At 41.7% G+C, this 272,775-nt stretch overlaps 16 protein-coding genes, 2 long non-coding RNA genes and 1 other non-coding gene across 32 annotated transcripts; 7 read left to right on the forward strand and 12 right to left on the reverse strand.

The window, feature by feature from the left end:
• Positions 1 to 1,873: 1,873 nt before the first annotated feature.
• On the reverse strand, positions 1,874 to 33,493 carry LOC118113086 (forkhead box protein O3). The gene is made up of 2 exons (XM_035162446.2): positions 31,983 to 33,493; positions 1,874 to 6,077 (listed from the first exon to the last, which is right to left on the reverse strand). Exons 1-2 carry the CDS (start codon positions 32,469 to 32,471, stop codon positions 4,350 to 4,352), a joined length of 2,217 nt encoding a protein of 738 aa, XP_035018337.1. The 5' UTR covers positions 32,472 to 33,493; the 3' UTR covers positions 1,874 to 4,349.
• Positions 33,494 to 38,790: 5,297 nt separating this feature from the next.
• med18 (mediator of RNA polymerase II transcription, subunit 18 homolog (yeast)) lies at positions 38,791 to 41,633 on the reverse strand. Its single transcript, XM_035162552.2, has 3 exons — positions 41,213 to 41,633; positions 40,059 to 40,153; positions 38,791 to 39,452 (listed from the first exon to the last, which is right to left on the reverse strand). Exons 2-3 carry the CDS (start codon positions 40,129 to 40,131, stop codon positions 38,896 to 38,898), a joined length of 630 nt encoding a protein of 209 aa, XP_035018443.1. The 5' UTR covers positions 40,132 to 40,153; positions 41,213 to 41,633; the 3' UTR covers positions 38,791 to 38,895.
• A 4,554-nt stretch (positions 41,634 to 46,187) lies between these two features.
• LOC118113744 (cytochrome P450 4B1) lies at positions 46,188 to 53,608 on the forward strand. The gene is made up of 12 exons (XM_035163697.2): positions 46,188 to 46,524; positions 47,057 to 47,201; positions 47,338 to 47,382; positions 47,471 to 47,598; positions 48,032 to 48,156; positions 48,290 to 48,444; positions 49,190 to 49,296; positions 49,864 to 50,054; positions 50,150 to 50,283; positions 50,566 to 50,630; positions 51,148 to 51,230; positions 52,141 to 53,608. Exons 1-12 carry the CDS (start codon positions 46,345 to 46,347, stop codon positions 52,307 to 52,309), a joined length of 1,527 nt encoding a protein of 508 aa, XP_035019588.2. The 5' UTR covers positions 46,188 to 46,344; the 3' UTR covers positions 52,310 to 53,608.
• On the reverse strand, positions 52,802 to 58,218 carry ppp1r8b (protein phosphatase 1, regulatory subunit 8b). Its single transcript, XM_035163698.2, has 7 exons — positions 58,109 to 58,218; positions 57,599 to 57,659; positions 57,142 to 57,295; positions 56,125 to 56,342; positions 55,526 to 55,670; positions 55,126 to 55,190; positions 52,802 to 54,967 (listed from the first exon to the last, which is right to left on the reverse strand). Exons 1-7 carry the CDS (start codon positions 58,162 to 58,164, stop codon positions 54,614 to 54,616), a joined length of 1,053 nt encoding a protein of 350 aa, XP_035019589.1. The 5' UTR covers positions 58,165 to 58,218; the 3' UTR covers positions 52,802 to 54,613.
• On the reverse strand, positions 57,372 to 57,531 carry LOC118114410. The gene has a single exon (XR_004697448.1). It is a non-coding gene; the product is annotated as a small Cajal body-specific RNA 1 (non-coding RNA).
• Positions 58,219 to 59,468: 1,250 nt separating the features above from the next.
• Positions 59,469 to 65,002, forward strand: themis2 (thymocyte selection associated family member 2). Its single transcript, XM_035164179.2, has 6 exons — positions 59,469 to 59,641; positions 60,031 to 60,171; positions 60,255 to 60,656; positions 61,600 to 62,813; positions 63,064 to 63,181; positions 63,859 to 65,002. Exons 1-6 carry the CDS (start codon positions 59,539 to 59,541, stop codon positions 63,954 to 63,956), a joined length of 2,076 nt encoding a protein of 691 aa, XP_035020070.1. The 5' UTR covers positions 59,469 to 59,538; the 3' UTR covers positions 63,957 to 65,002.
• A 242-nt stretch (positions 65,003 to 65,244) lies between these two features.
• Positions 65,245 to 71,444, reverse strand: rpa2 (replication protein A2). 3 transcript variants are annotated; one of them, XM_035164183.2, is made up of 9 exons: positions 71,291 to 71,444; positions 69,569 to 69,663; positions 68,240 to 68,341; positions 67,919 to 68,032; positions 67,609 to 67,683; positions 66,969 to 67,085; positions 66,720 to 66,863; positions 65,867 to 65,961; positions 65,245 to 65,673 (listed from the first exon to the last, which is right to left on the reverse strand). In XM_035164183.2, the coding sequence occupies exons 1-9, from the start codon at positions 71,346 to 71,348 to the stop codon at positions 65,586 to 65,588; spliced, it is 888 nt and encodes a 295-aa protein (XP_035020074.1). In that variant the 5' UTR covers positions 71,349 to 71,444; the 3' UTR covers positions 65,245 to 65,585. The 3 variants fall into 3 exon arrangements, with proteins under 3 accessions (XP_035020074.1, XP_035020073.1, XP_035020075.1); XM_035164182.2 differs by having other exon boundaries at positions 66,720 to 66,866; positions 71,291 to 71,443; XM_035164184.2 differs by lacking the exon at positions 71,291 to 71,444 and adding an exon at positions 69,837 to 69,997 and having other exon boundaries at positions 66,720 to 66,866.
• On the forward strand, positions 71,293 to 74,713 carry smpdl3b (sphingomyelin phosphodiesterase acid like 3B). The gene is made up of 8 exons (XM_035164180.2): positions 71,293 to 71,407; positions 71,514 to 71,727; positions 72,010 to 72,107; positions 72,218 to 72,361; positions 72,485 to 72,654; positions 73,019 to 73,199; positions 73,694 to 73,833; positions 74,006 to 74,713. The coding sequence occupies exons 1-8, from the start codon at positions 71,347 to 71,349 to the stop codon at positions 74,369 to 74,371; spliced, it is 1,374 nt and encodes a 457-aa protein (XP_035020071.1). The 5' UTR covers positions 71,293 to 71,346; the 3' UTR covers positions 74,372 to 74,713.
• Positions 74,714 to 74,986: 273 nt separating this feature from the next.
• mecr (mitochondrial trans-2-enoyl-CoA reductase) lies at positions 74,987 to 79,258 on the reverse strand. Its single transcript, XM_035164342.1, has 10 exons — positions 78,923 to 79,258; positions 77,861 to 77,958; positions 77,573 to 77,704; positions 77,341 to 77,484; positions 76,748 to 76,850; positions 76,355 to 76,457; positions 76,170 to 76,243; positions 76,008 to 76,068; positions 75,845 to 75,917; positions 74,987 to 75,746 (listed from the first exon to the last, which is right to left on the reverse strand). The coding sequence occupies exons 1-10, from the start codon at positions 79,111 to 79,113 to the stop codon at positions 75,583 to 75,585; spliced, it is 1,143 nt and encodes a 380-aa protein (XP_035020233.1). The 5' UTR covers positions 79,114 to 79,258; the 3' UTR covers positions 74,987 to 75,582.
• Positions 79,259 to 80,206: 948 nt separating this feature from the next.
• lin28aa (lin-28 homolog Aa) lies at positions 80,207 to 94,315 on the reverse strand. 2 transcript variants are annotated; one of them, XM_035164344.2, is made up of 5 exons: positions 93,879 to 94,315; positions 93,514 to 93,592; positions 92,495 to 92,667; positions 87,899 to 88,083; positions 80,207 to 84,265 (listed from the first exon to the last, which is right to left on the reverse strand). In XM_035164344.2, exons 2-5 carry the CDS (start codon positions 93,521 to 93,523, stop codon positions 84,046 to 84,048), a joined length of 588 nt encoding a protein of 195 aa, XP_035020235.1. In that variant the 5' UTR covers positions 93,524 to 93,592; positions 93,879 to 94,315; the 3' UTR covers positions 80,207 to 84,045. The 2 variants fall into 2 exon arrangements, with proteins under 2 accessions (XP_035020235.1, XP_035020234.1); XM_035164343.2 differs by lacking the exons at positions 93,514 to 93,592; positions 93,879 to 94,315 and adding an exon at positions 93,120 to 93,295.
• On the forward strand, positions 91,982 to 94,015 carry LOC118114103. 2 transcript variants are annotated; one of them, XR_004697421.2, is made up of 3 exons: positions 91,982 to 92,207; positions 92,302 to 92,738; positions 93,099 to 94,015. It is a non-coding gene; the product is annotated as an uncharacterized LOC118114103 (long non-coding RNA). The 2 variants fall into 2 exon arrangements; XR_007032863.1 differs by having other exon boundaries at positions 92,302 to 92,616.
• Positions 94,316 to 96,795: 2,480 nt separating the features above from the next.
• On the forward strand, positions 96,796 to 109,042 carry LOC118114123 (glycoprotein endo-alpha-1,2-mannosidase-like protein). The gene is made up of 4 exons (XM_035164370.2): positions 96,796 to 97,633; positions 100,068 to 100,177; positions 107,071 to 107,147; positions 107,428 to 109,042. Exons 1-4 carry the CDS (start codon positions 97,120 to 97,122, stop codon positions 108,062 to 108,064), a joined length of 1,338 nt encoding a protein of 445 aa, XP_035020261.1. The 5' UTR covers positions 96,796 to 97,119; the 3' UTR covers positions 108,065 to 109,042.
• A 484-nt stretch (positions 109,043 to 109,526) lies between these two features.
• Positions 109,527 to 113,990, reverse strand: yrdc (yrdC N(6)-threonylcarbamoyltransferase domain containing). Its single transcript, XM_035164371.2, has 6 exons — positions 113,715 to 113,990; positions 112,578 to 112,773; positions 112,282 to 112,396; positions 112,083 to 112,202; positions 111,788 to 111,918; positions 109,527 to 110,799 (listed from the first exon to the last, which is right to left on the reverse strand). Exons 1-6 carry the CDS (start codon positions 113,881 to 113,883, stop codon positions 110,733 to 110,735), a joined length of 798 nt encoding a protein of 265 aa, XP_035020262.1. The 5' UTR covers positions 113,884 to 113,990; the 3' UTR covers positions 109,527 to 110,732.
• Positions 113,991 to 114,776: 786 nt separating this feature from the next.
• LOC124852260 lies at positions 114,777 to 115,314 on the forward strand. Its single transcript, XR_007032885.1, has 2 exons — positions 114,777 to 114,860; positions 115,209 to 115,314. It is a non-coding gene; the product is annotated as an uncharacterized LOC124852260 (long non-coding RNA).
• On the reverse strand, positions 115,301 to 130,270 carry mtf1 (metal-regulatory transcription factor 1). The gene is made up of 11 exons (XM_035163565.2): positions 129,782 to 130,270; positions 127,961 to 128,453; positions 124,258 to 124,496; positions 122,907 to 123,038; positions 122,120 to 122,193; positions 121,336 to 121,457; positions 120,862 to 120,939; positions 120,559 to 120,661; positions 119,832 to 120,478; positions 119,455 to 119,524; positions 115,301 to 118,883 (listed from the first exon to the last, which is right to left on the reverse strand). The coding sequence occupies exons 2-11, from the start codon at positions 128,393 to 128,395 to the stop codon at positions 118,426 to 118,428; spliced, it is 2,358 nt and encodes a 785-aa protein (XP_035019456.1). The 5' UTR covers positions 128,396 to 128,453; positions 129,782 to 130,270; the 3' UTR covers positions 115,301 to 118,425.
• A 131-nt stretch (positions 130,271 to 130,401) lies between these two features.
• inpp5b (inositol polyphosphate-5-phosphatase B) lies at positions 130,402 to 149,498 on the reverse strand. Of its 5 annotated transcripts, none has more exons than XM_035163564.2 (23): positions 149,236 to 149,498; positions 147,957 to 148,027; positions 147,621 to 147,718; positions 147,323 to 147,352; positions 147,099 to 147,209; positions 145,811 to 145,945; positions 140,382 to 140,469; positions 139,059 to 139,217; positions 137,157 to 137,258; positions 136,743 to 136,857; positions 135,909 to 136,025; positions 135,095 to 135,282; positions 134,840 to 134,951; positions 134,636 to 134,745; positions 134,057 to 134,192; positions 133,758 to 133,868; positions 133,340 to 133,505; positions 132,854 to 133,089; positions 132,593 to 132,700; positions 132,057 to 132,141; positions 131,526 to 131,653; positions 131,308 to 131,419; positions 130,402 to 130,883 (listed from the first exon to the last, which is right to left on the reverse strand). In XM_035163564.2, the coding sequence occupies exons 1-23, from the start codon at positions 149,290 to 149,292 to the stop codon at positions 130,774 to 130,776; spliced, it is 2,685 nt and encodes an 894-aa protein (XP_035019455.2). In that variant the 5' UTR covers positions 149,293 to 149,498; the 3' UTR covers positions 130,402 to 130,773. The 5 variants fall into 5 exon arrangements, with proteins under 5 accessions (XP_035019455.2, XP_047196763.1, XP_047196765.1 ...); XM_047340807.1 differs by having other exon boundaries at positions 147,957 to 148,036; positions 149,236 to 149,497; XM_047340809.1 differs by lacking the exons at positions 147,099 to 147,209; positions 147,323 to 147,352; positions 147,621 to 147,718; positions 147,957 to 148,027; positions 149,236 to 149,498 and adding an exon at positions 146,216 to 146,854.
• A 1,523-nt stretch (positions 149,499 to 151,021) lies between these two features.
• On the reverse strand, positions 151,022 to 158,651 carry LOC118113964 (putative GPI-anchored protein pfl2). Its single transcript, XM_035164114.2, has 10 exons — positions 158,513 to 158,651; positions 157,131 to 157,197; positions 155,717 to 155,989; positions 154,506 to 154,553; positions 154,256 to 154,281; positions 154,023 to 154,118; positions 153,297 to 153,453; positions 153,028 to 153,104; positions 152,751 to 152,852; positions 151,022 to 152,168 (listed from the first exon to the last, which is right to left on the reverse strand). Exons 2-10 carry the CDS (start codon positions 157,156 to 157,158, stop codon positions 151,917 to 151,919), a joined length of 1,059 nt encoding a protein of 352 aa, XP_035020005.1. The 5' UTR covers positions 157,159 to 157,197; positions 158,513 to 158,651; the 3' UTR covers positions 151,022 to 151,916.
• Positions 158,652 to 161,390: 2,739 nt separating this feature from the next.
• On the forward strand, positions 161,391 to 164,891 carry LOC118114275 (CAP-Gly domain-containing linker protein 2). 6 transcript variants are annotated; one of them, XM_035164628.1, is made up of 8 exons: positions 161,391 to 161,572; positions 161,747 to 161,864; positions 161,954 to 162,038; positions 162,422 to 162,606; positions 162,687 to 162,783; positions 162,876 to 163,020; positions 163,760 to 163,999; positions 164,627 to 164,891. In XM_035164628.1, exons 1-8 carry the CDS (start codon positions 161,529 to 161,531, stop codon positions 164,682 to 164,684), a joined length of 972 nt encoding a protein of 323 aa, XP_035020519.1. In that variant the 5' UTR covers positions 161,391 to 161,528; the 3' UTR covers positions 164,685 to 164,891. The 6 variants fall into 6 exon arrangements, with proteins under 6 accessions (XP_035020519.1, XP_035020520.1, XP_035020521.1 ...); XM_035164629.2 differs by having other exon boundaries at positions 162,687 to 162,765; XM_035164630.1 differs by having other exon boundaries at positions 161,413 to 161,555; positions 161,773 to 161,864.
• Positions 164,892 to 165,561: 670 nt separating this feature from the next.
• On the reverse strand, positions 165,562 to 172,225 carry LOC118114276 (ribonuclease ZC3H12A). Its single transcript, XM_035164635.2, has 6 exons — positions 172,123 to 172,225; positions 170,623 to 171,060; positions 169,916 to 170,055; positions 167,869 to 168,103; positions 167,618 to 167,724; positions 165,562 to 167,468 (listed from the first exon to the last, which is right to left on the reverse strand). Exons 2-6 carry the CDS (start codon positions 170,985 to 170,987, stop codon positions 166,477 to 166,479), a joined length of 1,839 nt encoding a protein of 612 aa, XP_035020526.1. The 5' UTR covers positions 170,988 to 171,060; positions 172,123 to 172,225; the 3' UTR covers positions 165,562 to 166,476.
• Between the last annotated feature and the right edge of the window lie 100,550 nt (positions 172,226 to 272,775).

Raw genomic sequence — 272,775 nt, forward strand, 5'->3', positions numbered from 1 at the left:
TTCTGCAGAACACTATCCACTTACATTGAGTCTGACATTTCATCAGTTTAAAAATATTATTCAAATCTCTGCACATTCAGACTAGTTATAGCAAAAAAAATAATTTAAAAACTTTAATTGTCAACGGCAGGTCATATATGTATGTCGTGTCTTATACATCTCAAAATTCAGTCATAATGATTATAATCAATTCTTTCTCTTTGCTTTTTTCTTATTCCCACATTATTCTTCCGCTGCTTTTCTTCGCTCAGACATCTTTAAAATCATGTTATGACGGTGATTATTGAAATTGATTTCTACAGTCGCTGGTGTGGGTAAGAATAAGTCTTGACACTTGTAACAAACTCCACCCTTCCGTGTTGGAGTATTAATCATTTCTGTGAACAATTGAGTTTTTGGAGGTATAGCAGCTTTTCACTTTGCAGCTCTGCTGGAAATCGAGAAATGCTGAATCCTCATAAGCCCTCAAGGACATCTGTACCCTGGAGCCTTGCCTGGGTGGGTCTGTCTGTTAGCAGTTAGCAGTGTCCCCAGCCAGCCTTTAGCTCCAAGGGCGGTCTCTCCAACGATATCGCTGGGCCAAGTAAGGAAAGACTTCCTCCCAGATGCTTGAGCGGATGAATAATGACACTGTAACACAGCTTCTCTCTCCCTCTCTCTGATAATGAGTAACAGAAGAGCAGACCCTCCCCGAGGCACAGCACCTGGACTGGACTGCCTTCCTGTCTACCTCAACCTCCATCTCTCTCAGGAGACGGGCGGTGAGGAGTAAGACTTTGGCCGTGCGCCAGCCTCTCCGTCTCAGCTCCACTCACTCAGTTTGGTCTAATTGTGAAATCATGAAACATCCCATAAAGTTACGGAGCCACGTTTTGGCTCGACAGACCCCCTTTAAAATGTTCACGAAAAACAGCTCTTAATCGTTTGCTTTGGTGTCAAGCATCTTTAGCTTTGAATATACACCGCCTGGCTTCCACCCTCCAACACCTATATCTCTGTCTTTCCCTCCACTTCTCACTTGTTTCCCTGCAGAGAGGCTTTGTCAAGTGGAGTCAATTAAAACTGTACATCTAAGTGAGAAATGTCTGTTTGAGCGCGCGCGTCGGTGCACATGGTTTCATAACCGCGCTGTGTGCTTCTTTTGTGCAAACGTGTGAATCTGTGGTATTTTCAAATGTATGTGTGTGAATGTGCATGTGTGGTGTGAGTCTGTGTATGTGTGTAAACGTCTGAGCGAGTGTAGAGGCGGGGGCTCCCCTGGGGCCTGGCAGTATGGCGCCTAGCGCTGCACACTCCTCCTGTGAAAACGCCTCCAATGGGACCGGGACAGCTGTGGCCAACCAATGCCGCTTCATGGGCCATAACAAGCCTTGTGACACACACACACACACACACACACACACACACATATACACCTATTACCCCAATGCTGCCAACTCTGTCTGGCTGCCTCCTTGTTTTGTCTGTCTATCAAGTACTATCCCTCTTTCTCTCTTTCTCTCTCACACACACTCACCCCATTTCTTTCTCTTTCTCATGCAGTTGCACAAGTGATGCTTCTCGACATATGTGAAGGTCCATTTCCCCCCCCCCCCATTTTTTTATATCAATACAGCCCACTCGTTTCTGCCTCCCACGCACCAACTTGGCGTAACACGGCTGCAGGGGTTGTCTGCACTGAGTGTGAAAGGAGTTTTGAAAATGACACTAACTACACAATGAAGAAATTAATTAACAAGCAACACACATTCATTCATCTCATCGGCTATTGTACACGAGCACATGAGAGAAAGCGCAGCTGACAAGCACAAGTAAGCTCAGGAAAATCCACTGCAGACTGTGAATTGTAAAGAAAAGCTCACTTTGACAGACCTTCTTTTGATTTCATTTATTTAACAGTCACCAGATGATGAGATACATTCTCTTAGAAAAGAAATAGACAACAAAACTGATACTCTTTTTGAGATTTTTAAAAACTATTATACAATATTCTTAATATATAGATTTTGTACAAAATAAAAGTCAGTAAAGGGGCAAAGGGAGAGTGACATCTTAAAAAACTGAGAAAAATAAAAGGAAGGGGACAGGAGTAGACTCAAACAACGACCACATCTGGGAGAGACAAAGACCAATCTCTTTCATAAATAAATATAGGAAAATTAGACATCATATATAGCTCTCTCTCCAATAGCAGGGCATTGCTAAATGTCTGTAGCATAGGATATAACAGAACTGCTTTGTGAGGCCCATTTGCTTAGAAAATCCCACTAATTTTCCACATAGATTAAGTGGAACCAGTGTGGCTAAAAGCCCTGAAATATAAGTATTTACCTCAATAATAGGTCTGATAGTCTGTGCCATGCTTGACCTTTGGCTGGAACAATAAGCCCCGCCCCACCTGTACACCCCCGCACCCCCCTCGTTTCCTTTGTGTGCTGTACTTGGTACAGACCAAGCGCAGAGAGTCTGCTTGAGGGAGGCAGAGAATAGGGATGTCCTCTTTTTTTCTCTCTCCCAAGGCCAGTGAGACACAAGCTTCAGTCTCCCCCACTCACACACACAGAGACAATTGAGCAGAGCACATGTGTGAGGGGGGCACAGTATTGGAGTATAGGAAGGTCGTATCGCACTACCAACATCATTTCACCATTGAATAACATCCTTACACTGCTGCTATTTCAGCGCTGTTCTTGTTGGTCCTTGGAATTTCAACAATACAACAACAACTACAAGACAACAGAATAAACACACAAAAAGTGGATGTGGATGGCTGTGGTGCATCACAACCCTGTTTGACGTAGACTCATGCCATTCTGACTGGCTGATTGTTTTCTCTGTAAATCTCCTCTCTTTGCACCTATTTGAGTTGTTGACGCTCAGGGTAAAAGCTCAGAAAACATGGGAACAAGGGAACACAGAATACAGATATGGAAATGATTTACGATACCAATACGCTACATGTTTTCATACACATGCCCAATGAGCACGGAAACTGAGGCTGATGACTGATCCCACTGCAACGACAGACTTGTTCTATCCTTGTCTCCATCTTTTCTATTTTTTGTACCCTCTGTGAGCAGGCAAGCGGACAGTGACATTGGCCCTTCTCAGAGCAGGACAGCAGGCAGAGTGACTTGGCGTTAATCACAGTTTTGTCTCGCTTTCTTGGCACATTAAGTTGGAGAGGCGAGTGGCGGCCCGGACGGCCGGGGTGAGAGATGGGAGGACAACGCGGTAGATTCTCAATAATGACGCATCGCTGCCACATCACTTTGGAGATTAAAAGCAAGATGCTGAATTTCAATCAAAGCACATTAATGGCTTGGTGTGAGAAATGGCCACTTTGTCTCCACTGGCAGGCAGAGAGAGGGAGACAGATAAAGGGAGAGAGAGGGGGAGCTGGCACAAGAAGAACAGGTGAGACAAGGTGATATGACATTTTAATTCACCAAATTGCATGCTAGCCAGTAATGATAGAATCCTTTTAACGATGTAGTGACAATATTCTCCCAGCAATAGCAAAAGGTCATTGACAAAATGTTGCATCCGAGAGAGAAGTCACAGTGCCAAGGACTGAATGCATGAAGCTGTAAATAACAGCACTGTTGATGTAAGATAATTAATTGGAAGCAATGATTAAGTGAATGTCACCATTTAAGTGGTTTCAGATCAGAATTCTATTGTACAAATACTCAAATCAGGCATATTCATTTTTTTTATTAAATATCAATTAAAATTTTTAATCAAAATCTTAAATTTGGAAAGGTTTGAAATAAGGGAAAGCTCTGAACAAACAAAAAACAAAAATCTAATAAAAATGAAGTTACGGCTTTATTGCAACAACAAAAAAAGGGGTTGTCCTCACCACTGTCAACGACAGAATATGAAACTAACGGGTCCGATTTTAATTCAGTGCCAAGATCTGACATTTTATCAACTGAGCTTTTGATTTACACAATTGCTCCGATCAAATCCCGCCGCCACCTTACAAAACATGCCGAGCTCTGCCTGAGCTGCTCTGTGAACGTGTTGCACTGTGAGATGTGACCCACTTGCAATAAAGTGCATTGAGAGTTCAGTTCTCATGGTAGATGAGAAGCGATGTTGGGCAATCACAGCTGAGAGATTGTCATCACAGTATAGCTAGTACAAGGAAAAACCTAATGTGACATCTTGGAGGGGAGGGGGATAAAAAGAGGAGGGGGTGACAGAAGAACTGTCAGGACAACAAAGGGAGATGGGGGAGTTGGTCGTATAGTCTCTGTGTCAAGTCCGGAGTGTCACAGCTGAGCACAGTGCTTCTTGGGTGGGGTAGTTCTTTCTGGGGGTGGGATGTGTTGTCCTTGACTTCAGCCTGGCACCCAGCTCTGGTTGCTGTGGGCTTGCTGTGGACTGGCAAGACTGCTCATCCCCATCCCCATGCCCATGGTCACACCCATGCCCATACCCATGCCAATGCCCACCCCCTGGGCTAGGGAGCAGTCAAAATTAAAGTCCATCTCCTCCCCAGAGTCCATAATGTCATGGAGGAGGATGGACTCCACATCGCAGTCCAAGCTACCGTGGAACATGTCAATGTCCAAATCGGCAGGTAGTCTCTCAAGGGTGTGAGGTTGGTGATAGCTGTGGTAGTTGCTACCGATGTTACCGTTCCCCATCCCCTGGACATGGTGGTAAAGTCCGTTTGTCATGCCTAGGTGTTGGGGGTCAAGGTAATGGTTCTGACGGGGGTGCGGGTGTGGGGCGGCGGCCACATGGCAGGAGTCCTGGGGCATGCCAAGCATACCCGCTGGGTTTGGGGGTAGGGTGGTGGAGGCCGGGAGGTGGGCATGTGATGGGGGGCTGTACAGGTAGGGAGCTTTGTGGTTGTAGGTCTGCAGCTGATTGCTGTTGCCACGTGGGGCCAGAGCCACAGCCCGGGGGGGGGTGTGGTTATGGCTCTGGTTGAGGTTGAGACTGTTGTGAACGAGGCTGTGGGGTGAGTTGTGGTTGGTTACACTGTTGTGATTATGAGTAGGAGTATGGCTATGAGTTCTGTTATGGCTATGAGCTGAGCTGTGACTATGAGGTCCATTGTGGCTGTGACTGTGACCATTGTGGTGACCAGGGAGGTGGCTGTGATGGTTGGAGCTTACTCCATTACTTGCTTGACCAATCATAGGATGACTTTCCCTCTCCTGTCCCAGCATCATGTCCTTGGAACAATATTGCTGCCCAACTGGACCCCCTGTTAGCAGACTCTGCAGGGCATTGGTACTGGAGTATGCCCGCATGGTTCCAGAGAAACTGGCTGGCTTGTTCTCCTGAATGGTCTGCATTGGTGAGTGGTGGCGCAGCATCCCCATGCCTGTTGCTCCGTAGACGCTGGCACTATAAGAGCTCTGCCCCTTCACTCCAGAGCTGTAGTGGTAAACAGGGGTTTGCTGCTTGTGTCTACCAACAGCCGGGTGCTGCTGGTGTTGCGGCTGCTGTGAGTGATGGTGATGATAAGTCTCCTCCATGAGCTGCTCATCCAGCCTGATGGCCCCTGCCAGGTTAGCCAGCTGAGGCAGCTGCTCAAGGGGAGGACAGCGATTCCCAGCTCCCATGGATGGGGAGCGGGCACTGGTCGGTGAGGGGTAGAGATGGGGGGATGTTGAACAGGATAAGCCACCCTCCTCTGGTTCCTCAGGTTCTTCCTCAGCAAGGATAGGTGACAGACGGCCACTGAGGGTCGAGGCTGACGAGCTAGCCCTGGAATGGAGGTCTGTCCAGGCGTCAAACTCTCCATCTGTCCCAGTTGCACCTCCGACTCCTGGGAGGCCTTTCTGAGGTGGGCTGCCATGATCGGGGGAGCCCTGGAGCCCCACCACAGCAGACCCTGCTCCTATCCCAGGACGACCAACCCTCTTGCCTCTGATGCGGCCTTTGCTCTTTAGGTACTTGGTGCTGTTGTCCATGGAGACTGCTCGCCGGCGCGGAGACTTGCCCATCTTCCCTCCATCAGGGTTCAGCATCCACCAGGAACTCTTCCCAGTCCCTTCATTTTGCACTCGGATAAAGCGTGTGTGGAGGGACAGGTTGTGTCGGATGGAGTTCTGCGGAGAGATGAGAAGAACACACCATTTTTACACAAACTGCTTTTTTGAAATACACACTTGCATAAGTTTGTATAAGATTCATAAAAAATGTTATAGGCAAATAAGATTTTTTGACATCAAACAATAAAAGGATGGCTCATAAACTTGGTAGAGGTTCAAATTAAATATTCAACCCACTATGCAATCAGTGTCAACCAAAGTCAGAAAAGTAAGGGCACTTTTGACAACACAATCATGTTCGAAGGACAGCTACAGCTGACACAGACGAAGACCCTGTAAAACCTCAGCCAACGTGCAACGATCTGAGATTCAGTCAGAGACACTCTCCTTATGTACGTCAATCCTCCCACTTTAATTTCCATCAATCCATCTGTCCTCCTCTACTTCTCCTTTCAGCCAGCCTGATGTAAGCTGCTGTGGTTGAGTGTACTGTATGTTTGAAGTCGGTGCCAGTCTGGCTCAGTGCCAGCCCTGTCTCTTTTGCTCTCGTAGCTTGAATGGGAGGGGGGTGTATCGCAAGATTGGGCCAGGAGCAAGGAAGGCTAATGGATGTCTCCCACCCTCCACCATCCACCTTCTCTCCCTATCTCCCTTTCCCTCCCATGTTTTGTCTTTATCACTTTCCCTCTCGTCACTGTGTGCTACATATTTTGATTTTTTCATTTTTTTTCTACACACTTAGCACACAAGAGTCATTTTCCACCTCTGCTTTCAGTCTCTATGCCTTCAATTATACAGTGTGTCACCAATTACTTTCCCATTATCCCCTACACCAGCGTGTATAGTCACTGACTAAGTAATTCAAAGGATATAGTTTTTTTTTATTATTATCATTTACATCTCAATGCTTGCTGAAACTGATGGTTCCTGATGTGCAACAATCTGTCATTGCAATTCTGATTTCTATAGTGTGGGGGGCATTTTGTCCCTCTTGCAGGAAAATATCAAATCTAAAGCTCTTCCTGTGTTTAAAGAATATGCTGGTACAATAGATTGTTTCAGATTGCCAAGTACTCCCACTTCCACCATCTCCATCATGTTGCAGATTATTTGTATTCACACTGAACTGCACGGCAGGGAAACAAATAAATCAAATTGCGGCAGTGAACACAAACGGGAGGCAAACTGCATTCAGGTGATCTGTGAATGCCTCCTTGGGTTATCTTACTGTGACACCTCCAGCGTTGGGTAACCATGGCAACCAGGTAAACGGGCACAAACGTGCAGAACTATATTATATTGTGGTGAGAGAGAGAGAGAGAGAGAGAGAGAGAGAGAGAGAGATGGAAGGAGAGTGGGGGATGGGAGAAAGGATGCAAGAGGAGGCGGTTGTTTGATGCCGCTGCTCCAACACTAAACAGCCTTTCATCTCGGCAGTGCAGGTCCGCAGGGGATGCCCGCTCCCTGCTTCTGACGGCTTCTCTACGTGCCGCGCCAACTCCCTGTCTCACTCTGGCTGGATCATCCACCTATCATACCACTCCAAATCATCCCCATCAAGTCCCGCGCATGCCTGAATTAAAACATATGTAAGCTTTCATGCCATTCCACCACTGTCGGTTTGTAAATGGGGCATTTTTCCGAGAGCTGACGCACTTCATGCTTGCAACTCTGTGTGACCTGTCTGATTCAAATCACGATTTATCCCCGTACGAGGGAAGAGCGGCCCCACTGAACTTGGAGGGATTTGTCATCGTCCAAACCCTCTTAAACTGATGAATCCACCTGCTAAGAGAGATTTGAGAGATTTCAGATGGTGGTCAGCCACAGTGACGGCAGCATCATCATCACCCTCATCCTCACTGGCTGCTGGCTTCCGGTCATGTAGTTTTCCACCACATGGTTTTTTGTTCATTGTCATCCTGTTTGTGTGTTTGTGTGTTTTAGTATCTAAGAATAGCCCGGGTTGCAGGTGGTTCCTCTGTGGGTGTGGTTCTGTCCGCCTCCTGTTCCCTGAGTCTGAGTCAGGGGCAATTTGGCCAGCCTATGGCCCTCACGCCCCTGAAACAGGCAGTCACTGCTAATCCCCCTCCATCCCAGAGTAATCCCAGACAATCCTGGGCTAATCCCAAGTTGATTCAGGGGCACTCCCAGCTGGGTGTCTCACGGAGAGCCATGCCAGGTCACCACGGACACAGTGGGCTGCCCGGATATGCTATGATCCAATAGTAATACAGCATAAGGGGAGTTTGAGCTGTGGGAAATAAGGACACTGTAAAACCCTTTTAGGATGCAGTGTTATTGCCAATGTTTGTGTGTTTGTGTGTATTTTGATAAACGATTTCTGAGGTAGTGAGCTGATTGATGTTAACCATATTTTTGATGCCTCTGTTGAACCGACTACCTTTACTCTGTGTGCTGTCCTTGAGGGTTGCCTTTGCCACGTTTCCACCCCTTAGGGTTGAATAGAATAAAATTGAAAACTTTATTATGTTTTAAATATTCATAAAATGGAAATTCTCTTTCAGCCCCCTGGCTTGCTGAGGCAGACGGATGAAGCCCACAGAAACATACAATGACGGAGGAACACACACATCACACGCCTGGGTCCAGGAAGCTACTTCCTATTCAAATCATACCCCTTTAATACAATGGACCTAGTGGAGAGGCCTCTAAATAATGAATGAAGCAGTGGCTGGGCTTACGCAGAGAGATGCACTGCCTGGTCCCATAGTGCTGAAAAGAACAGACAGAGTCATAAGTAGCAGTGCAACTTCTTTGTTTTGTCGTCAGAGACATCTGCAGTAGTCAGCCTACAAACAGCTAAATCAGGCTGAAAGTTGTTTAAGTGAAATTAGTTGAGGATAACAGCTTGCAGACCGATCTAAGTCAGTTAAGGTGAACATGGTTCTATAGGCTGCAGGAAAGCAATCAGCTTGGGTTCAACTCTCATTAAGAGCTAAAAATCCTAATAGCTGATTTAGATATTTAGACAATGGATAGGCTGCTTTGTCCTCAGATTAAGGTTTAGGCACTTTGCAAACAAATCCTACATGTTGACACTTTTTTCCAAAGCACACAAGTGGACGGACAGAGAAGGGCTTTGCATCGGCTCCAGGAAGGAACTGAAGTGTTGAAAGCAAACAGGCAGAAATGTCTGCTGTTGTTATTTGATCCCACAGATTATGGCTCATTATTTGTTGATGAGCAGAAACAGGTTCTTGGTATTCATCCATAATAACCTCTTTAAGAACCATTCATTTGGATCTTGGAAATCTTACAAAAACAATCAATTGCTCTACTCTCGCCGCCTCCCTTTTTCCATGTAAACTCACTTTGATTCAGGGACTGGAGAGGCCTATTTAGAAATGGGAATCAATGATGTTTAATGGCTATCAGTGCTGAGGCTTAGCACACATCAAGGTTCAGCTAACTACACAATCCAGCTGCATTATGAGGCCAATATCGGTGCTCAATACACCATATCCAACTGTTTGCACAGCAATGCCTAACAGCCATGGGCTCGGAATTGTGCCCGAACTGGCTCTGTGTCCAACACTGCCCTCTGTGTCCTCACCAAGGAGTTTCAGCCATCAGCATAGGGAGTGGATGTAGCTAGGGGTTGTTATATTGGGCCAAATGGCTCATCTGGGTTAACCTGCCTGGCATAGGGGGCAGCTGTGCTAGGGGATGCAGCAGGAGGTGGAGGGGCCTGGGGGGTGGGAAAGATAAAGGTACTGCAAGGGGCCCCTTCAAGCCACACAAAGGGGTGCCCTCAAAATGCCCCCCACTTGCCCCATCCCCCTCTATTAGCCCCCCACCACCACCATCAACAGAACCCTCTCTGAATGTTTCCCGCTCACACACATGCTCACACACAGAGGGGCGAGGAAACAGGTCAGACAGTTTATAGGTCCCATCTTGTGGCGAATGTGCACTCATTCAAACAGAACTGAGTGAGGAACGAGGCACTGTGAGTGGGGTCTGGGAACTGGCAAAAAGAAACCACTCACCCGATTCAAACAACCTCAAGGGTGAAGCAGAGTGGTGCACTTGCCCAACTAAGAACACAGCAGCTGTTCTCGTAGTGGCACCGGGTAAAGCCGTTTGCCACACTCGACTGGTATTACCAAACCATTTCATGCAGAATGGAGCCATTATGTATTGTCAAAGGGTATCCCTCTATGGTGCACATTCATTTGATAAGCCTAAATCAAGGGGGAGTAACAGAAGCGCTAACTGTGTTTATTGTGATGCTGCATTTGCCTGTGCAGAAGGCAGGAGGGATCAGGGGGAGGGGAGATTTCAACACAAGCAGTTTTGTTCAGCACAGGAATGAGTTTTGTCAGCTAAGCCTGTCTCCAGGCTATTGGTGGAAATTAGCGCCGACTAAATATTCGCTTTCCATGATTGATGTCACGGCTCGCGTTGTCCCTTTGAAAGGAAATAAAGAATTTAGAGCCATGTGGATTAATAGGGACAGGGTTGGGGGAATTTAATGTGTCTGAGGGGGACTTGAAGAGGGACTGAAGAGCCTAATGGCTGCACAGATATGGCACAAAGGAGCTGAGACGATAAGGTATCAGAAAGTGAGAGAAGACAAGTGAGAGTATGACAGTAACTACAAGACAGAAAACTGGAAATTGTGTATGAGAGAGAAAGAGGGAGGGAGGGAGACAGAGGGTATGCGAGACAGAAAGAGAGAGATGTAGCTATTTGCCTGAGAAGCCCAGAGTCAGATGATTAAAATCCCTTTAGGAGACTTCTTTAGGAGAGACAGATGGGCAGACAGGCCTGTTTTTGGAATACAATCAAATTGAAAAGATTAAAAAGGAGTCTCTTTTATTAGGAGGTGAGAAACAGTTACTTCTCTGCCACATGTCATCATCGCCTCCACAGCAGTGGTCACGACTGCATCGGCATGCACGGCACATTAAAGCCCTCGTTGGAGAAAAAAAAAAATAAACCTGGGATTAGGAATTGCATCTGTCTCAGTGTATCACTGTGGGGTCTCTGAGGATTGGCAGCATTAGTAATTTATTGCTGAATAAATACGCCCGTCAAAAACTTCACTTCTTATGGGATCATTAGAGAAAAAAAGCTGAGCTGAGCCCCAATAACTCGAGGGCTCGTCACTAATCGCTGCCCTATTACAGACACAACTTTCACTCAATCTCAACGCCAATCTGAACAGGTACAATTCAAATGTGGCTGCCATTGTCCTCGAATAGACTGAGTTTGCACAGTAGAGTGATTCAAGTACTGTGAAAGGTGCTCTGTATTCGACCCCATTATTCCAACACTGCAGTGGTGCCATTTATAAAAAGGCTTAAAATGGAAAGCAAGTGTGTGGTAGTGTGTCTGTTAGCCTCGGAACAGGAAGTGGCTGTGGAGAGGGGTGTAATGGAGTTGGTAGGGGATTCCTGCCTGACTGTGCACTAATTGCAGCCAATGGCTGGCGACTCATCAGCCGTGCCCACCCTGGCGCCAAGGGTAGAGTTGGCATCAGGGTGGCAGGGTGTGGGATGGAGAAGGGCTGCCGCAGCTTTGGTGGATATAAATAGATACTGACAGCTTAGTAGAGCATCTGAGACCCGGATAGGGGATCGGAAAATCCACTCGCATGATGCCAGGGTCAACTGAGCGTTTCCGGTGGGGACACAATCTGGGCATCACGTCTGACGCCCACGCACACAACAAGGAGTGGATGAGGGCAAATTAATAGGCATGTGCCACAGTGTAGCATGGATGTGATTTTTCCACTGGGACATGCAAGGTAGGCAGAGCTCACGCCCTCCCACTGAGGATTCACACAACAGGTGTTTGGGCTGGGCCACCTGTGGGGCCAGCCGCCTGCTCGCACTTCACACCTCGTCGAGGGAGCAAACTAACATTTTCCATTGGGCTTGCCATGCCTTTGTTACAGACCAACACATTTCTGGAGAGGCTTTTACAGCTTTTTTTTTACAAGATCAGCAAGATATGCGTGTGTGCGCGAGTCAATCTGCATTTATGTGAGGGCCTGTGTGTCTATATTTGTGTATCAGTCCATTTAATAGCCAACAGGCACAGTGTGGAGTTGATTATATTGAAACCTCCCTCTGCCATATACAAAGAAACTGATGGCCAACAATGGAATCAATGCAGGCCTGGGCTTTTTCCACACTCGGCCTCCACGTAATCTCATTCATAACAATGAGAATCTCATTTCCCACATTCTAAAGGTCAGTGCACACCTCTGATCACACTTTAATAAACATCATTCTCACCGTTTAATTTAATTTCAGCAGAGCAGGAAACTCATAGGCAGCCATGCACATGGCATGCAAAATTCATCTGATCGTCCCTTTAATTGTTTCAATTTCACAGTACAGAGAAGAATGACCGCAATCATAAAGATGAAAAAAATAATGTGCGAATTCACAAAAATACAAACTCACATCTGCAGGACACACATAAATACACACACACACACACACACACTCATATACAGACGGAGAAAAAGATAAGTAGAATCAGTCAAGTGCCAGTTACATTTTAATAAAATAAGCTTCTCAATTTTTTTGGGAGCAGCACCAAGTCGTGCCTCCACATCTCTTTTGTCGTCACACATTTTAACTCTCACCTAAATTGGCAAACTGCGCCAAACAACCGCACAAACACGCTAAACCACACATGCGCACACACATGCGCACACACACACACACACACACACACCTTTGCACACACTCACTCACTGTCTCCCACACGAACATCGCACACACACACACACACATGCCAACGTGACACAAAGCCTGGCACATCGGGCACACTCATTACTGCAATGCCAAGCTACCAGTTGCTAAGGAGACCTGTGGGAGAGGGAGGGTTCCTTGTTGTTGCCATAGCAGCCGGCTCGCTCCCTGCCAACTCTCTCCCTCGGGGAGAAACAAGGCAAGAGGTGGGGGGTGAAGTGGGTAGAGGTAGGGGGCAGCGGTTTAATAGGGCTATGGAGGTGCAATGGAACTTCATTAGCCATCAGTGTGCGCCACACCGGCCACCGCTCCCCATGAATGCCGACCCACATGCAACACTTCAGCCCGCAGACCTCCACTAACTCACGCACAGCCCATAGACTCCCACTTATTCACAGACCTACATGGATAAGATGGAGAATGGCATGCTCAGAATGAAAAACAGGGAGTCGAGGGTGTGTGTGTGGGGGGTGTATCTGCTGAGGGAGGGGCTGAGAGGGCAGAGGTGAATGAAGAACATAAAGACGACAGAGGAACAAAGGAGAGTCAAAGAGCGTCTTTAAATGTGGGGGCCCTGCTCCAGTAGTCTGTGCCTCCTCCTAATCAACCTTGACCTTCACCTACTTCCTCCGTCTAGACAAACGGACGTAGAGTTTATAACAAACTCTGTCATTACTCTTGGCATCAGCACGATAAGACTCCGCTCATCCACTTCTCTGTGTTCACTTTGTGTGTTTGAGTAAAATGCACACTGCGCACGTTGTCCTTGACATCTTTCACTTTCTGTTGCCAGACTGCACAACTCTAAAATACTGATTTGAGTGACTGATGGCTATAAATGCTACCTGTTAATGGAGCTGTCGAAAACTGTGATGCATGATTGACAACTTTTCAAGCTTTTGCAAACAACTGAGGGACCTCATCTTAGCCGACTCATCTCTCTGCGATTATAGCTTTTATTAATTAAATTAATAGATTTGACATTTAATTGTCATTTTAATGCAGCCGCTGAGAGAGTACAGTAATTGGCCGAGGTTAAAAAGTAACATTTAGAGGCTTTTTCACCTCTGAAAGTTCGAACCAAGGTTCATGTCTTTGTTAAATTGTTCACATTTGATCCAGTAAGTTTTGGTTTCACATTGTAATTTGAAACACTGACACTGACTAAAGACTTTTGTAAGATATATGAAGTTCCAGTTTTGTGCCTGACATTGATTCTGCTATTGTATCCTTGTTGAATAAAGTGCATAGAAACAGTTAACATAATTATAACTTACTGGACAAGCTCAAGCCACTTAGAAATTTAAAAGTGTTGTTTGCCGTTTACAGAGCCAAAGTTAAGAATAGTGTCATCAAAGATTAGAAATAAAGAATGAAATCACAACGACTTGCATGAGAATGAACTCAATTTGAAAACATTTCCCTTTCACTGCCTCACTGTCAATGGGAATCCGAAAGGAGAGAAAAAGAAGTCTCAAAATGAATCCACGTTTGTCTGCATGCAGTCCAGAAACTGGATCCTTGTAAAGTCAAGGTGAAGAGAGTCTGAACACCTGTAGGGTCAAGTGATTTCTGTATTCAGGAGCAGCGCTGCAGATATCGACAGCCTGATAAACCCACGATACTCCTGCCTGCCTTAGATTCTCATATTTTAAGTACCAGTGTACAGTATGTACGCAGGAATGTATTGATTAGTCTGAATGAAGCCTGTGTGTGTGTGTGTGTGTGTGTGTGTGTGTGTGTGTGTACAGTACAAAATACCACCCACCTCCACCCCCGACTCAAGCTTGACCAATTCAATACAAGCTCATATATAGAGAGAAAAAGGCGGAGAGAAAGAGAGCTAGAGAGTGATAGAGAGAGAGAGAGACCCCTGTACAGCTAAGAGGAAAGAGTGAGATGGGGGGCGGGCAAGAAAAGACAGGATTTGCCCCTCTTGTCTCACCCGCACCCACCCTCCCCCCGTTTCCTGAAACAAAAAGAGCCCAATTAAGTCAGTTTGAGTTAGGGTCTTGTGTGTGTGTGTGTGTGTGTGTGTGTGTGCGGGGGGCTAAAAATATGCATCCAAATCATGGGAGTGTATGCAATAGAAGGAAATAGGGGAGGGGGCAGTGCATTGTAAGTTGTGGTGCTGTCTGAGGGCAGAGGGGGTTTGTTGGGGTTGGGGGGTAGAATAGGGGGTGAAGCACTTTCTCTCTCTCCCTCTCTCTCCGTAGCCAAAGAGGGCCAACCTTGCTCTCAGCTCCACGACGGGAGACGCTGAAATATTAATCGCCACGCTCCAGCCGCAGACTAGTGAACACAAACGCTTCAAACTCCCACCCTAATGAGTGTGTTCATGAATGGCTAATGTGCACAGATGGGGGGCTGATGACTGGATAGATCGCAACGGGGAGGTGAGGGAGGGAGAGAGGAGGGGTGGAAGGGGGAAAGTGAAATTTCGGCGGGGGCGCGGCGGTGGTGATGGCGAGGGGGTGCGGAGGCATGCCATGACCTTTTAAGAGCCTCCTGAAAACTTAATTAAGACTAGCCCCGCGCTACTCTTTCCTCCCGCTACTCTCTCTCCCACACACACACACACACACACACACACACACACACACACACACACACACACACACACACACACACACACACACACACACACACACACACACACACACACACACACAAAATTCTGTATGATCCCTCGTCCTCTCTCCCTGCGATTGTTTACCCCCTTGCCCTTTGCACACGCACCCCACTGAGCTGACGTACAATAGATTTCTGGGGATGAAAACTTCCAAAATGACTCACGCTGGCTTTTTATGGTCACATCAGTTTCTTGGTCATGTTAAGGCACGTACACATCCCGAGATAAACAAAAAGCACGACTGGGCATTAAAACTGCAGCAGCTGGAATGTCTTCCTTTACCCCCTACGTGGATACATCTCAGAAAGAGGCTGGAACAAACCCACAGGGCTCTGGAGAGGAAGGTGAGGAGCTCTTTCACCTTAAATGCCATCGACTTCCACAGAGAAGTTGCGGTTATACGTCTCACTGATGGGGTGAATCTTAACCTGCTCGCAACTGGAGCTTGTTCTTTGGGAATGACAATTATTCCCATTCATCTTTTATGGGCCAATCCGACCCTTTCTTTCACCCCAAGGACACCTTTTTGCGTCAGTGTTCCTCCATCCTCACTCCTCGTTTCCTCATCGTGTGCTGACGTCACAATAATGTTTTAAAAACATGTGGCAAGTAACAGAAATGCAGGCTACGACGCGTCTTCCCATGGACTCACCATTACCATAGAGGCCACCTCGGGATTAGGAGCAGCCAGCGTACGGACGCATACAGACGTACACACAAATGCACTGACATGCATACACTCAGTGCATCTAATTAGAGGAGTGAGATGCTGTTGACCTACTTCCTAACCTCTCCTCGGCAGTCAGGATTGGGGCCTCTGGTTGCATCGGTTGGATTAAGGCGGGAAAATGGAAGGTGCCTCACATTGAGAAGTATGGAAATAGAGAAGGGATGGTAGGGGTCTCGATGGGAAGGCTGTTTTTACATTAAAGAGAGGTTTTCTGCTCAGACGCGTTCACAACAACAACAAATCCACCTGCCGTGTGAAGCAGACAGAGGCAGGAAGTGATGTATTAACTCCGCTGCAGAGATCACGTGATTTTGTTTACAAATTCACGTTCCAATTCACTGTTCACGAGTTGTGACCATCTCTGATGACGGAACCAATGCTTCACTCACATCAGACAAAAGCAACACCTACAAGAAAGCTTCCAAAATATACTGTGTCTGAATAAGAAGAGCCTACTACAAAAGTTTTTCACTTCTTACCTAAAAGTGCCACATCAGTGGGATGCCACCATACACTAAAGACGCAGCCATTTAGAGGCACAACTTAGTAACAATTTAGTAGCATCACAAGCCACTTTCCTTGATTCTTCACTCGACTGCCAACACATGAATGAAGGAAACCAGATAGTGAGAGAGAACTCACCTTTGTGCAGACAAAGAAGTAAAAGCACTGTCGAAACTCTCTGTACTGGAAGAGGTTCAGTTTGAGATATTTCACTTTGCTGTAAACAGAATACTTCAATGATCTAAATTGGAAAAAAAATTAAGCAGATTACCTTCGCAGTGCATTGAATGACTAATCTGCAACTCTGCTGCCATACCCGCAGAAACAGACTGAAAAAATTCAGTGCGGCCTGGTATCTTTCTGTGCAAAGCATTTTTTTGTATCCTCAGTGAACAAAACTTAACGTCAAAATCTATTGTGTATTTCCTATTTTTGTGCTGTCTTCTCGTTTTTAGCATGTCCACTATTACAATTGTATTTGTCATGGAGCTCAGGGGCCAAAAGAGACACTAGCAGCATCATTAACGAGTGAGCTGTAGCCTGTGATTACCTCGATGGCCCACATCTCTCCATCACATGGAAATTCCTGAAGGCAGATGCAGCTGGATGGAGGCATATTTACAGTAAGTGCGTGACTGTGAGCCCCACCGAAGGGTTCTGTGTGTGTGTGTGTGTGTGTGTGTGGGGGGGGCAAGGGTATGGTCACATACTCAGACACACATATATACACGTCTGTCAGCAGCTCAGCATGAGCTGATACATGTATGTGAGAAAGTGCTACACCTCTGTATGTTATAGTGTGTGTGTGTGTGTGTGTGTGTGTGTGTGTGTGTGTGTGTGTGTGTGTGTGTGTGTGTGTGTACGCGTGTGTGTGTGTGTGTGTGTGTGTGTGTGTGTGTGTGTGTGTGTGTGTGCGTTGTGTGTGTGTGTGTGTATGTGTGACAGCACTCCTGGAAGGGGGCTGCAGCGTTTCTGCCTGAGTGCGACTGTCAGTGGGCATCACTCAGCCCGGCAGTGTGGCAGGATGCGAGGATCATTAGTGGAGACGGAGGGAGCGAGAGAGGGAGCAGAATGGAGGAGAGTAAAGGAGAAAAGGGGAGAGAGGGGCAGTGACTGTGTGAGTCGGGCAGCGCGTCTTAATATCCGTCTTGAGAGCATTACACACACGGCAGTGCACTTTCCTCTCAGTCACGCTATCGCCCCACCGCAAAGACCCCGCCATGCACAGCCCCCCTCTCCTCTGTCATTCTCTCCCCCTCTGTCACTCTCCCTCCCCTCATCCATCTTACCCCTTTTCACCCTGCATCTCTGATTGACCCTCTCTGTCCCTCCACACATCTCTGAAGTCATGCCCTCACTTAAGCACGGTGCGTTGCAGCTTTTCACTTCCCCGGCTCCAGATTTATCCATCCTGCTTCCCCCTCTTCGCTCGCATCTTTCCATTTCAGCCCATTGCTCCCATTTTCACTCACTCCGCATCGCGCAGCCGATCTTCTCCTTGCACTAAGCATCATTGCTACTTGACCTACTCTTAACCGCAGCAAGGTGAAACAATGTTCTACACATGTGAGACATAAGCTCTTTTCACTTCTGCCTTCATTCCTCTCTGCATCCCCGGCACTTCATCCCCCTGCAGTTGTGCGTGTCAGGCTTTCGCCGTTTCAAGCCTCAGCTTATTCATTTGTACATTTACCCATCAATCCATCCATTCCTCGGACACTTTGCATCAGTATACTTCATGTCTACATTCGTGTGTATTTCTCCACCATCCACCCCTCCCGTCCTCATCCCCTACACTCACTCACTCTCTTTAGTCAGAGCGATCCCTCTGATCTCCCTCTATCCCTCCAGGTCTGTGACCTGTGCTGCGATGTCCTGTGCTGAATACCAGAATCAACATGCCTGACATTTAAACAAACAGAGCGGCTTCTACAAAGCTAGCCGTGTTAGCACGAGTGCTAAATCTCCCTTCGTTTGCTTAGTCAGGGGGTTCCCAGGTTCATGGATCCATTTGTTTGCTTTACCGTTTTAGTATTTATCACACAGAGATTGTCCCAGTGAAACATTTGTGAGCTTGGTGTTGGCACCTGCTGTCAGTGTGGTTTAGCATTATGGCCGTGCTGATGACATCAATGCAGTGGCATCATGAGGTGAAGGAATGCAGTGTGTGTGGCCAGATGCCAGCTCTGTCGAGACATTGGTGGATTTCAGGTGGTATGGAGTCAGATATGGATCTGGTATGCAAGCATTTGCACAAGACATGTGCGACTGACAAAGGTGCAACAGAGGACAGTGTAACAACAAGGAGCCACTGAAGTCTGCGTCTTTTGAATATGATTTGTGGAATATTTGTCCCATATTGGACATTAACCCACTGACAGAAACCAGAATTGTGGTGCAGAAGTCCAAAAATAATACGCTCATATTAAAATAAGTTTAAAGTCATAACGCTGGTCTCCTGGAAAGATTTTCAGTGAAAAGTATAAGACCCTGTTTACAACATGTGTCTCAGGTGATCTGAACACAAGTGGACAGCAGAGACCCATCACCTTTTACACCTGTGTCTGTCATGTGTCCCCATGTGTCCTCCATTTGTGTACAAATTTCTGACCACATGTTTTCAATGCAAAAGATATGTGGCCAGATGCGACCCAGACCCTAACTCTACTGGATTTTATTACACTGCACACACCTGTAACCGGGGAAAACATCTGGCCTGCATGGGGTACGGGTCGGAACAATGTATTATTTTTTCTAACTTTTTTCTAACAAGAAGCAGCACAACCAGCGAGAGAGTTTCTTAAAAAGTTAAATTAGACACTAAAGGCTGCTTCTAGAACAATTATTTAAGAAATTAGCTGATTGTTTGATCCACATTAGGTCCGTCAACAACAATTTATCATTTGTTACATCAATCCAATAAGTCCCATTTTACAAGTAACAATTCTTCACTTGACAGTGCTTTAATAAGCACCCATATATGAGTTGTGTCAATCTGTGACAGTGGAGCAGTGTGTGTGTGTGTGTGTGTGTGTGCGTGTGCGTGTGCGTGTGTGTGTGTGTGTGTGTGTTGCTCTACTTCCTCCCTGCAGGCATGTTGTGCATGCCAACCGTTTTTAGCTTCAATGTAAAAAAAATTTTTTTAAAAAAACGTGGTTTGACTACAAAGCAGACTGAAGAAGCGATATATGACATTATTTCACTTACAAGGCCGAAAGTCAGGGCAGGTTCATGGACACCGCAGAGCCCGGCTGTAAAGGATGTTTGAAAGCTACACAGGCAAACAGAGCCAACACATCCAACTTGGCAAAGAAGCTCGGCCACAGATGTGCCAACAGAGACAGAGAACATGATACCTGACATAATTACACCGTGCCCACAACTAGTAAGAAGTCAAACAAGGGTGAGTTATTTTGTGACAAGCACACATTGTTCACAATTCAAGTTTAACAAGGGCGACGATAACTGCTTTTACTTGTAACGTTTCGTCTTTCAAGCTAACTTAAATGCTAATTGGCATGCAAACGTTCACCCTGGTAACTTTAACCCAACCATAACTTGAAAGCTGCTAAAAATCAGGTATTCACAAGCGTGCAGCTCGACAACGCCACCTATAAATAAATAATTCATACTCAATCAGGGCAGGTAATGGCAATTATGCTATGTAAATTACCTCTATAACCAAAATGTGACTCATTAGAGAGCCAACGTCCACTGAGAAGGTTTAATGAGTCTAGTGAAGTGATATCTGGAAACCATATAAACTCAAGTACAAGGGACATTAGGTTACAATCAAGCCACATTGATTTTTTACAGACTCACAGATATCAGTTCCCTTATTGTGCCATGAATTGTTCCCTGGGAAAATGTTGAAAAATGAACTCTCTCCCAATGTTAAAGTTCCCTGGATCCGCACCAAATTTTAATGGGTTCATCCCAAACTTATACAATCTGTACAGTCGGTTTTGTGTAATCTTGTTTACAAACAATCCAAAAAACCAACAAATAAATGGACAGAGGTGAAAACTATAATCTTTAGCCAATCATTTACTAATTAATTGAAGAAAACACAGAACTTCACATTCACTACAATTGCATTATCATGGTATTAAAATAATGAAACACAATTGATATTAACTTTTAGTCTGGCACTTCATGGTGATGAAGCTTAAACCTGGTATTAATAGTCTGAGGTAGATTAAAGTAAACACAAATGATTAAATACACCGCTGTGGCTCTCCTGAATACATTTTCTACTTTCAGATACTTTGGTCTTGAGATGTTTGCGATGAGCTTTTGTCTCAATGTTCTCTTAATTTCATTGATTATGCAATTAATCTAATGTAATTATTGATCATCATCATCAAACAGGATCTTAAAATCCCAACCACATATATTTCCCCGTTATTAAACGTCCATTCATCCTGACTTTTCCTTTCTCTATTCATAGGAAGGAAACATCACAGCCTACATATCTTTTACCACATACACCTCCATCACTAGGATTAATGCTCACACACACACACACACACACACACACACACACACACACACACACACACACACCCACACACACACACACACCTCTCTCAAGAAGGAATGTCAGTGTTTAGCTCTGCATTGCTTTCTTTCTCACTCGTACAAATTCCATTGCATGAATTACTACCTTTTTACCTAATCACCATTCCAGACACACTCAGGCCTGGAAATGTACAAAGACAGCTCCACACACACACAGACTCACACACACGGACACACACAGCCTTGACTCCAGCAGCATCCCCTCAGCTGCCCCTCTCGCACCTCCTTGCCACACATCTAGATCTCTCCCCGGCCAGTCTTTGGGAATGAATCACTTGTAAAGATTTGAGAAGACTTTGCTAAGCTGATTGCTGAAGGGGAGGGGGACAAATTACCATTGCACAACTGCATAAAAACCTTCTTGGGTCATGATTTGCCTTATGTAATAGGTTGTGTGTAAGTGTATGTGTGTGTGTGTTCCCGAAATACATCACCCCCCCACAGCCCCTACCCCACGCCACTTACCCATTTTGCACTAATTGAGGGATCTTTTTTCGGAAGCCGTTATTGCGCACATTTAATTATTTATTTTGACGGGAAGCAATCTGGTGGCTAGTGAAGAGGCCGCGTGTGTGTGTGAGTTTGTGTGTGTGTGTGTGTGTGTAGCAGTGAGAGAGTAATATAGAGAGGGGGAGACGGAGCAAGACTGGGTCAGTGCAGCTTTTTGGGTAAATGTGTGTGAACGTGTGAGGCCAGAGCTACTGTAAGCCAACTGTGTCTGTGGGGCTTTGCATGTATGAAGAGTTTGAGAAATTTACCGTGTGTGTTTGTACGTGTGCATGTGTCTTGCATCTCGGAGTGCACGGCTCTCTGAGTGCAACGGGAGTGCACTAATGGACGCACACTTGAGCTGAAGTGTGCAGAGTGTAGCTGAAGTGCAGCCAAGTCTGGCTTCCAGTCCTGCTTGGAAGCCCTATAATCTACTCTCTACTATTCTAGCTCTCTTTTCTCGCCCCCTCCATTTCCCTTGCTCTCCCCTACTTGTCTTTCTATCTCTGTCTCTCTATCAATTTAACATTTTCATCCCCTCCTCGGTGGCTGAGACGGCCGCCCCCGTCTCCCCACTGTCTCCCTATTAAATCTCTTTATCCTGGTTCTGAGAATGAAGACGCGTGGATCGCCGGTGTCGCTGGCTCGCCGCGGACTTTCCTTTTCTTCTCGGTTCCCTCCGCTCCCCTCCTCACCCCTCCCTCCCACCTCCCTGCTGTGCAGTGAAGAGAATGAAATAAGGGAAGACGACATGTAACCACCAGTAGTCTTGACCTTTATCAAGCTCCAGCGCCTGAGGCAGGGTGAATGAGACATTAAGAAAATGACTGAGCATTATTAACCCCTACTTACTTACACACACACACACACACACATTTACACACACTGCCTGCTCTGAACAATTGGCCCTGGTGCCTTTTTTTTCCCTCGGCGTGCACTTCTGACAGTTAAGGATAAGCTAAAGCCAAATGATCATACTGGGAATAACACTTCTGCATTCTGCATCACATCACTTTAAAAAGATAAGAATGGCAAGACCGGCCCGGCCTGCCAGCTCACATTGTTTAACTGTGATTGATCCCCTGTCGAGCTCCAGCTTCCCAGCGAATGCAAAAACCCTGCTGAGGAGCCGATGCTTCATTATAAAGCAACTGCACAAGTTCTTCAAATGATGCATCAGCGTCTGAGAGAAAGCTGGACCTGAGAGGACCAGAGGTTAACCCTCACTACTGCAGTCCCAGCCTAGCTGTACTTCTAATAATAGATCATTTCCCTCTCTCTCTTCTTCTTCTTCTCAGCCTTTCTCTTTTTTTTTTTGCCTGTGTGCACGACTGGATGTGCATGTGTGGCCATCCTTCCACTCCAGTCAATCAATGAGCAGAGACAATTCCCCGAGTGACATTTACGGAGAAGAAAGAGAGCCATTTATCACTTTAGTTTTGGGATAATAAAAGAATGACTGAATGAGCCTGTGTGTGTGTGTGTGTACGAGGGAGAGAGCAAGCGCGAGAGAGAGCTAAAGATGAAAAGGGGATTTCAAAAGCACATGAAAGAAGCAGGAGAAATGAGTGAGGGAAGAGGGAAATGAGTGATAAAAAGGCTACTTTGTGGGGAGGACTGAGAGTGTGAAATAGAACAAGTGAGGAGAGAAGAGAAGGCTGTGAGTGACTGACAGTGAAAAAGAGAGCACGAAAAAAGCAGGGGAGGGAAGAAAAAAAAAACAGGCCTCGGGTATGGAAAGAAAAAAGGCAGAGACAGGGGAGAGGGGATTGAAAAAAGGCTCTGAGCAAAGAGAGAGAACAAGGGAGAACGAAGGGGAAGAGAGGAGGATGGAAGGAAAAAGGGTCCATGAGAAAAAGAGAAAGGGAGAGGAGACAGTCGGAGACAGAGCGAGGCAGACGTGCTGGGTTCATTCAGGGCTATGAGCAGACTCGGAGTTCAGACCTCACACGGTCAGCATACTAAACACCGGACCCAGTGTCCTGACCTAGATTCATGCAAGTGACATACAAATCCAATCGGGGGGGGAAAGAATTTCAACCCCCCCGCTGCCTCGCCACACACACATCCCTCAGCCCTCAACCCCAGCTGGTCTCGCAGTCACCTCATAACCCGACAACCTCGCCTCAATCCCGTTACCGCCCCGCGCATATGCTGGCTCCCACACAGATTTGCTCACACATGGCTTGTTTTACACATACAAATGCACAGGCCCGGGCATTACCACAAATGCGAAGTGATTTCTCTCCAAGGTCGGCTCCGTCTTTTCAGCTCAGGTGAGTCGACATTACACCTCAGCGGGGTGCGACTCCGGGTTCCTGATCAGCCATTACCCGACGTGACCTCTGCAGCTCCATCCATCAGCCACGGGCGCGTGGTTCAGCCACGGCATATCCACCAACCATTAGCATAACAAGCATCTTTCTTGAACATAACTCTTGCTGCTCCTCCTCGCCACTCCCTTCCTTTTTCTCCCCTGTCCACCTGCTCCGATTAGTCAACGTTAACTACATTTCCCTTTGTGAGGCGGCTCCCTCCATCACTCGCCGGGACCGCCAAGCTCAGGTAAACTGATCTACGGCCCTTGTATACGCTCTTATTTTCCCTCCCACAATCCTTTGCCTCATGACAGGGGCTTTTGATGGACAGGTGGAGAGGAGCGAGAAATCCGGGCACGTGGCTGCCAGGAAGGACGGTCCAGAGATGGAGCGTTGAGAAATACAGCGTTTAGCTTGGCATACATCATCGCTTTCTCAGGGACAGGACATGGCAATATGCGTGGCACACGGCCATCAATCGCTTGCATACATGCAGGAAGAGATTTCCGACGAGGAGAAAAATTGCATTAGGAAAAATGGGCGCCGTGATTTGTGGGGAGCCGGTTTTGTGGCCCGGAGAGAAATACCGCTCAGAGCGTACTTCATCTTATAGCGGGAAGAGGAAGAAGCATCCACGTTGTTTATCTAAAACCCCCCATCTAGTTACAATGGCTTGATTTGAAATATTCATATACATGTATGACAAGATCATGGCCATTATGCTGCTCTCTCAGCGGGGCCTCACTGAATGGACTGAATGGAAACCCATCAGTCAGTGTAAATTATGAGGACATGATACATTACATAAGCCTATAGATGGGCTTGAAGAGGAGTATTATTGTAGCTGGATATCAATCAGGGTAACGCACACTCAATAGTGTCATCAGTATGATAACATGCTATAGGCTATTTCAAGGATAAACCCGCCATTATAATATTTCACAAAGCATATAACAAAAGGAAAACACATTAGGCTTTGTGTTGTGTGCATCATAAAGCATCACGGGTTGTGTTTTAGATGGATCTGTGAGTATACAAATGGTACCTCAACCATGAAGCGTAAATCATGCAGCCTACAAGGGCTGCAGCTTGTGATTGTTTCCTTTATCAAGAGTTATTTCAACCAAAAATGTATCTTTAATCAAACACATGATGACAATTTGACATAACTTGATCAACAGACCCAGTTTTATTCCATCTCTGAACAATAAACAGGGAAAGGAAGCTACATTTTTATGCTGATAAATGGCAAAAATTATTAATTTTCTAATTTGTTGAGGATTTATTTTCTGCTGATCAAACACTATGATAAAAAAACTTAACGTTTAGCTCTACAGCCGAGCCGATCAACCTGCAGCTCACGTCTTTGTTGGCCAGCGAAACAAAAACATTCTACAGCAACGCCCCCAAAAAGTGCACGGTCTGTATCTAATCAGAAGTATATGAGGCACATCTTTAAATACAAATAAAAAATAGTATGTGCATTGTACAGCTATTAAGGTGCGCACCGATACGGAGTCGGGGAGCCTGAGGCCGTGTTGGTGGTGGGGAAGGCGGAGGGGGTGAGCACTGGAGACGGAGCAGAACAGAGTGGAGCAGAGCGGGGCCCTGTAGTGGTAGAGAAAGAGACAGAAAGAGTCGACCCAGCGTGACTACCGCCTGCCTGAGTGGAGCAGCCTGCCTGCAATTAAGGTGGAATCAGGGAGAAATCTGCGCTGCCTTGATAATGAGCCTCGTCTGAATTATTAACGAGAGCTGTTCCCCCGGGACCCGGGCTCCCACTGAGCCCATCAACCCCCCCAACACATCCACATCCCCCGCCCCCAACACACACACACACACACACACACACACACACACACACACACACACACACACACACACACACACACACACACACACACACACACACACACACACACACACACACACACACACAGGGAAAGAGGGGAGCAAAATCCACTCAGAAACATGCACAGCATAATCACACATTATGCACATTGACAAAGATGAGCAACAAGCATGCCACTGCACATGGAGCCCGAAATTTTCAGCACCATGAGGGCCAACGCATTTCATTCACATGCTGAAGTAGTGACTATCCAAAGCCATTACAAACATAGGCAGTGACACATTTCTCCAGGACAAAATAACTCCTATCACCGCCGTCGGATTGAAACTGACAGACTTTTCTCTTCGGCATAGCACTTGACTGAATTCGATAAAATATCTCACGTGTTAGAAGAAGCCTCCATTCAGCCTCCAAGTGAGTGCAGTGATACGGGGTGTTTTCCTCACCACATTACATTGGGAAACAGTAAACCGAGGTATTTTGTTTCTGAGCCAGTTATTATATGATGAGTCATTTATTGCGTATTAGTTATTTTGGAAAGTATTTATTGTCATGGATGAAAAATGCCTTAATCAAAAACTGTTTTCTGGGAATAATATTACGGTTAACTCAGCTGACAAAGATTTGTGAGCCCTGCCTCTATTTTTGTTCAGCAAACCCTCAAAACTAGAGCATAAGCAGTGAGTACACAGAGTTTTTATTCGTGGGATGACAAGTCACAGGGATACAATAAAAAGTGCTGAAGGGTAAGTGAGCAGGAAGATAGTGAATTTTACTCTCTCACTTCATTGAAATGTGGGAATGCACTACAAAGACATTAAGACCCCAAACAGAAGAAGACTCCTCTGTTGCCTCTTCCATAAAATGTCCGAGGCCGTCGCCACCTCCCGTCGAATCTCCATGACACCAAACTAACACAGCCTCAGAGAGAAACACACACCACATTCTGTCCCTGCAGCTGTGAATGGTTTTGCCAAAAAATCCGCGGGTGCTCACCAAACACCACCACGCCTTCCGTGTGAGCCAATCGCAGAGCGTCAGACAGGTTTCAAAACAAATCAGACAGCAAAACAAGCACCGCAGAAAGTCGCTTCCGCTTCTCGGTCGGCCCCCTCCACTCTAAAAAAAAAAAAAAATGTGTTCACCCCACCCAAGAACAGAGTGTTCCTCCATGGGTGGTTCATGGAGGCGCAAGTGTGTAATGTTTTTCGTGCAAATGTTTGTGAGCCTGAGTCAGAGCGAACAGTGGAAACCATCACCCTAAATAGTGCAATGGGAAAAGAATGACAATTTCTCTATGCTTCGCTATGCTTCTTCGGTTTAGAGAGAAAATGAACGAAGAAGAGCATTTCATATTCTACGAAATGCCACCAAATGAGTGTTAGAAAAGAAAAAAGAAAGATAATGCAGAACCACGGGTAATGGGCTTGGTAAGAAATGCTTCAACAGCTGAAGTTCAGCTGAGAAGAACATCCAAATTAGTTCAACCCCGTCGAATTGGGAACTTGACGGTCTCATCCCCTTCTATTCTGCTCCAAAAGGCCCAATAGCTGAGGGCAGTCGAGCTGGGGGGAAAATCCAGCATTGTTATCCTATTATCTCTGAGATAATGTGCGATGTGAGATTTCTCTTAGATAAGAGGAAGCACACTGCTAAAGAAAGTCGAGATCACCGGCTGGAGACTGCTAAAGCTCAAACACCTGACGCCATAGCTCCCACGAGAAAGACTCTTCACCTCAATTGGCCCTCGTGCAGCAGGAAAAAAACACTAAGAATGTATAGAATGTCTGATGGATAAAAAGATGGGCGGAGAGATAAGGGGAGATAACATGGTTGTCTGCTCCATACGGTGATAAGAGAGAGTGAAGTAATATCAAAGACAAAATTATATTGTTTTTCATTTTGCCGTCTCCTGATTGCTGTCTCCCATATTTGAATGCGTGCCCATGCTTCGGTAATTTGCATGTCCATTAATCATTTTCAGTGAGAAATGAAGTGTCATGGCTGCCTGAAGGCTGCAGGCGGAAAGGCGGTGAGAACAGGCTTCTTGGCATCAGATACCCAGCTCAACCTGAATATACTGCCTGAACCCAACCTGGCTCCGGCTGCAGAAGCCAAGGGGAGATGTAAGGTGCTCATAATCCTACACCATAAATCTGTCCAGCATGCATCATATGCTCTCATTTTGCGCGAGTGTGTATGCGTGTGTATCTGTCGCACTCTCATATTACTCTGCTCCCCTGAGCCAAGACGAAGGATAAAATATGAATCAGCTGAAGTCTAGGACAGTTTCCAGTCTCTCCAGACTCACCAACCATCATCGGGTGACACAAGCATGCGTCCCTGTGCACACATGCACAAAACAGACACATGCACACACGACAGACACACTCTGGAAGTTTCAAGTCTTTTCACTTCATGCTAAGCTCCTGACAAACCCACTCTTCGCTGCACATTTGACATTCATATCCCTCATATTTGCCAAGTGCCTCTCCACTGCAGCTGCCGGAGCCCGTAGTGACAGGATTATGAGACTCTTTCTCTTTACCCATCAATCAATTAGACAAAGTGATATGATACAGCCCTGTTACAAATACATGTGTTATGTGCCTCTACCTAAGATAAGACTATACATACTGTGTACAGACACCTTTCTTTGTATTCTCTGCATTTCCTCATACGCCGCTCATGTTTTCTTTTCACTGCCGTGCATTCACCGTCCCATTTCTTTGTCTTGTTTTAAGTTCCTTGTTCCTGGTTTGTCGGACTTCTGCCATTGACTGAAAGCCCCGTGACCTCTTGCCCTGCTGGCCCCGCAAAGGCCTCTACCTAAAGGCACTTTATAAATAACAGTCTAGTGGCTTTGGATTAAACTGTCTGAGTGATTGCCTGGCACCCTTGGCGACCCGCTGTGCGATGCCCTGGCATCCGACAGCCCCAAGTGCCGGAGAAAGCCCTGCAGCGTAAATACATACAGGGATAAACTATATGTTGTACGTTACGTCTTGTAGAGGCGGAAAAATTCCACAGAAATAGACTGTAGCTGTAATTGCACCTTGAATTTCTATTTAAACATATTTAATACACCAAGAGTGTTGATTGTTATAGTTATGATTTTTTATATCCCATAACTTCCCATTCTGACATCTACAATAACGCAACCCCCTCCCCCTCCAAAAGGCATAACAACGGCATTATCTAACCCCCTTGAAGTTTATGAACTTCGAGGCGCCTGCAGGGCAATCCAGACACCACGTTCCTTTTAAAGACCACCATTAGCGGCATTATGAAGTCAAGAGCAAGGCTGCACACCATTCTCCGCAGTGACATGCTGTCAGACCAATCAGCAGGGCCAAACACACATGCCTATAGAAGAAGACAGCCCCTCCCCCTGTAGTAGCCCCCACAAAGGCACATACAACGCTACCAAACCCTGACGTGTTTTGTTGCAATTGACATGTGCTTCTCCCACGCACAAGTGCGGAATGCGCACACACACACGCACCCGTGGATCAACCTAGCAACAGGGCACTGGAAAATAAAGGCCAATTTAGTCTCTGCTAATCTTCACTGCACTTTTGGCTAGCACCCCAGTGGAAAGTGGAACAGGGTTCTTCTCAAGTACACAAGTCGACGTAACCTTCCTCCAGTAAGGAGCTGATTAGGAAGCCGTGACCTCAGAATACCGTAGCCTTCCTAGAATCCAGAAGCCATTAGGTATTTATAGGAGCTTAATGGTACTGTCTCGATGCACTGGCTGTCTAGCACCCATCATCGAGCCAGTATCACATCCTTTCCACGGCAGCGTAATTTACAACGCACAGTCTGCTTTTGATGATTATTTCCCTACAACAACCATGTATGATCCAGGTTCAATAAGCTGTCTCCAGAGGTTCCTTTTTGCTTTTAGTTGGTCATCCCCCGCCTACCAACACCACCCCCCCCAAAACCCCAGAGCCTCCCACATGAACTGCCAAGCTATACCACTTAATTTCATTTTATTTCATCAGCAGCTTACCAACAATTCTTTTATCTCCCCCTTCCCCTGCCATGACAGAATAAAGCAGACTGTTTCACATCAAATGCTTTTGCGCGTGCGTGATTTCTCAGATTGGAAATGCAGTGGATGATTCAAGTAACTTTTTTCTTACTCGCAACTGCTGTCAAATATAATTGCCTGATATGACTGTAAAATTACACATGTGAGAGTGCACCTGCGTTGTGTGCAAGTGAAGGCGGGAGGTTGCTGGGTTTAGACGCAGGGTTCACGATGGGCACTCGGGACATGTGGCCTCACGCTGACCTTTAGAAGCTGACTTACCATGCGATCCTACGGTTCAGCTCTCATAAAAATCAGATAATTCAGTCCTGAAATGTCTATTGAGGCACAGACATTTCTGTTTATGCTGTGCAAAGATGCCATAGTGTGCAAAAATTAAGATTTATGGACCTTCTGTCTCTCTCCTACCAAAACAAATATTCTACACAGCTTGATTATGTATTCAAAGAGCAGCAAGGATTTTTGTATTTGAAGAGTCAAGTTCACTTAAAAAACTGAAAACTACCTGGGTAAGCAGTTATAGCAGAAATCAAGGTTTTGTGTACATGCATGTATATGTGCTGCTTAGGGTCAATATTTCAATCAGCTTGTTTTCCTGCAGCTAAGCTGCACATGTGACGTTTAAGTGTATGTTTACATTACCACTCTGTCTCTGACCAAAACCAGGTCAGCCCTGTTACTGACATTATGGCTGCCTGCTTTAAACGACTTACCTAATCCCCCATCATTACCTGGAATGGGCCCCACGTCTCGCCTGTGGCCTTAAATAGCCCAGGACCTCAGATTGCCACTGTCAAACCCCCTAATTTGCAGTTTCATAAATAGCAGACTGGGACTTTGGCACTAAAGATAAAGAGGCCCTGCGGTTGAAGCCTCTGTGGTGGAAGCGCAGGGCTAATGAAACAAAGTCTACCTGGAGACACACCTTAGCAACGCTCACTTTAATGGGACAGGCTTTAGGCGTCAGTCAGGTGCTTGTGATTAAATCTGGGACCAACAGAGGAGACTTTAGGTGGTGACAGAGTTTACGTTGTGCAATGGCAACACACAAGTTTTGACAAAGGACTAATTCTTCTAAAGCGACAAAAATATCAATGCACGTCTTTACTTTGGGCTGTGATCTTTTGTGATGATATGCATGACACACCTAGATTGTTCTGTACAGGCAGAAATAAATCAACACAGTCATCTCAATAATTCTTCTGAAACTAAAAACAGTCTGTAGATTTTCATAACCGACAAAGAGCTGTTGTATTATACAGCCTCTACCTTCTTTACCTTCCCATGCACATGACGCTATTTTCAGAAGCAAACTTAACATGTTGTCTCAAAGTGTCAGCAGAGGTGAACTATGAGGACAAGCAGTGCAGCCCGGCTGATCCCCCTGTCCTCAGATGGCCATAATGACTGGCTCTATAGGAGCAGAGGCTGATAACACGGGCAGACGTCCAGGAGGTTACTCTCGGCTCTCAGCCAGACGGGCAGTGGTGGTGGACTGTGGTCAGTTATGAAACAGCCGCTCTGAATATTTACATTGTGGACAGCTGACCTGTGATCTACCAACAAGTGTCCCTCTGTTGATTCATAGATGCTTTCACTGATAAGTAGAGGGAGATGCTGTGTATTAGGATTATGCATGAAATAGTTTGCTCTGTTTATCCGCAGCAGAGGGATCATAAAGCCCTGTGGTCCTGGTCCTGATGAAGGGGTTTCATGCACTGTACAGACCCTGCACACCATGAGCTGCTCTCTGAAGCTGGGATGAGCAAAGCCTTGTTACGCACACACACTGCAAAAGACTCCACTCCAGTCTATTACATTGTGCCATCTCTGATCTATTAGAAATGACTGACGGCAGTAATGAACTAAGACAAGATAACGCGTGTCCCCATTCGTGCGTAACCGACACGGAATCCCACGGTAGCATGTGGAGGAGGTGAAATAATCATAAGGGACACAGTGAATAAGAATAATGGTTTATCATGGGCTGATATCGGTGTGGACACTTTTGATTAACATGTCAAAGCTCCATCACGCTGGCCCGTGTGTTTTCACTCCTTACCTTCCAGCCAGCTGAGCTATTACTGTCGCCCTTATCCTTGAAATAGGGCACATAACGGACCATCCAGTCGTATATCTGTGACAGCGTGAGTCTCTTATCCTGGGTGCTCTCGATGGCGCGGGTAATGAGATCCGCGTAGGACTGGTTCCCCCACGCGTTCCGCCGCGAGGACTTGGCTTTGCGCAGCGATCCGGTCACATCGAGCGCCGCGCCGGCCAGGCATGGGTGCGTCGCGCCCGTGGGTGCCGGGGCGCCGGCTGGGTGCTTCAGCTCTCCCGGTGCGCCGCCCACGAGCCCCGCTCTGCACGCCGGCACGTCCTCCGGTTCCACCTTGATGCTGGCCAGCGGGAGACCCCCGCTGACCTCGTGTCCGCCGGGGAAATCCTCCGGGCACGGCAGCGGCCAGGTGCAGGAGCGAGGCCGGCTTTGCGGCTCGAAATCCGAATCAACCTGATGAGCGTCCAGTTCGTCGTCCTCCATCATCAACATTTACCCTTCAGTTTAAATGGGATAAATCAAATGAGAAAGCAAGGGAGGGGAAACACCTCCACGGTTCCGTATTTTCCCCCACGGTCCTTAATATCACTTCACGGTGAAATTCGCGTTGTGACACGGCTTTTCAGCTTCTACAGTCCGGATCAATAAGAGGCAATTCAACAGAGTAGAAGGATCATGATGGAGACACGAAAAAGAAAATCACAGCTCGGCGTGGAGAGATAAGAGAAGTAATAAAAGTAATAACAATTTTTCGTCCATTTTTCATCTGGAGTATAAATGGTCAAATGGTGAATAAAATGCTTCTTATTGAGCCGTCCACACCACCTCAGCGCAGGCAGTCATTGGTGGTGGTGGTGGTGGTGGGGGGGGGGGGCTCCTCAATCCAGTTGCAGCAACAGATGATATTTCAGATAAGGAGCAGATTTGCGTCGATAAATCCTCCAGAAGAAAAAAAAACAGGAAGAATGGAGAGAAGGGGTAAAAGAAAGAGGAACAAAATCAGCGGGGCTGTGTAGAGAGCAGCCACTGAGGCGATAATGCGTTATTACCGTGAATTATTAAATCTTCCAGTCTGCACGGATTAAGCTGGCAGCGGCACATTCAAGTCCATTCAGCCTGAACAGCACCCAACTGTCTGCAATTATAATGAAGAGGCGTGCGCATGTGACGAATCGATAAATTCCCAGTCTGAGAAAAATATAAAAAGGATGAGGAGGATTTGAAATAAAAAATTAAAAAATAGTCCGGCAATCAAATCTGGTATCCACTTGTCAGGGTGACAGGAATGAAAAATGGCTTTTTCCTCACACCTCCTCCCGCTCCCCTCTGTCCTTCTCTCACTCTCTCAGATCCCACACATGTTCTCATTTGCTTACAACTCGCTCCGTCGATGTGAACTGAGGATGACGCGCCGGCGCTGTAGTGGAGATGCTGCCAATTGGAGTGCGCTCACGAAATCAATACTCCGAACGTGATTACAGCGAAATCCCGAACTCTCTCCTCCTCCTCCTCCTTCCCTCTCCTCCTCCCTGTCCTCCTCTCCCTCTGCCACCTCAAGGAGCAGTAACCCCCCCCCCAAAAAAAAATCCTTAATCACAGCTAATAATGACCTTTTCGGGCGGTGCGTCATGCGGGTGCTTTGTGCGCCACGCAGCCTCAACATGCAGCGGGGATAATACAAGCGAGACAACGTGGAGTAGAAATTCCTACACAATCTCGGATTTGTTTTTAAATGCAGCGTCTGGTGTGATCTGCCTTTGTGCGTAACAAATTGTCCCGCGCACCGTATGTATGTGTGTGTGTGTGTGTGTGTGTGTGTGTGTGTGTGTGTGTGTGTGTGTGTGCGTGTGCGTGCATGCGTCCAAAAATGCCCTCCTGGGAGAACCCGCGCGCCGTGCACTGAGGTTTTCACCTCTGCTGATTATTTTGCGGGCTATACCTCAGTGAGTGTAATTTTCTATGCAGATTAGACAGATTTAGTGCAGATTAGGAGAGATTAGGTAACCCTAGATTTTAATCCGGCAGGAGTGAGGTGAAATGGGGCTTTTTTTCCCCCTACAGAGGCCAAGCAGAGTGTGGAGTGGTGAAAAATCTCCTCTCTGCCCCACAGTCCAGCCAAAGTGAAGAGGAATAAAACACTTGCATGTTATCGTCTCAACATTTGCCACAGAGACGCAGCTCTGGCGCACGGACGCATTCCCCTGGTCAGACCCTCGTGCGTAAATGCGCTGCCCTGACCGAGGGGAGATTCCGCCCCTCCACCCCAACACCACCCCCTCCTCCTAAAATCTGACAGCAGGGCGGGCACACAGTCACAGGTGCTCGACTCCCATTGGCTGTCTATTTCCCACGTAAACGCTATTAAGAGTAAATCTGGGCTGGTGACTTCACATCGAACTTCACCCTTTTCCCCTCCGTCCATCCAGAACAGATTTGCTGAGCTCTTTTCACAGGAAAACTCTGCGTCACGTTTTTTGATGCACACTTACACCTGTTCTGTTGCTGTGGGGAGGATATTATTTATTCATGGGCTTTTACAGACAGTCCTACATTCACACTCTCACACAATTTCAGATAATATCTGGGAGGTAGACAGCCTCTCCATGCAAGCATTTTAATAGCCCATGGGTAATCAGTATGACCTGTGGGGGCATGTTGCTATGAAGGCACTGCAGTCAGAAATATTCAACAGCTGAATGGTAGATTGTCCCTAAACATGGAGGTGTGCAATCTCTGCAGAGTGTGTCACGCTGAATCCAGAAAAACACTCTTGGACTTTTAATTTTCAAGCTGGAGCTGTGTAAGGTGGCTGAAATTCTCGGGGAGCCCCACCCTTATCATGCAAAGTGTGCGTGGACTGAAGCTGTACTTAAAAGTTGCACAACATGGCCACCCTGTGCACACAGACATGACTGATGTTGAGACATTTGTGTCAAAAATAGCACTCTTTTACATGTGGGAGGATGTGTCATGGTGTGTCATGGAGTGACTTAACGGCTGAGCATCAGCGGGATCACGTGGGTTAAAATGCCATGTTGCTAATAGTTTGCATATGTAAAAAATGTCTACAAGCCTTATTGCACCTATAAATTTGAGTGACGGGTAATTGCTATATTTTCTAATTATGTGGCGAGAGCAACAATCAAGCCAATGCTGGAGACAGACGAGCCATTCATATCCTCTGGTCTCCAACACAAGGCTTTAGTTGCGATGCTTGTTCACAAATAAAACTCCAGAGAGCCATCATTTTTGTGACACTTGAGATTACATAATGTGTCTTGATTACACACATAGAGAAAGAGAAGTAATTGTGAACATCAAGAAGACGGTGTAGATCCAGAGGCTCGAAGCAGGACTGAATCTCCAGAGTCTGGGCTCTTGAGGAAGAGGACGAGGAGAGAAAAGGTCCAGGCAACACGAGTTTAGGAAAACTATGTACGTGTTTGGTCCCTTCCAGGCTAACTGCTATACTGTCCGCATACCAGACATTCCAGAGACAGCGTGGCTGGCTTCAGGCTGTGGCTGATCCTGGAACAGAATATTCTGCACGGCAGTAATCATCTTAGCCAGCCACAAGCAAGGCAGCGCACCACATCAACAACAAGACAGAGCTTTGTGCCTGTCAATTTGCACCCTAAAAACATTCTCTGGAATTTCATTCACATCAGGGACACATTTTATTTCTTCTGCCAATTTCTGCCAGGCCCGTCCTCATTTTCTTGGCCCTGCCACTTTAAACATCCCTCGCAACCTCATGATGTTGTGCAATTCATCCCTGCACCCCACTCTGCCCTGTGGGATTAGGAAAAGAGGAAGCTGAAGGAGCCACAAGAACACCCTTGGGAGATCGATGCCTGTCTGGGAAAACACCTCCCCTGGTTCTCCACCCCTCTCGGCAAACAACCCACACTCTCTAACAAGCATATGGGCGCCCAATGACACAGGAAGGAGAGGGCACAAATCCAAGTATTGGGAATGTTTCTGAGTAGGCGAAGCTGGATTTTTTTTTACCCCTGTGGCACTGGCCCAAAACAGGGTAACTTAAAGACTTCCTGCCCCGAGCAAGAGCCAGCTTTTTGGTGGCATCTCGGCATCTGCGCTGCCAACTATGTACATTATGTTCAGAAGCAGCAAAGACAACTGGTGCCAAGAGTTTTAATTAAGACTGTGTTGTGGAGTGGAAAGCAAAGGCATGTGCAGGTAACGGCTTCTATCCCCATTTCAGAGGTCTAACAAAATATGATTAACCAACACCGTCTGCCTTGGTCAATTAATTATATTTAACAGTTAAAGACCCAGAGCAACCAAATGGCCCAGAGAGGAAAATCAGTGTGCGCTCGTCTCATACCCAAAAGTGCAGCGGGCTTAATTGTGTTATAAACTGATGATGTCAAAGATGTTTAAAAGGCTGTCGGAGCGCAGCTATGTTGTTGCACTGTGTACTAGAAAACAAGGTAAGGGACCTACACTAAACAGATTGCACTATGTATCTCCAGCATGTGTTGCAATTATCAATAAAAAAAGCTGAATGGTTCCTGGGTCCAGCTTCTCAAATGATGCTTCTCCCAATAAATTCAAACTTAATACCAGTAGGTTAAGGACTGTCATGAAGAAAAAACTATTTGATGTTGTTATGTTTGACACCAGGGATATTTAACAGCCATTTTTCACTATTATTAGCCATTTTATAGACAACACAATTAATAAGTGAATTGGAAAAGCAAGGGTTTGATTGATAATGAAACTTATTGTTTGCTGTAGACATAGGAAGTGCAGATGTGCTGCCTCTGTGGGACCCCACACTTTTCATTACTCACAATAACAAACCCACAATGAAAATTAATCAGGTTTGATGATCACTCGGTATCTTAACCCCCTGTTAAACCCAATTCACAGACTTATCTGGATTTTTGCATACATGTGTTGGGAGAGGGTGTCACTCCGGTCTGAATTTCATCAAATAAACCATGCAGCTTATCATATTGCCTCTGGCAACAAGCTAAATCCCTCACTTGTGCAAGTCAGTGGTTGGCTACGTCCACAGTAGTCGAACAGGCCTGATGCCAAGACACTGATTAGCCTAGCTATGCCTCTGTTCTCCAGGCAATGCGGAGTGAAGGTGCAGTGGGAGTCCAGCTCATCACCAAAGAGCACTGTGCTAAACACAAGTTTAAGTGGAAGAAAGCCAGCAGACTGTAGTGTATCCATGCTGGACATATAAAGCCTTGGGCAAGGAGGCATCTGCCTCTTTAATACATAATTCACTCAGAGCTGAAACATCATGCTTTAGTCCTAAGGGCCAGTAGTGCTTCTGCTTGTTGGAACATGAAACTGTCTCCATCAGATAATACAGTCTTATTGACAGGCAACTTCATGTAAAGGGGAGGGCTATATATGTAGATTCAATTTGTGCATCAAAATATTTGCCTTCAAAATACACAATCTTTCAGCAATATGATGTACAGTATATTAAAATGTTCAAAGGGTGGTTTCCCAGGTGCACGAAATGTAAGCAGAAGCAATGTCATCTCACCTTTCCACCTCAGTGAACGTGTCCTCATCAGCGTTGATATGCAGGTAGGTCAACGTGTAGAGACAGCCATCTGCCCTGAGCTCTCCCTTCAGACACGCACATGGTCACTTTACATTCGCAAGCCCTGCAAATGCATCCTCCTGTAGCAGCGTTATTAGAAGCACTCATGTCAGATTGCCCACGTTATTATCATAACTGACAGGATGTGCATTAGTTACTTCAGTCTCCACAGTGGATTGGCCATAATGTCGACACAGTAGTATATATATATATATATATATATATATAAAAAACCTGAGGGAGCTGCAGTGCTTTCACACAAAATAGTCTCAGCTCAAGTTCCCATGAAAGAGGCACTAATGGGTTAACAGTAGAAATGAGAGGGGAAGAGAAGGAAAATCAATGCTTTTGTTGGGGGGAAGAAAGAAAGGCTTTCACAGGTCTATGTATCATTAAGCAATTGAGAAAGCTAATTAGAGTGGGGGGAAAAGATGTGCAGATCTCACAACTAATTATTTCCATGGCAACCGCAGCTCATGTAGATGATCCGAGGTAGCTTTCAGCTCACTACTTTTAGGACAGTTACACAAAGAGCAAGAGAGACCCCTAGTGGTGTACAATGAACATGTTCATTCATTGAAAATCAAGTGATCAAATATGACTTTGTACCTTTATACAGAGAACAATAATCATGAAAGTGAATTGGTACTTCCTGGAAATTAAAGATTTTTCTTGGGGTGACAAATCATCAGTAACTGTTGAGCAGTGGCTGTTTCCTCACCTTAGTGTAACAAAGTAAACAAATAATCGTTTTAAAGAAAAAATATATCGCAGGAGCCTCCTTTATAACTATGCTCCATTACAATACAACAAATGACAAGTGGTAATCTGTTTCGGGTTGTTTGCTAAAATCTATTGTGAACAAAGGTCATTTTTTCAAGACGCTTCCACTTCCTCTACCTTTTTTCTATTTATTCCAAACACATCACAAGTGTTGCCTCTATGAACAATTCAACACTCCACTAGTCTGGGAACAACTAGATCAATACGTACTACAAATGAAATCACCTCATTAAACTGGGCTTAAGTTAAACTAAGGTATGATATAACTCTTTGACAGAGGAAAAAAGTTTCTATTGTCGAAATTGATGTAAGTGTATGTGTAGTGAAATCACATTTTGGCGGTAACGCACCTTGACGTCGGGTGCCACCCCCCAATAAAGAAAAAGAAGAAGACATTTTCCAGCTCATATAACAAATTGACCAGAAGTGTAAGTGTTCATTCAAAGATGCACTGTATTTCATTTTAGGTAACAAGAGAACATTGATGTAAAAAAAAAAAAAGAAACATGTGAATTTGTCCATAGTAGTGAGAGAGTCAAGTTAATGTCTCTGTTTGCTCGGGTCTATCTTCTCCAAGTGAACCAGGGGTTTGAGCTGCTCAGCGAAACTGCGCATGTCCTCTGACACAGTGTCCTGACCAGCGGGAGCCAGCACACTCAGCTCCACCAGGTACGAAAGTGACAGACGCTCCGTGTTGTCGGTGTTCCCTGGTACTAGGATGCGTGACAGTTTGGAAACCACAATTTTCATTACTCCTTTTCGAAATATGTGTCCATTCGCCACAAACTCATGGTCCATGCGGAACCCCATCTCATTCAGGAACTCCGGCAGGCTGTGAGAAGCAGCCACGTCCACACAGTTGCGGACTAGGGCATGACGGCTCTTGTCTCCCACCTCAGGTTGGCCCAGGTAGCGGAGGTGCCACGGAGCTGTGGGGTGGGAGAGGGAGCGCCGGGCACGCAGGATGAAGGGGTTGCCTTGTTGGCCTTTCAGAAGATAAACCAGTTCATGATCTGTGAAGGTCTCCGGCTCCATGTTGTCACACAGACCTCGGAGGCGATGTAAGAGGCTCTCAAGGGCCTGATCTAACACACTGCCTGAAGGGTTAAAGGGGAGAGAAGCATTATTCAAGCAGTTGAATGATGTAGAGAGATGACTTAGACTGCACAATATGTTCTGATCATAACTGTCATTTAAACACCAAATGGGGATTGATCTTTTGGAAGAATAGTTCTCATCCATCCATCAATAAACAGAGTTTATCTAAAAAAACCTGTTCTGGCAGCTCATGATCTCCCAGCATCTCATTAAAGCATTTACAACAGTCTTTCCTTTATTTTCTTACCCATCTACAATATATAGATTATAATTGTTCTTATTGGTAGTGTGTGCAGTGTGTATTTCGAATCAGCCTGTTTTATGCATTAAAGTGACACAGAATATTGTGTGGTTGTTAGATATATGACAGAATGATATAGACTCTAGATCTACAGCACTTTCCTACACTCACAAGCTTAAGTTATTGACATGTTGACTTATCACATCTCATAGCACTACAGTAGTGATGTAAACCTTGCCACTTATCACATATTTTCTTTGTCTCACTCAGCCCTAGGGGCCGTTTGTAACAAGGCAGTTTATAGTCTATTATTGAGATGTGTTATCCTCTGTCCTCAGCAGCGGCTCGATCTGACTAATCTTACCTTGCAGCAGATACTCCATCATATTGATTGTGCCGCCAGTGACTGGCATCGAGGTGACGGGAGGAGCCTCCATCTTTACTTTGGCACTTCTGAATCTAAAGGAGGAAAATATTAATTAACAGTCTGCTACATATTAATACCTTTGAACACATTTTACCAGTTACTAAAGAAATTCATGTAGATCAATGTTTCAATGTCATTACATTAAAATCATCATAAACACAACTGATATTTAACATAAAACTCTTAGAATGCTTTTATTTAACTCAATTTAATCTAAACGTTGGATTCATCAGCCGGACACTCCTGTGGTATTCTCTCAAAAGTGGAAATCAAACAACACTATTGCGTTTTTATGATGTTTTGACATAATATGTGGGCATATTTTTCATCGGCCAACTAACCTGTCCTACTTCTTTGCATCCAACTAAAACACTCCGCTGTCTCCAATACAACACTTGTGCAATAACTCCCAGCTTCATGAAGTGTAATGTTTACGTTGCATTGACATCATTTTAAAAGGGAAACAAGTTGATGAAACTGTATGTTCAGTTTGGAGGAAGCAGATAGACAATTCTGTCATTTGGCCACATTGATCCTCACAGATGTTAGTGGGATGGACAAAATAAAAGAACCATCTATCTAACACACAATACTTTTCAACAGAAAAGTTGCATAAAGCTGAATCAACAACTCTGTACAATTACTAATTGTGCAGTATAACTCATGGATCCTGGGTTTATTGCATGACTGTGGGATTAGACAGCATTAGTTTAGTATTAACTAGGTTTACCCAATAAACTGCCAACTGAAGGTGCACCTCTACATCCTTTAATGCAATATTATCAACTGAGGGTTTGTAAATACTAAAACATGAGACATATGTGGGAATTTAAAGCTTAAGCATTGAGAATTTCATTCATTTCCACTGCTGAATAATAAAAGAACCTAAACTTATACGTTTTCCAGTTACTTGTTACCATTTGATTAGCTGGACAGCTTGAAGACTTGGTGAATATGAGTCTTTTCGGGTCAGTTTACAACTTCTATCACATTTTGACACCTAGCAGCCAGTGTTAGCATGTAGCATACCAGTATTAAAGCTAACTCTTCTAGCTACCTCACTCGCTAACAACAGTAGTTTGCTCCATTACCTGATAAACCTCGGAGAACAAAATGCAGACGATGAACACTGGGTTTTGTGTCTTGCGTGTTCGTCTTCGGGGGAGTCTCCACGGTAAAGACCGAGGCTCCAGTTGGGCCTCACCGGTTCGTTCAATCAACACACGGCTGGCTAGCTAGCTAACTAACTAGCTGCTAGCCACGTTAGCTTCATCAGTTAGCCACAATGCAGCTCAAGTGACCGTGCTCAGCATTTCAGCGTGGAAGCAGTTAAATGTGATGAAAAACTACCAACCAGGGGAAAGAAGAGTGAGAGAAAAAGAAAGAAGACAAACAGCTCGTTCACTTATCAGAGGAAGAGAGAAGACAGATGAATGAGAAGCTTCTGTTCTCCTTCCGGGTTGTTCTCCTCAAGTTAGCAGCTTTAAGACACACTACCGCCACCTACAGGACAGGAGTTTGTTTTCCCTCCCTGTCATTGAAGAAGTGAATGTTAAACCCAGAAATAGAATTTTTTAAAGTAAAAGTACTCAAGTCAAGTTACAATTAGCCGAAAATTATAGAGATACTAGAACAAAAAAACTACTAATATTTGATCATTCAATTGTTATCATTGATGCATAGATACATAAACAATGGTGGAGGAAATACTGAGATAATTTACTCCTCTTCTCTTACTTTAAATGTTTCAAAACCACACTAACAAGAAATAGTAACGAGAAAGCTGGAGGTTCGATCCCAGCTGAAGTGTCTTTGAGCAAGATGCTAAATGTGTGAATGGTACTGTAAAGTGTTTTGAGTGGTCATCAAGAGTAGAAAACTATATCTTATATAAATACAGACCAGTTACCATTAGCATCACAAGCATCCAAACTCTTGTTAAAAGCACAGAGGAAACTGACCAGGTATAAGTGGTTTTCATACTGTTAGAAATATTATTTATTGTAACTGATTTTAATTACTGCCACAATTGATGCAGCAGCTGTTTTAAACTAACACGCTTAATTCACAGTCAGCTTTAATCTATCTAACAATCTGGTGATCTTTTGTAATGTGAATAGTACATCACTTACTTACACCGTTTTTTAAAGTGTAAGATTAAATAATATTAACCTCAGAACAAGATTGTTATTAACAATTTGTGACAAATCAAGTTTGTCTGGAGAAATATTTGAATACCTAAATTGTCAGTGGTTTTGGTGGAAGGAATTGTAGAAGAGCAATATATGTTCAGCAAGGTTGTTTCTGTGATAAGGTGAAGGGAGAAAAAGGAAAATGACCTTTTTGTTGTACAGAGAGATTTCTCAGATTTAATCATGGCTACTGTTTCGTTCACTTCACTCGGACCGGGAGGTTCCTAATCATAGAAAGACTCTAAGCTTCAATAACCTTAATGGAAATAATTTAATCATCATCACAGAGGTGTTCAGACCTTCCCAATCAGATTTGGTAAATGATTTAAGAAATGTAAAGAAGAGGAGGTTGGTACCTTACAAAATATGACAAATACAATAATTCTAACTTTTCTTTACTTTGACAACAGTTCACCATTGCATTTGTCTCCATAAGACTTTCATACCAGTACAGGCCTTGATCTTCCTTTTTAAAATAAGAGATCTGCAGGGAATGATTGTGCATAACTCTCTTTCCTCGCTTATCTTGAAAAGATATCTGGATTTCTTTTACTGTATTCGTACCTGCTGAAACATCAGTATTCTGTTATATATGAATTCTATCCTTCCTAAAAGTGCATTCTGAATATGTAGCAATATCAGTGATGTGCTCAGTCCAAAAAATCTGTTAAAAAAAAATTAAGGCTTCTGCAGAAATAAAGCCACTGAGCAGACTGAAACAGGAACACTCCATCTGTGGTTTCAGTGTTGCTTATCTTCAAAACACAGACCAGAGACTGCATCACATCAGAACAACTAAGACAACTACGTTCACAAGGAAGTGATCTGACAGCCATTGAAGTGTGACTTTATCAGGGCTTTCACCAATACCCTTTACTGAAGATGTTGCATGTATTCAATTTTGTGCTTTGGCATGGGTGTTAGAATATAGAATGTGTAAGAAGTGTAACTTCTCTTGTGAATTCTGTTTTTTTCTGTTGATTCATATTAGATAATTTATTAATTATTTGAATTAAAAAGTACTTGTGCTGTTAATATCCACCGCTCATTCTTACTTTACTTCATACAATGTTTTATAGATTCTCTGTAGTACCTGTGCTGGAGGTTTATTTGAATTTCCAGTTCCAAGCAATATTTACGTTCCCAGAAAAGAAGGCACAATGTTATTTGGAAAGTCCAACAATGGAAAGATTACTACTACATGAACAATACGAGTCAGATGTCAGGAACACAATCTTACTAATGCTTAAATGATTTCAATATTTTAGAGCTCTTTAATATTTTAGTGATGTGATTTTTGAATCATTTAATTTACACAAATCTCAAAATGGTATCACTTTGATCACTAATATGTAATTTTCTGTTCTTGTGGTCTGCAAAAGTCAGTCTGTCAGTGACACTGAATGTTAATCACTGCATCCGTGTCTGTTTGATGGTTCACTTGTTCGAAGTGTATTAAGTCATTAGTGAGTCCTGACTCCCAATATACTGCCACTTTTTATAGTTTATTGTGTGCAGAGATTGTTATTCAAAAAAGTCTATGGTGCAAAGGGAAGCTAGAAAACTCTGTGTTCATCTGTACTGGCAGATTTTGCATTTGTGTAATGTTTAATAGAAGAACAGATATGTATTTAGAAGAATGTACAGATGTGTTTCTGTGACTTAACTCTAAGTTTACGAGAGTTGCTCAGGGGACTATAAATGTTTATGGCTTCCCCCACTGGGCAAATGGTCACGGCAGGAGTCACTCAGTGTGTTTGATATAGTTGGGTGAGGGGATCCTGTATTGCAGAGGTCACTAACAGGCGGACCGCGGTCCGGGTCCGGACCCAGAAGCCGTCCCGTACGGATCCGGACCTACAGCCAAAACAGAAGGTTATGATTTAAAACCTGACGGGGCGCTTCTATTTGTAATCAGCGCAGCTTCTGTAGTCTTTACGGTAGTCGTTTAGCGGATGAGAAACGCACAGACCAATTGCATGCGAGTTAAGCCATCCCACGTGATACCACTCAGCCAATCAAGTCTGTGCATTCCAGGCGGTAAACATTGCGACTCTACAGTGCAGACAGATGAGAGAGTTAGAGGCAAGTTACACATGAAAAGACGGTAGAAAGAAAAAGAAAGATAGAGATACAGGTAGAGAAAACAAAGGGAGAGATACAGAGGAGTGAGACGGAGAAAGGGAGAGAAACAGAGGAGTGAGACGGAGAAAGGGAGAGAAACAGAGGAGTGAGACGGAGAAAGGGAGAGAAACAGAGGAGTGAGACGGAGAAAGGGAGAGATACAGAGGAGTGAGACGGAGAAAGGGAGAGATACAGAGGAGTGAGACGGAGAAAGGGAGAGAAACAGAGGAGTGAGCTGGAGAAAGGGAGAGAAACAGAGGAGTGAGCCGGAGAAAGGGAGAGATACAGAGGAGTGAGCTGGAGAAAGGGAGAGAAACAGAGGAGTGAGCTGGAGAAAGGGAGAGAAACAGAGGAGTGAGACGGAGAAAGTGGAGAGATACAGAGGAGTGAGACGGAGAAAGTGGAGAAACAGGAGTGAGACGGAGAAAGTGGAGAAACAGGAGGGAGCTGGAGAAAGTGGAGAAACAGGAGTGAGCTGGAGAAAGTTGAGAAACAGGAGTGAGACGGAGAAAGTGGAGAAACAGGAGTGAGACGGAGAAAGTTGAGAAACAGGAGTGAGACGGAGAAAGGGAGAGAAACAGACGAACAAAGTGGGGGAGTGGGATATAAGAGGGGAAGAAAGTGATTCTAAAACTGTTCAATTGTTAAGATGTGTTGAGATTTATTATCTGTAAAATTGGTTGAGACTTTTGAGTCAAGATGTGAAACAGAAAAAGGGAAATTCAAGCTTTTGCTCCCTTTATTTTATTTTTCTGAAGTTAAGCCCTTTATTTGAACATGCACAATTTTCACATTTTATTTATTTTCTCTTATTTTGAAATGCAGCCCTACTTTTATTTAGTTAATGAGAGAACATTATACATATCTGCAATCATACATATATGTTCAGTTCTATGTTACGTGACAATAAATATTGTCAAAAAGTTTTTGAATCGTACTGAATTCATTTGATTTGACAGTCAGGTATTTAGTACATGCAGATGTTGATAGAACTACTAGGCTACTTAAATATATATCACACTAAATAGTTAGACATTATGATCTTCCGGAACTTTGCTTCAAGAAATTTTCTCTAACTGGACCTCTTTACATTTTAGTTGAATACCCCTGCTGTATTGTATACAGGACTGGGGTCTTTTATCTTGTCACACCAGAAGTCACACCAGGGGTTTGGGACAGAGATGGAGACAGGATGTCTGACAATGTATAATTGTGTATGATTAAAGAGAAATTGCCACCACACATCCTACCTGGATAATCTGCAAAAAATATGTTATTGTCATTGTTTATCATAGAATGAAACTGAATTTGTTTTATTATTATAATTGTTTATATGCAGGAAGGCTATCAAAATCAGATTATGTAACTAACCTGTTAATAATCCTTATATTATGATTTACTCATAATCTGTCATCCTATACTTATTCGCCGGGATGATATCTTTATTATCTGTCGAATATTTCTGAAGACATATCTTTACAATATGTCCAGTATTTCTGAAGACACATCTTAAATGTCTGTCGAGTATTTCTGAAGACAGCTGTGCCATCGGGGAGATAACGATCTCCTTTGTTTATCCAACATTTAGGGAGAGATTGTTGTCCTCGTACCACGTGGCCCGCGGGTTCACTTCACTCCTGTAACAAGTGGGTCTCAAAGTCGTGTCATCAACAACATTGACGAAGTGGTTGGTCGAACTGTGTCCGGTGTGACCCGGAAAAGAATAAACAACAACAGATTCTCTGATTTGTCACGAGAGAGAGAGAGAGAGAGAGAGAGAGAGAGAGAGAGAGAGAGAGAGATGTTTGCCCTGCAGACTCCTCCTCTCACCATCCTAAATCCTCGCACTTAAATAACATCAGATTGAAGAGTTTCTCCTGCACCAGGAGTTTCTCCTCCTCCTCAGTATGGACTTCACCGGGGCTCTCGTGACTTGGCCCCGCATGCATCACTTGTTCGCTGTGCTCTGTCTGGTCACTGTTGTTTATAAACTCAGTCTCCTGTTGGCGAAGAGAAAAGCTGCGTTCAGAAACACCGAGTGTTTCCCCGGACCCCCGGGACACTGGCTGTTCGGACACGTCCTTCAGGTAAAGCATTCTGCAGCCTCTGTAACTCAGCTGTTAGACAGCACCCTGCACTGGGACCAGTTCATGGATGAGCCATCATCATTAACAGTGGTGGAATATCACCACACATTTATGTTGTGATGTTCATCCACACCTCAAGTGTCAGTATTCCAGTGTTTGCATTAATACTTTCACTCCACTATATTTCACTGGTACTGGTACTGCACTATATTTATCTGACATTTGTTAGCATTATTTCAACTTACATGTTATTTAAGTGAATGAAATAATATTGTGTTCACTAAAACATTATATTGATCAATAACATAATGATGTGGTGACATAATATTAAAGTAAATACCTTCACCTTTATTATGTGTACTTATTCATACTTGGCACATTTAGCTAATAATAGTCAAGTTCAGTCCTGCACACGAGAGACACACAGTTGGTAAACATCATGACTCAAGCATAAGAAACACTCGTTCATAGAGGACGGGCAAACTGTGCAGGTTAATGTTTTATGTTTCACATGTTTGGATTGTTCTTTCAGTTTAAACAAGATGGCACAGACTTTGACAAGTTGCTGGGGTGGGCCCAGCAGTACCCGTATGCTTTCCCACTGTGGTTTGGTCCCTTTACTTGTTTCGTCAATATTCACCACCCAGATTATGTAAAAACCATTCTGACATCAACAGGTGTGTTAGCTTTTGTTCTTTTTTTTATGATAAATCCTTATAACAGTGTGGTCAAATGTGCTTTCCATATGCAATACAATGAAGAAAAACAAAAGGGTCAAAGTAACAAAACCTCTGTGTGTTTGTTTCCTAACAGAACCAAAAGATGATGTGGCGTACAGGTTTATCAAGACTTGGATTGGTAAGACTATTTCTTGTCTGTGTGTTTCATCATTACAGGTTGTTGTTTTTAGATTGTAATTCACATGCACATATTCTGTCTGTTTCAGGGGATGGTTTATTGGTGTCAAAGGGTCAGAAGTGGTTTCGCCATAGACGGCTCTTGACGCCAGGTTTCCATTATGATGTCTTGAAACAATACGTAAAATTGATGTCAGATTCTGCTATAATTATGTTGGTATGTAAATCACAATGCATACAAGGTTAATAAAACTCAAAGTATTGAAGTAGCAATTAAAGTACAGCAAGAGGAGGCTTTCTTGAATCAAAGTAAAGGAATAGTTCACAGAAAAATGAAAATTCACTCATTATCTACTCACCACCTGGGGCGTGCACACATAGACATCAGAGGGGGCTTCAAATATAAATGTCGAGGCTTGGATGACATCACAGGAGCAGGATGTGGTTTTTTACATCTGAGGAGGAGGTCCTGTTTACTTCAATTGTATTTGGTTTACCTCTAAAACACTTCACACACACCTCCATTGGCACAGTGATGAGTAGATAATGAGTATCTAAATTTTTGCGGTGAACTATCCCTTTAATGAGTCTGTTGGAGTTTTTCTCCATCTCCTGCGGAGAAGTCACATCTGTTCTCTTACTGTTGCCAGGACAAATGGGAAAGTTATGGAGACACCAACAAGTCCTTTGAACTGTTTGAACATGTGAGCCTTATGACACTGGACAGCATCCTGAAATGTGCATTCAGCCACAGCAGCAACTGTCAGACCGAGGGGTGAGTCCATAAAAACTGTCCTTCCACCATTCACAGTCTCAATTCGATGTTCTCATTTCTTTACTTCCTCAGCTGTCTTATTCATGTGTGGAAGAAATAAAGCTGTTAATATTTGTCCACATTTTCATTTCAGTGGAACAAATGCGTACATCAAAGCCGTGTATGAACTCAGTGATCTGGTCAACCTGCGGTTCAGGACGTTTCCATACCACAACGACCTCATTTTCTACCTCAGCCCACACGGCTTTAGATTCAGGAAAGCGTGCAGGGTTGCTCACAGTCATACAGGTAAGCTCTGCTGCTGCACACATCATTTGATGAATGATCATCAGAAACAACTCACACATATCAATGGTACTCAGGGACGTGCACAGACATTTTGGGGGGCAGGGGCACAAGTGAGAGAAAGGGCACTTCTCATAATGATTTATAAAAAAAAAAAAAATTGAAACCAAAATATTTGTATAGTATAACATCTCTGACTAGCTTAACAATTTATTTTAATACCCTCACACAATTGTTAAATACTCAACAGTAGGACAATTAATAGTTATTAGATGATGAGCCTACAATCAAAATTATGCAGTTTAAGGCAGGACACTACAGGCAAAAACATTGCTTTTTCATGCACTGGTCAACTTCCGGGGCGTCGCTTCTTCTGCAACAATGAAGTTAAAACACTGCGCTGTGTCTTAACCCTCTTGGCCTGATGTGTCTCATAAACTCTCTAGAGAATCAAACAAACACAAAGTAAACGTCAGCACTGTACGTGTCCTAATAACTTGTGATCAGTGTTTATTGTTAAAGTGTAAAGTGAGCGCAGGTCAAAGAGGGAGTGAGGAGGAAGCAGACTCCGACAGAGACTCAGACAAAGCTAAAAACAACATGAATCGATTATGTTCTGTCTCTGCATCGATGCATCTAAGAATCAAGACATGTCCACACCTCTAGGTCTCTAGTGCTCTGATTATGATGCATTGTGCATAGCCAGATTGGGTCTGCAACTACTCATCCATTATCTTGTGCTTTTAAGAGGATGTCATAAGAAAGAGAAAAGAAGCACTGAAGGAAGAGAAGGAGCTGGACCGGATACAGGCCAAGAGAAACTTGGACTTCCTGGACATCCTTCTCTGTGCAAGAGTATGTTTTATGATATAAGGCTCCAACCTGTGATTTTACAAAATTACACGTTATCTCAATAATAACAATATTAATTAAAACAATATTATTGTTATTTATTCATTTTTGTATTATTGTTGTTGATTATTATTTTAAACTGTATTTATATAGCACTTTTCATAGCATAAAATGCAGCTTAAGTTTCCATCCAAATGTTGGGGAAATGTTTAATGAAATTTTATTTCCATCAATTATTTAAAGATCCTTCGTGATATGCAGCAGACTAGCCAGTGGCACAACTGTAACTCAGAAAGAGCATGACATACTCATCTTTTTTCACTCACAGTTAGAAAGCATACTTCCCTCAGCCATCATTAACCCCACCTTTGACCTGGTGAAGGTGTAAACAGACGTGTTATCTCCCTGACTTCCATTACCCAACACCAACCAACCTCACTGCCTTTTCTTGTGCTTTTATTATGAGGTCATGGTGCTTTACAAGTAAACCAGATACTGTCTATTTCTATTAGCTGTCATAGTAGTAGCAGTGGCAAATGTGTTATTTTTGTATTTTTATCGCACCTTTAGGACGAGAGTCAGCAGGGTCTGTCAGATGAAGATTTACGAGCAGAAGTGGACACCTTCATGTTCGAGGGCCATGACACCACAAGCAGCGGCCTCGCTTTCATCCTCTACTGTCTTTCCTGCAACCCAGAACACCAGCAGAAGTGCAGGGACGAGATCACGGAGGTCCTGCAAGGCAAGGACACCATAGAGTGGTAAGCTTGTTTACTGAAAACACTGGCATGTGCAGTGAAAGGCAATCTGTGCTGGATTGGGCGAGTGCTAACATTGTATTTTATTGTATTTTTAGGGATGATCTTAATAAAATTCCATACACTACAATGTGCATAAAAGAATCCCTTCGTCTTTACCCTCCTGTACCGGGAATGGCCAGACAACTCACCAAACCCATGACCTTTTGTGATGGGAGGACTTTGCCTGAAGGTCTGTGGTGCATTCATGTCGGTAGTTACAAGTAGAGAACATGATGGTGTCTCAGTTAACAGTTTTGTTTTAAAGTTAAACATTAATAGATAAGATGGCAAACTGTAACCTGGAACTGGAACCTTTACCCTACTGGTTAAAGCTAGAATATTAACTTTTATAGGTATCATTTTAGTTTTATGAATTCGTTCTTCAGCGCATACAAACTGTTATAACATAATATATTGTCCGATCCATGCATATTCCTCAATTAAAATACCCCTATTTTTTTCATGTTGGTAGGTTGTCTTGTTGGAACAAGTGTCTATGGGATTCACATGAATGCAACCGTCTGGGAAAACCCTTATGTAAGTCAAGATCATTAGAGAAGAATTACGATCCCTCTTTACTGTACACATAACATGTTAAATAATTGAAGAGCAAACTGGTGATTTTCTAAGAGACCAGAGGCCGTGTTCAGGCCCTGCATCAGAACGTGTCTCCTTATACGTCTGAAGTGGAAGTTTCACACTGGCTCATGCGAGTTGTCGTGGTTTAGTCACTCAGTGTATAACTTGATGTAATTGATTTTTTTTTTACCACAAGGTCACACTGATCTGCTTTTTTAAGTGGAGTGCCAGTGGCGTCATGTCATATCCTCGTGACTCTTGTAAAAACTAACAAAGTGCCTTACTTACATAAAAACATGACAAATAGTAAAAGACACAGAGGAGAAAAGGTAACACAGGAAATTAGCAAGACAACTATAACAGGGGGAAAATACATTAATGACAAATATTACTGCATGACCAAATAAGAAAATGGACATAAATGTGTGATTTATGCCACACTGATGTTTGTTTTATCCTTCTTTCATCATCATAGGTCTTTGACCCACTGCGCTTCCTACCAGAGAATGTCTCCAAAAGGTCACCTCACGCATTCGTGCCCTTCTCAGCTGGGTCAAGGTTTGTCCACACATGAGCTTGGCAGGGAGGTTTTCAGTCTACAGCTGTCATAATACTCAGTTCAGGATGTGTAGCCTCACACTTGCCTTCTTTTCACACACACAATAAAAAGCCAGGTAAATCAGGTAAGATTGAGGGTTAGTGTATTCCAGGATTGATCTAATTTGAAAAAGTCCAGAAACCCCCAGAAACCCCAAAAGAAAATATCAGTTTTATTCCTCAGAGTAGGATATCAAGCTTAAAAAAAGACTGATGAATATGAGACTTCAGTTCAGATTGTGTGTGTGTCTCTCCTCATGTTGCCATGGGAGCAATGGAATTGTTTGTACCGTGGTAACTTGACCCAAAGCGGCCGTGTTACATGTTACTTGGGGACATGGAGGCTTTATGAAAAAAACAAAAGAGCCAGGAATGCAAATGAGTTTGAGGCACTTCAGGAGCAGTGTTTTCTCTGCTGCAGGCTTTGGCCTCTGTATCGTAGCAGAATGTTCACATGCAAAAAAGACACTTAAAATAATTCTTTAGGCTCATTCATGCTCTACTGAAAAAGCAACAGGTTTTAGGTGCAAAAATGTTTCAGTTTGGTTAATCGAAAAAACCAACCAGCTGAATGCACCAAGATTACTTCAGAGATAGTATCTTCACACAGAGAACCAAGGTTACAACATAACCAAGAGATGACAACTATGACAACATACCACAAACACAGAACAAGATTCAAAACAGTGGTCAAGTGTAATTTCCCAACAAAACTGATGACTTCACCGCAGAGCTATTTGTTAAGGTGTTACTATAATTCACTCCCTTGCACTTACTGGTATTATGTCTGCACACGTGAAATGAGATTTCCCCAAATAAAATTGCTCAAGTTCCTCGCGTTGTTTCACCATTGTACGTTTTCCTCCAACAGAAACTGCATCGGTCAGAACTTCGCCATGAACGAGATGAAAGTGGCAACAGCCCTGACACTGAGGAGATATCAGCTGACAGAGGACCCCACTTGCAAACCCAAAATAATTCCCCGACTGGTGCTGCGCTCACTCAATGGCATCCACATTAAAATCAAACCTGTAGTATAGATACTTGTTTTGAAAATGGATTGAGAAATAACACGTTCCTTTCTGCTTTTTAATCGTGGGCGATAGCTGATTTAAAGCCAGGTCAAACTAATGAAAAGTGTACTTATATTTTGTTTGCCTTTTTGCGTGTTATGTTTTGAGTATTGTAGTGTGAACGTTTAATTTGGATTATTTCTATGAACAGTAAACTGTCACCTTTTGAAGCTAATACTAAGACTGAGAGACAGTTTCCCCTGAAGTACTTTGAACCATACCCAGAGTACTTATGAGACATTTGTATAACTCCAGAATTAAATGTCATCATCCAGGACGTGGTATCTTATGTTGATCTTATTGACTTGCTTCTGGTGTTTGCTTTGTACACACGTGCAACTCCTGAAGATACGGCTTGTCAAAGTACTTTCCCGTAAACAAATTTTCATCAGGTATATCAGAATACAGGCAATTCATATCGGAGCAAGTACAAGGCAACAGCTTAAAACACCGTAGAGGTTATGAGTCAAAAGTAAGTCATTTCTTTATTTACAGTCATATGATTACAAAATCCACAGGCCCACAATGACAAAAAAAGTCACCAGCAGTTTGAAAAAATGAAACACTGTCTTTTTATCTCCAATATTCAGTCTTTCATTTATTTGAAGATCCTGTGAAACAGCCACTTTATTATCAGGGAAAGCAGTGCATCTCTATGGGTGACCACCTGCCTGTTCTTTTAACTCTGACCAACCTTTTTTACATAACTACGAGCCAAGTTTACACTAAACATGATCCCTCGTGGTCAAACAACCAGCACTGTCCTTCCTATCTTTGAACCAGGGCGTGGTCATTGTTTGGTTTTTCCTCAAAATCCTGGCTCCTCACCTCTGCTCCTCATGTGTAAACTGTTGAGTGTCATATACCTGCCATTAACTGGTTGGGGACACTAGCAGGGATTACCTGAGAGCTCTTTTTACAAGATAATTGCCTTGATAGCCCATTTAAAACCCTCTCTTTCCTCCAAGAGGAAATACAAAGAGTATCAAGGAGGCATTGTTAAAATGAAAGCCATATACTAGGTGTGATTACCATTACTCCTCTCCACCTTTCAATAATAGCAAAAAACAACTAATAAAAGTGATTGCGCCATTTCATAGGATCGTATCTTGACTATAGACTACATGGTTTACTGTGTGTGTATTTAATGCCTATGACTTAGTTTGGCTCTGTAAAACAAAAATATTAACAGTATCTGCACCAGACTCTGTTGCATGTGAGAGATGCTAACATGCTACAATACCATTAAAACTTCCTACATCCAAACCTCTCTGTTCTTGCTATTTTGCCACAAACTTGGTATTTGTTACTGTGGAGTCCATTTTATTAGGTTGCTACTTAGTAACAGTTCAAATTAACACTCAAAGTAGAAAATAAAATAAAGAACCGTCATGTATTTACAGGACACTGAAGCTGGAAAAGTCGGCAACAAACAGTTAAAAAATATACAGGAAAAAATGTTTAAGGACACATGATCAACATCTGCAGAAGAACCCAAATTAATGCCTAAAGGCTTTAAATAGCACTTTCATGGAACGCCATTAAGCTTTTGGACGAGGTTAAGTGAAGTGCAACAAGCTACAAACAATTGTACTTGCAGGTTTTCAGTGACACCTCAGAATAGACCTGTGAACACAAGTCGGCTTCTTGTGGCTTCTAGGAAATATGCAAAACACTTTAGTCAGTCGTGATGGCCGAATAGATTGTGTGAGCGTCCTCACATTGTGTCAAAATAAAAAGCAGCCGTGTTTTCACAGAGACTGACTCCGTGTGTGGCGTCTTTGACTTTTCACAATAAAATATCTCATACAAAAGTACTTTTAAGCCATTTGTTTAATAGCATTATCAAAATATTGACGACGTGAAAAAACTGTTGAAATATGTTTAGTAGAAAAAAACTGTTCTTGACATCCATCACATCAAAAACATAACTTGTTGACCCACGATTTCCTTGTAGCCTGTCACTCACACGGGTATATTTCATTGCCAATCTGGTACTAAATGCTCACAGCCAAGTCTGTTGATTATGTCTTTTATATTTGTTCACAGTCACAAAGATTGAACTCTTCCTGCCAAAATATCAACTGCTGACTTAATAAAGTGGACGATGTCTTGAGACGCGGCAATATTAAATTGCGTGATTTCTTTCTGATGATAATGTGTAACACAACAAATTAATAAAAAAAGGGAAGCGAGTGACTCCACCTCTGCCAGGTCACAGTTCCTGGTGTAATACTGGTAACCTGAGAGTCAGCAGCTTTAACAAACTGGTTAGATGAGTAGTGAAGGGGTGGGTTTCTTGCCCGGCCAAGCTTCTTTGGCATATTTCTTTTTGCGTGGCTCGTTGTGGGTCTCTGGTAGATAGGGGGCTATAACAGGGGTGGGGTTGAGGGTGACAGGAGGCTGGGGAGCCTCTGGAGCCAGGTCCACCTCTGGTGCTGGATTAGGGAAGGGCAGGGGAAGCCCTCCCTGCATGGCAGCACCTCCCGGAGCTCCAGTTGGCTGGTTCTCATGACTAGTGGGAGGTAAGTCCCCGTATAGACCCCCGCCCAAGCTGTAGATGTGGATACGTTTTGAAGTCATGTCATCCAGACCCAAGGTGTTTTGGCCGTCCGATCGCCGTTTCTACAGCAATGATGACAGAGTATTAACTTTCAAAGTCACACAGTTAATGCAGTTCTTTGCTAAGTAACCCAACCCAACACTGATATGATGTATCCAGTCCACTCAGATTTCACAATTTTAAATCAGGCATTTAAAAAAAAAAAAAAAACACAGGTTACCTTGATGGGGACGACGGCCGTCTGCACCATATTTCTAAAGCGTCCCACCGAGGGGTCAATATCCTCTGCAAATAGAAAACAGTGTTAATATTTTGTTATTAACATTTACTCTCACAAAAAGTAGAAATGCACATATCTGATCAGTGTAATAGTTTGGTTATGAATTTACACCATGAAGAGAGGCAACTCACTGCAAAAACAAATTAATCAATATCGTTATGACTAAAAAGTCTGGAAAAATGTTTTCAATCGAAGAGTAAACTTGTTTTTAGAATAAAGTTAAATATTAACTGAAATGACAATCAATATCTAATTTCCTTTTGCATTACATGCTGTTAAACCTACCCACGAGTCGTGTAAATGTTTCTTGTGCTATTTTGTTACTGTCTTTTATTTGTACCTGGATTAATGATGGCGTCCTCCTCACTGAAAGTAACTCTGGAGCTCCTCCGTTTCCTCTTAGGCCTCTGGATTTCAAGGTTTCCCTCTTCGATGGTTAGGAGCGAGATGCGCTTGTTGTGAGCTGTGTTGAACTCTGTCAGGTTCTGTCATTTTATTCATCAAAAGAAAATAAATTGCAATGTGGTATGACCAGGACATCTGTACTCTATAACAAAACACCAGTAAAGTGGACAGGAAAATAATAAGACGCATCATAAACATGACTACTCTTTATGCCTGTTGCCTATTTATCATTCATCTTACTTTAATAGTATATTCCCTAAATTTTCGACAATGCCTTATGCATTTAAACCACTCTGACAATCTACGATCTTTGAGAATGAAAATAAAATGCTATGTATTACACTTTAAAAATATATATAAAGGTCTCAAATAGAATTTTAACATTTCAATTTTATTAGAAGTCTTCCTAAAGCAGCAACTTGTGGTTTAAAAGGTGATAATCAAGAAATACCATGCAGATCTTTTCTTCGTCTTTGGTTTAGTTTATAGTATACAATGAGAATATTGTTACTATCATCAAGAAAATAAACATACCTCTAGCTCCGTCTCTTCTTCTGGAAGCCCAAGCAGCCCTTTTAGTTCCTCATCCTCTCCCGCCTTACTGTCCCCTGAACCAGCAGTGCCTTGGGTTTGGGGTTTCTCTCTGATGGTGTAGGTCCGCGTCGAGGCCCCGAAAGATATCGTAGAGTCTATGGGGACCTGCTGAGGCTTGTGTGCCTCTAGACGGATGTGTCCGAGGAAAGTACCGTGTGCTAAAATATAAAACGTGATTCAGTCCTGGTGTCAAAACATGTGCTGATGTCACACCAAGCATATGAGACGGAGCAGCAGTTTAAGATCAACCAATCAACTTGTATTTATCAAGTTTTTGATATAAAGTCTATCAGTCTGTCTATGATTCATTTTCTAAATTTAATTTAAGATTAGATAGGAGTTCCACGTTATATTAATTCGCAGATTATTTCCCCACAGGACTTATGAGCTGTGTGTAACCTGAGTGTCATATATTTACCGGAGCTTAATATCACAAAGTTGGATATCGGACATTTGATACTAATCCACTGTTAGCACATTTGGCCAGTGGAGCCAAAAGTGACAATTTGTGCCTCACTTATCACACAGCGCAAAAGAAAATAAACATATGCAACACAAGCAAAGTTTGATACCTAAAATATATAAAAACCTAATAATGTTTCCATGTGATAACCCAGAGCTGAGTGCGACAAACAGCCCAAACCTCAAACATATTAAATGTATACTTATATAAAAGAATAAAGCAGGTAAATTCAAATTAAAAAGCTGGAACTTTTTTTACTTAAAAATTACTCATCAATTGTCTGGTTTTCTGACTGCTGAATTACAATGAATAGAATTAAGATTGACTAATTGGTTCTACTATAATTTATGTGACCTGTAGAGAAAAGAAGTATTGTTAGCAAGTCAGTTGTATTACTCTATCAGCCCTTTGCACGTATGTCAAACTCTTCCAGACAATGATCCTAAACATGAAATGAATATACACAGTGGGTGTGTCTGTGAATAGTGTCTTACTGCTGTTGAGGTCTATGAGAAAGACCCTTTTCAGGTGTTTGTGGTAGACCAGGGCGGCGTGGACACGTGAGCAGGACTGGTGGTCGATGGTGAAGTCACACCAGTCGGGGTTCCTCCCAAACAGGTAGTACTTCTTTTCATCAATGATGAGTTTCTGCGGGGACAGATGTGTAGCGTCACAGTCGGAGCAGCAGCCGGTGGAAAGTGTCTGTAAACAATCTGCAGTGTGTCTCTGTGCCTCTGATTCATAACTCAACAGTGATGCTCCCCACTGCCAAGCTTAAATCTCAGGGCTGAGGTTGCTCTTGCACCGTTTGAAACCCATGCAGCCACACATGACCCAATCCCAGAGTGGGACTGCGTCGACTGTCAGGCTTGTATCTGGTGCATTCACGGACTCACGCATTGACACAACCAATAAGTGATGGTTAATGAGCATTTCCAAGCTTCCACTCACTTCTATCAGTTTGTCTCCCTTCATCACGTCTAGATGGAGCCCTTGAGGAGCCTTCCCTGCCCTGGAGGGAAACAGATAGGGGACGGTTTAAACATTTAAAACACCCTGGACTACATGCATGGCTGAAACACATGTGATTAATTGATACATTAGCTCTGTAACAGCTCGCACCCCAACCTCTCCCTAACATGTTACATCTACTGCATTAGTGCCACAGACCAAGGGAAGGGGTATAAGGTTAGATTGAATATTAAGGTATCGTGTCCTGGTCACGTGAACCTTCCTGTACATGCACCTTCTTGCATAAAATAAACCCCATTAATACATTAATTCCAGCGTTACTGAGTTAGCTCGTTAGCTTGCGCAGATGCTAACGCTAGCTGCACTGGCCACAAGCTTCTCTGCAAACGAAGGAGACAAGAATAAATTCCCGAGCGTAGTTTAGCCTGTTCGCATCAAACCGTTCGCCACGAACACACCGCCGCCACTTCAACACGTGCGTTTCCTCACCATGTCGGACAATCAAAAGGAGGGGGACTACTCTCTGTGCTTATTTTAGTCGCCATCTTGCCTCATCTTCGCGGAGCCGCGCGGCATGATGGGAAAAGCGTCCCCGTGGCATGACGGGAGTTGGAGTTTTCGAGCTCGAAAAGCCCTTTGCGGCCAAGTTAGACCCAATTGGACCTAAACTGTTGTTGTGTTGTTATCAATGTGCGAAATGTAACGTGAGACGGAACCAAAATGTGAATGAGTGAAGGAAGTTACAAAGAACAAGAACAGATGTCAGTTCCCCCGAGAACCACTAGAGGACCTCAGATTGCTAATTAGCTGCGTGCAGAATAAGCAAGGTCATCAAATACATCTCATTTGTGCTGTTACAGTTGTGAACAAATATAAATATTGTGTATTCTATTTGACTTTTTATCATCTCTTTAGCATTAAAATGTGTCCTTAATTATTTTCCTTTTTCTGAATTTTTGCATACTTTTAGTTTTGTACGATGAAATGACATTGTAATTTCTGTCATAAGAAAGGTTAAAAAAAAAAGAAAAAAAGTCTGGGAACTCTTTATATTGTAAGGGCCATGCACCAGAGCCATTCCCTCTACGTGAGTTCTGTCAACCTGTGGTTTGATAAGTCAAGAGATCAAACTGGATCACAGAGAAAGAAGTAGACTCAAGAAGTTCAGGCCCATCTTTGAGCATGTTGCAGGGTTCATTTGGAAAGTGTTGTGGTTTTTTTACAGATGCTGTAGAGGCGCTGCCTCGTCGTGTCACTGAGGCGGGGGTAGGATTGTTCTGTAGCACAGATCCGCAGAGGGAAGTGAGGGGGTTCTAAGTTCATCTGAGTCAAGGCACTTTTAATGTGTGAAGGATGTCTCATAGGCTTTAAAAAGCAGTGAGGGAGTAAATGAATAAAATCACTTTTCCACAGAATTCAAGGAACCATTTTCTGACTTGGCTGGAAGATCTGCATCCACACAGTCTGAAATCAAACATTAATGTTGTGTTTTGGCATCTGTGTGACAGACTGAGGGAGCTTTTCTATCCACCCCCCTGTGATCTGTCCTAAGAGTTGCCACGTGATACAAAAACCTGCATCAAAAAGTTGTCAATCTGCTTTACAGAAACAACCTCAGGGTGATGCGAAGTTGTTTTACAATCTTAGAAGGGTAATGGATTTTGTCTGTTAAAGAGTGGAGTACGTCATTCCTTTGGGAAACAACCTTCGTACAGAAACAAACATGCATTAATTTAGCAGACTTTTTTTCCCCCTCGACTTCTCACCGCTGAAAATGCAAGCCCCGTGCAAACAGCTCCAGCAACTTCCTCATTCACATTTGTGGTTTTTGACTGCCAGAGCACCCCCCTGTTTATGTCGTGTTTGTCATTTTCTATCTGCCTTCGCTCTTCATCGCAGCACGCCGAGACACAGCAGTGATGGCAGGCGAAACTGCACTGCCACTTCAACAGTTGATCGCATCATGGGACGATAAGTGTCTGCCAAAGATCCTGCAGGTCGTCTCAGGAGTCTATTTCCAAGGTAAGCCTCTTATTCTTTTATTGATTGTGAACTGAGATTGGGAGCGTAGATGAAGAGAAAGTTGAACAGATGGGAAATGACTTGAGGAGATAAGATTATCTGGTTTCTGTATTGTGTCTGTGTCTATTCCATACATTCATATCTACAGTTTGTAGAATACACTTCTTTTCTTAACCCCCAAACCAAAAGTTATTGCAGCCAAATAAAATATTTTTTCTATTGAAACATTCATATCGTTCCTGATTGATAGTTACAAAATGTTTAAAATTAAATAGGTTTGTGAGGGAGTTGAGTTTTTTTTTTTCTTCTAATGAGTGATCCTGCCTATTTCTGAGTTTTGATCTTGTTCGTTGTTCTTTCTTTGCTCTATTTCTTGCTTTCTCTTTCAGGATCGATATATGAACTCTCTGGAAGCGAAGTGAGCTTTTCTACCGGGGATCTAATAAAGGTCATCCGTATCGAGCTCCAATCAGTTTGCTGCGAAGACATCAGCAACTATGACAAGTTTGAGCTCCCTATCGGCCACACAGGTCGGTCTGTGCTGTGAACAGGGTTGTAGTGGGATCACATAAATGTCTTTTGCAGCAGCCACTGACTCACGTTTGTTTCTTAGGCTTGTACAAGGTTGTTCCAGAGGAGATGCCGTACAGCACGGTAGAGGAGATGGTGAGTCTGAGGCCTGTGGGCCTGGATTCCTGCCTGCCCTTCACTTTCACCAGCAGCTCTAAGATGACCTTTGAAAACTTCACACTGGCGGCTGGCGGAGCTTTGAGGGTGCTCTCCGTTGAGAAGGATCAGGTCCGCTGCCATGTTCAAGGACAACAGGAGGTCTCAGCCGAAGTGTGCATCCCTCTTTCTTCCAAAGGAGAGTTCTATGAATGTGAGAGCGAGGAGTGCTTCAATCTGCAGGAGATCATGTCCTCCGCCAGCCTGCGTAGTCGAAGGTTTCGCAGCACCAAATGTGAACGGCCAGTTTTCCTGAGTCCAATATACCAGGTCCACGCCATCATGACCTGTGAGAATAACCTCCTTTTTTTATTTTGGATTTTTATATTTATTCTTTAATTTCTTCGAATGTCTACACTGAATTTAATAACACTTTTACTTGTCAATGAGGAGCTCACTAAAGAATGATAATATTCATGAATTGTATCTATAAAGAACAAATCAAAGAGGAACTGGTAAAATAGTGTAGTAATAAAACAAATAGGCTACAATAAAATAAATAAAACATGGACAGGAACTAGATAGACACCAGTGTTACATTAAAAAAAAACGTTCCTGTAAAAGTAGAAAAAAAAGGAAATGAGTTTACGGACTAAGTTCCTCAGGTGAAGGAAGCGACCACTGAAGGGCTCTAAACCCTGTGGTGAGACTGGTGATACTGAGAGTGGGAACAGTTTGGAGGGTTTTACCTGACGTAAAAGTAAATTTAAATGAAGTAAAATAGCTCAATATAAAAAAATGAATGCAATACTATTTACATTACATCATGCAGTATACTGTAGAAGTATATATAAGGTGTTGCACAGTTTAGAGAGGTTATTGTATGCAGTTAAGTGGGGATGAATAAATAAGTAGAATAGAATTTACAATGTTCCTAAGTTGGAGAAAACAAAGCTCAGAGTCAACGGTCACATTCCCCCAAACTGCAGGTAGAGTGTGATGATTGAGGACAGGCTCCCAAGATTCCTTCTCAAGTCATAGATTGGGTTGAGAAAATGTCTCTATGTCACCACCAGTCAGCACAAAATATGTATATATGTCTTTAATCTATAACTTCATGATGAATTGGTGTAGATTACCTGACAGTGTTCTGTTTTTCTGCAGAATGAATACTTAAACTTATGACACAATACAATACAACAGTACATTTTGCTGATCATATTTCTGAATGGAGGAATGAGTACGTTTACAGATCATAGTTTCTAAAACTGTTTCTCCCATTTTTTGTACAGTGAGGAAGAATGTGTTGAAGTTCTCGTCCAGCTCAGAGGTGGATGTGATCGATGTCACCGAGCAGTGCAAAGATGTAGCTTTTGTGACCCCGCTCAGTCTGACAGAGGTCCTGTCCCAGCCAGATGAATCGTTCCCAGCAGTGGTGGAGATACTGGAAGGCCCAGAGACCCACTCTCTGTTTAGGTGCAGCTGGCTGCAAGAACTGAGCAAGGGCAGGCACCTGGTTTTCCACAAGAAAGGAACGTCAGCCAGAATTTTATTCTCGAGCCTGAAGAGCCGCAAGGCGCAGCAGTACTTTCTGGTGTCTCAGCAATACGCTGGACGGTTTCGGAGGCGGCCAAGAGAGTTTAACTCCGTGTACGAGCTGTACGTCGCTTCAGTCCAGGCGCTGGGTCTGAGGGTGAGTGTCACAAGGAGCTGTGAGGAGGTTGAGGAGGAGGGCCTGCCTGCGCTCAGTGTGGGGGAACAGCTGGAGATTGTGCGCTGTGGCAGGATGGAGCTGCCTTGTGGAAGCAGAGAGGAACAGAGGCAGTCTGTGGAGGCTCTGCTGTGTCATCGCTTCCAAGAGCCTGATGATGGAGATGATGATGATGATGAAGAGGAGGTCAGGCAGGAGGATGAGAGAGAGGAGATTTCTCTGCCTCTGTACATGCAAGCTCACTTTGTGGAGGTGCTCAAGGACAACAAGAAGTACAGACTCAGGGACTTGGAAAAGGAGTTCAGTTTTCCTCTGGATGTTAAAGTGATGAACCGGGACAATGAAATGGAAACTGATCCACTGGTTGGGCTTACATGTCTCAGAATGGAAGGGGCCATGTCAGAGCCCATCATCCAGGCGAGTCTTCCCCACAGGCCAGAACACTGTTTTGAGATCCCAACACAGTGGCTCTCTATGTCTGTCTCTTTCACCAAGGACTCCCTGCCATGGCCCAGCGATCAGCCCCCTAAGTGCCATATGGACAAGGTCACCGAGGTGACGGATACGTTCTTTTACGAATACCGCAAACAGGAGAACTCGGATGCAGCTCCTCCTCCTCGGCCACCAAAGCGAAATTTGTCTTCTTCAGAAGCTCAGAGAAAATCAATTAAACCTCCAAAGAAATCCTCCAAGGATGAAAAATCGAAACATCGACCAGACGGGAGCGTCCCGACCAAAGAGTTCGCCAATTTGACTCTAAGCAGCAAAAAGAGACACCCAGCTCCCCCACCTCCAGTAAGAATGGCTTTCTTGCATCTATCTCACAGAGCTGTTTAGAATCTGTTGTAGTCCAGCTGTCATTTTTAACCCAACCACACATCTCATGTTACTTAGTAAGGTACGAGACAGTTGACAGACGAGCAACATTTTTCTTCACAATTTAGACTTCTGAGAAACTATGCAAAAACAAGATGCTTCCACTTTTTGCTGCGGTAAAAAGAAGCTGTGAATATGATTCATCTTTTGACTTCCTCCATTTGTGCAGGATATTTTAGATGATCAGCCGCCACCACTTGCACCACGAAAGCAGCCAGCAGCTGAAGTGACAATAGGCAAGGCCCTGCCAAACATGTACATAAAGAGGGAGGATTCTAAAGCGAAAGGTAAATCTTCATAGCTGTTCAGTGCACTCTTACACAACAATGCTGATGTTTTTCTATTGTATATATATATGTAGCACTCTGCCCCAAATCCATATGTCCCAATTGTAGGTGACAATATTTAAATGCAGATTACATGCATATGAAGTTTAAAAAAGGCAAAATAACCAAATATTTGTCATGACAATGAAGGAACATGTAACCCACTAAAAGATCTAAATGAGAGATCTATGATCAAAGAAATCGTATCATGCATTGTCCTAATGGATAAATCAATCATTACTGGTTTTGATGACGAGAATGTTACTCAGAGCGCGAATACCTCCGCCAAGGCCCAACAGTCTCCTTATGAATCTACATTTAAATTCACTGGATCCAGAATTTTATTTGGATCTGCACCGAATTTCACACACACACTCACTAATATCAGTCCCTTGAACATGCCTGGTTGTTTTCATTAAGATCCATGAATAATTCTCTGTGAAATCAATGAGAATGTTGAATCTCACAATGTTAAAGGAAGTGAAAACTTTGTTTCCGTTTCAAACCAAATCCCCCCCACTAAGTTCCGTGGTGAGCCGCCTAGTGGTTTGTGTGTATAACAAACCCAGAAGAAAAGATATTGGGATTTAAAACACTGAATAAAAACACTAACTGACTGTTTCCTTCTTTCCCTCCAGTTGCGGCAGATGTGGACAGTGACCACGACTATGAGACAGTGGATGAAGATTTGTTCACAATGATAAAGGAATCACAGGAAAATGTAAAGTTCTACTAAGAAATTACAGCAGGAAAAGTTCATACTGTAGTTTTGTGGCTCTACTCCCTTGAAATATTTCACGACTGCGTCCCAGAGACCAAGCAACCAAATGCTCCATTAAATCAGATATTGTGTTGAAACTCATATTCCCATGTTAAAAATAATTGGTTTAACATCTGTAAGGTTGGATGTTCCAGCTTGAAAACATGTTATTGAAGTAAAAACAGGGTAAACTATGAGAGCAAGATTTAAAACACCCTGTGGAGCTTTTGGTGAATCATGGTACATCAAGTGTTGTGGACACTTCAGTAATAGCAAATAACGGATGTTGAGACTCTATTCTGGGTTGTGCAACAAAAGTACAAGTACGTTTTATTCAAACTTAGCTAAAACTAACCCCAACCATGTGGTAACTTGGGGCTGAGACTATTTCTTTTTATATATAATAGCTTTACATTGTGCAATACAGCAGTAACTTAATACAATAATACAGTAAAATACAAGAATAAAAACTGCATTCTTGCGTTGAATCAACACCTCACTCTCTCAATAATTGCATATTTTTAAGTTGTGTTTAAGTTGTACTCAGTTGTATTTTACTGTATAAGCTTTTAATGTATGTCAAACTCATTCCTCACACACATAAGTGTTTGCCAAGGCAGCACAATGGTGGCTTCCGCTTCTCGTGGATTCTATAACTACAATAACAGAAAATCTGCCTCCACAACAAAAACCATCAAATTAATGTAGAAAACCAAAAGGTTTTTTTTTACGCTTTGTATCAAATCCTTTTTAATTTAAATTTCATTGAAATCAAATCCATGGTGGAAGAATTGCTTTTCAGTAACACACTGAACTGGAGACATGTCCCTAAAGAAATGAATGTAGGCTTTATTTGAGTGGGGCCTCTTGTATGTATTGAGTGTTATTGTTTTATTTACATTTTGTATAAACATGTTTATTGTGTTGACCAGTCACTTATTGTCAGGTGTGCTGGTCTCTAGTTCTACATTATGTTCAGTTATTTTGATGCAGGTGGACTCAATAAAAGACAAAAATCTTAAGTATATGCTTCATGAGTCAGTTTGTTGTTGCTAAATGTGCAAATACACATGTACACAAATTATATCGATTTAAATCTTATTTAAAATAGCTTGTTCACTGTGGGACTGTGTGGATGGAACACGAAACCAAGGTTTGAAGTGACCTCTACACATTATGTTACGTGTAACTGACATTCTGTGACAAAAATACGACATATAAATCTTTTATAAAACAAGAGTTCCTGGCAAATGACCAAACTGTATTTTTCTATAATCTTTTAATATTGTCAAAAATTACACAGACAAAAATAAATCAAGTACTTATGTTTACAGGCTTTAAAATTACAAAACTCTTTACAGTGGACACCGGGGGTTGGGGGAAAGAGGCTTTGAAAATCTTTTTGGGACTTGCAAATTAGCAGAAGCAACTTCGTGAATAAAGAATGTGTAAACTAAAGATGAAACCACGTGTTTTTCCACCAAACAGAGATGGTCGGGGGTGTTAATGGTTCCGGATTTGGTCGAAGTTAGAAAACCCATACTAAAGACTTATGTCAGCTTAAATTGGTAACAGGTAACCCCCACCGATGTGAGGGGAAGGTGTCTAATCGTCACTGTCTGTCGATTTGAAATGGTCTTCGTCGATGGTGGAAAAGATGTGACCTTCGTTGCTAAGAAATTCCACTGCTTGCCTGTTCAAAAGACAAAAAGATATATGAATTGTACTTTTGCGGCACAAAATTGAATCTGGAAGAAATGCAACTTTTGATTTTAGCCATGTTTATCAAGAAGGCTACTTTTGGTGAGTGATGACAAGTTAGGGTGATATCTTTAAGTTAAAGAAAAAAATGAAACATGCATGAGGATAAAATGAACCTTTCTTACTTGATAACAGTCAGGCTTATACCACTGAGTCGCTGCTTCAGGTCCTGGATGCTGATGCCCTGCGGCTCTGGGCAGCTTCTTATCAAACTCAGCACCTTAAGTCATGAAAAGTGACATTAAAACAGTGAACAGTTTCAAACTACAAATAGAGAAGCTACTTCACCACTTCCCTTTTTGGTATCATTATTAGAAGGACACATTATGATAATAGACAGCGTGTATGAGACATTAAACATTCTCCTAAAATGTCTGCCTGTATGTGACCAGGCATAACCAGAGGACCGTTCACATCCTCTATTTGTCTATTTTAAAATACCAAGAAAGTGCAGCTCCAAATTTGGTGCGGTTTGGACATGCATCGCTTTTTTCCAATTCACCACATCTGACTGACATTCAAGTGGTGATCTCCCTCATGCCAATAACATTCGTAGAATCACTTCCTCTTTTGCAAGTTGTCTTCAAAGTAAAAGCATGTTTGTTTCATTGCTGTTATGCTTCATACCGAGCAAAATTACACAGCTTTTATTTTGAAAACTTGTGAACTTGGGTTTGAAGATTGTGTTGATTTCTTATCAGATCTGTGAAATAGCCGACATGAAATCTATGGGGAAAAAAATCAAACTTGTATATAAACCAAACGCATGTACAGTTGTAAGTTTCAGTCTATAAAAAACACTAAACTACAAAATCTTCATCACAGATAAACCAGCTAGGATGAACGCAAAGTTTTCCAACTTCACTCTGCACCATTCACTGTTTATAAAAAGCTGTCTAATCTACATATAAATGGAGCCAACGATTATCAAAGAGGTGTATTATATAAATCTAATATTAATCTGTCATTTAGGTTTACCTGATTCTGGTTCCCGCTCAACCCGTTCTTAGTCATGTCGGTAGCACCAGCGTAGCTCCCGCCCATTCCTCCCATGGTCCCCTTGTTGCCCATGTCCGTCCTCATCATGGGTGGGACGTTACTGCTCATTCCTCCTCCGGCACTCTTCTGAAGGAGAAATGGAATTAAAATAAATTCCAGGTCCCAAACATCTAGTTTTCGTTTAACCAACAATAAAGACAGTTGAGATTTATGCTTCTTTCCCCTCACCGTGCTCTGAGGTTTGCTGAGCGCCATGTGTGCTTGGACAACCTCCAACATGTGCGATGTGATTTCATTCATGTCCTCTAGGGGTCTGACGCTGAACGCCACAACAGACCTGTTGTTCTGTGACAGGAAGACAACACCACCCACACCCTCAGTTAATTCTTAAATTCCTGAATTCACATCAGAAATACTGGGAAAACAAAGAAATGTTTGTCAGTGTAACAGAGCATTCTCAAAAAGAAGAGCAGCACATAGCACAGCAAAACAAAAACCCACACAAATTTTATATAAGCTGTGAATGTGAATAACAGAGTACAGCTGCTTATCAATGAACCATATATCTACAAATCTCTAAACTTAAATGTCACAGGGTCGTGTCTCCTTGCAAGAGAACATAAAGCTGCATGCTTCATCCACAATAATACTTTTTAGTTTTTAAACACATCCCCGTTGCTATGTTTACGGCTGCTGTCAACAATACAACAGAGCTTTTGAGTTTCTTCAACAGGAAAATTTGAAAACGCAACTGGTCCGGTTTTATTTTTGAAATCTCAAGGGCTGTGCTTAGGTCTGGAAGGACAGAAATGGAGGAAACACTTTCATCTAAAAAATACTGGTATGGATTTTAGGACTTCAAACTCACCTGAAAGGAGCGCAGATTTCCAGAAACTTTGACGTACGTGCCCGGGGGCAGCACCGTGCTGTCCACACCAGGATCCTAAACAAAGAAAAACCAGAGATTATGGTTAAGAGTCTTGTAATGTCCAAAATAAAAAACTGTTGTAGCTTTAGGTCTTCAGAGGTAAAACATGGAATCAGTTATTACATATGGTAAAACATGTGGGATTATTGCAAAACTTCACTCACGATATTTAGTCAAGTTCTTACATTACATTTATTGATCTACTAAAGTTTGTTTACTCATATCCAAAAATAAAAGGATCCCCACGAACCTCTGTGTCGACCCACTGCTTCACGTCCATGGGAGCGCCCGTCATGTCGTCGACCTTGTACTGGATGTTGGTCATGGATTTGTCCGTGCTCCTGATGACACCCACGAAGGTAACCTGGGACACATGAGCTGTGAGCAGAGCAACTGGGAAAGTTCAACGACTACATGCTAATTTAGGATGTGAAACAACATATTGTTTATTGATGTCACTTGTGTTAAGTATATGCGGCATAAAACAAGTGGTTTTTCCCACAATTATTTGAACGATGCAAGTTATTTCCACGTTCTGCCTCCACGCAGCCCCGACTTCACTTCAGCTTACCTGGGCAACTTCCACATCTCCCACTCTGAACGACTCCTCTGCCTGGGAAGCAGACATCAGCTGAGACACTGTGCAGGGGATTATCTGATTTGCACGAGTTCTCTGTAAAACAAACACACACACAGTTTCTGCAGGGTTCATCAACTTCTATCTTAGATGTTATAGGACCTTCGATTATTGTCACTCATATCACATTATCCCACTGCTTTCCAGCTGTTTATTACAAACATGAATGAACAGAGACAGAAAAGAAAGAGACGGCTGCGAAGAGATACAAAATGAGCAGAAATCCAAACAACAGTATGCCGGTCTGTCATGCTTGAACGCAGCACAGCTGCAGAGGAAACGCTTGGGTGGATGTACCCTTTCAAAAACAAACTTAATGTTAGTTTTTGTTCTTGGAATGAGTTCATGACCTTATTTTTTTTTATCATTTACTAATAATTTTGAATTTCAAGAACAGCAGATATTCTGTCTCTCAGTATTTACATGAGCTGAGCTTCACCAGTCAACCGTCACTGTTTGCATCCCACACAGGAACATTCATGACTCAAGTTTCCTTATTGGCATATGCACAGTAAAAACAGGCATAGCTGATATTCTTACTTTGCTAGTTTCCAGTGGCATAGAAATAAAGATTCAACACAAAATAGAGATTATTATAATATATATGCAATATACATACACATGTATATACATATGTTTTGTGCAGAGACCAGCAGCAGCGGTATCGTGAAGTGGCAGCAGAATTTTAAGATGACCATTATTACAACACAATGCGAATCATGGGGGTAAATGTTCTGATGATTCACGATGAACCAAATAAATTCAAAACATGAAAGTGCATCATAAGAGAGAAGAACCTCCCAGTTTTAGTCTTTAAGTTTCTTTTTGTTTTGTACTGCAGTAAAACTTCCTTAGGTTGTTTATCTATTTTATTGTCTATTGTCTGATGTGTGAAATGCTAAATGAATTTCCCTGGCATATGCAATCTTGATAGGCTAAGATAATAAAACATAAGACACAAGGGGAAAATGTAGTTATATATATATATATATATATATATATATATATATATATATATATATATATATATATATATATATATATTAAAAAAAGCATGTGTAATGTATAAAAATAAGAATACAAATAGAAATATTATACACAAGTTTGTGCAATTTGTCCAAATGCTTTTCAATATTCCATATGTGCGGTGTAATGCCATCTGCTGTTATTCCAGTTGATGCTCAGCTCGTGTGTGTGTGTGTGTGTTTGTGTGTTTGTGTGTGATGTCCCCAGTGAGTGACGCTGAGGTGTTTCAGCACTGACCCCTTTCTTGTCTCCCCCCTGGGACATAGAAGGTGATGCGAAGCCTCCCGGGGACTGAGTGTAACCTCCGCCCACACTGGACTCACTGTAACCTCCTGGAGACACAGAAGAACAAGAGACAAGAGACTTTATAGTGGTCCTGCTTCACATGGACGCCACACAACACTTTGCTAACCAGCGTGCAAACACATCAACAACAACCACACAGCGTCCAGCTAACGTTAGCAACAACACCACGTCCACGAGCCGGTGTGGACATCGAACTCACCCTGGTTAAACATGTTGTCTCCTTGTGTTAAAGTGGTGAAAACCTGACGTGAGACAATAAGACGAGCGGGGACGAGCGGGGACAACAGCAGCGAGCAGCTCCTACACGATACTTCCTGGTGGGATCCCGCGCCAAACTCAACCTACGGCGCACGCGCGTTGCAGAAGTCCCGCGAAATTTGCCGGAGTGTGTTACTTCCCCTGATGTTGACTCGTCAGGTGTTTTTTTTTTTTAATTCTCTAAAATGTGTGTGTTTATCGACTCCAACCTTCAGCAATGACCTCACACGCTGCGTCTTTCTATTCATCAGCAAACGGAGTTGGTATCGTTTGTTAAAGATGGTGCAGAGCGTTGGTTAGAGTACCTGAAAGACTAAACTCGGGGGTGCAATATTTGAAACTAAAAAAGCCAGGACAGACAGGGCTTTGCTGCCTTCAAGGTCTGTGGGAAATATGTGAACTAACCAACTGTTGGTAGTAGATAATAGAAACATTATATCCTCAAGCTTCAACAATGGGGGAGAGTGGAGTTATATTTTTTATTGTTGGATGAAAATAAAGGGGTAAGACCAGACAAGCATGTTGCTGCTTCCTAATCCTTTTTACGTACGGAAAATAAAATATGAATCTCTGTCAAAGGTTCAGTGTGTAAGATTTAGGTGAAAGGATAAATAATCCTACTGATGTCTTCACTAGTGTGTTTTATCTAAATTGTACGAATATGAAACTACACAGTGATATTGGAAAATGTTGACCTAAACGAGGTAACATAAGGTGAATACACTATACAATGTTATGGTCCAGTGCAACAAAACTAAAAAACTTTAACGGCCTTAACTGCTCCTCTGCTGTGTTCATTTTATAAAAAAGTATTTTAATAACAATCAGGAAAGGGAAGCACCAGCAGCATCACCTGAAAGCAGCACAGACACCTCAAGTCCTGTTTTGTCTTTATATAATGTTCAGTGTGAAATTTTAAAATGTAAACATTAACACACAGATGACAGAAAATGGACAAATGAATCCACTAAGCTTGAAGTGTATATGTAACTGAAGGCAAAAGTTAAAGTAGTTCCTACTGATTTTATCTTTAGTCCAGATAAAAATAGTTCCAATGGAGGGATTTGGCGAGAATCTGCTGTCTTAATATGTTCTCAAATCTGTCGCCTATAAATTGTGTTTTGTGTTACACTACAACTTAGTTGTGTTGTGGGCCTGCGGCAAAAGCTCTGTTGATAAAGCGACTCTGCTTCTCCTTTTAAATCAGAAAAAATGCACATTGACTTTTGAACTTCTTTACTATAGGTGAAGCCCATATTAGGCTATCTGAGGTTTTATAATTGAAATTACTAACATCAGCTGGGTAACCAAATATAAAGATATGGGCTGCATTGAGACCTAACACGCGTCATGAGGAGCTGTATCTTATCTCACTTTGCCCTTTTATAGACTTACCTCTCAAACCTGTCCTAAACCTCCGTCGGATCTTTGCTTTCTTCAAAGAGCTCAACATGTCCGTGGTGAAGCTGCTCCTTTCTTATCTGCTGTTCAAAGAGGCTCATGCACTGTCAGGTGAGAAGTCGCACCAGAATAACCATCCTGCATCAATATAGCTACTTGAAATGTATCTTGAAATACACCATCCAGGATCAACTCGACGGTTTTTATTTTTATCCAGGGAACTTCTGGCACATCACCGATCTGCATTGGGACGACACATTCACCCTGAGCGATGACCCTGAACTTGTGTGCAGCTCAAGCGGCAATCGACCCGCAACCAATGCTGGGAAGTATGGAGACTATGTTTGTGACTCACCACTGCATCTTATCATCTCCTCTGTGAATGCCATGAAGGATATTCTACCAGACCCGGACTTCATCGTGTGGACAGGGTATGTACTGACTGGAACATCTCGAATCATGCTGGTTTGTGTTAAATACCTAGTCCACCTTCATAATCATGGTGTTTAGACCTCGGCTATTAAATGTCCTGTGTTAGGGTCACAGCTCGGCCCAAGCAGCAACAGAATACGTCAATTATAAACATTATTCCTGCTCTATACTTTAGCGGATCATCTTCAACTGCAGGGAGCCAAGAAATGACCACCACCTTACAGGATTACATTTACACGTGGAAAAAGCCATTTTTGAACAATCCATGTTTTGCTCCTCAGAGATAACACACCACATGTACCCGATAAGGACCTGGGTGAAAAGAAAGTGCTGCGCATTATCAGCAACCTCACTCACATCATAAAACAGGTCTTTCCACGTAAGTTTCAAGTCAAGAGACGTTGTGTGTTTCAAGGGAGAAAACACCAGCATTGCATTGTTTTGGTATTGATGAACCAATATTAATGACGGAAGTTCTTTGTTCCTTAGACACTAAAGTGTACTCCGCCCTGGGAAACCATGACTACCACCAAAAGAACCAGCTTCCCACATTCTCTAACAACATCTACAACCAGACAGCAGAAATGTGGAACGACTGGTTGACTCCTGAGTCCCAAGAAACATTTAGAAAAGGTGAGTAGAGCTGGTGATTACAAATGGACAGTTGCTCTCCAATTATTCTAATCACACAAAAAACACAAATCCTTTTGAAAGCACGTGTCTGAATGCGTTTTCTGTAATATTCCCTCTGTGCAGGTGGATTTTACACAGAAAAGTTGCTGAGTCGAACAGGGTTCCGGATGCTGGTCCTCAACACTAACCTCTATTATGACCAGAACAAGGAGACCCTGGGTATGGACGATCCAGCGGGCCAGTTCAACTGGGCTGACCGTGTTCTTACAGAGGCCGCCAACAACAAAGAGAAGGTAAAGCATGGTGTCTGTCTATGCTTTTGTAACAGGGATTTAATTGTATTTGAAATTATGGGGCACACTACTTTACTATCTTTTATGTTGTTTTATCATTCAGTCAAATGAGCGATAAACCATTCAGTGCATTATGAGCGATTCTTTTCTCTTTCTTAATACTGGTTAACCAGGTAAACAAAACAAATACGTTCAGTCTGACTTTGCACTATATGAGTAATACAAAAAAAAAAGAGGTTGTGAACCTTCTCATGACCTCTTTTTTTTAACCCAAGCCTTGGGTTCCGTGGATCAATTTAAACAGTAGAGCTCATAAAGTTTCATCAGATCACTTTTAACAACTCTACATTGGTTTCTCTGCCAGGTGTATATCATTGGTCACGTCCCCCCAGGTTTCTTTGAGAAGAAGAGATCCAAGCCCTGGTTCACGTCTGAATTCAACCAGGAATACTTGGATTTAATCCAGAGGCATCATTCTGTCATTCTCGGGCAGTTCTTCGGCCATCACCACACCGATAGTTTCCGCATGTTCTACAGCTCAGAGGGTAAAGTCAAACTATTATGATACTTCTACACTTCTTGTTTTGCATCAGTGCTGAATGAGTCGGAGGGGATCGCACATTCAGAGCCAAGATGTTATATGAACGTTTGCCATCTGCAGGGTTCCCACAGCCCATTAAACATCGATTTCAAGAAATTTGAATAACGAGAACAAGCACTTTACAGAAGCTCACAGGCCACAAAAAGAGAGAAGCTTGCATGTGTGAACACCTTTAACATCTTTGCTGTGTGAAGTGACAGCAGACCATGTGATTTACAGTAAAGGAAGTCAATACGCAATACAGACAGAAATTTATTCATGAGTTGACGAGTTGCAAAACAGTCCCAGACATACGCAGACGGTGTCAAGTAGCAATGACACGTGATCAAAACTTCCAAGAGCTTGATTTTTTTCAGTGACCAGTGGGGAGCCTGCATTCATACTGTATATTTGTTATATAATAAAAATCTGCATGAATTCCTGTTTTTAATTTTACAGAGCCACGCTCTCCTATCAGTGCCATGTTCCTCAGCCCAGGGGTCACACCGTGGAAAACAACCCTTCCTGGAGTCGAGGATGGAGCAAACAACCCTGGGATTCGGGTCTTCGAATATGACACCCAAACACTCCTGGTCAAAGTAAGTTAATGTCATTTAGTGTAACCTCCATTTGAATAGCTTTAGAAACTTTCCTAAAGTGCAGTATACAACCTAATTCTATTTTAAAAAGATATGCAACCCCCCTACAAAAGCCTTTCAACGATCATTGTTGTGGTTTCTGTTTCTGAACCATTTGTCTGCACACGCTCAGGATGTGGTGACTTATTATCTGAATCTGACCCGCGCTAATGGAGCAAGTGGGCGCTGGGAGAAAGAGTACCGCCTCACAGAGAGCTTCAGAGTGCCGGACGCCTCCCCAGCTTCCATGCACCAGGTCCTGGAGCGCATCGCTAACAACCACTGCTACCTGCAGAAGTACTACGAGTTCAACTCTGTCAGCTATGACCTGACAGAGTGCGACAGCGACTGCCGCATTGACCACGTTTGCGCAGCCAGAGAGGTGGACTTTGAGAAGTACAAATGCTGCCTGGAAGAAGAAGGTTCCGCTGCTATTCACAGGTGTGGGTTCCTGCCGCTCATCTCTGTGGCTGTAAGTTTGGTGTTGGCCATTCGGTAATGATGATCTTCATCAACATCTATCGCAGAGGATGTTTAAAATATATTATTTATGCCTCAGGATGTTATTGGATCAGAAACGACTGAAATTCAAGATCAAAAGTTTGATATATTTCCATGGCCATGGACATATTTTCTTTTTAAATAAACAGTCAGCATCAGTTAAATCACATTCAATTATATGACATCTTTAATTGGAATGAATGATTCACTACATATAGTTAAAGGTTCAGTGTGTAGAATTTAGTGACATCTAGTGGGGAAGTTGTATGTTGCCGCTGAATACCCCTCACCTCACCCTCCCCTTCCAGACATGAAAGAGAACCTGTGCCTTTAGTTGTCATAAAAACTCAAAAAGTGTTTAGTTTGTCCAGTCTGGGCTACTGTAAAAAACATGGCGGCCGACGTAGAGAAGAGCTGCTCCCGATGTAAATATAAAGTATTTAAATATAAAGGGCTCATTCTAGGGTAAAGAAAACAACAATTGGTACAATTTAGATGATCACAAACTGGTGAAAACATGACTAGGATTATTTTACATTCAATTACTGTCAATAGATCCCTTTCACCTAAATCTTACACACTGAACCTTTAAGGAAGGAAACACAAAACAACCTTTGGCTTTAGCTTGAGGTGCGGCCTCTTTAACGTGGTTTATTGGTTCTGGTTGAATACTTAATTTCCAGTCAAACACTTATCGTCCTGTGGCTCAGTGGCTTAAGTACATACAACACATTGTCTATGATGTTCTGGAGCAGATCCAGATGTTTTATTACCCTGTGATTTCCTCTGAACCTCTACTCTTTCTATTTAATAAACCCAGGAATCAATCTCAGTTGTATGAATGTTGTTTTCGACAGAAAGAATAAACACACTTGCAATATCAGAAATTTCCCAATAAGTCTGTTGATAAATATTTATTGCACTTATTCAGGTCTGCGTCATTTAAATGTAATGTGATCTATTACTGATAAAGCTGCATTATCTGGGTTCTAAGATGATTCCTGTTATCTCATATCTCTTTATAAAGTTTTAATGAGTTTTTGATTACTGCTAGTAAAGTGTCACTGCAGAACAGATACTGGACTTTGAGCCTATTAAAGACACATTTATTGAGTACTCCATGTGCTGGAGCAGTATATTTGACACATAAACAACATACTTCAGTACATACACTGATCTTGACAGTTTTTCTTGATAAGACCGGTACGTTCAGATGATTAGGACCTGTTTAGCTGAAGTGAAAGGCTTCATAGACTCTTCAAGAGCTTTGCTGAAGTCTCGGAGTCCCACCTCGGTGCAGGCAGGAGCTGTCAGCTTTCCCTGCTGGATGAGGGAGCACAGTTCATCTACCATGGCTCGAAATGCTCGTTCATCTAAAAGAGAAAAGTTAGTAGAGTTTGTCATGAAATTAATTTAAAAATAATCATTTGGTATCATTATCCAGCAAAGAGGTACTTCCATCTTGACCCACCTTTTGAGTGATCTCTCTTCCACTGTGTGACCCAAAACCCCCGAACCTTCACATCCTTGAAAATAAGAGCACTCTGGATAGAAAAAAGTTAAGTAAGTGTGCCGATAAATCTTGTTACTTTGAAATGTGATGTTAAATCTGGGTAGACAAAGTTTCATCTCACCACAGGGACAGTAACCGGCTGTTTGGCCATCCCTCCATACGTCACCATGGAGCCTCCAATCCTGAAATAACATAAAATAAATCACATGGCATTTGATGATCAGTTTTCTCTGCAGTGTAAGGATATTTTATCATGTTAACAAAGTTTATTCAGCATCCTCACTGTAGATGACGGAGCAGTTCTGTTGCACTCTTGCCTCCGACTCCATTTAACGCCAGTTTTGGCTTTGGAAATGTCTTTAAAAGAAAAACAATATATTGAGACTGTGTTTATGCACCGAACAAGCAAAACCACAGCAAAATAATACCATCAATAATATATATGAAGTCGTCTTCAGAGCCACAGACCTTGAACAGCTCCTTAAACTCAGGCCGCCTCAGGGCCTCTTCTTTAATCACATGAGTTGCTCCGATGGCCTTCAACCTATCACTGAGCTGTGTGAACTCTGGCCTTTGAAAGAGACGACACAATGAGAAGGTTCATTACAGCCGTAAATCAAACGCACACTCAAAAAATAACTATCTCTGTTACCATAATAGAAAAAGACCCCATTATCTCACAGGGATTCAGGGACAGGCTGATAACCGAAGCCAATGACTAGGATGAAACATTCTTTCTTCCGTTTTCAGGAAGGACTTGATATGTGGTGAGGAACAGGGAAGAGAGCTGGAGTCTAAGTGTAGTCATTTATTAACACAATAGAGTTAACATGAGATATAGAGTAGTATGACTGAGTTAACCTGTCTCGGACGACATTGATTGTGTTCACTCCTCTTGCAGCAGCAATCTGTATGACAGCCTGCCCGACTCCACTGTTAGCTGCATTCTGGATCACTGTGTCACCTGCAAATACAACAGATGGACAGAAAGTGTTTTTTAAAAAATAGCTGTAATCAACATCTACCTTTGCTCCCGCCAAGGCCCAACAGTCCCCTTATGAAACCATATTTGAATTCATTAGATCCACATTTGTATTTAAATCTGCACCACATTTCACACACTCGTAAATATCAGTTGCCTAAACATGTCAGAATTTTGTCATCACGATCAATGAATTCAATTCAAAGAAATCAGGGTAAATGTTAAAGAAAGTGAAAAACAAAATTCCTGGATCTGCCCCCAGATCCACATTAAAATGTAATGGCTTGATTGGCTTCTTCCCTGACCCATACCACATCTTTCCACCAAGATTCGTGATAAGACATCAGTCAAACAGACAAACAAAAAGACAGGGGTGAAGACATAACCTCCTTGGCGGGGGGGTCATAAAAGGATTCATCATATGTCTACCTGCGTATGTGTAATTGGAAAATAATGTGTGTGGATCTGTTACCTGGCTTAAGATCTTCAAAGTCAGACAGCATCCTGAGGGCAGTGCAGGGGTTTACCCCCAGCGTGGCGGCAGACAGCAGGGGAATGTCATTCGGGAGAGAGATGACATCATCTTCAGAGAACACCGCCTCTGTCCTCCACATACCTGCTCATGAAAAAAAGCACACAATTCATGTTGGGGGACATAATTGGGACAGTGAGGTCTCAGAAATTTAACCTAAAGTGTAATTTACCTAGACCAGCATCTCTTGGGATGACCCAGTCTCCTGTTTTGAGAGACTTCACCAGGCTGCCCACCTCTAGGACTTGGGCCACCCCTTCGTTGCCTCCAACAGCTGGGAGGTCAGGCAGGATGGCGTAAGTACCTGGAGAAACACTGTTAGATAAAAAAAACTGGTCTTCACACCTTACAAGATATAAAACTATTTTCTGTTCTTTAAGTTTCTCTTGGTATAGCTGCTTTAAATGAGGCTATGATGGGTGCTGTTTTCTGGTGTGCATGTAACTAACTACTTGATTACCTTGAATCATGTTGATGTCAGACGGGTTGATGGGGGCTGCCAGGATTTTAACCAGGACATCCTTTGCACCTATGGGTGGCAAATCTATATCTTCCAACCTGGCAACCAGAAAAAAGTAAAGAATTTGCATTTGGAGCACCACAATAAGTACAAGATGAGGAAGTGAAACCTGAGTGAAACTAACCCTGTGAACATTTTTAGAAAACGGAAACTGTCACTCATTTATTGAAACAAATATAAGGAACAAAGAAGGAAATTAACATCAGGATTAGGGTTGCAAAGGGGCAGAACATTTCAGGTACGGGGGTTAGGGTAATACATTTATTCAACATTCATGTTTTTTGTTGTTCAATGAAAGAATCCATTTAAATTCTACTCACAAATGGATTAAGTCAAAAATGTCATGTTTAAAATAATGTTTGCATGCATGTCTGCTTATAACAAAATAAAATGTTTATATTTATGTCTGTATATGACAAGGTAAATGCGGTTAGTATAAATTACCCCACAATTCCCGTATATTCCCGTTAATTCCCATGGAAAGTTTCCAACTTTGAATATTCCCGGGATTTTTGCAACCCTAATCAGGATTAAACTACGAAAAGCAAAATATAACATTACAAAAAATTAGGTGGGAAAGACATCAAGGAATATACATCATGTTTTAATGAATAACTTAAGAGAAACAGGACTAAAGAAAATAATTTTAAATTAGTTTATTTTGTTTCGCTGCCAATCTACTGCTCCACACTCCGGTCCTGAAGGTGGCGGTATTGCGTCGATAAGATGTTTTGCCAACCTCCAATAAACACCAGAAGAGGAAGGAAAGAAGTGACGCTAGCTTTGACCAGCGACACAAAGGTCAGATTTAAGTTTTAACAAAAGGAGTTTGCGAACAACAACTTTTTTACACGTCTACAAGAGAAAACAACTCAAATGATGGCGACGAATTCGTTAATATGACAAATACACGTCTGGTTAAACCCCCTACCCGGCTCCTGTTAAACTGCAGCAGAAACTCAATACTGCACAAACTACACCTGTTAAATGTTTAAAACTTACTGGACGACTTGAGAGGGGTCCCCGTGTTGTCTGTACTGAAGGGCAGAGCGTGTCGTCGCACACAGTCCAGCTGAGTGGGTGAAGTGACTGACGTTAGCATTAGCCGTTAGCTTTGGCGGCTTTAACAGAGCAGCGCCTCTTGTGCAGATCGTCCGGCTTCCGGAACAGACCGAGCGAAGCCGCGGCCACATCCCGACACACGTCTCTTCACAACGTAAGACAAAATCAACTCCACTGCGCGCTGATATTCGTCATGAGAGCTGCGAGTGTTGCTAGCGCTTCTCTCACTGCGCGGCCATGTTGGAATGAGGTTGTGTGATATAAACAGAGAACAGCGATCTCTGTGGAGAAAGAGGGTACTGCACCACGATGAGCTTTGGTCTGTACAAGGGTGAAAAAAAAAGAGGAATTGATTTTTATCTTTCACTTCATGTTGTTGAATATTTGTTGGTCTGTGTTCCCATTTCCTTTTTAGTCGAATGAAAACAGAAACAGAAAATAAACAAACAATAAATATGTATTGAGACTAAAATATAGAAAAATTTGACAAAGACTTTTCTCTACTCGCTCCCGGTGTCCTGACACAAGAACACATTTCTCTTAAGATGGACAAAAAGGAAGAGCTGTTCAGCAAAAATAACAGTTGAATGAAAATGGACAAGATGAAACTTTAACTATTATACACATGCAAGTAGATACAAATACTAACAAAGAAAACAAAAAGACGAGAATTAAAATATGTAAAGCAGGAATGAACATCAACATAAATTTTCTTAATAAAGGCAAATTCTTTTTTCAATTCCAAGCAAAAGTATAAATAGTCTTAAGAGTGCTGGGAGAGTTGCTTTATATACGTAAAGTGGGTGTGAATTCACATTTACTCATCTATTTACAGTAATGTATTTATTTTTACATACAGCTTACTTAGATGTATATTTTTATGTCGTATCTTTGTGCATGTTAAATCCCACTGTGTATTTAAGCTGTAAAATGTATATTTCTTTCCTTTGTAGGTGCAACTAACACTAAATGACCATTTCCATGCATCAACAGAGTGATTGTGTGTACAGATACTGAAGTCCTGCACATGTAATGTAAAATACATTTTGCTTATAATACTTCTGTGCTTGTACTTCAGAAAACCTTTTGAATGCAAGTCTCTTACTTGGTGGAGTATTTATTTGTTTTTGTATTATTGTAAGTTAAAGGTCCCCAAGTATTTCTTCAATGGTGAGATGTAATAGTCAGTGGGTTGTAAACAAAAAGGAAAACATGACACACACACATGGATATTGACATTTATTAGGAAATGGAGCAGATCTTTACACATAGAAACATAATCACAGTTAATACTTTGAAAAGCCTACATGCTGCTCATCATTGAAAAACTAGCCATTAACTTGCCTGAGGTCAAGGTAATTGTAGGTTTATGGCAGTAAACATTGATACATTCATCAGTAATAAATGCAGGTTTTTTTGGAAGTAGCTCAAGCCATTTACCTGATAAAAGACAACACCACAAATTAAATGGCTGATGGTCACAAACAAGATGTACTACGAAAAGCATGATGTACTGCAAACGATACCCTGAGCAGTCTTACAGGTTGTTTTTTTTAAAAAGGTATATCTAACCCATCTAACACCCGACAATCAAATCACAATAACACACCAATGAGGGGTCAAACAGGCTTGTTGCAATCAGAACGTCTTTCGTGGACTTTCGTTTTCAAATGATACATTGAAAACATCTACGTACGGCAGAATATTGCAAACATTACAATACAACACTTTCATTCGATCTTTATCTAAATAGTGAGTTTCGGGATCACAGATTAAGAGTTTGATGAATGAGGTATTGAGTAGATTTTAAAAAGGAAAAATTAAAATCAAAAACGGATAAAGGAAGTCATCTGTGTTTACCCATAATGCAGAGAAAAGAAGGTTCAATGTTAAAATGCAGAAAAATTGGAGTATTCCAACCAATAAGACCACTTGATTTAACAATCTTTCTGTCCTTTTATATCCTGAGTAGAATTATCAAAACCATGTTTCCTTATGCAACCTTCTAAAAATTGGAAAACATATATAAACACCAACTAGAAGCGGAGTATGAAACAAGATCTGAGTGTTAATTCGTCCATGACACATTCTTTTTGTCGAAAGCACTGATAGTCTGAAACACCAAGTATCGGCCGTGTGTTGAGATGAGACAAACCCGGATTATATACTACTAGCCCCAATCCCTTTAACAATATTCTACTACATCCCCATCTACGACGATTATAGAGGAAAAAATACTAATAGTGGAACATTCTTCATATCATATATCATATCATGTCAAATAGGAGAAAATATAAAGATCATCACGTCGTGTGCATGGAAAGGTGAGTCTAAATAGTTTGTAGATCTCAATCTGAACTGTTTTCATTTTGTTTGTTAACTTTTTGTGGATAAAAAGAGAAGCTGTTGCACCATGACATTGAAACGCAGACTCCAAGCCCATTTTCTGTGGCTCCTTTGACCTGTGTTTCACATCATGAGCAATTAATCGTGATTCTGTCTTGAATAAACACACCGACTCTTTCTAAGCAATCTGAAGCATTCCCTGAGTTTTCAGATCGGCATTTCCTGAGATGAGACAAAGAGCGGAGGTTATATTTTTCCCAACCAGCAACGGACTGTGTGAGGTATATAAAAAAAATCTAAATAATAAAGTAAAAAGAAATATATATTCAAAAGACTTTAAACTGAATATATAAAAAAAGAAATGAATGCATCTTACACATGATTAGTGCAGAGTAACATTGCATTGGCTTTGGCATAGATAGGAGTAACAACGCGCCTCTCTTCTGAAAGACTCACAAAAATTGAAAAAAATAAATCATACAAGGCAAAGGAAATAAAAGAAACTTAGTTTAAGTCAGCCCTCATAATACTATGTACCTGTACAGTGTGTGCTGCATATTGTTACTCTCTTGTATTGCAATATTACCGTTTCACTGTGTTCACACTGCATTGGATTATTAAGGACAATGATTTATTAAGCACACATGTACAAAATAATACGAGTACCGTGATGTTAAAAAGATATTTGAAGCTTTGAATGACATTTGGCAGTTTTCTGATGTCTAACATTCATTGCTGAGAGGCTTCGACAGGAGGAGGAGAAGCTGCAGCACTCATGGATGAAAATAAATAAGTATGTTTTTTTTTTCTTAAAAAAAGCTTTAGAATAATTTTACATATATATTAATTGGGTGTAAAAGTCTCTTCAGCTTCTCCTGTAAAATTGGAGTAAAATGCTGATTAGCTAGCTATCTCTACATGCTCCTCCGCGCAGGCTCGGTGTTCCTGAACTATCACCCTACTAAGGGTCATAGGGAGGTAATGTCTTAAATAACTACCTAAAAATGGATCACACTGGATATAAACAAAAACACCAGCCATCCCACTGGCAACGTCATGTCTGATTCTGCCTCATTTTATTCAAGTATCAAGAGGAGAGCTAGTTGGACATCTCACTAACTCAGTCCAGGTCAAGTATCTTATTAGAAGTTATGTTGTACATGTATAGATTTTAGTATCATAGTTGGAAGTCTATCAAGTCCAAGTTGCGGTAATAAATCAGCAGCCCTTAACACAGCAGCCATTAAATGAGAATATACTATTTGTGGAAAGTTCATCATCGTAATGCTTCCAGCTCCCTGAAAGGTTGAAGAGCCATTTAACACCAGATTGAAAAGCAGCATTTGCCTTCTCTGGTTGGAACTTCAACTGCACCCACTCTAATAATCTTGCTTTCTCAACAAAATAGTGTTGACAACATGTTTTCCTACGATGTAGCATGGAGCTATAGCACCACACAACATCACGCTCCCTAGGACAACAGAGAACACCAAACCACACTTAAGTGGCCAGTACACTCCGTCCAAAGGGCCTGTTGGATTGTCGAAAAACACCCATATCTGCACAGCTTTACAACGTCAGAGCTGGATGTCCGTGTTTGACAACTGAGCAGCTGAGCTACGTGATATAGTTCTCTACAATTGGGTCTGGACTTTCTTTTTGTCTCAGACATGTGCAGAGAATATCCTGAGTTCAGAACATGTCTGAAAGCTGAGATGTTCAACCACTAGATGTCAGCAAGAGCAAGATTTTCAGGAAGTTCTAAATCACTCTAAAATGAGATATAATACAACCAATCACAAAATCCTGTGTAAATACTGTAGTGCAAAAGGATTTGATTTAATTCCAATTCACATCTCAAACATCCAAACGCCGTGTACTGAGAATATTTGGTTTGCCATCAGTGGTTAGGATGACACTTTTAGTAGCAGGACCAAACATGCACCAATGAGGTAGACAGTGCACCTTTTAGACAGCCAGCAGACCGCTGGGTTAAAAAAATGAAATGACAAAACAAAAGTGACCAGGAGCTGAAAACCACTTCTGGTCCGACATTCATTTGGCCCCAGCAAAACTGGATGGTCAACTGCAATACTGGCAGATGCCAAAACATTGCCTGTAGCTATACCCTAAAACCCATCCCATGTGTTTTCACAAACCCTCCCCGTTTCCCATGCGATATGCAAGCTAACATTCATTACAGAGGTACCATCTGTCACGTCTCTGCCTTGTCGGATAGTGAGGTGTAACAGTCAGGAATTAGACTAAAGGGTAAGGCAGCAAAAGTGTAGCTCCATTGTTAACACACGGAGTATTACGCAAAAAACAAGGAGGTATAATGCCCACAGGAGAGGCACAATATCACATAAAACAATGAAGGTTCTACAAAAACTCAGTAAGATAGTCTGTTATATGGCATTACTCACTACAATCTCAAAGCCCTAAAGAAAAACAAAAAACAGCAGTGATTCATACATTTAGAAAGCGTCCTGAGTGCAATAATACAGCAGTATTCCTGAGTGTTACACCAAATGAAATAAAAAACAAAACAAAAAACTTCAGCAACATTTTCCATGAGTATTTTTTTAAACCTGAGGTAGTTCCAAAAGCAGCCTCGACAGGTGGAAAGGGGGTCGTGTGATTCCCCGTCCCTCCATCAAAGCAGTTTGATTGGCCTCTGTGCTTCCCCGGCGTCAGTGTTGCCCGATTCCCGCCCTTTAATCGGAGGTCTCGGGAGGCAGTGCCGAGTGGCTGTGCTCCTCCTCGTCTCCTTTCAAGGAGGACGGTTTTCCCTGAGAACCCGGCGAGGACTGTTGTGCTTTGATTGGGCAGTTGGCAACCATGTGGTCGATGCTCTGGCAGAAATGGCACTTCTTGGGCTGTGGTGGCAGCTTGCACTCTTTAGCATGGTGGTCCAGGCCTCCGCAGTTGTAGCACCTACAAGAGCAAATAGAATTTAGTCAGATATCACGTTTGCCTAAACCTGCAATTATATATTCAGCACTTGGGGGAAATAAGCTTCAATCACCACTATGTCATTTCATCAACATTTGTGTTGATATGAAACCAACAGTTTCAACTTGCACGTCTAGTACTTTAAGAGAAACTTTAGCATTAATTTGGAGAACTCTCCATTAAAGGTTGTCTGTCTTTGGTCTCCTCTTAAACCTGAGGGAGATATCTGGCTCTTCAGCTAAACATGTTAATTGCTGATGATGTTTTTTGGGTCTTTTACACTTAAGACAGTTTCCTGCTACAACCAAAAACAACACTGAGTTAAGAGTGAACCCAAAAAAAAGTGTACTGGTCAGAAAACTGAATGAATGAGCTGAAAGACCCAATACATCTCATCAGAGCTGAGTGGTCACTGACTGCCTCGGTGATTAATGTGAAAAATGAGCCTTCTAGTGTCAAACTTAACTTGTCCTTCATCATCATGTTCAGCAAAGCTATGATATCTAAATGAAGTCAACTTTAGGTTGCACTTCTTTGCCACTAGATGGCGTCCTTACACAGGAATTACTTGAGTTTGCAATTGGTTGTAAATCTTGTGAGGGCATTCCAGGTCACACCACATCAGTCTTTGAGCAGCATACCAGGTTGAACTTCCACGAACTGTCATTATTTTATTAAATGGTCAAAAATCTAAAGCAAAAGTTATTTAAATTTCCTATTAGCAGCCTTGAGGGCAAGAAGGAGATTTTGAAAGGGTTGAATATTTAAGCAAACTACAGACTTAAAAGAATGAAGTGGCAGCATTCTGGTTGTTCCATGCACCTGGTATGGTTACCATGGCACATTATCCAAGATATCGTGAACAGCTTGTCCCATTTGTCAGTTTGTCACTGCCAAAAGCTTCCCATTGGACTCTATTGTGCAAGACATCCGTTTCATCAGCATTGAACTTTAGAAATCAACGCCATGAGGGGTCAGCGGGAGCCATCGGGGGTGCCTTGGCCACCTCTGTTCGAACATATTCTATAGAATGGCCACGCGTGCAGGGGCGGGAGACAGATGGGTGGTGGGCGTTGGATGGTCAGTGTGTGCCACTGACTGAATACCCCCCCGCAGTCCCTACCACCGTTGCCTCAGCAGATGAAGTTTGGACGGGGAGGGTGTCGAGCACCTCTGTAGCTGCAGCCTACGGGTTGGTGTCAAGGTCTGTGCTGTTCACAGAAGCTCCAAACATCAGCATCCATCAGGAGGCAAGTGGAGGTAAAGGGAAGTGGCCCCTTTGTCTAAAAAAGCTGCAGTAATGACCTCTGAACCCTGACCCCCCCCTTCCTCATACACACACACACACACTCCTCAGTCCTCTAACCCCCAATCCCATCCCAGCCCCCAGCCCTCTTGCATTTACTCATACACTGTTGCCATGACAACAGTGACCTTTCACCCCCTCGCCCAGGCTCTTGCATCTGTTATCAATTAAATGGACAGGAGGTTTCTTTCCCCTCCCTCAGTCATATAACTGACTCCACTGGGCTCAAAACCAAGGACTGGAATCAAACATGATAATCTTCCCTCCTATCGCCAATATATCCAACTATTGGCTATAAACGCGATCAGCCAATCAAACAACATAAAATACACGAAACACCATCCTGTGTTGCATAATGAAAAATTGCTAGAGGGGGAACGACATCTTATCCACGGATCAGTGTGGTCTTGAGAGAGTTATTGAACCACAGCAGGCCTCCCAGGACTCTTTGAGGCAGTAGTGATCTCTGTTCTCACACTGACTACTCTCTGGCTCTAATCACAACTGACAGGGGGGTGAAGTTGATACACCTCTAACCCCGTGCCATACTGATATTCAAAGAATGAACCCCCCAAAAAAAATCAAGGCCCCCTTAGCTCTTTTTCCCCCCTTTCACTCAGAGGAACATTTTTCCTTTGCACGAATCCTTTTTAGAAGACATGTTTGCAGAGTATACTATATATTTGCAGATTTTTCGCTTTTGCAACTTTCACAGCACCTGGACCCGGGAAGTTATGTCCTAATTTTTAAGAATCGTGGAAATGTGTGTTTCAAATTAAAAACCACGACCTAAAATATCGATGTTTTTATTAACAAACTAACAAAGTTGCATGGATTCATGTTTTTCTGGACTTAGATAAATCATTAGTTTTGGAGTTACAAATCACATTGCTAGAAGAGGTTTAGGAAGAGAGAGAGTGTCGTTGGGTGTGAATTCACTTGGGGCCCAGCAGATTTAAACAGTTATTGATCCAGGTCACACATCAAGCCTGCTGGTGTGACCCTTGCTGGGGCTGGAGATGGGGGTTGAGGAAGAGGAAGGAAAATGGGGAGAAACTAAAACACCATTGTATATCTGATCCAAAGTGGGAACAACAATGGCTGTTTGTTGACTGTTGAGCTTTAAGAAAAGGTCCATAATGTAAAGGTGCATGTTTTGTTTCTGTCCAATGAAAACAGTGCATCTTCGAATTTGGTGAATTTGGAAATAAAAGTTTTTTAACGAACAGTAGCTATTTAGAATATATATAATACTAGCCTCGCCTAGTTTACGATTAATGCATTTATACACTGGTCAGCCACAACATTAAAATAAAACATTTGAATTAAACAGAAGAGTGTAAATTCCAGCAGGAACCTGGAGGGAAGGTTTTAATTAACCAATTTTATGAAAAGCAGCCTTGAGTTTTTAACATTATTTCAGAGATCTCCTTTATTTTTCACAAATGCCTTTTGGTGTTTTGTCTGAATTAAAAACACACTTTAATGTTTATATTCATGGTGGTTTCTACTCTAACAATTTTAAACTTGCCTGCAAAACGGGGGAAATCAAAACCAAGTTCAATTTAACAAATGAGTCAAACCAGACACAGTTTTTTAGGGTTTAAGTTTAAAACAATAGAAACTGTGGTTTTTAACCTATAGCTTTTTGTCAGATGACTCAAATTGTCCGACTGGTGTGATTGTAAGATATTACGTGGACAATGTCAGGCTTTCTTCTTTTAGTTGTGGGATGCATTTCAAAAGGTGAAACAAAGTTGTGGCAATAGCTTTGCTGCATATTTAGCATATAATCATTGTTTGTTCACTTCTTCCTTGCAAAGCACAAACCACTGTCAGACGATGGATCCAGTCCTGTTTTTGGAACCAATTGATCCACCTCGGTCTTCTACTACCACTTCTGAATTAAACACAACTTGGAGCTTCAAGTATGTGAACCTCGTCTGAAAGATCCTCTCATTGTGTGTGACCCATGTCTGGATCCTTGGGTTGAAGAGAACCAACACATTCTAACAAACTCTCCCATAGGTGTTGAGGTCATGAACGAGGGATTGATGAAGCCTTGTTGAAGCTTTGACACTTTCAAGCAGACTACGATGAAGATGTTCACTTAGGCTAAATATAAACATGGTCTCCACAAGCTCCTCCATAACTTGGCAATGAACATAAAATCTAAATATTTCCATTCTGAAGATAACAGGAATGGCCCCGTCTCAACACAAAGCCACACATCACTAATTGTCGTTCTTCCTTAAGAAGCTAAAATGAAGTAACCTTTTCCTATTTTCTACCAGTTCATCCTCGCTTACCTGTCTCCCTTTGAACGTCGTTTCTGGAGCTTCTTGCCTTTGGGTCTCCGCTCGCTGCCCACACAGTGGATACCATCTGGTCCCGTGACTCGCTGAGACTCCAGGCCCTTGGATGACTTCTTGAAGGCAAACTCGACGGCCTCGCCCTCCTTCAGGCTACGGAAGCCTTCCATGTGCAACTTGCTCTGAAAGGGAAAACAGGACCAGGATTCAGCATCGAAGTTACCGTTTGGGAAAAGTGTGAAACCCAGTACTTCATGATAGGTGAGACAGAAAAAGGCCTAATCACAAATGGGTGAATGGATATTTTAATATTGTTCATACTGCAGATTTACCCCATATAGTGAGGAGTATATTATCAGTGAGGAAATCACCTCCACATTGAGCCAGTGGAGACTTTGACCCTTGAGAACAAACCCTCACCCATTCTTCACTGTCTGATAGCTCTTATCAGGTGCCTGGTATTTAAGGTGATGAATAGACAAACACTACAAAGCTTGCTGTTCCCAGCTTGAGCTCACTCAGCCCTGCGCCATCGCCTTAATGCTGCTTTGTCTTTTTTTTTGGCTGTTTGAGAGGTAAAGCTGATGAGGATAACCTTCAACCCATCCCCCCCTCCGGAGGAACAGCATTCCACACGGCCTCCCCCACCCCCATCCCTCTTCCCACCCACATCACATAGCTCGACTAACACACTGACCATCGCCACTAACCCTAAACTGCAGGATGCAGGGGTTAGCGGCGGGGGTTGGGGGTGGGGTGAGAAGGCAGCAGGGCTTCTCTGGGAGGTTGGAGGGGGTCAGGGAGACATTCCTTGGATAGTTGTTTGGCAAAGAGACATTAAAGGTAAAAGTGGAGGGAAAAGCCCAAATGATTGATGCTCCCCTGTGATAAGAGTGTGCTTGAATAAGCGTCATCTTCTTTTTGGAAATTAAAGAAACATGTTTTGATGAACAACAACGGAGACCTAATGCAACAACAATGGAAGAGCTGGTTGGAACATGTTGAGAGTTAACGATAACCTAGCCTCCTGCTTATTTATTCAACGTTCACCTGAAGTTACCTTTCAGAGGGTCCCACTAGATATACGCATCTTTACTGATTGCCAAAGAAAAGAAAGGGCGTAGATGGAAATGAGGGTGAGGTGTGGTTTTGAGGATAAACTAGCTGAACATGGGAAATCCCTCTCTAAAATCCCCTTGGTGGGGCGGAGATTAAATGATCACAGCCGTAGAAGGTTTGTTTTGATAGAAATGAATCCCTTTTCTTTACGGTCTGCTAAAACCACCAGGAATCAAACGGAGCTTCTCAAAGCAAATGGTTCGTTGTGAGAAAAGTCTGTGATCTGTTTGAAACCAAAGGCAAACAGGTGAAGCGTTTAGGACAGCTTGCGATTTAAAAATATAAAAGACGTAAATCTCCCAAGATTAAAATTCAGATTAATCAAATGATTAGGATTCTTCAGAACTCAACGTTTATCTTGGAATCATTACAAACACAGCTTCTTCTGGAGAGTTAAAACCTAACAACGACTTCTGCAATGAAAATAAAATGCATATACTCCATCACTCTCTGGTGCTGCAACATTCACTCAAGCTGCTTTCGTTCAATCATGCACTCCAGCCCTGAACTTTTCCACACACCAGCAGAGGAGCTGTACGTGAGAACGCAAATTTCCGAACCAGTTCGACCAGACTTTGCTTTGCCAGCTCCCTTGTAAGAGCCCATGTGTGAATAGAGCTGGTCATTGTCTTGGAAATTTACACTGGACGAGCGAGTGGATGATCATTTCTCCTGAACTTGTTCTATCCAGCCACCAACTCTTGCCTAAACCTAACTGAGTGCTTCCAGTTGGGGTGAAAGCGTCACACACAAGCTATCTGGAACTCCAGTGAATGATGTGATCACTGTCAGGCCTCATATCTGAAAACCGATTCATAGTTTCTGCTTCTCCTGATCAGTGAGGGAACACAACTGGTGAGCCGTGACGTTAGAGTGGCAGCATGGACATCCACAGAGCACCACTACAATCAGGCCCCTCTACCCTGATGACCGTTAACCCACTTCCTCTCCCATGTGTGACCTTCCCCACCCCCATAACGGACTCTCACTAGCCACATGCCCACATTAGGTTATTAACACACACACACACACACACACACACACACACACACACACACACACACACACACACACACACACACACACACACACACACACACACACACACACACACACACACACACACACACACACACACACACACGGATCAGAGTGGGGCCTTTCATCTTGGGCGTACAACATGATGTTGAGACGTTATTAGTGGGGTCTACTGTAACCTCTGTCCAGAAAGTGTTGGGGAAGCACAGTGACGCAAAGAAAGACATCAGAGCAGCGAGGGACAATAGCAGGGGTGCTGCCTCCACAAAGAGGGGCTCGGTCACGGCCGAGGGGTGCTTCATTTGGATGCGTGGCTCCATTGTCCACCTGCACAAAGGCTGGCAGACCTTGGGAGTTAATTTTCCCTGACACGCGGCCACTAATTTCAGGGTTGAGGCCTCTTACGTTGCCATAACCCCTTTACATCCATCATTGACACGCGCGTCTAACGTTTCCAGTGACAGAGAGGGAAGTTAAGTCATTGGTTACCTCGCGGATGAAACGAGAACTATCACAGTGAGGCTGTTGCTTAAGCAAAGAGGTGATGCAACTTTTCCTGGAGCAGTAATCAATTTGTTTACATGTCACAGACGGTTTCGCACACTTTTTTAAGAAGCACGTGATTAAACCTCGAGTGACACCAAACGATTCATCTCTACTTGCCACCAAACTAAGTTTCCAACCCCAGGTGAAGTAATATTTTAGTTTGCAAAATGACTAATCAAGGGTGTTTAGTAACAACTGCTCCTCAGAGCAATTAAGTCTCTTAAAGAAAACACACGGGATGTGCGGGAACATGCAAACCAATGAGACTAAACTCATAAGTCTAAAAGAGCTCCTTTATGTGGATATTTAGCAACCAAAGTTAAATCTTTAAAAAGGTAAAATGTCCCCACAGTCGTTGGTCTGGGAGGGCGGTGACATGCTGGTGAGTGGACATGGAAATTCACCTCAAGTCAAAGCCTGAGATTCCCCCCCGTGCTCTTTCAAGCTTTTATAACACGCAGCCACACACAGCAAAGAGCCCTTAATCACTTTATGACAGGAACCTTGAGGTGAATGAGCAGCTAGTGGAGTCTCCTCTCATTCACATGCAAAGCCTTTATCTTATCAGACAGCAATGGAGGCGCTCACTCACATGAGGAGGAGGGGGTGCGAACCCCCACCTCCCTCACAGCTCTACACACATCCCTGTGGGAGGTTTTTGGTTAAATCTGGAAGAAGTGAGGAGAAGAAAAACTCAAGAAGTTTGCAGACTCTAAATTTACATCTGCAGCTACATTTTTTTAAAGCCCTCAATAAAAACAGACAGTCTTATATAGATATACGTTAGTCAATTGTTTGGTTTTAGGCCCAAATGCCACCTAAAGCATTGATTATGAGATCAAGTTGTGTAAGATGAATATTTTAACTTTCAAAATAAGCTCAATTGCCTTATATATATTGTAAAATCTGCATTAAGGCAAATCTATAACCCCAAATAATGTGAAGATTTAAATATTGTTAATCAGAAGATTGCAGACTCTTAAACTACATATCCGGTTATTTATCCAAAAGCATGACCTTTTCTTTTTACAGCCCCTCAGTAAAAGCAGATCAATATATGTAAAGCAGTTGTTTTTTTATTAAGCCTAAATACCACATAAAGAATTGATTATGAAATGTGGCTGTGTTGAAAATGCATATTCTAACCTTTTAAACGCTAGATTTACACGGGTTATATTATGAACTTTTCACTAAAGTGAATCTATAAGCCCCAAATAATTCATTTATGAATTTAGGTTGATTTTTAGAAGCTTTTTGTGCAACACCCACATTGATAAAGGACTAAATCCACTCATCATACTCTGGAGTGAGTATTGACTGTTCCCGTCTTCAGTACAGGATCAATCACACGGCTCCTCTTGTTTAAAGGAGCAGATTTCATGCAGCTCACACAGGACGCGCTATGATCCATCTGATCCATGGACGCATCTTTTACGCATCGATGTCCGCTTGTGAAAGTGTGCGAGCTCTCACGGGCACAATCCGCAATTCACTGCATTGCACGAAACCCCACGAGGGAGGCACGCTGCTCCCCTGAGGGGAAAAACACCCACCGTGCACGCTGTTGCATCCGAAACCACCAATCTAAAACTGTTAAATACAGGTATCGATTATTGTCTTAACTTTAAAGGACGCATATCAAAACTCCTGGGTGCATTTATAAGTATTTGTATTGTTTTGTGTTTATTCTCATTCAGGTTAATGAGTCACTGCAGCTTGTTGGAAAAAATGGAATAAATTCAGCTGCATTGGAAACAGGTGATGATGATCACATGCTGGGAAGGAATTAATTTCACCTGCAGCAACATGTTTCTCAGTGTTGGTTTGTAGCTGGGTTTAATGCTGGGAAACAACTTCCAGCCCATGATACGCAGATCCTGCTCATCCTACCTGATGGACGAAGACATCGACCGGCTCCTCCAGCGGCTCTCCCTCCCGGGTGGTCATGGACAGGAACCCGAAGCCCATGCGGACGTTGAACCACTTGCACACGCCGACGCCGTGGAAGGACTGTGAGTCTTCCTCGGTGCTCGGTCCCTCATCTTCCTCGGTCTTACAAACTCCTGCAGAGGGAAAGTGAGCGTAAAGTTACACCGATTCAACTGTGAAGGAGAGGATGCGTGAAAAGCATGTGGTCTGTAAACTTTTTTTAAGTTTCAAAAGGCCGGAAAAGTTTCTTCTGTGTTTTTTTCGTTGCTGTATCACTAATCGATACAGATCGATTGAATTAAGACACAAATAAGAATCGAACAGGCTGCGTTTTGGGGTTTATTTCGATTAAAGTGATCCTGAAAAGCAGCAACAGAGCAAATATCTCCTTCTTAGGTTTGGGGAAAATAAGTCATCTTGATTTTTACATGATGCCAGATTCCTTAAAGAGCATTTTAAGCCTCGACCGTGAATTGCAGATCACGCGTGTGAACAATACAGGAAAGAAAAACACTGTAGCATCAAAGAAAACAGCTCAATTAACTTTTTCTTTTCTGTTTTAAAGCAGCTTATTTCGTTACTCCACCTGGGAATTCCTGGTTCGAAGCGGAGCCCATGTCTTCACCTCAGCCTTGAGTCAGAATTAGCACCCAAGCTACAGTATCCTTTTTTTAAAAAATTTTTAAATTGAACCCCGGAGCTGGGTAATCCTCACAGATGCCACTTTAATGCAAAATGCGGTGGAGAGCAGAAGCTGCGCCGCGAGAGGGAAAGCGGGAGAGGGGGTAAACAAAAGAGGGCTGGCAACCTATTCCCCCTAAACAATGAGGGGTGGGGGGTCAGATTTTTTTTTTTTTTGCTGAAGATCCCCCCCTCCAAAAAAAAAGATCTTAAAGACAATGCAAGGAAACCCAGCCCCTCACAGAAACCACTTCAACCATTCCCTCCCCCCCTCCCCAAAAAGAAGGCTCCCAGCATACCTTCTGCCATGTTGCAGGGCCAGTCTGCTCCCAGTGTGCACCGCTGCCGTGTCCCTCTTTGTGGACTGACTCTCTCCTCCTGCAGTGGTCAGAGCTGCTGGTCACTAAAATGACCATTTCCAATCCAACAAACCCCCCACACTCAATCCCCTCGGTCACGTCCACGTGATTCACAATTACACAGTCCCCAAGGGAATCGGATTGCATCATGGAAAGGGCCTCGAATGTGAGAAGTCACCAATCACATCCAAGGAAATCTCCTCAAAGATATTTAGAATCACGTTTAAATCATGAATTTTGTTTAAATAAAATGAAAACATTTGTCTGTATATGATGTAGTGTGTGTGGGGTGTGAGGTGTTTTACCTGCAGGACTGGACACTGAGGTTATTCCTGCACAAAACACGATAAACCTGCTTTTCCTCAGGTTTTTCTCAAACAACCAGTGACCTGATTAAAGATTTACTTTTACCTTGTGAATGATCCAGTAGTTCTAATGTAAATCCGAGTAAAAGTGGGGTCATGGTCGGTAAAGTATTAGATTAAGAGTGCCTGATTTAAAACATCTAATTCAACCATTTCTTTTAAAAACTAGAATTCAATTAATGATTTTATTTAAAAATGCTGCATGTTATTTCTTATTTCTTCTCGTTGTGTGGGCCTTCTTCTCCTTGTGGTCAGTGTGTTGGTTAGCTGCTGTCCTAACACGCCAGAGAAAGGTTTGTAATGGTAATCCACGTGAAGCGTGGAGGGGGAAGGGTTTTTTACTCTTCTTCTTCTTTCCAGAGAAGGGAAGAGCAGCTGAACTCCGACTCAAACCAACATGGTGATGAGCTGAAAAAAGTAAAGGAGGAAAAAAAACACAGAAAAGCCCACTGGAGCTCCACTATGACGAGAAACAGGTTTAGAGAAAAGAGAAGAGTGAAAAACAATATGGCAGCATGAAAACAAGCCTGGCTGGTCAAACGAATTCACGGATCAATAGTGATTGATCACGTCATGTTAAAATGTGGACTCGTGTCCTTGTGGGATGATGGATGGATCGAAGACACGGGAAAGTGATCTTATAACCGTCTAATTCAAGAGTATAAAAAATGTTATTTAATAGTCCAATTAATTTAATAATAATGCAGAATTTTTGAAACATAGCAGCATAAAACATTAAATCTGGAAAAAAAGCAAAGCCTGAATATCAAATAGGTTTTATATGTATTTTTTAAATATTTGTATATGCACGTTTAACAAATGAAAGAACAGTTATAGGCTGTATAGGCCATAGGCAGATTAACTTGGAAATGATCTGAACGATTTACTGGTTTGTGCGAGTGGAGGCTGCAGCTCCACCTCCTCCAACTGATGTCAGAGGTGACCTGTCGATTCCTGCCCCACTTCTACAACGACCCCTTGTGGACCCGGACCTGACAACTGGCCCAGTTAAAGACCCATAGAAATAATTACATCACACATCAGAGAATGACACAAAGAGAAAGTGCTTCACATTGGTGCGTTCAAGAAATAAAAAAAAAACCTGCACAAAAAGATCACTATAATTTTTTCTTGTGTAGTTTCTAAATAGTTTTGACTTGGTTATGATTTCTTTTTTTTTTATTTGATTGGACAATTATATATTATGGTGAGATGCAGATATGGACGATGAAATTACAGATGGGAGAAGGATTTGTTTGGCACTTGTGATATAATTTTAATCTAAAAGTAATATTCCTGTTTATTTGGAGATTTTCGAGGCTTTAAAATATGCTTATCCCTAATTTATTTAAAATAGAATTGATTTATGAAATGATCTAACATTCGTTGAAAGAAAGAAAGAAATAAAGAACTCACAATAGTTGACATGGATGGTTCCTTAAACACATCTTTTTATTCATGTCCCAAATGTCTTTGTTTTTGTCCCTTTTATTGGACAATAAAAGACGTTTTAGCTGCTGCCACTCATTTAGTTTCAATATGGTCATAAAAATGTGCCAGATTTTCTTTGGCTGAGACAAGACTAAATCAGGTTTGCTGTAATGAGAAAGCAGATTTTCTTGGACCAATAACAAAAAATGTAGATGTAGATGAATTTAAAACTGGACGATGACAGTTTGAACCCAAGCTGCACGGGGCAGGTGGCCACCAGTCCTCTGCTTAGAAAAAAACCTGTTAGTGGAAGAGGAAAAAATCGAATGAGGTGTCAGCAGTCACATCGTTTCCTGTGGAGAAGGTCAGAGCCTCAAGTGCTGCCTCATATTATCTTGGCCGGAAGCCAAGGTGTTTGGATCTCCAGCCAATGGACTACAAAGATGGCGGCCTCTTATTCTGACTTTACTGAAAACTGCACTGTTTTCAAACGTGTTTTGTGCTGAAACGGTTTTGGTGAAATGTTGCTCTCAAACAAAACCTGTAGCTCAAACATTTTATTCAAAGTTGGAAGTAATAAATAGCCTGAAATTACAATCAGATTTTTGGATAAAAAAATAATAATCCAAAAATTATTAACGAGATATTCATAGTTACCAGTAAAGGATACTACTACTACTACTACTACTACTACACCTGCTGGTACTCAACTGCTGCTCTTGGTTCCCAGGGGACAACAGAGGGTGACTGAGCTTTTGCTGTGAGGGCTCCATGTGGTATCAGCTTCCACTGGGAATCAGACCAGTTACCTCTGTGTCCTCTTTTAAAGACCAAGTTCTATAAAATGGCTTTTACCTAGATTTCTTATGTATTTGCATATGTCATTTTTCTGTTTTTCTGTTTATGAAGAACTTTGTAAACTTGGTTTTGAAAAATGCAATATACATACAGTTTATTTATTATTACAACAACTAATAATAATCATAATAATCATAATAATAATAAACTGCATTTACACATCTGTGTAGATCTGTAGGATTTCATCATTTCCGGCAGTACCTGAAAGCAGCAAGTAAAGTTGCCGTGTGTTCTATAAATCGATCACTAGATGTCAGTATATCACTGACTTCACCGCTCAAAGTGAATCAGACGATGGACTTTAGCTTTACAAAACATTCGTATTAAATGGGAATATTAGATAATGATGTGGCTTCTGGTATAAAGACAAAATTATATCCCACAGCCCAAATTCATGTTTGTTGTTTTCTTTTGTAATTAAAAGTTACTCTTGTTTTTTGGGTCATGATCTTGCAGCCACTCTGAAATACCAAATACGTTTTGAGAAGGAGCAAGAACCAACCAACTGACGGAGGCTGTCAAATCCTTCACTCTGCATGTGGACGCCGGTCATGTGCCCAGTAGGTGGATGGATCAGATCCTGGGCGGGACAAACAACCAGCTGAAGGCGCAGGACACTCCGGAGAGTCGGTGCAGATCAGTGCTGGATCAGGACATTTCCAGCAGGAGCAGAGGACGCACAGAGCTCATGTTCCACAATGAGACTGCAGAGCAAAGTTAAAAACCCCACTGCGAACTGCGTCAGGTAGTCTGCTGCTGCAGGACTGTAACCATGTAGGCACCTTGTGTTGAACTCAGAGGGACGTGCGTGTGAGGAGAAGCTCGCAGGGTTGCGAGGTGAACTCCCGGTGCAGGACAAACTCAGAGGTTTATTTGTGCTCTTGGAACGAACATGGCTCGACTCCGGAGGAAAGCGTGCATCGCCCTGTTCCTCTTTACGCTTTTCATCTTTGGCACCATGATGGGACTGAGGACCCTGAAGCCACCCAGCGACGGTTTCTCGGATCTGGCTCCGGGCTTGGAGCTCCTGCCGATGTTCGCTGGGAAATTGGACCGGCGCTCCGTGTCCCGTGGCACCACCGCGTCCCCGGGTCAAGCCCGCCCGGCCGGCAGCATCACCAAAGCGGTTCTGTCCAACTCCGGCCCCGAGGGAACTATATTCTACGATGTTCATATTTTCTACTACAGCTGGTACGGCAACCCGCAAATGGACGGCAAGTACATCCACTGGGACCACATCCTGGTTCCGCACTGGGACCCCAAAATCGCATCCAGTTACCCGAGAGGGAGACACATGCCGCACGAAGACATCGGCTCCAGCTTCTACCCCGATCTCAACCCGTACAGCTCCAGGGACCCGGACGTGCTGGAGTCCCACATGGAGCAGATCGGAGCGTCTGCAGCAGGTACAGCTCACAGATGCACGTAGGGACAAACTGACCCTGCAGAGAGGAGAGACGAGTGTTTGGGCTTTTTCCTGTTCAGCAGCTGCACAGAAATCTGGATCCTAAATAAGTTGCCTCTTTTCAGCCTGAGAGGAAACCCTTTTCAGCACCACACATCCAGTGGACAGCTCCTGTCCCTGACCCTGAAACACAGACTGAGAATCTGAACAGAAACACTGAGAACTGACTTTATCACTATGACAGTTTCAAAGATCAGACAGTGAGTCTCACATAAAGTGTTTGTAGAGTTAAGATAACTTTAATGTCACTGCACCAGTACAACGGAATTCTGTTTGAATTAAGAAGGGTTATTAAGAAAGGTTCAGCTCCCGTACGATAAGAGATAATACTTTATAATGCCAAAGGACATTGTTGTGCCTGCTTGCTCTAAGATTACAATACAAAAGTGATCATAGAGTTCAGAGAATAAAACAGTCGAGTGTCACGTCTACAAATAAAAGTATAAAGTGTATTCGCTTATAAGTGAAAGCAAACATGTAAAGTGTATATGGAGTTAATGCAGAATCAGAACCGTATAGAAATCACAATAGAAATGGAAAAACAGTGAAATAAGTAAGTTAGGTGAAACAGTGAACTACTAAAGTAACGTGGCAGTAAGTAGGAATGATAATAGGAGTAAGTAATATGGAAGACATTTATAGTGGTGTTAAAAATTGAAAAATAATAATGATTTGGTCTATTTTGGAAGTAGAGGTACTGATATAGTTCTGTAGCTGGAAGAGTCAGATCAGGATGATACATTTCAATTGAAAAAGACATTTACAGTCAGACAATCAATGATACCAAGTTCAGGAAAATGAAGGTTTTAAAATACACTATAGATGTTATCTGTTAGATTTAATGATCGTCCTAATGAAAACAAAGATTTAATATCTCTAAGGGGAATGCAATAAGCTTAATTTAAAGTACATATAATAAATTGGATGCTGTTTGCAAGGTCAGCCAGACTTAATGTTCCTTATCTAAATTCCAGGCTTAGATCAGTTATTAGCATGTATCATGAAATGTTAATAGGTACAGTGTGTTGTTAGGTTTTTTAAAAAAGTGAAAAAACACACTTGTGGCTTCCCTCAAAGACTCAGAGTCCTGTGGTCTGGTGTCGAGTAACAGCCGCGTGTGTCCAGCCATCAGCAGCCAACACTTGATAGGCCCTGATGTTTCTGTCCGGCAGCGCAGTAGGATATTGTATACACCATCCGGAATAATGACCAGATCAGCCAGCCCTCTGAAAACCTCACCGCCCCTGACAGATGGATCATGGAAGGACTCACAATGCTTAGTTAAAGTAATCCATTTAATTAGAAACCACAGCCGGCCCCAGGTCTAATGGCACCACTTCCACTTCGGAAGCACGTAAACAAAATGAACCGCAGCGGCCATTTTTTAATTATATAATTCAGCATCGCAATCTAATTGTCTCCACAGCTCCTAAGCAAGCAGATGTGTTTAATGAGTTAACTCTGAGTGTATAGCCAATGTGCCAGATCTCCTCTGGAGCCCGGAACCCCTGTGGCCGATATGAAGTCATTTCTGAACCTGCATCAGAGCATGAACAAGCATTTTCCCTGCTGGAATTTATGAGCTGTCACAAACTCGAGCTGTGCAGAGACATCGCAACTAACACATCAATTAATCAATGAAATGCAGGATATGAGTGATGGGCGGGTCAGCATTCACACAACCAACTCTCCTCTGCACAGCCATGGTTGAGTTAATTAAGAGAACAATCACTACAAAAAAATGCTAAACAGATGTTACACAGGAAATGACTACAAAGAAACACAAAACGATGATTAAAGATACAGAATAACCACAAAGTGATGCCAAATGACCCCGAAGAGAAGCGTAAAACGGACATAAAGAGGCACAAAATCAAGATGCAAAATGTCCAGAGATGCAGAATGTTGTTTAAAGTAGTTTTTACGTGTCTCTGGCCCATTATACAGTAATGGTCAGCGGCCTTTTCTCTTATCTGTGCCAAAGGACCCATTGTCTCTTGCCACAAACCTAATCAGTGTCAGTCTCAGTCCAATAAAATTACCCTAATTGATTAGAGCTTTAAATAAAAGCAAAACTGACTTTAAATGAAAGCAAAACTGACTGTGTTCGTTCACTGCTCTCAACTGAGTCTGTAAAACCGTGTGAAAGGCTGCGTGAAAATCTCACTGCAGATTAATGGAGGCGAAAGTTTTTCCACCATGTTCTTCTCCCTGCAGGATTGTCAGCATTTCTTGGAATCTGCACCAAATCCATACATCACAGCAACAATGCATGAGCTAACATTTTAGATATAGTTTCTCAGCAGATAACAGAACTCTCTGAGGTATTCACCAGTGGTTTTGGCCTCTGAGTCGTGTTTTTTGTGCATCTCCAGGGGTTCTGGTCCTGTCCTGGTATCCTCCCGGCCTAGCTGACGACAATGGGGAGCCCGCTGAGGATTTGGTACCAGCTCTACTGGATGCTGCATATAGACACAACCTCAAGGTAAAAAGGCATCAATGCACTTTGTGTGAGTGTGTGAGACCAGAAACAATGGGCGGAAAGAGTTCAGGGCTAAGAGCAATGAATCTCCTCTGAGGCGTGATCTTCAGCTCACTTTTCAACGCATCCACAAAGCTGTCACTGGAAACTGAGCGGTGATTCTTCAATGAGCTGTCCGTTTTAATGTCAGCAGCTGATGGAAGAGTGGGTTTTCAATAGTGCTGATATAAACTTTTATTTATTGATTTAACCTTTATACAAGCAAGTAAATTCCAGTAAACAAGCCTCCTTTACGAGACATTCCCGGCCAAGACACGCAGCTAAAAGGTTGCAGACAAAACAATAACAAAATCTGACAGCAGATGAAAAACCAGATAGAACATAACTGAAACACAATAAAACTAAAATAACTAAGTGAAAGACTAAAAGTCAGCTAAGAACACATACATTTTATATTTTAGCATCACATTCACTTTTGGAGACTGTTCTAAATAGAAATTATAACTAAGTTTGTAATGGGTAAGGACAGGACAATATCATTTGCATAGCATCACATTTGTTTCACTTTAACTGTTCACCCAAAGAGAAAATAAATGTGGGCCAAGCACAGAACCTTGAGGTACTCCAATAACAGTATTAAATATGCATGGTCCCATCTGTTGGATGCTTTGGCCTCAGTACTTTCAGATAAACACGTGTTTTGGTCTATACTGGACTCAATTTCCAGGCAACCAAACAAATATATATAAATTATTTGAAATATCTAAGGCTCTCAATTCTATCTGTACGAAGCATTTAGGATCCCTACATCCCTGCAACAGCTTTTCCTTTGTTGTTCCACTGTGTCTATGGTCTCCTGAACACTAATGAATCTACAGAGAGGCTACAACACGGCTCTGACATATAGACAAATATTTAAGTTGCCTATTTGTGTAAAACATCCAGTTTGTTGACCTCAAATGTCAAAGTCTGCAGAGATACCGATTATTTTGTTTCTGAATGGTTGCCAGAATGTGAATGAGGCTGAGGTTCAATGAGTAAATGTCTGTCCATTATCTCTCCATCCATTTATCTCACTAAAAAGGATTTCAATGCTTCACACAGATGAGGATGTTAGTTTCAAAACAGCCTTTGTGCTGTGGTGAATTACACGTGAAAGCTGGAGTTTCCTTTTGCCACCGGAGAGTAAGACCGAGAGCTGCTGAAGCTCAGCTGGTTCTGCTCTCATCCACGTCTCATATAAAGCTCTCTCTGTCACTCATGGATTTGACTCTTCATGTTTGTGGTGATGTCCCCTACACTAAATATGGGGCAAAGAGCTGCTGCTGCAGCTGGATCAGTGGTTCTGTGAGGGCTGATTAAGCTCAGGAGCACATCAGCGGGGGCGGAGAGGTGGGGGAGTAGCAGTACCACATGACCACATGACCTATTGCCAATTAGGTCGGAAAATGGTGCGATGGAGAAAAGAACTATGTTGGTCCTTCTGCCTCCTGTCACTGTATCGCAGGCTTATTAAACTTTTACGGGTAATGCTTGCTCGTAATGCGATACAATTCATGTCAGATGGTCTTCAGATACAGATGGAGTAAAGGAAGACAATGGGAGAGAGATACAGGAATATATCTCTGAGTGTTCCAGGTCCTTTTGAAAGACGTCCCCTGTAAAATGTCTCGAAAAGTTGATGGGAGATTGGTCATGTGAGCATGTGCTCGTGTGCTGATCAAAATCTACACAGCTGCCATTCTTCTGTATGAATGCATTTGAAATTACATGGTGTATAACAGAGGCTGGCTTGTAAGAGGTTTCTTGTGTCAAAGCATGTTATTAATAATGCACCAACAGTTTTTGCGCAGCACACTACACATTTGAAGTAAAGAAATATAAGGCAGACAAGATGCTAAGGACCAGGAACAGGATAAACCCTTTAGCAGTCCTTGCTGAAACGTAAAAAAACATCAGGTTTTGTATGAATTTTTAAAATCAATTAAGCGGAAAGGTCGATTAAAATGCCAAACATTCTTTAGTTTCAGCCTCTTAAATATGAGGATTTACTTATATTCTTTCTCATATATAATTGTAAAGTCAATATTTGGGGGTTTTGGACTGTGATAAAGAAAACAAGTTGTTTTAAGTAGAGCCCCACCATTATATTGGTCAATAATATGGTCTTTCGCAGATATATCGGTTTATTTTGCTGTTATGAAAATGTTTACCTTATAGAATAAACAATGCAGAAAATATGTGTATTTATGGTGACATTTTACATAAATTTGTTTCATATTGGTGCGTTCTCTTTATTTATAGTTATTTATAATGAAGTTAATGGTTAAACTGTAAAATATCAAGCCTCAATTACATTTCTATTACATTAGGTTTAGATAATTACTTCTGATGACTCAATGCCAATACATACATCAGCCGATATATATTAGGATATTGGTGTTGACATTGACCCCCTTCAATCCATATTGGTTGGGTTCTCGTTTTAAGATGCTATTTGGGAATATAATGGCACTAAACTATTTTAAAGAAATTGATGAGACAGATTATAATTGTCTTGTAAAAAATAATAGAAGTAAGTTCATTGGAAATAAAATAGTAAACTGAGGCCACAGTATTAAGATTGTTATGTTTTTTTTGAGTTACACTAAAATTAGCATAATAGCTCCACTGAGGTATATGTAAACAATCGGAATATACCTACAAAGCCTTCAAAGAAACATGTTGCATTTACATCTGGCTAAATTTATCACCAAGGGTCAATTTCAGATCAAGTAATTTAAAGGATCCTCATCGTAACAGTTTCATTATCATTCCTGTGTTTGTATCCAGATGAAGATGATTTGTTCTCCAGCAGCAACGTGACACATATTGACCTCTCACTCTCTGAACCAATGGGATGAGAGGCAGTAGGTTTGTTAGGCCAGCTTGTCAGATTTGATATCACAGTTTTTTTTCACTCTGTTGTTCGGCTCCAGGCAAAGAAATAATGTATCTGTGCAAGGGCACGACAAGAAGGACCGGATTAGACACACAACGCTGAGCTGACGAGGTTTTACACATGGTGCTGTCGGGGGAGACGCTAATAGATTGAGCTTAATGCAACGATTTACTGTCATCAGTGACCCAGCTCGCGTGACATAATTATATAATAAGCATATTTGTAGATTTTCTACAAATCCACTGTACATGTTTGCAATGAGAAGAAGCTGCATGTCTCTGTGTCTTTAGAGCAGCTTTTGAATTACAGTGCATGAACAGCAGCCGCGTGCTGAGCGTAGCGTTTGTAAGCATCCTGTTTGTGATGAGCTCCTCCCACTGCACAGAAGGACAATTATCTTAGAACTGCTTCTTCTTGCTTAATTGCAGTCAAAACGCTGACAAGGTAAGGAACTTTGGCTCCGATCATTTGCAACTACTGATGCTAATTTTCTAAAGCAACAACGTGAAATCATTTCTTTGCTGGTTTCTTGTACTGAAAGGCAGGTCTGACAGGAGGGAGGCCCAGAGGAGCAGAGACAGAGGATCTCACAGGAGCAGCGGGAACAGCCACGTGTTTGTAGTAGCAACGTGGCTAATCTGAGAAATGCATCAGAAAACATCCGGCCCTCGGAGAGTCTAGTTCCTAGTTTAACAAAAAATAACGCTTGTCTGGGTTCGAACCTTAGATTGTATATAAAGATACTTGTCATGCCAGCTCTTCAACCTGAAACCAGTGTTTTCATCGCCCCCTGGTGCCTGGCTGCTCAAAGTAAAAGGGTCTGTATTTATATAGTGTACTTTTATAAGTACATATTCCCAAAAAATTCTGATAGAGGGCTTCTGTCATTTTTGGTTGTTCTTACCACACTTTATGTACAGTCTATTGTTTGAACCTGGAGTTTGCGTGTTCTCTCTGTGTTCACTTGGGTTTTCTCTGGATACGCCAGCGTCTTCCCTCTATCGAAATACAAGAATTTGCTGCTTGGCATCGAGTGACCTCAGATATTATTAGAAGTATATATACATAGGCGGTATGTTGTAAAATCTAAATGTTTGTTTGATTTTCTTTACAAATATATACAAAGACATTAGAAGCAGGGGAAATCTGGTGTTTTTTACGTTGTCTTTGCTTGAAATACAACTTGAAGGATTAATGGAAACGAGAGCGGAGCTAAAAACAAACCCATCACACTGTCGATCCCTGAGCTCACTGCTGAAAACACACAGATCCCTCTCTGTGCACCACCACAAAATAAAGCGATGTACTTTTTTTTGAATCATTATATAAGTTGAGCAGGTTTTCAACAGCACCCACACACGGCTCGTGGATGGTGCGGCGTGTACGACTGTTGGGTTGGAGAGCAGATCACATGGAGCCTCCACAGCGGTGCCGCTGCTCGACCTCAACTTGAAGAGCAGCTGAAATAGTCTTTCTACCCAGGGGAGGGTGGGGGCGGTTTGATGGGGACAGGGGGGGTTTGGAAGCTAGGTGCAGGAGGGAAGGAGCAGAGGGGAAATGTGCATCACGAGTCCCATGACTCTGTTTTTGCCTCTGAACAATCTGCCCCCCGAGGGGCTGTAGAATTTCCATCTAGTAAGTAGGCCATGTAGTTGCATGTTCACTGGGAAATATGGCCTGTGGGTGCCCAGTGATGGCATCAGCGATACTTCCTTGTTTCCAGAAGCACCGAGTTCAGTCCTTTGTGACCTTACATTGGTTTTTGCATCCACTGGCCACAGAGTGAAACTGACAATCTGGAATAAAGAAACGCTCAGTTTTGTTGAAATCGATCTAATTGTCTGGACCTTTTTTCTCAGCGTTGGCTCACATCCCCTGCTTCAGTGCTTTCTGCATGACATGGCATTAAATTCCATTGTGCTCAGCATAAATCATGCTGGGCTGGTTCCAGGCTCCTGCTGTCAATGTTTATGAGGTATTAAAATGCGATTCCTGTCTCATTTACTTCTAAATTACCGCAGAGTAATGTGCCAGTGCGTTTGGAAAATGAGCCGAGTTTTCTGGTGGCCGACCCTCTGCTTCAATGAACAGGAGAGCAGAACGCCCCACCCCCCACCACCACCACCACCACACACATCCGTCTGATTATTATGTGGCTTCATATTCTCTAATATCTCACAACTTTTCAACGTAGGTTCAAAACGGATCTCACTTCACTGTGCATAGAAAAAATTGTTTTAACGTCTTTGGAGCTAGAGTCAGTGCATTAGTGATCAGGAGGAGGAGCCGTGATAACGAGATCCCACTGATACACAAGCTCGACCAATCGGAATCCAGTCTCAGCTGTCAATCATGGCGTTTCACCCCATTTTTATAGCATCATATAACTCATTAAAAACCCCAAAAATGATCACTTGACCAAACATCAGTGCGATAAGAAGTTGACAGAAACCATCTTTGAGAAAAAGTTATTTAAGGTGTATTTGGATTACACAAAGGAGGCGGGGTTTATGACATGTACTGCTGTCAGCAATTTGACCTGACACCACAGCTTACAAAGATTAAATACATTTCACAAAAAAGTAGCTTTTTCGTTTATCAATTGCTGGATAATGTTAAAAGCTAAATATCGGACTAGTTGCAGGTTTACCTGAGGTTTACATCTGGTTTGAAACAGGAGTTATACGTCGTAGGCTCAGTCAACCCTGTGTCAGTTCTGCTGATGACAACTCACCATCCATTTACTTGCTGTCGGCCTCCATTATATTAAAAAAGCCATTTTCCTTCACATTGTTCCCCCTGGGTGTCCGCTGCTGGAGAGGGAAAGTGTTTCGCTTCGATCATACATTATTCAAAGTCACTGAATTCTCAGGGTGCGCCCTTAAAATATTCAACTTTCCTTGTACATGTCACTTTGGGTCCCTTGTTCCTCTGCTGCTTTTGTTCATCAATCGCAATAATGGTTTCTTACAGATACAGATTCTGAACATACATTAGTTTCCACTCAGGGAGAAAAACACAGTTTGACGTTATTAGGTAAATGGTGAAAGTGTGGTTCTTTGCAGCCACATCCTATAGGAAAGGTTCTTTGTAGGAGACCGACAGCAACTAAATCTCCACTAAGACGCAGCTGAACTGAATTCACTGGACACATAAAGAACCTCGGCCATGTTCCATACTTGTGTTGCGACATTGGAGCTTTCTTGAATTACTGTTTTATCTTTTAATAATTTTTTTGTTTTATTTTCTACTAATTAGTTTTGTCTATAAATGGGTCAACTCACATAGTATGGTTGCATGTGTTTTAGAAATCCTGACCAATATAGATTTTGGGAGCTGATGCAGATACTACGGATTTTTAAGGGGGTAAAACATTTCTGATGTCGTAATCAAACCCTTACAACAAATAAATTAAATATAAATTAGGATTGATAGTTTACAGCTGTATATTTATATATACACTTCATATAAACTTCTTATAAACAACTATGAATAAAAAGAAAACAAACTCAACCAATTATCTACAACATAAATTAAGAAAAATACAGATGCGTCAGTGAAAGGCTCAAATCGACCGATGCTATTGATAAACCAAAACATGTCGGGCTGTGGCCTGGTGTCATGTTTCTCTTCAGGGTCAAATTGGTGATTTGGTAACTTGTTTATCAGAATTAAAATGGTAGAACGGTTTTCTTTTTACTTCTCTGTGTGCTATGAGGAGTAAGTGATCCAATCAGCTGTTACATGAAGTGACCATAATAAACATCATATTGAGCTGTTGTCTTTCTGCCTCCTTGGATTTTCAACCTGCTACGAGGCCTCATCCCCTGTTGACTTGTTGTCAATACTTACAAAGGTCATGTGTAAGTGCTGACTGCAGCATTATTGTTTTTTAATGACACTAATATGATGAATGGAAACCAACAAGGTGTCTCTGTCTGCATCTTTTTCCCAGGTTGCATTTCACATCCAGCCGTACCGAGGCCGGAACGACCAGAGCGTGCACGACAACATCAAGTATATCATTGACAGGTAGGCGCTCGTCTGGATGCACTTCTCCATCATCATGTCAGCTCAAATAGGAGAACATTAAGATTTCATGCAAGAGAAATACGTGAAGTCAGCTTTTCTGATGATATAAGACCAGAATCATGACTTATGAATGAGTTGTTTGAAGCAAAAGCTATTTTCTAACCTTTAGTTCCGGGGCTACTCTGAAAAGGAACAAAACAAATGAATACATGTGAAAAAAGCTCAAAACAATAAAAACTTTCCTTTAAAGAACAATGTGTTATAACACATGTCTTTACAGGTACGGTGACCACGGAGCCTTCTACAAGTTCACCTCCAACACCGGGAAGAGTCTTCCTCTGTTTTACATCTACGACTCCTACCTAACGCCTCCAGAGGCCTGGTCTGAGTTCCTGACTCCCACCGGCTCCCACAGCGTTCGCGGCTCGGCCTACGACTCCATCTTCATCGCCCTGATCGTGGAGGAGCGCCACAAGCACGACATCCTCGCGGGTGGCTTCGACGGCATGTACTCTTACTTCGCCTCCAATGGCTTCTCGTTCGGCTCGTCTCACCAGAACTGGAAAGCAATCAAAGCTTTCTGTGACGGCAACAACCTCGTCTTCATCCCCAGCGTGGGGCCCGGTTACATCGACACCAGCATCCGGCCGTGGAACAATCACAACACGCGCAACAGAGTGAACGGCCGCTACTACGAGACGGCCCTGCAGGCGGCGCTCAACGTGCGGCCGGAGATCGTCACTATCACGTCTTTTAACGAGTGGCACGAGGGGACGCAGATAGAGAGGGCGATGCCCAAAAAAACAGTGACCCGCGTGTACTTGGACTACCAGCCACATGGACCCGACCACTACCTGGAGCTGACACGCCGCTGGGCGGAGCAGTTCAACAAAGAGAAGGAGCAGTGGCTCATGTGAACTCATGTGAAACAGCATTAGAGGCTCACATTGGGGGGAACAAAACGAGATGAGACAGAATGTAAAGACTGATCCGTAAGTAAAGATGGACGATGTGACAGCTCCCCAAAACTGAAGCCAAATTACCTTAATCTCCCCCTAGTGGCTGACTGCAGTACAGGTCATAAACCTGCCTCAGATGGTGTTCAACATGTTCTCACACTAATAAGAAGTATTCATTTTTCAGGTAACTTTGGTTTTAATAAGTTATTTGATGCTTTAAAAGCAGAGTGAAAATTCATGATTGACAGCTGACACTGACTCTGGATTGGTTGGGCACGATTATGGGTGGGACCCTTGTTACCGTGGCTCCACTCCAGGATCGCTACTGCGGGAGGAGGAGGTGACATGTCAGCCATCTTTATTTACAGTCTACAGTGTGACTGAAGAGATATACATGAGTTTATAAGGTTATGCTTTTAATTTTGAACTAAACCGGGTATGAGAGTTCTTGTTAATGTATTTTGTGGACAGATGCTGATCTGCAAGAACAAGACGGGTTGAAGCTCCATTAAAGAGTCAGTCTGGGGTTTGTTCTACGAGAATATAAAACTGTCTCTGATGTTTTTACAGATTTCAAAACGAGCTCAAACACTCCAACTGTAAAAACTACTGCCTGAAATACTACGTGTCACCATGCAACGTCCTCATTTGCCCTCTCTAGAGTTAAATGGATCACAATAGCAATAGTGGGACACTTATGGTTTAAAATGGAATGAGACCCTAACGTTGATCTTTCCTTTACTCGGGTTCAGAGAACTTGTTTAAATGATGAGTACATGGTGTTTTAAAAGCAGTGGGTGGGGGTTAAGTATGTAAGAAAAGAGTTTTATTAGCATTAAAACTAGAAACATGAAAAAGCTGCTACCTTGATTCTGTCCAGCTGTAACTAAATCTACCCACCAACACCTCTAAAGACTAATAAATGAACTATTAATATCTTGTTTGTTCAATCCACACATAAACTGAGATATAAAAATGACAAGTCATAGTTGTAAAAAGTGTTGGAAGATTTCTCTCCCAGGTAAAGTGACTCTGGAGTTTCTGCCTAAACAGAAAAAAACACACATACTTAGGCCTTTATTATGAATATATTCACAGAGCCTGAATCAATATGAATTTTGGTGTAATTCCCTTTATGAAAAGATGTCATGTTCATTGGATGATCGTTATTTTCTTTTAGTTGAAAACAAATCAGAAGTTGAAAGTTCAGTCTCAGTGATTTGAATAAATAAAAACTTAAAGTATTTTCTGTGTATTTGGTTGATGTCCACGTGAAGGACACTTCTGAATTGTGTCTACTAACTTTTTTATTTAAAAGAAACAACAAAAAACACCAACTATTGATTTCAGACACCATTAAGAATCAATAAGTGAAATAGAGTATGTCTCAAATAGCTTTTTATGAATGACAAAGACTGAGTATGGAGAACTGAGAATTTATTGTGGCACTTTCATCAATCAACACACGGTGATGAATTAAAAAGATCTTTGTTTTTAAACATGCACGTGGGCGGATGGATTTCCTACCGTCCATCACCGGCTCCGTGTGCTCAACAACACGACCGACATTTTACAGCAGCATTTTCAGAGCTACAACATGAAAACAGTTACTGTGACCGTAGCTGGCAACCAATCGTAAACATGGGATTCATAAGTTATTTAAAAAACAGTTCTGGACTCATTAAACTTTGATGCATAGTCAGTGCATTTTAAATAATCTTCTGTTTATCTTGTCAACAAGATTCCTCCAGGCCACATGTTGGGCGCCTGCAACATCCATAGACTGTAAATGAAGATGGAAGACATGACAGCTCCCAAAAGTGACGCCAAAGCACCTTCATCGCCCCCTGGTGGCTGGCTGCAATATAGGTCCTAAACCACACCTCCTCCATTTTAGTGGAGTATACTTGAAACAAATTTTTCTCAAAGATGGATTCTGTCCTTTTAGGTTCTTTTCACACTGATGTAAATTAAAAAAAAAAAAGTTATATGATGCTGTAAAACGGGTCAAACATTTGATTGACAGCTGAGACTGACTCACGATCGGTGAGTGTGACGTGTGAGTGTGTGTGTGTGTGTGTGTGTAAAACTTAAGGACCTCCACAATGCAGCTTCACCCCCGATCACTACTGCTCAGACTATTTTGGCTTCATTTCTCGACAGTGGGAGGAAGTGGAGACGTGTCAAACATCTTACAATCGAAGATCACACCTCTGAACGTTATCAAAATAAATATATAATATTGACTCCAACCACTGTATTCTTAGCGACGCCACGTTCCTTTGACAGTACAAAAAGATGACATTTTATATTTATGCATAGAAATTCCCAAACGTAGCTGACCTGTATTTTTCTAAATAAATGGTTGATAACTTCGACACATAATGTGATAGTCGGCACATGTTGAAGCATCAAAAGAAAAAGTAACCCCAGACCTTAAAGCCGCCACCAGAACAACTTCGGCCATCGGTTGTTTACGACTCGACTTGTTCCTGAGTCTTATCCTCTCGTTCTTCTATGTGAACACAAAAATAGAAAAAAGGATTTCTTCTTTTCCGAGGAAGCCCCGAGGTCAAAGCTAATTGTGCGTCTCAGCCCGTGTTGTGGAGTGTTGAGAGTTCAAAGGTCATTTGTCCGAGTCCGCTGACAGTCCATGTTTGCGCTCCAGCACATCAAGCGTAGAAGAAAGGGCGCTGAAAAACACAATTAGACATGTCCTGTTTAATGTAGCGAGGCTCCCTCAGATTAAGTGAGGGAGGATGTTAAGGGGAAGCTGAGTCACGATGTAGAGAACAAACACAAAACATTACACTGACTCCGTGTGACACTTCATCACTCATTTGTGTCGTAAACTGCAGCCACGTTTTAATAATCATCCCCGGAGAACTTTCAGTGGTCAGAGAATTTAAATCTTCGGTCTCTGCTCAGACTCAATGTTTTTTTTGCAAGTTTCCAGGAGATTCATGGGAGGCTCGTCCTCATTGTGATGATTTATAAAGAGTTTCTTCTCAGTCTCCATTCAGGAGAATAAGCTTCCACCTCAAGAGCGACGATAATCATGCAAAGCAACCAGAGAGAATTTAACAGCAAGTGAACCGATGCTGAAAATGTTTGTTGGCCATTTTTGCTTTGACATAAATTAAATCACACTTTCAATACACACGTTTTCTTCCCAAGGGGTTTGGAACATTTTTGTGATGGAAAAAAATTCACCCTGTAAATAAAATTGCATCATCAGCCAATAGTAACGCAGCTGCTGTGAGAGTGGAAATGGAGAACTCCCTCTACTGATGAGCCATCACATGTGCATCATCGGTCTCGTGCACGTTTAAACTCAGCGATCGCTCTGCTGTTTTTCAAAACTGAAATCTGAACCTTCACATCACATCCTCAGGTGCAATTTAGCTGCAGTGAAATGTAACGTGACCGTTTCGTTTTCACGTTAAATCCATTTACTTTGCATTAAGCGTCAACTGTTTCACATTGCAGAGGTCAAACATGTATTATAGGAAGTGTGTATTGTTTGAGAAATTGAAAATAAGTGGTTTTCCTGTGCTAAACTTTTAGTTATTGTTTAAATAATCTTGTGGGTATTGATATTATTCTGAGATTGGACTATTAAAGTCTTGTGTCACTGCAGGTTGTGAAAACGATACATGTAGCGTAGCAGCATGAACTTACCAGCCAGGCCTGATGATGTGATATTTCCCGAGCACCGACAAGTCGACCACCGTTGATCCCAGGCGGCTCTGGTCTGTGATTGGTCCACCATCCACCACCACTGCTAGTTTGGGCCAAAGCTCCTGGAACTCCTTCAGAAGAAAAACAGCAGTGAAGATAAAGACAGAATAAAACTGAAGAGAAACATTCTTCCAACCCGAAGTTTGATGCTGGGAAACATTGAAACTTGTTATGAACGTAAAAGCATCTCCCTTCTTACTTACTAATGTTTCCTTCCTGCATCGTTTCCACTTACTTGTACTTCCAGAGTGCTGCTGTGCGCGCTGATGTTGGCACTGGTGAGCGCCAGTGGTTCCCCACACATCTGGCAGAGATGCCTCATGAAGGAGTGGTCTGGGATACGCACGCCAACAAGCTGAGGGATAATTGATATTTATTAATTCATAATTTGGTGACATATTTTCCCAAGGATCCACTTATGGGAGTGAACCTACTGAGGTGAAGGGGTTGAGATCCGTGTTGAGTAGGTCAGATCTTTCAAACACCAGAGTGACGGGGCCGGGCAGCAGGTCACCTAACAGCTCCTCCTTCACGTTCACCTTACAGAACCTGGTAACACACCAAAACAGGATCAAGCTGAGCTGTGGATTCAACTCTGCTGATGCTGTAAGTCATGAGCTGAAATAACATCCACTGATATTTGGAATAGCAAAGACAGATATCAGTGTTGACTCTTCACCATCCACCAAACAACACAATGGACCCAGAGCAGCGTCTTCGTCTCACTTACTTGTAGATATCCTGAATTTCTCCCACACAGATGGCCAGCGGCTTGTGTCCGTTCCTCCCCTTGATGTCGTACATCTTTCGGACAGCTTCCGAGTTTTGAGCCAGACACGCCAGGCCATAGATGGTGTCTGTGGGCACGGCGACAACGTGACCCTCCTTCAGGGCCTTCGCCGTGCACCTCAGGATGTCAGCACCATCTGCAGTGCAAAGGTAACGAGGGTCAACGAGGCGACACCCACAGTGGAGAGAAGTATGATGACACAGAGTGGAACTAGAAACACAGCACTGCCACTGTAAACCTCCCCCAGCCAGGGCAGTGTCTGTAAACAGGATTTCATTTCCAGATTCATATGAGATCACCGTGACCTTCAGCCACCAGAATCTAATCAGTGCATCCTTGAGTCCGAGTGAATGTTTGTACCAAACGTGAAAAGAAGAATGGGATGGATGATCGGTCCCATAAACAAAATGCCTCCGTCCACTGGCTAGAATAAAGGGGCACTTACTGATGTTTTCACAATCACAGAAACAGGCTGTTTGTTTATGTATTAAACATTTAAGTGTTTGTTGGTCTGTAATGACACATATATGAGCCCCTTATCTGGCCATGACAAACGGATTGGAAAAGTATAATCAACCCTTAGGTACAGTCCCTAAATCTGGTTTACAAATCCACTTTATTCTTAAAACAGAAATACACTAATTAAAGATCAACGACGAAATCAACTGGCCTGTGGATTTGATCTCGTTTTTGCACTTTTCTCACCTGTAAATTGTTTTCATTTCTGTGTCTGAGCTCTTTTGCTGTGTGATGCTTTTAAATAGTTTCTTATTGTTTGTCTTCCATTGTTCATTTTTAACTTGTAAAGCACCTTATAATGAATCGAATACAAATCACGTTGATTGTTGTTATTATTATGATGTGACCTTTACTGTCATAATAGACTCTGACGTTATATGAGTGGATGACACCTTTAAATGAAGTGGACAGGTCCACATCACAACAGGAAAAGCAGGAATCTGATGTAACACACTTTAATGGTGACTCCAGCTGATGGGATCTGTCACAGACCTGATGTACACAGACAGTCACGTGTTCTCCAGGTTCTCCCCGGTTCTCCAGCTGGGACACACTCACCTGCCTGATCCTGGTGAACCGTGGGCCCGCTGGGGGTCGGCGGCAGGAGCCGCAGCACTTTGGTCCTCAGCTCTTTACACATGTCCGCTCCGAGGCGACGAGCTGCGGCTGAACGAGGAGCAGCTCCGGGTCCGATCAGATCAACAGCGACGCTACACACACACTTCATGAAACACACACTTCATAACATACACACTTCATAACACACACACACCTACAGGGAGGATGAGTCGCTTCACACACCGGCAGCGTGTTGACCGAGCAAATGACGGATACTTCCGGGTTACGCCCCCCAAACAATGACGACACGTTTCTTAAAGGGCCAGCAGCACACCAGGGAAAAGAGTGAAAAATCAATTAATTAATTATGAAAAATGATAAATAATGATAATAATAGAAGAAGAAGAAGAAGAATTATACTACGACTACTTCAACTTCTACTAGTACTTCTTCTACTTCTGCTACTACTAATACTACCAGTTATTATAATAACAATAAGAATTATACTCAGACTACTGCTACTTCTGCTAATACTACCACTATTAACAATAACAATAATAATAATAAAAAATATTTTTAAATCAACTCCAGAAGAATCTATAGGCCTTGTCACCATGACTCCATGGGATATAATAATACTGTTTTCTTGGATTTCATTGAACCAGAGATCTCTGTATTTAATAAAGGTGTGGGACTTAAGTAGTGGGTGGTTGTCTTAAATATATTCTCCTTAACGACTCTGTGTTGTTCTTGAAAGATGAAGTATTATCTCTAAAAGCATGTTCTGGCATTTGTTCAAAACCTCCTGCAGACATTTTGTGCACATTGACATAAATGTAGTGACCCGCCCTCATTCATTAGACAGACTGACTTCACCTGTGAGCGCCTGCTTAAACACACAGTGTGGAAACGTGTTTACAGAACCAACATGTCTGTTGTCATGGCTTCTGACACAGGTAACAAATAATACATGTATCAGTTTACTTGTGACATTTGTCAACATTTCTGGAAGTGTCTGTGTGAAACATTTACAGACTCTGCGGGAGATAAACCCACTGTGAGGACTGTTTGGGGACCTTGTCTGAGGGGATACACATGTGTGAGAGGGTCTTGAACGACCTGAAGGATCTCAGTGATGTTCTAGTGGTGAGAGCTTCTGTTTTTCACCCTGAAGCCGTTTTCAGACTTTCCACACATCAACAAGGCAGATAGATGTGTTCACAACCAAACGGGAATCTCCGGAGCATTCAGGTGTCAGGGCGTAACGTATAAACTCTGCTGTAGTGAGCACGTTTTGGATCTCCTGCTGTTTACTCGCATCAGCTCTTTCCTACATTATCTGGAGTTTTTACCGGGGGGCTGACAGGAGAAACTCCAGAGAATGTCCTGAGGGTCACACTTGTCAGGAGATTATCTTGACTTCAGTTCATGTCTGAAAACAGCTTTACTGTCACATCATGCAGATTTTGAAAATTAACCAGTTATTTCCCACAGAGGAAGTCTCTCCAGGATGTGACCTTACCATCGCAGAAGTGACCAGAAGAGGAAAAGCATGCTTCTAATGTAATTATAATAAACTGAAAAAGTACAGTGACAAGGATAAGGTTTTATTAGTATTATATTGCTCTCAATTCAGAAAGTTATCATATTACTTTATACGAAACAAGCATAAGCAAACATTTTCACATTATACATTCTTTTAAAAAAATACAAATCCTTCCCGATTCTTCACTCTTTGGGTGTCAAGACATTCCTTTGGAAGCATATCGTTTCCTCTCCCTCCGTTTTGTAAATATTGCCCATTTGTAAAGTTGGATCAGTTTCCAAAAAAAGAAAAACAACAAACACACTGGCTTTACATTTGTGAACAAACTATCTGCTTCCAAACAAATGTCATCAGCGATTTGCTGACGTCAACCTCATCTACAGCTGCAAGTTTGACATTTCTCTGTGAGGATGAGCCAACAAATGATCCAAATGTCAACGTTGAAACGTGTGAAAGGCTGACATGATTACATAAAATGGAGTGAGCCTGAAAGAAACATGTACCCATAAAGTGTGAAAGTAAAACAAGGAAAAGCTGCTTACATTTGACCAAAAAAAAACCCAAACAATTCTTAAAACAGAATCATTCATTCACGAGGAGCTCCATCAAACAAATCCAGTTTGGTTTTTAAACCAGATGCATCAGAGGAAAAAAACGGCACAAGAAGGTTTTAACTGTGGTGCGACTTGAACTACACACTACAAAGTCCATATTCATACCACTCCAAATCTGAAATGCAGTATAATGGAGTAGCATGCGTCAATATGTTAACAATGGAAAGACAACTTTTGCCACTGACTTCTGCATATCAGGTTTTAGCCGAATACGCCGTGGTGGGAGGAATATATTAACTTTTTTGTCATAGGAGTCGGTGTTTAAACTTGCGAATGCCACTTAAAATTGCATAGTTGTGTTCACTGACAGTATGCATGGATAAGGATGTGTTGATGGTATGAGCTGAACTCTTGGCAGTAATGTCATTAAGTGCCTTGACGGGGAGAATGGTGAGTAAACTATAACATTTCAAGATCTAACAGAGCAAACTTCAGATTTAGACGCTCCTGATATCAAATACTGCATATTTGGAATGGTTCAGAGCACATAATCTTTTAAAACACATTTAACAGGTGAATCAGGGGAAAGCTCCGCTCCTGCAAATTACAGGGAAGCAACAAAAAAAAAAAGCCAGATATAAATAACATCTGTTTTGATCCTACAACCTGGAACTAAAACGTAGAATCACATCACCTGCACCTGTTGTGTAGCCGTGTGTGTGTATATAATCTTTTTTAAATGCTGCATATCCACAACATTACAACTGGAACACGATACGAATCACAAGTTTTCTGTCTCAGGGATTTTGCCTCTGTTGGATGCGAGTCCCCTGAGACCTGGTGAAGATGAGCGTGTCGTATCAATGTCAGACTGTCAAGGCAAAGAGAACAGTTAATGTTGTAAGGCCAAGTAGCTCTACACTCAGTATACAGGGCACAATGCCTTTGCTCTATCATCATTGCATTATGTCCCATGTGAAGCAATACTGTTAAATTATACTCTAAGCAGGGGGCTGTGTTACATATAGTCTCGTTACAGTGGGGACTGTACAGAAACCCAGCTGCTTGTAAAACTACAGCAAACACAATATTCTGCGTGAATGGAAATGAGGGGGGGGGGATTTGGGGTGCAACATTAGAGGGAATACATTAGTAATTCAAAAGTCTATACAAAAATACAAATTCTAGAATAATCTACAAGTTTCTCAAAGATCTTTACACTAAAATGTACCATATATACACTGTCGCCAGGACACCATCTTTTCAAATGCTACTTTACAGCAGTTGTGTACAAAAAAAGTCTGTAGTGGTGCTGCACCTCAGCTAACGAGAGCTGTCGGATTACTCACTTTACAAGTCAGTGTGCAATAAACAGGGAAGAGTGCAGCAAAAAACGTTGGGCCACTGCAAGTGTGTGGGGGGGCGGGGGGCATCGGGTGAAGAGAAACGCACGTCTGAGTGACAAATCAAGGGAACTAGGATCAGTTATGACTTGATGCATCCCTGAGAGGGCCACAGCCCTTTAAAACATGGGATGTCGACAGTAGTTTGTTACTGTTTTCATTGTGGACAACTTCTGCAAACAAGCAGATCCTAGAGGATTAATTTGCTTCACTCTCATCGACCGTCAGTGCCTCTTTCCTCCAAAACTTGCCTTTAGCGAAACCCATTACGTTCATAAAAAGGAAAAAACAATTCAGTAACAAACATTTTCAACTTAAAAACACAACAAATGATTGAAATAAATTAATAGATTTTTCTGCTATCTTGAAAACAATAGTATCACAAGTATAATGAAAGAATCAAGCATTTAAATAAATTAACATGTACAAATTTAAATTAATTTTAAGTTATAGGCAACTTATTGATGTGCTGATTTCACTTAAAGAGACTGATCACAGGTTCTTACCTCAGTTAGTGAACATCTGTCAGAACAAGTAGGAAAGAATCAACACATTTTTCTGGACTACACTGGTCGGCCTAGAAAACCAAAATACTGAGGAAATCACTTCATCTTGTTTGGCGGCCATATGCGGGGCCGCGTGGACGACCCCTTCAGATTCCTGCTGGGAGCAATGCTTGATAAAATTATAGCAATTTCTTCTAACATACAGTGCATTCTGGTCAGTTGCATACCAGCTTTAAGCATTTGTTAGGGACCTGTAGTACAGTACAAGGATATACAGACACGTTTGTTTTCCTGCTCAGGCGTGAGACCTTGGAGCCAGAAAACTGGAACTCTTCAGTTATCAGTGCTTGGACAACACTCAGGGTTATTATATACAGTTTGATTAGGTCTTTTAAACAAAGGATCTACTGCTTTTTCCCTGCATTAATTAGCATTAACGTTGCTAAATCTCAATAAGCAAACTAATCCTGTTTCTAAAAACGCAACTACTGCAATGTCTCACCAGAGAAGGTCATCAGAGTTTGTGTATATAATGTTGCACAATGCCACACAGAACAGAATGCACTGCAGGTACAGGGGCTCCAAGCACACGCTATACCAGGAGAAAGACAAGGCGTCACCGAGGTGTGGGTGGAATCGATGACGGTGGATGAGTGGGTGCAACAGACAAACACGTGGTGCCAGACTCAGAAGGCAGCTCTTTTAAGGATTGCCGTCGGTGGCCATGTTGAATTCATCCGTGACCAGCAGCAGAGCCTCAATGTTGGCAGTTGTCCCAGGGCTCTGCAGGGAGAGGAAGTCCGAGACGTCCATGGTGCTTAGACCGTCGGCCGAGGGAGGGTTGGACGTGGAGAAAGTCTGAGCTGAGGACGACGAAGGAGAAGAAGGGGCGGCCTCCAGGCTCACCTCACCTGCCGTGGAGGAAGACTTGGGGAGAGAGGACGACGGAGATGGAAGGCGGGGAGGCTCTGGGGGCTGTGGTAGAGGGGGAGGAGGGGGCTCTGGTGCTTGCTGCGGTGCTGGGGCTGAAACGATGGAGGAGGCACTCTTTGAACTCTTCTCTTTAGCAGCGTCCCTGCAGGCACATTGGCACTGGCAGGATTCCTCCTGTTTGATGATGATGACGGGCAGGCTGAGGCCGATCTGTTGGATTGAGTTACCTGAAACAGGTGAAGAGAAACATTCACAGAGGAACCAAGTGGGCATGTTGATGACAATTCATCTACCTTCCAAATCTACTGCAAAGAAAATATTTAGATTAATAAAAAGTTTAAGTCAAAATCAGGAGGTGATAACTGCTTAGTTGGAGAAATCAGTTGTTGGCCGACTTAAAGCCACATGTACTCTGACAGTTGGTCATTACTTGTTCCAAGCAGCATCTTCAACAGTTAACTTTTTCAGAACAACGTTAATCAGACACACTTCTCATGCATAACTCTGTATGAAGAAGATATTAAGGATAATATCAAAACCAAAACAATAAGTTTGATAATTGATCAGTAGAAAATAAATTGGCTGTTTGACAACATTGAAAGACAACTCTTGGCGTGTGGGAAATTCAGATTCCTCCTGATCATTTATGACTTTATAAAAACTAAATCATTAATAGAAAATATTCACTAATCAATAACTAAAACAAATCATTAACCTAAATGCTCAAACAAATGTACGTTTTAGCTTGTATGAAAGTTATGCATAAAAGTAAGTATCTTAATAGTTCACTACACTTACCAGCATTTCCTCCAACTGGTATGGCTGTAGTGAAGAAAACCTTTTCCACTTTTGGACCTCCTTTTTGTGACTGTGAACAAACATAAGTTCAAGCAGATAAAAAAAAAAACATTAAATGGGGAAACATTAAAGATTCATGAAGCTGTATCAAAGGAATGTGGCTGATATATTATGCTAAATTCATTATTCGCTTAATTACTGACTGTAGTTTGGTAATCATCATAAACAAATTTAGATCAGAAGACAGATTTCAAAATATTTCTAATATTCACTCCAATGCAAATAAGAGTGTGTTTCTTAACTGGACAACACATCATCAAATGAAGACTAGGACAGACCAAGTCATCACATGTGTACAGTGTGGGAGCATTACTCACAGATTCTGGGTTCTGCTGGCTACTGGCAGCACTGCTCAGGATCCACTGGAGGTTCTGGTCAGACATGACCAAGCTGGGCTGCAGCAGGTTCTGCGTGGGTGCTATGGTGATGGTGGCTGGGGTGGGAACGAGACTAGGGACAGAGTTGGGGACAGGGTTGTTGGCCAAAGGCACAGGTTGAGCCACAGCTGCCAGAGCGTCTGTTGTGGTGGCTGCAACAACAGACGCAGCAGCAGTGCCCGGTATAGTGGTGGTGGTCAGTGCAGGAGCCGCTGCAGGCGGAGCAGGGTTGGGCGGTGGTAGGGGAGTGGTCTGGGTTACGCTGTCCGTCTGCAGGAATGTGGGTGGCAGTGCCATGAAGTGCTGCGAGGGGGCCGGGCTTGGTGCTGGGCCAGAAGCCTGAGCGGGCACGTCTGAGACCTGCTGAGGCCCGGTTAGTTGCATGAAAGGTTTGGCGGAGCCGACAGCAGCGGTGACAGATGCAGAGGTGGAGGCGTGAGAGAAAGAGCTCTTGCTGAGCTGGGAAAAAGCCTCCATGTCACAAGCTGCGTGGGAACAGGACGATGAGGAGGTAGGAGTGATAGTGAAAGAGATGAGAGTCGAGCCATCGTTCGCTCCCGTTTGGGCAGAGGATTCGCCAAAGCTCTCTGAGGAAGGAAACAAAAACTCCATCAGAACAAGCACCTTTGAGGTCATTTTAACCGACAGGTTTTTAAAATGTTCTTACCATTGTGATGGGCATCGTCTTGGCTGACACTATTTTCAGGACTCTGGAACATGAGCTCAAAGATTTTCACAGGCGTCACATTGTTAAGGTCCAAATTTTGAGCCTGTAAAATTATTAAAAGATTTAATTAATACATTAAAATACTTTACAGAGTATTATAACAGCCAGAAACTTGTATTTCAAATTACACAAACAACAACTGAGTTAAGATGTCAAAAAACGTTCTTAAAATTGACATCTGTGAACATCTCTATCTTGACAGTTGCTGTACATCTTCAATCCCGAAGCAAAGGCCACACTTACATTATGGATGTTCTCTCGTAGATCGGAGTCTGTAGAGATGAGGCTCAAGTCACTGAGGCACAGCGAGTGATTTGCATCCTGTAATTAAAGAGATGAAAAGTTCCTAATTAAAGTTGCCACTGCTGCACTCAAGTGCTGAGTCATGCAAACAAGACAGGAGTGAAACTGCAACACTTACTGTAAGGCACTATAAAAGACTAGATTAAAAAATCACCAGTTTAGCAAACAAGGTAAACTAGTTGATTAATGACGACAAATGAAAAACCGATAATGATAATAAATGAATCCAGTGTAGTGCGAAGCCCTCTAACGTTTGACTGACATGCTCCATGTCATGTGACTGAGAGCTAAATATTATACAAGAATGATAGTGTCATGTTGCTCTCAAGAGCAACATGACGAGAACAAGAGCAATTCGGCGAAATCAAGAGACGAAAGTGTGCGACGATGACAAGTTGCGGTGCAGTGACTCACTTCAGAGAGAGTGACGCTGAAGGTCTGTCCTTTGTCGTGGCCCCGGATGTGACTCTTCAGGCTGTACTGGCTGCTAAAAGTCTTCTCACAGCCGTCACTGGGACAGTTGAATGGCTTCTCCCCTACAGAGACAGCGGGGAGGAATACACAATGAGAAGGAAACGTAAACGCTGATCTTAACTGTCAGGCAGAAAAAATGAGCCAGGGGTAAAACTTGAGACATCCACTTTCTCTGCATCAGTCAAACAATGCCCATTGACTAGTTTATGACTTGTTTCTTTGTAATTTTATTGATTTACAGCAGCTACATGACTGAGCACAGGATCTAATGTTTCACTTTTGTTTTGACATGAGGTTCTATTTTATGTGTAGAATTTAAAACAAAGGTCAATTCTCCCTCATTTGAACATAACCAAGGAAACACGTATTAGACACCACCCAAACAGATATGAGTAGCTGGTTATCTGCTCAGTAGAACACTGAGACGACCGCTCCTGTCCCTGAACAAGCGCTTGAGCAAAGAACTTGACCTCAGCTGTAACAAACTGGAATCTTTCTTTTGGGGAAGTCATTTGTCCAAGTACACATGAACACACCCTTTTATGTTTAAACAGACTGCGGAAATGAATATCTAGTGAATGGAATACCAAAAATCAATTTGCTTAGGCTACTCAACTCTAACTCTGTGTTGGTGACAATGCAAAACAAGCATAGCTTAAAAATGAACATGTCCCTGTTCAATCTACTGAAGACAATCCAAGATTACATAAACCCTAAACTGTACCTGTGTGAGTCCGTACATGAGTTCTTAGGTGATGACTTGCAGCAAAAGCTTTGCCACAGCCGTCATGGTCACACCTGAGGACAAACATGGTAAAAACACACATTTAGACCTAATGCAAATAGCCAGTGATGATTTTAAAGACAGAGGATACACGTTTTAATCGAAGATGGGAAAAATTGGCTCATCTCAAGATTATCTTGAAGTTTTAGTATGTAAAACAACTGTATTCATGTGGACAAACAACTTACATTAGGGCTGGGCAATATGGAAAAGTATCTTATCAGCATATTGTTGTGGTGTCTTTTTCAGTAACGCTGTCGCTTGAGTTTTCATGAACCTTTCCTGTCATAATTTTCTCTTTTATCTCGCTCCCACTCCTGACGTACTTGTGTGCACGGCTGCAGTTTCCCAAACATTAGCATGTGTGCTGCTGCCGGCTGCTACTCCTACGCTCTGTGTGCGTCTACCTAACCTAACGTGGCTGTAACTCTATTCCAGCCACATGATTGGTTTGGTGCGGGGCGATTCTCATCATCATTGGCTGTTTGTGTTGTCTTTCAAAACATGGCTGGAATGAGTTCTATCGATGTTGTATCGACCATGTCTTCCATTCCCATCGAGGAAATGTTATCATGCGATAATTATCTTTATGGTTTTATCGCCCAGCCCTACTTACAACTACAAACAACTGAGCTGCCTGTGAACATCTACTACATTATAAAAATCACTGCTTCTTCATCTTCTACTCGGAGTGAGTTAATCCTGTTGTGATAATGGAAATACTCACCGGAATGGCTTCTCCCCCGTGTGCGTGCGAATGTGCTTCCTCAGGTCGCTGAGTGTGGTAAAGTACTTTGTGCATCCCTCCGATTCACAGTTGAAAGTCTTGCCTGTGTGAAGTCTCTGGTGTGCTTTTAGTCTGCGGAGACAATCAAGGTTGTTTCATTTAACCACGATGCGAAAACACAGTGGATTTAAGCGGCATGTGTTGATTGCTGCTGTACTTAATTTAATATGTCTACAAAGCATTAAAAAAAGAGATAGTTGAGTGCACATTAAGATGACAACAGAAGCAATTCAGACAGGGGAGACGCCTGGGCAAAGAACACACTCTCTAGGTGGGGGTTGTATAAGAGGATCTGTGGGCATGGAGGAGGCAAGGGGAAAGTAATGTTATTGAAAAGACAATCCACCCATGTGTGCCACTGCTTTTCTGCCCTAAGTAACAGCCTTTGACAAGGACTTGATGCCAGTGGCACGGCTCTGCCAAGCCCCAGACATGTTGTCATGGCAACGGAGCCAATACGGACCACAGGGCACTGACGTGAACTTGGAGCAAAATCTAAAAAGGTGAAGATCCTCCGTACGGAGAACAGATCTGGCACCGAGCAAAAGAGAGACACAGCAAAATTATCGTTTTTGTTTTTACGATGGCGACAGCTTTGAGGGAGCTATCAGGGTCATTGTGGTCATTGGTTGCTGCTGCCATACTCCATCAAGAAATCCACTGTGTCACATCTTGCCTTTTCTCTGTTTCTTGAGCCTAGCGTAGTCAAGAACATGTTTTACACTCATTATCTGCTGTACCAATCTCACATCATTCAGCCAGTAGATTTAACTTATTTTTAAATAAGATATAGAATGTCTTAGATGACCAAACAAATCCCTTTGCCAAAAAAACCCCCCACTAATTGCAATGTAAAATAAAAACTAGTGACTGGTGCAATGTTCCCACACTGTGTGTAGTTCAGATGGATGATGAGAGAGCAGTTCCCTGAAATAATATTCTGTTTGTTCTTCGTATTGTTCCGTTTACTCAGTTTGTATTCTACTTTTGTGCACTGATTCTGTGTATCTTGCACCTCTGACCAAATATATTTCCTTCTTATGATAAAAAAAAAGATAACATGAGGGATTTGAAGCTGCTTGAAAACAGTGCCTGAGGTCAGAATAAACCTTCCACCACATAAAACTATCATATATAAAACAGTGAAATACAATGATAAATAGATATTTCTGTCTAGTTGCATCACTTGTTGTGGCACCCACTTTATGGTTGAGCCTGACGTGACTTTATATCGGCCATAAAAACAACACCAACAGGAGAAATAAAACAACTAAGCTGCATGTAGACTCACCTGTACAGTGTGTTGAAGGCTTTCTCACAGCCTTGCACGTCACACTCAAACGGCTTCTCCTTGGTGTGAACGCGGACGTGGATCTTGAGACTGTAAGAGGTGAGGAAGGCCTTTCCACAGCCCTGTTGATTACACACAAATGTGTACTCGCCCCTGTGAGTCTTCTGGTGCGTCCGCAGGTTTCCCGCCGTACTGTACGTCCTTGTGCAGCCCTCAAACATGCACTGGTAGCGCTTCACCTGAAGGAAGAGGTGAAGGTCATTATTTAAACAATGTGAACTGAATGCAGCGGCACTGTATGAAATCACAATGAAGATAAGGAAGTAAACTAGTCCCTCATTTTGAAAAGCCAGGGAGAAAGTCATTTGATAATTCAGCTCAGCAAAACCCAACATCGCCATACAATGAAGTGACAGTCTGAGTGGATGTGACCTTTCAGAGGGGACCTCAACTCAATGACTCAGCCACCCGTCAGCACATGAAGCGGGTGAGCACAAAGGACAGCGATGATGCCTAACCCCCAGTGCAATACATCCCATCCAATAGTGTTTCACAGCACCGATCTCCACTGCAGTATGGCAGTCTCCTGCTCTCCTCTCACACTAAACCCCCGGGGCAACGTGAATAAATGCAGTCCATTCTGTTCTTCGAAAACGCTACGGAGTGCTGAACACAAAGCAAGAGGGAGAGAGCTTGTGGTCCACCACCTTGACAGGACAAGCTACATTCTCAGCTGACACTATTCCTGTAACTCAATGTCCTAATCTTCTTAGATATAATAATAATAATTACAAGTTCCAACTGTAACATTTCCCATTCACATGACTTTCAAAAATAAAAGACTATAATTTAGACCTAGACAAACTTTGGCAGCATAGTTTACCTAAAAGAAAGGTAAAGAGACCACCAAAACAAAAGATCTTCTGATAACAGGCCTAATACATAATTCAAGCCGATTGCGTTTCTTCAGTTCCTGTTCATATTACTTTACTGTGTGTGGATGGGCAAGATGTATGGTTTTATTGCTTTTATTCAGTAAAAACACTTTGTTTTACAAAGTTTGTATGAAAAGTCACAGACAGACTGGACTCACACAGTCAAACATTCCTTGTGGTGTTTGAATGGAGCCTCTGTTAGCAGAGAAAATAGTGAAAACCCTTCAGTGGTCACGCGTCTCAATCCTTCGTTTCACATGCTCACATACATTAAGTAACATTTACTAAACAGTAACAAAACTCCCTAAGCTGGTGCATGCACAGTGAACGTGACATAAAGCTGATTCAACTTCCTTTCAGTCGCACTGACAGACACTTGTGTGATTGATGGGTATTCTAAAGCTAATCACTTTGATTTTAAGGATGTGGGAGATAACATTTGTTAAGCAAACACCCATTCAAAGCCACTGTGGGATGTCTGTTTCAGCTTGTATTCATCTCCCACACGTCGTCACTCTGCTCCACCACCACTGGGATCACTGTGAGACAGCACTGTACGATCTGGTCTCCCACACGAACAGTGGGAAATACCACTCCATTACAAATTAAATGGTTCTGATGTGAGAATGTCTTAAAAATGTCTTTTGACACCTGCTGAGCAGAAGGCGCTAATTTCCCATGTGTCATTCTCAGAGAATGGTCGCCCTTGGGTGCTCTGTGATTTTCTTGTGCTTCTCCGAGGAAGGACTACCTGTTTCTTTCCTTTGTAATACACATTTGATTGAATGAAAACAGCATCCTAATCTGCCACAATTTACTAAATACTACGAGTTTATGTGAATGTAGCACAAAAAAGCAAATAATATGTACGTACAACATCAAAATAATATTTGACAAAATCACAAGATGGAGTTTAACTTTGCTTATGGGTTTTTAGTTTCTAGGGTGTGCACTTCTGAGTAGAAATACTCAAGTATCATAAGTAACTGGTCTACTTTATTGACCCCTTGGAAATTCCTTCCGTGCCTTTACAATTGTCATTACAGTCACAATATTTGCACAATGACAAACAACAACTAAAGCATTACCAACCAGGCACAACAACAGTGATCCAGACAATCCAACAGAACGCACCAAGACGAAGCAAACACAGTGTTTGATGTTCAGCAGTAGCACTATAAAACGTCATTTTGCTTGTTTAGTGATAATATGGCTGGTGGGTTAAGTCCCAGGCACAATACTCTACTAAGACCGAACACTGTGCTCTCAATATCAAGTAAACAAATCATGTTCACTAAAAAGAAGGAATATGACACATCACCATGAATCTGGCCCTTTCCTTATGACTCAGAACGGACTGAGCAGTGTTGGGCAATTTTGTTGATGATGCAGTCTTGATGAAAATATGAACCATTTGTGAAGGTTGTTATTGGCGACAGACAAGAAAAGGGACTGCAAACTTTGGCACCCTGCCTCATATTTGGCTTTACCAGTCCACACTTACTGTAAGATGGTTTTGCTGTCCATTTCTGCTAATTAGGCTAGGATAGGTTTCATAATATGGAAAATTCACTACAGGAAGATCACTGTGGGTTGTGAGTAGGGCAAATGCAGTTCACCATCTACCAAGCAAAAATAATAATAACCATCTACAGATCCATTGAGCTGGAATGACTAAACGATCTTACACATATCAAACGAAACAAAGCCTTAGGATGTGTCAGAGTACAACAGGGTTATGGAGAGAACCACCTACAGCTCAACATCAGCAAAACAAAGGAAGTGTTGTGGGAATTCAGGAGATCCAGGACTCCCACTACTCCTCTTACCACGAGGGGAAATGAGGGAGGAGGTGCAGGAGTAGTAATATCTGGGTGTCTACTTTAACAGCAAACTGGACTGAACCAAGGACTCCAGAGCTCTCAGCAGGAAGGGTCACAGTTGCATTTTCTGCAGAGGCTCTGGTACATCAACATCTGTGACACCATGCGGGCAACAATGTTGTATTAGTCTATGGTGGCCAGCACTATTTTCTATGCTGTGGTCTGCTGGGGCATTATCCTGAGGGTGACAGACATTAACAGTCTCAACAAACTGATTCAGAGGGCTGGCTCAGTCCTGGGGGGGGTGGGAGCTGGACCCTTTGCATTTACGCGCTAAGAGGAGGATGATGTCAAATCTCCTCTCCATCATGGACAACATCTTCCACCCTTCACACAGTGTTCTGGTTAGCCAGAGGAACACGTTCAGCCAGAGGCTCAGACCTACTGAGTATTCCAGTGAAGGCCACAGGGGGAACTTCTGTGACTATACAATTCCTCCCTTCTCTGCCCAGCGCCATCAGTGCTCTAAGGTTAATTTACTGTGGAGCCATTTTACACATTTCATCAGGTTACCTTCATACATCATGGTTCATTTTATTGTTAGATTACTAATTATCTACTTAGTTTGCACACGTCCATACTCGAAATCTCACTGACACATTATTCCAAACATTTGTCACATTTCTCTACTCACTTCCTGTTCATTATCATAATGAACTCTATTTAATAGCAGTTTAAATTTTTTCACTTATTTACCTCCTTTTTCCAGACTGTGTTGAGCAATCCTAATGGAACAGTTTCCCTGTGGAGATCATTCAATTCATGCATACGTGTTCTTACTATGCGTTCAAAGAATAAGGTATCTTGTCAATGGCACATTCACATTTCATCAATATGCAATCTATATATTTTACATTTGGAATAGATGCAATTATTTAGTCTTACCTCTCTCTGCTTTGTCTCTGGGCACTCAGAGTGCAGGGTGAGTGTGGCCCCCTCTATATTGCGTGGCATGGGCGTCGAGCCGGGATTTATTGTGAACTGGATCTGGTCGGCAGAAATGGTGTGGTGCACATAACCCTGTGACATGGCATCAGGGTCCGTCATGAATACCATAGAGCCATCCTCGTCACCTTCGCCCTCTGTTAAGAAGATGACACCATCTTCATCCCCTCCACAGTGAAGCTCCTCTTCACCCTCTTCATCCAGCCGGATGGGGTCCCGCTCTATGAGCACTGTGGTGCGGTCGTACACACGTCCAGATGACGACGAAGGCTCAGCGATCTTGTCGTCTTCTTCGTCTTCGTCGTCCCGCTCCAGGTGATCCACCTCCACCTCAAAGTACATGGGCACCCCCGTTTGAGGGCCATTCTCACTCATGGTCCTTGGTGCCTCTCCTTCCTTGGCAAGGAGGACTGCACACTTAAACGGTTACAGCCTGAAGAAAAGAAAATCAATGAGTAAAAGGACTTTTTTTTGTTCTTAATTTGGATTAGCTGTAGTTTGTTTATTCTAATTAAGATAGGCTTATTTGTGGAGCACTTTTCAAGGACAAACCAATTAAAAGTGCTTCACATCAGACATAAAAAGGCAGAAAGATGGGATATAATATGCATATGAACATATTCAGAGTATTTATGTATTTAAGGCTGGGCAACAAAACAATAATAACTATCGCAATAGAATTGTCATCAATGGCGATATAACCAAGGCTCAATGTATATATTGCTTTTGCATTGTGCAAACACAGGGAGGAGGTAAAGCACGACATGTATGTTGATAATCATCGGTATCGACTGATGTGAACAATTTGATCTTGATATCATTTGAAGCCAGTGTGTTTCTATATGTTCAAACCTGTCAGGAGGAAATCTGAGAGTGTATCATAACATAACACCTGACATGTTTCTACGACGCACATCTGTCATCTCACTAATGACTGGAAGTAAATGCAGGTACATTCCTCCGCCTACTCGTTAACAAACCTAATAATTGTCAAGCACTTAAAACACAATGATTCTTCCTGATGAACCACGTTAGCCCGGTTTGGAGGGGAACTAACATCCGGAGCTAGAAGTTTCTGAACCCAGTGTCAGAAGTCACGAGACAGCGGCAGCGGCTACAGTCTGCAAACAAATCATCACGATCGATGATTTCCTGTTGATTACATCTCCTCATGTCACGAAACCAACATGAACAACTTGTGAAAGATGTCACGTTACATGGCAATGTCAGGCAACTTCTCTGTACCGGACCCTGCTCGTTAACAGCAGGGTAAACACACACACACACACACACACAGTACCGGGCAACTTTACCGAACCCGTCTGACTCGATGTGACTGTTAGCTCAGTGAGTAACAGTCAGGGTCTCTCGTTATTTCACAGAATACATCTTGGTTACCCACAGCTAGCTAGCTGCTAAGCACAGACACCAAACCGTTCGCTGTACGCGTCTTTTAAACAACACGTCCGCCGTTATTCGCATATTAAAATCGCTACGAGGCTCAACCGCGGAGCTAACGTAGCAGTCACGTTTCTGTCTTTAGCCCCAGCCCCAGGTATGCAAGCTCAATAAGCGTTAGCTTGCCGGCTAAGTCGACTAGCAGCGGTTTTAGCTCAACGTTAGCTCACGCTAGGGGAGCTAGCGCCGTTAGCCGGGCTCACAGTCGACAGCTGATGTGTGACCCGTCTCCTCTGCGGAGGGACCGAGTTATCCCGGGATAAAGAGTCGCGCCAGCAGGAGCAGACGTGGAAGAACCTTTACCTGAGCTGAGATGTAAAGCTCGTCCCTGTGCGGAGGATGTTTAGCTCACTCTCGTATCCCCTCCCTGTTCCACCTCTCAGCGTCAGGAACTCACAGCGATTCCAGATGAATTATGGGAAATTAAATATCATCAAGCATTTTCTACACATTGTTTGTACATTTCTATGCAACGCATGGAGTTCGGTGATGTTGGTATTTTTGACGCATAGATAAACTCAACACACTCATTTATTGTGGACGCACTAAACGCCGCATTTCAGGCAACTCGGGAAGTCGAGAGATATCGTTCTCCTAATAGAAAGAAGTGCATTTGAACGCATCTGGAAGTTGAATCGCAGGGCAGATGGGGACAGATGTTCACTTTCACCTCCTCCGACTTAAAGATGGCAGCACGCACACACACCCACACACATATGTGAACACTAAACATTAAAGAAATTCCTGCCATCAGCAAGTAAAACCTGTTCATGTCAATTTGTGTCAAGATATGACATCTTTGTTATTGGCTTCACTGCTAATTTAACTGCGTAATTTCTACCTATAAGAAAACCACCATGTTTTTGTTGTTTGCCATCACTGGCAAGCATTTGAGTGAGAAAATTCGACTTCACCAGTGACACTTTCGTTTCCAACCGTTTTTATACATAAAAAACAATGTGCTGTTGAGATCAGAAACATCAAAATACAAATTATCTTTTTTTTTTTTTTAAATAAAATATAGATACATTAAAAATTATTAATTCTCTACAGATGCTCCATGGAATACAATAAACTCTGTTCATCAGACCACAAACATCGCTTTGAAACAAACTAATATCGGGTAAGAACTGTGGCTTTAAAGTGATTCTACTATATCTACACAAAGAGCCATCCGGGGAGATAAGAATTCATTAGTTCATTTCATGTACGGTTCATTACAAATATTAAACTGTACATTGTTTTTTTTAGTGTTGCGCATCAGCATGAAGGACACGATGGAGAAAGTCCTCCATCTACGAGGAGCCCTGGGTCAGGAAGTGCTGAAAGAACTCCTGGGTCTTCCTCTTTTCGGCCAGATCCTGCTTCTGAGGCGACTTCAGGAGCAAGGATGCGAAAATGGTGGCTACACACAGGAATGAAATAAATTATTCATATTGGAAAGTATAACAAAGGGTTCCCTTTCTTAGGCTTAATATGCTATCGTTATCGGCGTTTTCAGTTATTTACATGTTTTAAGTAATGATAGACACGACTTTTAGATGTAGCAATAATTCCTTTCGTTGGTATAATTTAGTCTCTATTCAAACTTTATTCAAATAGGGCAAGTCGGGTGAGCATACTTTTTTTTTTACAGAACCAAACTGCTCCGAGTAATGGAAAAAATTACTGAAAACAATCCCTGAGTCGTAAACAGAGCTGAATAATAAAACATGATTTTCATTTTGACTTTTCCTGGCTTGATTCCTTACTTTCTCTTCTCTTATTCAACATATTAACTAAATCACGAAGCAAAATTCACAAATGAGCCACCTGCTTTGTTTCCTTACCCAGGATGTTGACATCTAATCGATTGTTGGCAGAATTCTTCAACAGCTCACGCAGAAAGGCAGATAAATAGTTGAACACATTTCGATGGCACAGAGGTAGCATGGAAATAACCTGCAGAGAAAATAAATTAACATCGTATGAAAAAACAAACAGAGATTGTCTTTTACAATTCAACACATCTTGGAGGGTATAAATCATGATTCTCTGTCTCACTCACTTTCTCACACTGACTGGCGTTGGAGCAGCCTTCTAGGCACTGCTGGTAAAAGGAGTAGGGGACCACAGGCTGGGGGAGGGCATCCAGAAAGAGAAGCAAGGCCTCTGCCACTGAGTGGTTACTGCCCGCTGCAGGTCAACAGAGTTAAGGTGGTAATCGGAGAAGACTCGCCACATATTGAAATGAAGTGGGAGCAAAATAAACAAATCACGAAAGGAATCATTCAAAAAATCCAGCTGCACCAAATTTCACACACTCAGATATCAGTCATCAAGATTCATGAATTATTCCCTTGGAAAACAGTGAAAATTCCCTGACCCCCAGTATCCTTCCACCAAGTGTCATGGAAATCCATTCAGTTGATTTTGTGTATTTTCTGACAAATAAACCAACCAACAAAAAACTGACAGTGGTGAAAACATAACCTCCTTGGCGGAGGTAAGTAAACTGTGATGCTTTCTGAATAATCTATAAAGTTAAGCAATATTTTTTTCCACTTAAGGTTCTGATGGGGAATGTTTTGAAGGATACGAAGAGAATCCGGCATGCCAGTGTCGAGGCAATCCCTTATTTCTGCAAATTCACTCCGGAGACCAGGTTGCTGAAATATGTCTTCCTGCAAATGGAAGATAAAACACATAAGTCTTGAGGTTTTTAGAAGCAGAAATTTACAAACAGGTTGCTGATCTGAAATGGACTTTCTTTAGATTAAGATTTAGAGTACAATCCCATGTTTAAAATACCTAAATCAAGTAAATAAATCACTGTTAATTCCATTCAGCGAATCAATGCAGAGACTCCACAAAGCTACTTGGTTTGCAGGAACAACTAATGAGACATACTTTGTGTCCAGAGTAAAATTGTTAAGCTTTTTATTTATCTTAATTCCTTTGTCCTTTAAAAGAAACCACACAAAAACCTGGGAGGAGGCCAAGAGTCACATAAATCACCATAACATTACAGATCTGTCAAGAAGAAATGTGCCAAACATAAACTAAGTAGAAGTACAGTGTTCTTTGATTTTATTACAGCACCAAAACAGAAGCATTGGCATCAGAATGTCTGACCTGTTTGATTGCATTACGGAACAAGTGATCCACCATCATCCAGAGTTCTTTAGGAATGTCTAGAGGCTTTTCAACGGTTACTGCATTCTCATCTCCAGACCTCTCTGCCTAATGTTCAGAACAAACACAGCAAAGAAAAGTTAAGATAAAACAGACAAATCTGTGCGAAATTGTAAATCTGCAAAGTTATAAAAAAGATATTCTGTGTCTTGTGAGGTATGTCAAGGACACTGTACTTGTTCTGCACATGGGAGCACTCACAAGATCACGAAGCGTCTTCCGCGGCATGTCCTGGATGGGCTCCCTCAGCTGACACAACGAATGGATGGAGGAGCCGTAGCAGCTGGGCAGGTAGTTTCCTGTCAAAGGAATGAAGTAGTCCTTGCCACGCTCCAGGTGAAGCACCAGGATGTCTTCGATCTGCTCCTTGCCAGAGTTTAGTTCAGGCGCCGTCGAGCGGTTTACAAAAACCTCAAGGTCAATGTCCACAGAACCACCTTGACGTTGAGAGATGCACAAATAAAGTAAAGGGTGACTCAACTGTTTTTGAATTATGTCGTACAGGGGTTTCTACAAATGCTGAGGTAGTGCTCTTTGAGGATTTATAAAGCAACATGACATCCATAATCTGCAACAAAATGTCGTCTTGCATTATAAAAAAGGAACGTGCACCTCAAGGGACGACATTGATGCTTTATTAATATGAAATGTGGCTCCTGGAGGAAACTGGGACTATGTGTAACTCACCCTGAGCGATGAAGCCTTTGGGGGGGTTTGCTTGGAGCCAGGGCTTGCAGTATGTAGACTCATTCGGCTTCTGGATAAACTCAAACTGACACGGGACCTGCCCATCATTCAAGAGGCTCAACGTCTCTGCCTGGTGTTGCATGAACTTCACGTCCTTAAAGTGGAACTGAAAGAAGAGAGAAGGATTCATGTGGTGAGATTAAAAGAATAAGTCGACTCTATGGTTTGCAACTGTATCCTTAAATACCTGCAATAGGCCCAAAGCCTGAGATCAATACACTGCTTCATTAGTTGTGGTTTACTTACTGTAGTCATTAAAGGGCATAATGAGAAGGCATTTTGTTGTACTAAGTGCATCAGAGAGATAAAACTGCTCCCATTACACTATAATAGGACTGAAAGTGATAGGAACTTTTACCTCCTGCTTGGACAGGGTTACAGATGGAATGCACTCATTCTCCATCTTGTCGATATTGCGCACAATCTCTTCAAATGTCTTCTTATAGGCTTCACTATTTACTCTCTTGATCTGTAGGAACATATAGGAGGAGGTCACAGGCAAAGAAACAATCAGTTATACTGCAGTGACATATGCAGATAAAGTCAAATATTAATGTACTTTTCACTGATTTACCATTTTGTAATTTATTTTCAAATTTATGTGTATGTTTCTTACCACATGGAGAAAAAAAAATGGATAAAATCCGAGTCATTTACCCCAATTTCAAGCATGGAACTGACTGGTTTGTGGTCACTGGCCTTCAGAGCCATGTGACTCTGGTAATGTTGTTGCTTGATGTTTTTCCCTCTCCACAGGATACGGTCACACCAGGCAGGCACGCGACATTTTTCACTAAATGCAGAAGTAATAATCTGTTAATTATCAAGCACGTTTGTTACATCTCTTATTAGATTAAGTATTGAAGGCAAAAGTTACATCTGTATGACAGTGTATTTGCACAGGGTAGAGCAGTTGTCCTCCAACCAGAAGGTCGGCAGCTCGAAAACTGAGCCTATGCCGAAGTGTCCTTGGGCAGAATGATGAACCCCAAAAATTGACACTCTTAGATGTTGAATGCACTAATTGTAAGTCGTTTTGGATAAAAGAGTCAACTGAATGACATGTAATGTAATGGATGGGACTGAAGTATCTAAACAGTGAAACATATCCGGGATGAGCTGGAATACGTCACACTTCTTTCTTTTTGCAAATATGTTAATTTGAATTAAGAGCGTAATCGTATCACTGAAGAATGATCTCCTTACGGACTGCTATTCGCAGCTATACGAGATTACCTTGTATCCCATTTGTCAGAGCCGGTGTCATATTTGTAGGTGGGCTGGAAATCAATCTCGCCCTCCACAAAACCAACAAACACAGCCTCCTCATCGATCTGCCTCTTGAGCTGAGGACCAAATGCAGCTTGTAAGAATCAGCTCTCACAAACGCACACACAGACAATACAAAGACAGAAAAGAGATTAAGACCATTCCAAATACCTGATCATAACTGTGCAGAGTTTCAAAGTCCTTCTTGCTGATTAGCTCCTTCACATTGTTAACATCAAGGTCACTGAGTCTGTAGTTGAGGTCTCCAATCCATAAAACGACACTAATGAATCAAAGAGAAAACATCAAATGAGAATTTGCAATACACAGCAAATACAAGCACAGATGAAGCTAAGTGTGTCCTGGTATTGCTATGATTTCTATATGAATCATGCTATAACTTTTAACTGTATTAATGGTTCGTACTCATGCTTCATGATCGTGAGTGGAGTCTGTGTAGGCTCAAGCTGCCGAAACTGGAGACGGCTGCAAATATCCTTATAGTCTTGATTGCGTCTCTCGTATTCTTCTATGTGGGCAGCTAAGTGAGAGTTGACCACACAGATGCTGGAGTTGTGGAAGTGAAATCGGATTGCCACAGCACCCTTGTTTCCCTGTGAGCCAGTGAGAGATTGAAATAGACGAGAGAAAGTCAGTCAAGATTAATGCCTATCGAGCATCCACAAAGATTCAAAAGATGAATGAGATTATATGCAGTTATACAAGCTCCCGCTGTTTGAAAGTGATCCAGTGTGGCGCAGAGAACAAGATACTTGGCAGGTTTCTGTTGTTTCTGGGTGCAGACTATAAGCCAGCGTCTCATTACTGCAGGAGAGGAGCCCCTACTGGTCACCAGGCTGCCATCTGCTCGACACTGCAGAGGCTGCTAAGTCAGCATATCTGCTTACGAGACGAGAATAATCTATTCTTCAACAGTGCGCGAGGAACAAAGTTGGAGATGCCGGATGAACAAGCTCTCAAGTGAAGAGAAATAAACAGAGAGGGTTGGAGCGACAACACTGGTTCAGCTTGTTAAAGTATTTGTCTATTCCACAGTTTCTATCACATTCATTCACTGGTGGCAGCACATCTGGATTTTCATCATCACAGATAAACCAATGAACAGTCATTTGCAGGAACCCAAAGATTTCTGCTTCGAACATGTAACAACTTTACATAAAACCAGCAAACCTACAGGATGCACATCTATAATAAAACAAGTCTGTAAAACCAGTCTTACCATTCTTCCCATGATGCCAGTGCCCACAGTCTCTGCCTCCACGTCAGATATGAACTCTGCATGCTCCTTCTTCACATAGAAGATCAGCATGATGCCCACCAGACGCACCAACTTCACCTGGAGCAGAGCACGAATGAAAAAAGAAACATCAGTTAATACAGTAAAGGAAGAATCATTTAAAATGCCACATTTTTGCTGCTCAGAGTCTTTTCACTTGCAGCTGCTTGGAACAAAAACAACATGTATTTTAGAACATTAAGTAGAACCCACTGTCTTATCTCAAGGAAAACAGAGACAGACATGACCATCCCAGAATATGAAGCAGGGGGAAGCAAAACAGTTTGATAAGCCTCCTCTGTCAATCCTACAAGAAACAACATTCAGATACTAATTTAATTTTTCAGGCTGCCAGGCTTTTACAGTGTCAGTTACAGAACAGTAAGTGTGCTTTAGTCAGAGCACTGACACTTGATGAGGATATGACAGGTCATTATACAAGGTCTGGGACTTCCTGTATGCGCTATGAGGTCTCAAGGAAAGCAGCCAAGCAGATTTAAAAAAGTAACATGATAAGCAAAATTCAGCACGCTGAGAAAACAGAAGTTGATGAGTGAATAAGAGGAAGAGAAAGATAGAAGATATCTTCAAACATTAAAGTCTGAAAAATCTAACCTAACTGTCAGGGTTATCATAACTATTCTTTATGATATGGTAAAAATCCATCCACGACACTTAACCATTACACAAAACATTGGAAACTCAGAGTAACAGTGAATCTGCATATACAGGTCCAGGAAGGCAACTTTAAAGAAGAAAAAAAATTGATTTTCTTACTAAGGCATACTTGGCATCTGGATGCAAGGCCTTGGACACAGCCTTCGTCCACTCCAGCTCTTTTGGGGTGTCATTAAAGAAGAAAGCCTCTTTGCTGAGATCCAGCTCCTGGAAACTATAAGGAAGACCAAATGGGAGTTTGAGTTTTGATTCCCACATCACCCACAGCTTGTGAGGTATTTACTAAACTTTTTCCTAGTCTTTCATATCAAAGTAGTAAAGTGAAATGTAGGCAGGATCAGTGGGCGCATGGTGCTGAATCTGTGGGAGGGCATGTTCTCCTACTGAAAACGTGATCAATGCTGCATGTATTTGTCAGAAGTTTGAGGACTGTATGTCTGTATGTCTGTATGTGTGATAGGATTAAGTGGAGGATTGCACTGCTGTTCTCCAGCAGGGGTGAATTTGACTTACCCCACACAGTACATGTCAGGAGGGTCCAGAGTGCAGCTCAGCCAAGGACCGAGGCTTTCCTTTGGCGTCTGTCCATTCACATTGTATGTGCCGAGGAAAAGGCTGCGACAGAATGGGGGAGAGATGAGGAGAATACAGAGTTTACTTTAAAAAAAGCGTTTCTTCTTGACTTTAACCTGCCGACAAGCTAATTCAGAGTCGCTTCTGTGATTTGCAGTTTAAATCAGGGGACATTAATTTATCTCGATAGATGTTAAGCTGATTTACTGCAGCACTCTCTCATCTTGAAATTCGCCTGGATCGACTGGGTGTAGGACACCCCGGACAAAATTTCATTCTCACATACTGCCCCTCTAGAAAAATTTTATGAAAATGTCCGGACCTCAGTGAACGTATGAAGTTGCTCATGAAGCAGAGCAGCCCTCCTGGAACTTCAGTGCCTTGCTGAAGGACACAAACTGTGAGAAACGGTGAGAGGCCGCAAACCCTTTACAACCCCACTGAGTTTTGTCCTGCAGGTCCAGATTGAAATACCAACTTCCTTCCATTCAACAGTCTTCCTCTCTTGAGATCAGGCAGCAGCCGCTCCACTCACGCTCACGCACAGAACTCTTTATTTTGTGCTGACCACCCTCACACCTTACTGCACAAAACTTTCTGTCATAATGGCCCCAGTCTCAGCTACCTGGAAAAATGCTGACGCTGTTTTTATACAAAAATCATGGACTGCTGCTTTCTTAAGCTTTTTTTTCTAAACTGTACATTCTCAGTGTGGAGAGTAACATGAAAATGAAGCAGACCATTCAGGTCTCCCAGCACAATGTAAAATGTTCTGTATGACTGCTGTTTCTCATGAAGACAATAATTAAGGCACGCATCTACCAACAGGAGGCAGTGTAGTTAAAGTGAAGTTAATAAAGGAAATGCTTCTTTTTCATTTATTTCTCAGAAAGCCAAAAACCTAAAAATGTCTCGGTATTTACAGGAATATCAACATCCACAATCAATTAGATCTGAGATAAACTTGATACTACAACAGTGCATTAACCCTCTAGACTGGTGCATTTCTAGAAAGCGTCTGAGACAGTAGTGCTTAAAATAGCAAAGAGCTAAGTACACAGAACTACAAAACCACAGATGTTGACTCAATGTTTTTACATATACTTCTTGGCTCCAAACTGTGCACACAGTTACACTGTGGGCTCAACACAAGTGTAACATTATGTGTATAAAATATCTTGACATGCGTCCAAAATTCAAAACTGTGGAATATTAATTATGGAAGTAGAAGTAGGACTTTAGGTATCGGCTACTGTCCACACTTCTATACGTTTTGCATCATTATTGTAATGATGTGGTATCAGTTGAATGCGGTTTTCATGGTTCAATGGTGCAACAAACTGAGCGAGACCATTTCAAACCCCTGTACATTAGATTAAATAGTGTATGAAACCCCTGTAGCACTTTCACTCTCCTGCCAGAACAAGATCAGGACCTCCTAGATTGGGACAGGCACATGTCTAACTGGACCCAGTATCTCCTTTATCACAATCAAATCTTTATATTAATTTAATAAATTTTTCTTAAATCTAGTTTGGAGTCACTTTAAACCTAATTAAAAAAAATAGAGAGAGAGTCATTAATCACTTCCTCCTAATTCAATTTTCCACCATTTGTAGCAAACCACACAAAGAGAGATACAGCTTCCGTAAACAGCTGTTTCTATGTACCTCCCTGATAATTCTGAGAGTCTATAACTATGATTATTGAATGTAATTTACATACAATGTTCTTTTTTGATGTTCAATGTGCTCCAGGCACTATAGTCAGACTGGCCACCAGAACAGATCCCCTCTCTGACCTCCTGATGTATAAATGAAGCACTGGTGGACAGCAACATACCTGAAGTTCTCCAGGTAAGTATAAAGGTCTTCATTCTTCAGCAGCTCACATCTGATGAGGTTGTCACGCAGGTTGAACTGAGGCATGGTCAGTATCTGAGCTTTGTTTGACGGGGTGTGGCTGGAGGCGTGAACCAGGTCATCCCTGGAGATGGCTTGACTGCACAACGAGAGGAGAAGTAAGAGTTAGACGCTGGGGTGAGTAGAGACAGACAGAAACAGAGATAGAAACAAGATCATTCTGTCACTCTGGTGTGAGGTCATCGGGAGAACAAGTGTCTGGATGATCGTAAACTGGGTGTTTGGTCTAAGTTGTTTGACTTTTCTGTTCACCAACCAAAGTACAGTTATCAGTTTGCACCAACAATACTATTTGACCTACTTGCATCAGTAATTACCTCTTCTAAAAGCTACAAATGAAATGATGGCACACCAGAGACATAACACTCTGCTCCAGACCAACAGTGGGATAAACAGTAGATCAACACATGCACAGTAGAAACCAAGACTATGGTGCAACATGTCATTTCCCTGATATCAATACACAATGAGACAAAGAAAAGAGGAAGAAATGTGATATGCCTGTGTCTCAGAAATCTTCCAGAAATAAACACCATCTTAGAAAATACAGTAGAGTCATTCATTCCAAGGCAGCTGCCACTTTCAGGTAAAACAAATGAACAGAGCAAATTAGCATTGTAAACTTTAACAACTTCAAACATATAAAAAGGTTTGAATTTAAATGATACATGCCTCACAGGCTGCTGTCGGGTATGTAAACAGTACTTGTGAGCAATCTCGTTTTTTCTGTTTCGGCTCTCAAATGTATTGCATTTAACATTGTGTTAAGTGAACCTATTAATGTGATGTAACTTTCAAGCGATACAGTAAAGTCATTGGTTCCTTGTTGGATAAATATCTTCCTTAAACACTCGGGTGACAACTACAATTAGCACATTACAGTTGTACTCATCCATCAAACAGTCAAGTTAGAAATATAGTCGAGGCAGCAATGCACCACAGACACGGAAGAAAGAAGACGACCGCAAGCAAACATGAAAAAAAAGAAAGAAAACCCAACTCTGTAAGAGGAAGGAAATGTATTCTACATGTTTAGTAAGCCTCAAGAAAACAAAACAGTCTTTACATTGAGTGACACACACTGAATATTAACATAAACTCACACAACGCCACATCACACTTTTTACGCAAGTAGTTGTAGTTTACTGTATGGAATTTTTCTACACCTGTATAAGAACACAAAGTTGTATAAAGAGTTTGTGGTTTTGAAAGCTTCCACGTGTGAATAATAAGAAGGCCTCACCTCTCTGGGTTCGGACACACTCTGGACTTCGGTGCGCCGCTGTTGGAACCGATTTCCCTTTCTAAACTTCCCTTTTTGTCCGATTTCTCTGTTTGGAGAAGGCAGATGAAAGGAAGGTTAACAAAAAAGTCTTGGTTCACTTGACAAAACATAAGATCATAAAGGTAAATACTAACATCATAGCACAAATCCAAAATAAATATCTTGTCAGTTAAGACTGAGGTGCAAGCTACTTAAGCTTAAGTGCACTGGACTCCGCAGCTCCTCCGTATTTTCTCCGGAGGAGGTGCACGTGTGAACGCGGCAGGGGATCCCCGCTGGATTCACCACAAGCGAGTGAGGGGGTTGAATACTCTTCTAACGTGCGATAGATGCAAAAATTTAAAAAACAAAAAGAAAACTAATATCTCCTGGTGGAAAAAGCGGTGTCATATACCCAGAAGACCCCGACGAAAATGTCAAGGTTTGTGGTGATAAGAGCTGACAGTAGTGTCTGTGTGTTGTCAAGGAAATCACTTTATCTCCGCAGCGGAGTTGTTGCTGTTGTGAACGCGCCTGTGCAGAAAACCTCCTGCTGTGTTGTGCATGTGTGAAAGGCAGACTGGGTAAACGCCCTAGCCAATTCGCCACATTTTACCCGCAGGTCATGTCTGAAAACGGCTTTAGTGTAATTCCCAACAACATTATCTTAAAATGCCCTAAGTATCATATGAGAAAGAACCCAGCCCTAGACAAACCCATTTCAACCCTTAAATAATGAATATGTTGAATAAATTAAAGCTAATCGTGCCGAAGAACAAAAAGAAACTCCCACAGTAACATGGAAGTCAATCATAAAAAAGTGCCACGTCAGGGCTCGGTTGTGGTCAATCGACAGAGCCGGCCTTTTGCAGTTGGTAACAGTTAGTGCATCCCAAGTAGCTGGCTTTCACTGAAGTGTGAGGTATGAGACAGCATGGCCCCTGTCTCCTGCAGCTTGGCAGGGACCACAGCTGGCTGCTCTGAAAGGGAAGGCCAGGTTCTTTGAGCAGGAAATTAAACTCTACAAAAGTTTCGGTATAGGATACTTTGAGAGTGCACCTGACCAACATCGCAGTGTCAGTACACAAACATTTTTTCTATTGCATTTGTTTTCTGATCTCTGCTGTTTTTTGGTTTCAGCATTCAACACAAGAACCTTGTGGCTAAAATGCACTTCTGGACATGGATATCAAGAGTGCTAGGACTATAACATTATAAGACTAAAACAATGTCACAGGGGTAAGAAAGTTGTCAAAATAAGGAAAAATGATCACAAAATCACAAAAATCCCAACAATGCAGTTACAAAATTTATGATTTTAGTTACATCTGTGGCTAATGCAGAACGTTTGAGACAGCTTTAAAACCACAGTTGTCGTACAACGTAACTTTTTCTACATCTTTGTTGTACAGAAATGTTCTCATCACTCTGACTTTCTAAGAAAACAGGTTGTGACATGTGCAACTCCAAGAATAGGTCATCATATCGGAAATGTTTGTGCCGGTGGTCTCATTTTGTACATTTAGTACAATAATCAACAAGGTAACAAACACAATCTGAACTGTCCCCATTAATAACATCGTTTTTGAAGTTTTGACTGAAAAAAAGAGTGGTGTTTGTGTGAAATGAAAAAATGAAGATGGCCCATTATGTGCCTGAGAAAACTTCCAGCAAACTGTGAAATTACATTAGAAGGGTGTAACTTAATAAACGCTTCGGGTAAGAAGCTGAAAATCCTGTGCACACAAAGAAAAAACCACATGTAACTGTGAAATTGACTAAAGAGCTTTCTGAGTTGCAGTAACTAAGATTTCAAGGACTTGCAGGTTAGACTTTAGCCCTTTAGAGATTGGTTCATCCCCATTTCATTAGTTGGATTGTTTACCTAATGGTAAGAGTTTCTTCTCGCTTTGAACACCAGTTTCTCTCAGTGAAATAAACCATGTCATGGAAAAAGCAGAACAACAATAATGAACGATAAAGAAGGTATAAAACCGACAGTCTCATGACAATTAAATGCCCAAAAAGGTAGTTAGTTCCAATCACAAAATGTTAACCTTCAAATCCTCAACTATTCTGAAAACTGAATAATACCTTTAGGACTAATTTTAAGCATACATAATATTAGTCATCCTCAGATTACAGCTGCTAAAATGTGTTAACAGCTGCTTTAACTCGACTTGTATGATAGTGACCTCGATGTGTTTAGGTTTTGGACGTTGGTTGTCAAATTTAAGCAAATGACTGGCATCGATGTGGACAATGGGGACTTGTTAATGAAGCGATTAATCTATGATAATCGTTAGCAGCCGATCAACATGCCACAAAGTGTTAAGTCTTAGTGGAAAGTGCTGCAGAGAGCTTCTTGTCTTCCAGGCATATTGCACTTCTGTCCGTCCTGGGAGTGGATCCCTCACATGCGTCTCTCTCTGAGGTTTCTACGTGGTTTTTAGTGGCTTTTCCTTACTCTTGTTGAGGGTGAATAACAGAGGATGTCGCGTGAATATGGGCAATGCACAAACAAAATGTTATTGATTGATTGATTGATTCATTCATTGTAATTAGTTATTAAACACTTGGTCGACTAAAACCAACAATGCTGCAGCTGCTTATTTTACAATCAGCCCCCCCAGTGAGGCCCTGACCCCACGGTGGTCCTGTGTGTGACCACCAGCTCAGCATGTTTCACATTCCTGCTCATTGCTCTAGTATCATTAACCAGCTAATGAGCTTAATACACATGTTGGCTGCACGGAGGCTGAACTACAGACGTCCACGCGCCGGCGCCTCTTTATCTGCAGCTGAACACAAGTCAGCACAAACGTTGTTCAGGTGTCGGTCTCTTCCGTATTAATGCACCCGCAGCTTTTTATCTGCAGCTGCACAAAGTTCACTGTTTCATAACTTCCTTTTCATTGTCAGCTCCAAGTAATCAGCTGCAGAGGAATGAATCTACAGCTGTAGATCGACGGCATCGCTTCCTCCTGCTTTAATAAACACACTTGGATCACACTTGCATTGATTTAGAGAAACTCTCTCCTCTCCAGTCGATGCAGAGCAGCTTCATCTCTGAGAAAGTTTGCAGAGTAGTGATTTGAAGCTAACAGGCTAAGCTAGCTGAGAGGATGAGCTAGCGAGAGTGTCTCTTTGGAAACAGACGACGGTGTGACTCAAGTGTGTGTAAGTGTGTGTAAGTGTGTGTGTCGCCAAAACACTGTGACTCCAACTCTTACCACAGCGGGTGTGTCATGTTCTGTCACACAGCGACGACCACTAACTTCATGTAGCACGGAGCCCCCTTAGCCTTTAGCACCGCTCGGCTACATGCGCTAACCTGACAGACAGCTTCATACTGATGTGAGCAATAACAACCACTGAGATTCAGCACAAACAATTGTTTCACCCAGCGAACCTAGCCCTGTAAGCTAACCTGGCTAAAGTTAGCCTCGAGGAAGCAACTACTACTACTACTAGCTAGCTGGAGTTAGCTGGGGAGCTAGCTAGCTAAACTGGACACACTTTTTTTTAAAAAAAGCACCTGAAGACAAGACAGTAAATGTTTGAATAGTTCTCATACCAGAGTCTCTGACCTGTTCAGACATCTCTCCTCACCGCTGCCACTCATTCTGTGCAGGAGGAGACCGAGGTCCAGTCAGACCTGCCCATGCTAAGTGAGGTGGGAGGAGTTAACCTGCTGCTGCTGCTGCTGCAGAGACACGAGCTGAACCACACACTGTTCACACGCTGCACAGCATATTACACCGGTGCAACATTAAGTTAAGCTCATGCATTTCAAGAGGATGAATAAATATCAGTAGTGTTTCCCAACAGTCCCCTAAAGAGACCACATTTAAATCCGCTAAATTCAGGTTTTCATTTGGATCTGCACCAAGTTGCAAACACTTATAGATATCAGTCCCTTAAAACATTTAAGATCCTCAAATTATTCTGTGAGAAATCAACGAAAAACACCTCATCTCAGTGGGGGGGGGAAAAAATCCTGAATCTGACCCCTGATCCGCACCACAAATCTTCCTTGGGTCAGGTCCAAACCCTCCACAGAATTTGTTAGAAATCCGTTTGGTAGTTTTTGTGTAATTATACTAACAAACATACAAAGACAGTTGAAAAAGTGCACAGTAGAGTGTTTCCCTCCACCAAGGCCAAACAGTCCCCCAATGAAACCACATTTAAATTCACCTGATCTGGATTTTGGTTGGATCCTAAACCAATTTCCTACACTTACAAATACTAGAAATCAACAGAAACGTTGTAAAAGCCTCTTCTCACAATGAAAAATAAAATTCTGCATCCTCACCCCAACTTGATCCGCAACAAAATTTAAGTCCGTCATAAACATAGACTGTATATAAGGATATATATGGGTATTTATATAGAGTCTACAGTCATAAGCAGCATGGCTCCCAGCATGCACAAACATAATGTGTGAAATCTTTAAGGGAACATATCTTGTCATGTGACTGCAACCACACAAACATTTGTTTCTTCATAAACAAAGTACATTTTTCATTGTGACCTTCCAAGATCACAAATGGATTCTTGTTCCAAATTGTTTTTTCTCTTTATATGAATGGGAGCCTTTTTCTGTGTATATAATTGAACTACTAAACATATAGTAGGTCTCTTGATTGTTAACCCCTCCATTGTTAAGTCCACTGAGGAGATAATGTTTTCACTCGTGTTTGTTGGTTTATTTGTTCAGGATAATGCAGAAACCTCTGGCGAAGAAGATGCTGACACAGGATTTTTTTTCCCTTCACTTCCTTACTCTATATTTAATGACAAATAAATCATTTACGTTATCAGACCACTCCCTTTACTTTTATATTTGTACTATAAACAGTCATGTGTAGGACTGTTCGGCCTCGGCATTAAAACGCTCTCTACTGAGTGCCATTCTAGTTTGGCTCTGTTTTATGTTTTTGAAAACCCATCAGAGTCAGATCAGCCAGGACATTTTAAAAAAGCTTTTTGAATTAACTCTCTATTTTTGACTAATCCCTGTCAAGCCGACTGGTGAGCATGTTTTAAGGTGCTGTAGAAATAAAGTCTGGGCAGTCATTTCCACATCACAGCAGGAAAGGTGGTGTTATTCATGATAATGATATAAATAACGACTGCCCTTCCTGAAGCTCTGGCAGGACTATGGCCCTGTTTTAATGCTGGCTCAGCTTCCTGGCTCACTGGGACACTGGTATGAGAAATATTCCAACATTTACTGTTTTCAATCAGACACATGCCGGGACATTTGCATCCGTCCCCTGTTCTTCCTGCGACCTGTCACCAACTGCGTGAATGAACCTATCATGGTTGTCAACTGGAGTGTTACTGGACGCAAGCTCAGGCTTTGAACAAATACAAAAAAAAATAGATATTAGACGACAAACCTGTTTTCCGGTGCTGGTTGAGTTTAGTGAAAGTTGTGCCGAGGGCCTGTTTGACAACTCCCGGCTCTTTATTGGCTTTGTGGTACTTGTTGATCCACTCGAATTTTGGCACGTGCGTGGGAGACTGACAAGCATCTGAAGAAAAACCGGAGAGAGAGAAGAAGAGAATCTGAATAAATTTGGACGATCGCAATTACGTGTGAGTGAGGAATACGGAAACAGCTTGAATTTGTTATCCGGCACCTGTGGAGGAGGTAAGATTCATGGTGTAAATATAGTGTTGAAGAAGAAGTGATCTAATTTCCGAAGCATTTTTAAACATCAGGTTTCGATTTCTGTGACACCACCTTCAAATCTGCACTCAAATCGCATTGAGGAATCTCATTTAATTTCACTTACCTTTACCATTTTTGAAATTCTTCCTTTTAACAACTACCGGAGCCTGGTCCTCTAATCTTTCCATCTCCGGGTTAAAAGTCCCAGCGGCTCATTGAGCGTACAACGAAAAATGTGACACACAGGTCCTCGTCCATGCTGACAAGTGGCTTCCACTGTGAAGAATAGTGAGCCAGTGGCGAGAGTGACACATCCCTGAAAAATGTCTGTCACCCCATCAACCGACCTCCTCTATTCAGATGACAAGTTAAAAATAAGTTCTGGAGAAACATCGAGGAGGAAGTGACACGTCCTTTTTGAACCGTTTTCGTCTCGTCCTTTTGTAAAAACTGGTGACAGAAATAAACTAAACACACAGTACAGACTCCACCCCTTCTCTCTGTCTGTCTGTCTGAGTCGCTCCTCTTTTTTGTCCTCAGTGGAAGCTGTGGGACATCAACAGTCTCACAAATGCATTTGTGTTTTCATTTCAGATTTTTGAAAATGTATTTAACAGTAATCTCATGTCAAAATATAATAATATAATGATTTTTAGGCTCAATACATAATTTAACCCCATGGCAATTGAAGACTGGCTGGGCAGGTTTTATCAAAACATGCGTTAGAGAAGGTTATTTGTACTTCACACAAAGTGACTCCAACTTTGTTAAAAAAAATATATATATATAAATATGAACTTCTGAAGCAAAAAATGATCAGTTGTCTACAACAGATGTTTGTAGTTTTCACACTTGTTGCCTTTCATCACTGCCAATGTCATGTGCGTCAAATGGGAACTATTCTTTTACTACTTTTCAGGGGTTTTCACAGGCTGCAGGAGCCCTGAACAAAAAGGGATGACTTGCTGGGTGTTACGTAAGCGCTTGGCCTCAGTGTGTGAGTGCTGACCTACCACTCCACGCTCTGTTGACCTCACTGAGAAAGAGCCGCGAGTGAGACCCGAAAGGAAGTCTGAGCTCCAGCGCTTCCTCCTGGTAGCTTACTCTCACTCTGGTATCAGCACCTAGAATCAGACGAAGAACATCGTGAGAAAAGAAAACATGTGATATTCAGTTTTACTTAGTATATGTAATGTATTTGAGAATATTTGTAATTAAGAAAAAAGGGCAAACGCACCCACAACTGCCAGCTCCTCCGGGGAGGAAACTAGAAAAAGTACAGAATGAAAGACAACAGTAGCGTCAGGTCATTTTTTACAAGAAACAAGTTATTCTCATCTATTTAATTTTATTTGTATCACCCATATTCACAAATCTCTATTTGCCTCAAAGCTTAACAAGGTGCAGCATCCTCTGCCCTTAACCCTGGACAAGGGGGAGGAAAAACTACCAGAAAAAGAGAAGAATAACAGAATGTAATTCAGTCTGGTGTCGGTCCGACTTGTTACGATGGTAAACATATGGAAGCTGCTCACTCTCCACAACAGCAAAGTCAAGGGAGACGGGTACGATGTCCTCCAGTGACACGTCATCAGCAGTGATGGCCATCCTTCGATGAGTATAAATAAAGATTCTACAAAAGAAAAAAGATTAAAATCAGATGGGTAACAGGGCGTGGTTGAACTAAAACTACTGTAGATCTGCTGCACAACACAGTGAAATCTATCATTTCAGTTTGTGGTGTTGCTATCGGTTACGCAACACAGTCAATTCCTCTTCTGAACAAATGACACGTGAACCTTTGAACACGAGCATAATGTTCAGCAACACACAGAAGTCCTGTTATTGCCATATTACTGTTAACAACTCACGCATGTTCTTTGGAAGACTCCACCAGTCCCAGCAGTATGCTCTCTGTGATGCTGGGAGAGACGACCTCACACTGGACGGCATGTTCACAGTTAAGGGTATAGTGAAAATGATTAAGTATTTCTTAATTATTATATGACTTGAAGAGCTGGGCAATAAAACAATATTAATAAAAATCACAACTTAATTGTCATCACTAGCTATATAACAAAAGAACAATATATATCAATACTTAGCATTGTGAAAGCACAGTGAGGAGCTACAACATATAATCCATGTATCTCAGATGTGAACAATATTTTTCTGTTTTTCAAGTGTTTGTCATTTTTTAGCCCATAAAAAAAGAGATTAAAATCAAAACCTTCACACAGGAGCAACATTTTAAAATGATAATGGTACATTTATTGTGATAATTACAGTTTTATCTATATCGCCCAGCCCTAATATGTTTAGCAATTGTTGGCATGTAACTAAATACATGAAGTTTAGTAAAGTTTTGACGTACTTACTGCATTTCCCTTAAATACTTATCCCAGTTTTTACTCTACTAACTTTACCTAACAGCCGGAGACAGCCTACTAGTTACTTTACAAACTTATGGAGACATTTCACATACAAAACACAGCATTAGCTTATACAATATAATATACTGTTGTCAATGAAACTACATAAAATCCCACCTCAGACAGATGTTAAATCAAAAAATCTGCTTATATGTGAATCCTTGAGTTAAATTAATCCAATATAACAACAAAATAAAACCTATTGGTGAAACTCTGCTGCATCAGAACTACTTTTGTTTTCAGACTTCCTGTCAAATCTACATCTTCACTTTCTAACAAATGCAGAACTTCCCCTTGTGATGGAGTATTTTTTACACTCATGTCATTTGTGACACATCTTCAGGCCACTTTTCTTTACGCTGCCTGGTGACACAAAGCTGCCACCGTGTGGAGGAGAGCTCCAACTACAGGACTTGGACTGGATCCGTGGGAAGTTCCACCCAAACCAAACCTGCTCGTGAAAACAACAACGTGTCAAATACATTGATCTGATTGAATCCACAGAACCAGAAGTTTGTTATTCTGAGACATGTAAACTACGTAACAGATCTTTAATCCAATCTATATAATCTATATAATCTATTTAATCTATTTAATCTATTTAATCTGCGGACTCTGATATTCTCCAACAGGACTCGTGCTGGTTTTAACTTATCTTGAGTCGTGTTATCTCCCATTTAAAGTCCATGAAGAAGCGCAGGCAGGTTGTGAAGGATACTATGAGGCAGTTTTCCTCCGTCTCCAAAGTTTCCTGAATAGCGACGGACTGATCCATAGCGACGCGTCTCTCTCTCCAGCTCGTCAAACCACCCGCAGGGATATTCCACGTGAATCTCGATCAGACTTTGATTTCTTTCTCCCTCACACATCTGCAGCAGAGACACGCGAGCAGCGACATTATTCCCTCTTCTGATCCAGATGTTTCCCCCCCCACCTCTCCTTCCTTCCTTCCTTCCTTCCTTCCTTGGCCCCGCCCGACCCACTCGGCCTGTCTCTGCCACGCACTGACTCAGAACCCACAGTGACGTCACAGCCGGGGGGTGTCATTAGCTCGCTTTGGTGTGGATCGGTTTGGATTAACAGGCCTCGGCAGCAGGGCGACTGAGCCAAAGAGGATTATGTCCCACAATAGACCTGGATCCCTTCTTTTACTGAGTTGTATCGAGGAGTTCTGATGATCCACCAGGTCAATGGACCTCCTGGGGTGTTTGGTTAGAGGGGGGACAAACCAGTTACAGCCCATAGCCCCCATTTACTCAGCTAACAGTCCCCTAATAGATAGATAGATAGATAGATAGATAGATAGATAGATAGATAGATAGATAGATAGAAGGATGGATGTATACACTATTGAACCCGAATTGGGAACAGCTTGTGTTACAGCAGCATGTCAAGGTCACTGCACATAGAGCGAGGAACAAGTGACTAAATACAAGAGCTGACAAAATAAGAGATAAGTATGCAGAATTGCAGTAGTTGTTTGCAAAGGTAAAGGTCGGAACATGACTAAAATAAATGTGAATATAAGATTTGCAAAGAAATTCAAAGTTATTGCAGGAGTAAGTTTTGCTGTGGACAGAAACTCTCGGGCTCAGGGTTTCGAGAGTTCACCTTTTGACAGAGGTGAGGAGTTGAACAGTGATATTGCTTTGGGCAGGAAAATGAAACCACCTTTACTTTTACCAGATCCACATTTTTATGATCTCCACCAAATTTCACACACTCATAAATACCAGTTCCCCAAATGTGTCTGATTTTCTGTCATTAATGTCCATGAATTATTCCCGAAAAATCAATGAAAATGTCAATAACTCTCTCAATGTTAAATCTGCACCAATTTTGAATGGGCTCCTGCCTGACCCCCACACTCCTTCCACCAAGTTTCATTGTTATCAGTCCTGCAGTCTTTGTGTGATTCTGCTACAACTCCTCCAAAAGGTGAACTCTCAGTTCCTGTCCAAACTCTCTGCTTCCTCCTGCAATAACTGTGAATTTGCACATCTTATATTCATATTATATTTTAGTCATATTCCTACATACCTCATTACATTGTCTTTCAATGCAAACAACTACTGCAACTTTGCACACTTGTCTTTTGTTTGTCGTCTCCTGTTTATAGGCTTATTCGTTGTTCTCTTATATTTAGTACTTTACTGTGTATTCTAGTACTTTATTGTGTATCATTTACTTCGGGAGAATGTACAGTTTTAAAATCTACGTTTATTACATTCTATTTTGATCTATCTATCTATCTATCTATCTATCTATCTATCTATCTATCTATCTATCTATCTATCTATCTATCTATCTATCTATCTATCTATCTGACAGACAGACATATAAATGAAAACCTCCTTGATGAAAGAAATAATCCTAATAGAATTGTTGTGGGCCCATTGCATCTGTGAGCCCCAAGAAATATCTTCACCTTTCACCCCATTGGAGGATGTCATCAAGTCAAGATTCACCAATCATATCGTTTATTAGATATATTTCTTCAGGCACTATCATCATATTTTACAGAAACACAAAACTAGAATAACCTGACACCGTTCTGATTTCTTTGAGCATTTACATGACACCATTATACCAAAAAATATACTTTGTACACCACGTATACATCAAAGTCACGATTCACCACAAAACATTTTTTTGACAAGAAGTAGCCAAAAAGTCCTGAATTGCACATTTCATTGTGATTACATTGACAGCAGTTGTTCAGCCAATCTCACAACACCCTGTGACAGCTCAGAGTTTGAGTTTCATAAAGTGCATTACTCTCAATGGCTTCAAAAGTTGATCATCTGAGGGGGAAATTGTTTTGTAAAAACATGATAAAAAATTGCTCACAACCACTAAAACCTAGTGTTTTGGCTCACTCACCCATCCAAAATAAAAAATGTGTCAGTTGAAAGTGGAAATCATTTTTTAAAAAGGACATGAATTTAATCATGGGCAAGGTCAAGGCTAAAACAAGGAGTCTAGATTCAAAATAATTTCTTTAATCTAAACTTCACGCCAATAAAATGTTTTTGACTTTTTTTAAATGTGTTATTTTGTTTATTTATAAAGATTATAAAGATTTTAAATTTATTCCTGAAGTTGATGAATCTTCTCATTTAGAAATACTGTTCAAAGCCATTTGTCACTGGTCTTGAAACAGAGATAAAAATGTGACCGGGAATCTTCAATAAAAAAAGAAAGAAAATCAACATTATAGCTTTAACATTTATATTACCCCACATTTATATATACAGCACAATCACATATGAATATCACTGAGATATATGAAGTAGTGTAAACCTGTAACCTGCTTTATTTCTGGAAGGACTGGGAGTTATACAAAGCTCTGGATACCTAACATGACCCTACACAACAACTGAGGCCGCTCACAGTCCCTCACAGCATCAGGGTGAAGGCGAGCAGGCCGAGTAAGCAGGTCATCAGTTCTGTGTGCAGAGAAGGGCCTCTGGTGGCGAACGAGGGGACATTCATGGTGCCGTTCAGCCATAGGCAGGAGGTGCTGGTGGCGTTGCAGCACTCCAGATGACACGGAGGTGGAGTGGAGGCCTCACACGTGGTTTTGGCAGAACAGTTGGAAATGCAACCTGCCGTCCACTTAAGTGAGGAGTCCACTGTCTCCTTCATCAGCTGCAAACACGACAGAGAGTGAATAGAACTGTGCAGGATACGAGAGGTCAAAGGTCTAAATGTGAGGCCGAGATATTTCAGTGTTGCTCAGAACCCTCTGGAGTTTGTGTGTTCATCTGTGAAAGTACTGTGAAGTTTTCATCTACACTGATATAACTTTATTCATAGGTCATGTAAAGATAAGCTGATGAAGGCAGTTGAAGATGTTAATGTGGAGCTTTCACACAGTGTCTCATTTCTGTCAGTGAGGTATCAATATTTTTTTACACCCAAAAAATACTTCAGTTGGTAACATACAAACAAATTAAGTTTTCTCAAATCAAAGTTCTCAATTGTGTTAATATAACTTAATTCATTCATGTGTTATCATTCATGTTATTCATTTGTGTGTTTAAGTAGTTTCCTAAGTTGGTAAACTACTTTTCTTTTTTCAGTGTACTTATGTTGCATTTTTGCAATTCTGTTGAATCTTACATGTAGAAATGAAGTATTTAACATTCCTGGAGCTTCATTAAATTAACATTATGGATGTGGGTGAAGTACACTGTTACATTTCGGGCCATATTCTCTGCATATTCTCACCTGACAGTGTGGCTGTGAGGACGAGCAGGTTTGGATGGGTGCAGTTTTAAAAGCTGTGTAGCAGCTCGGGCCAGTACACACACCTTTATTACACTTGTTTCCCTGAAAAGAAAGAAAAACACAAGCACATTTACATTGTTTAACTTTAGAATATCAAATTACTGGGCAGAAATGTAATATACTGGGGTAAAAAGTTAAATTAAGCTTTCTGCTCACACACACACACATACACACTGTACCCAGCACACACTCACACATGCAGCCGTCAGTCCCTTACATTGTTTACTGGGCCGGTGGTAGTAGTTTTAGTGACTGGTTTGGAGGTCGGTGTCATTGTTGTTGTGTTTCCACTTGCTACAACAATGTAAAGAACAGAGTCAAAACTGTTTGAATATGAAATAAAGACTTAAAGTGCACATCTATAAACACGCAAAACGTGCCTCACGAGATGTAACAAAATGTAATAATTTATCACGTGAAGAAGATAAATGATGTAACAATTCTGAGTCGTGGATTAGGAAGAGTAAAGGTGTGAGGTCTGTTTACCTGTGGTCATGTTCATCATGGAAGCAAAACTGCTGTTGAGGCAGCCAGTAAAGTTGCAGCAGTTCTCATTGCAGTCGATCTGAGAGGCGTTGACGCAGCTGTCAGCACATGAGGCAGTGCAGCTAACGGTGTAGCACATGTCCATCTGCCTCATCAGCTGATACAACACAGAACGACACACAAGTAGAGATCACTTACTTTGCCTTTTCTTTTTTATATGAATGTCACTGACCATTATAATTACATGAAGACCAGAGCCTGACCCAAATATGGGTTGGTCGATAAAAATCGGTAAAAGATATTAGCCTTTCACAGACATATCAGTATCTGTGTTTTCTGATATGTGCCGATAACAAAACTTTTATATTACACAATAAACTTGCAGAAAATGATGTTTGTTTTCTTGATTCAAGTCCAATACATCTGGTTGTATTTCAGTTTTTTTTCCTTTATGGTTACTGAAAATAAAGCTTACAGTTAAACTGTAAAAAATTCAAGCCTCAAATACATTTCTTTGTCTTAAGGGTTTGATAACTACATCTTAAGAATCATCGCCAAGTGTTTTTTTAATACATATATCGACCAATATTTGGTATCGGAAATATTTCAATCCCTAAATTAATATTGGCATTAGTTGAAATGCGTTTGATTAAATTATATTAAAGTTTAAGTCAATGCATTAGACCAGTTTGTGAGATGGTTCAAAAGAGTCGTTTGCCTCCCTACCTGACAAACGGACTCAGCAGGACACCAGGTGGCATTCTGACTGCTGTACATACTGTAGCACTCCGACTTGTTACAGCTGAATGAGGGACATTCGAACTGTGTTTGAGAGAGATGAGGGATACACGATGAAGGTGAGAGAGACAGAATCAATGATGAAGAAGAACGGGTGACAAGGGAGAGACACAAATACGAAAAAACACTTCTCTCTCAAGAGGTGGACTTGCCCTACTCACATAGACAATGGCTATGGTCGTTCCACCTGAGGCAAAAAGATGGATGTCAATAATAGTTAAAAACAGAAAAATAAGCAATTCTTTTATTTTCTTCAAATGGGAAAACAAATACTGCAAAGTTAATTGAAGCATCTCAATATTTGATGAAAAATAAACACCATACCAGTGGAGCTTGGTGACTGGTTGGTGGAAATTATTGAGGTTAAAGAAGCAATACCTGAAGTTACAGAGGAAATTAAACTGGTCTCACCTGAGACCATCGTGGTGAGGCTGGACTGGTTCATGGTTGTAGTAGAAACTGAAGAAAAAGAAAAGAATTAGAAGTGATAGATATTGAAGGTGCAGAATTGGCAGTGGTTGTTGAGTTGGTGGATGTGGGGGACTGGTTAGTAGCAGTCAGTCTCTGGAGGTGCTATTGGTGATGGGATATCAGGTGGTGGTGGTTGCAATACCTCCAGATGGGTTAGATGTTGTGGTGGACTGAGTGCTGGTGATTGCGGTAGAGGTTGTGGCTGTGGATGTCTGGGTGGTGGTGTTAAGTGCTGGGCCCCCAGAGGTTGCTGTGGCTGTGGATGTCTGGGTGGTGGTGTTGAGTGCTGGGCCCCCAGAGGTTGCTTTGGCTGTGGATGTCTGGTGGTGGTGGTGTTAAGTGCTGGGCCCCCAGAGGTTGCTGTGGCTGTGGATGTCTGGGTGGTGGTGTTAGTGCTGGGCCCCCAGAGGTTGCTGTGACTGTGGATGGCTGGTTGGTGGTGGTGAGTGCTGGGGCCCCAGAGGTTGCTGTGGCTGTGGATGTCTGGGTGGTGGTGGTGAGTGCTGGGGCCCCAGAGGTTGCTGTGGCTGTGGATGGCTGGGTGGTGGTGTTAAGTGCTGGGCCCCCAGAGGTTGCTGTGGCTGTGGATGGCTGGTTGGTGGTGTTAGTGCTGGGCCCCCAGAGGTTGCTGTGACTGTGGATGGCTGGTTGGTGGTGTTAAGTGCTGGGCCCCCAGAGGTTGCTGTGACTGTGGATGGCTGGTTGGTGGTGTTAAGTGCTGGGCCCCCAGAGGTTGCTGTGACTGTGGATGGCTGGTTGGTGGTGTTAAGTGCTGGGCCCCCAGAGGTTGCTGTGGCTGTGGATGGCTGGTTGGTGGTGTTAAGTGCTGGGCCCCCAGAGGTTGCTGTGCTGTGGATGGCTGGTTGGTGGTGTTAAGGCTGGGCCCCCAGAGGTTGCTGTGACTGTGGATGGCTGGTTGGTGGTGTTAAGTGCTGGGCCCCCAGAGGTTGCTGTGGCTGTGGATGTCTGGGTGGTGGTGTTAAGTGCTGGGCCCCCAGAGGTTGCTGTGGCTGTGGATGTCTGGGTGGTGGTGTTAAGTGCTGGGCCCCAAGTTTGTGGAGCTGTGGATGTCTGGGTGGTGGTGTTAAGTGCTGGGGCCCCAGAGGTTGCTGTGGCTGTGGATGGCTGGTTGGTGGTGCTGAGTGCTGTACCTCCTAAGGTGGTGGAGTTGGCAGACTGGCTGATGATGTTGGTCGTAGCGGACTGTGTGGTCATTGTTGGGGCCCCAGAGGTGGTGTTTGGGGACTGGGAGGTGGGGGCCTGGGTGGTGCTGCTGTTTGCTCCAGATGAAGTGTTTGTCGGCTGGGAGGTTGCGTTGTTCATTGTCATGTTTGCAGTGGTGGCAGTTGATGTACTTTGACCTGACACTAATACTGCTGGCAGGAGTAGTCCTAACAGGAGGAGGTGCAGGGCACCTGTGAAACCTGGCAATTTGGGAAACATTGTAGCAAAATACATATTTAATTTCAGAATAAATTTTTTCATAATATCAGGGAAAATGCATTTGTAAGACCATAATTTCTCAAAATGGCTTATTAGAGATCTTTGCTAACAGGGTGTCTCATGGGACATGTTCATTGGTCAAGGCTTAGATCAGCTGCCACGGCATTATGCACAGATATTTATTGTCCCACTTTGGAACCTTTCCTGGTGGACAGATCTAGTTTTTGGTTCAATGGATTGTCATCATACCTGATGCAGATTGTCATGGTGCCCAGAGGAAGAACCTCCAATACTTTGGAGCTAATCAGTTTTTCTTTTATCCAGCAAAATATGTCAACATCTGGAGTTTATTTCCAGGATTTATTTCGGTCTTTATCAAATTAAAAATGTTAAAATTACAATTTGTACTTGTCACATACACCAACCATACACAGTACGACGTGCAGTGAAATGCTTTTTCTACGACTCTCCTTGACATAAATATATGATAAAAAATAATTAACTATTTTACGGAGAAAATATAGTATGAGGAAGGAAGGAAGAGATGTTTACAAATATATTTAAAGTGCAAGCATGTGTAGTCAGACTGAGGTAGTTATGTTAGTTTAGCCATGTGAGCAATATGTACCTCAGAATTGGAGTTTCAGTCTGTCAACACTTTGTCACAGACTTAAATAGTTCAGAAACTACCATTAAGTGACCAAACTAACTTTGGTGAAAGTTTGCCTCTCTAGCAGCAGAGCAGGTGTTTTTTAGCTTCGCTTTAACTTCTTCAAAGGGACAAATGAGAAGAGAAAAAAATCTGAAGACGTCCAAATTGTAGCACTGCAGCGGCCGAATTCACACTTTACAGTGAAATGAATTGATTTGGATATTCCTGCACTTTGACCAAATTATTACTGACATCTTTTTCTTTTTTGGGGGGGAGTTTTACCATAAAATAATTTGGGGTCTGAGGTTATGAATTTAGTTATTTGTACATATTCAATATCTTTTTGAGACATATTCATGATACACAAACAAAACTGATGTAACTTGACAGAAAAGGTTTGTGCAGATTAGGGAACGTGTGTGTGACCACTGACAATGATTTTAAAAGCCTGAGAAAACACACACTCATACCTGAGTCTTTAACGGGAGTGGTGGCCATTGTCACGCAGAGAGAAAAGGAGGGAGCGCTTTGTTCAGCCTGTAATAAAATCATGTTAGAATCCTGGTAAATGGAAAGGTAAGACACACAATGAACATGAATGGACAGCTGCAGGATGCTCTTCTATAAGTACACAAGGTTTTTGATGCAGACGCAATGACAAATCTCTGCTCGCAGAACAAACTGAGCGACAACAAACTTAATTTGTGCGCAGACAATGGATCTTTATGATGAATGGTAATGTGGGCACAATTCAAACTGTTTACCCAAGCTAATAGGACTCACTGAATTACTGTCGCGCTCAGTGGGCAGCTCTTTAGATCTGTGGGAGTCATCTGTGGTCTCTTCTCTTTACAATCCTCTAATTGTTCTGCTGAAACTGATCCTGTAATTGTTTGTCACAGAGTCACAGAGCCCGAAACTGCTAAATGTGAGATTTAATGCTGCACTTTTCTATTCCCGAACATCAGTAGCTCCTGGAATACAACATTTTAGGTTTAAGCCCAATGAGCAGTTTTTAGTAATATTCACCCCCTCATGAGGTCATGCAGTCACCGGCAATTATATGATAAGTGTCTCTGTTCGCAAATCAGCGAACACAATTAAAATGTGTTTGTTCCTCAATCAGTTCCCTCGGGAGAACCGTCAGGCGGCTTGTTTTTTCCCCTCTCCCCTGGATCCCAGCATGGCCTCCTCAGGGCTCTACACCCTGGAAACTGAGCGACAACACAAGCCATCGTCCAGGTCGAAATGCTGAGTTTAATTGGGAACAGTGTTCTGTGCACGATGAAGTGTGCAGGTGCTGAATAGTTCATGTTTTAAACCACCTCCTAATGGTCGTCCTGACTTTAACTTACATTTTCATCATGTTCCATAGGTGAAACATGAAGTTGACTCCAAGGAGCAGTTAAAATGACAGTATCACCAGTTTCATGAAAGGGATTGTGTGAAGAGACGCTACAGACACAAAACCGATGTTTTTGTTGTTGTGAGTAATTTCATTATCAACCAGAATCAGTTAATTTTAAGGTATTTTTGAGATTGAAAATTAAAACAACTAAATTTCAAGCTGTCTGGAATGGGGGAGTTATTTGGAAACATAGACTCTCAATAAAGTATATAAATGAATCCATATATATTTAAATACTTGCTTGTCATTAGCAAACTTCACACATCAAATATGTGGTTTCTAACAGAAATATCACATCATAAGAGATCGAACAAAATCCCCCTGCTGCATCATCCTCTGTGGTAACACCACCTTGTGATTCCCCGTGCACAAATATCTAAGCTGCATTTAGTTACATTTAAAACATACAAGAACCATCATTTAAAATCGGTGGAGGCGACTCACCTGGGGCGCACTGTGCAGGTTTTGGTGTCAGCTGTGGTTGAAGTGAATGAGCTCTCTCTGTCTCTCTCTCTCTCTCTCTCTCTCTCTCTCTCTCTCACTGGTGTTCCTTCTCTCTCACCTCCCCCCTTCGCTTCCTGCTGACAGCACTGGAGTGGCAATGTAAGATGTGGAAACTCTCACCTGCACGGCTATACCAGTGTGAGAGGAGGAGACTAACAGCCTCCTGTTGCTGGGCGGGTCTGAAGATGCCTGAGAATTGACGGGGTGATGAATTTTGGAGGTGGGGAAAAAAATTGGGATATTTTGATATTGATCAATTTGAGAAATGTAGTTAAAAACAGAAACTGCTTATTTCATAACTTTCCCCCAAATGGATACTTTAATTACCCTGTTTACCCCCAGACATCCCCTAAATGTCTTTAAATCCCATTTTCCTGTGTGTCGATTCAACATAAAAGACGATATTACATTACAATGCCCTGTAGTGTACGGTTGCTTTGATAAAGTTTAATTAAAACTGTGCACCCTGCATTTAAAGATTTACTAAAATAACTCAGTGGCTTAAGCCTTTGCTGGCCTATAAGGGTACAGGTGAGATTGCAGTGCCCTGCGGGCTGTTGTATAGGCAACCCTTTGGTTTCTGTACAACACAATGTGAAATCAGACCCCGCTCCCTGCCCACCAGCCCCCTCACACTACAATCACCTCTTTGTGGCCCAAAGAACGTCGAATTCTTGGACACGACACAAAAGGCACTTGCACAATTCGGGTGACAGAAATCCTTCCTTTCTTCACCGCAGCTGCAGGAAACACACGAAATGTGTCTGTTGTGTTTGGATGACTATTAGAAGGATAAGGGGGATAATTTGAAATATTCCCAACTCGTGAATAACATTAATTTGAGTTTTGAATTTTATTATCAGATAATTTTCTGCTGATTAATTGACTTATCCAGAGGCAGGATGTGGCTGTTAATGCCACACACTGTATTACGCTCAATGAAATAATGACTCTGTATCCAAAAGGCTCAGTCAGCTTCATCTGGGTTCATTAAAGGGTAGTTTCACATTTTCAAAGTCCGTCTTAAACAATACAGACTCACACACATGTACATTGACAGAGTTAGGTGTAATTTCTCCTTTTGTCCTGGCTGCGAAAAGTTCCCTTAATTACAAACTCTACAAAAATATCAGACTCACAATGGACAGTAAAATTGATGCAGCAGAACAGGAAGTATCTTTTTTATTCTTCTTTCTGGTCAAACCCAGGTGTCTTCATTACCCTCACTGTATGTGACATGTCACAGATTCTGGTGTGTGATGCTCGTAGTTGCTAATGTGGCCTCCAGCTTTACAGACAAGCCTCCGAGGTCTGATGAGCTCACATCTTACTCCATCAACATTTCTTTTTCTCTTCAGCTCTGACCCACGCTGCCCCCACTGGTTGTCACATGACGTCATCATTAATGCGTTAACAGAAGTGGATATAAAGTTCAGCCACTCAGCTTTGCTATCTTTTTTCCCCCCTGGGGGCCACTCCCGGTACTGCAGCAAAATAAATCTCTGTGGCCTAAAAAGTATTTTGGCTGTATGTCACCTGTATAAAATATTTAGTTTATACGTACAGAGAAGTAGTATCTTTGTTTATCTTGGTAATAATTTCCCTAAGTCCAGATATACCTCCATCTAAATATAAAAAATAAAAAAGATTCCAAGAATTACATTGCAAAATATTGCCGGATGCCAAACCAATAATCAAATGACTGACAGAAAAAATATCACATAGCTGATGAAACGGTGTGAATCTAGCTTTCCTGTTTGGTTGTTTATTTACACGTGGGAACTATGCGTGTGCTTGTGTAAGGACATGACCCTGGATTAGTGTCTTACTTTCATAGAAGCAACATAGCAACAAAGACGGTGTTCGGACTAAATTCACACCACACAGATGGAAACTGTGGGCTCACGTTTCATTTGAACGCCCAGTTTTTACTCTGAAACCAAAAACTCTGTGTACTGTGAATAATCAACTGGGAACAAATACTGCCCCTTGATTTCCTAACAGGGAGATGATGCAGCGTTTGGTTTCTGACAAACAACAGCTTTTTAACACTGTTGGTGAACAGCACCCTCCAGTGAAGAGGAATGAACACTGATCTCTGGAGAGGAAATCAGACAAACCAAGTCGAGCAGGTTTGTTCGACGTGTGCAGAACTTTGTATAGACTTTGTTGGCCATTTAATATTTTAAATGTGTTTTTGTTTGGTATCATATAATTCTGGGACATAATCTCACATTTGAATTGTATTATAAATTGTAGAAATAGTGGGAATATAATTTTTTGATTTAGTTGCTTTGAGCTTTCTGATATTTTTGTGGAGGCTGATGATGATGTCAGAATCCATGTCATGAAAAATACAGATTTGCATCATCTGGAGGAAAACTTGATAAGATGGCACATAAATGGAGAAATCTCTCTCTGTCTTATCGACAACCGCTCATCCAAAAAACGTCCACATTTCTGGGTCTTTGCCAAGTAGGTAATAAAATGCTCAATGAGTGTATATGTGATATTGTCACATTTTGAATTTAACTGTCAGAAAATTTCACTTTAAATTCGTAATCATGGTTCCATTTCAAAATAAATGTTTTTGTGGGAGTCCGTTCTAAAATAAATAAAAACACATTTTGGCCGAACGTGTGTTTAATTCTTCCTCAGTTCATCCGATTCACTTTATCAGAAGGCAGACTGATTCCAACAGGATAACATGTGGCCTCTTATTGTTTACAGTTGAGGCTCAGCAGACCAAATTAAGCAGCCTGGATACAACTACACTCTGTAACTGCATGACTAAGAAGATTAGAGAAGATTTACCTTCCCAGCAGTCGTCAGCAGCAGCGTTCACACAGACCTGATACGTAGCAACAGGCCTCTGAGCTCTGTGCACATTAGCAGGACTACACACACTGAGGCCCATTGAGCAGAAATGGGAGCCACTACTTTCATATGACCTCACATGGGATGGTTTCCTCCCAGTCTACAGGTGAGCTTCTGGCCAAGGTCAGTGTGTCACTGTCTGTGTTTTGTGTTTGTATGAGTTTGCAGCATCCGCCCACAGGAGTTACTTTCTTTAGCAGCCTACACCTGATCCTCTGGACTCAGTAGACCCCAGTGTAGTAAAACCACAGTCATGAATACGCGTCAATGTAGAGATGGGATATTATTTCACCCCAGGAACGTTCATATCATTGGTTCTCCAGTCAGAAAATGCTCCAATATGACGGCTTATATCCTGTGGACTGTGGTTACATGGACATTTAAAGGGATACTGTGCACCTGCAGGTTCCTGTGGGTGAGTGCATGAGTCATTTGTATTGTTGCATAGGTTTAGACGGGGTTGTTATTTATAGTGTAAATACAATAGGTGTATTAATCTTGCAGATTTGCCCATATAATGCAATCAAATTCTTGCCAAGGGAACAACACGTTACAGAGGAGACGAGGCCACAGATGAAACAACTTGTGGGTAAGAGTCAGCGATAAAAAATAATGAATAAAATAAGTTTTGATTACAACAGATTTTATTTAACTGGTTTCATTCTATTCAGAGTAGCTGATAATAAGAATAAGAATAAGAATAAGAATAAGAATAAGAATAAGAATAAGAATAAGAATAAAAATAAGAATAATTAGAATAATAACATTATTAACATTAATAACTGAACTTCTTTTATGGATTTATAGACACATTTTTATTATATTATTATAAACTCATTAAAATAAACAATATTTTATCTGCTTCATAAAAATAAAAAAAAAATCTTGTCTGCATCCTGCTGTAAATAAACTTATCTCCGTACACGTGCAAGTGCACATGTGTCACGTTGACCACTCGACTCCTGTTGTCAGGTTTTGAAAGTAAAGGGATCGCAGCCATACCGGGGAGCCCCGACCGCACCACTGGCCTGAACCAGAGACTGACCAAGGCTGAGAGAGACATCCTGTCACTGAAGACCAGGGTCGCCTGTGAGAGGGTGTCCTGGGAGAGGAGGTTCTCAGAGCTGCAGAGGAAACAGGAAGAGCTACGTGGTCAGGTGTGTTTGTGAACATGTGAGTGTGTGAGTGTGTGTGTGTTTATGACTTTGTTAATGATAAGTCCCTTCTGTCTCCTCAGCTGACCTCTGAGGCTGGAGTGTTGGTGAGAGTGGCCACTTGTGATGATCAGGCAGAGTCAGGAGTGGACAATGGACAAGGTTTTGAGGAGAGCTCAAGTAAAATGACAGAAATATGAGTGAAGAGTTTTTCATACATGCAAGAGTTTCAAGTTGACCAAAGACTTAAAGTGCTGTTTTCTAATGGACAGGTCTCTCAAGACACATGTTTCTACACAGAGGAAGTGAGATGTCATCAAGAAATGACGGCTGGAGAAGCAGCTTGTCAGACAGTCGCTTATCTTCATCAACAGCGCTGAGCTCAAGACTCGCATCCTCCTCATCCTCAGTCACCAGGTACAGGACGTCCGTGCGGCAAATATGAAACTACAATCACGAACTTCACTAAAAGACAGGAGACAGGGAACAAACGTCAGCCTGGCTCTAACCAGATTATATCTCATTATATTCATAACAAATAAAATAGTTTTATGTTGCATACATGAATTTGCTCTAAAACATAAAATATAAAAGATATTGTGTTTATTAGTGAGAAAAACCTTAGAACAGAGCAGCTGCTACCACCTGTCAAAGAAAAGTAAGTCATATATATAACTGACATGACATTGATCTTTTCCCAGAAATCAAATATAATTCCAAAACAATTAAGAATAGTGTTTTTTAGCCCAAATTTTTACAAAGGAGGTTTTTTAATTTGTTAATTTTATAATAATAACATGAAAATAAACACAAATCCTCAGCAATCTGATTTTCTTTGTGCCCAACTATAATATATAATATGCAATAATTTCCCCCGAGTTGCCGATGACAGATAAGCGACAGCAATGGTTGCATTAGGTCAATTTATAACAGAAATCATGCATTTAGGTCATTTTTTGTGAAACTAAATCAAATTGATATCATTCATATGCTTCAGTCATGCACCACAGAGGAGAGCGGGGGTCACAAGTCTCTGGAATCATTATTTTAGGAGCTGGGGGCCTGATAGTTTTGGGAAACCCTGAATTAAAGTCCTGTAGAATTGACTTTCACCATCTGGGGATTTGTTACTGACTGAACCTTCCTGCTCCTTCAGTGTGAGATCATGGAGGACGTCCTATGGGCCCCACCGGGCTTTTGTCCCCCACTCCCCCATGGACCTGCAGCTGGGCCACCGGGTCAGGGTCATGCTGCCGTCTGGGCGGGTTAGCACAGGGACGGTCCGTTACCTGGGCCACCTGCAGGGGGAGTCAGATCTCCACCTCGGCGTGGAGCTGCAGACACCTGATCATGGGCTGCATGACGGCAGCCACAGGGGACACAGCTACTTTGAATGGTAACTGACCTCATTTCCTTATTGTTTGATCACAGAAACATGCAGCTTCTTGAACGTTTACACCTCGTCTGGGAATCCACTCTGACGCTTCACTGAGATAAACAAACCCTACTTACTTTTTAAAATATCTTCAGAACTTTGCTATTGTTCCAGTCTTGAATCCCTCCAGATTTATACACTACATCAACACTTCTGGCCATCTGTTATCAAACTGTGATTCCTGAGGCATGAGTCAAATACGCAGAAATCACACAGCGGGTTTTCTGTGACTGTGATGCAACACGACTGACAGCAGGCATTAAACTGTCAAACGTGGCCTCCGGACATACCTGAGCATATCATGTGCATTTAGTGACAGAGCTGAATATGCAAATCTCAGACTGATGTCAAGTTGAGAAGCTCATGAAACAGCTCGTAAGGCGTGAACAGACTAATTTGCCTTTTGAGGTTGGAAACGGGGCATAAGTCTCGTCCTCTGTTGATAGTGAAATTAATTATTTACCCGCAACTTAAATAGGTCGCACATGTGAAAGTTTGAATGCAAATGTCATGGTTTGTTTTCTCTGTTATTTTACCTGTAGTTGATTTATTCAGTTTCATTGTGACTTTACTTTTTGCCCCTTGCAGTAAACCTGGATTTGGTGCCTTTGTACCATTCCACAAACTACTGATGGCCTGGGAATGACGAGGATACATCACGCCAAGCTGCACCATAGAGAACCAACTGAGCAGAGAACAGTAGTTACAGTCATGGATCTGATACATTATTGTAATGAGGTATTTTTGTATCATAGTACACATATAAAAACACGAGTGTTGTGTTGTCATGTCTCTGAAGAATCACAAAAATAAATACAATTTCAACCCTGTGTGAAGCTTGGGCAGAGAGAAATGTCAGAGTTACAGTGTGTAACTGTTCTTTATGAGCGAGTTGTTGAGCTGGTCTTTAAATAAAACAAGCATCAAACACCACTTCAGGCTCCACTGAAAAAACGACAAAACCTGAAGGCATGATAACAGGAGGTGCTACAATCCTGTTGAGTGCAAACATTTTTGTGTGAATGACTCTCAAGTAGTGGCCTAAAGGGCCTCTCGCTTTGAGCAAATAGAGAAAGTATTTTTTTTATGATACACGGCGTGACTGCTGTGTTTTGTAGTTTATTTTGATGCACTTACAATAAGGGTATTTGGTATTTTATTTTCCCTGATCATGACATCAAGCAGTTTGTAACTGCCGGACGTGCCAATCTTGCAAAATGCAGTGAAAACTCCAATAGATCGCAAGACTTATACCGACCCCACTCAGGTTGAGGTCATCTGAATATGCTGTGTGTTTTAAACTGTTGTCTTAATCTGGTTAATACTGGAATAGTACATGTGAAGTCATGTTTATATCACAGCTAGAAAAACAGAAGTGACCTGAAGTGCTCTTGTGAAATTCAGGAAGAAATGTAGGCAATAAGTCATGATGTAAGTACGAGTGAGGGCCGACACTCGGTTCCTCTGTTACTGGAAAATAAGCTTTAGAACAACTGGTACAAGTAACTCCAACAGGAAAACAATATCTGACACATTGGTTTATTAACAGTGACATGTTTTTTTCCTATATACATACAGAATGATTGTTTATCTCACAGTGTACTTTCACAGTACGTGATTAAGAGAACATTATTTCCGTACTTGTGTTGTTTTTTTTTTAATCACATCCTCAATCACACTTTAGTCCAAACATGTGTGTCGTGGTTCAGCAACTGTCTTCTATGAGTGTTCCATGAAACTGATTTACAGGAAACGGCTGATGACACACGCCAAAACCAATTCCTTTCACCGGCGTCAAAGTCTTTTTCTCAGTTTCCTTATTGGATTACAGTTTACTGTCAACGCTATATGCAAAGCCTGCAACCCTTGATTAACTGAATCAACACAATGATCGGCCATAGTGTGTTGAAATACAGACCTCACAGAGATAACACTGAACAGCAGATTGTTCGGGAGAACAACAGCCGGATAAAAGAATAACTAATACTTTATTCAGTGATTTCCTGTCGCATGAGAACTTTAAATAAATCACATTTGACACAATATGCATCAACAATCAAAACTAAGGAAACTCAGTCATAACTATTTTGGGTCTACAGGCACTTTTTATCCAAATCATGGATTACAAGGTCACATTTGACATTTCTGTGGAGGATGTGTGTTCTCACATCGGCTCCTTCTGAGACTTTGCTGACTTTATACTTGGGGCAAGGCGGAGAAAGTCCGCAGGCAGGTCGGAGGCTCTCACTGAGATATTTGAGAAATGAGAATATCTAAACTGTTTATAAATATTAAGAAAAATGTCACTTTCATTTCACAGAACTAAACATATTTGCATTCAGCTTTAATCATTCATCTAAGAAACACTAGAAAGTATTTAGGATACAACTGAGGTCAAGTACCATGTTAGATCTGAGGGCGCGCAGGGAGGACGATCATCAGAATATTCCTCTCTGAGTCGAGTTGAGAATCTCTGCAGCCAGTTTCTCTGCATTCGTCAGATGTGGGAACATTTCCATGACCGTATCCACCTGATGTGGGTTGAAGATGGCGTGCAGTTTCTTGCGGAGCTCCATCCTCTGAGGGTCGAACGCGGCAGGAGATGGCTGCTGTTGGCCCCAGGAGTGATACTCGTGGCCTTCGTAGGAGCAGCAAGAGTTGTGTGAGTGTGACGATGGGACGGAAGAGGGGAGACTGCCTGATGTGCTGGCTTGGGGAAGCCCCTGAAAGGGATCTGACCAGTAACTGTGCTGATGTTGGGGGGCACCGCCATAATGGAGCGGGCTGGGGAGGCTGTGTTGATGTGGCACACCTGGTGGGAACATGTGAGGGTAGCTGGGCTGACAATGAGAGTCCAGGCTCCCGTGGTGTTGCTGGTGCGCTGCTGAGGGCACAGTGTGAGAACAGCACCTGCAGGAGGGGCTGCTGTTGTGTCTGGTTCCAGCGAGGCCACTTTGCTGCTGGGACCTGAGCCTGTGGGAGTTGCTGTGGCAATGCAGGTTATCAGAGTACTGGCTGTCGAAAGAGCCGAGGCCTGAATCCAGGTACTCGTGGGAGACATTGGTATAGTAATGATTGGGCGCCGAGTGCAGCCCAGGCCAATCTTTCTGACTCTGGCCCGAGTGGGGCAAATGGTTTAAACTCTTCATAGGATCCTCCCAGTACGACAGTTTGTTTTCACTGATGAGACTTGGATATGAGGAGCTTTGCCCGTCTCTCACAAGCTCCGTGTTCGGGTCTCGAGGATGAGAAGCTGCTTTATGAGCAGGTCCCGTTTCAGGTTGTCTGTGTGATAATGAGACATGTTTCTCTTCTTTTGCAGAAGAAATCTGGGCTTTCTCTCTCAGCTCATCAGCCAAAGAGAGGTAGGACCGGTTGGCTCGCTCTGGATGGTAAAACTTGCACTTGATGCCATAAGTGCACTTTTTGTCTGAGAAAAACAAAAATGGACACAAACAAATAAAGCTTAGGGTCATTTCATTTAGGAGCCACATTTTTGTTTTGGCCAAATAAAAAAACAACAATGCATCTATGTTGCAGCTAAAGTGATTCTCGTCCTGATTCATAATAGTATCTCACCATAAGGACAGAGCAGTCTCTTCGTCTCTGTTGGCAGAGGCTTCTTCCTCAGCAGGTTGTCAAGACTGGGGCCATGGCGACCCAGAGGGTCATCAGGGGGCATGAATCTGGAGGAAAAACAAAATCAAACTTACTAATGAGAAATCAGGTGGACGAGGCCTTACTTTTCAGTGCAGCTGCATTAAATCTTATTTGTGAATAGGAAGTCATTAGACCTCACAGCCTCAGTCAGAGAGACACTCGGTGCTTACTTGTCATTCACAAAGGAGAACATGAGCAGCCTCTCCTCGATGCATTTCTTCCACTCAGGCCTTTCTCCTTGGAGGTCACGGTAGGTGTCATTGGATACGATCACTCCCTCCGACTCGTACGCCAACTTCACGATAAAGCGGTCGTCATAGCAGACCACTCTCTTGCCCCCAACTCGCCTTGACGGCGTGAAGACCACTATTTTACGTCTCTCGAGATCCATCAGGATGTGTTGATCTGGGAATGCAAACAATCATGTCTGAGTCATTACCCTTTAACACTGTATTTAACTGTGGTGTATCATTATCACAGCTGTATATAAGCTGAATACCTTTGTTATGTAACATGACAAACATTGATCAATATACTCAACTGCACAGTCAAGCAACAAAAAACACACAATTAAACAAAAAATAAAGAATAACCATCCGACAAAGCTCCAGCGATCAAATCCCCGAACACAAAGAAGGTATTACATCACCTGAACCAACATCAGAACTACCTCTATGTACATTATATCATATTACTCTTCCTGCAAGAGTGAATGGAAACACAATATGTGCATTGTTAGCGCTTATTGCAAATTAAAAGTGAAATGAAAGGAACCATCCAAGAGGCCTGAAGGTGACATGAAACCCACAATTTACTCAGCCACCTCAGTAAATAAGTGTTTGTGTGTCTCAGGCTGACTGTCTTCACTCAACCACTTACTGTAGATGATTGTCAGCACTTAACTGCAGCCTGAGCAACCCACTCAACTAGGTGTGGGAGTAAAAACACAGCTGTACTTCCTGATGGGGCTTTCCCTGGAATGACTGCAGGCTGATTTTTACTTCCTTGTTCACAGAATGAAAACAGATCCCTTGGATTACTCCACCCAGGCGAGCACCGGTTACTAAATCCCGAGAGCCACGAGGTGATGATGCATCAGTTTGAAAAGGCCGGCAGTTTCTTCATTATCGGTGGGTAGATAAGCTTGACCGGTCGAAAAACTAGAGGTGGAATAAAAGGCATCAGACGTAAAATGACGTGACAAAGACGTGATAGTGATCTGTGATTTGTCAGATACACCCAGAAACATAAGTGACTCAGACATCAAACATGCAGAGCCCTTTATTGTGTCCTGCTGCCACACGACTTTCATGCCGTCATGCTGTGCCCTCATGGAAAGTGCCGCAGGAAATCATCTAAGGTTCCCACACTCGCTGCTATCATGGGTTCGTGTTAAAACATAACTCGGTAGCTGTCTTTCGTAATCTTGATGTGTTGCCACATGCATCTGGCACGAGCTCAGCAGTTCAGCCTCGGACAACGTTGAAACATTATCACAAGACTGCTGAGGGAACAGATAGAGGAACACGCATGTACCTACAGATACAGTGATATACAAGGTTTTACTTTTTACTGTCAAACAACTGATTCTAATTAACGGACGATTTCTGACATTTTGGAAAATATCCACTTTTGATTGCTTGTGGAGACTTAGATGAGACGATCAATACCACTCTCTGTATGTATGTGTTAATGCCAGTAGCTGGTTAGCTTAGCTTAGTAGCCCATGTTTTCTGGCTAGGAGTCAATGAAATGAGAATGACGCTTGTTAGACGCTTGTTCCGTTGATTGAAGCAGAACAATAACTGATTAATTTAACTTAATGTCAGCTATGAACATTGACCTCAAGCCCAACTCCACAACACTGGTGTCTCCTCTTCGGTAACGGGACATTAATTCTTTTCCTCTGTGTGCTAACGGTAAGAACTCCAGAGAGAAAGTTAACCAGAGGCAAACTCCTCTACTGGAAAGTGAAAAAGAGTCAATCCCCTTTTTTTAACGGGTTTACCCACATTTAAAAAAACTGTATAATTTTGTATAAAACTGAAGATTTTGGTGTAAAAGAGTTCAATGTTATTTCTGTTTGAACCAGACATTGTTTCTCATTTGAATTTTTTGTTTGCTAAACTTTAGGGATAAATAATGGTGTTTGATTCTGCTTGCTTCAGGGGGGTTTGTGCCATCTGTGTGCTGGGCTGTTCATTCTTCTATTGTTACCTGTGATGGGGGCATCAGGTCTGGGCTGCTCCCTTCGCCAAGTGGGAACAAACACAGTGACGGAGCTGTGGCCTCTATCCAGGAAAAAATTCACTGCCAGCTGGATGCCTCGGCAGGAGAACACTTCCTTGTTGCCGTGACTGTAAAAGACAGAGGTGAGGGAACAAGTACAAATAAATGAATACAGATAATTTAACTAAATGGATCTGTCAAAAAAAAAATAAAAAAGAAAGTTAAAACCTGAGCCTTCTCAATGACTTCCCTCAGGTCATAACTCATGTATCACACTTATTTATCGGTTGTGAGGCGGACACCTTAAGGTGTGTCTCTAGAATTTGCATATTGTAGCAGCTGCCTTTGCAAAAACATGCACAGGCAGGGTGGTGAACACCTTTTTAAAAAAATAACATCTTCCCCCACCGCCGAGGAGGAAGATGCATGTTGTTTTTATGTTTCAGGGTCAGAGTTGAGTGACAACGTGGCATTTAGCCATGGTAGTTTGAAACATGTTACTTTGCAGGTATTTTACTGTCCCCGGGTCCACGAGCTGTTGAGGTCGCTGGATGCAGTAAATCATGTGCACATATATGTAGCAGCTCTGCAGTTCAAAGCAGCAAACATAACAACCACGAAAAGGACAAATAATGATTTAAGTTACTGATCTACTGGTCCCATAAAAGAGAGGAAACACTTGCTCTCAGGATTACCTCATGGCAACATTGCTGCCGTCAATAACAATAGGCCTCAATTCTGTCTCTGTTTTCCTCTGGTGCCCCAGTTGTGTCGTGATTCTGGATCCAATGGCCCAGCTGGGAGGCAGCAGAGAGTCCTTTAGTCCGGTTCTCCTCTCATCTCCGTCAGAACTGCAGGGTGCGGTGCTGGTCCTGATCCTGACCAGCTCCCCGAGCACCGAGTTGGTGTCTGGGCTGAGCCCCAGCTTCCTCAGAGCGGACCGGACCTCCTCTGAGGAGTAACCCAGTTTCCTGAAGGAGTCCACCCGGAGCTGGAGCTCCTCGCTGTCTGGTTCCAGTAGACCTGCAGCTGAGCTCTGGCTGGGAAGTACCTGATCCATGATGGAGCATCTGGGCCTCTTTTCAGCTGCATAGAAGACGTGTTATGTCCTCTGGATGATGTTCATCGACTGACTGAAGAAAAATGACATTTAATTAGGAATACATGTTGAATTAACTCAAATATAAAATCTTCACATTCTGTTCTGCATCTTATTCAATACAAACGCATATATTCATGAAAACTCTTTGAAGTTGTAAGAATCTTTGTTTTCTGAACTGTTCCATCAAACAGAAACAATCTTATTAATATTAACAATAATTTAATTTTTTTCTTATTTGCCCAATATATTGGGTATCTTTGGATTTCTCAACAGGAATTCACAATGTGATGTGTCAGTCGTCTCTTGAATGTTAAAGGTAAAGTAGCCTAAATATCACAGAAATGGAAAAACAATTGGGCAACAAAGAGTTAATCAATAACAAAAAAGATAAATCATCGCTTTTTAAATAACGGACTAACTGTGTTAGCCATTATTGTGTTAGCCTTATTTGGATTGAATATTTAGTTTTTTGTTTCCTTGAGGTCTGCTCGGGCATTGTGAGGGATTTTTGATGGTTTATAAACTAAACACAAATCATAGGAACCAGGAATTGTAGTTGCTGCTTTAATTTCCTTTACTCTAAACATTTTCATACATTTCACTTTTACTAATAGGATGTCTTCCATTTTCCATGTTACTAACTCCATAACTCATATGTATTATTATTATTATTATTATTATTATTATTATTATTATTATTATTAATAGTTTCAACGTTGGTTATTGTACGTTAGTCGTCATATTTGATCACCAGGAGACAAAAGCAACCATCAGGTACAAGAGGCCTGTTCTTCTCGCTTACTGTAAAGTGGGATCAGCCTGTCGGGTAAAGACAGAGACAGGGACCAAGGCTGTAGAGTTTTACTCACAGTTTTACTCACAGTTTTACGCACAGTTTTACGCACCACACAGTATTCTAACAGTTTGAAAGGTATAACAGACGAACCGACTGTACGAATACAGCTGTTCTTGACAGAGGTGACAGGTAGGACATGTCTGCAGTAACCGGTAGGTGAGGAGGTATCAGGTTACAGCCTCCTTTCCCCTTTCATCGTCTACAAATCTCACTGCAGATGGCGAACCGACAACTTGCCTGCTTGTGTCTCCTGGTGTCTCCTGGTGTCCCCGTGTGAGCAGAAGTCCCTGAGAAGTCCTCTTCACGTGTGGACGTTCAGCAGCTTTGAAAATGTTCAGACTTCTTGGCACCTCCCTCCTGAAAAGCCTCGTCCACACGGAGACGCGCGGAGTCATAAAACATTTGCATACGTCAGATAAGGTTGTGTTCCTTTTCCTTGTGGCTCAGTCACATTGTGCAGCATGTGACACAAAGTGTGTTTACAATGTGCAGACGCTGTAAAACAATGGAAACCTGATGTACAGGCTTGTTTGTGCCTGTGTTTTACATACGCTTAATTGTAGCTGTTAGAAATGTACACAATGTGTTGGCAGTTAAATAAATACAATTCTACCTGTGAGGTTAAACCTTAAACTGTACAGGACTATCTAAAATAACCAAACAACAACGACAACAACAATTATAATAATACAATTAATTATACTCATCATCATCATCATCATCATCATAATGCTGATAATAATATTAATAATTATTATCATTATTATAAAATGTTACTGTTATGTAATTTGTGTATTAACACCGTTCTCCACAAAGTTATTGAGTGATTCAAAAAATAATAAAACAACAATAATACCACATTTAAATTCACATTATATACATTTAATTTATTTACTGTACAATAAATATTGACAAATAAAATTTAAACAAAGATGGGAAGGTGTGATGGGATGTATCATAATTATATGAGAGTAAAATGGGGGAAGTAAAATGTATTTAAATTAGTTTCGTTCTTTTTCAAACGTGTAATCCCTTCATTCATTTGATGATATGAAAAGTAAAAAGTTATGGTGATGTCTTTGAGTAAAGTGTGATTTTTTTCGAGTGACTTTTTTATGTCCTTAATGTGAGAGAATCTCCTGTTCAATTTTTTTTTTTTAAAGGAAATGAAAAAGGAAATCATATGTGGGGAAACACCGCCCCCTGGTGAGAAGGGAGCAAAACAACAGCCCCCTCAGCAACTGTGTGTTTTTCCATGTAGTCTGATTATTGTTGACGTGTCAAAGACTTGCTTAAAAGTAAAATTATGCTCGTTCTTACACGTTAATGAAACTTAGGAAATTTGATGTAACACAAATCTCTGAAACGTCCAGTTTCTTATATTGTATCTTATTTTAATAATGTTTATGTACATTTATGTTTGATTGACATGATTGATTTTAGGACTTTTTCTCGTAACAGAGTAATTTTATACTCTGGGATTTCTAATTTAAGGATATGAATACTTCTAAAATTTAATTGAGCCTAAACCTCTTTAAAGTTTCCCATTCAAATGAACTTGGTGTCTTAATATCTCAGTCTATTAAAAATACTTTACACCTAATTGATTTGAATGAGTGTTTATTTCTTTGATTAACTCTAATGTTGTTGTCCTCTTGTCATCCTGTTGTCATTCTGTAAATGACAACATGTTTCAAACGTCTTGCATCAATTTCTTCGATGGTTAAATACATAAACCAATACATATATATGTATATAAAACTTTTCATATGCTGTGTATCTGTCACTGGGGTTGTTAGTACTTTTATCCCAAATATACATTTTTTGGGTTTTATTATATGTATTTATTTTGTTATCTATTTAGAAGAAGAAAGAATAATTTAGAAATTAGGATAATTAATGTAATACATATGGAAGTGTGGTGTGTGAGACCAATGTTAGAACACACAGGAGTTAAGACTCCACCAAACTGGGTTGGTGTATGAAAGATAACAATACTTATAGTGAGATCACATTAAAACTCAGTTATCAGACAATATAATCAAGGGTCACATCTTCTGCCATATTTCCCTTTATATTATATATTACTCAGCAACTGGACACATTTCAAATCCTGCTCGTGTGTCCTGGCCCCCGTGTGTTGTGCTCCAAGTTGGCCACTAGATATCACTCTTGTTTCATGTTATCCTGCTGCACAGGCTCTGCTCACATGATGCTGGTGGTCGAGGCCTGGTGGTTAAGACGTAGAGTTCCGTGTCGTGTGTGTGTGTGTGTGTGTGTGTGTGTGTGTGTGTGTGTGTGTGTGTGTGTGTGTGTGTGTACGTTTGTAAACAACCCTTTGTGTACAGGGTTAATGGCACGGTCGAGTTGGGATCACACTGCGTGGAGCTGGTTAATGGCATATACAGAGTTGAGTTCCAGAGAGTGGAGAAAGTAATCAGGGCCAGTTGCCAGGCGGTTGCCTCCTCTGAGGGTCCACACCACTGGTCCCAGGTGTCTGCAAGGCCTGATATTACTGCAGGGCAATGAGCTGCAGCCGGCAACGATGACTTGGGGTGAACACACACACACACACACACACACACACACACACACACACACACACACACACACACACACACACACACACACACACACACACACACACACACACACACATATTCCAGCTCAGACTCAAAGACAGAAAGATACAGGGAGCACATGAATTTACACCTCTGTCCAAGTGTGTTATCCTCGGCCTCACTGTGTGTGTGGGAGAGTTTCCAAGTGCACCATGAATTAATATCCCTCGTGTCATTGGTATGAAGGACATTTATATAGTATTGAATTCATTCTGTAAAAGCTCTATTTAGTCGACAGTAGCGTGAGTTGAGTGTACTGGTTTGTAATTCATAGAGGGATCATGCTGGAAGGCGATGTTGGTTTCCAGTCAGCCATTGTTCAGACCTGCAATTCTTGAACGTCGCTGAGAATCCAAGTGCTGGAGATTGGATGAGATTAGTGCCGACTGGGTATTGTGAACATCAAACGCTTATTTCCTTAACATCTTGAGGGAGGCAGTGCCCTGCTCAAAGGCATATCTTTTTCCTCCAGCAGGTGTAGTTTGGCAAGCCTTGTTAAACCTGAGACAGTTGATCAAATATTCCGCCAGGCTCATTGTGCTGCAGAGAGCTTTTTGGATGCGCTCGGGATAGTGCGGCGCTGATAAGACCGGCTTTGTAGTGCCTCAGTCCTTGCCTCCTTTTGCTGTTCCTTTCATTGACTGCCCAGGTCGGCTGTCTGTCAGAAAAATTATTTTTTGTATGATTTCTTTAAAAAAGGGACCAAAGTAAAGAAAAGGCAGCCTTTAACTGGAGTAATCCATCTTGCGCCAACGGTGTCAGAGTGATTCACGATTTCCAATTTAGCCACGGTTTGAATCTAAAGCAAATCAGGCAGGACGGCTCCACCCTTTGTGCAGCCAGACGACAAACCCTCAGTGACAAGAGCTTTCAAATGAACATATCCCCCACATTCATCTTGTTCATTTATTACTTCAGACACCCCACTGCTTGTCCTACATAGATCAGCAAGCAAAGACCTCCTGGTGTTGTGTGTGTGTGTTTGAGTGAGAGTGTCTGTGTAGTGGAGGAAAGAAGTCGAAACCGGCTAGGTGGCTCCAGCATTGACAGACGATTGGACAAAAGAGCAGCAGAATGGAAAGCGCCCGGGTTTTGAGTCTGTGTTTAATTTGATTTACTGTGATTAGTGACAACTGAATTCCCAAAGCAGGATGTGAGCACAGAATCGTAATGTAGCGACGGCTCCAGTCTGCTGTTTGTGAATATACCTGCTGAGATAGAAACACTGAATGCATTTGTATTTATCCAGATATCATGCATGCTAATTTTTGGATTGTCCTAATTAGAGTAATTTTCCAGTCTTCCAACTGACCAGCTGTTAACAATGTTTTTCTCTTGCCTCCTTAAAAAGTTATTTACTCCTACTGCCAATTTAAGATATGATAATTCATAACCAACATTGAAGAAGTGTGACATATTCTTGTGTGAGGTAAAAGGTTCACTCACACAGAAATATATGGTTTCATTAAATTTTTTATTTTGGTTTTACAGCCGGCAGCTTTACTGCTTTTATTTAGTAGCTTTTCATTTTCAAGCATTTTTAGACACAGCAGTTCATCGAATATCCATCCTTTTCTATCCATATCCACGTTCAGTGCACATTCAGCCGCTGAATTTCCAGGCACCTCCCTCAGAAGGTGGTGGAGACCGAAACAGAGCAAAAAGGGAATAAATATGGGATTTACATCCAATAAATGAATGAATGATGAGACTGAAAATAACGACCTCCGCCTCTTGTGGATGTGTAAATGATGTCACAGTACTGTATGTCAGTGTGTTGTTGTTTTCACTGCCGCAAAAAAATTATAAAAGCAAATAATTTTGGTTTTATTTGCCTAGATAAGACTTTTCTTTATGAGAAAATATATTTTGCACGTGGCTGAGTGGAGCCATGTGTGTATTTGCTTCTTTACTTGAAATAAATGCGGTCCAGCGAGCCATAGATCATTTAAAGATCACTGTGTGTTGGTGCTCTGGATCCCGGTGCAGCTCCAGCACTTGCAGGTGTAACCTCAGCGTGACGCCCCGGTCTCGTCCGAGAGCACCAACAACGTTCTGATTAATTGCTCCTGTCAGACCAGGTCATTTGGGCCTTCCTGTTATTCTGCATATTACTCACATCTGCACAGTGAAAGGCAGCAATGCACGGGGACGTTCAGGTGCACAGAGGAGTGTACACTGCATTGGTCACACGCACAGACCCACAGACACCAGCTCATACAAAGACACTCAAACAATAACTGCCTCCAATGCCCGGCATCATGTGTGATAGCAGTTCATGCTCGGGCAGGCGGGCAACGCTCCAAGGTGTTCATTACTACTGATGTCAGATTCCACAACAAGAAGCGATGGCTGAACCTCCTGCACTCTGTACTGTTTAAAGCCGAGCTCCTCTCCCCCAGCTGTTGCTCTCTGTCTTCACTTAGGAGGGGCAACTGTGGTGATTAATGCAATCTCTGCCTGGATCTCAGGGAAAGAGCTTCTGCCCAAATGCTTCGCTCATGTTTGCCGTAGTTCAGTCGCACGTGTATCCACACGCTGTGGAGCAACGTTGAAAAACGATTGCATCAAAATGTAGAATTATGACGGTCTCTCGTTGGGGCCATGTGTGCTACTCTGCAGCTCCATAAGGATTAAGCTGATGCCTGTTTGCTCTGAGAATCGTCTGGAACGAGCTGCTGTTCTTCAGCTTCAGCTCCAAGTTTCTGGACCCGTCTCCGTCAATGTGGAAGGTTACAGCCTGTAAAACGCTAAGCATGAAAAATCACACGATTATTTTATAATTGAGTTTATCGCAGAGTAAATCTTGGTGTTTGTTGGAACATTATTGAAGAGAATTGTCCTTTTCCTCTGAGTAAAGACGATACCAGTTTCCTGGTGCGACAGCTTCTCCCTGTTCTTACATTTGGTGGTTGATTACTTTGATGTCTGATCCCCTCGGGGCTCCTGCTCTTTGCTGACGGTGCTCAGTGTTGTGGTTCAACCTGTCTGCTGATAAGACAAACTTGGTTCGGCTTGGTGGTGATGCTGAACGCTCGAGATACTGCTCATCTCGAGAAGCGCTGCTGTTCAGCGATTTCTTCAATCTACTCGATGCTCACCTCGTGACAGCCTGCAGGGTTTGGCCGGGGAGGCTTTTACAACATGGCTTCTATTCGTCTACAGCAAAATACATGGTTATTTGTGGAGTTTACTTTACATAGAAAAGTGCTTCCTTCTAATCTGAAGTGGTGCTCTACCTCCACAAGTTCCTACATTTCACACAATGCAGCCAATAGCATTATTTCTTTTGAGCCACCTGGTCTGGTAAATACCTACATCTTCCAAACTCCATGCATTTCTAACACAGACTTTCTATCACAAAGTTTGTGGTTTGACTTCACCAACTTTATTTTCTTGGACATTTGGGAAATCTCCCTGCAGAGTCTCAAAACCCCTTTAAAAACACACGGAGCTATAACAGCACAAAGTAGAGCACATATCTCAGGCTAGTTCTTATAGAGGGAAACTATAGAAAAGAGGAAGTGGTCTGATAAACTAAATCATAAATTTGTCTCATCCAACAAAAATCCTGGATCTGCCCCTTAATCCACATCCACACAGAAATGTAATGGGTTCTTGAATTCTTCTTTGATCCAGACCCACCAAGTTTGATGGAAATTAGTTCAGTATAGTTTTTGTGTAATCCTGCAATTCAAGCTTTTATAAAATGAATCGCCAGGTTGAGAAATGATTGAAGGATAATGATAAAATGTCCATAATTTACTTGAGACAAAAAAAAACTGTTGTTTGATTTCAACACAAAGATTCATACTGTCATGAACTAAAGACAACTTATACCAAACCTATGATGAGAGGACAGTTTAAAGATAAAACCTGATTTACAAAATAGGAAATATAATAAATGCAGATGTCTCCAAATGCAAAAGGACACAAGTGGTCAATGAATGGTTTGGTTAAAATCACAATAATTTGAGTCTTATGCTCTAAAGCCATTTCAGTAACCAGATCTTAACACAGTTCAGCCCCTATAGGAGATTTTGTTCAGTTTTACACAACATCTTCTGTTCACTCCTCTTGACTTTATCTGTTGTTTGTCTTGTTGGCTTCTATTTTAATTTTCCTCTTGCACATCGACAGGTGACAGCTTTAAATAAATGCTTGTGTAGATCTGACACTGTTTGCCTGACCTTGTCCCTCCTCCCCTTTGAAATGTGACTCAACATTTTGATTAGTATGACAAATACTGAAAAAGAACATTCACCTTTTGTGGTAAAGTGTGTTTAAGAGATAGCAGCCATCAGTTTCTACTTCCTCTTTCTATTCTCTTTCTTTCTTCTTTGCCAGTTTATACCCACAGGGTCATGATGGGGTGTTGACAGCTCATGTGCTCCACTCTGTGTGTGTGGGCATTAGTTTGCTGTCAGTAGCGCTTCCATGGGGCGACTGTTGCCATTAGCTGTTAGATTTCTGATTCGAACCCAATGGGAGTGGGCCCTCTGGAGCCGAGCTGCCAAATGGCTGTGCTAACGTCAAGTAGCCTTGTTCCCCTTCTCGCTCTGCGTCTATGCTTGTCTTCTCTCTTTTGTGTATTTGACTTATGACAATGTCACACGTCTTGTTTTATCTGATCAATAGTTCAAGAACCAAAGATTTACTTAAATTTACAGTAAAAAGCACTAAATACAAATAAAATATGACATAAATAGGAACAGGAAAAGCAAATTGTTGAAATGTACATCGGAATATTGACTTCCTATGATATTTATTTCCTGGTTTAATATAAAGCAGCCAGCCACCAGGTGGTGACCAAAATAATTCGGATTCACTTTTTGGTAGCTGTCCTATCATCCATCTTTATATACAGTCTCTGACACTGTGTAAATACTGATAATATTATAATTCCCTCACTTCATTCTCATGACGATCTCACTTACTCTCCTAGCATGTAATGTAATCTAATGCTGCCACAGGGTCTGAGAAACATAACATACAATATTTAGGCCCCATGAGAGTGACAGACTGACGTTGGCCAAACTAAGGTGCGGTATAAGTCAGATGTCGGATGGATGGACGGTCGGATGCATGGATGGACAGATGGATGGACGGACGGATGGATGGACGGACGGATGGATGGACGGATGAGGTGACAGCTTGATTAGAATCTGTACAAAAAGTTTGAAGTGGTGAATTTGATGGTCCAGACTGTGGATGTGAAGGTTTTACTGTTTAATGAGCAGGAGTTATCCCTCCTGTGATGATTAATGAAGTTCTTTGGAGATGACAGCTGACTCTGTAATGGCTCCATTAGGAACGCCCTCTGAAGACTGATACAGCGCCACACCTGCCCTGCGGACGACTAGCATGCCTTTTACTATGTGTGCTTTGGGGGCCATACTGTGTGATTTTGATGAGCCTTGAATCACTTACATCTCCCACTGTGGAAAAGGCTTAAACCACCAAGAGAGAATTTTGTTTAATTTATTTTTCCACTGGGTTATTTTCCAACAGTTTATAGCACTTTTAACCGCACGCCAGGCTTTGTCTTCCTCCCCTCAGTGATGTGCAAAAGTGTAATTCTTCCTTATCATGACCCAAACATGCAGCCGTTCATCCAGCGGCTGCCAGGTTTTATTTGCTCGGCTTCAGTTCGCTTGTCAGCTTCATGCCATGAATACCTGAAATGGAATTTTGAGTAGTTAAACACAGGTAGCAATTCCCTGCTTTTTCCCCCTCTAATGAAAATGATTACCATACCATACTGTGCACATTATGTTGGGTTTTAGCGGCGGGGCTTAATAGGGTGATCATTTGTTGTCATTTATTTTCCAAGAAATTTAATAGAATTTCTGGATGATTGCGAAAATGCTAATGGGAATCAGAGCTTTGGTGATGGAAAATTGTACAAGACAAATAGTACAATGGGGTATGAATCACCAATGGCAACAGTATTGTTGATATATACAGTTCAGCTGGTTTTGGTTGAGGTTTGGAGAAGTGGGTCCAGACTTTCTCTGCAGGCTTCCTTTCACACATGTACAACGCAGCAGGAGATTCTCTGCTCAGACGCATTCACAACAACACACAAATCTCTGCAGCGTCCATGTGAGGGGTGGTGCAGCAGGCGGTGGATGTAACGTATAACTGACGGTGCAGGGATCATGTGTTTTTGTTTATCGACACTACCGTCTGCCCTTATTGTCAAAAGCTCTCCTGACATCGTCGTCAGTGTCTTCTACATGGTTTATCTTTTTCATCCTGAGGTATTTCTATTATCCTGATTTTTTTCATTTGTTCTGTTGCGTGTTAGAAACGTCATCGACACACCCACTCGCTCGGGGTCAGTCCGGCGGGGGATGTCCTGCTGTCAGAGAAAGAGTCCGGACGCTCTCAGTCGGACACACAGCCCCTGGAGAGAATGTCCGGAGGATCTCCAGGGTTCAGTGCATGTCTGAAAGCAGCTTATATTGAGAAATCAAAGACTGTTTTCACATTAATATGCATCTACACCAGACGAATTGATGAGAAATTCCCATGAACATTAGTAAGAAAACATACAAATTGAATGAACGTGTTGATGTGATGCTCAGTAAAGCAGACTCGACAAAAAGCAACAACGCAGGCTGTGCAGATTTACCCAACATAAGCAGTCTCAATCTTCTGTATAGGGAGACAGTGAAGGGGGAAATAGGGAACGTTTCAATTACAGTATACATGGAAAGGGCATCTCTGCTGCACGATTGATATGTCATTCTAACAATGTCCAATTAAAAAGGGAGAATGCTTCCATTATTCTTTTATTAGAATACCCGCGCCTGAAACTGCATCCGAAGACATGCACCTCCCGGTTAAAGGTGAGAGTCCATCAGGCGTGAAATGAGTACAGCACACATGAAATACTTCATATTTCTCCATGGGCGCCATCATTTAGTTTCGCAATTATGTTGAATGTGTGTACATGAGTGTATGTGTTGATACCTGTGTTACATGGCGTTTTTTTATGATGAGTTTTATTTTCATGATGTGGATTTATCATTTATTAGTCGCTAAATTAAAAAGCTTTAAGCATTGAGTCGGACAAATGAGCTGATGAAAGTGTTATTTGTTATACCCCATGATTGAGTGACCCTATACGTACAGTATACCCAATATATATAAACACAAAGAGCAGGAACACATGCAGCTATAACAACAACAACAACAACAACAACAACAGAGATTTCTGTAATTCAGATGTTCAATTCCAAAGGTAATGGACTGATTTTGAAATTTTGCACACAGCACATATATTCAATGTAATACTACACTCTTATTTCTATTAAATGTAATTCTATTCTTTAGTTTGACCTGTAATTAGTTTGTGCCTGGGCTGCTGTAATGAACAAAATTCCCAATGGGGATAAATAAATGATCACTTTATATTTTATTAGAATCTTACAGCTTCCTTTCTTTTCCGTTTTGTGCAAATCCGGTCCCGTCCAAACAAACCAATTTCACGAGGCCTAAGCTGTTTTGAGCACTGCTCACCTGCAGGTCGCCAGCGGCATCATCAGGTTCCAATGTTCGTCATTTGCAGATTGCAGAGAAATGAGGGAGCCCTGCTTCCTCTCGCTCGATTATGCATCGAGAAAACCTTCCAAAATAAACCGAAGGGGGGATTATTTGAATGTTTCATATCACTGCATGCATGAAAGTCAATGGCCCAACAGTCTCTTCTCAATATTCAGCAGAAAATATCTCATAGAGCTGCAGCATTAATTCATTGATTAGTTGATCAAATGGATGAATAATCATCTTGAGTCATTTTTTAAACAGACAATATGTCAAAATTCTCGGCCTCCAGCTTCTCTGAAACTCAATTTCTGCTCAGTTTTATATCATAAAACGTTTGTCTCTATGGACCTGAGATGGTGTTTTGTGGAGTAAATGATTCACCTATTAAACATGGAGACAAACTATTAATTAATAATGAAAAATGATCAGTAGTTCCAGCACCAACATCTGACACATAAGATATTTTATAAAACAAATACATGCAGCACCTACTGTATGAAACAGAAAATAGCTGGCAGCGCTACGTTCAGAGCTGCACGTCCATAAACGTTGGTGCTGCAGGTTTGCAACTGAATGACGGAAACATAAACTGGTATCTTCACTGACTCTGTGTGTCCTTGTTGACCAATCGTTGAATGTGCTCTTTTCTGATTAGGGGTCAAGATTTTTACAGGAAAATAAACTTTACTTGAGTATCTGCTGTGTTACTGGCGTGGCATAAAAGGAGGATTTATGCAAAAAGAAATGACCTGTGGGGTCTTTACCACGACCCGGTTCAAACTTTGCAGGAGGCGGAGAAGCTCCTCATGGCTTCTCGAGAACAGTGGGAATGATGGAATACATTAATGCCAATGGAGCGATACGATCCGACACATAAATCAGTGGAAATGAATATTTCCCTGACAAATGTGGAAAAAAAAGTAGGTAAAGCCTTGTGTTAGTTCCCCTGTGACATGACTGGGGAATAACTCAAGTACTTAACAATACTGTAAAAAGTACAGGATGATTGAATGTGTGCACTCCCACTCCAGCAGCTTCCTCCCCCAGCTACAACGTTGGACCTAATTATCCTGTGTAAGCGGCAGCCTGGGGATAAGCTGCATCTGAATGCTCCAAACTGTCTGTTATACCTCACAATTTAAACCTGCGGAACGCTGCTTATCAGCACTTTCTCCTGCTTAAAGGCCCCTTCCCCTTCTCTTTCTTTAGAGCTTTAATTGTCTTGATATGCTCGTCACGTACGGCGTGAAATGTTGATTCCACCTTAATTATTTTCCCCAGGGGTCATCGCTGTGACTTCTGCAGAGTAAATAAAGCTGAATCCAAGCAGACGAGCCTCACGGTGTCGGTTACTCAGCCGCTGTTTTCGAGCCCCCAAATGAATCCCCTCGTCCGCCATAATTAAACAAGCCACCATGACAACATTTCAACAATTAACTTTTTAATCACTCGGATCTCCTTAAATCACAATCTCACGGCTGACGTTTACAACTCAGTCTTCTCTGTGGCGGGGGCGATGGGTCAGTCTCATCAAATGAAATCTGGAATAAATCATGTGAGGTAAGTGAGAGGTGTGAGAGGGGCTGTGTCTGTCGTCTGGTGACCACACACGTCGTCTGAGCAGAGCCTGATTGGCTGCTGGGGGAGTCAGATACGTCTCGCCACGTGAAAGCCCTTCAGTTCACGTCTGAGGGGATGTTTTACTTCCAAGGTTATCAGCACTTTAGTGAATTATCCTCATGTGACGCTTCCCCGTGTATCTTTGAGTAAATCCCTCCTCAGTACAAGGACGGCTCGACATGATTTCATCAAACAAACCAGGCGATTCTCTCATCACCTATTTCAAGATTATACATCCATTTCACTTGTCCAACTGAATCCCCCTGAAGAGAGACGGCGGTGTCACGATGCCTTTCGTGTACGATGAAAGCAAAAGAGCCAACCCGTAGTTCATATTGACGTTCCCATCTGCATGTCTTATTCATTCCCTTCCCTTCTGAGCAAAATTCAACTTGAAGTCAAACGCGGGACATTTTTCTACGCTGAAACCCAATTACGCTTAATTTACTGTCGACAGCCGCGGCACGCTGCGCTCCACATTTCAAAGGAATTCTCTGCCGGCTGTGTCATAACTTAAGCGTCTTAGAAAAATTTAAGATGATTCACTTTCTCTCTGTTTTGACTTCTAAGAGCAACGACAGATAAATACAATGATATTAACTTTCTTTTCAGGAGGAAGCTGCTGTAGCTCAGACTGGATGAGTCACTTGTGGTTTCAGTAGCGGACGTGAATCTGCTGAAAATTGAAATGAACGTCAGCAGACACAAACACATTTGTTCGTACCACACAGTGACCTACGCCATGAAGGGAAATTAATGTGGATGAACATGGGCTAAATTTAATCCACCTCAGACAACAGTTCAAAAGATATTAATGACCTAATTCTTTTATATTGTTGATGTTTTGTTTGTGAGCTATGAAAGAAATAACAATACGAAGGTCATTCTCAAATATTATATCATGATTTATTTGCTAAGTCTGTTTCCATGCAATGAGTCACAGTTTGCTTTCATCAATACAACAACTTTTCCACCTCGGCCAAGTGTAGAAAGTTGTTTGCAATATTTATTATTTATTATAAATGGTTTTTATTGAATTTCCAGGGTTTCTACACAGATTTCTTCAAAGTCCAAATTGAAAATGTACAAAGAAGGAAAGAAAACGGTGAAGGGAAAACAGGTAATGAATATGATTGTATGAAAAGTGCTCAAGAGATAAAGTGTGATTGATTAATTCATTGATTGAAACAACCCTTTCACATTACACGTTGTTAATACAACATTCATAATATATAATGATAGTGGCCATAGGTATAATTTTGACGTTCACATCAAACTGTACTTTATTACATTCCAGTGGGAAATTGGGTTCTTTTATTTACCTCACATGATATATTTGATTGCAGTTGTTATTATATACTTCATTGTTATATAGCCTATATAGAACTACCAAGTACTAAATAAAGTATTAAGAATAAAATGTCACTAATAATAATAATGATAATATAGTAATATACAGTATAATGTAATAATACAAACACTCTGAATGGGCCAATGTGAATTACAAGTAACATAAAAACCTTTCTTTTTTACCTTTTATGTATATTTGCTAATAATTGTGATTCAAACCTTTTACTTGTAGTTGAGTTTTTTTAACATTATTTTGCCACTAGTTTTATTGAAGTAAACAATGTGAGAACTTGATACTGAAGTACTTTAAAAAGCAAAACCACCTCACAATGGAACAGTGAATTCACAGTTTCCCTAGTTGTTCCACAGGAAGCACTGATTGTCAGCTACTAAAGGCTTTTAATGTCTTCGTCAGCCGTAGTGATAAAACACTGTGGAGACAAACACTGTGGAACAGGGGGACGAACCCCACCTGCTGACTGCTGCTACTTCCCAAGTGATGGGGGGGGTGCAGGGGGCAAACATGGCCCAGAGACAGAGCAGAGGGTCTTTCACCGTGGGGCCGATGCCAGGCTGATTTCACGGATGACGTCCCCCTCCCAGAGAAGAGGGAGAAGACGGCGCCTGTGAGCATATTCTCCACCAGCAGGGGTCACTCTGTGTTTAGCAAAAGCGAGCGCGGCAGCTGCTGGAGGGAAAGATGGCACCAGGCGGGAGAGACGAGTAATCAGGTTGCAGCATGAATGAAGGTGAGTTTGGTGAGAGTGGGTGGTCAAGGGGGAAATGACACGGGAGATGAATGTGGACACTTTTTTGTGGGGGGAACAGATTGATCCAGGCAAATTAACCAAACAACAGTCAGATGGACAGGTACACAGAAAGACAAAAGGACAGATGGGCAGACAGACAGCAGGGGCAAGGGAAAAGAGAGATTGAAACAGGGAGAGGTGATGGAGAGACTCCAGTTGGCTGGAAACCATTTGGCTCCAGCTCCTCCAACGTGTTCGCTTCTTGAAAACTGGTCAGTGAACAGACTGAAAAGTTCCCCCAAAAAAATCCCACGAGCTCAGCGACGGCGGTGGCGATGTGATCCCCTGGAAGTGAAGAGGATGGATTAGTCCATTTTTATTGGTTGGCGAATGCACCCAACAGCCCTGTCTGCTCATCAATCATTCACACTATCCTCCTATTCCACGGTAAGCTGCCCCCCCCCGTCCTCTGTTTTCTCCCCTTCCCTTTCCCCATTCTTCCTCCGTTCCGTCTGTTCTCCATTGTCGGTCCTCAGAGCCTCGGAGCACAAGTTGAGATACATTAAAGATGAATGGGCACGGATCTTCCCATAGGAGCCTGTCTTAGGTTTTTTTTTTTCTTCCGGAGTGAAGTCTGTTTCATTCGCTCCTCACTTTTCTGTATTGGTTAGGCTTAATGTGAAGTGAGGGTTGAAGAGTGTTCTCAAGGTAACCCTCCTCCTCCCCGACAATTAGCAGGCAAGATTTTACTCCGTTTAACAGCTGGAGGAAAACTTTTCTTTGGAGAATTTCACTTTCATGCAGCTGTTTCACGACACAGAACAGAGTCTGAGATCCAAACGGAAACGGGCCAGAAACCAGACACAGAACCAAGTGTCTTCGAATGCAGGGTTGAGCTCACAGAGCTGTGCGGCCATCACCATATCTCATGTCCACGTTTCGCCGATTTGAATTCCAAATATTTGATATTTTTTTATGAGCCACTTAAGCTCACTTGGCCGGCAATAAACCTTCATTTGATGTGGGTTAATATGTGCAGCATTTGCACAGCCTAGCTTAATATAGCCCGACCGAAGCTGTGTGTGTGTGTGTGTGTGTGTGTGTGTGTGTGTGTGCTCAGCTGCATGCCTACCTTTGAAACTGGATTTTGTTCAGCAGGAAAAACACTATTAAGATTTTCTACGTAGCACAATTAATCTCTCTGAAGCAAATGAGTAGTGAGAAGGAAGCCAACTAGGAATTATAGGTGGTGACTTTGTCAAAACACTGCGGACATTACTCCAATATTATTTTAAGCTTGGTCGATGAAACAAATTCATATTTTTTTCCTTCACCCAGAGATTGGAAAGTCATTTCACTGTTCCCTCTATGTATTTGAGAAGCGAATGAATTCTCCATTCGAGCCACCGCGCTCTCTCCTTTCCAACAGATGTTTGAGTGCCTGCGTTGCATCCTGGGTGATTAACCCTGGATTTCGTTTTGACTAAATTTGGATGCTCCAGATTCTTGTCGACACCGTCGTGGGATCCAAGTGCTCTCACGCACCACTGAGGTGCGCCCTTATCTATTTTTCAACCAAAAGGAACTGATACGATATGAAAATGATACGGAGCACACAGTCAGTCATCACCACGAGCGGTGTCAGGGTATCATTTAACACACTGAGACTCATTTTTCGCTCTTTAAAATCATCCCCATTGTTGCCTCCTCAATACTTCTAAATTACGACTCCTGTAAATGATTTTACGAGTGTCTGCTGGCTGCTTTGGGAACACCTCTCAGAATCAAACGCCTCACACTCATAAAAGTAGGATTTCTTCTGTGATGCAAGACTTTTCTGTGTGTTTGTGAGAGCGACCGGATTGGCTCGAGCTCCCCTGTGCACAGTTAAGCTTCAAGAGCTCCCCATGTCAATATTAGTGTTTACATTCACACTCAACTGTAACTCAGTTCGGTACTTCTGAGGATAGATGGTTAATCTGGCCTTATGTCGCACTTAGCATCCTTGGCAACTGGCCGGATTTATAGACTAATGACTGTTTCTGTGGACTGGGACCAGCAATTAAGTCGACAGTGTTTCTGAAGAGAATGAAATACATGTGGTAGTTTTTTTCTCCCATTGATAACAGCATTTACCTTGTGCTTACAGCTCCATTAACTTCAGTGTTCTGGCCTGTAGGGCTCAGTACCAGCTCTGCTCACTGTTCATACACAAACATAGAGTCAAAGAGGGAAGCAAACATGCACCTGTCTGTTCTGATTCAAATTTAAAGGTCAGGCTCATTTCACCTTCTGACTCTTATGATGATTAGACAAGTAAAAATAAGAAAAGCCTGTTTTTAACATGAAGGTTATAGATTTGAATCCTTGCTGAAAGAATAACTGGATAAAATATCATTCTCTTTTTGATTATTTTATTAACATGATTATGGTACAACTATATATTTTTGACAAAGACTATTCCTATAATAACAATGGTTCAAACTGCAATTTATAATATGAAATAGGTCACTTTTAGTAACAAACCTGCAGCAATTATTACTTTTGTCTCATTGTTTTGGTTTATGCAGCCCAAAGGTTTAAAGTTTTGGTTCAGTCCTGAAGTTGCAATATGCTAGGTGCCTAAGAACCAACTGGCGGGCAGATAGTTAGCAGCTGGAGAACATAGTGAAGTATTTAACAGCGAAAGTGAGAAGATGATTCTTTCAAGTGTTGACGGAGACCAAAACTTATCTGGACTTAGTTTTTTCAGACTGTCAGAAACCATCCATCCATCCATTATCTATCTCGCTCATCCTTTGTGGATCTTGGGGAGAGTTGGAGCTAATCCCAGCTGACATTACATGAGAAGCGTGGTGCATCCTGGACAGGTCGCCAGCATATCACAGGGCCAACCTACAGAGACAAACATGCTAACTTCCAAACCTACATTAGAGTCTTCAATTAACCTAAAGTGCATGTCTTTGAACTGTGGGAGGAAATCCAGAGAAAACACAGGGATAACTAAGGTTAGATTCAGTGAGGGCATCCCACTGCACCACTGTGCAGCTTGCTATTAGCTAGCAGGAGCACAAGCTTCTGATTTAACTGGAATTTGGGGTCTCTAAAAAAATAAAAATGTCAAAAATTGAACTTGAACTGGCAGTGGCATGCCTTTGGGCAAATTGCTGGCACTCCTAACCTTTCCAGTGAAGTGAGGAAAGATGCTGTGGACAGTCAAAAAATGTGTAAAGCTGTCGTTTTAAATAGGAGCGTTTTCTTTACCAGTTAATTAAGGGTTAAAAACATGCTCAGGATTCTTGTGTTTGCGCTCCCTATCCAGCACAGACAGGCGATGAGCGTGTGTGTGTGTGTCTTGCTAATCTGTGGTTTTATAGAGTTGCCTTTGGAGATAAATCGAGATAGAGCACATGCCACATCAAAGCATGAAAGCAGACTGAGATGCAGATGGACTTTGTGTCCCTTCATTACACATGCACTAAACCTCTTGGTTGTGATTTGACTTGCCACTGGTTGAGGGATCTGTGGCCACTTAACCAGCTGCAGCCTGAGCCCGTTATGACAAATGGCCACCGAATAATTTCTCTCAATAATCATCCCTGCTCATACCTCCATCATTCAACACTCTCTTTAGGACAACTCCCTTCCTGTGTGAAATATCTTTTTTTCCTTTTGTTCTCCTTCTCTTTGTCTGTCGTTCTGTCTCTTTTTCTCTTGCACCTCGTCTCTCACTTGCTCCTCTGTCTTACATGCACAAACAGACACACACACTAATGCACAGACCCACATAAGTTCATGTGTAAGGATGGGATCTGGGTGCCATGACAACACGGCACATCAAAATCCAATTAAATGGGACTTCCTCCCACTTCAGCAGACCGACAAATAACTTCCTCCTACCCTCTTCCCCCCTTTGCATGAAAATAACTTTGGGATGGTTAAAATATTCACATCTGCACTCTTGTAAAGTCGATAAGATTAATACGTCAAATCAAACTGGTGGAAAAAACGGAGGGGATTCACAAATTTTCTTCAAAATGAACAAATGGTAACCTGCAGCACAACTACAATTTCATGGCACTGCACTACATGACGTGAGCACAAAGTGATAATGGTCCAGAAACTGCATAATAAGAATACTCATGCATGCATAATACGCAGGCATTAAATGTCATGCGTAATGCATTTAAAAAACTCACATAGTGGAATAATGTTTAAACAGGCTTCATGTCATTTTGCCTTTAGTGATGAAGTATGAATCATTAGTTACCCTTCCCCTGACGTGCCATATTGGATGATACAAGGTTCAATAGGATGGTCTATATGCTGGAAGATGGCAACATGATCTAGTGCACTTGTAAAACAGCTCACTGACATACTGTGGCAAAGCTAACTTCCTCGAGACCTGGGTTTGTGTTGCTTTGCAGCGAAGCATACATCTGTAGATCCCCATCTGCCGCTGGCTTTCTACAGTGTGTTAAATGGAGTGGGCATCATCAATCACTGCCACCCCCACATGGGCACTGCCAAGCCCCCAGAGAGAGCTGCAAGAGCCTGGTAAGACAGAGAACCAGGCTTCCTGCCTCCAGAGAGAAGCAGCTTACATATCACGCCTCCGAGAGGCTGGCCTGGTAACGTCCCTCATGGGCTGCCATCATGCTGTGCTCAGTGGCGGCTGGAGGGACAGACTGCTGCTGCAAGACTAAACCGAACATCACATTAACGCCATGGCGAGCCTTGGGAGGCCTGCCACCGCAGATCGAGAGCCCGGGCCCACTACCACAATTAAAAAGAAAATGATTAACAATTAGCCTGCGAGAGAGAAATAAACAAGCGGTTTGCTGAGGCAACTTTTCCACTGCTGTAGACCCATTTGTGTGATTGGGGGGAGTGTGTGTATTCTTTTTCAAGACAGTGAAGTGCACTCCATGTGCTGATGAGTGTTCATAGCCCACGGGGCTCAGCAGGGTTTGTGCCTCCTACACCACGCCGCCCAAACCCACGCATTCCACTTGTCTGAGCAGAGAGAGGAGAGCCAGCGAGGTCATCTGTTTATTTGTAGCATACTGTTGTAGTACCTCTCATGCTCCTCTGCCCGCATTTAAAATTTTGACAATTTACAAAAAATATTATTGAATTTTCTAAATGCCATGTTTCCAATTCTCCGCTGTTCAATTCTGGATTGGATTATGGATTTGAACTCTGAGTAGGTTTTCTGTGTATTGGCTGCAGTGACACTTGTCAAACGCTGACTCTTACAAATTGTAAAATAAATCTAAAGACACAGGAGAAAACACACTTGATAAAAATCCTCCGACGATTGAATGATAAATTTGCTGGCCTGCACCTGAGTGTGCTCTGGATTGCCTGGAGGTTATTGCTGTGTACTTTATCCACTGTTGGTCATTCATCACCTGCATGGGCACAGCATCAGCCACAGTCTCTCACTCACATATGCAGAGAGAGGGAGAGGGCGAGAGAGAGAGAGAGAGAGAGAGAGAGAGAGAGAGAGAGAGAGAGAGAGAAGCCAACAAGGTATATTTTTTGTTATGTAGGAAAAAATCCAGACCAATTCATTGAAATTCAAGAATCATGTCCCGTTTTAAACATTTCACACTATTCTAATAGAAATAGATATTAACATAACAAAAGAAATGTGTTTCTGTGTCCACAAAAAATCCACAGAGCCACTTATTTATGGTCCACCATCTTATTTCTTCTGCAAAATCCCCAAATGCCCAAAAACAACAAATACCAACCTCATAATGCAAAGATTAAAGATTACAGCACATCTATATCTTACGTATAGGGCATGGTGAATGAGTAAATGTGTAAAACTGATATTTTCTTAACTGTTCACAGTGAGGTCTGTCTTTATAAGAAGAGAGTCTTTCCTTTTTTTAAATGGATTTTTCCAGTGCTGTAGGTCCCACAAACAAATCCCAATAGCCCCAGTTGTATGGCTACATACCACTGGCTTGACTGTAAAACTGACAAATACAAATGATATGATATGGACCAACACTCTGCTGGAATTAACTGGAGCCGACTACAGAGTTTGATGAAAACAACAAGGAAGTAAATGTGAAAACAGCCGTGGAACACAACCCAGTGTTGCTACATGCCTTGTTCCCTTGGTGTATTTGCATAGGACACGTGTTTGTACTCTGCTGCAAAACAAGGACATTAATCTTAACTGCTCCGCAACCTATATCTGCATTTGAATATTATAGTGATAGCTGTAAATGATGAAAGAGCGCCGCGGATCTGTAATCAGTTTAGTAGATGTCATATCCCAGAATTTCCGCCTCATTGTGCGACCACCTGCTGATACCGATGCCACAAAGGCAGAGAACATACAGCACACGCAGCATATCAGACAATGTGTTGCTTGTTTTCTCTGTGTTTGAATACATTAACGGCGTCTCTCTCTCTCTCTCTCTCTCTCTCTCTCTCTCTCTCTCTCTCTCTCTCTCTCCATCAGTTATCCTGCTGTAGCATACCCGTGTGATGCTTGACACGCTTTGCCGGGAAAATTCCCAAACAGCGTGGAAGTCTCCCAGATTTAAAACATGCATATTCATAAGCTGAGGCTCAGTAAAACTTCATTATAGATTCATACGCAGGGACCTCTCTTAAATACACAAGTTAAACTTTGTGTTAGCTCTACAGTTCAAACGTATTCAGGCTTAACTGGGATACAGGTGGAAATAAATGTGAGAAAACTTGACTTCCTGATATGGATCAGGTTTAATACACTCATGAAACCAGTGCATTGAAATATAACAGACTAATTACAATCAAAATAGTCAAATCTAGATTTAAATGTATTTGAGACAAGAGGAGGCGTGTATTTACCATATTAACCTTTTAAAAGCTTCTTCCGAATAGATAATTCAGCTGGAATTGAAGTTTGAAACACCGGCGCAGAATGGTGCACTGTAGACGCAGGGAAAAAGAAAAAGAAAAAAACTAACAAGAGACCAAAAGCTCCAATAAACACATGGCTAATAGATACTACAGAGAGAATAAAGTGACAGACCCCCCGACTGTCGTTTAGAAACAGTGGACATCTTCCCGAACGTCTTACTCGAGCTTACAGGGACTGCGTCTTCCTTTGAGCTGCTGCCGTTTATATTTCATCCGTCTGTCAGGAGAGACTCGCTGCGTGTCGGCAGTGAACTCACCGCCTTTGTCTTGTAAATTCAACTTCTGACATCCACGAGACTGCGGAGGGGTTGTCACTAGACAGGAATAGACTTTTGTTTTTGTTTTTTCTCCTTCTTTTTTTTCTCCCCACCCTGTTTCCGAACAACAAAGCACCTCTGTATCAAAAACCGCAATGGGTGCACCTTGAAGTCGGAGCCATATATAGAAATCATGTAAATTAGGCATGAATTAACACTGAGGTGGCAGTTGACTTGGAACATTTCAAACACCTTCAGAAAAATGATGATGCTAGTGACGACAGAGGAAAGGATTTATTATGAGCGTAGTAATAATAAATCACATTACATGGAATAAAGTCTTGGAAACAAATTAATTTTTCATTATGAGAGCACCAATTAAAGCCCACGGGAGCCTGGTCTTGCTATTGAGCAGAAAATGGCTCCTCTTCAGACTAAACTTGTGTTTCGGAGCAAAAAATGAAAAGTTTTTGTAAATCAATGCGTAATAGCCAGAGATTTAAAAATACTGTGCCGGTACACTGCACAGTCTGATGTGGGATCAATAGAGAAATGCATCTGGTTCACAACAGGAGAGATGGAGGGTGGATCAATAATAAGCAAATTTCCAGGAATTGCTGCAAGTATCGACTATTTAATTAGCCGTTTCTCTCAAAAGGTGCATCAAAGACTTGTGATAAAGAAACGCTAATGGGCCTTTATGGGAAACCTAGACTTCAACAACGTGCAGATGAGTGAGCGCCTGTTGTAGGAGGCAGGAGTGAGACCATGCAAGGACCATCAAAGTCAAACTATCCTTTAAAGCAGAACTTCTTTAAGTTCAAGTCTTATCTACTGTTGTCAATTATGTTCATGCTAAAACATTGAGACAGAACATGAAACATATAAACATAACTTACGACACAAAAGATGGAACAAAACAGTGGTACTATATTGTTACTATTGACTAATTATGAAATATAAATTCAATGGGCTCCCATGACTATAAAAACAGTATATATATATATATATATATATATATATACAAATATAAATATAAAAATGTATATTAATAATAAAATAGGGATATTACTACTATAAATAGTATTTCATATAAAAGTATAAATATACTAACCATAAGTATAATAGTACTCTTATACTAATATAAATGTATAATAATAGAAAGTATTATAGTAGTATAAAAGGAGAAAACTATAAAATACATTATAACCTTAAAATATTTTTGTTGTTGGTAAAATTGTAAATATATATTAATAATACCAATAGTAATAGTAATACTACTTGGTCTATGTTATGGTATAATGGATTTGAAAGTACAACAATATATAACAGTAATAATGTAGTACTATTTAGCATGGAGGAGAAGCACAGTGAAATGATATCAGTAATGTATCATGTTCTTGTAAATTTGAGAATTTCACACTCTCCAAAAATCCAGTAACTTAAACTCCTAATGACAGCAAATCCCATAAAAAGTCCCAAAACCAAAGTGAACAGGTCCATGTGCAGATAAACCCTGACACAGCTCATTCCTTTGTGCCTCAGAGCTCCATTGTTGTCCAGAGACCATTTAAAACACATTAATGAGCTGCATCGCTCGACTAGGTGACATGTTTTTTAATTACGATGAACATTTACTATCCTGCTGCTGAAAACGACCAGGAACAGTGATTCCCAACGTTGGTGTTTGGGACCTGGGGTATATAGATCCCTAACACACCTGTTAAAGGGATAGTTCTCCCAAAAATGAAAATTCACTCATTATACGTTTCAGGGGTAAACAGCGCTGCAGCCAAATCCATTATAATTGAAGTATCATATTCTATATGTACAGAGTTGGAGAGATAGTCTCTTCACTCAGAGAACCAAAGTTACAACCTAGCCGAGCATTCTCTATCATATTGAGATTACCTCTACTACTCATACGTATTGAATATGTAATGGCGTGGAACCGAGGTTACAACGAACACACACACATATACATATAAGTTTTAGTGCCCACCTGTTTTGGAAAGTTACTGAAACTTTTAAAAACATTTAAGTTTAATTACTCTTAGTGATGCATGTGTCTTCCTCAGGAACACATGGGCACAGGGTGGTGTTTGAGAATCAAGTATTGAGAGACAAACTAACATATTGCTGGTTTCAGTCATTTCATGGGCTAAAAATACAGAATATTGCCAGCTCTATCATTTGAATGGGGAATATGCTTTCAACATATGTCTTCATTTTACTCTGCAGTCTGCTAAAAGATCTGCTTCGCTCCTCCAGGGCGACACTTGATAAGATCACATTTATAGCCAGACTTGAGTGGGTATAATTGCCTGATGATGGCAGTAAATGTATATTACAAACTGTCTCTTAAGGAATGTAGAAGCTTTAAAATTATTGAAAAGAAGCTACTGACAAAAACACATTTCACATCAACATTTCTCTGCAGTAAATATGGGAATTTTTGGGGGGTTATTTTTGCTTGTTTTCCCTTTTTTCTTTTCCAGATGGTTGCCCAAACTTTGATAGCAGTGGCTCGCTCCTCTAGGCAAGGTGAATATTCACTTAGAGGGGTTTCAACACAGTACAAACACACAGAGGCGATAAGAAGACGGGAACAGCTGTGCACAAAGGCCTGTACGCCCGGCTTTACTGGATAGCCTGGAACAAACATGAAGATAAAATAGATGAATCATGAAAAACTGAAAAAGAAAACCGAGGAGAAAAATCTCATGGACGCCTTTGTGAGGAAACACTGAGGAAAAAAATGCTTACACACTGGCAGGCTGAGTGACGCTTATGGGCATTCGACTTTTTCTTGTGATGACTCCTCTCATGATTTATGTAGGTAGAGGCGTCTCTTCTGACCTTGAGAGCCGCTTCACTTTGTGCTGATGTTCAGGTTAACTGGGGATTGTGGGAATTGCAGGTCCCTCGGAGGGATCTTTTTTTTTTTCTCTTGACCTCACACAGATTTTCGTTGTGTGTCTGTATCATGATCAATATCCACCTCGCTTCATATGGGCTTTTTTTTGCGGAGGTATAAGGCTCTGATGATGGATCGAGGGTTTGATATTGCTTTGAACCCACCATCCCTGGAAGATTCACTTTTGATATTTCGCCAGAGTGCAGAACACACAGAGTTTAGAATATCAACTTTTCTTTCAAAATACGAAGCTAAAATGTGAAAGGAAGGTTTTCAGGGCGCTGCCGCGTTACGATGATGATATTATAGCCTCTTGTTGTTCATTAGCATTTGGGTTGGATGGCTGAAAGTTCAAAAAGAATAGCATTTGCTCTTGATAAAGTCTCATGTTAATTAATTTACCACTAAATACATAGACATTCTTCATTTTTTCCCCCATCAAACAACATCTACTTTCTGTCATTTCAATGATTAATTATGATCAACTGAAGCTGACTTTCATAAATTCTTGTCAGCACCCTGAGGGGGGGGGGGGGTTCAAAGCTACTAAATCAGAGCATTCATCCAAAGATTTTAAATATTCAGATGAGTCCCTGAGGCTTTGATGCAATAAAAGTTTATTTACCAGGGCATGACAAACACACCTTGCATCTTAATACGCTGACAGAGTGAGAAGATGAATAGCGAGGTTACATGTGTATCATGTTCACGGTAGATCAATCTGTCACTCGGCTGTGGTTGGTTGTTCTATATTGTCCTTGGCCTTAAACTCCACCCAGTGAGATTTATGCCGTCAGTGTGAGCTCGGGGACGAACATACAAAATTCAAGACTCAAACTGCTGCAGAGGTTTTTGAATCTCCTGAACCGAATTCAAAACTCCACTGACGGAAATTTGCATCTCTGCATCTTTCCGCTGTTTCCTCTCAGAAGTCAGTCATGAGAAATTTTGCAATTATGAGTTCCATACACTGCTGAATACAAATCATGTAATCGCACCGAAAAAAGAGAGAAAAATGTTAAATCCTCTGCAATCACTTTGTTCACAGGCATCATCACTGTCGTCGGTATCAGTAAATCTCCAAAAAGAATAATTAACATGAAAACCATCCTCTCTGAGAAGAAATCTCAGCTTGTGGCAACAAGGAAAATACAATTTCCTCAGAGAGAGAACATGAAACAGAAGCAATAGATGAAGTCGGCGATAGCTCACACAACACGTTCAGTTCCTTCAGGTTTACGTGTCACAGGGAAATTTCCAGAGCCATCACGGTCTTGAGTGCCGACATATTTACTTAATTTCAAAATTAACCCCATTCAGCATAAAGGATGTTGTAAAAAAAAAAAAGGCACAACAGGATACATTCATTTCACATTTTCTTTTTCTGCAGATCCAGGGAACAACAACAATGTTCCAGTCCCAGCAAATGAAATGTTTATAAATGTCCCTCTTGTTCCACCTCTAATGGCACATGATTAAATGCTCAGAAGGTCTAATCATCTTCAACATTATGTAAAACACACAGTCAAGGTCAAAGTTGTCTGTCACGTTTAGCTCTTTTCAAAGGATATGTTAATACTCCATTAAAAAGACCATTAGATTTACAGTGATTAGATATTATTTTTTAGTATGTTTGGCCATCGTCTCTGGTTCTTGTTTTGATATACGATGCACTCACCAGCTCCTCGGAACACGGTGACTTTGCAAACTGGACGAGAAACAGCAGAGGTCAGATGATCACACAGCTTCCAACACAAACACCAAGATATAGAGGAGGAAACAAATGGCTCATTTAAGTAAATTAACTCTGACTTCAGTGATGTGATTTACTCCACTTACGTACAGTTAACATTTGAAAGCTGATAATGCAGGTGCATCACTTCGGGCTTGGGGCAGATTTTCGTCCTATATGAGCAGATTTCCTTTGATTTTTGTTAGTTTTTTGTGCTGTTTCCTTTTTATTTGGGTTCTTTCTTTGTGCCTGCGCTGTTTGTGGAACTGAACATTTTCAAATAAAATACTTTTTAAAAAGCTCAAGATGGCGGCACCCATATCTAGGATATTTTAAAGTGGGAGGAAGTGGAGACGCATCGTCCATCTATATTTTAAATTTGTGGCATAGATGATCTGGATATAATTCATGCACTGCTCTTATCAATGTGTTTAACAAAAAGGAATTATCCTTAAACCATGACCTTGACTCTACTTAAAATGCCCACATTGCTATCTTAACCTTAACCAAGTGCTTTAGGTGGCCTGAACATAACTACAGATTACTAATAATACCACTACCACTAATACTTCTACTACTAATAATAAAGTGTATAATAATAAAGTGTACTACTGTGTTAAGGGGTAGTTCTGTTGCTGGAGACTCGTATAACTTCAGAACCTGTAGATGCTGCAGGCTGCTTTTCAAATTGTACCTATACGGCTGCTTTCGCTTCCTCCAGCAAGTTTCCAGTGCTGGTGGGGATTGCTGATCCTGAAAACAACATGAGAAGGAGGCAAGAGATGTTTGATGTGTGTCTACACGCCTGCGTGAACAGAGATCGGTTCAGGCAGCAGCTAGAAGTAATTTATGTCGCCCACGAGAGACGATCATCAGCTGATCCGCTACACACTCATTCATATAACAAACCAGCCATATATACATTAGTGCACACATCTGTTACTGCTGCAGCGAGCTCATACTCACTAACCAACAGCAGGTGCTGCAGAGCGATCTCACTGCAGCCTTCACCAGCATGCTGTTAGATTTTAGACATTTAATTGGCTTTTATGAGTTAACCTTTTGACTTTCAGCATAAGAAACACAGATTTTACATTTTGCTGCATCATGTGCACATGAACATCATCATTACTCCTTGGCTCTGTTTGCTTTTCCTCTTCTTCAGGGTTTTTTTTTGCTTCTAAATGAGCAACAAAAGTAAATTCAGCCCCGACTTCAGTCTGATGAGAATGTTTCTGACTGAACTAAAGTTAAAATAACAAAAATTACTGTGCGCTCATCCTCTCTGGCCGTTATTGGTCTCCGAGCATCAGTCAAAATTATAATGCTGCATGACACAAAGGGGTGAAAGCTCCCTAGTTAATGAGGTCTCAAAGGGTTTGTAACCCCTCCACCCAACACACACACACACACAGACGCCAACTGCTTCTTTCAGCATTGTTTTCCCTCACACACACACAGACGGAGACATACAGTGCACATACATGTGCACTTGCTACCCACACACAGTCCTCTATGTGTGCTGCTGATGCCTGCAGGCGGTGGAGCTGATGCAGCGGGTCATGCTGAAGGTCAAAGGTGAGAACGAGATGAGCAGGCATCTTGGGAAAGATTATTGTTCATTCAATTCTAATTTAAATTGGTGTTTGCAGACGGCAACGCACCAATTGCACCCGCAGCCTGTTACTAAACTCGTGATGGGCTCGTGATTGAGCTGCCCGTCGTTTCCTGGTTTGCGGGGAGGTGAACAGCAACACCCCTGACTTCACAGATTCCCATTTGCACATATTGAAATTTTCATAACATTGAACAATTCCCGCTGTAAGAGCTTGTTTTCAATTTGAACATCATCAAGCTCTGGCTGATGTGGTTCAAAGAGGAGCCATTCCAGCGATATAGCCCATGGGTTCTGTCATTTCCCAACTAGAATCGAACACACGGGGAAAAAAAGCCTGGTAATGTATTTTGGATATAATTACAGCACATGCTTTATAAAGTGTAGAACCCCAATTCCCAAATTAGTTATTGAAATAAAATGAAAGGGCTCTAATTAACCGGGCTTCTAGTGATTAAAGGAGACAAATAATCACCAACCCTGCGCAGCAACCGAAAAATAAATGGGGGAATCTCTGCACTGCGCATTCCCCTCAGTGCGGCTGAGGCCATCCCAAGCTCACTTCAAATGCACGTTAGTCACTGCTGCATTTGTCAAGCAAATGAGCCTTTTAGATTTACAGAGCCGTAATGTGACATAATCAAGTTATAATTTATCAATTAGAATAATTAGGAGGCAGATCCAATTTAATTAAAGTGTTGAAAAGGCTGAGAGGAAGGCAGCCACACATGAATGAGCCCGGTTGTGGCTTCAGCTGCTCAGAATATGAGTTCAGTGTCATTTCACTCTCCACCTGATTTAGGTTCCCAGCAAGAAAGGAAAGATCTAAAAAATAAAATAATGCCTCGTGGCGTTATGAGTTTGGCTGTGCGTCAGTGGACACTAATGAATTGGCAATGTCAGCAGTGTGAACTCAAGACCCGACAGTGGGGATGTGCTTAGTGGTTGTGCTGAAGCATGTCAGCAGCCGAGGCCCAGTGAGCTTGTAAGACAGAAATGAGAGAATGGGAGGGAGAGGAGGGGGCCCACAGAGAAGGAGGGAGTGTGGAAAAAAAAATTACCGACAGCAAAGGCCTCATCAGCCATGTTTGATAAGATCAGCTGGCTCCACTCCTGGACTCAGGGATGAAGGATTCCTCTCCACCTGCCCAAGTTATCACTGTGTCACACACTCACACCAGAGATTACCTTTCATAATTTGCTGTTGTATCAGCCACGGGAAATGCTCCCCCTCACTGTCGTTTAAGGTGAAGGGGGGGATTTATTTTCTCTCCTTAAATCTGATTTCCTTCCTTTCTCATCTCCTCCCTCCCTCTGTACGTCTCCTCTTCCCTTCATCTCCTCCTCTCCCATCACTCCGTCACTCCTCCTACCTTCTTCCCTTGTCCTCTTTGCCTCACACTTGAGGGCAAACAGCTCACCAAAGTAACTTGACGCTTCCACACAATGACAAAGAGTCATTTAAAAAGGCCAACCTGTCGTGCAGACGGCACAGCAGACGGCGGTGCAGAGACAGATGAAGGAAAAATATACTCAAGGTAAAGGAGACAAACGATCGGGTGGGGGGGCCGAACGGGAAGATGAAGCAGGAGGAGATGAAGACTCGTTGGAGAAAAGAGACGGAAGGTTCCTGACTCCCTGGTTCAGTGCAGAGCCTCTCTTTATTTTGTCAGTTTATTTTAATCTATGTGTGCTGCCGACTTAATATCCGTGAGTTGGCATGCATCCGTTTTATACTTGAAAAGTTTCGTGTTGAGCATGGCAGTCCTCTGTGAATTAGATCTTGCTGGAATGTCACTAAAAATAACCATTTCAAAGTCTTCATCTAAGCCCATAAATAAACAAATGAATAATTCATTTAATGAGTTGATCCGTCATCCATCCATGATACAGCCCAAATACACCACAAAACTCAGCGATGTAAAATCCACAAGATTGATGTATTTTATCTGTAACACTTCACTGAGAAAGACACACACATGTCCTCAGTAGGTGATTTGTCAGGGGATGAGGAGGGAGGCCGTCCCCTTTAAAACTAAATTACAAAAAAAACCATCCCCCTCAATAACCGGCCAATTCCGCCTCCCCCTCTCAGCCATTCCCCCGCGAGACAGTGCTGGGTGTGCAGATAGAGAATTTGTGTGTGCAGGTGTGCATCCTATAGTTTGTTCTGCTAACTTGATCCTGGGGTCTGCAGTTCATCATTAAAAGTTGAAACCGAATGGCATTGAAAAACAAAACAGGACGACAGCCCTCTTTCTCGCTCTCCGTCTCTCTCTTCCGCACAAACACACTGACCGTCAGAGTCAGACTAACCATCAGCAGCACAAGGAGAAATCCTACCAGAATCGCTGGCTGTTGCCATCCATAAAAACTTTACTGTCTTCAGCAGGCAGGCAAGATTTAGCATAGTGGTTGATACCACTCTGGCTGCACGTTCACTGCAATTTAACAAATCACCTACTGCACATGTTGTTTATTATCATAACCTTTAAAGTTCATTGCTATTTTCAGAGGTAGAAAGCAACAAATCAAGTATATACAAATTTTCTGCTCCTTTATGCTTCTACTCCACAACATTTTCAGAGGGAAATGTATGTGCGGTGCTGCTACACACATATTACTAAATATTTTTTACAAGTCCTTGTGTTTATATCTGACCTTATCTTATCTTAAGTATTATACTCTTGACTCCACTACATTTATCTAACAGCTGTTGATAAATGATCAGTTAATAAATTATAATGATGCATTGCCACAGTCACTACAAGTGAAGTTGTTCTGCAAAACTGGATCTTTTGGCAGGAAGCAGACATTGATGAGATTGAGCCACTGAAAAGATGCAAACTCTTGTGAATTTGTCAGAGATGCATCTGTGAAAAATGGAAAATTTCTGCTTATCCATGAAATGTATAAATCTTCCTCATAATGGAGAGAAAGACGGGAGGGAAGAGGAGAGAGAGACCTGAGGGTGAATACAGAGGGAAACAGGAGTTCCTCAGATCAGTAAGAGGCCGAGCTGTCACACAAACACACAGACAGACACACACACACACACACACACACACACACACACACACACACACTCCATGCACGGCTGGGTGCAAGGTTCAACTTTACATGTTGTTGTTTTTTTGCTGTCCAGCCCAAAAAATATTAACTATATATATTACTGCATAAGCTTAGTTGCATACTGCTCATTTAGTTACTTTACATGCAGGTTATTAATGGAGTTCACTATTTTACACAACAAGAAATGAAAAAAGACAGACAGAGGTCAATCAAACAGCGATTTTAGCCGTGTGCTAATCAAACATACACTATGTGACTTCGGTCGCTATCAAAACAATAACTAAAGATCTAGTTTGATGATGTCGTGAAGCAGCGAGGGATCATGGGAGTTGTTGTCTTCACCACCACTGCAGATGAAAATCTACCTGATGCAACTCAGGTGCAAATCATGTTCACGGATGAGGAAATGTATTAAAGTTTTAGTCACTTTACGCAGAGATGAATAATCATGATCCATTACGAGGGACAGACACAAAGAGAGGAAGGAAAGAACAGCAAATCAAGTTTCCTCAGATATACGACTTGTTGATGCTGATGTTCCTGGAGCTCTCTCACCACTTTAGACAACCTGTTGTATTTTCTGTTTCCTGTGAGCATTGTGTTGTGGGACAATAGAGTCCATCGATACCAGATACTCAGAAATCAAGTTCATTTATGTAGAAACGATTAATCTTTTACTCAATTGTTTTCCCAGTGGAACATGGAAACACTTTGAGAAGCTCAGTCCATTACGTCATGTGAAGAAATAGACGTTTTTTTAAAGAGACATATGTAGTTGTGTTTCTTGGACTAAAATAAATACGAGATGATTAATGCATCTGTGCAATCAACTGTTTCATGCTGATGTTTTACTCTTTTCCAAAAAGCAGATGAGTTTTACTTCTGCCAGCAGCTGATTGTCTTCCCCCAGCAAACAGAAACCGCAAAAGAAACAAAAAAAAACTTTTCACCATCATTTCTTTTCTTTCAAATTGAAAACGTTTTTCTCCTTGAAAAGTTTTTTAGACTGCAAATTTCTATCTCAACTTAGGAAGTGTGGTTGCAGCAGGCTATAGTGGAGGGAGGAGACCTTCACACTGCGCCCAAGTCACACAATGCATGTGGGGCTTTGCCATATGAATTCAATTTTCATTACCCCCCTGTAATAAATGCGGTGTGAATCCTGGGAGGCCATGGCAGCGGAAAATAAATCTGATACATGAATAAACGATGTCCCCGGGGAAGGCAGGCTCCTCCTTTGTGAGGAAGATTGACTCCTCCAAGATGGGACACATCAGCCACAAGGAACGGAAACAGAAATAGAAACTGCCGACAGACAGGCGCTTGCTCACAGACTTTCTGTTCAGCCCTCCAACCAATCTCAAAGCTGTATATAATAATAATACATATTCTATGCAGTGTGACTGCAAGCCATCAAATTCCCCCAGAGGTCAGCACTTTTATAATTTCCACAGTATGAGAACATAATTAAACTTTGACGCAGAAACTTAGTCACTGCTCTGCACTTGTCGGGTCATTCTCCTCGTCTTCAGTCACATCACTTCTGTGCTGGATGATGCTCGTGTTTACATGTGACTTTGTCAGGTTCCTCCAAAGTGGATGACGTGCCGCTGAATTATATTTTCATCCAAAGTCTGTTTCAACACTTTGTGACTAATGCACCACATTTGCTTTAGAGGAGTGTTTGCACATTCAAGCAGCTTTGGAAAAACATACACATCTCTTTAATTGCCTGTAATTATACCCTTGGCTGTTTCTTACCCACAGACTAGCAATATTGTTTTGTTTATCTTGACAGTTCCGGCTGTTTTTCTACCACTACAGGTGGTGGTGTGACGTAAGCTGCCTGCAGGACAAATGTGCTGCCAAAAGTTGGAAGGACATGATTTCACACTAAACCTACCAACTACCTCCCATCTGGGATGGTGAACTGAGAGTGCTGCCTAGCAACAACACAGGTCATCATGTTGTCACATCTGGAGACTACGACCTGAGCGGACACGACAGACTTTACCTGAAGCATTTCTGAGGAACGATACAGGATTATAGCTGAGATTATCAATGTATTTTGAACTAATATTACTAGGTCGCTAAATAACTTTAAGTAATTAATATATTCAAGACTAAATGAAACAGTATTAGTCACACCACCATCCCATAATCACTCAGTGCTGGACGTGCAACTTCAGTTATAATCACAGAGCATTTGAATCCCATTTCATTTATTCCGAAAAAAAATCAGTGAGGGAACAAAGAATTTCCAAATGGCTCCACACCACTGTGGTGAATCTCACAGAGGGCTATTAGCTCGACCACTGAATTCAACTTTCTGCAACCCCCCAATCTGGCGTCACAGCAGATGGGTGGCGGTCTGTGATCTGTTGAGGCAATTTTGTGCATGGCTGCCATGGCCTGTCCTGGTGTGACATCTCCTGCTGCTAGCCGGGCTGTACCCTGACCTTCACACTGGGCTGGTGTACAGCTGTCTGGCTGCGAGATGCAAACACGCACTCAACCTTCTCGCCAACACCCCCCCACCACCCCCTCTTTTTCCACACATAACACACTTGCAATCCCCGGGGAGTGAAAAGCAAAAAGTTGAGCTGTGAGAGTCGCTTTGGTGTTATGTGTTATTGCACTAGCCAGCTAAAGACAACTTGCAGGCAGGGAAAAAAAAGAGCAGCGTGGTCTGTTGAACAAAATGTCACATGAGTCTCGAAAAAAGAAAAAAGGTACTTTTCATTTGTCACAGATTTGATGTGGCTTGTGGAGATCAGGAAAAGATCAGGGTAGTAGTGTGTGTGTGTGTGCATGCGTGTGTGTGTGTGCGTGAAGTAATTTCAGTCGAAGAAAATGGTAAAAGCAAAGTAAAGAAAAGGACACAAATACAGTAGACATCTGCTAAAAGCCACAACCCCCCTGTACTTCCTATTTGTCGAGTTAGGAGGGGAGGACACATAACGCAAACCCAAAGAGACACTTCCTCCGTGGGGAGTGATCTCCTCTCATTACCAGCAGGAGTGACACTGGGCCTGGCCTGTCCAGAGGGAGGTCTGGGCCAATAAGAGAGTAATTGAAAGAGGCGCTTGACTTCCCGTCTGTAACAGCTTACAGACCAGGGCTGATGTGCCTCCAGGACCGTGGCGTTTAGACAACAGATGGGCAAAGACAAACAACATGAAAGTTGAACTCAGAAATGCGAGGGAAGAAAAAAGGCGTTTTCACCTCCTCCTAGGTCAACACGTCTGTCTCCACATTTCAGTATGAAACCTTATCTCTGCACCAATCCTGATTTCGCAAGTTGTAATGAGCTTATACAAAAATGGCTCCGCTGCATGAAGGCTAAAGAAATGCCAAGAAAAAAAAAATTCCAACGCCACAGAGGATTTTAAGTTTTCCAACATCCCTAGAGTGGCGATTGTCCTAAGTGTCAACTGCTGGAGCCAGAATGTGCAGAGATGGCGGCTGTGCCGTAGCATCTCGTCTCACTGAGGTGTGTGTGTGTGATGTCCCGGCGGCTAGACTTGTTACGGAGATGACAGCATGTTTTGTTTCACTACACAGACCTCGCACTGACAGTCTGAAAGCCTGGAGCCAAACAAACAGAGGCAGCAGCGATGCCAGGTATCTCAACATATCGCTCTCTCTCTCTCTCTCTCTCTCTCTCTCTCTCTCTCTCTCTCTCTCTCTCTCTCTCTCTCTCACACAGCACGTACACACACAAACACAACAGTGTGGAGAAAACAGACACTTAACCAGCAAACACATTTAGTTGTACGAAACATCTGCATCACTGCAGTACTTCTGCTGGTGGATGCTGAGACGCTCCTCCCTTTACACCGAAACCCCACGATCATTTTACCTCTAAATGTTGCTCAATTATCTACTGTGGTAATTTGTAACATTCAACAGTGATTTAGTGCGAATAAAATCTTCCAGCAGTGAATATTACTTTCTAAACAAAATCCTTTAGGTTATGCATCACTCACCGTACAGTAGCCACCTGTGGGGCATCAATAATTCAGGAAAGCACTTGAACCGCAGGTGCAGGAACGAGGCAGGCCTTGAAACGTTCCTGGAGAAGCTGCGGTACTTTTTCAGATTGACGCAGAACTCAACGTGATGAAGAGACGGAGCTGGCAGAGAGAACATGCTTTACTGAAGAACAACAGAGTGTTATTCTGAGACTAGTAGAGGTTTTTTTTTACCCAGGAGCAGCTCAGAGTGCAGCACCTCGACTGTTCACAATAATCCAGAGAGGAAACAAGAGAAGGGTTGGATGAGTTGGGCTGTGGCTGAGTTCAGTTTGAATCCCTGGACCAAAATTCAGATATTGCGAAAATGTTCTTGAATAGTTCTTTACTAATTGGAGCTGCATGCATGTCTGTATCGTACAGTTTAACTGAGAAGCTAGACAACACCAGGAAAGTACAGTTTGTGCGATGTTGCCAAGATCATTAGGGGCTTTCTAAGGAGTGTAAATTTGATCCATTGGGCTTCCAACATACCCAAGCTGCTTGAAAGCAAACTGTCTTATTCGGAAGCTCCGCTCATCATGCTGAACAACATAAAAACACGACTACACGTTAATATGGGTGTGTGACTCATTATGTAATACCCCATGCTACAGCCACGTTTGCTTCAACACATGATGAAAGAGCTCCCTCTCCCTCTCCCTGGATCTCATTCCTTTGACCAAGTCTTTCCTCCTCTCCGACTATCATCTACTCCAGCAACCAAAAGCACCCGCAGACAATGAGGATGAAATATTGATAGTGTTGCAGTAATGAAGTCTTAATAAGAGCGATCCAGTCCAGACAATAAAAGAGGGGGTCATGCAAGGTGGGGAAAGGTGTGGTGTCCACTGTGCCTCATCAGAGCCATCCCTCTTGTTATTTTCTAAGGTCAACTCAATTACGCGGCCACCACAGGTAATTTATTCAATTGGAAAACTTAATAAACAACAGAGGGGCAGCTCTCGCCATCTCAGTGTGAGGATTTTGTCACAGGCAATTTAAATTATGGGCCTGACTCAGAGGTATACGATACTGAAAGCAGACAACAGGTAATGATCTAATGCTGAAGAGAGGCTGCCAAAGTAAGAGAGAGGAAGAAAGAAAGAACGACAGATGAAACTCGTGGGGAGTTGGGAAATGGGAGGAGCCTTATTTAGCAACTTCTATTTCCACATTCGCACTGAAAACAAAGGGAAGAACAAAAGAAAAGTACCTCTTGAATTACTGGGGGAGCTGGCACACTTGTTTTCTGTGCTCAGTGTTGGAATAAAAGATTTGTCTGCGAATAATTTATTCCAGTTCTCCCTTTGCCATTTCCCTCGCCTTCCCCCAGTGATACACAGAGGGTTTTTGTGGTAGAATTCCAAATGATAAATACTGCACATTTATAAAAAGTTGAGAGGGGATATTTAGAACACAGGAAGATACTGCACAGCGCCTTATGCTTTATTCACGTCCCTGTGGGAACTGCGGTATCCTGGGATACGTTATGTAAAACTGGTCAAAGCCATGCTAATGTGATTTTGAACGCGTGACTTCATCATCTGTGTACCACAGGTATTGCATCGCAGCACAGGTTGCTCATATGTTAGACCCATATGTCACCCAGAGCCAAAGGCCCCGGGTCGTAATCAATAACTAAAAGTACAGCCTGCATTGCGGCTTCATATTAATCATTACATTTACTAAATAAATGGTTTCATATTAAAAGCTCTCAAACAGGATGTGTGGTACGAGAGGGAGAAGAAATGGTTTTGTAAATGTGATTAATTAGACCTGATGAAGGGCGATTAAAATGTCTGCTCCAGCGTTTTATATTAGTCCATCCTTTCACAGTCTTGCTATTTTGGAGTGTAATATTATGTTGGATAATGCTTGTGGGAATGGACTTGTCACCAAAGGGGGTGCTGTTGAAATGATGCATGTGGGTGTACATTTGGTGTATTGCTGTCTTCGCCTGCAGCAAGAGATGAGAATATCAGAATAAAAGAGACGACTCACAACATCCCTTTTTTTTTGCTTCAACACTGATACATACGCCACCACAAAAAGGAATAATGAAACACATGCAGAGAAACCTGCCTCACATGTTGTGTACGCTCTGATATAAAATAGCATCTTATGATTTAAACTGGTGGTTTTTATTGTGTTCTCGCTCATCTCTTTCTTATTTCCAGGACTAAATTGTTGCACTTGTACGAGTGCAGTGAAGTCCTTGGAAAGTTCTGATCTGTTCCAAAGTGGATAAACAAAATAAATGACTAAGCGGTGGTTTATGAGACGCCCTGACATCCATAGCCGTGGTAAATCAAATGTCCTGCCGAGATGAAAAGTCGCTCAATAAGATACAGGAGGGTCCGTGCACCGGAAGCCACGAATGCTAAAAGCATAATAGTCTGTTAAACCAGCAGTGAAAAGAAATGGAGGGAGGACAAGATTAGATTAGATGTCAGAGTGTGCCAGCGGAGATTTGTGTGACATGCCTCAATATCACTCCATTGTCCTCCAGTGAAATATGGAACGGAGACATGAGGATCTATTTATGAATGGCGGGTGCAAAACGAAAATGCCGTTTCTCACATCACGCCACATAATGTTGCAACACCGAGTGGAGTGGTTGTAGTAGTCATCAATTTTTTGGCACCGCAGCAGCCTAATGGATATAAATTGAACACTGGACAAGGTCACAAGTTTAAATTTTGGCCTGAAAAAATGCAGGTCTGGGACATGGTCTGGGAGTATAATAGAAACCGCTCTCAGTTCCCCCGGCTGCGGCCTCTTATGTGCCCTTGATAAACAAGTGCCCTTGATCAAGAATAGCCTCAACTGCTTCAATTAAGCCACTCAGCAATAAAAGATTGTAGTATGCCAGGCAGCTCTGAGGTGAAAGTGTTACCCTCCTGACCCCAAACTCTTCCTCCCAGATTAGTGCTGTAAATATTAAAGTCAGGGTTAACAATACACAACACAGAGTTCAGGTTGTCTCTGGCTGAAGTCTGGAAAGTTTGTGCAGCAGAATTACAGTTTGTCGTGGGCTGACCATGGTGCGACATGAATGGTTTATAAGGGATGTTGCACAAGGGTAAGCAAATCAAGGGCCCCTGAGAACAGCTGATTACATTAGTCCACAGCAATGGGAGTTCAATGATTGGCTCTGTAAATGAAACTACACCAAACCCACTGTCAGAAACCCCCTTAACCCTTTTGCCTGGGGTCTCTAAAAGCCAGAGAAGGATCCAACGGGTGGATCCACCTCGGGCCAACCTTCACGGCTCGAGCACGGAAGGACGCATTTGTTTGCCATGTATGGAAGAGCTTTTAAAATGGGAGACGGCCTATTTTCACAATGTTATGATGCACTCTGTGTTCGAATGCAGCCTCGGAATGATGCAGCCCCTGAATTGGGACACAGCTCTTGTGTAGGAGAAGGTCTGAATGAGTCAAGCCTATAGCGATGAATAGAGAGTGAAACCTCCCTTTGTTAAGGCATGATTTTTACATTATTGCTTGTATTGTCTGTACGATATATGGAATTTCAAGGTCTACAAAAAGCAGGCATAGCCTCCATTTGATTTGTAGACCGCACACAGTAATTTGAGTGAGATACACAGAGCACACTTTAATTAATAAAATGTTTTCTCCTCTAACTTTGATGTTATCGGCCGCACCTTTAGACTTTTCATCTGGTGGCACCACTTTAAATATTCATGACTCTGGTCCTTTGTGACAAGCGTCAGGAAATCCCCAGTGATTCCTTCGCCTTTTTGTTCTTTGTGTCAAGACTGTTCATGTCCCTTGGTATTTATGAATGACTGTGATGTTTTCTGTTTCTAAACTCTCTGCTCCAATAAGGACCTGTAATTCTGTCTTTCATAGTGAGACTTGAAGCTGCAGCATAATGAAGAAGTGAGGGGGCATCTGTGAAAAAAAAAAAGCCCCCACTAGTGGATGACAACTTGTCTATTATTTATTATTACTGCTGTTCTGCTCTCATGAAGATTTAGGCACAGCGATGACAGTGCAAAGAGCAACACATCATTTGAACCATTACATGATTGCGCATCATAATGGGATGTGTTGAACTGACATTACATGTTATTATCAGCATTGTTCATTTATTCATGACGTAAATAATTTACATATACTTCATTGTTAAGGACATCTTAGGAAATAATTACTATCTTATAACTGTTTAAAATTAGAATTACTCATTAGGGAATGTGTTAGTGAATCAATATACAAAATGTATTGTATCTTCTTATGAAAGTTAGTATTCAGAATGACTACATATTCAGAATGAAAAATAACGAAGTATTATGTCGGCTTGATGTTTGCACTGCACATATTGGTGCTTTCAGAATGAGCAGTCATTTAACAAAGATAACTCAAAACCGCGTGGACGGATTTTCAGAAAAACTCTGAGGGAATATTACGTGGGAGTTTATCTCCAGATGATTAACTTTTGGAGCTGACCGTGCAAAGGTCAACAAAATAATGGCTCAAAAACACATTTTCTGCACATAACTGTGCTGGAGAGACAATCTCAAGCTCATATTGATCAGAAAAACATCCCTCTCACATTACATCATATTGGCAACATAGTGTTGCAGTGGTTAGTACTGACACCTGACAGCAAGAAGGTGCTGGGTTTGAATGTCATGGTGGTGTTTGCATGTTCTCCCTTTGTCTGTGGGGGTTTTCTCCAGGCGTCCTCCCACCATCCAAAGACATGCAGATTGGGGTTAGGTTGATTGACTGGTGTTAGTGTTGATTGTCTCTGTATGTTGGCCCAGTAATACGCTGGCAACCTGTCCAAGGTGTACCCCACCTCTCACTCAATGTCAGCTGGGATTGGCTCCAGCTCCCCCCGCGATCCTCAAAGGATAAATGGTTTAAATAATGGATGAACTATATCATTTGATTAGTGGCGTGATTAAGAAAACACGGCTCTGCATTCTACAGAAGTATAGACACAGCCTATTGCTTGTATAGATAGAAAAAAAAGGTATGATCATATTTAGGGATGGGAGGGATGTGATCATGACATAGAAAAATCTGAAAATATATCATATAGTGTAGTAATGCATTAACTTATCTTAACCAATAAGATTAGAGGCACAATCTACATCTTCTTTAGATTAACCAATCATTAATCACTGTAGATTGTTGCATTTCCAGTGTGCAGAGAATATGCATCAGTCCTCCAGTGGTTTTCATCATTATTATGAAATATTATCACATGTAGACTGGATTTATCAAACAAACTTTCCCTATTCAATCAAAAAAGCTTGTTCCTGATGGTAAATGGATGTGGGCACCTCATGTACCCAACTTGTGTGTGTGTGTAATAATTTGGTGGTGAAGTGGTAACTGCAGCTAACATCAGGGGGTTTCAGCTGTCACCTCTAATGGAGCGCTGGTGTATGTCAGCATTCAATCAGCCTCTCTATTCTTCCCTCAATCATTTCATTTATGGACTTTTAAAAAGCCTCATCTACCATAATGTAATGTCCCTCTTTTTTTTTGGCCATTGCCATCTCATCAGTTAAGTGCTGCAACCAATTTATATGAAGCGTGTCACCTGGGTGCTGTGCAAACAATATTCACCCTTTAATGGGAAGAATGACGACGACATTTTGTTCTCATTTTATGATGTGTGTGTTTCCAATTGTGATACTTTTGCACATGAGCAGTTATTGCTTCTGATTGCTGTTGCGGGGAAGCTCGGCTCTCGACTCAGTGGCTGCGGACAGCTTGTCGTACTACAGGCTTCATCTCCATGAATCACTGCTGTGCAACAACAGAGGGATACAAACATACAGTAGAGCGGTCTTGGTTTCAGTAAGCCCCGGTTTCTTTCACTACATTTGTTCAGTCTGATGCAACATCGAATCGGTTACGCGCCCCCTGCTTCCTGAGTCCTGACAGCTTCTTCGCTCCGTGCTTCCATTTCACAGGTGGGCTCCCCTACAGCGGGGGCTCTGTTTGTTTTATTTGAACTCACCGGCGACCCTGCTGACCACAAATCATGTTGAAAGAGGAGTGAGAGAATGGAATAAACCTGCATCACGGAGGGGGTGTGGGGGGGGGAAGTACCTTTTAAGATCAGTCAAAGCCTTTGCTAATAGGGGTGATCCATCCAGGACCTTCAAAATGTCACATCCCAGCCTTGTTCATTTGCATAACCTCTAAAGCATCTCGGAGAGCGTGCGATGCATTGATTTATCCAGTGACTTGGGAGATGCTTTCCTTGTTGACACAGTCGTTTAAGCGAGTGTGACTGTGGCACTCCTTAATCCACTAAACCGTGTGGCGAGTAAGTGCTCGGCTGCAGTTTTACAACCCCATCATGAGTCATTCCCACACACTCAGGCTTCGTAATCTGCTGACTTCTCTTGGCTAAATATCATTATTTGATCTTTGATAAATCATGAATGTGTCCAGTGGTAGCCCACTGAAACGCTCACGGATCCTATAGCCTGGACTGTGAATGGCTTCGTGGGACTTCCAGAGCATAACTCAGCAACTTTAAAGTCCATTAATGGATGATTTCCAAAAAGAGTAGAGCAGCTATGAGTGCATAAAACATTATGGCTGTTTAAAACGTATTTTACACCAACGGAAAGGGATCAAAATTGAAAGCACTTTACATGTCATCTCCGTTTTCTCAATGTTTTTATTTTCATTATGGCAGCTTGAGCCAGAAGAACTCCGGAGGGCACAGCTGCCTCAGCGTAGCTTGTGTTTGTGTGAGTGTGTGTGTGTGTGTGTGTGTGTGTGTGTGTGTGTGTGTGTACAAACAGGCAACACAATTATCTCTAAAGAGTCTATCTCTCTATTCACATCTATCTATCCATCTATCTATCCATCCATCCATCCATCCATCCACCATTCATACATCTAATCCATCTATCCATCTTGGTACAAGCGTATACAAAAATTTTGCTTTAAATCATGTTTATGATTGTTTTCACATAATAAGTCAAAGCACCCTCTTATTTACAACAGCATTAGAAACAATGAATTACTTTGGTTGAATGTATGTTTTTCCCACGACAGGAAATATCATCCATGTACTTATCATTTTGAGTCAGAAATAAGTCTCTCTCCCACTTTTATTCTTTCTCTTCAGCTACATGTATTTTATTGAGTTCATTATGGCAGATTTTTGGATGATGTTCAGAAGCGCAAACTGACACGAAAAGGCGAAAATAAACTATATTTAATCTGCACAGAGAATAAACCGAATTCATATCTGTGTTGAAACTGATATCTGATTCAAAATCTTATCTCTGAACATGCTCCTCAGCCTGACTGCTCAGGTTGTATTTCAAGTGTCTTATTGTCAGGAATCAGGAAAAGACGAAGGAATGACAAAGATGTGAGAGAGGAAGCTCATCAATTTTGTCGCCTTGACAAATATGCTCACTCTCAGGAATGCATTCTGCTTCATGACTCAACAACACTTCGCAAAATCATAGAAAATCCATGTTACCAGCTGCTGTGTGAACTTTGGATTAGAGTTATGGATACAAAGGAAACATTAATCTACACACTGAACAGGAGGCAGTGTCTTCAGCAATGGTAGTAAGAAATGTTCTGTTGTGAAGAACCTGGAGCATGTGGCCATGATCAGATGTGTCATCCATACACGAAGGTGAAGAAGGATAATTTAAGGTCTGACAACTTCCTGAGAAGCAGGTCGATGCAGCATAACTCATATCCCTTATCAGCTTGAGACACAATGTGAGGGTTCACGTCACTGTTACACTGCAGCCTGACAGTCAGAGAGATCAAATCGCCTTAGAGGGCAGGGCTGTAACCATAGACTGTAAGTAAAGAGGGAAGACGCATCTCTACCTCCCTCAACTCTACAAAAATAAACCACAATCTCACAGATACGGGTGCTGCCATCTTGTTCTTCTGACGTCTTATGGAGACAGAAGGTAAGCAGTAGTAGTTTGTGGGGGTTAGAGTTAGTCTCAGCTGTCATCAGGATGTTTATAGCATCAATTAACTAATTAAAAATTAGAACTACCTAAAATGACAAAAGACATCTTTGAGAAAAAAATATTTAACATGTACTTTTGTCCATGTCCCAGTCATTAACATGGAGGTGGGGTTTAATACCTATAGATGTGCCAGCCAACAGGGGGCGATCACGATGACTTGGCTTCACATTTGGGGAGTTGTCATGTCGTCCATCTTTGTATATACACTCTTACTCAGAGGAGCCACACACCAGAAAGCCATTATTCTACACCATCAAGACATTTTGTTAAAACTCTGAAAAGCATCTTAAGTCATCAAATTTGATCTAAATGGTCACTTCACACTAAAATTCTTCACCTCAGAAACTTGATGATGACCATCAAACACAATGGAACGGTACGGTAAGATAATGGAGTGGCTTTAGTAAGTGCAGCATTAGGAAGCGGGATAAATAATGGCAAGAGAACTGGAGTTAATTTGTACAGTCTGAGACAAGGGACCATCAAGACATCATTTATCACCACCTCCATCTCCCAAGTTATTAATCCCTCACGGCATTGCTTCCACAGATAGTGATCACGAGGACACGATAGTCTGCTCAGAGGAAATTAGAAAACACGCGGAGGTGGCAAGTTCAGTGAGTGGATCTGACCCACTGGCACCACAGAGAGTGCTGCTGTGTGAAACAGTGATAACTCCAGTCCTGCTGCACAGATACACCTCGGCTGAGAGGAAACCTTTCTGTACGAACACCCGTCAGCTTTTAAAGGTCCAGTGTGTAAGATTGAGGTTAAAGAGATCTATTGGCAGAAATTGAATATAAAATAATCCTACTGATGTTTTCACTGGTGTGTTTCACCCAAGAATGAGCCCTTTATATTTAAATACTTTATATTCACATCAGGAGCGGGTCTTCCCTATGGAGGCTGCCATGTTTTTTTTACAGTAGCCCAAACTGGACAAACTAAACATCTTGTGAGTTTTTATGACAACTGAAGGCTACCACAGGTTCACTTTCATGTTTGGAAGGGGAGGGTGGGGTGAGGGGTATTCAGCTGCAACATGCAACTTCACCACTAGATGTCACTAAATTCTCCACACTGAACCTTTAATGCTGTGGCTGATTTTCTTATAATTACTGAAAGTAATACTGATGGGTTTAAATTAACTCTCACAAAAAATGGCAAGGATATACAAGATCATCCACTGTTACCTGTTTTAATGGTTGATTAGTGTATGTTTTATCGAACTGTTCGTAATAATCCTTTGGGTGTCATGTCTCATATGAAACCACATTTATATTGACTAGATCCAGATTTTTATTGGGATGTGCACCAAATTGCACACACTCATAAATATCAGCAGGACTGATTCTTTTCATTAAGATCCATGAATTATTGAAAAAAGATTCTTCATGATCCAGATCCAAATATGTAATGTATTCTTCCCTGACCCACACCTCATCACTCCACCAGGTTTAACAAACACACAGGAGGTAATGACCGCCATATTCTTAAATAGACTTTAAATACACTATTCCCATGAAATTCAACTGAATCATTTTTTGTATTTAGTTTTAAAAAAAAATGTTTTCGCTGATATTGAACTTTCCCTCAAAGTGTTCTCTCATTCTGAAAACATTGCAGGTCTTTTCCTCATCTATATTAAATGTTTCTTGCTCCACTCCCAAGTTTAATTTTTTGTCAATTTAGCCGTCGAACAGTGTAAATTGTCTCAGCACAGCGAACTGCAATTCACACATTGGACAATAACCCGCTCCCCTGAATGCATTCTGTACTAGATCGGGCTGCAAAACAATAAACCATTAGCATGCATGAGTGTGATGTATTTTACTGAAAAGTACCCTACTTCATATGCGCGGGGCACTGAATCGATTGGGAGTTGCAACCTCAGCTGGAGAAAGTGTGTGTGAGAGAGAGGGAGAGAGGAGAGAGGAGAATGATTCATTGGGAGAAGGGCTGGGGGGAGGTTTAGGACTGATGATGAAAATCGATAAAGAATAATAAATGAGAAACCACTGGGCAGATTATAGAGGTTATTAGGATGTGGAAAAAAAGACCGGCTTCGTCCTTTCGATTCACACGGGAGTACAGTGGGAGACAAAAGCATGGAAAACACCTTAATGTGGTGATGCTGGATTGCAATTGGTGTACTGTAGGTCGTTTTTTATACAATGGAGGGTAGCTGTAGCCTCAAGGTTAGTGAAGCAAGATTGTGAGCAGGAGGTCACCAGATTGAACTTCTCTCGGTGCAGGAGGAGAGCGAATAATCTCCTGCCCCCAACTACTAATTAGGTGCCCTTGAGCAAGGTCTTCAACCCCCAACTGCTCCAGTGCATCTACTCAAGGGTGCAGTGTTCGGAGCATCTCCCCGGTGTTAGCATGAGATTTGTGAGAAGCAGCGTTCACTCATGAAATACTTCTCATGAAAACAACAGCAGCACATTACCGGCTGAAACATAATGAGTTGGACCTGGCAGATTTGAAAAAGTTTGTTTAATACGTACGGCGCCGGTTGGTAGAAATGCAATCATAGGCATAAACAATGCAGGGAAATTAAAAAAGCAGAGTCTGCTTTTGCTTTTCTTTATCTTTAAGAGAACATACAGAAGCCGTCTGCAGATTAATTAAAACCTTATAGTGTATTGATTAGAATATGCCAGTGGAAGAAAGCCGACAAATAAACAGACAGCTGGTCTATTTATTTAGGTAACAAAAGAGATAACGGACTGAAAAAAAAGAGTGAGTTAATCTACATGCAACAGCTTTAAGAGGAGGTGTCAACAGGGATACAGCAGCGTTTAGTGGATGTGCCTGGAATCATAATCTTTCTGTTAACAACACTGAGGGCTGGGAGTGAAAATGCAGCGCGGCTCGTATGATTTTGTTGTCAAAACTTCACATCACTCACCAACACAAATGACACTAGTTGACAACATCTGTTTAAATACAGTCTTTATGGTGTGTTGACTTCAAAGAGGTTATGTGTTCAGCCCAGTCTGTTTGTTTGTTTGTTTGTGTTTGTTTTTATGTTTGTTTTAGGGTGGATCCAGACAAAGGACCAAAAAATCGTTCCTCCTCTTTCCTCAACATTGTGAGGTACAGTTTTTTGTTCTTTTTTACATTGACACCAATTTTCCAGGTAAGAACTTGGCTGGAAGCTTCCATTTCCTCAATTGTTAAGTTGTTGTTCCAACTTTGGTTTATTTGTGTCACCCTAAACTTTAACTGATATAGATAAGCAATAAATGAATGTATTTTTATTACTAATCACCATTTTAGGTTTGTAACTGAACTTCAATGAGACTGTATGAAACGTAGGATTCAGTGATGTTTTTGGTCGCACTGACAAATTATCACCTTATAAAGTTCATAGGGTTCTCGTGTAAACATACAGTTACCTACTAACGCATCCAACAGACACACAGCAACATCAGAATTCATAACTTTTAGCTGTTCTGGTCTCCACTAACTCCTGCGGGAAATATCTGGCTCTAAAAGCTCTGCTTTGTTCACCAGCTACTTTCAAACGTTATCACTTTATCAGTTTGTCTTTCTGTGGGTTAATCTGACTTTTTTTACTGCTGTACCAATATTGGATTTGAGGCTGATGACAGCGATTAAAAGTGAACTAAACATGAACGTTTTTAAAGGACGCAAAACGAAAACAAGGCTGTAAGATGTTCGAGTAATAATTCTGTGTTTGGTTTATCACTATGAGCGACACCTTTACGTTAATACAAAAATATTGATTAGTGCAGCTTGAAAGTGTTTTGTCAATCCTGAAACAAAACTTTCATAAATCTGATGCAGACTAAATTATCCTGTGGTAAATAAAACATATCTGAATCAATACTGAGAGAGAGAGAGAGATAAACTGGCACTCACCCGTTCTGAGGCCAGGCAGATCTCATATCATTTAACAACACTCATTTAATTTAGCACAATTACAGCAGCTGTAGCGATAGGGACAGCATGGCTGGCCCGCCACCAATATCACACATTACTCAGATGATCCGCTCACTTTTTATTTGTGTGTATTGTGTCCCCCGCACATGAGGCCATGCATTTCGAGAAGGCCGGCTTCTCAAGGGATCTTGGGCTGTGGCTTTACCATGAAAGAATGACAAGTTGCTTTGATGAAATTGCACAGGCTGTGCACAGCTGGCTGTGGTGGTGGACGGAGGGAGGGATGAGTGTGTGGGGGTGGGGGTGGAGGTGTGGTGGAAGGGGGACTCCAAACCGAGAGCACACCTCAGAGAGCTCCATCTGTTCCCTTCGTCAAGTCCTGATGGGCAGGAATCCCCGTGCCAAGATCCTGCTGGCTGACTCTCCTCCTGGAAATGGACACACGTACACACACACACACAAACGCGGTACACACATGCGCACATAACACTCTAACTACTGCTGTAATTGAAAACTGCACTCAGGATGCGGCTTGTCAGAGAATGTAACTCATTTTTCTCCCGCTCCAAACGCCTCTTGTCCTTGACCTCGTGACCTCAGCAGCCGCAGTGACTCCGCACTGGAGGCAACGCTCCAGCCTCTCACCACACAAGGGGACAACCGTGTGCTTTAGATGCAGCTTCACAATGGTGCTCAATGCTAATTCACGCACATGAGCTTCGAGTGTTTTCAAAGATGACACGCGAAACTCTGTTTGTCATCTCTTGTGGAGGGAACAACATTTTCAGTCTCATCTTTAGTGGCTGAGAGGATTCGTCTCAGCGAGGTGCCTCTGCTGCGAGTTTCAAATCACTGTTGACAACAGAGTTCCTCCCTGAATTAGATCTCCAGTTTCATTACAAAAAGCCCTGATAGCATCTCCCGATGAATTGATAGTAAGTGCCTTATTATTTCCCAGGAAAATGTTTCCCTCCTTGCTGGGCTGAATTAAATTTCAAGTTAAAAGGAATTTGCGTTAACTCAATGTAGGACAGAGCCACACATTCCCTTTTGAAGCTAAGTGATAAAATACTCCTTTTGAACTTGGTTGTCAATCAGGATAACTTCTCTGTAGATTTGATCTCATGTGTTTCAGAAGCATGTGCTGCACCTCTGTGTTTAGAGCTGCATGTGTAATATATGAAGATGAGTGCTCAGTGCTGACTGTTGGACAGTGTTGCTTCAGCGTGGTACAATCAATATGAGAACAAACATTGGAGAATATTCTAGTACTCTGTGTGGGCCCACTCATCTAATCTTACATTGTCGTTCGTGTGGGTTTTAGCACAAATGTAATTCAATATTCAGAATTGTGTTTTCATTCGTGTATAATCACATGAATAGACAAACAAAACACCGGCTCTCGAGAGGGCCTTTTAGTTTTCATGCTACCTGAAAGTCACACACTTGGAAAGGCAGGAGTAGGGGAGGGTAAGAAGTTGGTTTCACTCTTTAACCCGACCACTTGATTCCACTAGACCCTACACACTGGTCCTTTAAAGCTAATACGTGGAGCTTTATATATATATGATGATTTTCAGAACATTCTGATGGATCAAACACTGTAGCTTTCATGTAAGGTACTTTCATGTAAGGTACTTGGTCTGTACGTGTACATATAGTATATCAAGTTCTATCACTAACAGTCACAAAATCTAAAGTAGTTGGAATTAGTTGGTTATTTGATTAATGAAAAGTGAGGTTTGCCTGAAAATATTTCAAAAAGACCTGACATGCTTCTTGTCAAATGTGAGCTGGGATGGCGTCAGCCTTCCAAAGGGTTATAGCTAATGGATGGATGGTGCCTCTGCTGCGTTTCAAATCACTGTTGACAACAGAGTTCCTCCTGAATTAGATCTCAGTTTCATTACAAAAGCCCTGATAGCATCTCCCGATGAATTGATAGTAAGTGCCTTATTATTTCCCAGGAAAATGTTTCCCTCCTTGCTGGGCTGAATTAAATTTCAAGTTAAAGGAATTTGCGTTAACTCAATGTAGGACAGAGCCACACATTCCCTTTTGAAGCTAAGTGATAAAATACTCCTTTTGAACTTGGTTGTCAATCAGGATAACTTCTCTGTAGATTTGATCTCATGTGTTTCAGAAGCATGTGCTGCACCTCTGTGTTTAGAGCTGCATGTGTAATATATGAAGATGAGTGCTCAGTGCTGACTGTTGGACAGTGTTGCTTCAGCGTGGTACAATCAATATGAGAACAAACATTGGAGAATATTCTAGTACTCTGTGTGGGCCCACTCATCTAATCTTACATTGTCGTTCGTGTGGGTTTTAGCACAAATGTAATTCAATATTCAGAATTGTGTTTTCATTCGTGTATAATCACATGAATAGACAAACAAAACACCGGCTCTCGAGAGGGCCTTTTAGTTTTCATGCTACCTGAAAGTCACACACTTGGAAAGGCAGGAGTAGGGGGAGGGGTATGAAGTTGGTTTCACTCTTTAACCCGACCACTTGATTCCACTAGACCCTACACACTGGTCCTTTAAAGCTAATACGTGGAGCTTTTATATATATATGATGATTTTCAGAACATTCTGATGGATCAAACACTGTAGCTTTCATGTAAGGTACTTTCATGTAAGGTACTTGGTCTGTACGTGTACATATAGTATATCAAGTTCTATCACTAACAGTCACAAAATCTAAAGTAGTTGGAATTAGTTGGTTATTTGATTAATGAAAAGTGAGGTTTGCCTGAAAATATTTCAAAAAGACCTGACATGCTTCTTGTCAAATGTGAGCTGGGATGGCGTCAGCCTTCCAAAGGGTTATAGCTAATGGATGGATGGAAAATAAAAGTAAAAATTAAGCTGAGTACATTTATTTAATATGTTGACAAAGGATGGAGAGAAACAAAAAGGGAAAATGAAAGTGAGAAAGAGAGATGTAGAAAGAAAACCACAGGTCATTAGCGTACGCCCTCAGTTTAATAGGCACATGCTCTGTATAACAGGCTACTGGGTGAAAGGTCTAAAGTGCAGCTGTCTGAGGAAATCATGGGCTGTAAAGAATTAATAAAAGCAGCAGTCCAGCACTTTGAGCATTCACAGATCCAAATCTCATTTGCAGGCTGAGATGGCAGAGATATCCTGTCACAACACAAGTGTGACAGTAAGAATGTCTGCCTCAGTCGGACTAACTCATGCTTGATAGTGCATTATCATTAGTGGAGAGCCACAGATTAATATTTCATTAGGACCATGGCTTTGCAGGGGCTTCCAGGCATACCAAGTGATATGTTATTCTCTGCTTCACACCGATTACTCTCTCGAAGGCAGGGCCGGGATACAAGAGCTCTTATTATGATGGACAGAGCAGTGGAGCAAGGTGTTCAGGAAAAAGAAGGAGATATCCCTATTTAACGGTGAGTAAGCATGGATGGCCAAAGTGGTGTCTCATCACTTTTCAGGGCATGGCCATAACAAACCATTATTGGGCTGCTGTGGGTGTTGGGGAGGCGCACCCATCGTAACAGGCCTACTTCTCATGGCCAGCAGGGATGGCTAACTCCCTAAGGAGTAAGACAGAATTTCATATTTCTGAGGTAGTAAAAATAAGAATTGTTGAAAGATTTAATCGGTTTATGTTGTAGATCTCCCTTAGAAAATTATTCAACCCACTGTTGTAATTGTACAACAAGACATCTCTTAACAAATGCTAATCCTTTTTAGATTTACGAGGTATATTTGCAAATATAAACACTTTGTAGTGCTGCAGTTCTCTGGAGCAGTGTTCCAGCAGACTTACAGTAGGTTTACAGAAAACATATTATAATCATATTAAGTTTCATAGTTTTAATTTACAATATTACTTGAAAAGGTTTACATGCTCTTATGATCAAAATACTCATCACTTATACAATCTACCGCTGCAGCTCTTTCTGAAATGCTTGGTTTCAGCTCATGTCTCTTTAAGGCCCCCCTCCCAATAGTGCCCACTCTGCTCTGATTGGCCAGTTGGCTCACTCTTTTGTGATTGGTCAACCTTTTCTAGGGCAAGTAGTACATTCGGCCACTGCTCTTGCTTTACGTGGCTTTAACTAGTCGCTCTGCGTGCATTATGCAAATGTAGGGCATCATGATGTCACATAACATCACAATGATTGGCCGGTCTACTGACGAAACGTTTCAGGAGCTTCAGGATCAGTGATTTCTGCTCCTTTACGTTAACATAAATAACCTATACAACACAACGAAGAAGCACAATATGTCCTTTAAACTCTTTTAGCATTTTGAATACATATTATAATGTGTTTACATCTGTGTTGGCTCCGTTTGCTAATCTTCCTCTTCACTGCCTTTGTTTGCCCTTACTTACGATCGATCAGCAGGAAAATAAGTATTGTGTGTATAGTGTTGGCCTCGAACTTGTGTGTGCAAGTGCATCCTTGTGGCTGCGCACAATACAAAGAGAACACACACCCACATGTTAAAACGCTACTTCATAGTGATACAAGTGGTCAGAAATGTCACATTCCACCTTGAACCTGGTTGTTGTCGGGCTTGAAGATGTGTCATCGACAGCAATGAGAATCCTGCTTGATTGTGGGTTGTTGCAGCACATACAACAAATCCATCTGTTCATCTATCTTTTCAATGATCAATTGGAGAAAAGTTAACTGTGACAGTGGAGTAAAAACTCAAAAGGATTGACCTGATTAAAGGTTTATAGCACAAAACATATTCAAAAGTAGGTTAGAGATAAATTACCTGGCAAACTATGTATGTATGTATACATTTAAATGTCACTCTTTTACCTCCGCAGAGGCATTTATCCATCAACAAATATCAAGTTGCATAACAACAATTGATACTGTAAATAAAAGTACGGATCTATTTTCTACAGAGGTAAATCATAAGTAGCATTTCAGTTCCTCTGCATATTATTTGACATTTACAGACAACATGTACAACTGAACACTGCTTGCACTACATACAGATAAATACGACTGCATGGTGCTTCAGTGATAGTCTGACGGATGCATATGCAGGATACAAAAAGAAGACGGGAAGAAAAAACGGTTCTTTGAGCTCGTGTTTGCTTGTACGATACGCTGGGCAGCATCAGATTTCATCAAGAAAACTGTTTGATGAAACATAAGCAAATCCTCCCCTTCTGCGAAGTGTCTGTATTATTTTTGACATTCTCTAGAAACCGGGAGTCTTCAAAGACGGCATGTTTAAACCTCGATCTGTTTGAAATATCAAAGCGGTGCTATGGCAACTTTCTAAATGTCACCGTGGGGGATCTTCCACTCTTTTGATGCTCATTTCATGAGGAACAGTAATGACAGGTCTGAAGGTGTTTCAGCGCCCCTCTCAATGCAGAGGTGCTGCTCTTATGTCATTCCTCCCTGTTTGAATACTCACTTTGAGGATATGAACATGAGTCGCTATTTCGTTCCCTAAGCCTGCACATTTTTCATCTTTTGAATGATGTAAATTCTCGGCTTATAGAGTAATTGCAGTTGTCATTTTCCTGCATCCTGCAAGGCCCCTATCACTGATGTCTATTGCATTATGCATATAAAGCCAGAGGATTTCATTCATACCGAAAGGAAATACAGGCTTATAACCTCATTTATTAGCCAGATATTAGGCCAGGTGTAGGGAAAGTTAATGAGGAATCAAGTCCTTTCCATCTCTTTATAGCAAAGCATTGCTGCGTGCTCTGTGGCCGCTTATGACAGACTAATGATAGTAACATACAAGCTGATGGGCTGAACAGCAGGGTTTTTATGTCGAAATATAAGCTCCAGTAATGGCTGCATTGACCCAGCAGGGTGTATGCAGACACCAGGCAATCTATCTCTGAGTAATGCCTCTATTTTATAATCTGGAACTGGGACAACATGATTGTTTCTCTATTTGATAGTTATCCCGCTCACACAACACTGGTCTGTTTGTACTCCAGCTCATTGTCATTTATCAGCGTCTCCTCCATTCACTTCTATTCTATACAGAGCTGATCCAATCCACCTCACTGAATGTCTAATAGGCTTTAATTAAGTTGATCAAACCTCCCTCCGCTCGTCTTCCCCCATTTTCCTGGCATCCGTTTGGGACGAGGCGCGCTGCAGATAAAAATATGGAGCTGATTGCTATGCACACAATGTGCACAGTGACTTCATGACCAGCTAATCAGCCCATCAATGGTGTAAATGAGCAGTTGCTGTGGTAATTATATCAACCCCCGTGTCCCGTTCAGAAAGGAGGAAAATTTCACCTTCAGGGCCTTAAAGTTCTCACCTAGGGAAAACGTGTTTATTGATTTAAAAACAATCGGAGCATTAACTCATGATTTTATGTGTTTTATTTGAAGTTCTGATTTATTTGTGGTTTTAAGCACCAAAAACTATGTAGTTTACATCTCACTGGCTAAAGTAAAGTAAGACTTATAGCTGGAATCAAGTAACAGACTCAAATTTTATAACTAACTACTGTCCTGCTGTTAAGTTGTCTTTTCTCACAGCCGTCTCCTTTTTCTTTCAACCTGTCTTATGGGCAGCAAATCAATAAGAATTATGTCAGTTTGTTAGATTCTGCCATTCAATATGAATATTCAATGGTTCTTTCCTTTATTTTTAACCAGATTATAAAGCATGGCTTTATTGAAATTAATATTTTTGAAGGGGTTCAGGGGGACAGCAGCGTTCACGTAACATTGTAAACAACCCATGTTACCCCTCTGAACTAATGCGTGCTAACTACGTTAACAATGGATTTGAAATGTGCAACAACATTTTTTGCTGACACTAGATATCGAACGAAAAGCAAAGCAAGAATGAAGTTGCTCTCTCAGTGTAGGTCAATGGGAAAAAAAAGGGCCGCTCAGCAGGCTCTTTACAGTGACACGTTCAGAAAATAATCTATGAGTCCAAGATGTGTTTTGTGGCTTCTTTTCATACTGAAAGAATAACATGACGGTCAAAAGAAAATATTGGAGCCCTTCTCCCATCCTTGTATTTTTCTATGATCTGCCAAACAAATTGAATGGCTGAAGAAGAAAAGAGAAACCACACCCCTTGCCCTTACCCAGAGGTTATGATAACACAAATATCTACAGCCTAAATCAAGCATTACAAATACATTCACAGCTGCCTGTACCCATCACGCTGAGTTCTTCATCTTTGCCGACTGATTCAAGAGAACAGTTTAAGGTGTGCTGCATCATGGGAAAGAGAACAAATGTACAGAACAAATAGTTACTGGAACAAATAGTTACTGGATCATAACAGGTTTTGCATTCCCAAAATTCCTATATTTTTTCTCTTACATTTGACCAACTAAGCAGCTTCCAGAAAGACAGCTGTGCTTGTACTCTATACGAGGAGTACAAGCGGCACTAGCAAACATTTTACTGTAAGTTAGGAATCCATGAAGCGTCTCCCCATACAGGCATTGTGTCTCGTCCAGTTCCAGTTTAAGCCTGAACATAGATATAACATGAGTCATTTTGCCGTTGATTAGCTTAGTGCAGGAGTCTAAGCAGATACATATTTACTCCATAGACATGAAAGTTGTATTAATATTTTAATCTAACGCTGGGTTTTGAGGCCAATACATATATTTCCTTAAAATGATTGACTTTCAGATTAGTATTAGTATTTGATTGCAACTATTTTGTAAGAAACAATCTTTTTATAGGTGCATTAATTGACACATATTGGTTTTAATATTGCTGTAGGTAAAGTTAAATGGTTTATATGAGGATGGTGACGGATCAATAATCCTCCTGGATCACATGTCAGCAATGTCCCTGACAATCAGATTAGATATTTCTGAGGGATGGAGTAGTTCACATGTGCCGTAGTCCCCAGTGCACCTGGGAACAACTAAGTGCACTTACATTATTGCTCTCCATTTGGTTCCACTGACCTCTTTGTCCGTTATTGTCCACAAAGGTACAGCCACTGGTTTCATATCTGGTAAACTGACAGCTGTGTTCCAGCGCACACACATACTGACTGAAAACATGAACTGCATAAAGATGGAGGACACGACAGCTCTCCAAAAGTGAAGCACTTTATTATCCCCTGGTGGCTGGCTGCAGTATAGGTCATAAACCTCGCCTCCTCCATGTTAGTGGATGGGACATAAGCCAAACAAACAAAAAGTCAAAGCACACCTGAAATAAAGATGGTTTCTGCCATTTTAGACACACTGCTATATCTTCAAGTTCTAATTTTCAGTTTTTTTTATTATTTATTTGATGCTATAAAATCAGGGTTAAAACGGCAAGATTGAGACTGAGACTGACATTGATCGATTATCAGCAGGACTTTGATGCTGTGACTCCACCCCCCATCACTCCTGTACAGGCTCCATATGACCTCATCGGCGCATGGGGGCGTTTGTATCTGGGAGATTTTGTCTACATTTCTGGATAATGAAGTGGAGACACATTGTCCATCTTTATAAACGGTCTTTGACTGAAACACAGTATCTCCTCCTATTCTGTATGCACCACTAACTCTTATTTAAAAAATTACTCCAGCTGCAAACGTCTCAATTAATGTTACCTGTTGAGCTGTCAAGACATAAGATGTAGGTATTTGTTACTTTAGTCACCTTCACCCGCTGTCCACTGTGATGTTATCACATTTGCTCCAGCATGCAGTGCATGGTCAGTGTCAGTCTGATCTGTTTGGACTTGCTATGCTGGAGAATTTTGAGAATGAGCAAAACACTTCTGTCAACAGGCCAGGGCTGCTAGCTGAGCACAAGGCTGTGCTGTTGCCTTGTCTGGTCTACTGTGTCTTACCCTCAGCTTGACATTCAGCACAGTTTCCCCCGTGCTCCTGACCTCTAACCCCCTCACATCCTTCTGCCAGACTACTGGTGACTCACTCTGACCTTGATTTAAGGGCTCAGCAGACCTCCAGCAGAAGAACTGGGAAGTTTCCTCCTCCAACCACATCAATATTGTATTCTCCAGGCGGGCATATCCAGGGAGTGTGAGGGGCCTTCTTAAGTTCAGTTTATTTATTTATGCATTTGTGTCCTCTGTCTTGATGGGAACAACAACACAATAAGGAAGGGCTGTGTAGAAATGAACTTATCTAACTTTCTTATCATATTAATTTTTAACAATTAAATGAGCCGTTTATCACTGTGGGGAGAAAAACTCTGAATGTACCACAGAGTTGGTTTAACCTCCAACCTTCTCCAAATTGTGCTGTTTGTATTTCATGTTTAAGAAAAAAAATCAAAGCTGAATCAACATTATTTCTCATGCTGCTCCTGCAGCTCGATGGTTAAGTTATGCCTACATATTACTTCCCCTTTCCTGCTGTGGGCTTATAGAACAGACAGGAGAGGTGAATTGTGATGGGTTTCTCAAGCGACTTTTTCCAAAGTTAACACAAGCTCTTCCTACTTATTATCCTGAAAACAGTCAAATCCCCAGGACACTGTTGTAACACTTTCTGTGTTACTCTCTGCATGGTTGATGTTATGGCTTCAAGAGAGTCCTCTGAAGTCTCAAGCTCCTCAGAGCTGGTGCAGTGTGGAGTTGGAACCATCAGGAAACAAAGGACTGGGGGAGCATAAGCTCCCATTTTCCAGAGCTAGTTAAAAGCAGCACAGTTCCTTCTAATGCTCAGAGGCCTATTTTAGATATAGTGAGATTTGAATGTCTAATGCACACTGCTGGGCTCACTGACAATGTCGATAGTAAAAGGACTTCAAAAAAGCAAAAAACATGGAGGGCTCCACACTTTCAGAAAGGGGGCAGGAGGGCTGCTGCATGTGAGAAGAAGGTGCAAATGAGGAAAAGAATTCTCATTTGACAAATTTGGTTGTGATCCATTTTCTCCACCCTTGAATACTGTTAATACTAGCGGGCAGGTTGAATGTATCTCAGCATGCATTAGGTGCGAGTGTGTGTGCAGAGTGTCCTCCTGTAAAAAACGAGCCTATAGGTTGTCTGTGTGAGGAGGTTATTAAGACCTATAGATGTGTTTTATTGTTAGATAACCTCCAGCGGCCATAGTATTTATGATGGTAGCAAAGAAGAAGGTCAGGTGATCTATAGTATATTAAGAGACCAAGTCCACATAGGTTTGGGTGGATGGATGGTTTGAGAAAACAAAGGAGTTTCTTACAGGACACTTCTTTTTGTTTCCCATGTGAAAAAAATGTGGTTGTTTACAGGTTATAAAACAAGATTTTAAACATTAATAGCAACAAACAACTGAGATATAGTGGATGTAATTGTAATGTAATTGTGTCTGCCAGTATATTTCCTGCAGAACATTTTTGCTGTTGCGATTTAATTGTTCAGACTTGTGATTTCTATGAGACAGTGTTGTCAGGTTATGGTGAGAAACATGTAATTCCCAGTATAGTGCTTTTCATCCCCTCTTAAAAGGTCAAAGTGTCTTTTTATTAGGTCAGCAGAGAGTTCATGATGTCGGAAAACACAAATGTTCTGAACTCGACACTTTGTTCCTCTCGTCGCCCTTTTCATCCTTCACTGTATTATCTGTCTTCAACAGCGGCTTGTCAGTCGTAAGCACATTATTCACCTAATAAGCCATACACCATGTTCTGGCTGGAGAAAAGAGCAGGGTGATTATGTGCTCTTTTTATTTTCGCAGTAAATCAGACCTGCGCTCCCTTCTTCCGGCATCAATTTTCAAGATAATTATAAGAAGAATCACAAGGTTCAGGCCTCTTATCAAACCCGGATATAAAGGAAAAACCTGATGTAAGCACCGTCATTTTATCAACATTATTTCAAAGTTTTTCACGAGTTTCATATTTTTTGGTTTCTTTTCACTCAGAGAACAATCCTGTCTGAGTCAGATTAAGTAACTGTCTGCAGTGTTTTGTATGGATGTCAACAAATTTTTCCTTAACCATAAAATTCACCATGCTGGGTAATACACGCTCACCATATACTCAATTGCTGCCATTTCCACACTACAGATTTATAGTCTTGAGGGAGCCCTGTGATAACAATCAGCTGTACTGATGTGTAATGACAGTGCAGGGGTATGAGGGTCTGGAGGAGCAGTTCTAATGAATGAGTGGAAGCGGGAAGCAAAATGGCAAACAGGGAATCCATCCGGCCAGGAGAGGGCTCTGGATGTCAGGAAACTAACAAGGGTTCTGCATACTGGGAAATGTCAAGCTTCAGAAAGTTTATTAGCCAGGGCCTGCCATCATCCCCTTTCCTGTTTTCCCTCCTCTTCTACTTCTTTATCTTCCTTCTCCTCCTCCTCCTCCTCTCCGTCCTGCAAACCAAGACACCAAGCATTAACACCCTGGTCTAGTCTCTGACTGCTGTTGAATATTTCAATACAGCTCTGCTTATCCGGCAGCCCCTATGACCTGCCTCGATGAGCGAGAGAGAGGCAGAGATTCACATGGCGAGCTGTGGAATGGATACTATACACAGTCATATATAAGTGAAGAACTTGCCTCGAGGTGAGCAAGCACATGAATACCAGATCTCCCTGCACACTCATTTGTGTGTGTGTGTGTGTGTGTGTGTGTGTGTGTGTGTGTGTGTGTGTGTGTGTGTGTGTGTGTGTGTGTGTGTGTGTGTGTGTGTGTGGCCCCCGAATTCCATAACAGATACTGAATCCCAGCCTTCATTTGGGATTTGTATTTTTCTGGATTCAGTTCAAACGAGAAGGCGAGACCAAAAAAAGCAAAACCTCTGCAATTTGTCTGTAAATGCAAGTCAAATAGCCTTGAGACTGAACATTTTATTTTTTGGTGAAATTAGGGAGAAGAAATATTGGAGTAAAATATTGCAATGATAGTCTCATTCACGCTGCCCTGTTCAGCACAAGTCATTTCACCCCTGGTTAATGAAGTGGGCTTGAGGTCATATGAATGAGGGAATGAATAAAACCGCACTCAAACTACTTAAATAAATAAGTACACTTACAGCTGCAAACCCTATATAAAGAATCCAAGAAAACTTAATGATTACATTTGACGGCATTCGTCATAACGTGCTTTCAGACATGCATTTTCTGGAGGGGCTGTATAAGAGAGAGCAAATTTCCGAGTCAGCCGCTCCCGACATTAATTTTGATGATGTTTCCAACATGTGACAAAAGCAAAACTGAAAAGCAAACAAAAAGGACAAAAACATCTAAGGATGAAAAAGAGGAACCATACATGTAGAACACACCAATTAGGACACCAATCAGAAGCAAAAAGGAGTTTTTCACGATAAGGGCAGAAACGTGCAGAAACTCCTGCATGATCTACCCAGGCGCCGCCCCTCACCTGAATGTTCCTTGTTGTTGTGAACACATCTGAACTGGACAATCTCCTGCTGAATTATCCACATTGAAAGGCAAACTTCGGAAATGTCCAGAGCCAATTTTACAGACATTTTTCCTGGGTTCATGTCTGAGAACAGTCGCCAACAGCGTTTGTGTATTCCTCTCACTGTCCGTGAGGACAAAAGGTTCATGCTGCAAATTCAAGAAGTTGGAAGTAGAGAGTTTTTGCCATTTTACCTATAAATGTTCTATTCCTGAATTTCTATGGCTAAACAAATTGTTTCAGCTCCAAAGTAGCTCTTAGCATTTAACAGAGAGTGACTGATTGCTTGATTATTTACATGGTTTGTAAATTGTCGATAATTTGTGATAAGATGCAGACTCCAGCGCTGCTCTTCAGACGGCAATGAACTGCAAATACCATCAAACTAGATCGACTACTTGTCAATATCTATTACCATCAGAGTGGTGATTTCATATATGTGGTCTCTGCATCTTAAGCACACAGCCTTGTCTGTCCTTGAGTGGTGACGGACGTGTTAACAGAATGCACAATGAGACGGGGGAATACATTGACCATCTAATTCCACGGAAAACCCCCAACTTCTCATTGTCAGTGCATTTGACCGGGTGGTTAGTGATCTAGAGACTTGTGGGTTTGTTTGTTGATGTCAACAACAAACAGTGTGGTCTCACAGTAGATGAGCAAGCTGTCAATCTGAGGGGTCGGGACTGACCGTTGGGGGTTTGGGCGACGGACCACAGAGAATAGAAAGGCCTGGCCCGCAGATCAAGAACGGCAGCCAAACATTAGAGGGGCACCGCTTGGAGAAAGATTTGACTCTGACCAATGGAGAGGAGTTAAAGGATCATGGGAAGGCAGCGTGGGGGGAACAGGGAGGGTAGAGGACACCATTTCGCCTCTAATTGGTTTCTCTTTCTGTAACATCCATTGCTCCCTTTCTCTTGGAGAGCTGCTGTGCTCAGAGAGCCACAGCTGAGAGCCAAGCAAAGCCTATTGGATTTAAAGGGAATCTGTATCTTAAAGGGGAGCTGGGCTGTGGGAAGGGAAGGGAAGGGGGGCATCACAATCAATAATTCATAAGGCCTTACCTTATTAGGGTTTCTCCTGACTGGGCTAGTAGTTCTTATGCCCAGCTCTGTGTCGGATGAGAAGCTTCTTGGAAGGCAAAGCCGCACAGGAACTGCCAGCGCTGCTTTGTTGCTAGCTGCCTGCTCTGCCATTCCCACCCTGCACTTCCACCCATTCACACAGTGTAGATCCCTTTGTTAGTCATGATTTCTCAAACCCTTCACATATGAATCCAGCCCTCTTAGCATAACAATGAGGATGCTATAGAGCCCTTGATATGTAAAGAGGTGTTTGGGCAGACAGAACTGGCAATTTTAAAAACCTTGCTTGTTTTAATGTACAGACTAATGTGGACGAGAGTTATTGTCTTATAATGTCGCCATCACAAGGTTGTTTTTTTTTTTACATACAAAGCACTTGACAAGACCAATAATTAATGCCAAGAACAGACGAGGGGGAGTTGAAGCACTGCATGTTTTCATGGATGCATTCACTTGTTTGTCATCCATCCACCCATTATTTATACTTCTCATCCTGGGGGGCTGGAGCCAGTCCTAGCTGACAGTGGGTGAGAGGTGGGGTACAAACTGAACAGGTTGCCAGTCTATGACAGAGTCGACTAACATAATTCACACTCATATTCACACCAACAGGCAATTTACAGCCACTAATTATATTTGTCTATTATTTTGATCATTTATTGTATTATTCTTGTTTAAATTGTATGTATTATTACAAATAGAACTTGTGATTTTATATACGTGACACGGAAGGTCCAGGATAGAGTCCAGAGAACACAGATGTGACTAACAACAAAAGCATCTTTTAAAACCAGAATGATAAGTAACATGTTCAAGAACAAGTACACGTTCCAACCCCAAGCCTAACCCCGGAATAATTAAATGTGAAAGTAATCCTGTTTAACTTTTACACAATATGGTGGTTATATTTAAGTATTTTTTTGTGGTTGAGCAAATACACAGATAAGTGTTGTTGTTGTGACGAGAGATACATCTTGACTCAACCAGAACTGTAGAACTGTGTGGACAAAATGCATCCGTTTCATTCTCTGGTCTTACGTTGACGATAGAGGGAATCTTCAGTATCTGTCTCCAGAACACGTGTGAGGTGACTGATAACTGCAGAGTCAGGGGGAGCTGGTGGCCAGGTCTCCTCTCATTAGACTGCAGCTGCAGCACATTAAAAGCACATGAATTACTCATCTACCATGTGTTAAGATCTAATCACGAACTACGCAGCTCCTCTTGATGCCTTTCTATCATTAACTCCCCCCTGGTCTTTCCTCACAGCTTGTTTGGCTCATCATGCCAACCACCTACATCTATTATCCTTAGAGTCTCACCTGCAGGAATTACTTTAACCTTTAACCTGTTTGAATATTAAGTATTTTCTTCATATCTCACCATTTTTACACACTAAATATTACGATCACCTAGCAGAGATGAATGCGATTCTGAATATATTACAGTGAAGGACCAGGAAGGCTGGTGCTGGAGGCGATATTCCCAGGCGCAGTGAATTCCACATGTTCACTTAATGTCACTAAAAGTGACTGTGCTGTGCAGGTGGGAGCCATGATGCGAAACAGATAAACAGTGATTACGCTCACAGAGATAAATGAAAGGGCAGCTTGCCAATGTGAGGAGTTTTACTCATCATAGATCACAATTTGTAAGTGCTGTTTGCTTGGGATGCCGGAGTGGAGTGGAAGCCAGCACTTTTTCATTCAATCAATAAGATTTTATGCGGGTGTATGCTACATTAAAAAAGGTGGCTGCAAAGCAAAACACCCGACTTCTGAGTACATATTTAAAATTTTCAGTCTATGCTGCTTTAATGGTGGCATCCGTCATTGATGCATATGAGATGGTCAGGAAAAGAGATTATGCTGTTGCTTTTAATGTCATCATTGCGACTGGGCTACGACGGAGCTCATTTCGCTGCCAAGGCCCAACTGTCTCCTTATGAAAGCACATTTAAATCCGCTAGATCCAGATTTTTAATTGGATGGGCACCGAATTATACACACTCCTAGATATCCTTCCCTTAAATATGCCTGTAAATGCATTTACTCATTTAATGTACTGAACTGTAGTTTTGAGATACTTCTGCCAAACAGCACTTTAAAAGCTCACAAATGAATATGGTATATAATCATCGTTTAATCAGGCTGCAGCTAAAACAATAAAAGGTTGCTTATTGAGACAATAAGAATAATCCATTGCTTAAATATCCATGAGTACCTTTAGGATATTTACACTGATATTCATTTACTTTTGAATCCAGGACCTTTGCTACTGTGTATCGTGATAGCATATATTACTACTTTTTCTTCAGTAAAGGATCTGAATACTTCCTTTACCACTGTACAGCTACTGTTCAATTCCTGAAACCCATCTCAGGCACTTAAATCAAACCTACTATACAGTCACAGGTGCCATTACTTCATCCTATTTGTCTTTGTGTATCACATGTGACAAACGAAACACAATACATGCTCTCGTGCCCTTCCCTTTTTTTTTTGCTCTCCAGGTTTCTCCTGACTTGAACAATGATTTTGTATTTGCAGCAGAATGACCACTGAGCTGGATGTGGAAACGACGACATGAATTCCTGTGCTTTTCACTCTGGATGTGTGATACTTAATAAATGCTTAACTATGAAAAACTGCATGTTCACTTAATTATTGGCATCACAGTGTAATAATGTATATACATAAACATGCCTATAATAACATTATTGACAAGATACGATTCTCTTTTCTGTACGGTAAAAATACAGAGTCCAGATTTGGTTGATTTAGCTTAGCATAAAGACTGGGAGCAGAGGGAAACAGCTAGCCTGTAGCTCTGTCTACAGGCAAAAAGTTTAAATACCTTTACAAGCCAATTGATGAGCTTTACAGATGCTGGTCGGCAGATTTATTTCACCTTCAGATAGACCAGTTTTAGTGATAAGCTAAGCTAACCATCTCCTGTAGCTTCATATTCACTGTACAAATTTGAGTGGTATCAATATTATCTTAAGAAGAATAAAGATGTTTCTTAAAATACCAATCTATTCCTTTAAATAATCGTGAATAAGAAGGTGAAATAAAACTCCAGCCCTCCTCTGATCCGTTTAATAATCACACTTATTTCATTACATGAAACGTGTTCAAGCGGAGCAATGGGAACCTTTGAAATGACAACCACTCGCCATCAACGCCGCATAAATACCTCGTTTGTATCAATTTAGTGGGAGGGTTCAGGCATCGCTGAGCTCGTTCCTTTTCTTATCTGCTCATCGTCAGTGGAATGCAAAAAAAATCAATGCCTCTAAGATTCCACCTGGAATTACGGTTTAATTTATTCTCTTTTTCATGCACTGTTAAGATCTACATAGAAGTAAAGAGTAAAGCGCTGAGGCCGGTGATGATCAGAGAGAAACCCCCCACCAGTACAGTACTGTTTACTTTGCCTGGCCATACGCGCAGCCCGTATATCCCTCCAGAAAAGGAAAGAGGCCGTGGATCCTCTTTGATCTACTTGACAACTCCGAGTCAGTAATGAAGCTGATTCTGTGCTTATGGGAAAACCACCTGTTTGAATTTAGCCAGCGTTGGGCCTCTGTACCGGTAAATGCCACAGTTTGAATCCTAAATATTCATACATCACAAAGCTGAGAAGGAATATCTGAAAAAAACATATCTTTCTTGTTTTTTTACAGTGACAAAACTTTTAAATTGTGTGACTCAAGCTGACGGTTTAGTAAAACGTTTAAATGAATAGACGTGCACTTCAAATACTTTTTGTACTTAATCTTTTTTTTTGCTTCCAGGATTATTTGTTTGTTCCTGACAACTACAATGTGATTTTGTTTTTTATTTGAATTATTGTTGATTTGTTTTTTCTTTTTGGGTGGGGGTTTGCTGCATGAAAGGCTTCTTTGTACCATGTGAAGCTCTTTCAAAATAATCTCAAAGAAGACAGGAACCATTAGACATTGTTTGCCATGGATATTAATCAGGCTTTGTTTATCAAAAGAACATCTTAATATCTTATTCTCTTTGAAATAATGAGCTGCAACAAGATGAAAACAAGTTAATTTCTTAATCCATTCCCCATCTCGCATTGCCCTATTACCCATGAGTATTAGCAAGTTTTTGTTCTTGTATTTCCAGAAAACAACAAAACTGTTTTTGTTACTTTCAATTATTTGTGCTTGTTTTTTTGTTTTTTTGCTGGTTTATGTATTTTCTCTTGTCTGTGGAATAGTGCACCTATGATAGCTGATGTGGATATGAAATAAGGGGAAAAGTGCAAGTTCGGTCAATTTATGACTGTGATGGTGGGGAACAGTAATCATAAGAAAGAGAGAAAGAAAGCACTATTATAATGTCAACAAATCTCTTGAATTGTGCCATCCCACAATTGAGTATGTTTCAGTAACGAAAGCTGATTGTCTGGGCATTTTCTGGAGTTCATGTACAAATGCATGGTCTCAAAATAACACTACAATGCAAGTTGAGACAGGCTAATGATAATAAATGGGTTTTCAGTTGTCTTTTGAGGGCTTTAACAGATGCTGCAGAACGTGAGTCAATAGGATTAGCATTCCATAATGTTGGAGCCACAATCACAAACAGGTACAATCACCTTTTCATAACAGGGATATGCTGAAAAATACTGTATATTTGTCATTTCACATAATTTGATCATGCTGCTGCAGAAACAGGCTGCGTTTCTACACTGTCTCAGGTGATCTCGATAATTCATTGTGTAAAAAAATAAATAAAATAACAACCTGGTCTGTGTGCAGAAGCGGTTGTGTCAGCACTTTGGCTGGGACTTCGCCATACTGTTGAGATGCCATGACATGACAGATGTGAAAAATTGCCATTGACTGCTCTGCACCAAAGAGGGACAATGCTCCTCCATAAAAGGCCACTTGGCATTATCAGTTACATCGTATAGGTGCACTCCTGTCCATTCGCCTTTCATTAACCTCCCATTGCCGGTTTATGACGGCAGCTTGCAGTGGATAGGTTTGAAATATAAAAAAAGGCTGAAGTGACATCTCAGCAGTATTAAGGTGTTCTGCTCGGATGAAAGTTGACTCCTCATATCCACTTATTGTGTTGTCAGGAGGAGGTTTGTTTTGTTTCCTTTCTCATGTCAATGGCTTTGGTCTCCTGCGTGCTTCATCTCTGCACTGTCACCTGGTTGTTGGGAGTGGGTGGGGGGTGGGGGGTGGGGTGTTAGCTGATATAAATAGCCTCCACTTTCTGTAGCTGTGTGTATTGTTAGTCAGTGTTGCTGTCAGAGCCTGTTTACGCCACAAACAGCCTCCTCCTAAGGTCTGCGGTCCTCATACTGTCACATGTGATCGGCCGTCTGCTGCTCGATGGCCCATTCCACCAACATGCTGCAGAGGGAGGGAGGAGCTGTGAAGCCCCAGAAGCACCAGCAGTCCCTGTCATCTCTGGGCCTGACTATGGGGCTCAGTGAATAAGCGAAGGTAAAGATTGATAGATGACATGAGCAGAATGTTGCAGGGGGGAGATGGGGGGTTGCTGACAGAATATGCTTCAGATTGGAAAGGTCCTGGGAGGGCTTGCTCCACTTCAACCACACATGACTAACTGCCCCGGAGGCAGGTAGAGAAAAGGCCCTGTCATAGTCTATTACTGTATCTCGGCTCTCGAGGCAACATTACAGCTACACGGCAAATGCATCTGCGCCTTCCGTATCGAGCTGAGGAGAAGGAGCTTGAAGTATCAGTGCTACTTCGACTAAAATATGAGTTGTATTGCTTGTTGAATCACATGCAACACTTGTTCACTTGAATCCACTGAGTAACGCTTGTTTCTCTGCTTAAGCCAAAGACATGATTATGATTAAAATCAATACAAGGTGATGCTCAAATGAGGCTCAGACCAATTTTAAGTCAATAACCAAAACCTTTTTTTGTGGCACACAGCTGAAAATGAAAAGCATTTTCAGAGGATTTTGTTTGTATGAGCCGCTCTGCTTCATGATACGCTCCATGCGACGCTTTGAGCTGCATCAGCAGCACTCAGCCCGAGCTCCACTGCAACACAACCCCGCTGACAAGAGTTAAGCATTCATCTCGCTGCAAGGTGCATGTGTAATCCTTGTTCTGCGACAGCTCTCGTCCCATTTTAATCTCCGCTGTATGAATAAGGAGGGAAATGTTTGTGTCTGTTTTTTGTAATCTTCATGTACAACAACTACACAAGTATTTTAAATGAAAAGAGAAAATATGTGATTTTGAATGAATATGGTTACACATTGCAGTCTGCCTCTTGTGACCCAGAATAAGGGATCTTTAGTTGTGTATACCTCCGCCAAGGCTTATGCCCTATCTCGCCATGTCAAAGCAGTGTTTCCCATTACTTTAATGGATTCTTCCTTGGGCCACGTCCCACCCCTCCACAAAATTCAATGGAAATCTCTATTGTAGTTTTTTTTATGTAATCCTTCTAACCAACGAACAAACACAGACAGAAGCATCCTCCTTGGCAGAGGTAATTATTCACTTCTTGATTCTTGCAAAATTTATTGGTAGCTTTATTTGTCTATGAAAGACTAACATTGGCTCTATTTCAGGGCTGTCTGCTTGTGGGTGTGCCTCAGGTGTAGCCAACTATGAAAATGAAGCTGTATTAGTCTAAATGACGGGACAGAGAATCTCCCCATCTCTGAACTGAGCACAACGAAGAGCTGGCATCAGCATGAAACACTTTACATCGGTTGGTAGCAGCATGTGTGCTGCACAGCCTGTCATGAAAAAATGATGCTCACTCCCAGTTACACGCTGCTGCTTAAACCAGGAAATTTGCTCACATATGAATGCTAGATTAAAATTAATGGCATTCCATGGATATTTAGAATGTCAATCTGATCTAATAAACCTAGCCACAGAAGTTGGTAATTAACCTGACTATTTAAAAAAATAAAATACTCTGTTATAATATGTATAAAAACAAACTGCATTTATTTTACAATGTTGATAAGTGATTGATTTCCATGAAAGTTGGTGGAATGGGTGTCGCTATGGCAAAGGAAGAACCCATTCAATTTTGGAGCGGATCCAGAGAAACAGGCTCGTCCAGGATTCTTTAGCATCTATAGGTTAGCCTATAGGACGTTAGCCTTGATGGAGGGATGTGCTCTCCAAGTGAAATTCTAGTATTTTGTAAGTGTCAGGTGATCATTAGCTCTGGACAAGGACTGGTAAGTGGACTTTGAGTAAAGATTCTTCTTGTCAAACAACTGTTGCAAAGATCAGGATTTGACTTTCATACTTAAATCAGAATCGGCTTAATCATTTAAAACATATGACATCAGTCAATATCAGTCACTACATAACAGTTTCAGTAAATTAATTCCCAAACCAGGGGCCAACTCAAGTCTTAAAGGAATCCTTAACTCTTCAGCCCTGTAGAATTTAGTTGTTCAAATGTTGTAAGCTGTTATCACACCATATCTTGCTCTATGGCTGTCACATCGAGTAGCATTTAGATCATCCAACATGGAGCAAGCAAAACAAGGGCACCAACCTGGATTTGCCCATTTATCCAGATCCACGCTAAAATGTAATGGGTTCATCCTCTAGTCATTCCCCACCCAAAAAGTATAAAAGCGTAGTCTTTAAGCTGATCTATCATAGAACAGTGATGGTGATGTGTTGCCAAGATTTTGTTGTCATAGCAACAAAACTCGTGCGCAGCGTTTTTTTGGGAGAAGTGCTCCTGGGTCAGGGAAGAAAGCTGTTTGAACACATTCTAATCCTTCAAAATATCTGCTCCTGTTTGGTTTAACATCTTTTTAAAAATGCATCACACAGGCATCAATCTAGTTTGACCTTAAGCCAACAGTAGCGTGGCCTTGTGGATCAGTGGTTTTCATGGTCAACTGGTCAATAGACAAACGTTTCTGAAACCGGTTTGCTCTTGTGCAGCAACGAGACAGAACTGAAACTTTTATTTAGTTCAAAGGGATCGATGATTCTGTGGTCATTATCATCACACCTTTCTGTATTTCTTTATCCAGATGGGTTCCTTTCACTGATCCATGAAGTGGTCATTCAAGTGTCACTCCATGAATAGGCGGCTGATCAAGCGGAGGCTGTTGTCATAGCAACTGCCAGGGGAACACAGGTAAGGGCACGGATGATTGCCTGAACTGAAGAGTGCTCGATGAGAGGTAGGACCCATGGTTCAATCATGGCTCAGTGAGTCCGGGACCATGTGACACAAAAAAGAAGAAAAAAAAACATTGGGATGTTCAGGAGCTCTTCCCAAATGTGTAAAAACCACTAGTGATTTATCCGATTGACCAACAAGATCTGTCCATCTTGCGTGGATCTCTAATACTACCCCCGCACACCTCCATCTTAGGTCATTATATTTTGTCCCTTCCAATACCTATTTTACAGTGTTAGATTTCTTTTTTGCCACTCTTGATATTAACCTTGTACAAGGTGTTCTTTGTGTGAATCATGAGGATGCTGCCTCATGTAAGATTATGACTCTAATAGTCCTCTGCAGATGCTCCATTATTGATTCTCACATAGAGCAAATAGTCGACTTAATGTACTGAGCCAGTGAAGCAAAACTGACATCATCCAGCCGTGGCCCCCTTCCCAAACATGGCAAATAGAGATAAAGATTCTTCGAAACAAAGCAGCCGTACCCTTGGCTGATGGACTAACTGTAATAAAGAAACTTTCATCTCTTTATTGATTCAAGACTATGTACATTAGTTGTTCGTATGACTGCCTGAATCTGTGAGCGTCCATATGCCCAAACGCAATAATATGGAGCTTTCATCTCCTTTGTGTGCTGCGCTGCATGGCGCCTGGTGACCATGCTGTGGTGTCAGGTGTTGTCTGGGTGAAAACTACACAATAGGTACTCAAAGTCAAAGGCAGGCTTGTGGGGAAAGAAAGAAGAGCAAGACAGCTGCATTCATCACGAGGGATGTGAAAGTGTCTGAAGGGATCTTACACTATAATGTCATCAGCTAATTAAAGGTATAGAGGCCAATTCAACGTCAGACCTCTATCTGCCTCTATCATAGAAATAAGGTTACACATGTAATCGGTGAACATGTTTACATGCACTGTAGTAATTTGGTTATTGTAAATCTGTATATATAGCATATACATATGCATTTATGTGGCAAATGCATAATGTTTACTCCCCAATTACTGACCTTACTTTAGACTTTAATAGAGAATAATCAACGCGGTGGGAACTTGTTTATTTAGACTTCTGAATGCTATTTTGTGTTAGTTTTGGTTTCAGTTAGAATTTGTATTAAGTTATTTTTGAAACAGAGATGTGTTGCGGTGTGAAATTATCTCTTCTTTAATCCACTCACGCAGCATCTGCAGTTTTTTTTATTTTTTTTATGCTCATGCATCGTTGCAAAAAGCCAATTAGAAACCTGGTTACCCGTATATGTTAAAGAAACCAGCATTCTCCAAGAGAAATCTAGCTAGGAAAATAAATACTTATTCCTGACCCCTAATTACAGAAACCAGGTTTCTTGTTTACATGACATATAAGAAATCTGCTACATTCTGCTGCCTACATAAATACATGCAGGCATTGCAGTAGTTTGCCTTGAGAGATGTTCTTTGCCCTCATGTACATGATCATGAGCTTTTCCACCAAAGGCTGCTAACCCAGGAATGCAGAGAATCTAATTATAGGACTAATTATAGAGGTCTTTCCATTAAACTATTGGCAATACTATCATCCAATTAGTGCTTCCTTTTAATTATTGATTTCACATTTAATACCTTAACCCTCCATTTACACGTAAACAAATGGGGCATGCTGAATATGTCACTGCAATTAAAGAGTTGCTGAGGATTTAGGTAATATAAATATTAACATCAAAATTTATATTTTAAGCTCTGATGAGAACATGCCAAGCACACACGATGATAAATATACACATCCAGAAGTTGTCATGCATATTCATGTCCTCCCACCGGGCATTCATTACTAGTCCTGCTAGAATTTGCTATGTATAGTATCAGGAGATGTAGAAAGACATGTACATGAGTGTTTAGGGGTTTAGAACTTGTTGAAATACTGCGTGTTCTTTTTCTAATTGTGAATAAAACAGTCTTTTATTAGTATTTTTATTTTATTTAGAAAATACAGAATTGCCTTCAGGCAAAGATGATGTTTTAACACAAGTTTCTTGCTCTCAGTCTCTAGTTCTAGTTCACAAACCTCTCGCAGCTTCTACAGCCTCGACTACGCTGCCCTGCAGAGCAGCACCCAGAAATCCCCTTGCGCCTGCTCGGCCAGTGAATGTGAGCCTTGCCTTTGCAATATTACAGGGCACACAGTGTACATGGATGTTGTGAGTCAGCTCTCAATTTAATTTGGCAACTGTAAAAGCAATTTAATATCTGATAATAAACCCATCACACAATTTAACTATAATGCAAAGTACATAGGTACTTCTCTGCTCTCCCTGTATTCGAAGATGTGGAAATTGTTCTTTTCTTCCCTGATCCTCCATTAATGTCTCTTTTTTTTTTAAATCAAGGTGTATGTTGCAGCTTCTCTGCCTCATTTCTCACATCATGCAAAGTCAACAAGAAACAACACTGATAAATTGTCTTTTTGGCAGAATCAAAATGCATATTTCAGCAACTGTCCCTGGTGCTGATGTAAGCAGATAAATCTCACTGGACATTCGAAGCATGGTCTACTGCAGTCAACTCTGATAGGCTGGCTTTCATTGAAGTCTGTCCTTTCCAATCGTATCAGCACTGAGGACTGTGTTTGACTCTTTTTTTTTTTTCCATTTCTGTTCATTCCATAGACTGTATATTAGGTTGGATGACACGACAGCTCCCCAAAGGCAAAATCAAATCATCGTGCACACCTATGTTAGTGGAGTACACGTTAAATATGGCTGTTGTCATTTTGGGTAGTTCTTATCACACTGATGTATGTTCAAGTGTTCATTTTTCCAGTAAGTTTGGTTTTAATTAGTCACGGAGTGACACTTCATGATTGACAGCTGAGACTGACTCGCGATTGGTTGTATAAGCGGGACCTCGATACCCCGGCTCCACACCACAAGCACCACAAGCAAACTGTGGCTCCAAATTTTGCTAAAAGCACAGTATGGTAGCGCCCCATTTGTGACATTTTAGCTTCATTTTTCCATAACTGGAGGAAGCGAAGACATGTCGTCCATCTTTAAAGACTGGTTCATGTTTACAGAGGCTGTTTGGTAGATTGGGTCCCGCTGTGTGTGCTGGTATGACATTTTCCCTCACTTTTGGGTTTCGGTACAGTTTCAAAGGATTTTGTGTCTGCAGATTGCATTTATCGTCAACAGGACAGAAAATAACTGTGTGATGTTTGTCTGCGTACCTTTTTGGTGGAATGGAGGGTTTTGTCACAGTGTATGCTTTTGCTTCTCTGAGGGCATGTGTTTGCCACCTTGTATAGACCTTTGTTAGTTGAGAGAGAGATTACTGGTCTTTACAAGGCTGTGCTGTGAGATCTGCAGGGTTAGACGCTGACCACCACCAGATTTATTTACTCACACTGTATTGTATCTTGTCAAGCAAAAAACCTGAGTTCTCGAACTGCATGAACCCATTGGCCCCTCCGGACCCCTCTGGCTTTTGTCAACGAAGGAAAAGTCAAAGTTTGTTTGCTTTCACAGTGCTAACAAAGGAGAAGAAGGCTGCCTTGACCATATATGCCACTCCGGAATGGAAACATTGAACAGGCAAGTATGCTGTTTCCACAGCTCGACCAGCATGGCTTCTATATTTTTTTATCCATATGACACGCCATGTCCTCTCTTTTGTGCCATTTCGTGCACACGCAGTGAGAAAAAAGGGCAAAAAGTTTTGTCCTGACTATATTTACACTTCATTCACACTTTCTTCTAACTGTTGTTATCTGGAAAAACCTTTTCCAACTGTGTAATATGTAACGATCCAATCATTCCGTGAGATGTATTATGAAGCTGCATAGACTTGTTTCAAAACACTTAGACATGGACGTAATGTTCTTGTCATTCTAATAATGCCACTAGTCAGTTGGCCTATTATCCATTTTGAGAGGTAAAGTCATACTGCGCCATGACATTTACAGGATCTACTTTCTGCAGTTATTCTTTTACATATAAAAATATTCACAAAATATCCAGTGTGAACAGTTTTATTAGCATTATAGCATTTACTTTAGCTACATCTTTGCCCCTGAAGTTATGTGGCTGTGCATAGCAGTGACTCAATGTGTGAGAAGAGAGAGGAAAAAGGAAAAAGAGATTTAAAAATGTGTTTGTTTGCATGAGTGCAAGAAGCTGTAGATCTCAGGGTGCCTGAGTATTCATTTGTTATCATCTGTAAGCCCAGTCTAATGAAAGCGGTAGTAATGCCGTAGTTAGGCTAGGAGCTAATACATCCCGATTGGCCTTTTTCTCTCCGGGCAAACCCAGAGGTGTCAGACTTCATCCGCTCCCGACCTGCCGGAGGGGATCTCAACCGGTTTGATAAATGATGAATTCCTAAAGGATCGCCTCCAGTCAGTCAGCAGACAGAAAATAGCTCACAGCTCACATGACGAATGCTGCCCTATACGCGCACTCCACTTGACCCAGGGAAAGATGGACAGCCTGCCTTGTCGTTATTTTTCCTCTATCTTTTTTAAACAACATGCTCGACTGTCAGTAATGCTAACAATTACCATGTCCACCCACCAAATGGGAACATTTTCAGTGGACAGTTTTAATTCCTTTAACATACGCCTGAATTGATTGTTAGCTTCGGAATCATTAATTAAAGCACGGGACATTTCCTGGCAAGCTGCACATTGATGGAGAGCAGATCATTAGTGGTCCTGTGGGTCCTTTTAATATACTCCTCCGACAGTGGGCAATTCAGCAGTGACTTGAGTGGGAGGAGCCAATACGCATACCAACCTTGCTGACCTGTAATTTGCTGTAGGCTGGAATTCAGCTGCACTAAAAATAAGGAGCCCCCCCCCAGTGTTTCCCAACCATTGCTTTTATATGAGCGGTTAGAAGAGAGGAATTAATCTCTGTCGTGTAATGTGTAGCTAAAATACAATTAATTAATAGTCCTTAAGTATCGAGGAATTAACTGATGATATTGATTGGATGCTTTGCGTTAACAAGTACAATACAACTTAGAAGCAGCTGAAGTAAAAAATCCTCATTGGTTTATATCTCATTATCTGCCTGCATTTCTGCAGTAAGTTGTGTTGATCTGTTATGACTGGTGAGTCACACCAAGGACTGTGCTACTTCAATAGCAATGATCACCAATTCTGAAATCAATTACGTCCTTATTTCCCCACTTGTAACTATTGGCAGCTTGATAGATCTCATAACTGCAGGGTATTGCATGTAATTAAAAGGAGCGAAGAGGATCCTTGCGTTGGCAAGGCTTTGCATTTCTAATGACCTGATTTTCAGAGCTCACATCCATCCGCAAACCGTGAAACAAAAAAAAAACATGTGTGGCAGCTTCAACCCCACTCTGAGCACATAGTAATGACAGAGTCATAAGATGACCCATTATAATGAGTGTCCTCACACATAACCCACTGTAAAAGGCTGGTGACCTTTACGGGGAGGAAATGCCCACACTCCATTGACTATAAACTCTGATGGAGAAAATGAAATGTTTTCTAGGTTGCAGGATTTCTCTGGGCCAAACAGTCGGTAGCTGCGGCTCCCTTGTGGCCGTCCGAATCCGAAAAACAGTGACACTTCATGTCACAAATCAAATGAAGCTCTTGATTGCATTTTCAAGCGACATTGATTTCCTGGGTCTGCAGATGATTACAATTCAATGTCTGGCCACTGATTATACATCAGCACCATGTTTGACAAAGTAGTGAAGGTTATCCCCTGACCACCGTTTACACCGCTGGGAATCAAACGCTGATTTTTAACTGGTGATTTCACTCAGCGGCTTCTTATTAAGCAATCAACCAATCAATGGTGGGCTACCACGGATCTTGATACAGTTATAATAAGAAAGAAGTTTAAACCTCAGAGTAAGACACGTCCCTCAAACGTAATGTATCAGAAAACAAGATAAAATGTACCTTTACATGATGATTTGCCTTCAATTATTCAGCTCAAATGACTTCTGTAAAAACTGGCCTCTGTCTATGGCTTAGAAACCATCATATATGAAACCTAAACAGTTGCATGTGTACTTTGCCCTTTCTGAAGTAAAAAAAGGAGCCACTCTGCCTTTTGAAGCCAAATGAAACATTGTGTATATTATAAATATGTGTATTCTTTATGATATTTGACAATGGCTGCAGGAAATTACATTATTTGTTCATAAATCAACAACCCATGACCCTACCCTACACAGACTTTGAATCAAACTCTGGGTTTGACACAAAAAGTAGTGAAAAGCTGGACGGACTTTTAAAAATCAGGATGACACTCATATGGATCGACCCTTGCAAGAACAGAGGAAGCTTGCACCATTCAGAATTTTACAGCAAGGCTGGTGTCCAGTATTATTTGGTAACTTGCTGAACACCCAAATAAAATGTGCAGTAAGGACTTTTTCCCTTTAAGGAGGATGTAAACGGATGGGGTGCTCTGCTAGACTGGATTTCGGGGAGCCAGCCGAGGCTGACTAATCAGAGGGTGCTTGGGAGAGCATTAAGACAGACGTGTGGAGGGGAAATGTGACACCTGGAAATTACACAATGTAATGGAATCAGCCAAGTGGTAAATGTAGCTTTTAAATAGGTTTTGTGTTCTCCATTAACTTGGCAGACACTGATTGGTCCTGACAGCAAGGGAAAGTGACGGTCAGCATGTTGCCCCCTCCCTCTAGTACAGCCTCTGCCGGATGTGCAAGCACGTGCGCGCACACACCCCTACACACACACACACACACACACACACACACACATACATATACACGGCACAGTGGGACACAAAGTTCTTTGTAGTTAGTGAGATCTCTGGAGCCAAATGAAAGTCCAGCTGGAGCCGGGCTCAGGTGATCACTGCACAGTGGCTGCAGTTCTGCTCAATTTCATCCTTTTAAATGTACATGCAGAGTCAAATCATTTACTCCTCCTCTTTGTCTGGTTATATTTAAATCAACCTCTTTTAGTCAAGATGAAATCAGTTACATATTTAGATCACAGCAATGGTATGAATTACATTGTACCAATTTAAATACAAACATCTAAATAAAATCGACTTGTGCATACTTTTGTGGTGTTTTTCATTTTGTACACATTTTGCTCCTGTTCTGTTTCTGTTTATTTCCTCAGGCAAATGAATAATACTCTTGTGAGAACAGTCACCCTTTCGGTATTGCCCTAATTTTCTGATTAAGTTTTGTGATTTAATTTCCTGCCGAGAGTAGATTGGATTTTTATGGTATTAGAGAGATAGTCTTAACCGGCAGCTTAGTTTGGCCACATTAGAATGTAGAGAAATTGTACAGTTGATGTGAACATGTAGCTTGTAAACTCTAAAGATACCACAGTTATAGTTTGCATATTATTCAGCATATTGCTTTGAATTTTTTAGGGGCAAAGCGAGATTCACGCCACTCGATGTTAAAGAAAGTGAAAAGATCCTGGATTCGTCCCCTGGAAATCAGTTGAGTAGTTTCTGCCGTATTCAGCAAACACACAAACAAAGACAAAAATATAACCTCCTTGGTGGAGATAATCATGGAGTAATATAGGAGCGCCCAAAACCCAATGTTGGGCTTGGATGCTGTTACTACAGTCAAATAATAGATTTTTTTCATGCACAACTACACGTATACAGTAACCATGTAGAGATCACTGGCACATCGATTGATGCAAAAAATAACTTTCATAAAATTGTTCTGGTTTTTACCAAATATTGAAAGTCAAAACAAACTAAGGACACATTCATTTGCAAAAATAAAACTTTAAGTCGTTATGTTCATTTTGACTTTATTTAAAAATTGAAACTTGTATTTAATTAGAATTTAATCTAATATATGTTCAATGCAAACTGATTTATTCACTCTAGCGAGGCAGGCGGTGGGGCTCTTAGCATGTAACATGTTAAGACACTTGGGTATTTATCCCAGTTTGCGTCTCCATGTGCACAGCTGCCAAAAATGTGAGTGGGGGCTGTGAGTGCTGTTTGCCTTGCCTTTGCTCAGAGCTCTTGCATGTTCACGAACATGTGGGCGTATGAACCGGCTCAAGGGGCCCACACGGTGCCATGAAGCTCATGAGCTCCAGCCTTCACATGAACCCTGCAGTCCTTTCAATGCAAATGAGAGAGGAGAGGGGAGGAGGGGAGAGGAGGGGAGAGGAGGGCTTAGTTGGGGATGTTCAGTGTCTGCCGCCACGATTTTGCATTTCAAATGAATAAATGATAAAAGGCCACTTTTTAGTCAGTTGGTGACTGTCCTCTCTCACTCACTCTCTCTCTCCCTTTTCATTTACCGAGCAGCCTCGCTCTCTCCACCCATCATCCCGTCCTTCCTCTCATTCGGAGTTTACTGTGACTTTCCCTTGACTGCATAGTTAGTCTCCCTCTTATCAATCTGAAGTTAATATCCAAAGCTCATATTAAACGGCCAATTTGACCGGTTGTTGAAACTGTTATTCTGGCAATTAACTGCATTTATTTGAGAGACCCTGAGTTTTACAACCAGCCAATTTTAATGTCGTCTCACTGAGGCCAACAACAGTTTATTTAGGCCAGATATTATCAGAGATTTTCTGGTTTTCTGTGGATCCCTTGTGAGAGACAGGAGCCACCCTCTCCACCAGTGGTCCCGCCTCAGCTCTTTAGTGTGGGTAGCCTGTGATAAAAGCTATGGTTGGTGAGCATTGAAATAATGGCCCATTACTACTTTTCCCTCTGAAGAACACTGGAGGCCTGTAATTGTGAAATAGTGGGAGGGTATGACTGAAACCATGCCCACACCCATGGGATGTGGGGGTGAAAAAGAGGATGTTCAAGTCAAACACTAATTACTGGAGCCACTGAGCTCTGCAGATAATCCACAATGAGAGGAAAACCTTTAAAAACTGCAACAAATGTGAAGGTTCAAATATATTATATGAGGTTTGAAAGCTAATGTAGCCTAAAAGAGAAAAATGTTAATAATTTAGAGCCCAGGATGCCACCACTGGCTTAAATTTGAGCATTGTTACAATATATGTTTTTGTTTTATAAAGGCATTCCAAAACTAAATTTACTAGTATTAATGTTGCCTTATTTCATAGTTAGAGGGTTAGAGGGCAGTTTACTGTAGGAATATATCCAGATTGCCGCCTGCAGGTACATAGTATACATGTGTTGAATGAGAATATCTCACCTGCTATGTCTACACATAGTGTATAGAGATGTAAGGAAGAACATTGATGGAACAAGTAACTAGTTACTTCTACTGATGAGTAATGAATAAAGTAATGTACTTTTACGAACAATTAATGTGTCGTGAGTATGATTACATTTTTGATGACTTAACCCTGGTGCTAACAGATGTGAGTACACCAGGGGCCTACGGCAAAGACACGACCATAGCGTGTTGCATTCGGTGAAATCTATGTTACTGTGGTCAACCTCAATAAGACCATGAGATTTATCTGATGCCTGAACAGAAACTAAAATAGCCGCAGTAAGTCCAACTGGAGCATGCTCTGTCAAATATGAGATTTATATTAAATTTTTTGGTGGAAAACTTAGGGCTAGGTTTCATGAAGGTGACACTGAAAAGAAGATTTATCACGGTGAGTCCTAGATTCTTTATTTACAGGATGTCAGTGAAAAGTAACAGCATGACTTTCTTCTCTATACCCGCAGCCTAAGATGCGGCTCAATATAAAACATTAGCATTTGATGACTGTGAATTTCTAGTGAGATGGAAATGTATGATAGTGTGCAGATGTCAAAGAGATATTGAAACAAATCTTCTGAGCATAATGCAGAGGAAACAACTTATAAATGTAGATATTGCACTCTAAAATGCATACAAGACTTTGGAATTGAACTTTTCTATTACTGATGTCAACAAGAGAGTGAACACAGTAAGAACTCTAAACTACTTGAAAAACACATGATGATGAAATTAAAAGTTTATTATTTTTTTCCTGCAACACAAGATATTTAATTTTGGTTGCAGACGAGTTTTGCAAGCAGAAGAATCTGGGACAAATTCATTCATTATTGATCCAGCTTTTATTTCCACTCTTTCTCATTTGATTATCTGGTTTCTGAAAAGGCAACGCTCATTTGCCTTCATACTGTATATTAATAATTCAGAGCTCATACTGGTGTACAGACACAGATACTAACACGCGCAGTGTTGTGTAACAGCAATGCTTTGTTTCCTTGTTGCATTCAGTGAGAGTCCACAAACTGATTTGCCGGCTGAATCCCCGCTTGTTGTTTGGAGACAAGTTTTGGAAACTGATGGCCCTAAAATATAGTAAATGTTCATGTCATGAGCGATGCTGCATTAATTGGTGAATAAATGTATTAAACCGTTGCGAAGATGTAGAGAGACTGAGTCGTCCTGAGTAGAGCATATTCTGCAGAAGGAACCCAAACCGATGCATTAGTCAAAGCTATTTTGCTTTGCAGTAAAAGTTGTCTTGTTTTTCTGCATCTTTCAGTATTTTCACCATCTGAAGTTCTTAAGGTCTGAGGCAGCAGCATTTTTATACGAAAACATCTGTGGCCTCTCGATCTCAAACTCTGAACCAACTCAAGAGTTCAAACTGTAGCTGCTCGTGTTTTCTGCCCGCACAATTCTGTGTGAGTAGAAATTCTATTAGGCTCAACATTTACCACATTTAATCTTTAATGAGGCTGCCTCTAATTTTATCACATTTCCCTTTTTTCGAAGCATCAGTAAGAATCGTCTACGCCTTGTGAAAATTCTAAACCGTGATGCGAGACGAGTCTTATCGGGGAAGACAGATGGGATTGTCGATAGTTGACAGACATGCTGATAACGGATTTTGGTTTTATCTCCAATCACTTCATGGGGTGGAAAGCCTGACAGGCTGCATCTTCAAAGCGACAAAAGGCCAGAAACACACCACGCTCTGACAGATGGAGAGGCTGTGTTTTTAATAACCTCAGTGCCACCGCGGCCCTGCGATGATGGCTGACACAGGGGTGCCAGCGAGGGACACCACACTGTCGCGCCTTCTTGGCCCTTCACATCTGTGCGGAGGCAAAGGTGGCAGCATCGTTTCAAGCATCACAAAAACAGCAGATCGGTAGAAGGGGCACTTCTGGAATATGCTCTTCCTGTTTGTTTAGAACGATTAGTGATCAGATTTAAACGCCAGATGTCGGGTCACTGCTTTGCATTCCTCTGCTGCCTATTTTAAACACAATTAAATGCACAGCTCCCGAGGGCAAAACAATGAGATTCATGTGGTATGGCAGGCTTTTATATTTGTTTGTTGTTCACTCACGTGCCGCAGCCTTCAAGTAAACACAGTCAACGTCAGGTCAGAGTCATTTATCTTAAGTCGCAAAGCTCAGTCCATGTGACGTCCCCGAAGCTAAAGTGACATCTCTCACGCTTCAGCAGCTTTAACTGTCTCCCTGACAGTTACAGTACGAGCCACAACTGACCACAGAGCGTTAATGTGAACTGATCCCAGCGCTGAGCACTGCACTGAATTCTAATGTCAACAGTCATGCTTGTTTTTCATTACTATTATGAATCATTGCCTGGACTCATCCTACTGTTGCTCTAATGACTCACTGCTCGGTAGGTTGGCGGCAGCATAACTGATCAGTCCCGCCTCCGGATTGAAATCCAGCGAAAGCCCTCATTTAAAACAACTACAGTTAGTATTTAAAACAATAAATCACACACATGCTGAGACGCTTGTTCTCCATCACATATCATATTGCATGTATAGAGTGAAAGTGAAACCCCCGTAGAGAAAAGGCTATTGACCGACCATTTATAAATAATGGAAAACTCTACAGTGCAATTGGATGTGGATTGCAGAGCTGCTGTACTATGAGCTTCTCCATGTTTCAGAGGTACACAGTTTAAATACTGTGGATGGAGTACAGCTTAATGGTTTAGTAATTGTTTTTGTCATTGGTACCGAGCCCTGTTTTCATTTGAGAGACAACTGGAGCGTAAGAATGACAGGGACCCAAACACGCAGTTAAAAGAGTTCATACTAAAACACTTACTGTACATGTGTAGATGCTGTTTGTGAACCAACATGTTCCCATTTGGCTTATTTTTTCTCATAGCAAGCTACGATCAGCAAACAAACACATTTAATATATGAAATCTGAATTTATACATGTGTTCTGATGCCAGTCGACTAAGTTGACAGCTCTCAGGTACAGCTATATTTTGAACTATAAATAATATGATAGAATATATAATACAAAATGCACTGTATTATAAAATAAGACATTACTTATTTCTTAGGTACTCACACTGTAGGCAGATATGCTGCCTGGCTGTCAGATTCCTGTAGATTTCTGTTGTTGCATCTAAGGCTTGTACAGCATGCTTAATGTGCCATGTAACAGAGATGTGCTAAAATGTCCTCCAGAGCAGTGGTCCTCAAATGGGGATCTGCAAAACGATCACGATACATTTTGTCTAATATCTCCCTTAGACATTTCTCTTGTGTTGTTCTTTTAAATAACAAAGTAGAAGTGATAAAACAAAGGCTATGTCAAATTATTCCAAGGGACCAAAATTAGGAGGTTTATATCTTGTTTGGGTCCCAAAAAAGTCAACTAGACTCTTTAAAACTTGGCTTCTGATTTGCTGAAGGAAAAACCAAAGCCCATGGCCATGCAAGCGGCTCTGTAAATCTGTCTTTCGAGCTAAACGCTAAAGTCAGCATGAAGACATGATGATCATGATAACATTCTAATGTTAAGCATGTCTGGTTTGTCCTATTCGTATGGTAATGTTTGCTAATAAACAAAAATACAGAGTAGGTAGGGCTGATGGGAATGTTATTTGGTTTTTCATGTAATTGGGTATAAAAGAATTGCAAAAAGTTTAATTTTGACTTCAGAATGATGCTGGATGAAAAGTTAAAGGATCACTAAAGTCACAACAATTCATCCTGAAGCAAATATTAATGAGTTTTGGCAAAACTTCACATCTCATGTTGGTGCAAAGAAAAAAAGAAATCAAGGATCAGCAAAGTTATTACAGTTTATCCTCTCATGAGCATAATTATCAGTTAAGTTTCACAGGAGTCCATCCAATAGTTGTCGAGATATTTCTGTTTGGACCAAAGTGGCAGACGTAGCGCTCAGACTCCTCAGAGCAGACTACGGGGAAGTGACAAATTTGCTCAGTCTATTGTTTTGTCTGAGTCACCTCCACCTAAAACACGCTGCAGAACTGTCGTACAACCTGTCCCTAAAAATAACAGCAGACTGTTTACAAGCAGCGGGGAACCTCGGGCTCAATCTATGCACATCTGTCAGGCAGGTTTGAGTAAGAGCATGCTGCATTATTAACGATGAGCAGCTTAGGGAGGATCTGGAGGCCAAGCCTGGGGATGACATCTATCAAAGAGCAGCACATCTCTTTCCACGCTCAGGTACTTCAGTCCAGACAGGTGTGAGGGGAGAAGTGTGTGTTTGACAGGTTCTTTTAGTCTGACCTTCAATTTCGTTACCTTTAGTTATCACCAATTCTTCCTGCTGGTTTTGCTACATTACTGATTTTTCTCAGTGTGCAGTTTTACACAGCTTTGTCAGACAACACACTTGAGGCTATTTTAGAACTCATTAGTTTAATTGGCAATAAACTGTAATTATTTTGCAGCTGCAAACGGCATTTCTACCCTACGACAAACAGTGTTGGACGAGAGAATGAAAAGAAAGCCAGCTTCCCTGGATTTCTCCCCCTCCACGCTGCATGGCTGTATGGAGAGATAATAATTACTGCTGAGAGGCTGGGCAAGTTCATCTTAAAAGTTCCCCTGCACCAAAGGAGTCAATTTCTTCTCCCCTGCTTTCACAATAATACATTTGTGGGCTTGTCTGCGGCTTTCCATGACTCAATAAAAAATAGATGAATAAATAATAAGCTCAATTGAAGGCACTCGGTCAACATTCATGCTCCAGCTTCTTCTCCCTTTACACAGAAACCTCCCTATTCCCTTCTCACATGCATTATTCATACATTTAGGAATGCGAGTGTGTGGTTATAAACCTGGCTGATGATGGGGAATTGTACTCACAAATAACTTAACAGTAGGTATATTGAAAACACTCCATTTCCTTAGCATTTTGTGTTAGTGTTTATCCACTTCATCTTATTACAACCACTTGGAAAATCCAGGGTCATGAGCAGAAGTACTGAATAAAACATTCAGTATTGTACATGATAGCATCCGGTGTGGTAGCAGTAGATATTTGCAGATTATAAATAACTGCACCATACTATGGCATACTGTAAACAAAGTAGGTTGGAACTAGAGCTCATACCTTTGCCGAGGTCAAACAGTGTCGGAGGAAGTACTCAAACGTTTTACTTAAGTTAAAGTAAAAATAAATAGACACAAATGTTCACAAAAGTGAAAGTCACAGTTCCACATTAACTTTTTTAAGTACTTCCTGAATGTTTCCTATTCCCTAACGCAAAAGTCTATTACATTATTATGGCTGAGTCTCAATGGTGGCCCTTTTTAAAATATAATATTTATAATATAATAATATAATCGGTGTGTAGAATTGGTGAAGTAGCATGTTGCAGCTGAATACCCCTCACCTTCCCCTTCCCCTTCCAAACATGAGAGAGAACCTGTGGTAGCCTTCAGTTGTTAAAACATGGCGGCTTCCGTAGAGAGGTAAATATAAAGTATTTAAATATAAAGGGTAATGAAAACACACACACACACACTGGTGAAAATATCACTAGGATTATTTTTACATTAAACTTCTACCAACCGATCCGTTTCACCTTAATCTTACACACTGGACCTTTAAGTAAAGCACAGATACATGAAACATTTACATAAGTAAAGTAACTAAATAAACTACATTACATCCCAACATTGCATTCATTGATATGAGTGACCGGTATAGGCCAGATACTTTTTGGTCAAGATGCATGAATTATTCCCACCCCGATTTATCCACCCCTTAACCCAGGTCTGCACCGAAATTTAGTCGGGTCTTTCTTGGCCCAGGTGTCATAGTTCCACAAAATATCGTAAATATCCATTCAGTAGTTTTTGCGTAATCGTTCTGACAATCAAACAAACAAACAAATGCACAGGGGCGAAAACCTAAACTCCTTGGCAGAGGTAAAAATGTGAGCATGTTTTCTCAATGAGAAATGAAGGTGGAATCTGTTTCCACCTTCACAACCAAATTAGTGGAGAAGGTAAACTAAGTAAAAGATCAAATCTCATCTGTGGCCAGTTAATGGCCTCATACCCAACTGTAGACAAGGCCTGGTTCAAGACTGGTGTGTCAGAGGTTCTGCAATTAACCTCTGTGAATGAGTGTTTATTACGGAGGGATGAATAGCCTTTTGTGTGTGTGTGCATTTTTCTCTTTATATTTTTTCCATGTGTGCATGTAAACATGTGCGCATGTGCACGTGCGAGTATCTCTCTCAGGCAATGAGACCTTGGACAGAAGAGTAATTGATTCAGAGAATCTTCAAATCAATTCTTGGACAGCTGGGGCCGAGGAGATTAGAAGTGAAGCACAGGCGGCCCGGAGTGCAGTCAGACAGGCCCCAGAGCAAACAGTAATCTCAGGATTATAGACCTGGGGGAGATGTACCTGTTTTCTCTCATTTCGTTCCCTCTTTCTCTCCCAGCAGTGACAGTCTATATTCACTACTAACCACTTTCACCTCAGAATGCTGCACTCCTTTTTTTTCAATCTGTAGAGCTGCACAATAAAAAGGTGACTAAAAGCTCTTACCCGCATTGAAGCAAGATTTCAATGTGAGTGCATGAAAGTAAGGAAGTTGGCGTGGATGTAGACTGACAGATTTATGCGGCTAGATGACTTTTGACCTTTTATATTCGTTGCATTTTCTTAAAATAAAGCTCATTGTCGTGGCCAAATCAGAGTCAAGTGAAGATTATCCGGCCTTGTAGCTCAAAGGGAACCACTTAACCTAATGAAGTAAATAAGGTAATGTGTTCAAAGGTTATTTGTATAATTGTTTTGCTTGGACTGAGTGCAGACGAATGATGCAGACCTTTGTCCCATGGCTGGAATATATCTCATTGCCCTTTCCAATTGATTGAATTAAATCACCAGAGTAAATCTGTCAGCTTAATGGTGGAAAAATTGGCCTTAGAAGGAGGTAAGGAGGAGTAATTTTAAAAAGAGCTCTGGAACAGATAGCACCACAGGCTGCGGTTGACACAGAATAAAACCCCACGACTTGCTCTATGTGCCTTATTTGCAGTTTGACTTCTGAGTGCTTTTTTAACTCTGCCTCTGAGCAGCCATGAAAAATACAATACATAAACCCCTAATTAAACGAAAGCTCGGGAGGTCCACTGAATGTGTATTTGCATTCGCAAAATACGTCTTAATACGAGAGCGAAAGAAAAGCCAAATCCATTAAGCTATTTCCACAGTTTCATTTGTTTCTCAGGGGATTTTAATGAACAATGCCACAGCTGAACATAGGGCAGTGGGGCAGAGCATGCTCACCAGTCACTCACTCAAGATACTCTCCAGGGTCGCTTGCTTCTCATTAATATTCAGGAAAACCCACACTGTCTGAATGAAAGTGTTTAAAAGTTCAGATATTAAATTTACCTTCATATCGCTCACAAATGAGGAGCAAATACACCTTGACAACGACTCACTGTGTGTGTGTTTTTTTCCCTAACCATTTTAATAGGCTGTAGCCCAAATGTTTACTCCCATGAAATAGTGGCAGCTCTGCAATAAAGCGATAACATGTTGGCAAAGAGTAGCAACAGAATGCATAGCTATGCAATTGAGCAGAGACTACCAAATGAGCAGTTACCATAATGCTGTATAGTCTTCTGGGACAAATGAGTCACTCATGCCTGACTTATCATTCTGTTCATCAAACAACCTCATGTTCCATTTGGCACCGCAACACTAAAAAACAGCTCTTATTTTCATTGAATGGACATGGAGCCTATGAGAGGGGCTTTTGGGAAAATAGCTCTAATTTATGATCGAGCAGAAGCTAAAGGAGTTGTTGTGCTATTGACATCACTTGATCAGCAAGAAAAAATTACTAATACTTGATAAATTAATTCAACAAGCACAGATCTTATTGTTATTTAACTTTTTTTAAATGTGAGGAGGGTAGTTTTTCATCTGCGTATGTTTGTCGGTTAGCAGGATTACACAACAATTACCCAACAGATTTCCATTCAATTTTGTAGAGGGGTGGGGTATGACAATTTTTAAAATCTCGATGGGGGAAAAATCTGGCATAGTTAAAGGACTGAGTGTGTGCAATTAGATGCAGATCTACTGTAAATAAACATCTAGATCAAGTGAATTTAAATGTGGTTTCATAAGGGTACTGTTAGGTAAAGTATGCACTCTACTGAGAGCCATATGATTATAAATTGATCTTCCTGAGGTATTTGACCACTGGTTGTTGGAAGTTGTCACCTTGAGCTTAATTAGTAGGAAAAAAGTATCATTATTCTCTCCCTCATCCACATCCATCTGAAAATACCGTTTTGTTTGAGAAATTAGAGACCAGCCGTGGAGGTCCTCTCCTCACACTTACTTCTGTGAAAAGCTCGATTTGAAACTGTTCTGTTTGAGGAGATTAGACGAGGAACAATAGCTGGAGGATGGATATCCCGTCAGCATATTCCTGCTGGAGGGAGTTCAAATGAGGCCCTGTAACAGGATGAGACTTGTGTCAGCTGTGTGGTCACATTGATGAGAATGATGTCCCCCGCGATGCTCCGTCAAGGGCTCGACAGGCTCTTAAGGTGATTACTGGCTGATTAGCATTACAGTAATTACAAGATGATTCCTGATGTAGAAGTGTCTGTTGCTGTGCACTTCATGATCTCAGCAGAGGCATCCTTCCTGGTCCAGTGAGAGGGATGAGAAAACCTCTGACTGGGTTGAGCTCACATCAGGGACATTCAACATGCAAGCCCCCTTCACAATGCCTGTTAATCAGTCTGAAATCAGAGCCTATTGAATTAGTGATCCAGGCTGATTTATGTGAATATAAGTGAGTAAGTAGTTATCACTGTGCAAACAGGAACCCAGAGATGAAAAATAATATTTAAATAAGACTAATGCTCATTGCTATGACAGTAACTGCGAGGATGTATCATAGACTGTATGTAATGATGGTCAACATTACATGTCAATCGCCTTCTGGTGGTTCACTACAGTGTAGGTAAACCCCACCAATTCCATGTTAGCAGATGGGACCAACTAAAAAGTAAAAGTACACAGGAAATATATTTTTGTCAAAGTTGGACAGCTGATACAGACTTACAATTGGTCGAGCATGTGTAACGGTAGGACCTTGATACCACAGCTCCATCCCCTGATCACTACTAAGCAGACCCTGGTTTCAAATGACGAAATCAAGATGGCAGCGTTCATATCCTGGTTATTTTGGGTTCAATTCTGGATCGTGGCAGGAAGTGGAGACGTGTCGTCCATCTTTATATACATTCTATGGAATATGTAGGCAGGGCTTTAAACAAAATGCTGAAATGCTTTCACATGCTAACATCCTCTTACTGACAATGCTAGCACACTGTTGATGTTTTAGGCATGACACAAATGTCAACAGCATTCATGTAGTTGCCAACACAGTAAGGCGTTAGGCGTTAGGAGTAAGGTCAGATAATCAGTACAGTTGAAACTAAGGTGCAAAGGAACTCACAACAATCCCTCTAATTGCTGCAGAGACATTGTTTTGGGGAACACACTGACCGACTCACCAGCCATCCCCAGAGCCACAAAACCTTTAATAAATTACCATAGAAATTCAGCAAACTATATTTCACACAGAGAATTACACTATATATTAATCTCATTGTTGTATTATACAAAGTGTAGGATTCCAGTGAGTTGCATTTTAGAAGTGGTGGAATATTACAGTGGCATTCGCTCACAGTTTTCCAGAATTAGATGTAGAAGAAGAGGAGAGGCAGGCAGCAGGGGCTTGAGAGCATACACGCTGGTTGTAATGCACCACAGTATGCGTGCAGCGATCCAAAACGGGGAGGGACTGGATCGGGAAGAGAAATTAGAAGAGCTCTTCGCTAAGCTTTCCTCTGAAAGCCTGGGGTTTGACAGAGCTGTGCAATTTTTATACTTGTCAGAATGTGTACCAGATGCATAACATGTAAATTGAACTGGCAACGAAACACAGCCGACGGGCAACGAATGCAACTGAGGTTTGGAGTTACCCTAAAATATCTAAAAGTATTACCAGAGAACACAATGAGTGTGAGTGTGCTGTTGTGGCCGCAGGAGGGGCTCTATTACTCCTCGCAAAAAACAGTTGGAGGGTTGGAATTCCTAACATTGCCAGTGGCGGTAAAAAAAGTCAATAAGTCCAAAATAAGACCGCTGTTCCTCCAAATCCTCCATGATTACTCCCACGTCACCAATAACTACTGCAAACACTGTCCTTAGCCACATTGCCTCAGATAATCTGATGTACAGTCTGAAATTACCCATAGCACAACATGGACTCGCAGTGTTGAGGTGGGGAGGAGTCCACTCTGACAAAATAATGATATCTACAATACATCCGATACAAATGTCTCCTATATCTCCTTGATAACATGCTTTAGAATAAAAACAGGAGTCCTATTTCAGCCATCGATAGCAGCTGGGTCTTCCCTGGCTGACATTTGAGCTTTTTGAATCACCTGGAGCAGAGCAACAATTTGGCTGCAACCTGAGCTGTTTTCGGTCACACCACATTGTGCAGGATTTAGTTAGGTGTGGCTTTTATCATACATACGCCAGCTGGCAAAACCTCAAAAGTGCAAATCTGGGGGGGATTTACAATGGCAGAGAGAGGTGGCAGCAGTCCAAACAATGTGGACCAAAAACATCCTCAAGAACTTCACAGATCAACACATCAGCTCCCTCAAATACAGGAGATGCCTTATAAATCCCAGTCTCAGATATCATTTATTTTATCACGATTCTTGTGGTTTCGAGACAGAGTTTGAATTTACCTTCTACTCTCTTTTAGCCTTTCCTTCTGTAACATTTATTCTGTACGGTTTCCCTGGGTGATTTTCTACATTGCCATAGAAAGAAGCACCTGAACTTTCATTCAGTCCGTTTGGTTAAAAGCAGCGCTAGGAAAACAGTACAAGTAATAAAGTGAGAATTTTTTCAGGTCACAAAAAGGTGAGATGCACCTATTACTCAAAAACCTGCCCGTCATCCGTAATGGATTTCGTCCTGTATGACTGCCGAGCATCGAGGCAAGAGGGTGCATCTAAAAAGAGCCTCTTGCCCTCTGTGTCTCAGGGAACCTGATCTTTACATGTTGTAGATAGCTGAGATCTTTTAAAAATCTAATCTCCAATGTTGCTGCACTGAAGATTTCTCACATAGTTCACAGTTGACCAGTTATCCACAACCAGATGGAAAAACTGGCCGATATAAAACTGATGAATGGAGTTTTGATGGAATTTCCTATAAAGTATAAAATATAACAAATACTAAAATGCAGACGTGATTAAAAGAAAATGACTGCACTCTCATTTGCTCAAACAGATCCTATGAGAATCCAGCTTTCTACACATTTGTGAAATCTGAATGCTAACCACCACATTTGATTCCTTATGCATTCACGCAGACCCCTTTTCCAATTTACAGGCCATGGAGCACATTAGTGTGATTAGTAGGAGGCCACAAATGTTGATTAATGTGATTTGATACAAGGAGATAATTCTGCCTGATGCCTTATATTTAGCAGATCCAAAAAACAATTGACATTAATTATCATCGTTACCAATGCTCCTGGCATGAAATGTTCTCATTACCTATTCCCATCTAATTTAACACCAGGATAGACAGATGGAGAAAGAGAGAGGAACTGACAAATAGATTTAGAAAAGCCAGAGAGACAAGTGATGAGTAATGCCACACAGTACAGTACAGTTTGTCATTTGAACGTTTTCATTGGTCAGCTGGTTGTAGGTAAAAAACAGACAAAACTAAATCCATTTCAAAAGGTAATGGCGACACCAGAGACGTTAAAACAGAGAGACAAACAACTTTTAAAATGCTTTATAGAAAAGTCCATCAAACCAAAGATAAGCCAATCAGCTGGTTCATAGCAATTGAAACATATCAAGCAGATTGTGTTGTTGCACAACCTTGCACATGCAAAGTCAGGGACATCGTAACAGGGTATGCAAAGTAGGCAATTGCTTTGGGCACCGAGCTGAGAGGGGGCTCTGAGAACAGCTGATTACATTAGTCCACTGCAACGACAACTTCTGAGAAATCCCTCAATCAGCTAAGTACAGCAGACTAAACAACACCATGGTTAGAGACTCACTAAAAAGGTCCCATGTCACTAGGTTTCAGCCAAAAGCTTAATACATTTAGAGGTTTTGTTTGGTGAAGGGCTCCCAGGTCCCATTTACGTGGGGCTCCCACAGTCCCTTGAAATGTTCCTGTGCAGAGAATAAGTATGACTGTTGTTTCCATAATGTGTATTTCTGGTGGTGACCATTGAAAGTGCAGTTATGGCTCTTTTCCCCATTCATTTAGAAAGCTGTCTGGTCTTGGTAGCACAAAGTAACTGCCTGGGAGCGTTACCTCGATGGCTGTGATTATTAAATAGTATACATATGTCAGGCAGGAAATCCAGTGTCTGGGATCATGACAACAATGTAAAATCCATCTGGCGAACAATCACCTGTCACATTTTTAATTGAGATGCAAGAAGTAAGATATGGAATTATTTCACTTACATAGTCAACAGAAAAAAATGTATTGAAACAAACGCAGACTACGGGAGGCAACACAAACCTAGCAGAGCATTTCACCAACAGATGTGACAATGTGTTGGAAGGAAATTCAAAGAGCAACAGCTTAGTGACTTCGATAGATGATATAACTACACCATACATGTCTTAAAATATACAGCAATTCATACTGGTGTGATTTATTTTGTTACAAGTGAACTGTTTTCACCATTAGAGTTCGATGAGGCCAATAAGGAGAATGATAACGGATGTGAATGTGGAGATCAAATACTGGTTTGGCTTGAAGATTCATAAAAAGATTGATCAATAGGGGATAGAAGTTAAAACTAAAATCTATTCATCCCAACTGATCTATGACATTTTTCTCGTCTGTAACACAAGACATTTGTTCTGTTGGAGTGAGTGAACTGATCCTATAGGCGGAGCTCAGAAACTGCCTCTCCCTGTGATGGTAAAAGACCCTTGCAGTGGCTCCCTATTCAGCATGCAATGGGAAAGCAATAAACAAGCCTGGGGGACAGAGAGATTGATAGGCACGCCGCTCTGATCGCTCAACCAACAGAAGCTTACTTTACCGGTCCTGTGCTTTATGCACATTTGTGTTTATGAAATTGCAATCGATTGTTTCAATTACATGCGCGGTTGGACCATAGCGTTGTCACAATTGATGTGCTACTCCGAGTCAACCTTTGTGAAAATCATTCAAGTTGTAAGTGTTGTAAAAAACGTATTTTTCAGACAAATGCTTCTTTCATAATATGCCACTGTAGTCTGGCACTAGAGTAACACAGGCTCTGCATTTGACTGTGGTGGTAAAGCTGTTGGTCTTTGGATCAACCCTCATCGACGGGGCTTTGGCTCGTTACCATTAGGAATAAATTATGATACAGAGGCTAAATTAGGTTTCTCTGGGTGGTAAGGAATTCAGTGATCAGAAAAACACCTGGAATCAAACAGTTATGAAGCTAGGGCACATGCTACTTACAGGATGTCACTTGGGCAGTATCGTGACTTCCTGGAGAGACTAAGCATTTGTCACTTTTCAGTTAATGAACCACCAACATTGTCAACTGAGTCGCTTCTTGAACTGAAGCTCCCCTCACTGTAACTAACTTGTTGGTTGAAAGCTTACTGAAAGACCTCAAATTCTAAGAAGCAGACATAACACTATAATTATGGTGCGGAAAAGTGGTTGCCGAAGGTATGAATTTCAGAAAAGGTGCACATAGGGCTATTGTAGTACTGAACACAGAAAGCAAAGCAGACAATTGCCTGAGGCCCCGAGCGGAGAGGGCGCCCCTCAAGAAAGGCTGATCAACAGCAATGAAACTTTCTGAGAACCCCTTTGAATTCTACGATCGCTGTACAGGAGGTAACAACACTATGGTTGGAAACCCCGTAATGAGGCCCCATGCCACTATTGTCTGCCAAACGTTTCGTAATTTTAGAGGTTTGATTCAAAGACTCAAATGTCTGTCACATTCCATGTACCAGGTCCCTTTTGTCCCTTGAAACAGTCCTGGTTATCCCAGACTAGTCTTGTGTGCCATTTAAATATATCACAGCAGAAAGTACATGTATGTAACCCACGACGGTTTTCTGACAATAGGGTCTGCATTTAATGTTCATGTGGTCCTTTAGATAAAAACTACAGAATCGCTGACACATTTTTGAATTAAACTGAAATAAACCGGCGATGTGATTTGCATTTTTCCCTGTACTCTTCACCACCTTTCACCCCTTGAAAACATGAGACAGCTAATGAGGAAAAGCCCTTTTGGCTCCACTCTTCTGTTTATTACGACAGGCCTGGCTGGATTTAGCCCAAAAATATATGGGTTCTTTATTCAACTATATGATTTAGATCAAGTGTACTAAGCATAATAAGTTAAAAGTCCCACACATAACTGTTTTATCAAATTCAGATTTTGCCATTTTACCACTCTCTGCAGAGTGGTTGGTGCTGTTTGAGTAAAGCAGCGACGCTCCTCCTGAAATTAAGGGCAAATATTAGATGTCTAGTGTAGTAGCCTCCCACAAAGTGCTGCTGCTTTTTGTGTAAATGCACTCTTCAATCTGGTCATTGTGTCCTGTACAATGGAAACACTACTTCAAACATTACCAATGACAGGAAGGCAAAGAGAAATCTATGTACACATAATGAGAGAATATATTTCGTCAGGCAGCTCCATCAGGTAATAAACTTTTAATTACTATCACTGCATGAAGGTTAATATCTTTTCCAAACATTAGACTTTTGCTTTGCTTTTTCTGAAAATACATTGATCATATTTTGAACAACACTAAATGCTTAAAGAGGAAATATGAATTAATCTATGGCATCCAAGATGTAAAAGCTTTGGTGTATTATTAGTTTGTATTAATAATCATTAAGGCAAAACCAAGCCATTTGTTTTAATAAATGTTAGAATGAATGTAACTTAAAATTCACATGCATCTTAGATTTTGCTCCAGCTTTGAGTAAGAAAATTGAGAATATGTTGGTTTTTCTTCAGTGCCGCCCTGAGATAGATGTATTCCACCAGACTGTTGAATGTAAATCCATCATATGCTGCAGTCTCTGCCAGTATTTTGTGCAGGGAAGTGCTTGGTATGAATCCACTCTCATGCTTTCACTTTCCAAATGTCCAGCACATTTTATAAGACGCTCACAGCGCACACACTTCATGCATCTTTGTCGTCAACTCTTTTAAAGTACTTCCATGCCAAGCTGTTGGCAACCGTCGTGATGAAGACTAAGTTGGCTAACTGAGTTTTGAATCAGTAGCTACTGCCAACTCCAACGACTCCATCCACATGGGAGCAAGGGACTTGTGTAAAGAAATTATGTATTTCAGAAGGGAATATATTTGCTGCCTTATTCCTTCTTGTTTTGATTTACAAAAGCATTTTCTATAGAAATATACCATGAATAAATGTTTCAGTACAAGATAATTGTGTTTCCATTACAGTCTCAGTTAATGGGTTTTACAAAAGTCGCTAAATCATGTTTTTTCCCATTGGTTCTCAATCCGGTGTTGATGGCATTTGCTTGTTTCCTTGTGCATTTTTTTCCCTTCTGTTTTTAAGAAATCTCCGTTCACACGCCCATGATGTTACAAAATTATCTTCTGTGTTCCGATTAATATTGGGCGAGGCAGACGCCTGTAAATATCAGTAATGTTGGGTAAGTGAGCTGTGATGTCATGGTTTCCCAAACAAAAACCTTGGTGACTCAAAACGCAGTTTGTGTGTGAACGAGACGCCCAAACGTAAGACAAAATGCTTAAAGCCACATTCATCGAACATTATTGTTCCTTTTTTGTGATTTACTCATCTGAAATATTAACAAATTAGTTTTTCTTGCCATTCTTCTTTCATTATTTAGGGGCAGATGAAAGTGAGTGTGAACTTGTAATTAAGGGATAAACTCAACTTGACTAGAAAACCCTCCTGGGTCACGTTAATGTTCAGCTAATGTCTCCCATGTTGTCCTGTTTCTCTACATAGTTCATAGACAAGACATTCAACCCATGAGTGAAATAAAATAAAACCTCATTGTCTGCTCATTTGTCCTTTCCCACAGCTCACAACTCCTGTCCCTCACCAATTTACTGAGGTAACACTAAGGTGTTGATTGAAATTTCTTTGCCTGTACACAAATCCCTGGCTTCTAATCCCCATAATTCCAGCATATTGTATTGTCATTAACCACTCGCCGGCCGGTAAATACAAAGCCTTTCACCTTTCACTTTGCAGCCTGTGGATAATTGCTGTATCCTCTCCTCAGAAGCTTTCCCATGGGGAGAACCCGAGCAGCACACATCAAACAGGCACAGTTCTGCTTGACACCGTAATATGGAGCAAACTTTATTGTGGAGTTTACTTGGCAGTGGAAGGAAGGGCCTTGTACAGGTCTGCCATCGCTGACAGAGCAGACACGGTGGCTAATTAGACCTTTGCAACCTCCCGGTGGTGAAACACTTAAATGTCTGGTCTTTGAGTTGAAGCCCCGATGTGTGCGGCTGCTTCCCGGTGGAGCCACAGCTTGGTGGTTTGTTTAACAGGATGGTGGATGCTTACTTGGAACTGAAGCTCTTCCACTCTGACAGTGGAGAGGGATGTCAAGATATAACATGACTGATAACAGACATGTATACTCTTCTCGGTTGCCAGTGGCAATAGGCCATTTACTATCTAACCGTCATTTCAAAGAGTGTTGGGATATGACCGCCGGAGATGCAAAAGAAATGAGCAGCCTTGAGCTTCATTAGAAAATGTGTGTGCAACAGCTTGAATAAAATGTACGCCCTTGTCAGGTCACTCCCTCTTATTGACTAGGCTGGTAAAGGAGGAGCGACTCAGTTGCACTATTTCCCACGGGGCCTTCAAGGGATGTCACCATAAACAATATAGGTTAATTAATTCCCATGGGACTTGTACTGGTCCATGATGACTATCTTCACAGGGATTCATGTGTCAACAGAGAGACACTGGGAAAAAAAGCTTAGATACTGATTGAGTGGAAGTTCTGCTGCAACAGGGGCGTCAGTGGAAGCAACATCCGCTTTCTAGATCATTAGCATTGGTTCCCACTTCCTTCAAAAATACTACCTACGTCCTTATCTTGAAGCTTTTAGAGATGCTATGGTTATAGTTATTTGATGTAATGTTAGATATTGTTATTAGAGGAAAATCTAGAAAGATGAACATGATGTTTGCTGTTTTTTTGTGTTTTCCTTCCTGATAATTCAACTACAGTCTTTCTAATGTACAGGGTCTTATTTTCTCTATTTATCAAATATCCTGGAGGAATTTAAGTCGAATGTCAAAATATACCACAGCACATAAAATCCTCGGCGACTTCAGGCTAAACTCTGATGAATGTAACTTCACAATGCTCGTCTTCTTGGATCTAAGTGGAGCGTTTGACTCAGTTGACCATGATCTGCACTGCACTGGCTTCTTGTAACTTTTATTTTATTAATATTTGCCTCAAGAAGAGTGACATCATCTGCTGCTTGGTTAGCAGAGGTTCCCATCAACAGCTGATAGAAATTTGTCAATGACCCCCCCAAAGTTATAGAACATGTTAATTATAGATATTAGGGAAACCAGCCACCTTAATATTTTCAAAATAAACCTGGAAAATATTTTTAGTCACTTTAGCCTTTAACTAGTTATGACATTCCTGATACAGGCTGAACTTGATTTAATGCATTTATTGTAATTATTGTATTTTTCTACTTTGTTTTCGATTATCCCTTCATTGTCAATAATATTAATACTATATTTCCACCTTATCTTATGCATTGCATGTACTGTGTTTTTATCTTTATTTCCGAGCTCATTTTTATTGCACATGGTCGGAAACTAAAGGGGACGGAGTGTGTGTAGTCAAGGCCTTGAGGCTCTGCAACAATCTGCCTGAGGAAACCAGGTCTGCTGACTCAGTCATTTCTTTCAAGTCCCTCCTTGAGATGTACTTTTATCACAGAGGCTTTTCGGATTTTACTTGACTTTTAATTTTCTTTGAACTGGCTTTATCTGTCTTTTAAATCTGATGATTTTATGACTTTGACGTTTTATTTTGCTGCCTTGTGCTGCCTTGTGAAACACGTACTGAAAAAGGTTTTCCATCGATTATATTAATTATTTCCATTAAGGGAGTATATTTTCCATGGTATGTTACATTAAATATGCTCATTCAGTGTGTACTTTACGGTGAAGCACTCTGGGCATGTAATTACACCTCCACCATGGCAACAGTTGTGGCCAAAGGCTTTGTGTTTTCAGCTTGTCCGTCCGTCTGTCGTATTCTCAGAAACACCTCGAGGGAACATCTTCAGATTTCACACAAACGTCCACTTGGACTCAGGAATGACTGGATTAGAATTAGTCAAAGGTCAAAGTCTTCACTGCATATATTTCTTGACTCCTTCGCAGAGGCATACAGCCATGAGGAGGTAATTGTAATATTTATATTGTAAAGCACTTTGAAGTACATTTCTTGTATGACAGTTTCTTCTTCCTCATTATAATTATTGTTATTATTTGCAAAAGAGACTCAAGTCAGAACTTCCCCTTGAAAATTGCTGATTTAAGTCTTATAAATTCTGCCCTCTGCCACATTACATTAATAATCTAAGAAGAGACTCAAGTCAGAACTTCCCATTGTAAATGTATTCAATCAACCTTGTACGATTTTTCTTTTTTTGCTTGTTTGGTTTATTTATCCGAAAAAGATCCAAGAACTTCCACTGGGAATTTACTCCCAGTTAGAATCTCCTTTGAAACCATTGGAACTAATTTAGCTCTCGTGTGTCTTTCTACTGATCAGAGGTAAAAATATCTTTACCTAGAAACATGCTTAAATCGTTTTTCCTTTATCCGAACATTTAATTGTGGTTGTGTCATATCAATGTAGTAGGCGCAGTATCCCATAATACTCACTCTTATCGTTACTGCATACTGCCACTTGTGTTTAGTATTAGTTTCGTTGTTTCATGTAACTTACTGATTTTATTGTAATTTCTATTGTTTTCTCTGTGAGGCAGTGGTTCTGTATTTCTCTCTGAATATTTATTTCATTTACAAATACACTACACTATAATAATCTATTATTTCTGTTTTTCTTTCCAATCAATCCTTTGTGACCCCCAACATTAATTTCTCCAAACCATGTCAGTGTCCCTGAACCCAAGGTCAGGTACCACTGACTTAGACTGAAAGCTACCAGACCTGCAGGACATGAATCATGAATTAATGCACAAGAGTTTTTGAATTAATGGTCGTTCAAAGGTCTGAACATTAACTGCACTTATGAGTTCACTTCCAAAATAATATATAAAGCTGTAACATTTTCCACATCCACTTTAACTAAATTGCGGTAGCTGTATAATAGAATTAGAATTGTGCTCCAGCTCCATTAAGCAGATTTACAATCGAACTATAACCACACCAATGGTTTATTTATAAAAAAAAAAAAGTGCTTCTGATGTTTGCTGCTCCGCAACAGATAACATCACATGAGATGATCCACCAGATATCGTTGGAGAGAGACTGACTCCTGTAACTCAATATATGCAAATGTCAGCCAGGCAAGGTTCACTTGTAGTGATTATCCATGTACAAGATCTTTGATTAAGCAAGCGCGGAGCAGTGTACATTGATTGAAAGAGCACATTTCCAAACGACCCCTGTCTCTCATTACAGTTTCTTTTTTTCCAAACCCAGTCAACGATTACTTCTGTAAGTGTGTTGGTCATTTTTACAGTGTGCTTTATGTATGCATGGATAAGTCAACATGTAAACAAGGGCATCATCTATAAAATAATCTAATAAATCTTTTATGATTTATGTCCTCAATGTTTTGCTCACAAAAGAGATAAACCGGAATATTTCTAAACGTATTATCAACACCTCAAACTCAAACCAACCGCAAACAAATAATCAGATCGACTTTACAGATCGCCGCAGGGATCCAGTCAAAAGTAAAAAACATATACAGAGCAAGAGAATAACAATAATTACAAATATAGAATTTTCTGCACAATCCTTTTTTAATCAACCATAAAATATTTTGTAAGTCTGCTATTAGTATTATCCACATATTACAAGCAAATGTACAATTTTGTGACTATAAAGTAATTTTAAAAATCACATGGTATCCACGCCCCACTCGAATCACAAGCTTTTTCATAATTTATTAAATGAACATCACGCTGTATTGAAGAAGATGTGAAACTAGAAATCGTGCCCATAAACTCTGTATGAAAATGTTTACTGACGTTATAAATCAAGTGAGAAGTCGGGTCATTATGTTCAATTAGAACTGAAATATTTTTGCAACTAGTGCAGTCGCCCTCTGCTGTTCATTGGAGAGAATACAGATTACTTCTGCATTGGCTTCACTTTCCAGACCCCAAGTCTACGTCCATTTGTCATTAGTCTGTGGTTTCATGACATGAGTTGCATAATAAAACACAGTCACAAAGTAGGAATACCACTAAAATGTTGTTTTCTTCTTGTTCTTGTAAAAAAATAAATATTTTGTTGATGTGTTGGTCAAAACTGGTTGTGAAGCGATCATGCCTCCACACGTTCCTCGACTCAAGTGTGACAGGAGGGACTTGCCCGACATGAAAGTGTGAGTGACAAGCTGCTGGTTGGTATGTGCCTCACTTCACACTCATCTGCTCCTACAGTGATGGACGGCACACACACACATCCCGCTCCACAGGGAGAGATGTTTCAGGCACAGGCCATACAAGACATAAATGATCCATGGTGCCTGAAGAATATGTTACAGTGGGTTCATTCACTCATGTTGTCAGCGCTCTCTCTCTCTCTCTCTCTCTCTCTCTCTCTCTCGCTGCTATTCTCTTTCTTTAGAGATAAATAAATAAATAAATAAACTTCAGCTCCCCTGCTGTCTTTCAGGTTTTGTCAGCATCCCACTGCTTTGCTACATGTTTTTTTTTCAAATTCCTTATCATAAATAACACAAAGGGTAATCCCTGACTCAGATCAACAAATACCAGGGTGTGAGTTTATCTCCCGAGATTAAAAAACATGTTTTCGTGATTTAGGGAAGCTGGGCCCTCGCACCACACCAGAGTGAATGTAATCACGTGGGACTCCAGCGGAGACATTAATGCAGGAGAGCATGTGCACTTTGTAACATAATTAAAAGCTGTCCAGGGGTAGGGACTGCTGCAGGGTGCAATTACTCATAACTGCCAATGTGATAACATGAAAGTGTGCGGATCACTGTATTGTGCACAAATTCAAACACGTTTCAGATTAGTGAGACACTTTCTTTCACAGGTTGTCTGAATGTGTGTACACAAGTGTCGGTGTGGAGCTTGTTTACACACACACACACACATGTACAAAGGCACGCACAATCTTCAAGCGTCGAGTTGATTTTAAATGCGAAATTCCTTAAGGTAAAAAAAGACACAGCGCAAACAGACATTGTGTTCATCCTTGTCTCAAATTATTTGACAAGCTCATGTCTGTCTTACATTAAAGCCAATGCAGTGATTTACCTACGTTAAGATAATCATATGTACGAAAGCCGACTGATTCTCTAAACTCTCTTGCCCTGTAGACACCTGCTCTTTCATGATATCCACTTTATGTTACTGCAGATTTTTAATGGGCCATTGATTTGGCAGACACAAACAAAAATAAGGTGCAAATGCATTCTGAATCATTTATAATGTAGTTTTGAAGCCTCTCAGCTTGTTTGGGTTGGATGCAGCATATAATTCTCTTTGTTTGTGTTCGACTGGGTCATTGAGGTTAATTGAGTCTTACTTCAAAATTCTGGCCGGGAGCCACACGTGTGGCCTTTACTGTATATTCATTTTAATTAATATAAAAGGAGCAGGCAGCCAGCCTTGCCAAGTCTAATGATGGGCAAACGCTGTGTAAACAACAACAAAGGCTGGCCCTGTTCGACTGCCTGCGCAATATTAGCCGACAGAGTTTCTAATCGTACTGCGGCTGTCACCACTGCTCCCTTTCCGTCACTGATAGATATGCTACTCGAGTGAACCGAGTGGCGAGCGAAGATAACCTCCGAAACAAAGCCTTATGGGTATTGGCTGCTTGAGTATTTGCAAGGCATGTCATGATACTGGCCTCTCGTTCTGCCTCACTTTGAAGCGCTGAACAAACTCTTAGATGGTAAACACACTTTAAGGACGCTTGGCTTATGATGGCCGTCTTCTCTTAGTTCCACACTAAATAATTAGCCATATGTTTTTACAAAGATTCTCACTGTGCCAACGTTCAAACCTGACGCTCTGCACTGATCTCAGCACAGACACAAGTCCGGCTCTCTGGGGGAAAATGTGTGACTGTGGTGAGACTGGAAGGACCAGCATCACTCTACACACAGTTTTATTGAAGATAATTGAGATAAATAACATAAAGACTTGATGCCAAAGTGTTTCAGTAAGATTCTGCTCTTGTTTGTCGAGCTGAATCGATCAGTCAATTCATTAATTTGTTAATTTTAAAGCAACTTTGACGTTCAATGAATCGTTTGTTTGTTTTTTAATGAGAAAATATAAACTTTCTGTAAAAAACATCATTTATTTGGGTTTATGACCGTTTTGATGATGTTTGCTTACAGTTTGTTTTGTTTGAAATTCCTGATTATTTGTGTTTGTGGTTGGGTGGTTTTGATTATATTGTAAATATTCAGCAAATTCACTGAGGTTTTAGCTTCTGTTGTCTGGCATTTATAACTGTGCATGATCAAAAATTCTAATAATAGCCTGACTAATTAACGAGTGCATTTTTCTCCTACTGTACAAAGCAGACACGAGAGGAAGGTGAAATATTTAAAGTTTCTTTAAAGTTACATCTTCATATCTTTTTAAAATATAATCTGAGAATGTGATGATAGAGAATGAGGATATAGACTGAATTTAACTTTGACTCCTATCTTAAGTATGTATAATTTCCTTTAAAAGGTATTTTTGACTTAAAATAAATTGACAGTGGAGACAGACAGGAAATGTAGAGGATTACAAGTTACGCATTGCACCGTGCACAGCAGTACATCATGTACATCAAGAACACTTGAACATAACAGTAACTAATTGAAGCCCTGAGAGCTCAGACAAAAATAACACGATACAATAATGTAAAAAAAAAAAGGAAAGACAAACTATGCAAATTATGTGACCTCTGCTCGGGACTAAAAACAACATCCTGGTCCTGACTGTATTCTGATGAGAGCTGGAGTACAGGTCAGGACAGGTGACGCAGACAATGCACGCAGGGTCAAGTATAATCACTGAGAGTTTTGCGGGAAAATTAATCTCTCCCTGATTGCACTCCATAGGTTCTCCAGTTCCAGTGGGATTTTAATTCACCACTTTGCCTCCTTGACCTCGTGGGTCTTCTTGCACATCGAGGACCAGTCACTTCAGAGCTGAGCCACTTTGGATTTTGTTTAAGCAGGAGAATAAAGAATAATCATCTCTCTAACTATGGTATTAATTGGGTTTTACTGAAATATCAATGAACTTTAATTCACTTACATATAGACATGTTGATTTAATGGTCATGAAAATGTGGCTGCAGAGATT

The sequence above is a fragment of the Hippoglossus stenolepis genome, chromosome 8 (assembly GCF_022539355.2).
Source record: "Hippoglossus stenolepis isolate QCI-W04-F060 chromosome 8, HSTE1.2, whole genome shotgun sequence".
NCBI classification, from domain to species: domain Eukaryota; kingdom Metazoa; phylum Chordata; class Actinopteri; order Pleuronectiformes; family Pleuronectidae; genus Hippoglossus; species Hippoglossus stenolepis.

What these genes read in the sequence shown, in the direction of transcription:
- lin28aa (XM_035164343.2), bottom strand. Translation starts at nt 93,150, where the DNA reads ATGGGCTCCGCTTCGAACCAGGAATTCCCAG. An exon ending in TCGATGTCTTCGTCCATCAG is followed by an intron (nt 88,084 to 92,494) that starts GTAGGATGAGCA and finishes TTTCCCTTTCAG; the next exon opens with AGCAAGTTGCACATGGAAGG. An exon ending in CGACGTTCAAAGGGAGACAG is followed by an intron (nt 84,266 to 87,898) that starts GTAAGCGAGGAT and finishes TTGCTCTTGTAG; the next exon opens with GTGCTACAACTGCGGAGGCC.
- LOC118113744 (XM_035163697.2), top strand. Translation starts at nt 46,345, where the DNA reads ATGGACTTCACCGGGGCTCTCGTGACTTGGCCCCGCATGCATCACTTG. An exon ending in ATTCTGCTATAATTATGTTG is followed by an intron (nt 47,599 to 48,031) that starts GTATGTAAATCA and finishes TACTGTTGCCAG; the next exon opens with GACAAATGGGAAAGTTATGG. An exon ending in CCCTTCTCAGCTGGGTCAAG is followed by an intron (nt 51,231 to 52,140) that starts GTTTGTCCACAC and finishes TTCCTCCAACAG; the next exon opens with AAACTGCATCGGTCAGAACT.
- mecr (XM_035164342.1), bottom strand. Translation starts at nt 79,113, where the DNA reads ATGTGGCCGCGGCTTCGCTCGGTCTGTTCCGGAAGCCGGACGATCTGC. An exon ending in AGTTTAAGGAGCTGTTCAAG is followed by an intron (nt 76,244 to 76,354) that starts GTCTGTGGCTCT and finishes TTTCTTTTAAAG; the next exon opens with ACATTTCCAAAGCCAAAACT. An exon ending in GAAGAGAGATCACTCAAAAG is followed by an intron (nt 75,747 to 75,844) that starts GTGGGTCAAGAT and finishes TTTCTCTTTTAG; the next exon opens with ATGAACGAGCATTTCGAGCC.
- LOC118114275 (XM_035164628.1), top strand. Translation starts at nt 161,529, where the DNA reads ATGGGATGGTTTCCTCCCAGTCTACAGGTGAGCTTCTGGCCAAG. An exon ending in ACAGATGAAACAACTTGTGG is followed by an intron (nt 162,039 to 162,421) that starts GTAAGAGTCAGC and finishes TCCTGTTGTCAG; the next exon opens with GTTTTGAAAGTAAAGGGATC. An exon ending in AGGAAGAGCTACGTGGTCAG is followed by an intron (nt 162,607 to 162,686) that starts GTGTGTTTGTGA and finishes CTGTCTCCTCAG; the next exon opens with CTGACCTCTGAGGCTGGAGT.
- themis2 (XM_035164179.2), top strand. Translation starts at nt 59,539, where the DNA reads ATGGCAGGCGAAACTGCACTGCCACTTCAACAGTTGATCGCATCATGG. An exon ending in CTCAGGAGTCTATTTCCAAG is followed by an intron (nt 59,642 to 60,030) that starts GTAAGCCTCTTA and finishes TTTCTCTTTCAG; the next exon opens with GATCGATATATGAACTCTCT. An exon ending in GCTCCCTATCGGCCACACAG is followed by an intron (nt 60,172 to 60,254) that starts GTCGGTCTGTGC and finishes TTTGTTTCTTAG; the next exon opens with GCTTGTACAAGGTTGTTCCA.
- LOC118114123 (XM_035164370.2), top strand. Translation starts at nt 97,120, where the DNA reads ATGGCTCGACTCCGGAGGAAAGCGTGCATCGCCCTGTTCCTCTTTACG. An exon ending in GATCGGAGCGTCTGCAGCAG is followed by an intron (nt 97,634 to 100,067) that starts GTACAGCTCACA and finishes GTGCATCTCCAG; the next exon opens with GGGTTCTGGTCCTGTCCTGG. An exon ending in CATATAGACACAACCTCAAG is followed by an intron (nt 100,178 to 107,070) that starts GTAAAAAGGCAT and finishes TCTTTTTCCCAG; the next exon opens with GTTGCATTTCACATCCAGCC.
- med18 (XM_035162552.2), bottom strand. Translation starts at nt 40,131, where the DNA reads ATGGAGGCTCCTCCCGTCACCTCGATGCCAGTCACTGGCGGCACAATC. An exon ending in GATGGAGTATCTGCTGCAAG is followed by an intron (nt 39,453 to 40,058) that starts GTAAGATTAGTC and finishes TTAACCCTTCAG; the next exon opens with GCAGTGTGTTAGATCAGGCC.
- inpp5b (XM_047340807.1), bottom strand. Translation starts at nt 149,292, where the DNA reads ATGGATCAGTCCGTCGCTATTCAGGAAACTTTGGAGACGGAGGAAAAC. An exon ending in CCTGACATGTACTGTGTGGG is followed by an intron (nt 136,858 to 137,156) that starts GTAAGTCAAATT and finishes TCTTCCTTATAG; the next exon opens with TTTCCAGGAGCTGGATCTCA. An exon ending in CAAAGGCTTCATCGCTCAGG is followed by an intron (nt 133,090 to 133,339) that starts GTGAGTTACACA and finishes CTCAACGTCAAG; the next exon opens with GTGGTTCTGTGGACATTGAC.
- ppp1r8b (XM_035163698.2), bottom strand. Translation starts at nt 58,164, where the DNA reads ATGGCGACTAAAATAAGCACAGAGAGTAGTCCCCCTCCTTTTGATTGT. An exon ending in AGGGAGACAAACTGATAGAA is followed by an intron (nt 57,296 to 57,598) that starts GTGAGTGGAAGC and finishes CTGTCCCCGCAG; the next exon opens with AAACTCATCATTGATGAAAA. An exon ending in AAGAAGAGACGGAGCTAGAG is followed by an intron (nt 55,671 to 56,124) that starts GTATGTTTATTT and finishes ATAAAATGACAG; the next exon opens with AACCTGACAGAGTTCAACAC.
- LOC118113086 (XM_035162446.2), bottom strand. Translation starts at nt 32,471, where the DNA reads ATGTTGATGATGGAGGACGACGAACTGGACGCTCATCAGGTTGATTCG. An exon ending in ATAGCTCAGCTGGCTGGAAG is followed by an intron (nt 6,078 to 31,982) that starts GTAAGGAGTGAA and finishes ATCTCTCCGCAG; the next exon opens with AACTCCATCCGACACAACCT.
- smpdl3b (XM_035164180.2), top strand. Translation starts at nt 71,347, where the DNA reads ATGTCCGTGGTGAAGCTGCTCCTTTCTTATCTGCTGTTCAAAGAGGCT. An exon ending in CCAAGAAACATTTAGAAAAG is followed by an intron (nt 72,362 to 72,484) that starts GTGAGTAGAGCT and finishes CCCTCTGTGCAG; the next exon opens with GTGGATTTTACACAGAAAAG. An exon ending in CATGTTCTACAGCTCAGAGG is followed by an intron (nt 73,200 to 73,693) that starts GTAAAGTCAAAC and finishes TTAATTTTACAG; the next exon opens with AGCCACGCTCTCCTATCAGT.
- LOC118113964 (XM_035164114.2), bottom strand. Translation starts at nt 157,158, where the DNA reads ATGGCCACCACTCCCGTTAAAGACTCAG. An exon ending in CAACTCCACCACCTTAGGAG is followed by an intron (nt 154,554 to 155,716) that starts GTACAGCACTCA and finishes CTTTTTCTTCAG; the next exon opens with TTTCTACTACAACCATGAAC. An exon ending in CCACCGGCCCAGTAAACAAT is followed by an intron (nt 152,853 to 153,027) that starts GTAAGGGACTGA and finishes CTTTCTTTTCAG; the next exon opens with GGAAACAAGTGTAATAAAGG.
- mtf1 (XM_035163565.2), bottom strand. Translation starts at nt 128,395, where the DNA reads ATGAGTGAGAATGGCCCTCAAACGGGGGTGCCCATGTACTTTGAGGTG. An exon ending in ACGGGGGAGAAGCCATTCCG is followed by an intron (nt 122,194 to 122,906) that starts GTGAGTATTTCC and finishes GTTTGTCCTCAG; the next exon opens with GTGTGACCATGACGGCTGTG. An exon ending in TACGAGAGAACATCCATAAT is followed by an intron (nt 120,662 to 120,861) that starts GTAAGTGTGGCC and finishes ATAATTTTACAG; the next exon opens with GCTCAAAATTTGGACCTTAA.
- yrdc (XM_035164371.2), bottom strand. Translation starts at nt 113,883, where the DNA reads ATGAAGTGTGTGTGTAGCGTCGCTGTTGATCTGATCGGACCCGGAGCT. An exon ending in GGTTCACCAGGATCAGGCAG is followed by an intron (nt 112,774 to 113,714) that starts GTGAGTGTGTCC and finishes TTTGCACTGCAG; the next exon opens with ATGGTGCTGACATCCTGAGG. An exon ending in ATCTCAACCCCTTCACCTCA is followed by an intron (nt 112,203 to 112,281) that starts GTAGGTTCACTC and finishes ATTATCCCTCAG; the next exon opens with CTTGTTGGCGTGCGTATCCC.
- LOC118114276 (XM_035164635.2), bottom strand. Translation starts at nt 170,987, where the DNA reads ATGGATCAGGTACTTCCCAGCCAGAGCTCAGCTGCAGGTCTACTGGAA. An exon ending in GGCAGCAATGTTGCCATGAG is followed by an intron (nt 170,056 to 170,622) that starts GTAATCCTGAGA and finishes TGTCTTTTACAG; the next exon opens with TCACGGCAACAAGGAAGTGT. An exon ending in ACCTGATGCCCCCATCACAG is followed by an intron (nt 168,104 to 169,915) that starts GTAACAATAGAA and finishes TTGCATTCCCAG; the next exon opens with ATCAACACATCCTGATGGAT.
- rpa2 (XM_035164182.2), bottom strand. Translation starts at nt 71,348, where the DNA reads ATGTTGAGCTCTTTGAAGAAAGCAAAGATCCGACGGAGGTTTAGGACA. An exon ending in GAGATGTGGAAGTTGCCCAG is followed by an intron (nt 68,033 to 68,239) that starts GTAAGCTGAAGT and finishes CATGTGTCCCAG; the next exon opens with GTTACCTTCGTGGGTGTCAT. An exon ending in TGAGCGGGAACCAGAATCAG is followed by an intron (nt 65,962 to 66,719) that starts GTAAACCTAAAT and finishes TCATGACTTAAG; the next exon opens with GTGCTGAGTTTGATAAGAAG.